Below are 288358 nucleotides of genomic sequence, written 5' to 3'. Positions count from 1 at the left end.
GTCAGTTATGCAGTGTCCTGCTGGCAGCAGGGCCTGGATGCGGATAAGGTGGCCACAGCTGTTAGCAATGAAGTTAGGTGAGGAATTTGGAGAAAACAATGGAGCAGCAGTCTGTTCATGTGCCACCTGAAGGATGTGTTCTTCATATATGTTCTTCATATGTGTTCTTTCTATGGCTGTGCCTTAGGACTAGCCATAAACTTCAACCGATACGATTGCCTATTGACTGCAGAGTGTTTTCTTCAGGAAACAACTTGCACTGTGCAGTCTCTGCTGGCTTCTGGGCGGTCAGATGGAATACGATGCATGACATCCTAAATAGGTTGATTCCTGGTTACCTGAAGGAGAGAGAGTGATACTGCTGCTTACAAGGCTGTTGGGCTAATTTTCAGTTACAAGACGGTTGTCAGGGAAGGATCTAGGACTTTTCTTTAAAATGAATTTCTGATGAAATGTGTTTCCCCCATCAGGCTGGTACAACCCTGATTTATTGCCTTTCCCTACCCTAATTTATTGCCTTTCACCACCCTAATTTATTGACTTTCTGTTCATATTTTGAGTCTATACTTGTTTTCCTGAACCCTTAAAAAAGGGGATGCCTCTATGCATGCATTTGCCCAAGTTTCCTAATGCTCTGGACAGCAGGGATTTGGACATACTGCCTTCTGTGGAAAGCTGATCTTTGTAATGTGTTCAAAAATGTATTCTGTAACTGCCTAATAGTCACCAGTATTTAATAGGAACATGCTGTTATCCACCACAAGCTATGAACTTAGAAAACTGGGAACTAAACAGAGACCAGGGACTGTCCCAACATTGACCTTCTGAATACCCATTTCTTCTTGCTTGCTGCCTCATATTCTCTCTTTTCTGTAGCAGAGCAAACATGATGGTCTTACTTGCCCTCTGCATTTTTATAAATATGAAAACTTATGAGGATATTTTTAATTAGCTGTTAATAAAACCCTCATTCTGATTTCTTGCAGGCTCCTTTGGAAAGTTAAGCCTCCCATAAAACCCTCTAGCAGTGATTTGGAAATTTAATGATGTTTTTGCTTCAGAGGTTATGAAAAAAAAATTCTTTGTGAGGGAGAGAGGAAGGGAAGAGAAGCTGAACTTTTGAAATCAGTTTCCTGCGCTGAGGAAGGCCAACTAGATCTGGGTTCATGAATAAAACTTGTTTTTAAGGAGCAAAGTTTCTAAGTAAAGGAAAAAACAACCTGTAATTGAGAGCTACCATTCAAGGAAGTTCTTGAAGCCAACGTCAGCAAAACTTCTGGTTCACTACCACAGCCCAGGCACAGTTGCACTGTTGTAAAAGAGCTGAGGCAGAAGAGCATTACCATTTGCCGCCTCTCTGAATGCCAAGGATGAACATACACAGTTGCCCATTCTGGATGACTGTGACAGTTTCTTGGGGATGGTGATTCACAAACAGGACATCACCCTCATCTTTATCCAAATCCATGGAAATCCCTCACCACAGAGTATTCACATGGAGGAGCTGCAGATACTGCTTTCAGAAGGAAGGATGAATGTTACAGCTTTGATCTGCCTGCTTTAAGACAAGATCTTTGCCCTTTTCACCCTTTCTGTGCCATTCAGTTAGTGTCTTTTAAAAGCTTTTGCTAGCCTTTCATATTTACCTACAGCCATGCATCAAAATCAATACCTTCTCTTTAAAATTCATTTGATGCATTACAGTACTGGAGAGAATTTCCAGTGGGAACACTGGGAAATTGGAGATTAGTTCACAAGTAAATATCTGAGGTCTGGTGCCAGAAGGCTATTCTAGTTTCATAAGAACAACTTCATCATTTTTGCTTTTACGTATGTCAGAATCATAACTGAATGATTCTTCCTTGTAATTATGAAGAAAACCGACTGGGATCCTTTTCTTTCTTTTAGTGGTAGCTTCTGGACTGTTAACACAGTTGGGGAAAAACCTAGTCTAATCAGGCTACACAAGACCAAATGCATCCTCCATCTCGGTCCCCTGGGTCATACAGAGCTCTTCTCTGCATTGTTCCTCCTGATGCTTAATCTAACCTGCTGTGCAAAAGAGGCTGCTCTAATTGTGTTTGCTCGCTACACAAATTTGTGTGGCAAACAAAGATTTTGCCATACTTTCCTTTGCACTAGAAATCTTAACAAAACATTTTCTCAACTAATGGCCTTTTATCCCCCAACAATTTGGGTCCAGCTGTTCATTTACCAAATAACGGTGTTGCTCTGTTCTTTTAGCACCCTCTAATAAACCAAGAGTAAATTACTGGCTGACCTACTTACTGGGATTGCTTAAATAATCCTCAATATGGCAGTGTAATTTGATGCCTTAAAATACAGGGCATACAAGTTGCAAGTTAAAAGAAGAAATATTGAATGTTAATGAAAACACAAGTGGGTAACATAATAGCCTGAGGGATATTATGTTTCATATCTAACGTTCTCCCCCCTTTTTTTTCCCCTCCTTGATCTGCATAATTTTTATCTCCCCTTTTGTAGATGAATTAATTCCTGAATCTCCGAATGAACTGGGCAAAATACTAATGATTTGGAGCTAAAATAAGAAGTTTACAAAAAAGATAGATGTTTTCTCTCACTAGGTAGTATGTTTTAAAAGGAGGGTGAAATGCATGCTTGCATTACACCATTTCTTGCATTGTGCAATCTTTGTGCATCTCTGTGCAATTCTCAGTGATGGCCCCATTTAAAGAAGAAGAAAAGTATTTCAGGAGTAGGGGAAAACAATAAGATACAAAGTTTTCTTTTTTAAAAAGCAGTGGAAATGGTTCAAAGTCAATAGTCTGGGCAATCCACATTTAGCAAAACAGTTTCGTAAATTCCACCTAATAAGCTTTTTGTGTTACAGATTCATATTAAAGCACTGAATCTAAATTTCTCTAGGTCAAGAATGACAAAAGTCTATATTCATGTTTGTCTGTTTGGGACAATTTATTTCAATATTAAGTAAGATGAGAGAGAGATGCTATCCTTTCAAAATTCTCTGCTGAGTTTTCTTTCTAGTTGCTACCTTCTTCCTGTTGAGTCCCCATATTATAAAACATTAACATGTAGTGCACACTATTGCTTACCTAAATAAGTAATTTTCAACTAACTCTGAGCTTCATATATGACAGAGTTGCAATTCAAATCCTGACAAGGATGAATCTACTTTTGGTTATTTCTGCATAGGCATGCCAAGCTCCTGGGGGTCTCTGAGAGACCTTCAAGGCAATTGTATTCTTCATGACTCACCCTATTTTATAACAGAGTTTGACCTGAGGTTTCTGAGCATGGCTGAATTTCAGAGATGCTAAATGCACTACTTGGTCATCACTTTGAATATGTTGCTTCATCACAAATCCATGAGTAACAAGATTTCTAATTTCTACTTAGTTGCTTAAACAACCCTGTTAGGATTTGGACCTTGTTGTATATGCCACTGACGACTTCCAGAGAATGTGTGGTTACTGGTAAACTAAACAGTGTTGCAACTGCAGCTCTGTGGAAGCCCTTGCTCATACCTACAGTCTTGTCTTAAACAAGCACCATTTATTCTGCAGCTAGGGATTCTCTCTACCTGGGTTTGTTGGATTTCTTATCTGACAAGAACAAGTGCCAGTCATCTTAAAAAAAATGGTCTGATTCAACACACTTTACTCTGCCAGAAGAAGGGCTCTATTAAATGTGAAAGACCTACACAGGAAACTGAGAGAAAACATGAGAGCAACTTGGAGTGGTTAGAAAAATGTCTCAAATCTGCCTTAGCAACTTTCAACAAAGAACTGAGAGCATGTGGATTAAATTGAAATGTTTAGTCACTTTGATGGCTGTGGAACAAGGCTAAAAATTACCTAGTGACAGCACTGCGAACTCTCAGCTTCTGATTCTAACCAGGAGTCAAATTGACATTCAAACAAGACAATGAGAAAAAGGACCAGATGAAGAAGAACTTGGCTATACTACAGAGAGGTTTGATAACTCTCTGGTAGCAGTTAAAATATGCAAAGATAGAAGTTGTGGAGCCAGGTTTGTTCACAGGACGTCTTTACAGGGGAATTAGCATACAGCTTCTCTTGCTTAATTTTAGGACCAATGTACTATTGTCATATTGTCTAGAAGACTGTTGAGTTATCTCACAAAGAAAGTGATTAAAGCTTTGTTATGAGCCATGTAAAACTGAACTGATAAAGCCCTAAAAAATATTACAGAAGCAATTGGGTATTGGCCCTAAATGCAGAAGGACTGAGTGGATTCAGCAATCTTTATTTCAGTAATGGAGGCTAGGAGAGAGGGGGGAAAAAGAAACAAGTAAAATGCATATGATGCCACTCAGCTGCATTTCTCCATCTGCTCAGGATCACAAGTGTTTGGTTAGCACTACTGACATAGGCTTACTGTAACACCTAGCTCCTTGTTCAGCAAGAGGCACTGGAACAGTTGTTAAATATAAGTGCCAAAACTATGCAAAAATCAGAGGGAACGTTAAAATCCAAAACTCCTTTGCCTGAACAAACACTTCTTGCCTGCTGTTTCCAATCCATTTATTCTGGAATAATGATCACAGAAAGATCTTGGTTGGATGTCCTTGTAGTAAACACTACAAGGTCTGTTAAGGTCTTTGATGTCTTCCTCTTAGTGTTTGTCTTCAGCGAAACTCCACAGATACTTGAACTAACTGCAGAGTCGGTGGTGTAAATTAGCCAGTATGAATCTTTGTTCTGCTTATGCATTATGGCTTTCAGGATCTGACCTAGCTGTTTTAAGACTCCACGCTATGATGACATTGGAAGCCCACAAGTCTCCAGTCTCCATTTTGCTCTAAGGGAGGCTTTTCCTACAGCATGGCCAGTTTGAGCTGGGTTGTTCCACAGTGAATGTGTGTTATTGGTTTTAGCACCATGAAGTTCTGGAAAGAGACAGCAGAGATCTTTCATTGCATCACACTTTCTTATGCAGCAGCGTGTCTGTAAATGTAATAGACATGCCAAATGAGAAGTGTTAGGAAGGAGGGTGGAAGGAAAAGAGGAGGAGGAAAGGATTTTCTCAAGAGTAGCAGGAACAGGGTTTCTCAAAACACTTGCATGGTCTACTGAGAGAGGTTCCTTCTTAATTTCCATGCCAGAGGTCAACAGGTGGAAGATCAGGTCTCTCAGTGGGAAAACCTGCTCTGAGACACTCCTTCCAAGTGGTTTGAAAGGGTGTGGTTGTACGAGCAAGTCTCAGCAAGTGCAAGTTGCACTTCTTTACTTGACTGGGCACCTTCTTCAAGTCTTCAGGAGTAAATCAGTGCCCTACCTGAGAGGAAGCAGGCAAAGAAGATAGTATTTAGAACTTCTTTAGGTCTGTGGACAAGATAAATTAATGCACTGGGAACCAGAGAAGGAATGCAAGGGGAAAAGAAACACAAATTAAGTAGTCAAGAGATAACGGTTACATGTTTAGGCTGGTAACTTGCTAGGATGTCCTGTGGGCTCAATATGGCTATGGACTCCAGTGGTGTTTCCCATCATACCACACTAGAGTCTATGCAAATGGATAGTGTATATAATCCCCAGGACACTTTAAGGAGCCTAAACCTGTATTTTGTCCATCTTTTATTTTTCCTTTAGAACAGCTGTGTCCTAGGCTTTGTGAATAAATTGTGAGGTGTCTCCTTCTGAGACATTTGTTTTGTACTAGCAAGAGGAGGTAGCCTCCTTTGCTACTCCACAAAGGGCTGCTCTGCAGTGAAGTGTGTGTCTTGACAAGAAATAAAACATGCTCTGGCAAGGAATTCCTCCTACGAGATGGGTGTAGTGGCCCATAAAAAATACATGTATTGTGAAGAAAATCCTGCCACCACATGGAGCTAGGGGCATGATTGCAGCTGAAGTCAATGGCTACATAAGGCAGGACATTTAAATAAGTGACAGCCCCCAGGTGAGCCTAGGAATCTGGCTCAAGAAACCTTGAGCTTTGCAATGTAGACCTCATTTTGTCTAACAGGTGAAGCCCTAAAATGTTATCGGAGCATCTGGAAAAGAATGACAGTCTCTAAAATCAGGAAAGATGAGTTTTTTTCCAAACCACACCAAAGAAAAAGTTTTTTCTGACCCACGCTTTTCTTCCTAAAGTAGCCAGTGTGAAACCTTGTGCGTATAGCTTCTAAAAGCCCTGGAAACTCAGTGTCTGCTAGTTTGAGGAGATGAAACAGCACTAATTTGGTAGCACTTAAGGGTCTGGCATGGTGTAAAAGATGATCCTCAGTGTGTTGTGAGGGAAAATTTGTATTTGCTGTGATGTAATCTCTTGTGCTCAACAGTCCAGTGATTTCATTTAACAGCTGAGAGCAAATAAAGTGTTTGGTCTTAAGATCCAAGAATATATTGACCATAAGAATTGGAAGGGCAAGGCACAGAGGCCAGAGATGTTGTGTATGGGTTTTGTCTACTCCAGTTTTCAAAACAACATAATTTTACACCTTGACAGTTTGAGATTTGTTAATCCTCCTCCAAAAATCCTTGCTACTGTATTGCATCTATTTGTAGCTTTTGAATGTTGTGATTGTTTTGAATGTACCTGTTGCCATTTCAAATGAGTAGAAAAATGGTCTGCAGAGAAAGTAGAAGCATTTGGACACAGAACACAATTAAATATAAAGTGTAGCAGTAGTTGGGCACTCTCCACTTATTTTCAGTGCTGCTGCTATTCATTTGAGGCTGTGTGTTTAGCTGAGCCTGGAAATCTGTTTGCTGTGGGCTGCACAAGCATCAGTCTCCTGTTCTGAATGGCTAGCAGTCTTTCCATCTAAACAAAAAGTTGGAGAGAACCAGGGAGTGAAGGGACTAGTTCCAGAGAGCTGCAGAGGTAGGCAAGTCTGATCCTTATTCCAGTGCTTTGCCAGCTTGGCCATGCTGCTTCCTCAAACCATCCAGGGAGTAGGGCAGTACCAGCCCCTGCCAGGGTACGATGCAGTTGCACACAGAAGTGCAACAAGTCAGACAGCAGGCAGGATGCAGTGTGAAAACAGCATTGCTTAATTTGAACTGACAGCATTTGATGCAACACATCAGAAACTGTAAGGGCCAGGAGGCATTTCTTTTTGGCTGGACTGCTGATGTCAACTTGGATGTGCTCCAGCTAGATTACAGAGGCAGGATAGAAAAGGTCTTGGATTCTCACCATATCTACTTGCTATTTTACTCTTTTCCCCTATCCTTCTCAGCTTTCTCTTATGTTACACTGCGACCTCTGTGATTTTCATATGGAAAATGGGAAAACCTGTGTAATCCTAGTTCTTCATCACTTTTCTTACAGGGAGGCAGAATTGGCAGGAAAATGGAGGTTAAATGTTTGCACTTTCTTGTTTTCCATTTATTTCAGGAATCAACTTACACCTGCACATGTTTAAGTATGTGTCCAGTGTGTGAAGCTGGATGTCCAGTACTCAAGATTCATACCATGCTTTAATTGCACCTTGTGCAATCAGATTATATTCAATGAGATGATGCATGAAATGGTAGACAGAAGCATTCTGTGGGGACTGTCACTTAGCAGTGGCAATCCTATCAAAACATTGGCAGAAGCGCATAGTTTGCAGGCCTGTGGTAAACCCTGGGTCTCACTGGAATCTAATCTAAATCTGACCTGCATGGAGCAAGGAATTGCTACACTTCAAATAAACTGAGGTAACTGGAGAAAGCTCAGGTGCTGACCTTCCTCTGTTTTGGACCCCCACTGCTGCCCCAATTCAAGGAAGCCTACTCTGAGCTTGCCAATTAATACATATTCATACTGCTTATTGAATGAGACAACAGCCTGGCTATTAAATCTACTTGCTGATGGGTTTGATGGTGTTGCTGTGGCTGTTAAGCAAAATACGTAATTGTTACTTTCATTTTACTTTTAGTCTCTTGGAAGTTGTTTCAAGCTGCTTTTGGTATCATGGCTTGGCTAATCTCTGTATGTTACTGTTATTACAGTACAGCCTGGAAAAAAACTTGGGCTTTTTTTAGGTGCCATAGTAGAAGGCGCTGTATGTACCTATTAGCTGCTTCTCTGCAGTGCTTTGTTCTTGCAAAACTGCTCTTGCAAGAGACAACACAAAGAATGACAGAAGACAGGGAGATGGAGAAGTCGCTTGTTCTAATGGCCCAGACAACTATCAGCAGAGCCAGACTCTAGCTCCTAGACCCAGACCTTAGTTCCTTGGACTGGGAGGCCACTGGATGCCAGTAAATCTCAGGTGGTCAGCCTGCAGGTGTGTCCAGGCTTGTGGATTTGAATTAGCTGCCAGTTGTGGTGTAGGAGATGGATAAAGGGAATGTTCAGTGTGATGATGTGATTCAGCAGCAGAGGGAAATTACTTGTGTCCCCTCCCAAATACCTCGGGAACTCCAACAAAGAAAGGAGATGGACTTTTTCCTTGTTCCATCCTAGCAAAAAAACCCCAAACCAACAACAAACCCTAACCATTCTGACTCACTTTCAGCCTATGGTTTGTTTGTGAATAAACAAATGGAGGTGTGGAAATTTGATACCCATCAACTGGGGTTTTGTTCCTGCTCTGGGTGTCTTGGATGGCTGTTTTTTTTTAATACGGTAAAGTTGTAGTAAACCAGTGAGAGGCAGTTCCTTTCTTTATGCACTGTTTGCATCTGTATGCGGCTATTGGTATGAAAAGCAGCCATTCCCTGAACATCCCGACTAAACAAAAACCTTTAGAGCAAAGTGCTTAGAAAGAGCAATCAAGACGTGCAGACTTGGCGGGGAGCCGGGGTGTGTGTAGGGTGAACACTGGTTTTTAATTTACACTGCTATTTCTTCGACCACCTAGGCAAGAGCTAAACGCCAGGATCTCCCCATCCTCTTTTCACCTCCCAGGGTTGTGCCTTACAATAAGAAAGGCTTTCCCGTCCTCTTTCGAAGAAAACAAGTTTAAAACCAGAGTGGCTGGGGATGGCCCCAAACCCCGTGGCTGGGGATGGCACCATGCACAGCACGGCCCGCATTCAGCAGGACCGAGATGCAGTCAGCATCTGCAAGACAAAGGCAGAGATAATGAAAACGGGAACTAACCCAAAGAAAGAAGGAAACCGAGCAGCATCTGCTGCGAGCTGCAGGGAAAAGCCGGCTGGTGTTCCTGGGCTCTGCAAGTGATGGCTCCATCTCAGGACGCCGGGAGGTGAGGACGGGACAAGCAGGTCCCATCTCAGTCACAGCATAACGTGCTCCTGGCCAGCTGCAGGAGGGGAGGCGATATTAACGGAGTTTTCTCATCCCCCTCTGGCAGGGTTCTGCGGAGACATGGGAAATGGAGGGAAGGAGTTAATCTCTGTGCAGTCAGACCGTGCCTCCTCCCCGCTATTTTCTCTCCGACTCCTATGGTGTTGCTCTGCTGTAGTGCTGGTTCTGAGCTGCCGATGGAGCAGCTCCTTCATTGCACACTGCCCTGCCGCAAACACCACCTGTGCGAAATTCAGACGATTTGCCTTTTATATATATAAAAAAAAAAAAAAAAAAATCACAAAAGGTCTTATTTAACGCATGCTCAGGAATCTGAGATAGTGCTTCTGCGAAGTGATTACAGTGCTTTTTGTTTAACCTTACTGAGAAGAGGGGACTGCAAAGCCAGCTCTTTCTGGAAACTTAATGGTCAGGGCCCTCCTTCTAGCTTTCGCCCCTTTTCTCACTGTCTATCCCCCCAGAAGTGAGAAAAGTTCTAATAGTGCTAGCTGGGGAGGCACTATGTGGGGAAGCCCAGATAAATGCCATCTTGGCCAAGGAGGAACAGTTTTGCCACAGAAATGAGGTCAAATAGATGCAGCTCCAGCGTTGCAGTGAGCCCTCTCCATGAAAATTTCAGTACAAATGATACGGAAAATTAAAGCCTTTCATATACCTGCCCCAGCATCTTTTGAAATTTAATGTTGGGCAAGAGTGGGGTCTTGATGTTATATTTGGTGCCTAACACCTTCCCAGGGCAGCCTCTTCCTTTTCAATCACAAAAGACTATTTCAAGCTTTAAACTTATGGAGATAAAGCATGCTTAGGTTCAGGCTAACTTCTTCATACACTTTCAGGGTAATTTAGAGAACTATTTTAGCTAGCAAAATGTGGGTAGTCATGCCAATATTAACATCCATTTAAAGAAAAGAGAAAGAAAAGAGAAAAAAAATTAAAAGAAAGACATATTAGTACCTTAGGGGGTTGGCACAAGACTTTGAGGTTTGGCAAGGAAATATTCCTGGCGTCAAAGAGGTGGTTTTTGCCATCCCTGCAAAAATCCTGCCCAATTTGGTTGTGTTATAAGACTGAAAGTTACTATTCCTGCATGTGCAGTAGAACTTGCTAGCAGCCCTGCTCTGCTGCTCTGTGAATATGCTGCCTTCACTGGATTATATTCGCACACCCCACTGAACATCCTTCTGCAGGCTGGAGACTGAAAAAGTGGTTATTGAGTTTTGAGCAGCACTAATTTGGTTTTGGAGCTCTGGCATAAGCGTTCCCAGAGGAGGACCAATGTTTCCTGCCTGTGCCTTGGCTAGCTCACCTTCTTTCTTCATCAGTGCAGGAGATCCCAGGCCCAGAGTTATGTGTCAGGGCGATGTGGCACATGTCACTTAATCTCATGTGCTGGGTGATGGGCAGGGCAGTGGGAGACTGTATTAGTCTGCAGGAAGATCTGGAGAGTTTCTCTGGCAGCACTCAGACTCTGTCAGAGAGTATTTCACCCCAGGGACCCCAAGTCTGTACATGCTCTTTCCCTTCCATCATTTTGCCTGCCTGTTTGTCCAGGGGAGTTTGACAGACTTCCCAGTGGAGCTGTTCTGGAGGAGCTAGAGAGGGCATAAAATTCAGGGGTCCTCAAACTACAGCCCATAGGCTAGATACGGCCCCCAGGGTCCTCAATCCAGCCCCCGGTATTTATAGAACCCCTCCGCCTCCCTCCCCCCGGGGGTTGTGGGGGGAAACCAAGCAGCCGCAGATGACTGCCTGCCACTTCATCCGCGCACCGGCCCCCTGGTTAAAAAGTTTGAGGACCCTGGCATAAATGTTTGTGGGCCGTTGCAGGTGGGAGTAGGACATAAAATTTTGTAAAACATATTGGACCTTAATGGAGATTCAGAATTTGCATCCTCTTCAGTGGGTTTCTTCCATGGAAGAAACATACTTTGACTGTTGCCATTAGCATCTGTGTGTGACTGTAGGTGTGTGATTTCTCAGCTCCTTTACCTTTATCAGGGATTATTCACAAAAGGATGGGCTCTCCCAAATTAGAGAGAGAACTGGAGCAGCCAGCATGGAGGCCAGCAAGGACCAAGCGCCATTGCAAGACTCTCCACAAAAAGCAAAGGTTGCTTCTTTACCCTGACACAAAAACCAGCACGTACAGGAAGAAAACAAAAACACTTCTTCCCTTAAAAACAAGCCATGATAGAATCCCCTACAACAGATATGAAAGCACCTGTATGATAGAAGACATTCTACTGCACATACTTCTTGAAAAAAAGATGAGGGAATATTTAGCATGTGGTGGACATTAATAATTTCATTTAATGCAGTGCTGGAGGCACTCGGATACCTAAGCAGACAAGAAAAGCTGGGAATTTAAGTAGAATTACATTACATGTAATATATAAAACATGTTATACAATTTGGCATTCAGCAAATGTTAGTAATCAGTAATCCAGCATAGATGATAAAGAACTGAAAGCTATGGCTTCTCACAGAGATGTACAGAAAACGTCAATAAATCTTGTGCTTGGCTTACACTCTGTTATCACAAGGTGTTAAAGGACACTTAGCCTAGAATTAGGAAGGAGGGGAGAGCATCTTAGACCCCACAGTCTATCCTGTAGCCAATTTCCCATTAATTTCTTTGATTTCAAATTTTATTTCCTCCTGTTGTCTTGTAGAAGGGGATACACAGGGAAGGAGGGTAGCTGGAAATAGCCACTGAGGCCGATCACAGTACCCAGAGAAACATGCTAACCAGAAGCACCCTCTGAATTTCAGTCCCCAAGCACAAACTTTTCTTATTGTTTCCTCCTTTTTCTCTGCCAGAACTTCCTCCTCTCTTTCTTTTGTGGGCCCTCCCATTTCTCTTCTTGTCCATTGAGTTTCCCTTTGGGTACCAGTGGCCTGCAGCAGGGTGGTTCTGTAATGCGTCAAAGCTTCAGGAGCTTGTACCTGACCTGTTTTTAAATTATCAGCTTGCTGAGGAGACAATCACTTCTTTGATTTCATTCATGACACTGAATTGCCTGTCCATCTTGTGACATTTGTTTACGTCAGAGTCACGTCAGAGTCCTTTAGTTCTGTAAGCTTTGCTGATAATGCAATCATCTTCTGTATTGCTAGCAGTTTGCTTTCCTCTTCCCTTGGGATTCAGCTTGAAGTCTCTGTGCCAAAACCCCAGCTATTGCTTTCTTGAAAGCACTCCCAGACACTGTGTGGTTCTGCTTCTATGTGCATTCCTAAGCAACAGCCACCACCACTGTCAGCTCTGCCATGAAGATCGTCCTGCCTTCCCACTACTTCTTTTATAAGCCCTGCTGCTTTCAGAGATCAGTGTGATTGTTCCCATGGGGCTAATGCAGAAAGGCAGAGTCACAAACTCCAATCAGAAAGGATCACAATTATCGCCTAGCTCTATCCTTGCCATCTAACAGAGGGCACAAAGCTTCTTTCTGTAAGTCCTGAATTGGGTCTTATAACTTGTGGCTGAAGTAAAGAACTGCCTAGATACCTATCTCCACCAACCAAGAAAGAACAGCAGAGCAAATTCTGATCAGATCAGCCGTTTGTTTACCCTGGAATCATATTTTCTTATGTGCTAAAATACTTAACACTTCAAAGGCAGACAAAAACTGTAAATTATGTAACTTTTTAATTGAAAAATTGTAGGTAGAATGTTGACCCTAATACTTTTGGATTCTGCCATTAGCTGTCTCCTGACAAGAAACGGGAATGGCACTGCTTAAAGTAAGATGTCAGTGTAGAAATTTGGATACTGCCTGTGTCCATCATGCCAGTGTACACATTATTATCTATCCTTACTTTGGGCAGACTCATCCACAACATCTGGCCTAAGTAGTAACCCCTCACCCTCTTGAAAGGTGCAAGTAGAATGGTTTTGTCCATTTTCACATCTAGGGTATTTTGCATCTGGAACTCCATATTTTTCAGCATAACCAAGGCAGCCTGTGCTATGCTTGTCACGTAACAAAGGCTCCTCTTCAGCACTTGGCCCTGTGTTGGTGATAAGGTCTGAGGTTTTATTTTAAGATTTGAACTGGAAAAGGATTATTCTTTCAAGAATCTCCAAGTATGCTCTGAACATCAGCAATTCTAAACTCTACTTAGGATTTCTTATGACATATAACTTGATTGCAATGTAGTCTCTTGCAGTTTAATTCAGAGGTTTGTGCAAGATCAAATTCTTCCCAAAGACAAGCATATGCAGTCTCACTTGGTGTGCGGGGTATATGCCATCCCTGCAGGGCAAATTACTGAACTGAATTTGGCCCAGAGGCATAAAATAGCCTTCTGCTTCCCATGTGTAGTATCAGAAATATAGTCAGTCACATAGCCATGTTCCTAGAAGACTCCTAGATAACACAAGCACTGCCGACAGGATCCCAGCTTTAACTGAACTATGAAGCCAAAGAGCTGTTGACTGACACAGAGAGTGGCGACAGTACTAGACCCTCCTAGAAAGCTTATTGACTCTCCTCTGCGTAATTTTATTTTCAATTACAGAACCAATCTAATCTGGAAAACCTTTCTAGGAAAGTCTCTTCATTGACAAAATCAAAGCTTTTAACAACATAATTTATTTTTTATGGCTAGCAATAAACTTCTCCACGTAACACTGGGTTTAGTTTTGCCTTCTGAAAACCAGCCATGCTGGCTTCTTGCTTTTCACAAGGAGGTCAACTCAGCATGACCCAAATCTTGAGCCTCCTTTATGGAAGAAAAAGAAAACAACTGTTTTTCTTTAAAAGGCAAAAAACCAGTATTTTGTTGTGACTACTCAAAGTCATATCATATCATCTTGCAAAGCATGATGGAAAGGGATGTGTGACTCACTCCCTTTTTTAGTGCACTCAGATGCAAAATATTCAGCTTACGTTATAATGCACTTTGCAAAGAGGTGTTCCTCATTAAGAAGTGATAATGTAAACTGCCCTTACAGGTCATGACTCATGGGAATGCTAGGCTTTGTACCAAAGCTCAGTGACTTCAGTGAGCTTTAGGTTAAGCTGGGAAATACATGCTTTCCTCAGCACTCATTGAAACACAGCCTATCCCTGTAGAGGCAAGAAGTCGCAGAGGACTGGGTAGCCCCTGAAAAGTGAGCTACCCATTGCCAGGCAGGATACACATCATAACAGATGCTTGTAATTGCCCTCGTTGATGGAGAGTGGAGAGGATCATGAACTCTCACGACTTGAATAACATCTCCTGCCAGGGCTGGAAGGGATGCTGCAAGCTGGTCTCAAGACATTCATATTGAACTATGCCAACTAGCACGATGTGACTTGGGCTTCTGCTCAGGTTCAGGGGAGATGGCATGAGCTCTCCCTCCACACAGTAGCAGTGATCCTTCCTGAGCTGACAATTTGTTGGGTTTCCATGGCAGTCAAAGGCATGCTCAGATTTCCACCGAAGCCTTAAAAACTTAGCTTTAAAAAAGTTTGAATTTGAAGCCGTGGATTGGCTCTGTCCCTTTTACATCATTAACAGAAAGAGAGATGAATCACAGACTCATTTTCCTTAACCCAAAAGACTGCCAAAAAAGGTCTCTCAGGGAGCGGGGACAACCTGAATCATAGCACTTGTTGGTCACTGTGTCTGAATTTTCAGCAAGCAAGTAGGAAGCCAAGGTGAAAAAGCAGATTGAGGTAGTTTGATCCCTTTTTGCTCTCAAGTGAGGGGACTGTACCAACAAGAGCAATTAGCATGTACTTTGGGCTCCATTTTACATCAGTGATCTCCATCAGCAGCACAAACCTTATCATTAGATATGTGTATCTTGTCACTCCTCCTCCCTGTTCTGCTGCTGCTGGTGGTGGTTAATGAAGCCTTTACATTTTTGAAATTTTGTCTCTAAGACTAAATTCTGTCCAGAAGAACTACAGCAGATTTGATTCTATGGTAGCCTCATTGCACTTTTATTTCCCCAGACAGTGGCTGGGGAAAGGAGGTAGGGGACTGAGTGATTTGCACTTGTTTCTGCAGAGCTGTTAAATTTCTTAACAACATTCTTAAACTAAGACCTAATACCGTTTGCACGTGGTTTCTAAGGGAAAGGCATTTGGGGCACTTCCAGATATTAAGACTCTAAATTTTACCACTGAGCATAACATGGAGGGAAGGGAAAGAATGAAGACAGGGTAGCTGCTCTGCTGCTTTTGTTGGTGTCTTCATTTGGACACAACCACCGCAATGTGGTTAATTTGCTTTCAGCTGTGAATGAGGAGTGGCATGTCTTTGTATGCCTGGCAGCATATGCCCATTTTAGAGGTAAGGAAACCATGGCAGAGGGTGCAGGGGAACTTGTCTTAAGCAAATACAAAAGAGCAGCTGTCTAGTTTCCCCGTGTGATGCTTTTCTGATATCAGCGACGTTAGTAATTCTGGCTGGTGGAAATGGCTCCTGCCCTGAAGGATGTCTGTTGGGGGAGCTAATGGATCACAGTATGATCTGACATTCGGAAACACCCTGCTATCAGAGTAGCTCCAGGGTTTAGTCTGGGCCCATCATGGATCTCCCACACAATGTTGTGACTCATGTTTGTCTGTGTGGGTTTCAGGTGGCACTGACTGTACCACTGCTGGATGGGACTGTCCATGGCCCCAAATGCACACAAAGGAGCATATGCCTCCTCTTCATTCACAGTCCAACATCTCAGCTTCACTTGCTAGTAAAAGGGAGCTTGAACTAAGGTATTAGTCTGTGAACTGGAACACCCAGCAACTTCTCCCTTTCTGCCAGCTGTGCTGCGAGGTGTGCTACTGCTGCAGCAGGAGTAGCAGAAACCTAAGGACAGTGGTATTTTAAGCAGCCCCAGGAAGAATTTGTGAAGTTTGCCCATCTGAGTCCATAAACTTGCCTCTATAACATTGTTAACAGTGGTTTTAATAAGTCGGTTTCAATGAATACCTGCAAATTAGGCTGGGGAGACTCATTCTTGTAGATACAGCTCTCACCTCTATGTTCTGCTGCATATTAGAAAGACAAGATGCTCCTTTATCTTATCTCAGAAGGACGTTCTTATTACTGTGAGATAGTCTGAAGATGAAAGTAGCTGCATAAATGAGAGGGTATGGACCTTTGCATTTGTATATGTGCACATACATATGTGTATGAATATATGCCAGGTTACATTATACATCTTATTTGCCACAGTCTGATCTAGAAGGTCTTTGCAAACTGGAAGCGCTCCACCCCAGCTTTCTCCTACATATTTACACATGCTTCATCACTGCCTTTCTTTGGGACCCTCAGTGTTATACATGGGTTTGTAAATAGAAAATGGAAACTGTCAGAGCAGGTGAGACAGCAGGAAGCAGAAGCCATCTTCTAGAGTGGGACCGATCACACTTCAGAGCTAACCTTCTCCACTGGGAATGGTGGCATGAGATCTCTAGTAGCCCCACATCGTCCAGCTCAGCTTGGCTAAAAGATTGCCCTCAGTATTGTTTAACTTAGTGGCATTTAGGCTGAAGCCACATCTTGGAGAGTGAAGTTCACAGGGAATGGAAACACAGGCTGAGCCCAAAATAGAACCAGTTGCCACAAAACCCCTCTGGCCCCTTAGCACTTGAGTTTCGTGTAAGCTAGCACCCCAGCTGACCCTCCTGAGGTTACAGCATGCTGTGTGATGAGATTGCAGCCAGTGGTAACATGGCTGCAGGCCAGCAACAAGGGAAGGAAGGCTAGTTCTTCAGGTCTGAGTTTTGTTGACACTGGCTTGTATTTTTCCATGATTGGTGTTTGGATGCTAATATGCTAAAGGAGAGGCAGAGCTGGTTTGACAGATCCATGCTTGTGTTACGATGAAACTCCTGGAGCAGTGAAAATTTTCAGCCATGCGGAAATCTTTTGATGTTGTAAACTGTGTTCAGGATGGCAGCAATTCTTCCTGGAGCCCTTAGCCATGAGCATATGGATATTGACTTTAAGCAGAGGGCAGGATGGCAGTGGATGAAGGTTTTGTTCACGGGATCCTCTGCCATGCATACCTATTTGATACAACAAAGGCAGAGAAAAGGCTCACAGCTGAACTCATGTTTTTCTTCTCTCCTGTCATTTAAGGGGTCCATAATCCATGAATGTGTCACTGAGTGAATGCAGATTTCTTTCAATAAGATGGACTGGCTGAGCACAATACTGGAAAGGCCAGTCCAGGTAGTTGGCCTGAAGAGGTAGGGTCGTAGTCATTTAACAGTAACAGTTTCTTGCCTTGTGAAGATGTCAGCTTAGAATGTTATCAAATACTGCTGAAAAATGTATATGGTTACATTTGGTTATACAGCAACCTGGAGCTACATGAGGAGAGCAGAATTAAAGTGGCATATACATTATGAACTTTCAAATGTTATTCCATTGCTGGAAATCCTGAATGTCACATTAATTTGGATTACTGTGCTTTAAACAATTCATTCAGGAGAGAGTAAAAAAAAAAAAAAACAACAAACAAACAACCCCAAAAAAACCCAACCAAAAACCCAACTGTCTTAAATTCTTTCAGATTCAGCTTAGAATGGAGCTTTTGTGGTGAAATTGTGGGTGAATCCAAGCAAAACTTCCAAGTTTTTCATAACTTCCACCTGAAGTCACCCCACTCTGGTCAAGCCTCCTCCAAAAGCTTCTGGAAGTGAGCAGGTTTCATATATAGTGAAGCTGCGGGTTTGCACCAAAACTTGAAACTCAGTGGGATGCACACGTTTGATAAAATGTTGCACAGAGATCCAGTTGTGGCATATGGCAGGCTTCAAGAAGTGTTCAGTGCCCTGCATCTCTCAGCACACCAGGCCGCTAAATGTAAAACAGAAGAGCACAGGGACAATATATCAATGTGTAGTGACAGCCTACATTTAGGGAAGACCAGATTTAAAAAAAAAATATCTTATTCCATGCATAGATTTCATTTGTCATGAAGGTTTTATCTTGAAACCTATCTTGCTCATGAAGAAAGCACCAGTACAGAATATGAGACCTGGAAAGAGCGGTAATATTGAAAGCTGCTGCTGAGCCTGTGCAGCCCTGAGAATCAGGGGACACACTAAAGACATCTGGAAAAGTGTCAGATGGAAATTTAAAGTTACTGGGACAATTAAACTGGAGGATAGAAACAACTGCTCAACAGTGCAGACCCAGAGTGTGAGGTAAGGCCATCACGCTGTGTGAAGGCAGCGGGGTATGGCAGGGCATTTTGTGGAGAGTCTGCAAGTGTCAGAGGATCATGTATTCTTGCAAAAAATGTTATTTACTAGGGAAGGGCTCAAGGTGACAGCATGGAATGATGGGAAAATGAGATTTGTCCAGGGCTAAGAGGTTATTTTATCAGTAAGTGACATTAAAAAGTTTACTGACCAGATGGTCACAAAGCACAGCAATAAAAAGTTCCTAAGCAGCTACTTCGGTGAGTCTGACCCTGGGACAGGCCAGTGTGAATACACCAAGTCAATGCAAATACAAGTCCAAGATAAAGATGCTGAAAAGATCACTCAGTGCACACAGCTGTGTTAGTTAGGAAAAAGTTAACAGAATGAAATTCAGTGGAAGGCAGAAAAATGGGAAGCAGAAAACAGTACCAGTGGTGTGGAAATCAGCACAAATGATGCAAGAAATATGTAGAACTTACACTAGACCCAGGCCACTGTTAAAACATTTACAAAATGCAGGAGAATGTGCATAGTGAGCGAGGAAAGGGATTCCTCATGTGATGATGAGGAGATGATTTTAGGGTTGTAACACCATGCAGCAAACTGAGAAGGATTTTCCAGTTGAGAGTCACAAACTGTCCATCACTGGCAATAGCACAGTCAGCATAAGGCACCTGTCAGAATGGAAGAGTTAAAGACGTATCTGCAAAGAACTGCTGTTTGGAAGAACAGTGCCTGAGCTGGGAGAGCACACCCTGACATTCAAATAGAAAGGGAAAATGTTAGCAGGTTAAGAAGTCATCTAGCGTGGAGTTAAATGTGTACGTCCCTCAGCCTGATCAAGAGACTACATGGCACTGTGTTTCAGGACAATCTAGAGCCACACATACGGCTGTTAAACAGACTCATGGGCGACATGGGAAGTTCCCCACAGCATCCAACAGCCGATCTAGTACTTGCAGGGCATGCTGCATGACAATTTCTGCAAGTTTTTAAAAAAGGGGCTGGAAGGCAAGTTGTGCAAGATGATGAAGAATAAAAGAACCAGTAGACTGGATTGACTCCATAGTGATCAGGGAAAAGGCACACAGAGGACTTTGTGGAAACTCAAAGGAGCTAAACAAAAACAAATGAAAGGGAATGCTTTCACTTGACCATAATAAATAAAATCCATTCTGAGATGGCATGAGCCAAATTCTTAAGTAAATTGAATGCAATGGCAGGATTTTAACAGATCTCCTTGAACACAACATGCTCCAAGAGCCACACTTTTAAGAGCAGCATTTGGCAGCTACTGCATTCTTAAATAGGTGTTTTTTTGAGTGTATTCAGCACAGTTCTTCTGGTTGCAGTATAATGGGCCCAAGCGCTATGTCTAGCAGAGAAGAAAATCTATGTTGATGGCCTAACAGACTGGGCACTAGGGACCCTTAGCTTAAGAACAGTAAAGGACAGGACTGGAAATTGTAAGAGCTTAGTAAACTTAAACAAAACAAGGCTGAATATCTATTTCAAAGCATGAACCCACTTCATTTGGAGGGTGAGACTGTTGTCAAAGGGAAATTTGGTTGAGAATGCAAAGACTCAAGCAATATTAAAGATACAATCTGAAACCCAGTCTGAAAAAAAATCTGAAACTGTTACTTATGTTCAGGTATGTCAGTGAATTCATACACTCAGTAAAATACATACGGTCAGTAAAATCATACAATACAAAGGGCTGGTTCTTCACAGTGTCACCCAATGGGTAGGCCACAATAGGAAGGAATTGAAAAAGGCCAAGGATGTTCTGACGTGAACATCACTTCTGGAATTTTTGAACCCACAGGAAGACGTAAAGCTATCTGTGGAGGCTGTTCACAGATACCATAAGGAGGACAAAGGAAAATATAGTTGCAGTGCCATGGAACAAACAGGTCGTCCGCCTTGTGTGCACAGTAGCTGTAGACAAGATACGCAAACAAATTGAAAAAGATGCAAAGTCTGGCATATGGATGTAGACGTCTTCACAACTTTTCTGTATGACCTTATTTTCAAAACAGAGATATGAAAGAGAGGGAAACAAAACAGAACAGTGGACTCCAAGGCACAAAAAAGGACTTGGAAAAGTATGGCCAAAGATATATCTGAAACAATAAATACTTTGAGATCGTGGCAATGCAATGCAGGTTCTGCTTGGTAATGATAAATATGCATGACAGTATGTGCTCCATCTGCTAATACATGGTCTGACGGTCTGGATCAGGCATTTCATACCCATGATAAGACCACTGTATCTCTGTTTCTCCAAGCATATGGGTCTGGAGTGTGAATCGGGTAGAAAAAAAGGCGGCTGCAAGCTTGCTACAGGTTAAGGAAGGAGACAAAGCTACACCACTTCATCCTCCATTTTTCTACTGTAAAAATGAGCTCTTACCAGAAGACTTTTGCCAGGTACACAAACCCTCGCTGCCAACAAGGAAGGCAAAGGGGCACTGGCCGTGCTTTCTCCATTCCTTTTAATAGCCTGTTCCTATTGTTAATTGTTGGGATAGAGCATAATACCGAACTGGCAGCCAAAATATCCTGTAACAGCCCTGATTTCTTTGATCATATGATGAGAAATTATTGGGCTGAGCAGCAAAAAAACAATTACTATATCCAGAAGGAAGAGACAGAGAAGTTGCATTTTGGACATAGATCAATGAAAGCACAACAGAAATGTAAGAAAAGCAAGCAAGCAAGCAAATACAGACCACTCCAGAACAGAGACTGTCAGGAGAAAAGACCAAAAGCGCTCTGTGAACAATTTTCAGTTTCACTGGAAAAGTTAGAATTCAAGTATTTTGTAAGGATGTGACCAACCTGTGGCTGTACTATGTGAGAGGCCATGAGACTGGACTGGGGTGGATGATGCTGAACTATCTGAATACTTGACTGATGAGGAGACAAGCCAGTAGGAGATGCTGAGACAGATATCACCAGGTCAGCCATGAGAAGGCTTGTAAGAATGCTTTCCTGAGCTATCCTGAATTGCCATATGTGACCATCCCCTCCCCATCAGTCACATTCAGTATTGAAAATTATAGATACTGTTGGCAGACTTAAAATGGTTATCAGCTGGCTGATGTGGCTCCTTGCATCTTACTCGCAATCATAGGAAAAGGTGAAAAAATGAACTCTACGCATCTGAGTGCATGTCCAGGACAAGGAAAATGAGGACAGATCCAAAAGCTGAAAATAATTCACATAATTATTTTGTTATCAGTTCTGAAGCTGAAAAATCTGTTGCTATTATGGACTTATCTTTAAAAGTTGCATAACACAGCAGATTAGTAAGATTGGCTGAAAATCCCTATGAGACCAACTGTGCCACACCATTATTTTCAAGCAACATCAAGGCTTATGGTATTTTATCTGTTATGGGTTGCTATCTTTGCAAGTTTTTAAGAAAGGAATTTTGAAATGGGTTCTAAAAAGTGGTACGGTTTGATATAGAACATCAGTTCTTAATCTGTGGTCTATGAGACATCAGGAGGTGGGCTGCAAAACATTTTCAATTTATTTTCTTTAAAACCCCCACACACATATTCCCACGCATTCAGGTTGGGAAAATTACCAAAAATTTAGTAGCATCTTACAATATATTTCGAGAGCGTGCATTTATTTCAAAAGAAAGTGCTATGCCTATAATAGCCCATTCTACTATTTTTGTAACAATTACACCCACTGTACTTAAAATTACTTTGTTTTCATTTGACCCGGCACAATGATGAAAAGCAATGACATATGAGCACAATGGCAAGTGCTTGTCCCAAGTACTTCAAGTATTGTGTTATGCACTTCAGGGGTGGGTGGGGAACCTGATTCAAGGGGGGAAGTTTTGCAGGCTGACAGGATAGTGTGGGATTTAAAATCCTGAAAACCCTGGCTGCTGGCAAGGGAAGACTGGAGAGGTACAGAACATGTTTCACATTTTAAGTACAGAATTGGTGGAAGTTTTTGTTAGTTTCTTTTGCACATAATTTCCATTTTTAAAGGTTCATCTGGAGATCAGTCTTGCCTGTCAAGCAAATACCACTTGTCACATTTCAACATTGCAATGTTGAGGTCTGTGCACTATAAAATACAGAGCTAATGGCTTAAAAAGAGCCTGGCAGGATGCATTTGGCTCTCTGTGGTGAAATTGTCTGCATTGTTTTGTGCTTTGCCCGGTAAGTTATCCCACTGAGTACTTGCATGACGTCAGGTTTCCTGTCTAGGAACTTGAATTTGTAAAGCTTTATGTCATTATGGCCATGACAGAGCTGAAGAAAAAGAATGCTTCTCATCCAAGGAGCTGAATTAAGGGTCCTCTAACTTGTGACTCTTGAGTTGCTGAATGATTTTTGGCTATATCTTGATAGCTTGCGAACAGCAGAGTAGAATAACTGCAGGATGAAGTTAACATGCTTTCCAGTTCTCAGGGGAGCTGGGGTGTGAGGCTCCCTTCACTTCTACTGGTAAAGCTTGGCGAGATTTTTGCATAAGAAGAATTGCAGAAGCAAGAGCAATGTGGCCATTATGTAAAGAACAGTACATATTTTGCATTGCTGAAGAGTTTGGAAAAAAACCAAGGGGCTTCTGTGGTAAATATGAGAACCTAATTATGATGTATCAGTAGCAAAGACTAAAAGATAAAGACCTGGTGATGTAATTGCAGGGGGTTTGCATTGCTGTGAAGATGAGATTGCTGCAGGGAACTGATTGTAGGTCCCTAAATTAGGATCCTTTAGTCCTGTCTCAGCTTGGATCAGAGTGCCATAAGCCTGCTCAACAGTGTGTCTTCCTCTGTCTGCTCTGTATATATCCCTGTATGCCTTTAAGACAAAAGGATCTGCCTCCTTTTTGGCCAAAGCTTGGAAAGTCTTTTCAATTAGCAGCTCCAGAAGTGGCTCAGTTACCTGTCTAAGGACAGGAGAAACTACAAAGAGAAGTTGAGAAGGATTTGAGGAGCAGGAATCCACAATGAACACAAGAAATGTTTTGTTTAGAGCTTTGTTACAGAATAAAACTCTGGCCTGAGAGATGCATGGGTGGAGTTGCAAGCCCTTCCTCGGCTGGAAACAGCGTCCGGTCACATCTCCAACACACCCTTCCTCCTTCCCTTGGTGCCAGGCAGCGTGGGGACACAAGGAGGCTGCCACTGGAGGAGAAAGCAGTCCTTCATAGGGAGCTGCCCACAAAAGGGGACCCCATGCTTCGCTTTGGTGGGTGTTTAGGGGCTTCTTTGTGTGGATTTAGCAAACCTGAGTATGCAGTTTGCTTCTGCCAGGACAGGTAGAGTGCTCAGTACGGTGGCAGGAAGATGACTTGTCTGCTAATGGTGGTCAGGGTTCCCTGCACTTTTCCCTGGGGCAGCCAGGCCTGGCCTTAGTGGCAAGGAGATTGAGGTCAGCCAGATCAGGGGTAGGGGAGGTGCTATGCACTTAATGCTCTTGAGTCGACAGTCCTACTGCTCCAGCTTAAATCGGCATGCTCTAGAAGTTGCTGTGCCACTATCTATCTCGTGCATCACCTAAAAGGCAAGCAGACTTGACAGCCAATGGGACCAAGCAATAAATGAACTTACACTGTGTGACTTCATAGGTCAACAGGACAGGGAGGGGAGGAAAGGAGGAGAAAGAAAACACAGCAACTTACAGCTTCATTTCAGACCCATTTGTCTCTCTGCCACAGTCAGACAGGTTTCTGCTTAAATCAGGCGACTCCATTTTTCATTCCGAATGAATCAGTGCAATTCTGAGACAGAAATAATAAAGGAACTGTGTGTCTGTCTCTGCCACCCAAATCATTATGACAGTACATCTGTGGCTAATGATTGCCAGTGGCATTTGCCTTTTGCAGGACTAGGGATAAAGAAACTGCCTCTGTAGGAAGTGGTGTGACATTTTCTTTCCAGATGGGAACATCCCAGTCCCTAGCATAAGGTGAGGAGAGGGTTTTATCATTCCTGGGCAGTTATTTCTAAGAATGCAGGAAGCAAAGCACTGTAACAGCCTTGTATTTGCCAAAACTGTGGCAGACAGTCAGCTATCATGCTGCTCTCCCAAGGCACTTGCTTCCAGGGGGAGGGAGGCATAGGACACATGTATTAAATCGTTAATAACCATTTTCAACTTCTCTTGCAAGACTGCAGGGACATCCATTTCTATCTGCAAAGTGGGTAACTGCTCAAAAGCCACAGCAAACAGCGATGATGAGCATGTGTGATTGGTTATGGTATCTGAATAGTCAAATACTGTGTTCCATTTTGGGCCCCTCACTGCAAGACAGACATTGAGGTGCTGGAGCACATCCAACGAAGAGCAATGAACCTGGTGAAGGGTCTAGAGAACAAGTATTGTGAGGAACGGCTGAGGGAGCTGGGCTTGCTTAGCCTGAAGAAAAGGTGGCTCAGGAGAGACCTTATTCTCTATATCTGCCTGAAAGGAGATTGCAGCAAGGTGGATGTGGGTCTTTTTTCCCAAAGTAACAAAGTGATAAGACAGGAGGAAATGGTCTCAAGTTGCACCAGGGGAGGTTTACATTGGATATTAGGAAAAATTTCTTCACTGAAGGGGTTATCAAGTTGGAATAGGCTGCCCAGGGAGGTGGTTGGGTCACCATCCCTGGAGGTATTTAAAAGCTGTGTAGACGTGGTGCTTAGGGATGTGGTTTAGTGGTGGACTTGTCAGTTTAACGGTTGGACTCAATGATCTTAAAGATCTTTTCCAACCTAAATGAGTCTATGATTCTATGATTCTGTGTTTACTGAGATTTAAAATTAACCAGGGGACGTATCTCACAAGGTTGTTAAAGCCTATGAGATCTTTTGGGGAACATAAAAGTTCTGTTTCTAGCATTTCCTCTTTCTAAAACTTACTTCCTTTGTGGGGAGCTTTACTGCCAGGGTGGTATCAGTTCAAGTACTCTACTTTCCCCCTACTCTCAACTATTCCCCCTGCCCCCCCAGTCCCAGCATTATGATGCTCTGTTGTATTGTGATGTCCCTTTATCCACTTTTGGTGTCACATGAATGGGCTGCTGTGCCACTGCCAAAAATAAATGCTGTGCTGGCCTTTCCCAAATGCATATGGACTCAGCTGGGTCTCCAGGACTTTTTATAGCCCTCCAGCTCAGTCCTATCTTTGGTAGCATCAGCATTTCCATAGCAACCAATTGTGATGTCAAAGCAACATGTCTTTTTGGTGAGAACAGCAGGAAGCAATGAACTCTTCATAAGCAAAGATCCAATTTTCATGCAAATGTCTGTCATAATGTCTGCCACCACCGCTGTTTATGGTTCTAATCCCAATTAGCTCACTGTTACCTTGCTGTCCCCCCATCTGTCATACCCACCTGTTGCATGATCTTTAGTTAGATAATGCAGTGCGTGCTTCCTTACAGGAATATGTATTGTTGGGGAGAAAGGTGCACTCTGTTCAAAGTAAAGGGAAGCATTAACAGGAATGGAAGAGATGAAGCAGTAACATTGAAATACAAACATTTTTATTTTTTTTCTAAACCAGAACTAGTATAATTGGTCAACACCAGCCATCTCCAACCTTTTCCAGTGGTGGATATTTTTCCAGTAGGTAGGTAGGTTGTGGTAATGTGAACTGAGCCTCCTGACAATACTTTTCAGGACCTCTTACAAGCAGGATCTGGAGCCCATAGGGGAGGAATCATGGATTCATACATTACCCTGACAGCTCATAAGGGAACAAAGCTAACAAATGAGCTTTTAAGCCACAAAGGCTGCATGCTAACTGTATCTTAAACCCTCAACACCACAGATTCTGCCTTAGCCTTGTCCACTTGCAGTGCTGCCACTGTGCATGTCCTTTAACCCAGACGACAGCAACGAGCAGTGGGGGATTTCGCTTGTAATAGGATCTGTCCATCTTTATCTGCAGTACTGTATACTCCTTGGGCCATAACACTCACATGATAGAGACTGCCTTGTGGTATTAAGGATTAAGACTGTAACTGGCAACAATTTTGATGTGTAGGACAGACTTGCCCCACTACCCAGGGTGGGAGAAACAACATTGTAACTTAATGCTGCAAAGAGTAGAATTTATATACTCAGAGCTCTCCTACATGTCATCAGTTTTGTTGGACTGATGGCGTTTTTTCACTTTAAGTGAAGGTGACTTGTCTATCCACAACAGTGAATTGGGCTTACCCAATTCTGTTTTGGATAATAAAGAGTCAACATACTCCTCCCTCCCCAACCTGAATCAACAAATAAATGAGTTTACCTCCTCTTTAATTACAGGTAAGTCACTGGCTCATTGGCAGCAGAAAATGCTCTGTGGTTTCTCCTGCTTTTAATTTTCTTGCACTATAAAATAAGTACATACATATACAACAGAGCTGAGAGGGAAATATGAACAACTTAGTCCCTGGCCCTGCAGAGAAAACAAGTTCACACAAAACCTCTGTCTGGATTTACTACATGGGAAGACATAAGTAGGACTCTTACTCATCTATAAATTGGCTTGCAGACATGCTTCTCCCACCTCTTGTAGGCACTGGCTGATGCCCTGCATCCTCTGGTGTCACACTGTGACCATGGCAGTGCTGGACTTGGGGCTCCCCTGCATAGATGGGGCACACTGCAGCCCTGTGCAGAAAAGGGGACATGTCAGGCACTCGGCGTCCCAAGGACAGAGGTGTCTCATAGTCTCTGTAGCAATCACAGGGTGACAAGAATCTGTGCAGCTCCCGTCTCATCACTGTCTGATGTGCGGTCAAGCTGTTTGCTGTGCTGAGCTGGCTGCTGGCTCAAGCAGCATGCAAGGCATCTTCTGCGCACAGCAAGGGACCCTGCACAATCTAACCTAACACCCTCAGCCTCTACTCACCTCCGTGCAGCCACTAATCCTGAAGCCTAATGATGGATGGCCACAAACCTGGCAATTAATCATTTAAAAACAAACAAATGCATTTAAACTCAGTATCACAATAGTTCCTCCCATAACATAGCCATCACTGTGTTTATGATTTGCAAAACGCTAGTGGTACAGTTGCTTATTATAGGCACACTGCAGTTTATTTCAGTATTCCCACCATTTTGCAAAAATACTTCCCATGTGTTAGAAAGTTTTTCAGCCAGTCTGACGACAATAATGATTATTTTAGGACAAATCAAGCAAGTTAAAACAACTAAGTACTAATACAATTTTTATGACAAAAAAATCCTACCAGAATATAGGTAAGATAGAATTACATAAACTTAGCCAGCTAGTTTTTAAATTTTATGGCAAATTGATGCTTATCCCAAGAAACTTTGTAAGGGTTTGAATTCCTAGCTGTGATGTGCATGTTCTTTCATTTTTATCAATGTTACTTGTTTAAATCTGTTGAAAAAACGAGTGTTTCTGTGGTCTGAGCACTCACAAATTTTTTTCATGCTTCCTCTCAGTTTTAAACAACTATATCACAGACCTGATCTAAAGAATCGATTCCAAACTGTACATAGAAGTGAGGGACATCACAGTACTAGAGCAAGACATCATTCATCATTGTAAGGGAGGCCAAAACAATGCTAGATGCTAATGAATTTGTGAGTGTTACTACACTCCTTAATTACTAATCTGGGACTGTACACCCCAAACTGATTATTTCTCCACCCAGTCTAGAGCATGTAACTCCTTGCAGCAGCAGTAGACTGCTATAAATCAGGGCCCAAGAAATCAAAGGCCCAGATGGCAGAGCTTGAAGTGAGTAAATCTGGGGGTCAGCTGAGTTCATAGTAAAAATCTATCACAACTACTAGGCCTCAAACTGCAGACCAAGAACATTATGTTATGAACATTACGAAAACATAACATTTTCTCCAGCTGAGCCTAAGTCACTTCAGGCTGTTTCACAATCACCCTGGGATGTGGTGGAAGGAGCATGCATTCGTCCTCTTCCTAGTCAGGGTAGGAGGACTACAGCCCTCTAAGACCATGGGCAGGGAAAAACATGTCCTCAAACTCCTGTCTTGTGCTTCTGGGGTACCACTGGCAGGATGCTGAAGTCAGCTGCAACAGAGCTTTTCAGCCTGTTCCCAAAGATACCCAACTGCAGGATTTCCCATTGGCAGCAACCCTCCATGGACTCCAAGGGGGGTTATTAGCCATCAGCTGGCTGGAGAGCTTTTACAGGGGCTTGTGTAAGCTCTCAGATTCAGTTCCGTGCTCTGTTATCTAATCCTTACATTTTTCTGAATTGTAAAAGTCAGTTTTTCATCATCTTTAGCTTTTCTTAACAACAAACTTAAAATATCTGTGGTTTGCTTTTTGTAAGTACTAGATCTCTGCAGTACTGTTGACCTGTGAGACTCAGAAAAGCCTGCAGCTCTAGAAACTAGTCCAAAAGGTGGCCAAAAATCAGGCTCCCAAAAACAATCACCCACTTTGCAAAGTTTGACTTTATTCTCCTTTTGGAGAAGCGAGATAATATCCATGGTATCAGGAAACACAGTAAATTGTTTTGAGATCTTTGGGTAGATGATGCTAGAACCATGAAAGCTTTCAGAGTGGAATAGGGGCTAGGACTTTATAAACACCCTTTTGCATGATGAAACCATTAAATAATTGGAACCAGCCTAGGCTGAGAACCACATCATTCCTATTAAAGCTGTGAGATTGCTCTCCTGACAGGACGCGCTGTATTAGAGCATCTCTGTTTAGAGCAGAAGAAACAGACTCAGAGCAGAGTTAGTCAATGTCTAGAAACACCCTAGAAAAGCTCTGAGGGGAGCTGGGTAGTGCACACAAAATACAGTAGCACCTGTAATGCTTCACAGAAGATAAAACACAAAGGAGATCATCTCAGATAACCACTGTCTCCTCAGGGAAGGTAGCCAGGTAGCCCCTCGAGGGATTTAGAAAAGGAAACACCTGTCAGCCTAACTAAACTAAAGCAGCCATCATCAAACTCCAATCGTCTTATCTTACCCGCTATGCAGATCTTCATGTGCAACTTTATTGAGAGGATGAGGCAAATCAGTGCCCAAGAAACCCTTGTTTCTGCCTCTCTCAAGGTTTGGCATTTCAGTGCTAGCAAGAAAGTCTTTTTCTTTCTGTCTTCGCAGTGTGATTTTATACGCTCTCGCCAGCACACTTAGGTTTATGAACTACAGGCAGAAACTGGTCTTTAGCAACCCCTCTACATTTTGCCCTTGCAGTTGAAAACTTTGAATGAAATATTGACAGTGTTTTGCATCTGTGTCCAGCTATGGGGAAAAGTAAAAAGCTATGGAAGTAATCCGGATCTATGCAAAATCACCTGCTCCTGCTTTTTGGGTTGCAGCATGATTTTTGCAACTGCTGTGCAGCATAATTTTCTGCACAGAGTTTTCTTTGGAAGAGCATTAACAATCGGCCCAGGGCTAGACATTATCTTTAGAGCATTAACTCATGTTTTGGTTTACATGCAGTGCCAGAAAGGGGAAAAAAATAATCTTCTTATTTGTAATTCTAGATAAAAAATGTTGAGATTTGAAATGGCTAAACTTCATAGCAGATCCCCTATAAGAATCAGCTGCACTTGACCAGTGCTACCTAGTGAACAACCTCCAACTGTTTGTATCATGCTATGAGGTATAATATGGGATTGTAGCATGACCTGCATCTGGCTGCTGGTGGTTTTGTGACAGTCCACAAGGAATCCTGTCCCTATATATTTGTAGAGATACTGAAATTTAATTAAATTACTCAGCAAAATTTTATTCACCTACTCAGTTAACAGAACCAATTGCAGTCATAGGATTTGTGGTTATACTAGGTAAAGGCTCAAAGCAAAGTTTCAGTCCTGAATCTTTGGAAGTCTGGAGAGAAAAAAGAGGAAAAAACAAATCTGGAAAACGATCCTACCTCTGAGACCATTTCCTACCCTATGTAAAAAGAAAAGTGGTGTTTACTGCTGCTGGTAGCAGGAAGGCAAGCTGCAAAGATAATACAGGTGAAAAAACAAAGCTGGTAGTGCCCTGGGGGCTACTAGCAAAGGAGATATCTATAGCTGCTGTACTTGTTAGGTAAAGTTGACTGGGAGGAGGTAGGGAGAACAAATGTCTCCAACATCATTTGGTGTTACTGGTATCACATCTCAACTCGTGCCTAAATGCCTGTATAATGCAGAACCCGGACACCATTTTTCTATCTTTTCCTTTGGAAATGCTCAGGACTTTGCTGACTGTTGTTCCAGAGAAGAAGTGTAACAAGCACATCTCTCCCGGTGATGTGCGGAATCAAACTACAACTCCAGGAGAGTTATAAAGCAGGTATGTTTGTTGCGGCATCGGGTGCAAGGGGGGTGCAAGGGGGTTCGCTCCTCCAAACTTGCACACCGTTCCAACAAGCAGCCCAATATTTATTATACAAAGTCATGCATATACATAAGATTTCCGAACATTCAGAGTCTCCCCCCTCTGATACTTCTTCAAGATGTATTTTTCACCTTCTTGGGCAGTTACCTGAAGTTCTTGCATGCATTAGCAGTCTTTGTTATTTAGTTTCTGTTATCTTAAAACATCTGCTGGCTAATGATTAGTCCTTATTGTCCACTCTAAACATGCCAAGCTAATACATGCCCACTGGGCTGGTTTTAATCTATACCAGCATGATCCCCGGGTGGGGGATCCACCTTCTTCAGTGGTGGATCCCCTACATTTGCATAGAAAGTGCTGATCTCCTACTACCACAGTTATTTTACCCTAGTTTGTTTTCTTTTAGCAGTTGGCGTGTCCTTGTCAGAAGGCTCCTTATTTACGTTCTTGTTGAGCTCATCTACATTCGTACTAACTGTCCCTTCTCCAAGTGGCTCCCCCCCTTCCCTCTTTCTTGGTTGTTAATGTTTCTGTTACCTATGCAGTTTCTGTCTGCAGCAGAGTTTTAGGTTTTTTCACTATATCACCTGTCTGCCTTGTGCATCAGGAGGGAAACCAAACCAAATCGGTCCGCCTGTGCAGGATGCAACCAGCTCCTGATTCCTGTGCGGTATCGATCCTGTATCCCCATTTCCTCTCTGTAAGCTCACAGCCACTAACAACCTGTCTTGGTATACAAGTGTATCAGTGCTTTTGTGTCTTGCTCAAGCTGGGGGAAACAATGGCAGCAAGTTGGCTGAGTGTTTGCTGTCCAGCTGGTTCTTCCTGAGATGGCAGGGACCTTCTCAGACCCTGCTCAGGTGATAGGCAGGGAAGAAAACAGGGCAGCTGGAGGAGCTGAGCTCCCGTGTGCAGGGTGAAGGTGGAAGATTGTGTGCCTCTCTTGTTCCTAACCCATGAGGGTCCTGTTTTGATGGTAATCCCTTTCTTGGGCAGGTGAGGCTCTTTATGAAGCCTCTTCTGAGAAATTTCTCTGGGTATACGTTAGGGGACTACTTCTGCCTTGCTGTGATGAACAAGTTGCCTCAGTCATAGAGAGGCTGATGTGTGATGCCAGACTGTTTATATGCTGCTCATGAAGCAAGGAAGGTTTAACTGCTTTTGGAGCTGCTTTGTTGTGTTTAGGTTTTTAGTTGAGTTTCCCTAGAATAAGAGATACCAGGAGAGGACATACTGTCCTCTGCCTGCAACTCATTTCCAGATGCCAGCGTGCCCCAAGAAGCTGAGACACCCAGGACAGGCACTTCCAGTGAGGTGGGAGAAAAGCATCTTTCCAGTGATCTGAATAGGGTACAGAGACTGGTCCTGGCCTTCCCACAAGATGCCTGTGTCTGTGCTGTGGGGAAGACTTTCCCTGCTCCCTTCCAGCTTTATAATCCCATGTGCCTGTTAATAAAAAGCAGAGGACAGGCAGCTGTTTGGTAAGACACTGCAAAAATCTTCCCTAAAAGACAATAATATTGTGATTAAGGAGGGGCAACATCCTTTTACAGGGACACCAGTTTTGCACCTCTCCATCCCATACTTATTTCCAGGCTGCACAAGCCAGTGTGACTTGTTTGTTTAGAGGGATCGTTTTGTTTTCCACCAGAAATACCAGATGTCACTAATTCTCTTTTACTGCTAAAGGGATGGCTCTGCCTAAGGGAAGCCTGACACCAAAGGGTGGCTCTCAGAGTCTCCCATCTCCCTGAAGAGCTTCCTCCACACACCTGTATGGACACACCATCCTCCTCCCTCCCTGGCTGCCTTCCCTCTGCACCCAGAGTCTGTTGTTATGTCCTAAAGAACAATGGGATGTTGCCCATAATGAGATAGGATGTTACCCTAAGGATGGAATGTCCTCATAAACCTGCTGCAGACCAGGCTTCACCCAGGTTGCCCTGCTAAGCTGACCTTGCCCTGGCCTCTCTGCACAAGTAGCACTAGGGTTAACAGGTTTTGGTGTGGATTTTTTTCCACCCCCCACCCCCCAAAATAATCCACTGATGATGGAGAATGGATACTGATCACACTGGGCTGGGTACAAATGCAAACTGGAAATCCAGCCAGAGGATGGAGGCAGGAAGACAGGATGGCTGCAGATTTGGAACACCTTTGGGGCATGTATATGTGTATGAAAGGTATGAAAGAAAAGTTAGGGACTACAAAGACCAGCTATAAGCTCTGAATGAGGCCTCCATCTTCCTGTCGCCCGTCTTTATTATGGTAATGCCTGCAGGATTTAAGGCTTCTGCTGGGAGTGGAGCCAAGTAAGGAGTCTCACCAGTTCCTTCTGGAATAGTTTAGAGAGAGCTCTCCTCAGCAATACGTCCTTGGCCAATGGCTACTCTATGGAAGCTGTGACAAGCCTGGCTTTCATCCCTTGCTTGTGCCAGGGCTCCCTTAGGATAAAGACAGTTGCTGCATTTTGCCCATCCCCTAAAGGCATGTCTCTGTATGGGGGAACAAGGAAGGAATCCGTCAGCCCACACCCACGTGGCTGGGCAGAGGAAGGCACGAGACCTTTTCTTGAATGGGAAGGAAAAACTCGGGAAAAATCTCTTCCGGCTGCTTCTGAGCAAGACATTTTTCTCTTTAGGGCATGAGGGAGGTTGGGCATATTCTCCTCAGAGGCCAGCCCCACGCCAAGCACAAGGAAGGTGGCTATCTCCTAACACCACCCTCCTCTTCACAGCTGAATTCAAGGGCACATCTACTGATTTACTTCAGTCACTGAGGATGCGGCAGGCTGCCGTGGAGAGCAGGCTGGCCTCCGCAGCCCCAGTAAGACACATGGCCGCAGGCTGGCTGTCCCTGCTGTCCCCGCAGAGCTGCTGACATCCTGCCTTTCAGACTTTGGACTGAGCAGCTCCAATGGGCAGATTGTGAGTGAGTCAAATGCTCTTCATCAGCAGATGTTGAATCTTCCCCTTTCACTTTCCAGGAAGGAGGAAGAGACTGATTTATTCACTTTGCTGGGGTGGCAGAGGACAGAAACAAACTAAAAACGAACAGTATATTCTCTGACATTATTCAGATCCTGAGGCTTAATGCATGCAGTCTGCCTTTTCAGGATTTCAGCCCTCTCATGAGTGATATTTTAATTTGCATCCAATTACAAATAAAGTGTGCACCATTTAACTTTCTAAGGGAACTCTGACAAGCTGACATGTGAGATGCTCCTCATAGCTTAATGATAAACTGGTTGCCGAAAGCTACTGCAACTGTGTGTGTGTGCACGTGTGATTGTGCCATTGCTTCTCAGAGAAGTTAGACTCTCATCTTTGTCATAAGTTTCATGCTGCAAACTGCTTGGGGAGACTTTGTTTTGCTGAAGCAGTGACAGAAGGGGAAAGGAGAGTGAGAATTCCATGTTTTGAAAGGAACATCATGCAAATCCTCCCCACTGTGATACTGAAGTCCTGAGTGAAGGATTAGTTTTATTACTATTATACCCTTTTATTACAATGATGATTAGAGGTTTCAACAGTTTTACCAGGCATGGTGCAAACACAATAAATTGCCTATCCCCACCCCTCAGATTACCAGTAATCTAAAAACAGTCAGATGTCAGCATATCTGAAACCCACCAAGTGGCTAGGAATTTATCACCCTAGAGAGAAAGATGCAGATCACTGATCACCTCCCCCTCACATGCTCAACAGAGCAAATGAAAGGTCTACACTGTAACCCAGGATTGTGTAGGACTTGGGACTTGGTAGAGAGCATAGCTTCATCTCTGGAAGACTTGCAGCAAATGATATCTTGCAGCCAGGCAGCCTTCATTGCTGGCTGAGTTCCTCTCCAGAGCTGTGTGTCCTGCCAGCCCAGCCTTTTTAAAGCTTTACTAAACAAATTTCAAAGGGATGCTGCCAGGACACCACATCCACCAGTGTTAGGATTTATTTTTTTTATTACTTCTATTGTTTGAAGGGTATTTTCTCTTTCTGCTATTATTGCTGAGAAGTGGTGACACCCTTGAAGGGATGCATCTGTAAACATGCATAATTCACTCCTGGCTAAGGTCAAGACAATACCCTTCCCTTATCTCAGACAGCTGTTGAATTAATGGTAATGTCAGTCTATAGACTCTTAAGTTCTTTGATTCTTCCCCAGCTCAGTCACCAGCCTACAAGGAGGACATGGGGTTCAAACTGGTCATGTGGCCAACTGCTTTTCCGGATTTTTAGTGTGTCATGCTGATATGATTCATTTGCACAAGCAGCCAGTTTCCCAGTCCTCTGATAAAAACCCCCATAAGCCTCAGTCCTTTCGCTGCCTTAGATAATCCAAATATTAGCCTCTGGGGAGGTGGTAGCCCCAAATTCTGGGGAAAATGCTAATTAAACAGCTGCACTTCAGCCACTCGGGGCTCATAACAAAAGGCAACAGCTGTGTGAGGATTTTTCCCATTTCAGTGCTGAAGTCGGTGAGCTGAGCAAAACTTAGTGCATCCCCCATTCCCTCCCCCGTGCAGGTGGCTTGCACAGTGCACAGCATCACGCAGGCCTTGGCGTTTGACCGTGCTGGAGCACAACGAGCAAGGGAGACTGAAGCTGCCTTTCTGACAAGTCAGAAAAGGTGCATCATCCTCAGATGACTCTATCCCCCTCCTCAGATCTCAGATTCCCACCAAAAAAACCCCACCCAACAACAAAAAAGCCATCTGATGGTTCAATTCCAGACTCTTATGAAGATCATTTGTTCTCCCCTTTTAATAAAGGGGTTCCTTTTGGTGATGGGGAGGGCTTTAACGAGTTGATTAAAGGTGGCCCAGAATCTCCTCTTTTTCTGAAAAGAGAAAAGAGAAAAAGAGCTTGTTTCTTTCATTATAGGTGAAGCCAAGTACCACCTGTCTTTTCCTCTGAAGTGGTACAGAAATGGGTGAGCTAATACCTTTATAACCCCACAGATGCCAAGAAAATTCATTTCAAGGGGACTGGTGAGGAAAAGAGACCCACTTAAAACCACGTTTGCTTTTAGCAACACTTAACCAATTCAGATTTTCAACGAAAAGCTGGCAGAAAAGACTCTGAAAAGAGTTCACAAGCCCTCCAGGACCACAGGGAAACAGGGAATCTCCCACCACTCTTGCCGCGCCTGCAGCTCCATGCACCTTGGTTACTTGGTCATTTTGTTTGGGTGCTGCAACTGGAGCACCCAGCCTTGCATGGGGTGACACTACAAAGCAGTGGTGGAGTGAGGACCAGAGTCTAGAACCCAGCAGCCCTGGCAAGAAGAGGCAGGGAAACTGTTTTCTCCCCTTGCTAAAGTAGTTTTCCCCCACGCATCCCATCCTCCATAGTGTCTGATCAGGGACTAAATTTCAAATCTCACAGACATTACAAATGGGGAATCATTTTCAGTGAGAGCACAAGCAACTTCACCTCTGATGAGCTGAAGTTTCCTGACCAGGCAATGCTTTGCCAAGTGATTCCCTTCCCTGAGCTCTTAGTGTGCTCCTGTTTGCTGTGCCAGCTGCTAGAAGAGATTGTGTAATGGCATCTCTTTTTGCATATTATTATTCTGTTTTAATTTAAAGCAGCAGAGAAGCTGAAGCAGATTTGGAGTCTGGAAGGGAACCACAGGGAAAAGCACCTGTTTGCTGCCACGTGAATGGTGCGACATTGATCCTGACCTGTTATGGGGCTGACACCAGAGTTGTGCAGAATGCTACCAATCACGTCTGCTGGTCTTTTGTCAACCTGTCAATATAAAAAGCAGAAAGGAAATCTCAAAAGTCCTAATTACTTTTTCCTAGGCCATAGTTTTATACACATACCTTTTCTATGACAGCAGGTAATCACTGCTTATATGGAAAGAATTAAGTGGGGCTGGCCCTTATCTCTCAACACTTTTCCCCAAGGTAGGTGCTGTGGCAGAGTAGTTGAAAGTATCAGGCAAAGCCTCCTGCAGCACTTGGCTCAGTTACATTGCTGCAGTCTTCATGTGCAGCCGACCAGAGGATCGACCAGTATGTGGCAAAGAATACGGGTCTAATTCTGCATTCCTTTATATGTTATAAACTGATGCTTTAAGCTTTGTGCAACACAAAGTCCTGCAGTTGTGGACTTAGTGGCCTTTTGCATGTAAGCAGCAGCGTGCATTGCAAAGCCACAAAGCACTGGGGCTCCCCATGGAGCCAAGGACCAGAGTTCTCCTCCCAGCCCTGGGAACATACCCCTATGTGGACCCTTTGCTTCCATCTGGAGCAGCCTGCTCCTCCCTGAAAAGCACTTGCCCACTCCATGTCAATCCATGTCCTTCTGTCTGCATGTCCCTTTCTGCTCTGATTAACCCAAGAATACCATGTGTATTCCCTGCTCAGCTTGTGGTGGCTTCTGATGATGGTCAGGTGGAAAGGTCTTGACTTTTCCAAGTGCTCCTGACTCTGTTCAGGAGGGTAAATAAAGTGTTCAGATTTCCAAAACTCTTCAGCTGAGATGTCAAAGCAGAAGACCTCCACCTACGTTGGTGGCACACCCTGGTGTAGGGTGTACCAGGGGTGGACAAGTGGGTACACAGTACCCCTCTGGAGCATGAATTTCATCAGCAGTGCAGGTAATTGGGGCAGAGCAGGTGAGGAGGAACAAGGCTAGGGACTTTCAGACCAGACCAGAATAAGAAGGGTTTAAAGCTTTTTATACTGGAAAGGTGACAGGAAGGATTAGCGGAAATCTGCCAAACTGGGACAGCCTAGTGCTTCCAATTTAAAAAGCGGCAGAAAATTTTCTCCTGTTTTCAGCATCCAGCACTGCTACCAGCTTGATGATTCCCACTCAGCCTGGCCTGTTTCACAGAGGTTGCATGACCTGGTGAGCTGAAAGGGAGCTTTACCCTGCTGAGGCAGCAGCAGCTCTGCTTTCAGCCAGGGACAAAGTATGGCCAAGGAATAGGAAGGTGTCCATGCTGCATGGGGGGCTGAACTCCTGGGCATGGAGCAGCTCTTTTTTTCGCTACCCAGGAAAACGGGACATGGAAAAGCAGAGTTCTTGCAGAGTCCTGAAACACTGATATGTTCCTGTAGTCCACAGAGGGAATAAAAGGAAACTGGGGAGAAACTGGCAGACAAAAGACAAAAAGTTACAGCAAGTCTGAAACTCCCTAAAAGTAGTAGAAGAAGCCTTAAGAAAATTCCATCACTGGTTCTCTTGCTATCTGCAAGCAACAGGAGACAGGGAAGAGGCTTCATTCCTGCAAAGAAGATCCAAGCCACTCAGTGAACCAAGAGCTTTGTGTAGCTCAGGCAGAAAAGGCAAGCCCCAGGTCTGCATTACACAACAGCAATCAGTGCTGGTGCAGCATGAAAACAAAGCAGAGTATTTCACCTGAGGGTGAGGATGTCCACCAGCTGACTGCTACCCCCAGAAACGAACTGGGAGAGCAGGAGCAGAGGCCTCAGGAGGGTATGGAAAAGAGTCACAGCATCTTATTGATTGCTCATCAAAAACATAAATCAGCTGCAACTGAAATAATGCAGCGAGGAGAGAAGTGAATGCAGCAAAGTGGACAGGTAGATAAGGGAGAGCCTGAGACCATCACCAGCTGGCTTCCCTTACAGTCTGCCAAGTCTCCTTGGAGGAGAGGATTAAATCTTGGAATTGTGGAACTGGAGATTGCTCCCAGGCAGAGAGGTCTGGGGCTGCCAGTCTCAGAGAGGCCCTGGTGAAGCTCAAGCAGTCAGCTGAACCCCCCTGCCCAGCTGGGCAGTTCCAGCAGCCCACTTGTGTGCAGTGCAGCAGGTAGTTCCAGCAAGATTAGAGGCTCTGAGGCCAGTCTAAACCACTCAGGGACCTTCTGATGACAAAACAGCATCTGTGGATGCAGCTGACACCTGAACGCAAAACAAAACGTAGTTTGCTTCTTCTGGTAAACACCATCCCCATAGGAGAAATGCAGTTTCATCCTCCTGTCTGGCTGAACGATCTAACTAAAAAATCCAGCTTTTCTGAAGTGTCCCTAATCGATACAGAGCTAGTGTGGGCTCCCAGTGCCCAGTCCTTCTCCTGTAGAGTATCTCATTTCTGACTGATGGACCAAATCTTCCTGTAGATTCAGCTTTGAGGTTCTCCTCCTCCTCAGAGGCCCTTGCCCTCATAAACCACCCTGGGTTTGCTCTTGTGTCCTGTGCTTTATGGTGCGAGTCTGACACTTGCTGGTTGCTTTACAGCCTTCTGTCCACTCCAGTAACAACCTTGCTGCAAGCCAGCAGCACGCTCCTCCAGCCAAGCTAAGAGAGGACACAGAAACTAGTCCTCTGGCATCAGCTTATAATACCCCCATCACAGCTGGTTTTAAGTCCCAAGCGTACACAGGGCTGTAGCACCCTCGCAGACAGCGCACAGTCCCACAGCATCAGAGCTGGGTAAGGGGTGCAGGGATCGTAACGGCAGTGGGTCCCATCAGTGATCTTGTGACAGTCAAGTCGAAGTAAGGATGTAAAGTCACGTTTGAGGTCAAGCCAGGAAATCCAAATACCCAGGAAGAGGTGTGAGAGCAGGTATGCCTACAACATATATCAAGCCAGGACTGAAGGGACAACGGTGAACTTCAACGGGGCTCCTGGGCCCATGAGCAGCGGTTGTGGGTCCCATGTAAGCCTGGTTGTGCTGAGGCCTATGGATGTCCCCACCTTGACACAGAGCTGCAAACGAGCAGTTGTAAAAGTTGTGAATGACTCTTGGGTACAGTGAGAGCTTCCAAGTCACCTTACTTCCTCTCCTGTGTCTGGCAGTGGGCAACTGCAGACACCCGAGCAAGAGCTGAAGAACAGAGCAAGCTCAGAGTCAAACTTCTTGAGGGTTTTCACAGCCTCCACCAACGTATGTGTGGTTTAGGCACTACCTGAGCCAAATAAGGCTTTTGTGTCCGGGTGGATTTGTCTTCCCTGAACCTGTCTGGTGTTTCCTGTCCAACATCCACCACATCCCACTGTGGGCAGTTCTTCACTGTCACTGTACATCACGTGAAAAGCCACCTCCTCCTAAACGTTCAGACCTGCCTCCTCTTGCCTTCATTTGAGACCTCTGAACTTTTCAATCATCTGAACTTTTCAATCAGAGGAGGTGGAGGTTAGTGAGCTCTGCTGACTTCTTCCCTGCCACCTGAACCCCTGATGTCATGTCAGTGGGCACAGAATGGCTGAAGGCTACAAGCTCTGTGTGCTCTAACATGCAGTGGATTGGTAACAGACTCCCTGTCCTCACTCTTCCTTTGAACGAGCTGATTTTGGTAACTTGATGGCATAGAGGGAAAGAGATGGAGGTACCCAGGCAGATGCTTCTCTCCAGTCTTGCAACTGCTAGACTTTCAGACAAAAGAAAGCTACCACTGCTACAAAACCATGGCCTCTCTTGCCTTATTCTGGGCTGGCTGGTTGCCAGGCCAGCTAGGCAGATCAAATCCCATTGCATCTCATTTGCTTGCTGTGACCTGATGCTGAAAAATGCACATTTTCTGTCTGTGTTCTTACCTGTCACCCATCTCCTGAGCCAGCCTGTGGAAATTCAGTTTGAGACAGAGAGCGACATTCAGCTGTGCTCTTCCTTCATTCATAAAGATGAGTATTTCTTTATATGTTCGCTTTTTTTTTTTCCAGTCAGGGCCGCTGGAAAACAATCTCTCCTTTCCCTAAAACACTGGGAGATGCAAACACTGAGACCTCGGCCTCTGTGTTAAATGTTGCCAGAATAAGCTGCACCTCTCTGCTGGCTCTCTCTGCTTGTTTTTTCTTGCAAATTTACCCTTCAACTGTGAATGTGTCCCTGGAAATGATTCCTTCAGACAGCTAGTCCCCAGCAGCTTAGAGGATACTACTGCCTGCACAAGAGCAGCTGGACCCCCTCTGCATGCCTGCAAGGCTAAAACCTGCTGATTATTTTTCATGGGAGAAAACGGAGGGGAGAGACCCGGACAGCCAGAGCAGAACTGGCTTAACCCCTGCACCGCTGGATGTCCTACCCCACTGTTGTGCTGGCGATCTGGCAGAGCGTGTGTACGTTGGCACATACCCAAGTGCTGCCTGGATGCTCTCACTCTTGGAAGAATGGTTGGTAGGAGGAAAGAAGCTGAGGTTGGTACCAAGCAGCCAGGAAAAAAAAAAAAGCAGCATCAAAAGGAGGCAGCACCTGCAAGTATCAAGGAGAGACAGCAGAGAGGAGCTGGGAGATGCTGGTGCATTTCTTGTTGAGGGAAAGCAATGCCAGGGCTGGGTATCCTTTCTGAAACAGCCATGTTGTTGTCACACACTTTTTTTCTCACCTGGAGTCATTCTCTGCTCTCAGAGGCAGCAATATTGTTCCTAGAGGGTCAGGCTGGTATTGAGCGCAAGCCAAAGAAGCCATCCACTGAGGATAGCCCCTGGCTGCCCTGTGGATGGTGAGCACCACCAGCAGCCTGCGGTGGCCGAGGAGAAGCGGGCAGGTGGGAGCATGGTTCCTTAAAAGAAAGCTGCTCTGTTCTCTCCCCCAAAGCTCCCCTCCAGTAGCTTGGAACTTTCAGTCATCTGAGGCCTCTGCCATGCCCTCTACCTTCCTTTAGGGAGCAGGAAAATCCCTGGGGACACAGGAGAACTTGCTCTTTTGCCATTGCGGACCTTTTCCTATTTTACTGCTCCAGCTTGGCTGTCTGCTGGGCTTTGTGCCATCCTCAGCCCCAGCTGCTAGGCACAGCTCCCTTAGACCCCATCGCTTCCTTCCCCACCCGCCCCCCCCATGCAGCACTACGCTCCAGCTGTGCATTTGCAAGAGTGTGAGTGCAGGCTCTCAAAAACGGTCCATGACGCTTTGCAAAGAGCCTCAGGGATCACTTACAGTGCCCTCCCCTTCCAGATCACTCTAGTTCTTGCTCCCAAATACCCCCATTTGCTTCTGTTCACCAATACGTGAGTGAAGCTGGTGTGTTGTGAGGTCAGTGAGCTCTTCAGTGTACACCAAGGAAGGCTAAGCAGCTGTACATCAGATTTGGAAATGAGGGCTTTCCACCCTTCTGTGCTTCTCTCCCTCCCCAGTGGCAGCCTCCACTGCCCCTCCCACGTACAGGATGAAGCCTGCTCTGCTGGGCACAGCCTTGGTCCTGCAGGACAGAAGACAAGGAGCTGCAGATAGCAGCAGCATGCCCTCCTCCTCCCCTGCCCGTAACACGTAACACTGGGGAATCGCATCAGCGTGCTGGAGCTTGGAGCCCAGCTGTCACAGAGTGCGAGGGAAGTGGCAGCACAAAGGTGCTCACAGCCTGTCTGTATCCGCCCACCATCCTGCCTCCTCGCTCCCTTCGCACCCAGGCTGTGGCTTGTCTCCTGCAGCAATTCCTTTGCTATCAGTGGCAGGAGCAAGGTGGAGAGAGAGAGGGATGCAGAGGGGACATACTGCCCCGCAGCGTGTGACCCAGCAGTGAGCAGGTGGTGACCCAGCACACCAGGAGACACACAGAACCACAGCTGCTCCATGCTGCATGGGCTCTGTGAGCATATTTTATGTGATGGTGCCGGGATGAAGCCAGCCTGGTGCTGCGGTATGTATCAGGAGAGATGCATCCTTGGAGTAACACCCCACAAGCGATGTTCCCACCCCACCTGCCTCTCCTTGCAGGGACGTTTCAGCATGTCTCGCTGAGATCTCTCTGCTGTCTACTTTCTCCGGAGTCCGCTGCACTTGGTGGGAACAGTTCAATCAGCTTTGGATTGGACCTACGTCAGCAGGGATCAGCAAAGCCTGCCAGATGCGGTGGGAGATGCCAGCAAACCAGTGGCGCCCTCTCCTGCCTTATCCTTCCTTTTTCTTTTGCAGCCAAGTCATCGCTGCCTTTACAGGATTTTGTTGGACAGAAATATCCTGTGTCTCTCTCCCACCCCAGGAAAGCAAACCAGTGCATCGTCCTGGAGACCTCTTCTCCCACAGCAGTTTGCAAACCACCACTCTTACGTAAGGCTTGGCATTCTTCCCCTTCTGCCTCTCATTTCCATCCAACAGTCTCTAAAATCTTGCAGACTCATTGATTTCCTGTCGTGCACCCCAGCAGAAATTTCCCTGCTCCTAGTTTGGCTGTGGTCTGAGCGGACCCTGTGCTCACCCACCCTGCCCCAGCACCCCTGATGGTGGCAGCTGGACTCTTTCTACCAGCAGCACACCCTAGGCTTTATTTGCAGCTGCCTGGTATGTTGAGCTGTACAAACCCACACTGGCATGCAGTGGAAGGGGGAGAGGTCCGATTCCTTCAGCTACAGGGCTTGCAATTCTACCAGTGGGGTCCCGCAGCAATGAATCAGACTGACACGGACAGACACCTGGACTGCAAATTCAAGTGTAAGAAGGGAATTTGCTAGGTAATTTTTAATCTATATGAACACCAGCTAAGTTTTTAGCTATTCTTTCCCAGCAAATGATTGCATTTAAAGGGGAAAGAAGACATTGACTGTAGTAGTTATAACAAAATGAGAATATGATGCAAGTTTGCAGGTTGAGGTTGTTTTCTAGGGGCAGGGAGCTAACTTTCCACCTATATTTCATGTGTGAATACAGAAGAGTCTGCAATGAAAAAAACCTGCACATTACTCTGCATATGATACCCCATGAGGTACCTCTCTGTTTAGGCAGAGATTTCTAGCAGTCAGTTGTCCTTCATAATAACCCAGCAGCTAACGCTGCAACCCAAGCTGTCCAGAAAGTTGTCTGTTAGTGTGGCTATTGCCATTAATGAAAACTTCCAGCTTAAGAGGGAGTGTCATTATCTGTAACGTGGTACTAAAGGCAATGGTTCCAGTAGCAAATGATGAAGCTTGAGAAAACTGCAGGCTTGAGATCATGGGAAATACAGAAATCTATGACCTTGTACAGTCTGCATATTTCTTCTGCCAGCTGATGCTGAATTTACATTAGTGAACAGCAAAGAGGGAAGAGGTTTGCTGGCAAAGGGTGAAGTCAGGATGCCCACTGATCTACCCATGCCCTTGCTCTCAAGTTTGACAGTGTTGCTGGAGCCCTTCAAGCCCTTCTGTTTTCCTCTGGCAGCCACTTCGGTCCAGCCCTGAGGGAGAGACCTTGCTAGCTGAGCTGCAATGTGGTTTTATTTCATTGATGCTGACTCAGCTGGTTTACAAGGGTGAATTCTGAACCTCATCTACCTGCTAATGTTTCCTTAGACGTCTGGGGATTCAAAGCATGGGGGCAGACCATCTGTCACCCCCAAATCAGAAGAAATACTTAAAAAGTTCACTTGGAAACAGAAATGCTCATAGGCTAGAGGTCATATCTTGGACTCTCTTACACTTGACTAACCCCATATGGATTGGCATTGGCAGGAACCAGCAACCTCTAGGGCATGCAGACATGCTGCGTTACGCATCTGAAATGCATGGCCATGCATGAAGAATGCCAGAGTCAGGAAGAAACAGCTGCAAAAAGAAGCACCAGCTTTTGACGAAATATGTACTGACTTCTGCTGGATCAGAAACAAAACCTGTGGGAAGGAGGGAGGGCTGTCCTCTCAGGTGACCTAGCTTCCTATGGTAAAAGTCACTTCTCCTGCCAGCTTTCCACAAAGGTTTAGCTCCCCTCAGCAAAGCCAGGCCACACAACCTAGACCCCAGGGGCACCTGTGGGGTGAAGCGGTCCCAGGGACCATCAGAGGCATCGGGACACAAGCTGCAAGGACAGAGTAATTCTTTCTGAGAGCACAATACAATTTGTATATTGCTGTTGGATTTGCAGCTTTTAGCCCCGCTCTGACGCGGTGAGTCCAGGAATTGCCAAGGAGTGGGGTGGATACCAATTTTTTCTCATATAGGTCTTGAATGTCCAAGCAGGGGTTAATTACAGATCAATTCACTCTGTTCTGCTCAGCCTGTGAGTTAGATGCAGAGATAGCAATAAAAGGCTTAGCTCAGCTGACACTGGATGGTGAAGAGGGACTGTGCCCTTAGGCAGTGGTGGTGGGACAACTAGGTTGGAAGGAGGTGTTCTACTAACCCGGTAAGAATCTGGCTGGAGATTCAAGAATCGACTTCAAGCTTCAGATGCCTCAAGGGGGAGCGAAGCAAGGGGCTGGAAAGAGGGATCGTAAGCATCATATGTGCTAGTTCAATATTAAGCATCCTGAAATACTATTTTTTTTCCCCCTAAAAACATGGCGCTCTGCTGGTTACTCTGCTAGGCTACAGGGTGCACTTGTTCTTAGACTTTTTTCTCTCATCCTAAGTATTATAAATCTGTATTATTGCTAGTGGGGGTGAAAGCTCAGGTATCTAAATCACTGTTAAGAAGCCAGAAACCCACAGCCCCAAAGCTGTATTGTATGACTGGAAAATAGTGAGTTGACAGTGCTGCAGATAAGTCAGGTCCAAAGCATCTGAGTTAATTCCCAAAGATTCCTCTCCTGCAGTTCCTTCTTCTAAAGGCTCCTCTGCCTGATGGCTGCTCTGATGAAGGTGATCTTGATTAATGATGCAGAGCCGTGTGAGAAGGCTAAATCAGCAGCAATCCCTAGAGACAGTTCAATAAAGCAACAAATGCTGTTTTCCCCTGAGCTTTGTATTTATCCTGGCAGTACTGTGAGGAGGCGGAAGAAAAGCTAGGTAGAAGGGCTGGTTCTGGTGACTTCTAGAGCAACAGTGTGGCTTCCCTTCTGTCTCATAATGGACATAGGCTTTGTGCCTCCTCTTCCTCAGCAGCTGTACTGCCAAAGATCCTTCCTCCTTATTGTCTCAGCTTGTAGGAACTCAGCATCAGAGAGCACAACCTTTCTGTCCAACGGGCCCCATCTGTACTGGAGGTATAAACATCACTTCATGGGGAAGCCAGAAGCCAGAGCAATAAATATGTAGTTAAGGATTCAAAAGAAGAGCTTGGAATGGGAACCTCTTCTGTGTTAGGTCTGTGGCTGCTTTACCAGGGAGGCTTAAGATGCATGGAGAGGCCTGGGATTAGCAAACGTGGTCTAAATGCTCTTGCCATGGTAATTTATCATGGCATGGTATCCTATGGGATGAAATGATGCCCTGATTAGCTCACTCCCCCATTCTCTATTCATATTGTTCTGATGTGTTTCAGTGCTGATAGAGGCAGCAGTGCAGTAACACAGGTTCTCAGTGTGGATAAAATGCCAGTGTTCCTTTCCCTTCAGATCAGCCCATCTTCTTACCCACAGATCTAGCCTAGGACTCTGCCCTTCCCTGGCGTCCTGAACAACCCCTTGGGCCACCACTCATGCATCTGTGCTCTGTCCTCCTGCATCCTGCTGGCAGGAGCTGGTCCAACCAGCCACAGCTCTGCCTAACGCCCTCTTGACATGCTTGTATGGACAGTGCTGCTGCTCCTCTCAGCTCCGCAAAACTGTGCTGGGAGCCCGTGATCCCAAGGCCTTCTTGCCTCTGGGCTCTACCACCAGCTTTAGAACTGCAGCCTACCTCCTGGGCTGGTACTAAATGGTGTGTGTATGTGAACATTCATACTGGGTACATGACCTGCAGTAATGCATGCAGGCAAAATGGAGGTATGTGAGTAGCAACGTTACCAGTATGTCCAGAGGGACACGCTCTGATGACATACATGCACCACCACATTCAGACATGTAGCCCTCGCTACCTGCAGCAACATCCAGCTTAAATGAAAGTCAACATGAACCAAAAAGAAAAAAGCAGCTCAACAATGCAACCCCTTGGCCAAATGAAACTAGTTTGAAAGCCCAGCTGCAAAAAATATGGCCAATAACAATTTTAATTCTCATGTGATGAGTAATGTCTCCTGGCATCTAGTAAGCAGTCAACATCAAGATAGCAGCAGCCTCCCGAGATGCCTAATGATAATAACTGAGCCCTCCTGGTACTCCATGGGTAGGCAACTGTGGAGCTGACCTCGACAGCTCCTGAACCGGTGTAGTGGGTACAAACCGTACCATTTCCCAGATCAGTTTTCAGCAGCTGGTTGAGCTTCTGAACTGAGATAGCCTTTGAAGCCCACCCACTGCTCCTGCAGACACCAAAGGGGAGGTACTTCACCGCACGAGAGCTGAGCAATACCTTTCCTTGTGGAAGATACCCAGCTAGCAAGTGTCTTCCCTGGCTCTTTTAGAGGCTCTAACCCTTTCAAAGGGAAGGTTACAAGCTGTGGTTGCTATCCATGAATATGATCTCTGAAATGTAGTTATTTCTTTGAAGGATGCTAGCCCTCCCTTGCAGGAGCTCCAGCTTTCACTTTCCCTTCTGCTCTCTAGACTATTAAACCAGAGATTACATGTTACTGTAGGTAAGTTAAAAGCTACTAAAAATGGTTTGTGATCTACTAAAAACCTAGGGAGTTTTATCTAGCATTTTGGGTAACTGTGTGAACTGTGTAAATTGTTGCCTAACTTGCTTGGTCTGCTGAAGGTTTGACGTGGCTTGAGCAATGTAATGAAAAACTGTTGCCACACTTAGTCATTAATGAGCGGAGGGCCGTATATCTCACTCATTCAGCTTATATGCCAGCAATGACAGAATTTTTCAGTGTGTTATGTTATTGCTCAATGTGTTGTGCAACCACTCAGGGTTTAGAAGGACTGCACCCAGTACCTTATTAATTCAAATAGCATGGTGCCAGTCTCAGATCAAGGGGAACTAGGGACCTCATGCAGTGTCAGTGGTTTGCTTGCATTGTTTTCTATGCCAACAGCTGTGAACGTTCTCTCTGGACAGGAGTGATGAAACTTGCTGTAGTTGGGTTCTTTCTGATGACCAAATGAGCAGAGAAGTGGCAAGTAGCCATATTGCTTCATACTGATAGATGAAAAAAAGTCTGCAAGTATATTTGTTTGCTTAAGGGTTTTTCATTCCTGATGTGTTTATGCATTTTTTTTCTGTGCTTTTGCAATATCAGGGATGCTGAGTCCTCTCTTATTTCTCACTGTTGATGGAATACTTGTGAAGTACCAAAGAGATGCCTAACATACAGACATAACTCATGACTCTAAATCTGATTGCCAGTTGCCAGCCCTGAATAATTCCCAGGTTCCTTTTCCTGCGCTCCCCCTACATACAGCTCTTTAGGATACATAGATCTTTGGTATCGGCTCCCTCCTCACCTGCTGCTCTTTCTCTCTTGGCATGAAACGTCTGGCTAAGGTTACTGGCTCGAAGGACCTAACAGCTGCTGAGCTGGGTTATTATCCACAAAGAAAGGAGCTAGGGAAATAGATAGACCAGTAACTTAGTTGTATTTTTCCCCCTCCAAGCGAGGAACATTCATGAGAGTGAAAGGCAAGAAAAGAAGCTTTGTTTGAATTGTCAGCTTCGAGTCCTGTCTCCTGTTGCCTCGAGAGTGATGGATCTACATGGCTTCTGCCAGCCCAAAGCTAATTCTTAGTAACCAATAAAATAGTTTGTCCTCTGTACCGACAGAGAGCTCCTCTGAAGGTGCGTTAGCTGCTTTTCCTAAGTCTTTTCCAAGGCTCCATATGTCTGTGCCCAGCTTATGTTTTATCACGTCCTTATTCAAGATGCAGCCTGTGCTTTTCTCTCTTCCATGCCGTCTCTTGTGAGCCTGGGATGCAACGTTTATTTCTTGGTGTTTGTCCTTCCACATGGTTGTATTAAAAAGTACTTTGACTGAATGGGCCCATGGCCAAGTAACCCAGCCCATGCCCTATGACTGATGGTCATAGATACTTCCCTGTAGCACGTGAGGGTTTTTGCAGGAGTTGAACCATCTGGAAGTATTGTGCTACCCTTAGGCATAGTTGTCAGACAGTACAGTGTGATTAGGATTATTATTTGCATCCTTTTCTTCCCTCTATCCTCCTCCTTCTTACAAAATAAAAACAGATTTAGTACCACAATGTACGCATGAGACCTGGTGGACTTTGGTGTAAGAATATTTCTAAAGAGACCCATTCAACAGCTCCTGCTTAAACTCTTCTTTCCACTCCCCTCCCATAATGGAATACTCTTACTTCTCCCTTCAGTGGTTTCCCTCTCTCTAGCAAATACCCTTTGCACAAGCCAGCTGGCATTTCTGAAGAGTGAGCCTGGACCAAAGGAGTTTCCACACTTCTGATTCAGGATGTAGAGATTACAGAAGGGGTCAGCCCACAGCAGCAAGCAGGAGGGTTTAGCTGGTCTGCCTGGAAGGTCTTGGCTCTACATTTTCAGTCCAAAAAGGCCACAGGACCAGCCATCACAAGTGTACTTTAAACCTGGCTATGAGCAGGAAGACCTCAGAGACAGGAGGGCCACATGAAAATGAGATGACCAGGGAGAGACCTCTGATGATCTGGTTTCTGCATATACACAAGCTAGGGGCTATTATTTGCTCCTGTGTTAGGCTGCTTCCTCAGAGAGAGGGGACCCGGTGCAGCGGTAGGAGGTGGTGGTGGTGAGTCCCCCTCCACCGCCTGTGCTCCTCATTTCTGCCTACATCCAGCACACACCTTCCCACCTGTGTGCATGTGCAGGTGTGTGTGCATGTGTTTGGGAGGCTCAGCCCCAGCCTGGAGCACATGGAGTGCTGCAGCGTTACTGCCTGGCAGTGGAGCACATTCCCCACCACCAGATGATGATGTGAAGGCAAACGCTTCTTAGCCAGCTGCTGAGTGTGCTTGTGGAGCAAGGGGTGGCATGTGCATGAATGGAACATGGTTTCTCTGCTTCTGGGATGCAATCAAGTCCAGAAGAGGAGGTCAAAGATCTGGTTGAGTGCTGGTCTTGGGGCTTTACAGGGTGACTTCAGCTCTGTTGCCAAAGTGGCACAAGACTCAGCTTATACCAAAGACATTCATTTTGGCTGACAGGATGGCAACAGATTAATCAAGTAGAAAAAGCAGTGAGGACAAGAAGCTTTAACCTTTCTCTGCTTCCTCACAGGCTCTGGAAAGGGGGAATCAGTCCCTAAGCCACCCTTGATCATACGCATGCAACCTCCTTGTCTAGCCCGCTTTCTGACTCCCCGCTGATGTTCAGGCAATCTTCTTGCACCACCCCACTTCTTTGAGGCTGTTAACAGTCCTAGGGTGTCCTGCATGGAGGCTGGGAAACCCACAGTGAACTGGACAGGCTGGAGAGGAAACTCCAGAGTTGCCCCCTGTAACTGCTGCCTCCTGCTGCACTGTCCCTTACCAGCCCTGGGGGAAGTTTCTGAATCCTTGGCTGGCATATGCCACCCGTGTGGAAGGGAAAAAACTATTATCAGCTCAGTTAATGTTAAACAGATTGTTATTTTGGAAACTAAGCATCAGAAAGTATGTTACTGATTAACTGTCCTCTCTTGCCCTGGCTGTACCTGATCTTGGAAAGAGAATGGCACCATGCACTTCTGTCCTCCAGCTTCTGTGGACATTGCATGGACCCCTGTTTAAAAAGATGTAGGTGCTCATGTGCTCGCTGTATCATTAGAGCAGCTACCCTGTTCTTCTGTCAGTGCTTCCACTGTTTAGACTGCTGTGTGATTTGTTTGGGTTGACTTTTTGATTTTAAAATATCTACAAGTACAGACTGTGATGGCTTATTAATAATGCAGTGCCTCTTTTGCCATAGGGATGCCTCAGAACTTGCCTGAATCCAGTCAAAAGGCTTTATTTTAAAATAACTAGCTTTTTTTTTGTTTGGGGTTTTTTTGGTAGCACATCTGCTCCACACTGAGTTCATTTGTGCAGGTTTCTGTTCACCTCAGTTTTTAATATCAAAGAGATAAACCCTGGAGTGGAAAGGTGGTGGACACAATGGTGTCTTGCAGAAATGCCACCAGACATGAGGCTGACAGCAACACTGCCAGGCATTGCTGTAAGGATCTTTGTTTCTTTGAGTCATGCACGCAGCTACGGCCTCTTCCTTGTGTGCCTGTCTAAGGCCAGAACTCCGATGGTTCAATGGATGCTACTGTTCAGACAGTGAGTAGAGAGAAAACAATGCAAAATTCATTAGCAAATCCATTGCTTGCACACACACAGAGGCCGGAAAAAGCAAAAATTCAACAGCAATGCTTGCAGAGCATTCAGTCAGCTCCACCTTCAGCTGCACATAATCTTCAGGTATTCCTGGAAAAGGATCAAGGTCTAGGTTTGTGGTGTAAGGAGGGAGGAGGAGGACTGCAGCAGGAAGCCCTATATTTGACTGGAGTACATAGCACTCAAAATCAGGTGTGGTGCAAAGTCTGCTGCCTATTCCATCAGGAAAGTAGCATTTGAGCTTGATTCCTTACTGTGGCTGATCTCTTCAAGAAGGACAAACCCTGCTTTCAGCATAAAGGATACAGGCTCAAGTTCCAGATTATTATTTTTAAGCACTCTTAATCCCTCCAGTTAAAAAACCTCCCGGCACAGCTCTAGGCAAAGATGGGATTTGGCGACTATACTCATCATTTTTTTTTTCTTTTCTGAATGGTAGTTCCCTGTTCTGTGCAACCCCAACTCAGCAACCTGCTTTTTCCACTGTTTGGATTCTTGCTTATGTTGCTTTTCCAGTTTTTCTTTCTGAAGGGATTGCCTCTTGTTCCCAAATACATCCTTTGCATCAGCTTGGGCAGTCCTTCAGAAAAGGAAGCAGCCAGTGCAAAGCATTCTGGCGTGAGTCAGAAATCCTTATGGAAGAGCTAAACACAGCAGAGCAGAAACCAGGTCAACGGTAGCTCTCATGAGAATTTAGCTATATCCCTGGCATGTCGCTTCTGATCTGTGTCTCCCCCAACCCTTCTACTTCCCTGTATGGTCACACCTATGCCAGAAGGAGAGGTGTGCTTAAAATCTTTGTGTGGACAAGGCAGGTTGCATTGACCAGTCAAAGCATGTTTCTGCTTTCCCTTAGGAAAATTTCATCAGTTAATGCACTAGAAACATGTCCCTTCTCTTTTGCCAACCCCATTAGTGAAGACAAAGCCTGTCTGCTCTTCTTCAGGATGGTGTTTGAGGAGTGAGGACCAGGTCTTGTTGTGTGTATCTGTACAGTACCCATCAGACACATTCCACGTCTGTTCAGCAAGAATATTACAAAACAGAAGCAGAAAACACCATATGCTCCCCCTTTGTGGTGATATTGGAGTTACTGTGTCATGAGAAATCCAAATGCTGGAACAGACAAGAAGCTTGAGTTTGGACCCTTGGGAACTGGAATGAATTTATATTCTGGTTTTATTATATATCCCTATGACATATGATGGCACCATTGCCAACCGGAGTGTATACCAGCCCCCTACAGTGGAGCGTAGCTCCCAACTGCAGCCCAGAGATGAGCTATGACAGTGCTCCCACCCAGTCTTCACGTGGCACATCTGCGACGGATGAGCCATCCGTCGGTACTCAGGTAAGAGATTTTCCAGGTTGCAGCCTGGCAGCAGGGTAATGTGGCATTGTGGTTAGAAACTTCTCAAGAGCTGCTTTCTGCCTTCTGCCATGGCACAGGGGCAATTGTAACAGTTTGCTGGCACCTCCTTTCTGCCCTACCTCTTGCACAGTCTGTAGCTCTTTAGTCCCTGGTTCCCTCCACTTCCATCCTGTACTTTCTCTTCTGCTCCATCAAGGATGACGAGCCTAGCGTGGAGCCACACCAGGAGGCACTGCTAGCCAGTAAGGAGAAAGCTAAATTACAAGCCCTTGCAACACACTGTGCCACGATGTTAGGTGCAGTATATGCCTGCTAATGTGCTGCTGGAAATATCTTTCATGCTGCTGCTTAGCTGTGGGGAGTTAATGTATGTTTAAACTTGTGCTTCAGAGATTCCCATGGCTTTGGAGAGGCAGGATGTCTGGCAGAGCATAATATCCATTTTTTCATGATGAAGTTGCAGTAACATGATGCCAGTGGGACAGCTTGAAGAGTTTGAACATAACTGGAGCATCCTGATGGGTCCTGAGTAATGTTATATCTGTGGTTGTAACGTGTAGATGCACAGAGAGGGTAATTTTAGCTGTCTGCATGTATTTAATCCTTTATAGTAATTCAAAATGCAGTCAATTTGATGGTCTGTCTCTGTGACCAGTTCTTTAATTTGGTGTACATTGCTACAATTATGATATTACATGAGAATCTTGGCTTTAAATAAGTTTATAAAGAGCATTTGGAATTTTAATGATGAAATTTTACTTTTAAGCGACTACTGTCAGTGGATGGGAACCACTGTGCTCAAATATGAGGAGTTCAGCTCACTGAAATTGAGATATGCTTATCCACATTTCTACTTTTAGGGGCACTTGTTTCACAGTTCCAGACATTTCCTCACATACACCAAAACCATTTAAAAATGGGTCAAGATTCTTATGCAGTATCTTGCTTGGGAAAACTAGAATGCTCAGAAAAGTCACAAAATTGGAAGAGTTGGCCAGACTTACAATTTGGTGGGACTGAATTCAGGGTTGGGGAAGGTGCAAGACCAGAAAGGAACTGTAGCTAAATCCCTTCAAGACTGTCATGCCAAAGCAAGCCATTGTACAGCTATAGCTGTGGGTACTAATCCTGCTGAACAAGGAGGACACTCCTTCCCCAAGTGAAATGCATGAATTTCCTAGGGTTCCTTACTAGGAAAACCTGCACCCCTGCAGTGTGTGCTGCCTCAGTTCCACAGAGTGAGAGTGCCTATTCCAGCACTGAAATTTTGGAGAGGATGTAATTCCCAAGGAATGTATTTCTTTATCACACCACTGTCCTTAAGTAAATAGCTCCAAAGAATCAGCACGGACTATTTTTTTCACAATGTGATTTTTATTAGTATTTTTTTCAGCCTAGCAGATGCCAGCATGCAAAATATGCAAAGAGCAAATCTCTTCCTCCAAGTGTAAATATTTACAGATCATATTCGATGGTATTTAGTACTCTGCAAACATATTGTCAACAGCTCTATCCAGACTCTTCCCTAATTGCAGCCTAAGAGTTGTCAAAGGCATGTCCTCTGTGAAATAATGGTTATGGAAAAAGCTGAAGAAGTTCTTGGCTTAATCAGACTGGAACTATATCAGAGGTGAATCTGGCCCACACCAAGTTAAAACGCTGTTATAGGAGCTTGTACCTACCACATGCAGACTTAGAAGGATGATGGTTCTAGGGGGACATCTCTTCCAAGCAGGCTGGGAATGTCTCCTGGCAGTGGGTGAAAAGGGCCACTGCAATGCAGGGAAGAGAGGTCCAGCCTTCCATCTATTTCAAGGAACGTAGTTCTACCTTTTCTTAGACATAATAGGAGATGTGTGATCAACTAGCTAAGTTTATTTGAATACTCCAGAAGAGCAAATATTCCCTATCCCAATCACCATCTGTTCTTAAAACAGAAATGTGTTATTTCACAAATGCAGATCTGCTAGAGACTGAGGTCTCTAGCCCTGTCAGTACAAAATCCCTGAACGGGTTAATGTCTGGGACATAGCTTGAGTATATTTGAGCCATTTCCATTTAAACTAATATCCTAAAATCCCCTTTCCTGCACCTCCAGCCCAATCCCCTTTGATAGCATTTCATTACATCCCATAATCTCTGCTCTCCTGACAATCTGGAATAAATACCAACCAAGTGAAAGCTCAACAGTGGCTTAGCCCTTATTTATATTCTGTGAAAACCTGCTATTGCAAGCATGTCTTAGCACCCCAGCTTCTCACAAGAGGGATGTAAAGTTGCAAAGATCTCTATAAACACTTCAAAATTATGTCCTCTGGGATTCTCAAAGGAAACAGCCCAACCGACTGACATTCCCCATGCATCCTAGGGAGAGGTGGGCGAGGGCACTTTCATGACATCCCATTCTCTTTGTTTGCATGATCACAGCATCACAGCTTTTTTTCAGTGCCTCTATTTTCCCACTGCACATCTGGGCTTCTCCCAGATGTGCATTTTTTTTTCTCCCAAGACTGTTTTTCCCAAGTATGTGCTTGTTCCCCACTACACCAACCCTAAGGGCCTTGTTCCCTCCTGCTTTGCTCAACAGCTTCACATTATTTCCTCCATTGTTGTGCTTGGTTCTGCCAGATAATCTGTTCTACAGCAGACAGTCCTCCTCCCCCCTTCAACTGTCTTTTCTAATTCTCTTAAACTGCAGAGCTTCCTTCTCTCTTCCTCCTTCTCTGGAAAGGAGGGGAGGGAATATTTCAGTAGATGTCAGCATCCTACATGAATGATGAAATGATATATCAATACAATATATACACAGACATGCTTTAAATTGAGTCATTAATGTGCAGTGCTAGCCAGCTCTGCATTTTGTCTACTTTTAATTAACTGATGGACCAGGGTATCAGCTCCTCCTCCTCCTTGCTCATTTTGAGAAGCCAAATTGTGTGTTCTAAAATTACATTGGGATGTGTGAATGATTTCAGCATCACTTTCATCTACAGCCAGATTAGCAGTAGCAGCTGAAATCCTTACATGATTTGAGGTAGGATGGGCTCCTTCTTCACCTGTTCGATGCCACAATCACTATGTAAAGCATCTGACAGTATGGACTGTGCCTGCGTGTGCACAGTGCTGTTTTCTGCACTTTTTTGTGATGACTCTTCTTTGGGTGATCTGGAAATACTAACCCAAAGGAGCTGAATTCAGGAGGTAGTGTGCTTGCTCTAAAATTTAAAATTTAAGCCCTTGGCTTAAAGGAAGCCCTGCACCATCTGCCATTTCACAGAGCTGGCTCCACACTTCAGGATGCGACTCGGACATATATGTCTCTGTATATACATGTACCTAACGTGGCATATAAAAGCTTCACAGCTCCACTGTTGCTAGGGCTTGCCCCAAGCAGCTGTGGGCTGCCAACGTGCAAAATTTTGGCATAGGCAGCAACACTAAAAATAGCAATCAGCAAGGCGTGGAGTTCTGCTATTCGATACATACCTAATTCAGCAGCATTCTCTACTTAAAACAGTGCTGCTGCTGCCAGTGGACCATCACGTCTAGTGAAACAGAGTCTTGCCCAGTTTAGGGACGATACGAGAAAAGTTCTATCTAGATTACGGTGGAGTATGGCTGGTGGAATAGCTGGCGGAGTACTTTTCATACTCCAGGGCAGCCAGAAGCTGGTAGCCTGCACATTTTCCTGATTTTTCCTCCTTTGTGGCGATTATGAGAGCTTGGACCCAACTTGTTAAGTCATTGTTCCTCTACTTAGGGTGAAATAAGTAAATCCTGTGGTTTGCTTGCAGAAACCACAGGCCGAACGCGCCGGCATCAAACCGAGTTTTCCCCAAGACGTTCCCACGGACGATGGGGGCGGCGGGGGTCCCCTTCTGAAAATTCGGGAGGAGAATGGCAATTCCTCCTCTGGCTGGAGCTTCGCCCCGGCGCATGGCACGGCCCCTAAGCGGCGGGCGCGGTTAGGGTGATTTATACCTAACAGCAGCACCCGGGGCTCGGTGTAACGGCAGGGAACCGACGGCGGGGCCAGCGCTGCGGCTCGCAGCCGGGCGAGGGGCCGGCGGGCCCGTGGCGAGGACGGCAAAGCCCCCCGCCGCCCCAGCGGCGGGGCCGGCCCGGCCCGGCCGAGCCGGGGCTCGGAGCCCGCCCCGCCGCCGGGGGCAGCCGGCCCGGGCCGCCACACGGTCCCAGCGCTGGGGCGGCGGCCTAGCCCGTGCCGCCCCGCCGCTGCCCCCGCGCATACGTCACTTCCGGGCAAGCTGCTCCCCCCTGGTTCCGGGGTGAACGGCGCGGCCTGCGCACGGCGCTGCTCCGCCCCCGGCGCGGGCAGAGGGGGCGTGGTGATGGGTGGAAGGGGGCACGGCCTCAGCGGGAGTGGGCGGGGCGAGGGACAGACGGGCCAATGAGGGGAGGAGGGGCGGGCGCGGGGCGGGGCGAAGCCGTGGCATGTGGCGCGGAGCGGGCGGCGGGGCTGCCTGGTTCCCCGGGGGGGCCGCGCCAGCGGGGCGGGCGGCTTGGCCGCCTCCGCCGGGGTGAGCGCCTCTTCTGCACAGCGGCCCTGCCCTCCGCCACGGCGTGAGTACGGCCGGCTCGCCCTCGGCCTGGGGGAGCGGGGGGTGCGCCGTGCCAGTCGGCAACGGGGATGGGTGGGATGTCTCCGTGGTGGGGGGCTGCCGTGGGGTGGGTGTCCATTTGCACAGCTGCGGACCGCGGGCGGGACGGGGGCCGCGGCCTGGGTGGGGAGCAGAAGCTCCGCAGCCCTTCCCGTAAACTGCCACATAAGTTGCAAATACATTCGTCGCGGGAAGTTGCGTGTAAATTTGCGAATAAATTGTATCCCCCCGCCCCCAGCAATGGTGGGAGCGATGGGTCTGCGCTCCCTGCAGTGCGATGCGTGTGTGGTCGGCGGAGGGTCTGTTCCTGGGGAGGTGGGGGCGCAGGGAGCTCGTCTCGTTGCGGGGAGGAGAGCTGATTGACTCAGCAAGTCGGTCACCGTCTGAAACGTGGCGGGTTTAGGCCCTCTGGACCACCCCAAAAAATGGGGTGTCCGTGGCAGGTCGCCCTTATGCATGGCATCACGGATATGTCAAAATATATCGTGTCTGAGTAAATAACGTCGAGTGTGTACAGCTGAGGTCGCCTTTGGAAGCGGGGCCCTGCTGCATGCGGTATGGTACCCAAGTCTCTTTCGTCGGGTTCGGTAGGTTTCATCATTCCCTGGGCCATGTTAACAAGGTGCTAGCTGGGATCCAGTACATGGTGGGCAGAATAAATAGTGTTCCTCCACCCAGCCCTTGCGTACAGCACCCTGTGGGGGGATCCTGTCACAGCGGATCTTGTTCTGGTGGATTCTGTGAATCCCTGAACTTTCTCCTCTGCAGTCTCCCAAACTTTGACTTCTAGGATTAGCAAAGAGAAATCCTGTCTCAAAATCCTGTCAAGTAAGGTGCCTGGATGTCCTACAACTGGCTGCCTGAATCCCTGCCAGGCTTGGTCACGCAACGGCGCTCCTGTTTCCTGATAAAGTGAGTTAACTGACTGCTTACTGGAGGAGCAAACCCGTAGAGACACTAATCCTCCCTGCCCTGAGCTAAGTTGTAGCCTTGCTGGGTGAGGTAAAGGTGCTATCTGATAGCGAGCACTTGGTGCCCTTTAGACCTCAGAGTGCATGGCTGATCAGTAGATTTGAAAACTCGGTTACAAGGTGCATGCTGATGTGGTGTCTCTTTCTCAAAAGTGCATGTATTACTGTATTAATCTTAATTACCTACCATAATAATCTTCTACTGTGTATGTTAATGCAGCCCATTACATGGTAGTGGATACTTTAGAGGGAATCTATCCATGTTTATTAGCTTTCATGTCTGTAGGAGACTAATGCACTTGCTGTGCATGTTTGCTGCTTGGTTCTAGTTTATATATATATAATCTATATGTATACACACACATACTGTTGTACTTTTCTGGGGGAAATTCCAGGCTATGTACCTCTTAACACGTTGGTGCAAACATCTTTATTTTTTGTTTTTATTGCAAATTCCCTGCCGGATTTATAAACCCATCTGCCAGAAAACAGACTTTGCATCTGGTTATCTGCTATTGAAATTCTAATTGGCACATCCATGCAACCTGCAGCCTCTGCCTTCTAAAGGAAGTCTCCCGGCACAGAGTTTTCAAAGGTGATGGGAGTAATTTGCAAGTGAAATTTCAAGTTTCAGTGGTGGAAAGCATCCATACTGAAGGCCTGATAATGTATTTGAAATGTCTGGCTGCATACCCTGGATTACAAGGTTAGGTAATGTAGCTACTTTTAAATGTAGTAGCTGACTCTCAGTTGTACTTGACTGAGTAAATTTTCAAGGGAAAATGTCACAGGGGCATTAAGGAATGAAGGTGTTTGTTTAAAACAGCGCGTGCTGAAAATGTCCAAAACTTTGCTTGAAGAAATCATGAAGAACTGATTTGTTTGGGTAGAGTTTCTTGCCCCCCTCTTTTTTTTTTTTCCTTTTTCAAAAAGGCATACATAAAAGCTTCATGGAAAAAAGTTTTAATATACAGTTCTGCTGGTGTCTTCTCATGCTCCGGCACATAGTGTTAACACAGCATGTGTTCTGTGTGTTGTCATCCACACTTGAACGTAGTTTTATCAACTGAAAGAACCATAAAGCAGGCCCAGCAGGAGTCTGTGCCACTGTATTTGCAGTGAAAAATTACAGGGGACTTGGATGTAGGAGAAATGAACTTGTTGCTCCTCTGTGTACCCACGAGCCAGGTACATATCACAGCGCCTGCTTCATCCTGGCTGACGTGTGTCCTGAGTGATGCTGGGCTTAGGACTCGGAGCAGTCCTGCGGATGGTTGGGTGTCATGCATATGCATTTCCTCGCAGCCCTCATCTCCATATGGTTGCCTTCTACATTGCCTGCATGCGCGTGCTCAACAGCCATGCTCAGACCCCTCTGCTCTGACCTGTCTGCGCTCTTTGCTGGGCCCCACATATATGTGTGTTCAAGCGCTGCTAATGTCTGGTTCAGATTTATTGTTGCCCTTTAATTGTTGCTTTGTGTTTGATACAAACTTCTAATAGCAAGGGCAATTACGCACTGGGGAAGTCAGAGGAAAAAGCAGTCAATTCGCTGGCACTTGCGTGTAGATCCTCAGCTGCTGTGCATTGCTTTGGCCCCCTTGCAGAGCAATGGCAATCCACACCAGCTGGCCGTTTGCCCTTTGAAGGGGTTAAACTGGGTTCAGATGCCTCTCTGAAGGGGGTGTTCATCCCTATGAACACAGAGCTGGTACAAAGTTCATTTGTGTGGTAGGTGAGATACCCATCCCACCTCCCCCCTGCCCACAGTAATTGCTGGATGAAACTCCCATGGCTTTTGCTGCACCAGGAGCCAGACTAGGTGATCTTTGTGGCTTTTTTCCCTCCTACCTGTAAAAGGACTGGGAGGGCAATATCCCTCCTGTGTGTGGCTGGATGCCATCTGACACTGTGCACTCTGGATCAGCAAGGTTGCTTCCCTTCCCAGCTTGCAGCCTGTCCTGCAGGTGTAACCCTTCGTCAGACCCCACTGTCAATGATTCCTGGCCTGTTTGGGTCTGGGAACAACTCCCAGAGGGCTGTTGACTTTGACTCGAAGCCAAGTCGTCCTGTGAAGTAAACTGTGATTGAACCCTTTCTCTCTGGATGGTAGCAAGCGCTTAACCTATTTGTTCTTCCTGTCATTTCTGCTCCTTTGGACTGAAGTTGTGGTTCCCTTTGCACAATTTTGACATGCAGGGCTCGTGGGTTGGTGGCTGGGGTGTAAGGATGCTGCTGGCGCTGCAGGGGCCGTAGTGATGTTGAAGATGAGTGCAGGCAGGACCCAGTTGTGCACTTTGGAAATGTTCGCATTCCTCCAGCTTCTGACAATCCAAGGAGATCACCGTGCAGGTAGGGTGTCCAGGGTGCCTGTGGCGCAGCAGTTAATCCAGTAGAGGACAGTTTATCACTGGTATGCTATGGGAACACCCTTCTTGGAGGAATGTCTGCATGGACATTACTGCGTGTTCCTGTGAACAACTTATGCAACAAAAGCAAGCGGCAAGGACTGCAGAAGTGGGTTTTAATACTCGGTGGAACCACACGCTTCCCTTGCTGGTGTGTAGAGCACCACTTGGCTGCTTGCTATTGTGCTGTCTGGCTTCCTCGTTGCTTTGGTTCTTCAGATGTATACATGGTTACTTTGCATTTAGCTGATGGCTCTGCTGTGCCGTTATTATGATTATCACTGAAATGAGGTCTCCTCTGGGCAATTTTGAGTATTGATCAGTGTGGGTGCCAAAACTTATGGTGGTCTTCCATTGCCTTTGCTGGCTTTGTTTTTCTTGGCCATTGTGGGCTTGGCCTCAAGGATCAGATCTTGGTTTTCAGTGCTGAGAGGTGGCAGTGCCACTGCCCTGACACAGAGTAGTTGACGCTGTGCAGTGTTATTGGGCAGGATGGGCCTGCAACATGCTCCCTGATGGCTGCATCGCTGTGGTGGCAGAGCTAGTTTTCAAATGCACTTTGCAGAACGCGAGATCTCTGGAATGAGCGTGAGCCTGGGTTTTCTGTCGCAGCCTTTCCTCCCAGTTCACGTGATAATGTGTTAACCATTTGGAAAGCACTTGGGGTGCTTGCTTGTTTGTTTTTCTTGTCGGACAATGTGGTATGAAGACAGGAATGGAGGGCAGAGCGCCAGGGATATGGGTACTTGTTTACTTGCAGCCAGCTGGACTGACTGCCCGGCCGTGCATGCGGCGGGGCCCCCAGCCCAGCTGTGCATCTTGCCCTGGCGTGAGGAGCCAGCCGGGTTCTCCGGTTGAGCAGGACGTTAGGTCTGCGCCGTCGGGGCAGGCTGCAGTTGCGTGCCTGGATTGTCCCCATTGCCACAGCTCCTGTCACTTTTGCCTGGGGAGCCCCAGTTGAGCTGTGTCCCCCAAAGGACAACTAAACTGTGCTCTGCAGACATGGCTGGGGCATGTCCAAGCCCCCGTAGCTACCTCTGTTATTCCCTAAATACACAGAGAGGGAAGGGGAGGTTATCTGTGTACAAGGGCCATTCTGGTTTTATTTATTGAGACATTCAGCAAGTCTTTTTCATGACCATCACTGCTTCTGCTAATGATGACCCTCTTGCCTCTCCATCACTGCTTCTGCTAATGATGACCCTCTTGTCTCTGACTGTCCAGCAGGGCGTTGGGATTGCCTTCCCGGAGCTCCAGCTGACCCCGTGCCAGGCCTGGAGAACTGCTTATGCAATAGTTCAGCAAAATGCTGGAGCACATACTTCAGATAGAGAAGGTGCACTGGGGTTAGAATTTTTTTTTTAAAAAAATTCAAAAAAAGGCGGGGTGGGGGGCAAGAAAAAAGTGACTTGATGAAATTTAAATTGAATTTTGTATGTATATTTGTGTTGGATTTATACTTGTTTGGCTTGGGGAGACTTTGCAGCACTTTAACTGAATCTGGGTTTAAATCCACTTAAGTTAAACTCCCAATACAACTTATGTGTGGAGGCCAGGATGAAATCTCATTAATTTTAATAGGATTAAGCATGTTCTTTTGCTGAGTCGTCTTCTCTATCTTTCTTTCTTTGGCTTCTCTGTATCAAAAAGCAGGATAAACCTTTCCACTCTGCCATGTCTTTGTGAAAATGCTTTGACAGTCTTGGAGAAGTGGCTCTTTGGTTGCATACAATAATACTTTACACATTTATTTTTTTCCTCCTATGCTTTCAGCTGTAGTCCTACTGTATCCAGGCTTTTATTGGCTTTTGGTTTCCCCTAAAGGTGCAATAATTCCTGACAGCAAGAAAACAGTTACAAGTGTTTGCCTAGCAAGTTTCTACACTCCATTTTTTTTTTTCCTTTTGCTCCCTCTGGACAAATTTGAAACTGTTGTGGAACAAGTCCACTAGTAGGGGGAAATTTTGTAGAAGTCAGCGGGAACTGAGCATGTGCAGATCACTGAAGGCAAAATTCATTCCTATTAATGAATAAATTGAAGAACAGGGAATGAAGATAGAAGTGTTGTGAATGCAGACTGGTCAAAGGGAAATATTGGGGATCCATTTAAGATCAAGCAAGCCATTAACTGGAGAGAAGACTACTTAATGCGTTTATGCTGCCTGGTCACTTCCTCATTTCTCAATGTATATCATCCCCTGAATCTTACTATTGATTAATCATTTTTGATTTGTATGTGATTTGTGTTATGGGAATGCTCCTCTTCCCCCCTTCCTCCAGAAAAGACAAACTCCACAGCAGGTATTTCTGAATGTTCTTGAGATGCTTTTAATGACACTCTTACTAAATATATGCTTTCGTAGGGAAAGTAGACTGTCTTGTAGCTCATGCACTAAGCTGGATTTCAAGAGACTCAGTTTTCACCAGTTCCTCCTACAGCTGTACACAAATGACTCGGGCTTCTCGTGCCTCTCTTTCCACCTTCTGAGATAAGGGAGGGTTGGTCTGTCTCATCTACATTCTGCTCTTTTGAACTGGGGACCTGTTGTGCTATGGGCTGACCCGTGTCACAAAGATTGTGCTGGTATATTTGTGTCAGCAAAGCTCCTTTACATCATCATCTTTTTGATGAAACTGTGTGTCATCAGTGTGTCTTTTTGCTGACAGTAGCACCTGGACTTCAGTTCCCATATCTAATTAAAAAAGGAGAGCACGGTGGAAAAGCAGCTTTCTATTTTTTTAGATTTTTTTTTTGCCATAAGATGAACAGGAGACTGGCTTATTAAGGGGGTTAAGGATGGGAGTTTCTGATGGGTGAGAAGTTCCCAGTGGTAATCTGAAATTCTCCATGTCCAAGCAAAGAGCATTTACTCCTAGATCTCTACCCGCAGTAAATGGGTGCTAATCTAATTATTACATTAATAAACAAAAGGTATTGCTATAAGCACTTCTTCTGCCTTTCTTAGCTGAGCTGATCAAGGATTTTTTTTCCCGATGAGACCAGTTTTCTTTCAAGTTATAAATTCTTACTGTCTCTAAAGCCCTTTGTATCCTGGCTGATCTGCAAAGATGATGTTGTCACTAGGATTTCATAGCAACTTCTGTGAATCTTCATGTGGGTTTCTGACACCCTTTGACCTGATGAGGCTTAAAGAAAAAGCAATGTGCTTCCCTCCTTTAAAGAAACTAGTATATACCCAGTTTTCATTTTAAAAAAAAAGATTGTTTGGAAAATATCTCATTCATGCACGTGATGGAAAGTGCTGAGACTGAGCGTGAAAACGTGAGACCAGCTTTGAAAAGAGCAAGCATGCTCCCTCCTCAAACATTTTTTTTTTGTTGTTAGTCCTTTTTGGTAATGAATCCTGATTGTGTAAAGCTTTACAAAATACACAAAACCTATTTAATCTTTCCAGTTTCTTTTTATAGTGAGGTTTTTGTGGGTTAGTCGTGGTATCTTCCCTGGTCTGCGATACAGATGATACGGTGTCTTTCACTATTTGCTTGGGCTGATGTAGAACTGCCAAGCCCAATGTATTTCAGATGCTTTCCATGCCTGGAAATGGCCTTGTTTACAAGAGCAGCATCTCCTGCGTTGTCTGAAGGTGGTACCGCTGTGCAGAGCTGCTTCAGGAATGGGAAGTGTAAGTGCTGTGGGTGAAGACCACCTCACCCCCAACAGTAAGGTGGAGCACATGCCCTTGAACGTGACTGTTCTTCCTGGCAGTGAGTTAAGCCATCTCACGTATGAACTGTCCGTACGAACTGCCCTTCGCTTCTGCATTCGTAGAGGCTTCTGTTCTTGAATTGGTGTTGTGACTCCTGTTCTGGGGAGCTCTCTTGTGAGGATGGGCTGGGAGAGCTGGGGCTGCTCAGCCTGGAGAAGAGATCCCTCTGGGGGATCTTACCAAGGTATATAAATACCTGAAGGGAGGGTGTTCTTTCAACCGTGGCGATGGGCACAAACTGAAACACAGGGTTTTCCCTCTGCACATCAGGAAATACTTTCTCACAGTGTAGGTGACTGAGCCCTAGCACTGGTTGCCCAGGGAGGCTGTGGAGTCTCCATCCTTGGGGATACTCAAAAGCCATCTGAACGTGGACCTGGGCAACTGGCCATAGGCAGCCCTGCTTGAACAGGGGAGTTTGACCAGATGATCTCAGAGGTTCCTTCCAACCTCAACCGGCCTGTGACTCTATAAAAAATGTGCAGAGAGCTTCTTTAACGTCTAACTGGAAGTCATAACTGTCCAAGCTACCTGGTACAAAATAAACTTGGTTTGCGTGGTCTGCAGGTTCACATGTCTCTGGAATTTCTTCTGGCTTTTGTCATCTGAACTGTATGTCCAGTTCTGCTGGACAAAGCTGCTTCTGGGCCTTTATTGAGAGTGGTGCAGTGGACATTTGGTCATAAGAGCTGCAGGGCTGGTTCATCAGTCAGCTTACTGCGCCAGGTTAGTGGACTGTGAGGGAGAAGCAGAGGTCTGTCTAGTACAGTATTGTCTTTGACAGTGATAAGGAGTGCTGGGTAGAGACATTGTTCCCCAGCACTTGGTATCGTGAGACCCTCTGGCAGTTCAGTTAAAAGCCAGTATCTTCCCACTGTCCTCTTTCCCTTCAAATCTTTTGTGTGCATTGAATAGCAGAGGCCCCAGCACAGGTAACTGGAACTTCACTGGTGGCTGCTTGTCCTCGTGAAAACCTATGGCTTCTTTCTGCTCTTTGTTTTCTATTCTAATCAGTTAGCAGTCCACGCTAAAGCTTTTCTTTATAGCCAACAGCATCTTAGTTTGCATTAGAACTTTGAAATGGTCCCTCACCAAAAACATTTATACAAATCCACATGTAATGAGTAGCCTCGAAGATTTTAGATATGAAGGATAATTTCCTTCTACAGAAGCTACATTGACTCTTCCATGAAGCAGGGTGATAACTGACCCAAGAACAATTACATCTTCATCTTTGATGATGATTTTTGATAGATGGCCAACAGCTTGTATTTGCTGTGTAGACAAGGCAGGATCCGCGTGTTCTGGCTACAGTGACCATCTCTGAGGTGGCAGCAGTAGGTATGTGCTGTGGCTGCAGTGCATTGCTATGTCTGAGGTATGCCTGGCTAGCGGGCACGTTTTGGGCAGTGAAGCCAGCAGGGAATACAATGTCATGAGCCTGCCAATGGTTCCCTGACTTAATTTTATGTGGGTCACAGGTTCTGCTAGTTCTGCTAGACTTACTCGCGCATATAAAGTTGAACACATGCTTTGTGTGTGTGAAGAATTGCTGCCTGAGGCAGGGACACTGATAACGTTCTTCAGGGACACTTGTTGCTTGGGCTTGAGAAGCAAGTGGCCTGGATGGAGCTGTAATGCAGATGGCTTTTGGTACCAGCTGACTTGAAAAGCAAAGGCATGAAAGTTTGTTTCATTTTCTATGTGGCAAACAGCTTTTGACTGGATATGTGTATTCATAGATTCCTGTTTGTTGCTTTTCAGTCTGTTGCAAAGGGAGCAAGGATTTCTAGGCTCTGAAAAAGCTGGTAATGTCTGGAGGCTGGATATGTGTTGATGCAATGAAATACATTCAGCAAATAAACAGCTGTAACAGAAATGGATTTCTGGTGCTGGTGATCCATCCCTGTAAGGAATATCTGAATGATATATATTAATATATAAACAGAAAATGCTGGTGAGATGTGGTTTTTTGTGGGTTTTGGTTGTGCTTTTTTCCCCCCTGCAGGTTTTGTCAATATTAGCGAGCAGTTCTTTCTGGGTGGTATGTTCTCCACTTGGTCTTTGACCCCTCTGAAAGTGAAGCCAGATGTAACGCGAACTGTGGAGTGGGCAAGCTGTCCCCTGGGGGCAGACCGAAAACTGCAAACCCTTCCGCTGAATGAGTGAGCTCTTAGGTTATTGCGTGCCTTGGGACAGATTTGTTTGCTGAACCATATTGAAATCAGTAAGATTACACCTGCAGAGGTTTCTTCTGGAGTTAAAATACACACTCCAAAATTGTGATTCATTAGGTATACCCCACAGCATGCTCAAGCGTTCACATTTACAGTTGTTTCTGAGCAAGATAGAGTGGATGGCATCCAACAAACATACAGCTATCACGCTGGATTTTGTATGGCGATTCATCTGCATAAAGGATGTCTGGATGAAGGGGAGAATTTGTAAATAAAATACGTGTGCAAATTTATTTCAGTATTTTTTTCTTGTCTCCAGGAAAGTTGTTGCTGGAGGGAAGTAAAGGAAATGTGCAGCACCTTTAAAAAGCAAAGACTGAAATGCTGGGCTTGCAGTTTGAGTGGTTAGAGATTGATGTTGTAGATGTTGGCATGTGGGAAGAGAAAATTTTCCATCTTGGCCTATCAGTGGTAAGCAAGATTTGACGTGTAATTCCTCTTCAGATGCCTGCCATAAAACAAAACAAAACCCCAAAAAAACCCAACCCCACAAAACCCCAGTCCATGCTGTGAACATCATCTAATCTTCACTGCAGGGTGCTTTTCCTGCTCTGTTATCTGCTTGGGCACATTTTCTCATGATACTGTTTCAGGCAATTGAAATGGAAGTGTCCTCCTGTAAAGTGGCTCAGATGCCCAAGAGGCTGAGACAGGAGCTGGATTTTATTGGGAAGATGGTAGAGGCAGAAGTGCTATTTTTCTAGGGCAGAGGAAGCCTGTGATTTCTTCACACTTCGAAATGAAACTCGTGAATGTTCTTCCACCGAATGCGAAAAGTACTTGACTGTTCAGTTACAGCTAGGCTGTCTGGAAAATGAGTGAGTTTGAAGTGCGAGTTGTTATTATAGCTTTGTTAGAACCTGCTGTGGGTGCTTGCATTGCTTGAGATGCAGCTGGTAGGGGAGATGGTGTCTCTGTGCCTTGCTCTCATGCTCCCTGTGTGCCTCTGGTATCATCGCTCTGAACTGGGACCATGGACCAGCAGCAGAGCATCTTCTGACGGAGAACCCTTCTGTTTCATGGTGGTTCACTTGAATATGATCTCCACTCTGCCTTCTGAAGTCCTCAGGATTACTGACGTTAGGGTAATAATTTGCTGACGGAAAGGTCTCTGATACAATGTCAACCTGAAAACACAGCTCTAGGCCGATGTCATGCTTTCACTAAATACATAAACGTTCTATAGGCAAGAAGAGGTGGTGCAAATGTTTCATTGATGGTGGCTAGAGCCTGTTGCTGGCTTTAGGTGCAGGCTAACCATGCTAGCTAACGGACACGCAACTCAGTCACAGCTTCTGGCCTTGGAGAGGTACTGTCACAGGGTCCCACTTGGAGCTCATTCTTCCTGAAGTGGAGCATGCTAAGGCTTTTCTCCATTAAAAGCAAACACACTTTTTTTTTTTTTAGCACTGTGACGGGTTTTCTAGGACTTAATCCTTGCTAGATTGAGAGTTGCCCTGTTGCCTCTTGCTTTATAAGCCTAAAGACTGATTTCTGTGTGAAAGGCCATGGTACCCCCTTTAAGGAGGTGCTTCGGGGTCTGCAGAAGTAAACTTTGGAATCGCAGAGGAGAGCTGAGGGTTGTCGCCCAACTTTCAGTGGAAATGTTCTTTCTTTCTCTTGTCTTTGAAAGTCAGCAGCTTCATACTGCGGGAGCCTGATGCCCACCGGTTGTTAATGAAGAAAGTGAAAACCTGGCATCAGTCGCAGTCTTCCTTCATATTCCTTTCCCAGGTCACCTTGTGCCCAACCGTGCTTTAAGGCTAGGGGAGCTAACTTTCTCTGCTTCTTTAATTTTTGGCCTTTTGGAAGGGAGCATTGGCATTAGATTGACCAGAAACAGCTTGGGAAGCTGCTTTCCAGCTTCTTACTGAGATGACCACAGCCTTCCACAAAGAACCCTTCACCAAGTCCTTAGAAGACACCGGTTCTCCACTAAACTTCAAAATAGAGAGGGAACCTGAGGAGGAGAGGCGACTGCTGCTCCTCTGACCCATGCAGTCACTTAAAAGATAGCTGTAGAATTCTCTCTGAGTGTGTTGTGTATGCTGAGCTCATCTTTGGACCAGAATGGGCTGATCTTGTTGGTATTTTGGCTTTCCTAGTTAACTGTTCCTCCTCATTACAGGATCAGAGCATATTTGGCATAAAGTCAGTAGCTAGAACTTTCTAATGGGTTCAGGCTGTGCTGCTGCTTTTAGGTCACAACGTCTAGAAGAGCAAGAATAACCTCTTTGCTTTTGTTTCAAGTTCAGGTGTTAGGAGTTGAGAGAGAGGCTTCAACTTTGTTTTTCCCATATTATGTTGCTGTACTGCTGAGCAAAAATTGAGATAAGCACTGAGGCATCCAAGAATGCTTCAGAAAATGTCTGTATTTGGACCCCATCTAGCCACTGAAATATAGAACACAAGGGACATTATGGGAAAACATGCAGTTTTTCACTTCCATGGCTTTGGTATAAATTAAACTGATGTTTGTGGTAATCTGTCTTGGTGAGCTGTGCTGCTGACTGGCTGTAGATGCCCATGGTATTCAGGTAACCCTGTGGAATGGTTTTGGAGTCCTCATTAGCAGCATCAGAGGCAGATGGATAGACAGATACACCTTCCGTACTGAGCTCAGAAAAGTTCAGAAGAACCTGCTACTGCTTGTGCAGTCTCTCTTCCGTGAATAAGGGGCTTTTTGGACTGGAAGAGCTTGGAGCTCAAACCAAGCTTGTTTTACTTTGACTTATTAATCAGCATCAGGGCTCAAGTAAGTTCCTCTGAAACTGGAAAGAGGAAACCTAGAACGAGGCAGGAAAGCACGGCTGCTGCCCTGTTGCTGTGTGGGAGATGAGACCCAAGAGCTGGGCTGAAGCACTTCTACAGATGCTGCCTTGGCAGCCACAGACACCCCTGAGAGCAAGGAGAGGGAAGGGAGTTTTCCCTCTAGGTTCTGATGACCCATAATTTTAAATTCAGGATGGCGCATGACTTGGAGACCTACTGGTTATGAGGAACCTAGAGGAGAGCTGCTACTGTGTTTGATTATCTCTTTGTTTGGAAAAAAATAGACTTGGCTAAGCTTCCCCACCCACCCTGCCCTGTGATTTCCACATCTCTCAAGCTGTCAAAATCACAAAGCGGGGAGGCATGTGCCAGCAACCTTCATTCGATACTGCTATAAATGGCTTCCTGGCTTGGAGAGTTTGGGAAGAATCTTTTGCTTTGTGCTAACGTATATATGGGGAAAAGCTCCTTGGTATCATACAGCATTGTGATAAGCTGGAATGTCTTTTTGCTGCATCTCACCTGGCAGACTTTCCATAAAGCTACCTTTGCTCTTTAACGGGAGTTCTTAGCTTAGAAAGAAGAAACCTCCTATAATGTGGGAGCCTTCAAGTTGTTTTGCTCGTAAGGCTAACCAGAGGTGGAGGCATGTATCTTTTTAAATATATACAATTTTTTAAAAAATCTTCATATTTCAGGATATGCACAAAGATCCTGTAGCCAAAATGCTTTCCTTTCTTGCAGTTCTTTTAGTGCTGAGCAGAAGTTCCCCTTCAGCCGTTGCACTGGCACCATGTTTTGGCTGTGTCCAGGCTGTCTGAACTTTCTTCTCCATTTCTGAGCTCTTCACAGTATTGCCCGATGCTTTTGTGACATAGGGTCTCATCACTGCTCTGTGTAAGCCTACTGAAAACCATGCACAGGCTTCAATTCCTGAGCAAACTTGCGCAACCTTGTGTTTTACATGGAGAAATGTCCTCTCTTTTGACACACCTAAAATTAGCATTATGGCTACGTGAACCTATAGAGGGGCATAATGTTTTATTAAAAAATATCTGGAGTGAAAAATAGTGTTGGAACTAACAACTTCAGTGAAATTTAACTTGACCTGTATTACCAAGAAATTGCTGACTGGGGTAAAATTCTGCAGGGCAGGTGGTGGGTGGGTGACCAGACTTTAACGCAACGGCAGTTCTATTTGCTCCAAAAGTAACACTTGGTTAATTGTACCTTCATGCTGAAGTCGCTGGGTTTTTTTAAGTCTCTGTTAGCTCCGAACGTGGCAGTTTTGTATTGAATAGCACCTGGGACATGGTTTATTCCTGTGCACGTACACTGTGCTGGTTCCAGCTTCTAATGCCATCTCTGAGCAAGCATGAAGCACCCACGCTTCTGCAGGCACTTAGAGAAACCACAATCCTGACCTTGCCTTCTACCCTTCTTGATTTCCTTTGCTCTATATTAGCTCAATGGCTGCAGAGTTCATGTGGGAGCCCACTGGGATGGTTCCTTTGAGAGCCTTGTTGAAAGCTGTTTAATTTGAAGCACGTGGTGTGAAATGCCCTGCATGTGATGTCCCATTTCCATGAGACAGCAGCATGTCTGAAAATTTGCTAGCCGCTTTGGGTGTGGACCAGACCAGGGAAGGTTGAGCCATAGCACACATTTTTATAGCTTGGAGGTATTTTTGTCGACAGATTTATTGTCCAGTCACATCTTTATGCAGTTAGCCTTTGGCAGTTCATTTTTCTTTATATTAAAACTGGATTGTTTCAGATATTCCGAAACAAGCCACATTTTCATAAGTGAAATGGCTGCTGGGTCATTTTTCCCAGGAAAAGCCTCCTGCTGAGGAGCTCTTCTCACCATCTGAACTGCAGAACGCGGCGCTAATATGGGTGAGAAAGGATGATGGATGGGTGATGCTGGTTTTGGGGTTTTAGGCTTGAACATTTGTTTGCTCAGGCGAAGTGTGATGGCAGTGAAGCTTCAATGGTGCCAGCGTGGGCTGTCCTCGTTAGTGGGATAACAAATGCATAAGCTGTACCTTGTGTCCTGAGACAGGAATAGGGTGGGGGGGACCAAGGCACAGAAAGATGGAGATGGGTAAAGCTGGTAAAATAAAATAAAATAAAAAAAAACAACCCAAAAAACCAAACCCACAAAAACCAGTGCAGCTATCAATGTGCCCCAGATTTTGAATCTGTAACCCTGCATCACTTCCACGGGAAGATGGAAGTGGGGAAGGAGCCTGAGCTTGAGTTGTGTCACTGTCAGGCATGGGTTCTCACCACCAAAACCTCCATCCTCCCTGGGTTCCCCATAGGGAAAGGAAGATTGAGCAAGCTGCTGAAAATCTTGAACCTGAAGGATATTGCACTTGAGTATCTGCACTAATGAGGTCTGCTGTTTGGAGCCTGCAATTAATCCACGTCTTGCGTGGAATGGCTTTCCGTTCCATTTGTGGGAGTGTGGTGGCTGCTCCTTGTGAGCCTTGCTCAGCGTTGGCCCTGCAGAGCGTAACGTGCCTTGGTCAGCACGGAGCCTCAAGTGCTCTATACTTAAAGTTTCATGTGTCGTCAAGGTGCGATTGCAGTTTCTCAGCAAAACTTGGGATTCTGCCTCTTTGAAAGAGACTTTAAGGTGTTTGTTCTATTCACGCAGAACATCTTAAAGGTCCTGATCTATTATGTTTGGCTGCTTACGAACAGAAGAATCTATTTTCTTGCAGAGGTTAATATGTGGCAGCTGGAGAAATACTTTAGCAGCTACAAACTTCTTTTAAAAAGCACCATTTCCACACCAAATCTTCCCGAGGATGCAGCAGCCTTCTCAGAGGCTGTCTGCTCAGTGACACTGGATTATTCCTTGCTCTCTGGTTTAATAACTCCCATCTAAGTTAGTCAGATGTGAATCTAGAGGGTGTGTTGGGTGCGCTGAGCAAGGATGCTGTCTCTGTTCTCTTGATTTCATCATTTGCAGCTGTTGGCATCTTTTGGCTCATTCCCTGAAGCCTGTAGGTGTTGCTGTAGGCATTGCAGTCACTCTGTGGCGTGTGTGTCGTGCAGGTTGGTGGAAGACTCAGTCATACATGGGGACTACGCTACAAACTGAAGAAGGTGGTTCATATTTAGGGGAGGAGAAGATGTATAACTTTATGGCTGCCTGATTAAAATGCTTTTGCTTATTGGGCTGTTGCTCTTAAGAGAGTCCAACGTGCTGCAGTCTGAGTGGACTTTTTGGCTTTGTAGTATTTTATCAAATATTTTTTGTGTGTGTGTGGACGTGTATCAGGAGAAATGTCAGAAAAGGCAGCAACAGACCAAACCGCTGCCCATCCAATACCCCTGTTGTGCTTGCTGCAGCAAGCAGTGTGCCTGCGAACGTGGAGGGATGTGACAACTCTTCTTCAAGTGGCCAACTGCAGAAGTTGTGTGGTAGGAGAAGGAATGTAGGTGATATTGCCAGCTCAGGTCCAGAAGAATGTTTCTTCTCCAAATGGTGTTTCAGAACATGTTCAGAACATCCTGTCACTGGAGCTGAGCAACCTGGAATGCTCTGCTGGACTCATGTCAGCCCCAGGTGTTTATCAGATCCAGCTTGCTGGTCACCATCTTAGCCTGGCTGATGTCTGTGAGGTAACTTTCTTTCAAAACTCCCTCTGAAAGTACAGAACTGTGCATGTCCCATCTCGGTCGTCCTCCCAGAGGAACATTTTGTTAATACCGGAGATGGTGGGGACATGGAGAGCCTGTATTGGGGCAGCAAATGGACCTTTGACCATTGTATTCTGGGTTTTCTAAGGAAGTGGGAACACTTCATGCTATGTTTGTGTGCTGAAGTCAAAGGAACTTGTCCAGACCAAGGACCTAGTAACATGTTTCCTCCCCTGTCATATCTAACATGTCCCTGCTTCACAGTCTCTGTTCAGTTCATCCTTCATTGTTGATAGCACGTGACAATTTGTGGAAACAGCTTTGTAACTTGTCATTAATTTTCCTTGGGAGCCAAAGGAACTTTAATGGCTGTGAAGCTGCTGTTTGGAGAATAATACAACTTCACTTGGTTGTGCTCAGCTGACAGTGGGTCAGCCTCAGGTGCCTTGGTGCTGCCCCTTCCATCTCCAGACCTATCCACATGTGCAGCTTCAGCCTTGGAGATAAGTCTGCGAAGCCAAACACTTCTCAAGACTGCAGCACAGATTCCCTGCCTCCTGCATTCGAGCCTCGATTCGCAAAATGAGATGTACTTGTCTTCCCTTAGCAAAATCTGATTTAATTCTATTTTTCTAGAGTGAAATATAGCGCTTGTTTTGAGAGCTGACAACAAATGAAGTGTTTAGCAGCAACTGCAAGTTGAAAACAGGCCTTATGCCTTCTCATTTTGATGGGAGAGAAGCATCGTTGTCTGCGAAAGGTATCCCACCCTTGTTTTTCCTGCTTTGTTGTTACACTGAGGATAGAATATTTCTTTGTAGCTCTTCGACCTATTCTACACATGCTTGTAAGTATGAATTTTGGGGCAGTGCATGCTGGTTCTTTGACAGCTCAAAGGAGCATGTGTTGCCCTATATGATTTGCTTTGCTCACTTTGTACGTGTGATCTCTAACACACACACTCCCTCTTTCATGGTTTTTTGGTGGGTTTTTTTTTTGTCTGTCCTTTTGCCCTGGTGCAATCACTGCATGCACTTTGCAGCTGCTTAACCAGGAGCAGCTCAGGCTGCCTGGGAGAGCATGGAAGCAAGCGGTTTATATTCCAAAGGCTTCACTTGCCACATCACCCCAATCGATATTGTTTGAAATAATGCTTTGGATTTTTTTTGTCCTCACAAATTTATTGGCTCGAGCACAGGGAGATCAGCAAGAAGGGAGGGAGGCTTCTGAAACCCAGCAGGCAATGCCCTCTGGATGTGTGTGTACATTGCAAAGTCATCACTCATTCAGTTGTTGACTCAAAGTTACTCTGGTTTTCCAGCGTGCTTGTTCCCTGCTGAGTTATAGCCACAGACGGTAAAGTAAACCTTGCACTTTTCAGAGTGTAATCCTTTCTCAGATTTTATTTGTTGCTATCTTTTGTGGTTTGGTTGGACTTTTAATTTCTTTGGGGATATCTACAGATGGAGAAGGTAGTGCTCAAAGAGTGAATTTTGCCCTGATTTCTCAAAATTAATTCTGATGGGAACAGTAGTGTTCATCTCTTCCTTTGTGTTGTCTCCAACAGCCAGAGGATGGTTCCTTCTGGGGAGCAACACGATCTGGAGAAGCAGCTTTAGCTGGTGCTTTTCTGGGATGTAGGCGTGTGGGGTGGGGGCTCAGTGGGGTCTCTGAGTACAAATGGAGCCGTATGGGACTGGCTGGAAGTGTGATAGGAAGGCAGAAATAAAGCTTATAGCTTGTAATTATGGAAGGCAGTTGTTAAGTAGGGAAAAGTGACCCGCAAGTAATTGCAACTCTTGTTCTGGATGTATGGAATAGTGCTAAGGTGGAAGAGGCAGAACACCCCCAACCACTTGGCTGGAGCTTCTAATATTTAATACATCATCTCGGGCATCATCTGGACTGCATTAAGGCACAACTGCATCTGGTTATCACCTCACTGGACGTGGAAATGAGCTGTTTGCTTGTCTGCTGCACTGACAGCCTGTGTATCGCATCTGTCTGCTTCGTGGTCTCGCTCAATTTGTAAAAGGATTTTTATAATTGGCTAAAGAACACTTAAATGTATTTTAACCTTGTAAGTTTGTATTGAGCGCCTTGGGGGAAGGATTATCGGTTGGCCCCTGAGGAGACCGTGTTTAGTGAGAGGGAAAGGAGACAGACCTCTCGCGTCTGAGCTCGGCATGTCCACCTTAACTGGTGCTGGCCTGATCCAGAAAGGCTGCTCAGTGCTTTGGAAGAGGTGAGGGACATTTACTGGGCTTTTATTTTCCTCTGTGGCAGTCAAGTAGGACCAAATTCAGCTGTGATGGGAAGGACTTCTGGTGGGTTAATGTGGCTGGGGATACAAATGCATAGGGGACAGATGGCTATGCTAGTGCAGCACCTTCTAGGCACAGAGCGTGATCAACACCTGACCTGACAAGTGTATGCAGTTCTTGGGTCAGCTGAGATTAATTAAGATTATTTTGTTTGTCCTAAAAGACTGAGATTTTAACTATAATAATGGTATTTATTCACAGATATAACGCTGCTATATCTGCATTTCCAAAACGCGGTGGAAGGTGTTTATTCTTTGAGGGTTGGTTAGTATAACTAGGAAGGTAGGATGTGTACCTTTACCTGTGTGTAAAGGTAGGAAGACCCCACCCCTATAATAAGTGTGCTCTGCATTTGTACTTGGTGCTGTTCTTTTTCACCATTTCCTTTAAAACAGTAAATGCATACATTATTGCACAGCCAATTTATTCTCAGGGTCGCTTCTTGAGCTATAAAATATCGCTTCTTGTAAGCCTTTTACCTTGAAAAGGGACAGCAAACATAAGCAGCCAGACTCTCTTTAAAATAGAAAATCTACCCTTCATGATGTTTTTTTTTTTTTCTTTTCTGTGGGTTAGATACCACTTACTGAATCTCTGCCTGTGAATTTTACAAAAGTGCCCTTATTTCTGCATATCGTGGTGGGAATGCAGTTTGACAAAGGGTGTTCTGAGTGTCTTGGTGAGGTACCTGTAGTGTCTGCGAGGGAACACAAATCACTTGCTTGAAGTTGAAGGTTTGGAGTTTAAAGCAAACTCTTGCTGTCTGTGAGCAAAGGTGATCTGTCCGCTCTAGGAAAATCTAGTGTGGACAGAGTATTTCACATCTTCGCTTGCTTTCCCCCTTGCTTGCCGTCTTGTCAACTGGAGTTTTCAATAATTAGATTACAACATATGCGAAGAGTGACAGTAGAAGCATGCTAAAGGCTGAGGCACACTTGTGGAAGCGCCTTGCAATTCAGAACAGAGGGAAAAGTGTTGAAGTTCTGGGCTGAATAACACAAATCCCTGCCGAAAACATGGGGCTGCTTTCCTAAGCATCTAATGCTTGTGTACCGCATGGCGGGGGCTGTGGTTGTGCGTCGCCCTCCTCTCCTGCACTGGTTCTTTCAGCTCGCTCTGAGGTGGGCTGGGGAGGGCAGGTGGTGGGAAAGAACCAGCAAAGTCGGTCTGCGCTGTGCCTGTGCCCTGAGAAATGGGAGAGAGACCCCGAAATGAGAGAGAGACCCCAGGACGCTGGCGCAGTCTCTGGTACACAGGACTAGATGGGGCTGGTGAGCTGCCTTTCCCCACCAAGACTTCTGCTGTCAGGTCAGATGTAGAAATATATCCAGCTGCCAGGTGGGATGAGCCAGGCATGAAGTTTTGGCTGCAGTGAGAAACCTACTTGCACAGAATTAGTGTGATGCCGTGCACGCTTACTCCAGGGAGAAGGCTGCAGAGGGATGCATGAGCTAAGGTTAGTGGGGAAGGTACGGTCTGGTCCTTTTGGGCTCCCTGGCTCTCTGGGAAAGCAGATGATGTATAAATGCTCCATCTGTTTTCAACAGGCAAACCAACTCTTTTTACTAGAATAAATAAAAGAGCAGGAAGGAGGCTTTGAGTTCCTTAGGCAACTTGCAGGGTGACAAGGGATGCTGAATTTGGGGCACTGCCTTTTAGTATCAGGCTTTGTCCCCATCTTTGACTCTTCGGTATTCCGATGTGGACCTGTGTGTTGTGTGCCCTCTCCAAAGCTTTGGGTAGCTGTTTATATTTCACCCTTTTCCAGGTAGGGTGGTTTTGAGGCTAAAAATCTATTACATAGTTTGGGGCTTTAGGACATAGAACAAGAAGAAAAAGTTGGAAACAGAAAGTATGAAGCATCAAAATGTTGCAGTCTGGGAGTCAAAACTAATAAACATTATCTTGGGCTTTCCTGGAGGTGGAGGGAAAGGCTTTTTCTTAGATTCTTAAATTCACAAGCATGATTGGGGCTGGAGTTGAGAGCCCAGGGCAAAACTTCTTGCGTGGGTGGCTAAATTGCAGTCTTAAGTGTGTCACTGATGGCTGTGGATGTTTTTCACTATGCTATTTATACCACTTACACATGCTGCTCATGCTGTGTTGTGAACTCCTTTGCATCTTCAACTGCAGTCATCGTGTACACCTCTGAGAGATCATGTGAAGCTGAATCTCAACGCTCTTTGAAGGCCATGACATTTCTGTTCGTAACTGCAGGTTGAGGACTAAAGCTTGCTTCGGTGGTGAGGAAGAGGGTTGCCCTTGAAAACTACTTAGGGAAGACTTAAAATTGGTCTGGTCTGGGCTGAGCTGTTTGGAAGCTGATACAAAGCTTTAGAAAGTCTTGGAAACAAGGGTAAATCCAGATCACCAGAGCTGGTGACCTGCTCTGAAGTCAATAGAAGCTGCTCCAGTGACTTAAAGCATGAGAGGCCATCCACTGGGACAGTGTTAGTGTGCATTGGTAATGAAGAAAGACATTGCCTGTTTATTGTTTTGTGGGGGGCAATCAGGGCTTTAAAATAAGTAAACTAAAATGAAGTCGCGTCTGTGGTGCTGTACACCTGTGGGCTTTGAGTCTGGTGTTGTACATGGTGCTTTTGACTTGAGCTGTTCTCCACTGGGACCTAAGGGAAGAAGAGCAAAGTACGCTTTCCAAGGAAAGAGCCTCTCCATGAATTTGGGAATGGTCTTCTCTCTTCCTGCCTTTACGTCATTGCCTGTATGATGTGTGTAGTGATACTGGCCTGCCTTTTGTACTTTTTTTTTTTTTATTTCTGCTGATGGGAGTGTGTTTAGTAGAACATTCTCTAGATATAAATTGATTTTTTTTTAATAGGTATATTGCAGTGGATCTGGAAGTGATATAAGAAAGAATTGCTCCTGGGAAGAGAAGCCTCCCTGCAAGACCAACCCTGAAGATGTGGACTGCTCTTGTATTCTTCCTGTTGATTTCCTTCTGTATATGTGAACAGAGGCTTTCTGTCCTGAAAGGGAGAAAAGTCCACGTAGTGCGAATAAGCAGGCTTACAACGGAGAAGCAGTGCAGGCAGGCTTGTCAAAGCCCAGGTGCTTCAGGTGAGATTCTTGTCCCTTGGCTGGAATTACAGCTGGATTTTCTGTTCCTTAAAGGTCTCCTCTGCTCCCCTGACAACTATCTTTCTTAACTCCAATTCTTTACAGACAATTACAGTTATGGCTTCTCTGCAGTCCTGTGGTGCTAAATAACTTCTGGCAGCTTTTATTGGTTAAATTGAATCCAGAATCACTGTTTCCCAGGGGCCTTCTAGCTTCTGTAAGGAACAGCGTGCCTGTGCACTTGGTGTGCACTGGTAGTGTGCAACCGGTGTTAGGGCCCTTGACTTGAAGAATGATTATTCCATGCTGCCAGATGTTTGCAAGTGAATAGTGCTGTTGTAGACAGCTGTACTGGAATGAGTAGTCTTTGCTCACTGGTATTTGTGTAGGTTTTTTCTGCCTTAGAAGAAACCAGTTGTGTCCTACAAATAAGCACAGGGTTTAACAAGTCTGGGGAGATGGAAGGCTTTTGCTGTCTACCTCTGAGATGTCTTTAAAAACCATTAAACTTCTAAATGAGTCTTTCACAGTTGTCCTTATGAAAGAACCTATCTTATCTAGCCACATGTGAAAGCTTGTAGCACCTACAAACAACTGGTGATGCCGTGGTGGTGATGAGACCTTGGCTCAGGTGGATGAATGTCTGACAGTCAGATTGATAGGAACATCATAAAGATGCCTTTTTTTTAATGCCCAGTCATTTCAAACCTTTTATTTTAAACATGAGACATCCCTTCATAGTGGGGAAAAAAAGCACCTTTCTAAACTCAGCATTTTATTTAGGAGGTAAAATATGAGTGGGTTTGTTTCCCAGGCACCAGAGCTGTGAAAACTTCAGCTTCTGCTTTTTAAGGTGGCAAATCCTAAAGAGATGGCACATTCACACTGACTACGCTGACGCTAAGGGTCTGTAGCGTTGCGTGTTTATTCCACCTGAAAATCTCTAAGCACTGTGCACGTCATCTTAACCTCCCGGTATCTTGTTAGGGTAGAAAAGGTGCTGTCAGCTGTCACTTCCAGAGGTTTCCTTTCAAAATGCCTCTGAAGAGCTTTTGTTGTCCTCCTGCTTTCTATTTTTTTGTCCTTTTTTCTTTTCTTTTTTTTTTTTTCTGTCTCCTAATTGGAAGTGAGCACAAAGGGACCACTGGTTGCATGAATCTTGCATTGGACGCATCAGCTGGAGCCTTAATCTGGAGTTGCATCAAGGGGCATCCTCACCAGCTCAGCTCAACAGAGGTTATCTGGTTGTCCTGGGGAGCAACAGGGAAGTCATGAGCCGCTGGATGCCATCCTGATGGCAGCAGAAACCAGGGTGCTTTACCCATGCTGACCCCAGTTTTTTAGTCTCTTGACCTTTCTGAACTGGCTAACTTAGGCATGTAGCCAGTGCAAGAGATGCGGCTGGTTTTTTGTTTTCCCCTTCTCAAGAAGTGATAAATAGCACAATTTACAGTAGTAGATGGTCTGTGTTTTTCTAATAGCGTGGCTTACCCAGTGAGGGATGCGGGGTGAGGTTGGGAATTGGGACACATCCAAACACGTTTTCATTTCTGAGGAGTGGATTTTAATTTCTTGAAGGGCTGCTGCTGTAATTCCAGCGCTCTGTGAGAGCTGAAGCTTTTAATTTTATTGCTTTTTAATGACCTTTTTTTTTTTTTAAAGTCTTTGAATGGTTTCAGTCGCTTTCCTAACATTTTATCGAAGTCAGAAAAAGTCCACCTTTGCTAGTTTCCTTAGGGCTGTCAAAGCAGACTGCAGTTGTTGGTACAGCGATTTCTCCAAGTTCTTAAATTTTCCACAAGCCCTTTTAATAACTCTGGTAATGCAAATGTTTTTTTAATGAAAAGTTCAAGCTTCCCATAGCCTTAATCCTCAGTCAGGGTAACTCTCTTTGTAGTTAAGAGCTTTAAATATACCCATATGTACCACATTGGCATGTTCTTTGCCCTTTCTCACACTTCTGACGAAACACAGAAATTAATTTCTCCTACCATACACTTGAGTTCCCTTTAATCCACTGATAGGTGGTCAGTTGGGCACATATCTGCTTCACCCCAGGCTGAGCACTGTGTTATCATCTGTGGTTTTTGTCAACAGCACGTGCCCCAGAAATCAATTGCGTGCTACTGTGATACGACATAAAATCATAGCATAATTTGGGCAGGATCTCTGCCCCAAACCTGACTTAGATCTTGGCTGTTCAAGATCTGATGGAGATTGTACCACCTCTGTGGTCCCCAGCCCAGTGTCTGAGTGCCCTTGTGGTGGGAACTATTTTTTTTCCCCTTGTTGTTGAGTTGGGCTTTACTGTAAATCATGTGTTTCAGCCCCTCAGAATTCTAGTAGCATCTTGAAATGTGCTCCAGTATGTCAGTACTGCCCTTGTGTGCTGGGGAGCCCAAAACTGGACGCAGTGATTGAGGTGTCTCCTCAGAACTGGTTAGAGGAGGTTCATTCCTTCCCTCAGAGCTTGGCTTTGTGTCTGTAGCATGCCCAGAAAAAAAGTTAGTGAGCTTGAAGGGCTGCCGGGAGAGAGAGTTCCCTGCTGTGATGAATTCATTTACTTACATTGGGATTTGACTTACTAAAAGACAGTTTCTGTGATGGCTCCTGTGGCTAATGGTGTCGTTGTTCAGCAAATGAATAAATTTCTATGTAACTCCAAGCACTGAGGTGAGAGCTGTCTCCCGTCGGGGATGAGATGGGTGTCTTCTCAGTTTCAGCTTACCTGTTTGGGTTTTTTCCCCCCTCGTTAAGACATCTAGACAAATGCTAGCATTTTGATGGGTCCAAACTGTAGTATGCTCTCTTTGTCCCTGTCTGGGTGAGTGAATCCCTGTTGTTAGATGTTGGTACTGGAAGACAAGCAGGTAGGTGGGCTGCAGCTGCTACATTTGATTTCAGTGGCTTCCCAGTTATTTTCACTAAGGCTGAGTCAGGATCTGTTAAGGCTAGACCTTCCAGCTGTCGCTTTTTCAAAAAATTCTTTAATTGCAGCCATGAAGCAGTGTTTGGTATCCTGTGTGCAACAACCTGTTTTTTCTGCTGTTTTCAGGTGACCACCAGTGTAACTGGTCTGTGCTCTACCAGAATCACTGCATCCTCCTGCAGTGTCACCAGCTGAGCGTGTGCCAGGATGCTGGAGAACAAGGCATCAAAGATCTGCTTGGAGGTAATGCTGTGCTTCGGGCTCCTGTTAAATCCAGGATCCTGGTCCCTTTGCTTTAAATGCCTACCCTTAGACCTTGACTGGCTTTCAGCTGAGGGAGATGGCTTGTGAAATGCCTGCAGGATGGTTCTGTAGGTGAAGTCAGTTCACTGGAAAATACTCTTTCCCTAGCCTCCTAAGGGCTCTGGCACTTACATGTGCGTGATTTGTCTTTGAGTAACTTCTCCAGCTTTTACTAACGGTTTGTCTCCATGCTGGAGACATCATTCATTCAAGCCATTTTCACTCCACACGCTGTCCTTTGGAAAATAAAGGCGTAACAGATGTATTTATGTTTTTTAAGAGAAAGGAAAATGTCTTGGCATTGGGTTTTTTTGAGATTGCCAGGATTTTGTGCCAGAGGCAGCCGGCTGCTTCTATAATCCGAGCAGCCATAGCAGCAATTGCTCATGGTGACTTTCTAGTGCCAGGGTCTTCAATCTTAATTAAGTGACACGATAACAAAACAGAGCTTGCTAGTAATTTGGGAATCAATCTTCTAAAGCATGTTTCAAGAGTTTGTTGTACCCAAGTTAAAAAAAAAAGTTTGTTCATGGTTCTTTTGGTTTGGCAAAGGTTTCTCTGCAACGTAGCAACCAGGCCTTTGACAAGCAGGTGGGATTTATATCACTATAAATGTAGATCACTAGTGGTGAAGGAGAGTCTCCCAAAGTATGAAGGTGTAAGTGGAAATATCCACTCAGTTTTGAGAAGTGAAAATATTGAATGTGAGCACAAGGGCTTTGTCAATGCTATGTGACTTTGAAAGCATGAGCCTTCTCAGGAGCTGGCATTCATAACGCTGTTTCTGTTGATGATGTGCTTCTGGGTTGTAGATCTATACTTCATTGTCCACCCCCACCCCCACTTTCTGGAATTAATTCCCTGGTTGGGCAAATGCCAGAGGTCTGTAGCAAAAAAACCCAAAAAAAACCCAAACAAAAAAACCCCAAACCTACCAAAAAACCCCCACAACCCCCCCCAAAACTCACACAAAAAAACCCTAGAAGGATTATGTGTAATAAAAGCAGAGGCCTGAGTTTTCATGTTCTTGCTGATTTCAGGACTGATTTATTCCAGTTGTTCTGCACATACTGCAGAATACATGTTCTGGTTTGCTTGTTGGGGGTATAAGGTCAGATTTGAGCTTGAGAGTTTTATTCCTATGAAACTCATTGGTTTTGTCTTTTTGAAGAAATGGTTGATGGGAAAAGGGAAACAGTCCTGTACCACCACCAAAACTCTCCACTGGAAAAGGAGAGGACGGTGAATGCACGAGTTGACCAACACAACGTGGAAAATGCGTTTTCCTCAACTGCTTGGACTCCCAAGGTTCACTTGAGGCATTTGCTTGGGATTGAGGGTGAAGCTGCAGGAACGAATACAAGAAAACCAACAACAAGCAACGCTGTCACCACCACAGTGACCTCCACCACCACCACAGCTGTAACAACAAACGTTACAAATGCATCTGTCCTCACTACAGCTTATGAAACAACTGCCAAAGCCTCCGATGGCCCTGGAGGTTCTGGTCTCCTTGCTGAAGCTGTGTCATCTACTGCCTCTTCTCCCACTTCTGGTAACATCCCTGCTTCCACTTCCAGCCCTGTCACCAAGCTTATGACCACCACTGAAAAATCAGGAAATAGTAACTCTGTCTCAGTATTGTCCCCCACTTCTTCTGCTCCCCTCGGTGCCATTCCTGAAGCAGGTACTCAGACACCTCAAAGCACGCAGGTTAACCCAGCCACCACCAGCACTCTCCGCTCTAGTAGCCCCACCACTACTGGAGCTGGCCTGAAGACACCAAGCACGCTGACCACCCTCATCCTGCAGGATGCAGGAACGTCTTCCACTGCTTCCACACGTGCCACTGCTTCCACACGTGCCACTGCTTCCACACGTGCCACTGCTTCCACACGTGCCACTGCTTCCACACGTGCCACTGCTTCCACACGTGCCACGACACTCACCCCCTCAGAGAGTTCTCACTCTGTGAATTCACTGCCAGCCGTTACGTTGCCCCATCCAGAGCCAGAAGCAAGTACATCCTTAAGTAAACCAACTTCTCTTCTGGGCTCTACAGGAGGTACCACAGTTATAACTACTGCCACTACAGCAGGAACTACGACTGGACATGAGATAAAGACAGCATCTCACGTTTTTTCAACAACCATAGCTCCAGCACATACACCCAAAACAACAGCTTCGAGCCTTGTGGAAACTGAGGACACAGACAATGAGTATCTTCTCATTGCTGCTGAGCCGCTGACTCAGTACTTAGTGGATAAAAGTTCGCTTCTTGCAGTGCTTTTAGTTGGTACGTGTTTTTTCATAACTGTTATAGTTCTTTTCCTTATGCAGGCCTATGAGAGCTACAAGAAGAAGGATTACACACAAGTGGATTACCTGATCAATGGAATGTATGTGGACTCGGAGATGTGAAAGGGTGGGGATGAAACAGTGGGCAGAGAGATGGAAAGGAGATGGAAAGCCTGCCTGACTTGTTTTTCTTTCCTGTTTGCCTATAACACAAATTGAAAGTGCTTCCAAATTAGCTTCTAGTGCAATTGAGGAGAAATGCCATGTACTGTATTAAGAAACAAAAAAGAGTAATTTTTATTCAACCATACAACAGGTTGCTGTAAAAAAAAAAAAGTCATTTTTAAAAACTTCCATAATGCACTATAGCTTTGGCCATTATTTTTCATTGCAAAACAAACCTAACAAGGGGTAAGCCATCATCCTCAGAAAATGCTGTGGCGCTTTCAACAGTTTACAGTGCAAATTCCACGTGTCTCATTCGTTTCACGTGTGCTCCTCTGAAAACAGAATGAAGGATGCTCTTACCTTTTGCGAAGTGCTCTGAAATCACCAGATGAGAAGTGTGGAGTAGTGGTGCAACGGGGAACTTTTAATCCAACATGTGTCATGTTTCAGTATGCTTCTTGCTTGTAAAGAGGTCTGTTTACAAGGCATTGTAAACTCTGTTTACTGCTAACCCAAGATATCTTTTCACCATGGAGCGGATTACTGTGCCTCTGCACTGAAATGATCTTATTTTTGTATTCACTTAATAAATGGGGCCCTGGAAGGGCATATCTTGTTGCATTTCTGTTTTCATTCCTGTCCCTGCCAGTTCAGAAGTGGAAAAGTGGGCTTTTGGGTCTTAAGCAAATTAGCTGTACTTTGGGATTCCAAGTATGCGGGCTTTGAAGACCTCAGTGGAAGGATGGACGTATCACAGAAGATGCTGATCATCTTCCAGGGTGCTGCTTCTGTAATTGCAGAGCAGCATGCTGCCAGCCTCCCAGGTATGCAAACCCATCCGCTGCTTAGTGAGCTTGAGGGACTGAATTGTACTGTATTTTAAGGTTATTTTTAATTTGTTTCTCGTCAGCAGAAGGGAACTGAACCTTGATTTCTGCCATCTTCCAGCAGCTGCCCGCATGCAGTATCTGTGCAGCAAGGTGCTGGGAACATCCCCGTAGCTGGGCAGTGGCAGCCCATCGAGATGCTCGGGACTGTTCTGAGCCAGTGTCGGGCTGGTGCTGCTGTACAACCACAAAGTCCAGAGACTTATCTTTCCGTAGGGATCTCGGGTTTCACCCTAATTGCAGGGGAGTCACTAACCACAGCCCTACCCATGTGGTCTCCGAGCCCTAGTCCAGATACTGAGATAAGGGCCATCTCCTCCACTCCCTGCTGTCTCCCAGGTAAGGAGGTGGGTGTTGCCTCGGGTTCAGTTCACTACTTTTTCTCCTCGTTTAGGCATCTTGAATAAATGCTTGCATTTTGATAGGGTGAATCAAGACAATAGTGCTCGCTCTTGTCATTTATCCCTCCTGTCTGTAGGAAGTGCCTTCCTGCAAAAGGGCTGGTGTTGCAGCTGTTCTGCTAGTGCTCTGCAGTGTGTATATGTATATATATATTTAAGTTCTCTGAGCCATTTCTGCGAAGGCAAACTATGATCCTCAGACTTGTAATTGCTTATCCTGGAAATAGGGAATTTTTTGGATGAGCTTTGCACTAACTGTGGCCTTGTTTCTTTTGGTCTCTGTGGATCTCTTCATAGACCAAAGCTGGACACCAGATTCCATGGAGTGGAATGGAAGCTTGTGAAGTTGCATTGGGTTTTAGTCTCGTATTTGAAGAGACATTAGATTCCTGTACTGATTTCTTGGAGGGAGTAGGAAGGGAAGGGAGGAGAAGGAGGCATTACTTAAACAAAACTCTGAAAGAGTTTTCTAAAACCAGATACTTTCTAAGATTGATTTATTAAAAACAAAATTCTTGGGGGATAATTTAAGAGAGTATGATATAATTACAAGAGTGGAATTGGGTTACAACTCTACAAGAGTCTTAGGGAGTTTCTCACGGACGAGTGAGAATATTACAACTACATCATGGCTAAGAGAAACCACCACCATAAAAATCTTTGTGGCTGCTTGACAGGTTCTTACAGGATGGTGAGTACTCCTCAGAAGCTCATTGCAGTTCCCACAGCCTTGGTATGTTTTCATCCAGGTCTCCTCTTCAGATACTGGCACAGCCTGTCTTTTTTGTTCTTATTTGAGTTACTGTACTTCCAGCTGTGAATTACTTTCTCAGCATAAACTGAGCTTTTCAGTGTAAGGCTGAGCACCAGCGCGAGTCTTGCCTCTGCATTTTTGCACACAAGGTAGAGATCTTAATGCTTACTATAGAATGGGTTGGGTTGGAGGGGACATTTCAAGGTCATCTAGTCCATCTGCACTGCATTAAGCAGGGACGTCTTCAACCACATCAGGTTGCTCAGAGCCCCATCCAACCTGGTCTCAAATGTTTCCAGGGGCAGGGCATCTGCCATCCCTCTGGGCAACCTGTGCCGGTGTTTCACCACCCTCATAAGAAATTTCTTCCCTGTATCTAGTTTGGATCCTACCCTCTTTCAGATTAAAACCATTGCCCCTTGTTCTGTTGCAATGGTGCTCAAAGTGCAGTGCCAGCGGGAGAAATGTCAAGTAGGTTTTTATTTGCATCCCCAACGGTTTTTGCCTTGTACATTAAAAAATTAAAAATACTGGGCTGGGGCCTGGCCTCTGAAAGTCAAGGTGTGTTTTCTGGCTTGAGTTTTGAAACCCAGTTGTAAAGATTTGGCAGCTTTGCTGGTTCCATTTTGCATCTAGCTACTTGTGAACATTGAAGAGGGGGTGCAGTGGGACTGTGGAAAGTAGGTTGCCATGCAGTCTGCTAAAGGGCTCTTCTGTAGCGGTGGCTTGATGTGCAAGTCCGAAGCACTTAGGATTTCTTCCCTTCTGGCTCTTGTGTTGGAGGTGACCAGCAGCAAACATTCACTTGGTTGTTTCTACCTCCAACCCATTGGTTCTCTTTGGGCTAAACCCAGCCTCCTAGAAGTGGCCTCACTTGTTTTGCTTTTGAGGCTGCAAATGGTGGCAAATCTATTGCATTTCATGGTATAGTGTTGCAATAGCTAGCAGCGAGTACGTTAGATGAGGAAATGCAACGCCTTTGAAAGTTTGCCTGCAGAATTCACAATATAACAATAGACAGGGTCCTACCAAGTTACCTAGAAGACATCTGCCAGGGACTGCCAAAACCAACATTCTGCTGCTGTGAAGCATAGCATATCTGACACACATTGCATTTCAACCTGTTGTATGGCCTCTTTCTCAATAAAACAGAGGAACACGCTGGAATTAAATGTAGATTAGATTAACTCTAAATGCCACCTCCCTCTTATTTAATTGCCTGTATTTAGAAGTCTGTTGTTCTAGACAGCGGAGAAGAAAGGAAATAATGGAATATTAAAACACTTAAAGGGATAATAGGAATGAAGAATTTTTTTGACTGCAAACTTGAATTTGCAATATGCCAGATGGTGTCCAGAGAATCGGGGAGCGTATACAGAAATCTTAAGTGTGACCTTTAAAACAGCTAATGCATGTAGTTGGAAAACACCCAGGGAGCTCTGGAAACAGACCTATCATCAAGGTGGTTTATCTGCATTTGTCTGGTGGCTGCTTGTTTCTGGCATCAGAAGAGGAAAGCTGAGTGCAGCTGCCCTGCTGAAGCATTTCTAAAGGCTGTCTCCAGCGCGGGTTCTCTGGGACGCGGTGGGGGCGAGTTGGTATTGCAGCATCTGCCCTGACCAGGGCACTTCTAGTTGTCTCCTTTCCACGGCCTCAGAGTCTCACAAAACGTAATTACCTTTGTTGCACTTGCTGAAGTTGGCCTATGCGTTCAAAAGCAATGCTTTCACCTTGCACCAAGTACGGGCTCCTGAGTTTGGGCTTTTTTGGAAGAAACCAGGCGAAATGAGCAAAGCCTAGAGGTGTAGCAATGCCTCTCTGCCAGGAGGCATAAGGAGTTCAGGGTCAGGACTCTGCCTGGACTTTCTGGCCCTGCTGGATAGCTAGTTATTGTGGGCAAAGCTGGTCTTTGCTCTACAGCATTCTGGGTCGACCGCCTCGTAGTTTTATGTCCTTGGACCTTGTGGTGCTGCTGCTGGGCCGGCTGTGCGGAGCAGCCCTGCCTTGGCTGAGAGATGCCAGCAGGTTGTGCTGCGGGGCAGCTCTTCTGGAGCTCGCCTGTTCAGCTTCCCTCTGGCAGGGAAACCCCAAAAGCTCTGGGGAAAAAAAAAATAAATAAAAATAATCAAGTCTCCGCCTGATCTGGGGCTTCCTGGTTAGCCTTGGGTGATGTTCAGTTTGTGCCTTGGCTGCAGTTCTGTTCGAATTACGAAGTACGTTTAAAGGAGAGTTCCTTTGCTAGCATGCAGTACTTGCCCAACATCCTGCTGGTCCCAATTAAAAAGACTAAAGCTGTTTCGCTGGTGATTGTACAATCTGTTTGAAAAACCAAACAAATAACATGTCTTCATGAAAAGTGGCTCAATATTTTAACCCATTCAAGCTGGGGCAGGTGAAACCAATTACACTGGTTTGAGGGTCATGGACTTCTGCAAGTGGTTCCTGTTCTTTACTGCGTGCACGTGAAATTGTAGAGCCCGAGCTTGTGAGTGTACACACTGTTAAATCTTCCTGCATAACTCTTACAGTGCTAAGGAATGGAGAAGAAAGGAGGAGGGATTTATTCTGCTTGAAAATGCTCACATTTAGAAGTGACTTTTCATGGCTAATGTAAAAAAAAAAGTCAAGATTTAACCAAATTCTAGAATTAGGTTAATCATAAACTGTGCTCTGAGGTCTTGAGGTTTTAGGCACTGCTGCAGATTAGAAGGTGAGAATTTTCAAAATTATTTAAACAGGATCATAAAATCCAAAATTTTATGTTGTGATTTCTGTCATCCCCCCCACCCCCCACCCCTGCCCCGGCATGTTTCTGAGCAGGTTTGCTCATCCTTGGTCAATGCAGCTAAGCTGAAATCGGCAGCTCAATGACGATCAAGGTAAGCCGTACCAGGGGGCAGAAGGTTCCCCTGCTCTTGGGAAACTGAGACACCCCTTCCCACAGCAGGGGTGTGGGGGTGTGCAGCGGCTGCCAGCTGGTCCTGCACCCTGGTGGTATCGGACAGTAACAAGAGCATCCTTGGTATGGTGTGGTACCTTGGGTGATCCGGGTGGTGCCAGCAAGCAGATGAGCCTGGAAAGTGCCAGAAAAGACTTTGCTTAAGGAGGAGGCTTTGCTAGTATCAGCGCGCAGGGCAGCACTGCTGGGGAGCAGCTGAAGTCCTTACTGATGGCTTTAATCAACTGGGCAAAGCCTGTTGTGTAGGTTGTGCTAATACAGCTCCTCAGGGTGCGCAGGGCAAATGGAAGAGACGTGCTCTGGATGAATGTGCTCTGTATGTCTGACCAGCTCTTTACGGGGACCTGTTGCTGGTAGAAGATCGCTCTGAACTGCTTCCTCCTGCGTGCATCCTGGTGAATATGCCCAACAGCGAGAGATCAGCAGCGGCGCTGTGTGCTGCAAGCTGACGGCTACAGGTTCCAGGCAGAAAGCGTCTGATCTATGGGATAAAAGCCAGCTCTTCTATCTCATTCTCCTGTTTGCTGGTCAAAGTGTATTATTGCAAGGATGTTGTAAGAGCTGAAGGCAGATTTCCCCTCCCCCTGCCCCGATTTATTGATTTTTACATATTCCTATGTGTCTTCAGTATTTAGACTGTGCTTAGTAGCAGGTTAAAGATCTTCAGATGAAATGAGCTGCCCTGGAAGTGGCACCCTGGCGTGGGTCAGTTTTCACTGGAGCTTTCCCCAGCGCCCGGCCCCCAGCTGGCATTGAAGTCCTGAGCATCTCACAGAGGGTCAGGCAGGTTCCTGTGGTCCAGAATTGCCTCGGGAATGTCTGTGGAAAGTTTTACACTTTCTACTTTGGTCTGCAAAGAGAAGTAGAAATACTCTTCTGCAGGAGAGAGCAATCTCATCCCCCAGCAGTTTGTGACATGCAGTGAGCATCCCATTTGGAAGGAAATGGTAAGCCTCATTAACATGGTCTCCGTGCCTCTCCTGGATCACACGCAGCCCTGGGGTCTGTTTGTAGCCAAACATAAAGCTTTTTCAAAAGATGATCTCACCAGTTGAAAACCACATGCATGTGAACCAAAGCAGGAAGGAGAGCAGTGGCTGAAAGGGGTGGAGGGCTCCACATGGGCAGCAGATGCACATGGCTTGCGCTGGGACAACCCGTGTGGTTTTTTCCAGCTGTGAACCTTGGTTCTTCCATCAGCGTGTGCAGGGCTTGGTGGAGTGTCCTTTTCTTGGAATGTCTGCAGTTCCGTTAGCCGATGGGGAATTCTGGAAAATGTTAGTATGAGCTGTCAGACTGTGTAATGATCTCCCAAGGGAAGGAGCAGCAGCCTTACAGGAATTTCAAACCTTGCAGGTTAACGCAGCACAGGAAAAATTCTGGGGATGAATGGGATGACCTGAGAACTCTTCTGTGAAGAGGTAACGAATGATGGAAGAAATCGAGAGGTAATGAATGATGGAAGAAATCAGATGAGGTGAAGAGAACTGTGTGCATGCTAAAGAAAAAAAAAACCCAGGCATTCCCATGGAGAATAGTCCGTCCTTGACTGGTCTGTTAGTCTTTATGCTTCTGGGTGTACATGATCTCTGGCCAGATGAAAGTGAAATACTCCTCTGCATGCATTTGTACAGAACCGTCTGCAGAGGGAATTAAAAGCCAGGACAGAAGCGTTCTTTGAGGTACCTGGTGTTAGTGCTGACGAGATGTTGTTACCTCTTTGACTTGCATTGCTAGCTGAAAATACTGGGCTTTGCTGATCCGCACAGCAGGGTCGTGGAGCCAGTTTCTGGCCACAGGACTGCGTAAAAGTTCGCTGTGTTACCTTGTCCTTTTCCTAGTGCAACTTCCGATTGCCTCGACGTGCTGCAGTGGCAAGGTGAGACTGCCTCGTCCCCTAGCAGGGTGCGTGGGTACCCACTGAGGCTGCTCCTTCCCACCCCACATGTGTGCGGCCGTATGTGCATGTGTCGGTCTAGGAACTGTCGTCCCACAGCAGCTTTGAAGTGTATGTACTTCACCCACTGCCAGCACAGATGTCACTGCTCTTTTCAAAGGAAAGCGCAAGACCTCTCCTGTAAAATCAGGCATGTGTGAGATGTCTCTTCCACATTTCTGAATCTGCTTGGCTCCAGCCCTGAAGCGCAAGGTTTAATATTCCTTCATGTCTTGCCATTTCCTGCCAAAAATGACCAGCAAGGTGCCACAGGGAGGCTAATCCTTATTCTGAGATTTATTATGCCACAAACTCCCCTTTACCACCACTAATTAAAACTAAACTTCACTCACCAAATGACCAACGTACCTTTTGCAAGACTGCCACGTGCTATCTGTTTGTTCTCTCTCCGTGGGTTTTCTGGTCATTCAAGCGAGCTGAGGAGGTCGTAATGTAGATGAGACTAATAATCAACCTGCACTAAAAGCAGCTGCATTGGAGGAATTTTAAACCCAAAAGAAAAGCAGGCAGGGACAGTTTTCACCGCAACGTGCTCTTTAATTGAAACGTGGGCTGGAGCTGACCTGCCTGCCTTGCGATACCGTGTGGGTTGGGTGGGGATGCAGTCTGCATTAACTTACTGCTACAATATTTATACAGATGATTTTAGCCTCTGACAAGGGGAAAATTATTTTCTGTGCAACCTTTTGCCTTGGGCCACCCACATGCCATGGGAGAGAGGAGGTCACAGCAGCGCTGGCATCAGTCCCTCCGCAAGGTTCTCACACTCCTGGCAGGTAGTCACTGGGCAGGAGATGGGAGTACTTCTGTGGAAGGTGGATTTTAAATCACTTCACCTGGTCTTTTGTTCATCCCCTAGCTAGAGCAGCCTTGCTGAGGGTTTTTCTGGTGCAGATCCCTCTCGGTGTGTGCTTATGTAGGCTTCGCAAGAGACACTTGCCTTAAAGACCTCATAGCTGGCTTGGAATTGCACTGGTGAAGCTGGGAAAGGATGTGGGACAGATGATGGAGCAACTTGTGCTGCAAGTTGAAGTGGGGCTGAGGTGCCAAGGCAGGTCACTGGAAGGCTGAGATTGTCTTTTTCTGTATTTTTTCTTTTTTTTTTTTTTTTCTCCAAGATTTCCAAAATGCCTGGCCAGTACGTTTTAGCTACAACTGCCACGTGTTGGGGACGTGCTGCAGCATTGCCTATTTGAACCAGCAGAACCCAGAGGAAAAAAAAGGGCATCTTAAGAGAGAAGCCACACTAGTGAGGTCCCTGGGCTGAGATGCTGAAGCAGCTTGGGCAAACGAAGACTTCGGGTGCTGATTTCATTGGGACCTCCTGGGGTGCCTCCTTATTCACTGGGAATGTGGACCACAAGCTAAAGCAGCAGGTTTCCTGAGCACAGCTGCTTTGCAGCCCCGAAGAGGGGTGAGCTGTGGCTGCCCTAGCCGAGCAGTAGCTGGTTTGTGTTACTGGGACCCAGTAACAACTTCCTCTCCCATGTATGTGTGCTGGTGGCTCGGCTTGTGGGGCTGCAGCTTCTGCCTGCCCTCGGTGCTGCTCTCTGGCTGATCCGTGCGTGCGGGCAGCAGAAGGGAGAGCAAAAAGCTGCTTTTCTAGCTCTGGTGTCAGGGCAGGGTTTCTGCTGTTGGCTCAGAAGGGAAGGGGCCAGGAGGATGGCAAACGAGCTGTGGGGGCTGCTGCTGCTTGCTTTTGGGCCAGCTGTTCCTGCTGTGTGGCTCTCACAGCTGCATTCACCAGGGACAGGGAAGGGCAGAAAATGGGAGTGTTCAGCAAGCTTCAGTAGAAGTAGAGAGGAAGAGGAGACAGGTCCTTGAAGTTTGCTACCAAGCACCCTGTCTGGGGAACTTTGGCTACCTGCTCAGGAAGAGCGGTCCTTACATGGACAGGCTGATGGAGAGCACCAGGCTCTTCTCTTGCTTCTGAGCCAGGACTGCTGGCAGAGTGGTGGCCGTGGGATGGGTGAGAGCACGGAGAGGAGAGTGGTTGTGCCTTGTTCATCCCAGATGCTGTGCAGTGTGATCAAACGCAGTGGTGCTTGATGTTGTCACCAGCCTAGGAGATTCAGGTGTGCCTGGAAATGTCACTAGCGAGCTGTGCCATGTGTCATGATACAGGTTCTGTAGAGAATGCAGGCCACTCGAAGGCAGGGGAGACGACTGTGTTGGCCTGGGGGGGTTGGAGCTGGAGGGTCACTTAGGCTCTGTAGTCTTCTAACATCTTTTACTAGTGGTACTGATAGTTCCCTGTAGTGCAGGTGCCTGGAAATGGGTGACGAGTAAATTCAAGTGACCAGAGCCAGCTTTGCTGCTCATGGTCTTTAACATCTTACTGGTGGGGTCCATTCTCCATCCTTCCATGGCTGTCACCCAAAGGCCAGAGGTACTTCTAGATCTTGGGACAGAAGAGCAAGAGGTGCTTCCTTCACGTGGTACTCGCCAGAAGAGCTGACAGAGGAACGTCTACAAAGCATTTAGCCTCCAAGTGCATGAAAAGAGGAGAAGCTGGCCAGTCCCTCCTACACCACATGACTTCTATTAGTTGATATTTAATTATTTAAAATATTTTAGTCATGGTCCCCATTGCATTAGGCTGGTAGCATACATACATTGGGACGCTGCCGGTGGAGCTTGTGACCTGTACAGTCTAGACATCTTTGGGGTAGAAAAGAGTGAATGCAGAGAAGTGGCAGCTAACTTAGGGAGGTAGAGGAGTGGTGAAGTCAAGAGAAGGTCCTGGGGCTCTGGTTTCCAGTTTACTGCTTCCCACCCCATCCCTGACAATGCAGGTACCACTGGTTTTGTACAAGATGAAGGATCTGTGGTGAAGGGGGAGGGAAACAAGCTGTCCTGCTCTAGAGGTAGTGTTAGCTCCTCTCCGAAACCTTCCACAAGGCATCGGCTCACCGTCAGAGACGTCAGCTCCAAATAAAACTGTTCCAGGACATTTCCTCAGCGTGCTGCGCCGCGGCAGGCTGCATTCGCTGGCTGTAACGCTGAGCAGACGGCTCAGGGCGGTTTGGAAGAGCAACAAACCGCCTGCCAGGAAACACGCCTTCGTCTTGTGGCAGGCCAGGAGAAAATGCGAACGGGGCTGCAGTTGTTTTGCATGTAAGAAATGCTGGGTATTTCAGATCACAGGAGAGGGAGCATGGTACCAAGGCTCAGCATGCCTTGAAAGGACCAGAGATGGTCTGCTGAGATGTGGATTTTCATAAAAATTTTTTTCTAGACTTGTCTAGGATGTGGGTAGCCATGGGAAAAAAAAAAAGCGCGGGGGGGGGGGAGACCTTTTTGTTGTCTAATAAGCACTCTTCTGCTCTCATCCAGCTAGTTTTGTGTTGAACCTGTGGCTTCATGCTGTTCTGTATGATATAGACCCCGTCTGAGGTGTTAGGCATTTGCTCCACAGGGGCTGCTGCATCTCCTGTGGCACTGATCAGCTGGTCCTGCTGCTCACTCGGTGCTGCTTTAACAGCATGGCTTCTTGGGGGTGGGAGAGTGCTGCTTGCTTTTTTACTTTTTCAACAACAAAAATATCAGGAACAGGCTGTTCTCTGGCACCATCTTCTTCTCTTCGGATGTTGGATGTAACCATCCCTTTAAAGCACCTTCCTCTGACCTGAAGGACAGGGTCTGACCAGAGTGTTTTCTAGCATTCGGGGGCCATGACCTCTATCACCGTTGCTGCTCGAGTGGGTATTGCTGAAGAGACTCGTCTCTGGATTTGTTCCTGGATTTTAAGCAGCGGATTCTGGGTAGGTTAGCTCAGTAGGCATTGATCTGATTCAGCTAATTTGAGATGTGTTTTCACTGGAAAACTAACAAGTGCATGTCTGAGCCAACTTTATAAGTTTTCTTTTCTTGGTGAAGTGCGGGATTGCTCAAGACAAGGTGATAGAATATTTATTTTAACTTTCAAATCATGGCAACGGTTGTATTTTTCCTGCCTACTCACTGCCTTAAAACTAAAAAACAGCTGAACCAAACTTTCCAAAAATATTAGGCAGAAACCAGAAGGGCAAAATTCCACCTGAAAGTAAGTTTAATGAAGTTGCTTACAACTGAAAAAAGCCATTTGAGAATAGAAATGAGAACTGTCCATACGTGCTTCTCTTCTGATATTAATAGTAATAAGAGTGCTAGGTGGCCAAGGAGCATTTTATAGGTACTTCAGGTACTTAAGAAGATGCCAAAAGTCTGTCGTTTCAACAGGTCTTAACAGTATATGGCAGCATTGCACAACGGCTCTTCAGAAGCGGAGAAAACTGGTTCCTGGTGAAAACTGAGTTAAGTGAAGGGAACTATAATTACACCAGCTGGAGTGCGGGCTGGCCGGTAAGACTTCTGAAACTTTGCCTGCTGTGAGCTGTGTCAGAAGTGGTCAGTTCTTCACTCTGCATCTCATGCAGAAAAGGGACCTCTGAGCACAAAGATTAGCTGGTGCGGAGGTTTGGAGCTCAGCCTGGGGAAGGAATCATCTGGTAAAATCCGAATGCCACTTCTGGCAGCACATGGTATTTTATTGGCAGCTGTTTATTCAAGTGTTGACTCAGCCTAGCTTTTGAGATTTGACAAGATCGAGAGCCCTAAAGGGCTATGGCCATGGGCATTAATAAAGCAATCTCGTTAGGAGATAATTAAGTCACATTAATTAAATTCCTAATTAAGCAGCCAACTGTAAGTTTGTTAGGTAAGGAATGCTCAGTTGGGTTTATTCACTTTCCACACCCTAGCAAAAGGTTAAAACAGGGGGGGAACCCAAAAATTCCCCCACTTTCTGGAAAATAATTTATACTTTAGGTGTGGTGCCTGTGGAGGAAGAGCATTTCCAGAAAGTTAGTGTGCTTCTCCTGGGAGCGATCGCACTGGGAATGGATGGGCCACAGCAGGAGCGCTGCATAGGTGCTGTTCCTTGGGAACAAGAGAAATGCAAAGCTGAACGTGGGAAGGGACCTCTGTTTGCCTCCCTTGGTGTCTTGCACAGCTTGGGTTAAACTCAGCTCTACTCTGAACCCATGGCCTCAAGTCTTAATTAAGACCACAAGCAGAGCTGAGCTGCAGGCTATGCTATCTGGCCAGGCAAAAGGGACGGGGAGCAATGGGAGATTTTGCTGCCCCTGTTTAACAGATGTGGGAAAATACAACTGACCTAAGAGGAACTGATGACATACCTAAGATGACTGAGGGAGACTGTAACTGAAAACTCAACTGAAGGCTTCTGAGCAACCTCCCTTAAACGGCATCTCCTCCCTCTGCACTGTGAAGGATGGCTCGTCCCCTGTATGGAATGCTTTGGGCTCCTGAAAACAGTTTTCTGCTCTTACTTTCCATAAGCTTCAGCTCTTCTTCGCACAATCCCAAATGGGTTGTTTTTTCTCTGCTTAAAGTGAGCAACAACCAAGAAACAAAACCACTAGCTGAATTGATGTTTACTGGCTTGGGAACCCGGGAATCCAGAAGCGAAATGTGCCAGTATTATCTTGGGATTTTTTTGTTTGACGATGCAGAGGGGAGGAGGATGGGAGAGGGCTGCACCAGTGCCCGTGAACCTTGCACAGAGCTGGCGATGCCGGCTTTGGCCGCACCTAGGGGAGGGGATGCAGGCAGCAGCGTTTGGCCTGGGGCTCTGGGGCAGACTTCTAGGTGGAGCCTAATAACCTCCCGATCCTGCTCCTGCTCCTCCTCACTGCCCACAGCAGGCCTGGGAGCTGGGCTGGGTGGCTCATTTGCCTCCCAAACTGCGTGCCTTCCCTGAAAACTCTTTTGGAGCCTATCTCTACGATAAATGTCTTGCCACAGGGTTTACCTTCCCTCTCTCCTACATACTGGAAGGGGTGGGCTCACCCACTGTAGACAGCTCGTGTATTTGGACTGATCATAGGCATCCCTGACATTTAGTTTCTATTGTTTATCTGTCTGGTTCAAGCTCCTCTGTTTTCCAGGAGATGACAAAAATGCCGATGGAATTGGAACGGTTCGTGGTCTGGGGTGCTGGCTGATGGCCAGGTTTAGCAACTGCTGAGCTGTGGCTCAGGGCAGTGACTTCCAGTCCAAGCTATTTAAACACCTGGCCTGGCCGGGAGGAGTTGTTTCTTCCAGCAATCCCAGAGCAGCAGTCGGAGTCAGGAATATGAGATTTCCAGATCAAATGAGGATTATTTTCCTTTTGCACACACGCTGTGGCTGGAGATCCCATCCAGGGCTAGCATGGGTCAAGATGGTGACAGAGGGATGAAAGTGGTAGGCACGTATGTACACAATGATAAGCAGTTCAGGAATAGTTTGCACTCCTGTTTTGTCCCTTCAGCCTTTCCTGGTGCCCCTGACTTTGTCTCCCACTCTGCTATGTGTTCCTCAGTCCATAGCAGGACCTGTAGCATTAATGACATTTTCAGCCAGAGCTGAGTCTGCTTCTTGCTGTCCTGAGTCCAATAAACCACCGTCCTCAAGTTTCAGGCTTTCTTTGGCTTGCATAATTTTGAGAGGCCCCTTGCTTCTCACAGGCTGGGCTTTAAGGATGGCAGTAAGCTTGAGGTGCTCCAAGGCTCTTAAACTTTTAACGCAGCTCACAAAAGAGAGCTCGTGGTGCAGATGGGCTTGTATAAAGCAGGCTGAAGCTCAGAAATGCAGGGCTTTAGGCCAAATTTCCAGCTAGTTTTATCATTTTCAGTATCTTTTACCCTTTGCCATTGCAGAGCATGCAGGTCAAAGGAGGCTGGTCACGCTGCCTTGTTTCACCTTGCCTGGCTCAGGCAGTCTCCGCAAAGATCTAGGTTACAAGGTGAGTTGTGAAGGTTAAATCCTGATGACGGAGCAGAGGCGCTGTGGTGTGGAGCAGTTTATGCTGCTCCATCACTTGCATCGAGTCCAGCTCTGGATTCAGCTTCTGCTTTCCTTAGAGAATGTCTGGTCTTGCCAGATGAGCTGGATGAGGGACGGGACCTGGAGTTCGAGGATGAGACTATGCACAGGAGTTTCGGAAAGGCTTTTTTTGGGGGTGGCCACAGCTGGAGCCGTGTGGTGCCGGGTGTCACCCAGTTAGGGTGCCAGAGCTTGCATGTAACACACAGAGCCGGACTGTCCTTAAAGCCAATCACTTCAGGTGTCAGCGTCATTACAAGGTGGATGAATGTAGACGAGGAGGATGTTTCCTTTTGACTTCTCCCTTTTCCCCGTTCAAGTAGCAGGACCATCATCACTCAGAGCAGTATTTTCTTGGGTGTACTGTACCTGGGTCGTATTAGTACCCCCAGTACCTACTTTCCTTTCAGCCAGGCAGGAAAGCAGTTAATGCAGAGGTGAGATCTCAGGTAGGATCAGCCCCTTGTCTGACAGCTGTTCCGAGTCAGAAATCGGTATGAGGATATAAAGTGCCTGCGAAATGCTCTGTCGGTCTTGTCCCGTGTTGGTCTAGGTCCGTGGTTTGGTGGGAAGGGATGGCACTGGGCAGCTGGCAGGGACACTCCCAGGGACTTTGGCACACCAGGGACACTAGCCAAAGCTGAAGCGTCCCTTCAAATGGACTTGAATTTGCTGATCTGAATTTGCGCTGGCAGAAGCTGAGGGATGCTTGTCGCTTCTGTTTATTTATATTAGCAAACACACATTCACTTCTACATACTCACAGTACTTTTTTCCCCCTTTTCTTTCTGTTAGGTTTGCTTTCTCCATGTCAATTCTGATTTACAGTGATGCTCTTTCTGATGGTTAACACTCCTTTTCTCTACACCCTTCCTCTTGCCTCTTTCATAGCCTAAGCCAAAAATATTTGTCTACCACAAGCGATCAATGCCAGATTTGTTGTGTGGGCAGGACTAACAGTGAGTAAGGGATAACAAAACAGAGAAAATTGATGCTTTACTAAAAATAGACCTGCTACAGAAGGTAGAAACTGGTTCCTCATGTTGAAGCTAAAGGCTAATTAATTGAGCAATTGGGATGGATTTGGAAAATGATTCTTGGTGAACCACATCCTTCCCGCGCTCAGCGAGGAGGCAGAGGATGATACAGATTTGCAGCTAGCACAGCGGTGGTGAGAGGGGCTGTGTTTGCAGCTGTCGGTGACTGAAGCTGCCTATCGTTCCGCTTTGTTGTGAGAGGTTAGTGTATTGCCCGGGGAGCGTGCTGGCAGTTCTTGAGATCTCCCTTTCTGAATGAGTAGGAATCCATGGGGAGCTCAGTCTCAAGCAGAGCAGGCAAATTTTGCAGAGGGAGGGGGTGCAACAAGGTTTCTTTCTTGCTGACTTGTCTGTTTTCCCCCCGCACTTCGCTTGTCATCCCCGCGGTTTTGGGGGACTGTCACTTACCATGGCCTCAGGTAGTGCCGAACGCTGGTTTCAGTGAGGGCATCCAGTCCTTAAGACAGCAGATGCTACTGGTCCGGTCAAGCGCTGCCAAAGGTAATTTAGGCTTAATTCAACATTTTGCACTTTGGATCAAGCCGTGAAGCTTAACCCAGTATGGTTTAAGTGGTTAACTTAACCCAGTACGGTTAACAGTATGCAATATGTTATTGCACCTACTGCAGATCAGTCCATAATTTGATACGTTGTCCTGTAACCCATGGTCTCGGTACCATCTGACTCAAATGACGTTTTCATTATTTTACTGTAACGGATTATAGCAGCTGATTCCCAAGGCAGCACTCACTGTTTAATTACAGCGAATAGATCATTAGTTACAAGCACAGTGGTTGCCAATGTGGGAAAGAAACCTGTGCCAGAAAGAAGCCGTTCCTGATGCTGGAGAACTGGGGGCTGCTGGAAGACCGGGAGAATGCCCAGCTGAGCCTGGTGCACTCTTCTCTGACGGCGATTTGCAGCGAGAGCAAGGGGAGAAATGACACAAAATGTCCTGGGATAGGGTTGCAAATGTGTCCGCTGCTAGCCAGGACTTCAGTATGTGACCACTTGAGCTTATTTTATCTTTGCTAGTGGTGATGGAAGCCCATCTATTTTGAAATATAGGTGCATCCAAACTCTTGTCAAATCATCCCTTAATCTTCCATTCAGGAGGGTAGAGGAAAGATGTGTCCCACTGAAACCGGGAGGTGAGCTAGTCACTACTTGAATCGTTTATTTCTTCTGCCGACTCCTGTGATGCCTACAATGTCCGCTGATCGCAAATTAGGCAGAGGGCTTAGCATCACCGCAGTAAAGTGCCTGTAAATCCACTGAAGCTCCTGGGTAGACAGAAGAGAGGAGCACAGGTTGGTGCCCAAGCTGGGGAAGAGGCCAGAACTCAGCTGTGACCCTGTCCCAGGATCTGTTCCACCAAAGCAGCGTGACGCGGGCTGGCCAGCCAGTACATGTGCTAGGCAGCTGGGCAGCCTACGCAGAGCTCTCGACAAGCAGCAAAGCGTTATTTTTTGCCTGGTGGGCATGAAACAAGGGAGCTGCTGGGTTTTTAGCTGTGGAGATCTCACAGTGGACACGGGATGGATGTGGCTGGAAGAGTTGTACTGATTCTGCTTCTCCCAGAGCAACGTATTATCATCAAACGCAGCCTTCCCTCTCTTCCTGCTGCGTCTTTCTATAGTGGGCTGGAGCAATGGTTTTGAGTGTTCTCACAAGGCTTTAGAAGTATCAGCTTTGTCAAATGTATCATTTTCTAGGGATGACTCTGACTCCCCTTGTGTGCTGCACTTTGTATTCTTTAGTCTCCACTGATTTTGTTCTTGGCATCTTGAGTGCAAGGGAGTCCGAGACATGCAGGCGAGAAGAGACTGGATAAAATCATGCAGTTATTCCTATGGACAGAGGAACATCAAGCATACCTAGACCGTACCTAGACACCTTGACAATGATTTGCCTATACCTGTTCCTGATGCTCCTACATGAAGAGGATTCTGCAATTTCAGTTGTCTACTATAATGCTTCACCAACTTCATAATTATGAAGTTTTATTGCAATGATTAACCGAAATCTCACTTATTGTACATTTAGCCTTTTATATTCTCTTCCAGGTGGAAAACAATTTGAACAATGTTCTTTAGCTTAAAAAGTGCTTTTTTTTGTTGTTTGAAAAGGTATTTAAGGTGTTTTGCCATATAGTCCTCTTTTTTTTTTTTTTTTTTTTTTTTTCCCTGGGAGGCAAAACGACTGTGTTCTTTCTAACTTTCTTCTTGATTGTAATTCCTAAACTCTCAATATTCTTCATTTTCTCTTAACTAGATCACAATTTGGGTAAGCGAGAATTGGAAGAAGTTAAACTCTGCCAAAGTAAAGAACTGTAATTGTAGAAAAACACTTTAATACCAACTCAAACAAAGTTCAGCCTGAGTCAGGTGTCTCGTGTGGCCAGTAACGAGTAGGGAAAACACGGCAGTCGGGGTATGCTTACCCCATAAGGCGCTCTCAGCTTTCAGCAATCAGTGGTTTAAAAACTTCCTGAGCTGGAGGTTGCATCTACATCAGCACATTTAATAGACCCTGATGGGCTAATTCAATTGACTGAAAAAGAGGTTAGACAAATTTTATGGTTAATCTTCAAAGCATCTGGTGACAGAGAGTTCCTCCATTTACGTGCTATCCACACTAAAAACCAGATTTCCCACAGCTTGTCTCAGATGTGTTTTCCTGGCAATTTAACTGCTGCTCCCACCCCCCGTACCCCCCGTTAGCTCTTGCGCTGTGCGGAGCAGCAAGTGTTCTCCATATCATCCGTGTTTGCATAGACCAGGGGCAGCACGTTTGGATTTTTTTCTGGTACCGAATGTACATCACTCCTGAAGTCCTACAATAAAATTGACCTTCTCTAGAAAAATTATGGCTCTGGGTTCGTTTGTGGTTTAGTCCAAGTCCTGACCCTTCTCTTCAGCGTCTTGCCTAGTCAGTTGCTCCCCTTTTTGAGTAGGTGAGTTTGGTTTATTATTTTCCCCTCTCCCTCTTCAGGGAAGGCACTTTTCTTCACCAGATTTTGTTTTTCAGGACACAGACATTTGTCCTGCAGGTGGAGACCACTGGAAGCGATGCCTCACGTCTACACCGAGGGCAGAGCCCTGTGCCCCAGCACCAACACTCGGCGGTTCTTGAGATACGTGTAACCACCAGTTTGCTTTGGATTTGTCTACATCTAAAGCAGCTTTGTTTGCAGGAACAGAAGCCTGTCTTCATGAAGAATCTAGACTGAATTGTTTTGTCTGTGCCAGGGAACAAGAGGATGCTTATGGCCGGTTACTGCGTGTTAGGTGTCATGTGAGCCATGAACTTTGAGAATTCAGGATTATTTGCTCTTCTAGACTAGACCAAGAAGCCACCTTGGTTGCTGGTTCTGCAACAGAAAGTAAATATTAAATGCTGGGCCCTGGCCAAATCAGTCTGCCAATTCTTGCGTCGTATGTGGTATTTCACCTTAACAGTTCCATCCAGCTAAACAACTAAGATATCGCTCAAGGATCAAACTTAATCTGAAAGTTTAAGGATGAGTAGATGTCCTTGGAAATGTCACCCCTAATGTGATATTTTTAATTATCTAATTTTTTAAATTAAATTTGATGGAAATTGATGATTTCTTGAAAGCTTAGGGAGGTAATGCAGAAATTTGAGTAAATTGGACATAAATAGCTTAAATTCTTGTTTTCAAGAACTTGCTACCAGGAGCCAGCGCCTGCCACCTCAGCACGTGAGCTGTTGGGTTCCAGCTTATAGTGATCTCTTGCCTCTCTTCCAAATGGGACCTGATTTAATGCGTTGGTTGTGACCGAATCACCTCTAGCACTTTGCAGAAGGGAGTTCTTGCAGCTGAACAAAGCAGCTTTAGCAGTCATTCAGAGAAATGTAACGGCTTCTTCTGTTTCCCTTTCCTTCCTTGAAATAGTGGGTCTTTCCGGTTCCTTCTGTGTGTTTTAGCATTCACCCTTACTTGCGTGTATTTAATATATATATTTTTCAAAACCGGCAGAACTGCAGGCTCTGGCCTGAATGCTCTGCAGGGTTGCAGCTGGGCTGCAGCAGCCTGCAGGTTTGACGCTGCTCCGGAGGGCTGAGGTGCTAGCGTTCTGTGCCAGGACAAGCCCTGCTTCATAGGCTGTTGTTGGAAGAACAGGATAAATATGGTTTATGGGATTTTATGAGGTTTTAGGAATGAGGTTGCACATTGGTTGCTTTATGAGGGTGATAAAAGATCAAGAATCCTACTGCGATTACAGTTTGAAGTCACCAAACTTTGCCATTTATCTTTTTGTCTTGCCTATTCCTTGACTCCTTCTAAAACTTCTTTTCTGAAGTGTCCTGCATGCTTTCCTTCCAAAACAGAGCAGCAGCCACTCCTGCCTTTCTGCAACGCCACAAATCTCCCGCTGAAGTAGGAGGTGAGATGCAGCAGTTTCCTGCACAAATTAATCACAGACATTTCGGCTGCTGAAGGAACTGCCTGTGGGAAGGGACAGCGTGTAATCTGGGAAAGGATTTTCCCTCCCCTGCTGTGTCTGGTAGAAACCTGCTTGGCACATATGCCCGGTGCTCCGGAGGGCTGGGGAGTGTGGCTGCACCTGCACTCCGTAACCTCCCCGTGTCCCTGTCACCCTTGGACTGGCCTGCTCGCTCATCACTTCTGTCACCTCCATTACGTTACTGAGGATGCTGCTGCGCTAACCCTTTATACCGAGCTGTTTGTAGCCCCTGATCATTCCGTTTTGGTAACTTTACGGGTCTGGTTCAGTAAAAAAGAATTACTGTACAGATGTCTCTATAAATATCATTAAAAGGGTTTTCTCCTCTTCCACTTACCGCTTATTCTACGTACCTGACCTCTGGAAAGTTAGCAGGAATCTTCCAGAGAGCACAGCTGGGGGCTGGAGGTGATACCTGCAGGGAGATGTAAAGACCAGACAGTGCCCCTGCCTCTATATTAAAGAAATACAGTTGTGTGTAATGTAGGAAATCATAGTCCACATATCAACCACCACGTCCTATGTAGGTTTTGCTGAGATTGGCTTTGCTGGCCAGCTGGTGGCCGGAAACTCTCTTTGACTCAGTCATTCCCTCAAGGCCACGTGCCCGGTGGCTCAGAGGCAGGGGGTAGGCAGATGGCTTGTGGTCGCAGCAGTGCTGTAGCCAGAGGGCAAGTGAGCATCTTCTGTGACACAGCATGGACTGTCCTGAACCCATCTTAGTGGGAGATTCTATGAGGTAGGACGTTAGGTAAGCTCCATGTGCTGTGGTACTAAAATACCATACTTGTACACCCTCTTCTATTGGAAGAGTGTAAGTATCAGAATTTGACAGCAGTTTGTGAAAATCTGCTGGGGTGGTGACTAGGAGGAAGTATTTCCAAACTGGGGACTTCTGCTAACAGACTCTCAGCTCGCTGAGCACCCTGGTGGGAGGGGAGCTTTGGGGTGCTTGTGGAGGGGGCTGGGGCTGCCCGACTTCAGAAGAACATAGCTGCAGGTACAGGCTCTGGCAAGTCCCGTGACGGCTGCTGTTTGCTACTTATGGCCTCTAGGTACTCTGGTGAGACCGACCTTCCTGGGATCTCCGCGTGATTTGCTGATCATCTGGAGTAAGGAGGATGTGGCAGGGGAACGATTGCTCCACCATGCATGACCTAGCATGCTGCCTACGTAGCAAAGCTGCTGGGCTGAGAAGGAGAACCGGGTAGGAGTTAAAAGGCAGGGATGCTTGTTCTTTGGCTGTCAGGCCGACAGAAGACTTGCCTTTCTAAGCTTCAAGAATTCCAGTGTTATGGAAACTAGTGCCTGAAGATAGCTTGCAGGAGAGCAAGCGTGAGGTAGTCTTAATAAATACATCCTAGCAAATCAAGAAGTAATGTCCTCAATAAAGGTCTTCTGGGAGGAGAGGCTGCTTCCCCCGCCTTTGCTCGGCTTCGCTTTCAGACTCTCCCTCGCTCATTTGTGTAATGTTGGAACAAATTTTGGTAACTTAAATTGCTGTTCTGGAGCTCAGACTCCAGAAAAAGTGGTCAGGAAAGAAAATACCATGCTACTGCTTTCCCCTGGCTGGTGACCCCTCCTCCTCCCCATCTCTGGGGCTGTCGGTAGCTCACGTTGCCCTTGTTCTTCTAAAACCGATTGCTGGGTAGGAGGAGAATCGGGCAGCAAAAAGGCAGACAAGACCTGAGCTTTGCAGGAGCGTGTTGTAAACCTCGGTGTTGACCAAAGGGTGAGCACAGCCTCGTAGGAAACCTCTGCAAAAAGCTGCACAAATCTTGCTAAACAAGCAGCGCTGTGCTCTCCTCGCCGTTTCCAGACTGCAGTTTGTGGCTGGTGGAGTTGGACCCTGCTCATGGGAGGCTTCTGCTGAGCTCCATCACCTACCTTGGCAGTGACTGGTGCTGGTGCGGCTTGCTGGGGGTGAGGAAGAGGAGCAGCATGGTAGTGGTGGGTGCCCGTTAGCAGCTGTGAGAAGAGAAGGGGGTGCAAAGCACCCTGTTGGCTACTCTAAAACCTACCTGAAACCCCTGTATGGCAGCTGGGGGGCTGTGTGGGACTCAAGCTTGTTCATTCAGAGGTCACTCTGGTACTTGAGTCATGGCATTACAACAGGATTATGACGGGATACACTGAGGTGTGCTGCTGGTGCTCAAACTCATCTTGTATGTCTTGGCTATGTCAGTGGCTTGCATGTGGTTGTTTTTTCCTCTTGTGAGTAGCAAAAATTACAGGTGATAACTCACTGGGGTTCGTGGAGTGGTTCGGATCAATGCAGGTTTCTCAGAGTACAATCTACAAAAATCAACATAATTGCTCTTGTGCCAGCACAAACCCAGTTCGAGACTTGGCTTTCAGAGCCAGACTGGAGGGGTAAAATGCTCATGGGTCTTCTGTTCACAGCGGGCACCTATCACTTTGTACCGAAACCTAAACTGGATCACCCAGACTTCTTCGGTTTGCAGAACCGGACCTGAAATATCTGAAGCCCAGGCTTTCCCTTTGAATTTCACCGTAGCAGTTTCTGGGCAAACCTGCCAGAAAATAGGATGCGAAGTAAAACCCAAGTGAGAGAGGAGAGGTGTTCACCACCTGCCTGGTTTTAGACAGGGGTCCACCTGGTGAGAAGGTCTAGCATGGTTCAGATGGATTCTTGTGCCACAGTGATTTTCCTATCTCTACTTCAAACCACCCTCTGCGGTCTGTTTTCAGAGAGGGAAGAATGTGCTCCTCTGCTCCACAGGAGCTACTTATAGCAGTGCTGGTGGTGCTGGAGGGCTGTCAGCTTTGCTAAGTGGTGGGGCAGGGGGGAAGCAGGGACTTGAGATAAGAATAGTACGTGAAATCTTAAATTTGATGGGCCTGTCAGGGAGGAAATTACAGCTTGGAGGAGGAAAAGTGGTTGTGTTTTGAATTTTCTGTAGTAAATATAAAGTCTGGGGGTTTTGGCGGTGAAGAGGCAGTTCCACCAGGAATGCGTAAGGCTTTGTTTGGGACATGCCTGCCACAGCTGTTTTTCATTTGAAAGGCAAGAGGAGGACTTGGTGACAAGGAACCCTTGTATACCACGGTAGAGCTGGTGTAAAAGATGCAGGAAGGCAGGCAGGGATGAGCGTGGAGGGAGGGGGGATAGAGCCTGGAGGACACGGGAAATCACTTTCACAGCCCAGCCCTGAATGAATTTGGCAAAAGGGTTGCCCTTTCCTCCCCACCTCCGCTGAAATAACAAATTGCTGACCTCACCTGGCAGTGACCGCAGCGCAGTTCCCAGCTGTGCCAGGGGCCAGGCGCTTGGCTCTCTATGGGCTGTGTTTACGAATGCGTTGCTTGCTTTTTAAATCATATTTTGAATTCTGTTCTCAGGCCAGCTTGAACTTGTACTGTGGAAGAACTGTTAGTATTTACGGCTGCTCTGCTGAGTTTCTGCAAAGATTCCTGCCGGAGGGAGCGGAGGGCCGAAGGGGAGGTGAGGGATGTGCAGAAGAGCTCTGCGGGTCCAATCCAGAAACGTGCTGGCACGCGGGCACGCGCCATTGCTGCTGTTCACAGGAGGCAGAAAGGTGAAAACCTGTGTCCAGGGCCACGCAGCAGGCTCAGAGCACAGGCGGTGCAGCCACGTCTCAGCCCTTCCTCTTGGACTCTGTGCTAGCCATCCCCTGGTCCTCCGTGTGGATCACCAACTGCTTCTTCTGCTGGATGTGGCCACGTAAACTGAGTGCAATTTGGAACAAACAGAAAAGAGATACGCTTCATCCTTTTCTTCCCAGCCTGGCTACTGGGAGGGTTTGGTGCTGTACCGGTAATGCCACCAGGGATGTGTTTGGTGAAGGACCTGGGTACCAGAAGTGGCAGGGCTGCAGGCCAAGGGTGTCCTGGTCTCGTATCTTCAAGGTAAACTGTTAGTGCATCGTCCTAGTGTTGGAACAAAGCTGGCCAGCAGGGCTGGCACAGGCACCCCGTGACAGCGTGCTGTGCTGTACAGCGTCCCCCAGATGGGACCCTTGGTGGCAGGGTGTTTCACTGGAGTTCAGCCTGTGACCTGTCTGTGAGCCATCCTCAGCAGGCTTGGGCTGGCCTAGGCTGGTGGGAGGACCTTCCCAAGGGAAAAGGGGACATTTCCAGATAATGCACGTGTTGGCGGAGTGGGGCCAGCTATGCTAATGCTATGAATACCCAGCAGCTGGGCTTGTGTTTCTCAAGCGTGACCCCCCAGGACCAATCTGTCCGGACTTAGCACACTGAGGTGTGTAAGAAATCCAGCCCTTTATTTCAACGCTTATCTGACTGCCAGTCTAATTGAAATACCCAGTCTCCAGAAGTGAATGCTGAAGCACTTCTGAATGTTGCTCTTTCAACCAGTCCCTCTTGTATGACTGTTTTAGCCTGGCTGTCAGACTGGTTTATAAGAGATCTAGCTCGTAGTTGCCCGGGCAGAGGTGAGAACGAAGCAGTTCTCCTGCGGATCTGTCTTTTACAAGTGGGATCTTCAGTGCCTAATAAGAGAGCGGCTCTGTTCTGAAAAATTACCTAGACATGGGACCCCCAGAATGGGTCTTGTCCCATACAGATTCTCGTGTGTCTGAGTTCAGGTCCTGCCTTACCCTTCCTTTTTATGGGAATACTAGTAAGGTTTCTCTCCTCAGCTAGCCATCAATTTCTGTGAAACTTGTGCAAATTTGGTATCTTTGAATCCTCTTTTCTTCCGTCAAGACTGACAAACGGGTTTAAAAAGTTTAAGGAAGAAGAAGAAAATAACGACTGGCAGGCAGGCACAGGTAGAGAGCATCGTCACATAAACTGAAAATACGGTTGTTTCTGACCACCTATTCCCATTTAAGAGGGCCATGATGCTCCTTGGAATGTGTGTATAAGGTATCAGGATGTTTCACTTTACTCTTCCTAATTTTCCTCCTGTATTAAGGGAGAGGGTGAGCGATTTTTGCTTCTTCTGTAAGACTCTTGGCTGGCACTGGTAATATCCCACCATACAGGAACACCAGGTTGCTGGTGAGCTTGGTCTTGGACTGCAAAGCTGTTCCCATCTCTTCCAGCATGGATTGTACCCACTACTTGTAAACTCCTTCAAAGTCCTTTTGGATACTTTGCTACAGAGCTACAGAGTGTATAAAGGAGATTTCCTAGTGCAGACAGCTGGGAAATACAAAGATTAGAGCCAAGCTGGCCTGCTCCCTCCGGACACGTTGGTGTGATAATGGGGAGCAGGGCAGCGGATGACTAACCCAGCGCAGTGCCAGAAAGCCAGCCTGACGGCCACTGCTCCTACCAGGGGTCTGGTGCTGGCGTCTCATGGTGACATCATGGCGCCAAGAGCCTGGGCCAGGGGCACTCCCGGAGCCAAAGTCAATATTTAAGCAAAGGCTGATGAGCACAGACTGCCTTTCTAACATCACGGGTTTCTCGGAGGTCTGAGTGCTAAGAACTTGAGCCTTTTTCATTTCTACCGTAACAACAAAGTGAACTGCTCAGATGACCTCCTTCTTCCCTCCCTCTTTTCCCCCATCCCTCCTCTTCCAACTTTTTTTCCCCTCTAGGTCCCAAATCGCCACAATTAATCACTTATAAGGGCTAAAAATAAAGGGGAGAGATGGGAACAAGTATTCTGCTGCTCACATCCAGATGGTCTGGGCTGGAGCACCAGGTAAGCTGTGGGCTTTGTGTCCTGGGTCCTGGCAAAGACAGTGCAGAGAGGATGTGCCAGTCACGTTGCCAGAGGAGAGGGCGGTGGTAAGGTGTCGCTGGATTTCAGGACAGCTCGAGAGCCTGGCTGCTCTTTCCCCAGGTCTCTCTTCCTTTGGCTCCCCAAACAGGTTGCGATACTTGAGAACACGAGCAGGTCTGGCTTCTGCTTCTCAGTCAGCTGAAACGCCACGGGATGTGGCTTCTCTGTTTTTCCTCCCTAGTCCTCCAGGGACAAGACCTTCGTATCCCAAATACAGCCGCTTCGGAGAGGAGCACGGGCAAACTTCCCCACAGCCGCCAACCCGGGCTGGGCGACCTGCGTGTCTCCCTGTGGCCAAGCAGCAGCACACCACGTCCTTGCCACGGCTTCTCGCTGAAGTGAACTGCCATGGATTTACCTATTGCCTGCTGCCTTTTAATTTCACATTACTCACGGACTGACGTACCTTTTAGTTCAAAAGCGAGGAGTCCTGATATTTTATACGAGGTAGACTCACGGTCAGCCTGCAGTTCTTAGAGGCTTGGAAATAAACCCTTGGTTTTTCTCAGAGCCAAGCTGCTTAATAACCTGTTACAGCCTACGCCTGCTAATGCTGTCAGACACAGAGCTATTGCCCCTGTATAGATGATTTATTTTCCCCTGGCTTGCCTTCTTGAGGTTGATTTTTTTTTTTTTTTTTTTTTTCAGTCTTGGCAGATAAAGTGCCAGCTCTTTGTTTGCAAGTAGCCACTTTAAACTTTCCACTTTGGCTTGTTATTGCCCAATTGCGAAGAATCCTTTGTTCCTGTTATGTTTTCCCTTTATTTTCCATTTGGTTTTGGGTAGTTCCTGAGTTAGGGTGTCTTTTCACAATAATAACAGATGTCAGCACAGCTTCTCTCATGCTATGGACTGTATAGAGCAGACCAGTGTTGCCCACTGTGCCCATTCACACGAGCTGGCAGCGCATCCTAAAAGTCCTTTAGTGCATAAAAGAAGATATAGACAGCGATTTTAACGTGAAGAAGCGTCTGCCTGCCTTGCTGATGGACTGACAGAACTAGCATGTAGCCTGGTGGACTTGAAAGCATTTCAGAAGAAAGCAAAATTAATTCCCACCCTTTTATAGGTGGGAAAACCAAAGCACATGAAAAAGTTATTCAGCAGATCAGCTGCTGAACTGAGAACAGAACCAGAATACAGGTCTCCAGCCTCTTGGACTACATCATTGGGTGATGCTGCCTCTGTTTTTATTCCCTGCCTACCCAAAGCTGCCTGCTGGTGTCCGCTGTCCCGTTACACAGATGCTCTGTGGGCTAGTGGGACCTCCCTGGCGTTCCCCAGAAGAGCCCTCCGGCAAGGCGCACCGGGAGGTCTCACTGGTTTAGGTGTTGGTCCAAACTGGCCTCCTGGCCAAGTTGGGTACAAATCCCCAATGAGACGTGCGTGTGGTTCTGGAGACTGCCCTGCTGAGGCTGTGCTGGCTGCAGGGGTCTGAGGGCAGCTGCAGAGCAAGGGGAGACCTCGCCGACAGCCAGGGAGCAGCTCTGTAGGTCCCGATGGGAAGCCCAAAATCAGCGGGGAAGAGTGTCTGCTGTGCCTGGGTGGCCATCCTCTCATCTCATGGACACACAGAGGGACAGCAGCCCTTGGGAACATGACAGAGCCCTGCCTAACCCTGTGGCTTCTCCATCCACTCTGTGGAGAGGGTTTATGCACAAGGGTGATTAAAAATGCCAAAAAGCTTTGCCTTGTCTAGGTTATTGTCTTCATGGCAGCCAATGTTGACATCTGGTTTTTTTCTAGCAAATGGAGAGGAAAATCCCAAACTGTAGAAAAGATTGGAATGCGTGTGCAAGGTTATAGTAGTGACAGTGGGTCAGGGCAACATGGTCATGTAAGTGGAAATCTTTCTGAAGGGCACAGGCGGCGTAGGAACTGCTCAGATGGGAGAGCATGCCGAATCGTTCAAGAGGTTGCGTGAAAAGGCATGGGGCTACTTGCAGGGGTAGGAGATCCATCACAGAAAAAGAAGAAACGCTGGGGAGATGCGGGGTGTGGGGAATCCTAGGTCAGGCGGTGCAGGTCTTGCTCTCTCAGAGTCCTGGGCCCATCAGGTGAGAGGAGTCTCGGAAGCTGGAGGGGGGAAAAGCAGCACCAGGACACTTCTGGCAAGTCCCAAGTCACTTGGGAGATGAGAAGGGAGGAGCTCTGCTCCTGGGTACCAGTGCGTGGCCACTCAGGGGTGCTTACAAGAAAGAAAGATGTGTTGGTCTTCCAGATCATTCACAGAGATGGAGGAAAGAAATTATGGGACGGGAAGGTTGGGGAGCCTTGGTTTTTCTCACCACTCTTCCCCTTGAATCTGCACTAAATGAAAGAGAGAGTTTCTGAAATGACAGAAAACTACTCTTTTCCTTACAGGACTTTTTAAGTGACTGTATTAGTTGTTGCTCTTGCCCTCTTTAAAAATATTTGGTTTGGTTTTTTTAAGTGATGTCTGATATTACAAAAGTGAGGTGGTTTGACAGCGTTATCTTCTACCTTTTTTTTTTTTTTTAACTTGGTAAATATTTGAATATTTTCAACTTGGGCAACTGAGATAAACTGGTCAGTTTGTACTTCTGTTCATTGGCACTGGTTTACCTCTCTGTACTGCTGGACATCCTAGTAAACTAAGGTAATACTTCTGTAAAAAAGTGTTAAGGTAAACAAGGGAGAAAAGGGACCTCAAGGGGTCAGCTGCCCCCCGCCCCAGCCTCAGCACTGAACTGACTGTGCACAATAAATCTGAGAGGTGTTTGTCTGATCTGACCTCCTGAAACCTCTGGCAGGGCTGATTCCTCCATCTCCTCTATCCATTCCAGCGATCCGTAGCATCGTCATGTTTTTCCTCGTGTGTAGCCTGGACCCCCGTCTTCTGTGAGTTGCTCCCCGTACTCCTTGTGCTGTTCGCCACGGGCGTGGAAGGTAGGTTATCCCTTTTCTCTTTGCAGAAGCTAATGCTGTTCTCACGTCTCCTCTCAGTCCTCCTTCCTTTAGACTGCCAATCCGGAGGAATATTGCAGCTACTGATGCAGCTTTATGATTAATATCACAGTTATTCTGTAATATTTTTCACCCAGACCATATTTTCCCTAGTTTGTTTTTGCCAAGGTCACATGAAACAGTGTTAAAGCCCTCGGCAGAGTCAGCCTATGTGGTTCCTTGTGCTTGCCTTGTCTTTCTACAAGGTCTTTGTCATAAAAAGAAATTTAAAAGTGCTTCATTGGATCTGTTTGTGACAGACGTGGGTTGGATGTTACCTACCTCCTGATTAGCTGGTAGGTGCTTCCATATGGTTTGTTACTTCTGATTTTTCTTGGAATTGAAGTTAAATGAAGCAAGTCGTAATTCCGACTTCTCCTTTTCCCCTTTTCAAAGGTAGACGCTGTCCTTACAGCTCTTCTGGAAACACACTAGTCCTGCACAAGCTGTCAGGTACCGCTACTGGTGGCCCTGAGTGTTCTTCTAAATTTCCCTGGATTCATTTCATCCAACTAAAACCTATCTAGATTATCTATTCTTTTCTTTATGAATCCTAGCCTGAGGTTATCCCTGATACTGCTGGTGTTAATTCTGATGACTGCCTGATCCACAGTGATTTTTTAATAGACGCTGAAGCAAAAAATTCATTAAACGCCGCCTGCTTGCTGATGTCTAATGCCTTCACTGCCTCTTAATAGATCTGTTCCTCACTTGTTTTCCTTTTAGTAATATTGTACCAACACAAGCTTTGTCATCTTTTTTTCTCTGTGCTAGTTGTATTTTACTTTTTGCATTGGCCTCTCTTGTACTTGTACTATCATTGCTTGTAATTTTTATCTCTTTTCCTGCACCCTCAATGCCTCTTCTCCATGGGGGAGGTTGCTGAAGAACCTCATGGCTTAGTGTCTCTCTGCCACTTCTGCACTAGCACAGTCTGTGTCTTAGGTATGCTTTGTTTAGAGACTGGAGGCTTCTTCTACAATTGTCTTTCCCGTAGCATCTGAATTCTGTTCATTTAATGCCATGTTCTTTACAACAGCTTCTTTTGCTGTTCTCACTTTTTCCTTTCCTGAGACTCTGAGACTTTATCGTTTGCTCTTTCTCAACCAGCTTCCTTCCCTGCTTTGCTGTTTCCCTGCATTTCGATGCTGTCAGCATCAAATAGGGACGACTTCGCTCCCCTATGTGTTTTCTCAGAATTTTGCATCTGCAGCATTTCTCCTTGCACATGGGTGAGCAACTTGTGCTTGTGGCATTCCTGTCCCTGTGGCCCCTTACTTGCCCTGGCAATTACAGGTGACCGTTGTTGTGTTTCAGTCTGGCTAAAGATTTGTAATTTGGTCTCTAAACTGTTTGCTTATGGTTTGAATTTACCTCAGCCATCTCTGCACTCTCTGTCAGATCTTATTCCAACTTACCCACCACGCTGAGGAGTTTAAATGCTCATTTTACAAAATCCCTCAGGAAAGAGAGCAGCAAGGAAAACTGAGAAATGCCAGCGGTGTGTGTCGCACAGGGCTGTGGCAGTCGGTGTACCAAAGCTACCTTCAAGGCTGGCCCGTTTCAGAAGTGAAGGCAGTCAGCTGAAGGTAGAGCTGATAGAAGTTTCTTGTGAAGATCCCATTTTCCTCTGGAGTGAAGAGGACCAAGACCTTAACTTGGACACGTCCTCCTCTTTGGAGAGCACTCTGAAGCAATGGCTGAAAGAATTGCTCTGATCTCACGGAAGTCGAAGAAGCAATGAAACCTTAACCCTTCTGTTTCCTAAGCAGGACATCATGTGTTCTCTATTTTAATTGGATTGATGCCATGCTGGTACTTCATCAGTACAGCTATGAGCCTTACACCAATTCTTGTGCATAAGTTCTCAGTGGCTCTTCAGCATCACGTTCCTGTGCCTGTGTGTCTGCTGTATCATTCTGTCAAAATTCATGTCTATTATGTATTTGTTGTGCAAATATTGTATGTTTGATGCATACGCTTAGTATCGGAGAAAGATGGGTGAAGGGAAGGTGTAGAGTCCAGAATATGCCAAGTGTCTGATCACAGAATCACGCGTCTGTGTGGTCTGTATTGTGTCGTACTGAGGTGTGGGAGGAGAGGCTGCCAGCCAAGACTAAGGCAGAAAAGTTGTTGAGTACTTCAGCCCTCTCCTCGTCCCTTCTTACCAGTTGCCAGTCGTGTTCATCAGCATGGGGGGGGGGGGGTGTACTTTTTTTTTTTTTTTTACCTTCCTTTTCTGGCTGACATACCTATAGAAGCCCTTCTTATTATTCTTTGCACCCTTTGCCAAGTTCAGCTCCAGCTGCGCCTTCCTGACCCCATCCCTCCACAGCCAAGCGACTTCCCTGTACTCTTTCCAGGATACCTGTCCCTGCTTCCCCTGCCTGTTGCTTTTCCTCCTTGCCCTTTAGTTTAACCAGCAGGTCTTGACTCATCCATGCTGGTCTCTTGCTGTCTTCTCCTGATTCGTTACATGTGGGACTGAGAGCTCTTGTGCTCTATTGAAAGCATCCTTCAAGATCTGCCAGCTCTGCTCTGCTCCCTGGCCCTGAGGGCAGGTTCCCAGGGGGTCCTATTGACCAACTCCTTGAACAGCTGGAAGTTTGCTTTCCTAAAATACGGACTCCTGACTTGACTCTTCACCTGATCCATGTCCCTCAGGACTGCGAGCTCCACCAGTGCATGACCACTGCAACCCAGGCTGCCTCCAGTCTTGCCGTCACCGGTTAGCTCGCTTGTGTTGGCGAGGAACAGGTCCATCTCCTGCTAGGGCTGGCAGGTTTAAGAAGTTTAAGTTATCCTCAATGCACTCCAGGAGTCTGCTGGATTGCCTGGAGCTCACCGTGCTACTTTTCCAGTGGGTTTCAGGTTAGTTGAACTCTCCAGCAGGATGAGAGCCCTGATCAAGACTTTCAGCTTCTCTTCTGGACACTAGAGGCTTGTAAGGTGCAAACGGTGGGAAGAACCGAACAGATGCTACGAGTGGAAAACCCAGCCCAAAAACCAGTTTGTGGGAACTAATGGTTAGAGGGCAGAGAAGCTCACAGAAGTGGTGGTGGTGTGTTTGCTGAGCAGTGTGGATACGGTCCAACCTGATCAGTTCCCCCATGCTGTTTGCAGCACAAATTCAACAACCATTGCTGGCACACGGGAGTTTGAAACTCAAATTGACTCGAAAGTGAGAACAGGTTTTGTACTTCTGTATGACCAAAAGTTTGTTTGTTTTATAATTAATCTGGGACTCCCTGCAAGAGCAAATTTACGCTTTTTAAATAGCGTTGACAGACCAACAGGATGCCAGGCTTTGCCTTCACTAGACTTCTAACTTACTGTGAATTACAGCTCTGCCAGGAATAGCTGTGGTCCTTATTACAGCCAGCTAGGGCCCGTGGCAGCACGTCCCTTAGCGCTGACTGAAACATTTCTGATTTTGATCAGGGAGCTATTGCTGCCGGGCCAATGTGCTTTTTCCAACAGGGATGAGGAAGAAAACACAAATTATTTAAAAAGCTGAAATGGTGAAAAGTAAATGAATGGTGAAAAGAACCACCCCGTTTTCCACAGTGAAAGGTGTTAAAAAACTTGCTATAAAATCAGAGGTGTTGGCCGGGCGCATGAGGCGGGGGTTTCAGGAGCGGTGCTCACCAATGCTGCCATCTACGGGTTGTTAGTCCCAGTTCTGGACCTTCTGGCACACGTTGCACCGCCACAGGAATAACTTCGCGTTTCCTACAGGCAGAATTTCAGTGACCTGACTCGCCACACAGCAGACTCAGCGTGGGCTTAGTGATGGGCTCTTATATATTCCAAAGTGCCAACCCGACACTGCTGGAGAGGACGTTAAGTGTGATGAATCTGTGTGTGTAGTGATGTCTAGTAATGTGTAAATGCGGAGGAAACTTTATCAGAAGGTTTTTCCCCCCTCAGTTACGCTTGGCTGTGACTTTCCCTCCCTTCCTCTTTTTCCTCCCACAACTTCCTTCTACTTTCCTCGGTGGCCCAGAGGAGCACGCGCTGCAGTCCTGGCAAGAACCACCCCTGGTGCCATCAGCAGGCAGATGGCAGGTAGAGTTTGTGTAACGGATTGCGTTCAGGATCCGTTTCGACAGCCACCAGTTTAATATCTAAGCAGTCGTGGCGCTGAGCGTATCACGGGGCACTTCCCGCTGCGCACAGGAGAGATGCCCACCTGGCCCTGACAGAGCAGGTCTTGCCAGGCATTCGAACCACCCACACAACTTAGGTGGCAACTAGCTGTGCATGTCTTCATGCCTGCCTACGACGTTCTTTACCTTGAGCAGCTTTCAAAGGTGGACTAAGCTGCTTTTTTAATGCTGGAAATGAAGACAGTAGCTTGGTCACCTTGCCTGTGACCCAGCGAAGGGAGCGCCTCACCACCCAGTTGGTCTGGTACCAGTTCTGCGCCTGCCAGTCCTACAGGGCTTGGCCTGGTGATGCGTTTAATGGTGGAAGTGAGCTTTGAATGTGACAGACATGTACCGGTGGTAACAGATCACAGTGTTTCGCAACATTTCCTCCACAAACCCAAGTGCTGACCGAAAGGGTGATCCCCCCACGAAGGCTGCACATCGTGGCCTGCCAGCTGCATCGGAACAGCTTACTGGTGTTTTACATGTGTGTAGCAACCGCGGCTGGCTGGGGTGTAAAGTGAGGCAGGATTTGGCTGTTACACGAACAAACACTGTGTTTATTCTTCCTTCAAAAGTACCTTTTCTTGCTCTAATCAGTACCCAGACACCTGCGCAGTGCCGAGATGTTTGGAGCAGCGCAGGGGCATGTGAAGATGCTACCCTAAAGCACATCACTTCTCCACGAGCCATCCAGCATCCATCCTTGCATCCTCACTGTCTCAAGGGCAGATCTGTCTGATTAATACTGCACTTGGAGAAGACTTCTCCTCCTTACCCTTGTTTCTATCTCATTTAGGTCCCTGCAAACTATGGAGGAAGGGGAGTGCCTTGCTTTACAAACAGGCCTGCTTTGTTGGTTATGCAGATGTAATTTAGGCTACACGACAGTCTGCGGAAAGGAGAAGGAGGGGACAGAATATATTTTCTGGAGTTCAACTTTTTATTTGGATTTATCTATAAGAAAATTATTTCACAACTTCCTTCTGTCTAAATTGGAGAGATATGGATTTGATGGGTGGACTGTTTGGTGGGTAAGGAATTGGCTGGATGGTTGTATCTAGAGGGAAGTGGTCAACAGCTCAAAATCCAGATGGAGATCAGTGACCAGTGGTGTCCCTCAGGGGTCCATACTGGGACCAGTACTGTTAGATATCTTCACCAGTGACACGGACAGTGGGACCGAGCGCGCCCCCAGCAAGTCTGCAGGTGACACCAAGCTGAGTGGCGCAGTGACGACCCTGAGGGAAGGGATGCCGTTCAGAGGGACCTGGACAAGCCCCAGCAGTGGGCCCACCTGCACCTCCTGAGGCTCAGCCAGGCCAAGTGCCTGGTCCTGCACCGGGGTCGGGGCAGCCCCCAGTATGGATACTGGGTGAAGGATGGAGAGCAGCCCTGCGGAGAGGGACTTGGGGGTGCTGGTGGGTGGAAACTGGGCGTGAGCCAGCAACGTGCGCTCGCAGCCCAGAAAGCCACCCGCGCCCTGGGCTGCGTCACCAGCAGCGTGGGCAGCAGGGCGAGGGGGGGATGCTGCCCCTCCTCTCCGCTCTGGTGAGACCCCCCTGCAGCGCTGCGTCCAGCTCTGGGGTCCTCAGCACAGGAGAGACATGGGCCTGTTGGAGCGGGGCCAGAGGGGCCGCAGAGATGGGCAGAGGCTGGAGCCCCGCTCGGTGAGGGCAGCTGGGAGAGCTGGGGCTGCTCAGCCTGGAGCAGAGAAGGCTCCGGGGAGACCTGACAGCCGCCTTCCATACTAAATGGGGGCTGGTAAGAGAGATGGGGACACACTTTTTAGTAGGGCATGCAGTGATAGCACAAGGCGTAATGGCTTTAAACTAAAAGGGGGCAGGTTCACACTAGATAGAAGGATGAAATCTTTTACAGTGAGGGTGGTGAAACACTGGCACAGGCTGCCCAGAGGGATGGTAGATGTCCCATCCCTGGAAACGTTTGAGGCCAGGCTTGATGGGGCTCAGCAACCTGATGTGGTTGAAGATGTCCCTGCTCAATGCAGGGGGGTTGGACTACATGACCTTTAAAGGTCCCTCCCAACCCATTCTATGTTTCTGTGATTCAGTTAGGGTTTTTTTAGTGTTGCTTCAGTGCTTATCTCTGTTCTGAGTTCTTTAATTTTTGCTAATGCTTTAGACTGCCACAGGAATACTGGTGTTGCTTGTAATAAAATATGGTCCTTCCCCAGGAACACAGGGCAAAGTAGCTCTGAGGAGAGGGCTCGTGCATTGAGACCCGGGTGATGGTGATCTCCTTCCTCCTCTGCCACTGAATTTACATGCCCCTTCAGGATATTTCCTCTCTTTGATACAGAACTTTAGTGGCATCAGGTGTGGCTCCAGTGCCAGGAATAGTTAATTTTACAAGCAGCTGTGCCAAGGTGGCTGTCGTTGGAGGTTTTAGAGACAAAGTCTCGCTTGTACAGTGCGGCAAAATGCGATGACTGCTGTTCTGGTAGCTGTGGCAGGGACTGTAGTTGTAACCAGAAAAGCATTCGGTGTCCAAGAATCACCACCAAAAACCCCCACTGTACTATTTTTATGTTTTCAGAACTTTTTATGGTGACATGTTTCTCAAGCAGTGTCAGCCCCTCCGTTCCTGGGGTTGCTAGCCAGCAGGAGGCTTTGGGAACGGACTTTTTTACCCTTGCTGTCCCACTAACACAGAAAACCCCTAACAGCCGTGGTATATTTTTCATAGTTTTTAAAATATTAGTTTTCCTCTTGCAAACCTATGTCTGCCAAGAAGTCCCTGTTCTGTAGCACTCAGATCCCTTGGCTTGCAATGTCTCCGCACTTCCCTGCATCTGAGTTACTGATGTGTGTCCTGTTTGTCCGCAGAAGCTCTCGGCAGATGGGCCCTGGATACTGTGGCAAATCTCAAGCACCGGCAAATGCTCAAAGCTTGCCATTCTCGGTCTTTTCCTTCTGTAGTCCAACCTAGATTATTTGCAGCACTTCCATCCCTTAAAATATACCATAACTATTTGACAAAATGGGTTTTTGCGAGCTCCCAGTCCGGTCTGTGACTGCCATAACCAGCCTCACTGGGGTTGGGACACTGGAAACAGCTGCACTGGAAATGCTGGTGTTGCAATTCCAGGTGTGGCACCGGAGCCCTGTCTATGCAGGAAAGTTCTCCAGCTTATATATAATATAATATAGAATCATAGAATTGGTTAGGTTGGAAAAGACCTTTAAGATCATGGAGTCCAACCAGTAACCCAGCACTGCCAAGCCCACCACTAAACCACATCCCTCAGCACCACATCTACATGTTTTTTGAACACCCCCTGGGATGGTGACTCCACCACCTCCCCGGGCAGCCTGTGCCAGGGCTTGACCGCCCTTTCAGTGAAGAAATTTCTCCCAATATCCAACCTAAACCTGCCCTGGTGTAACTGGAGGCCATTTCCTCTTGTCCTGTCACTTGTTACCTGGGGGGAGAGACCGACCCCAACCCTGCTACAACCTCCTGTCAGGCAGCTGTAGAGAGCAGTAAGGTCCCCCTGAGCCTCCTTTACTCCAGGCTAAACCCACCCCAGTTCCCTCAGCCACTCCTCATCCAATTTGTTCTCTATATAATGATATGGATAGTGTTCTTTAGTTACACCTGCAATTACCTGTGCTCTTTCTCCTGGCTGCCCAGGCTCTGGAAGAGTGGCTTGCTTTGATACCGACCCTTGACCATTCCCTGAGCATCCCAAGCCTTTCTACCTTTTTCAGCTCTTAAAGCTTTCATAATAAGCACAGAGAGTCCTGTATAGAAAATTTCAATGGACCGATGTTTGGCTTGCTTTTCACTGTTACTTTTAGGAGTGTCTTACAAGTAGCACAGAAACCACAGGCTGAAAGATCACTGGTTTTAATCTAAACTGAAAAAGTCGCTCCTTTTTGTGTCTGCAATGGCTGATTGCGCTGGTTTAATTGTTGAGGTCATGTTAGAGTTTATCTGGGGAAGGGGGAGAAAGATGAGGAAGAAAACTGCCGTGTAGACTTGGGGTATACAACTGAGATATTTGGTTGAACAAGATCTGCCATTATCCTTGTGTAATGCCAGGAAAACTGCATGATATAAAGAAAGGCATTATTTGTCTTACTGTCACCTTCCCTATGGATAAAGAGGTGGTGATGGTAACACCTTCCCATCATTTCAGGCAGCTTAATGAGTTGCAGTGCAGTGATTTAGTTTTAAACATTAAGTATTATTTAGCACTGAAGAAGCCGCCTTTTTCAAAGCAGTACCTGAACGCCCCGCGCAGCTGCAGCGGCTGTTGGGCTGGCTTGTGCTGAGAAGGGTGTTCTGAAGGGCAAGCAAGTAAAGAAGGAGTGAAAATCCCACCTAAGTGGGACAAGTACGAGCACCTGATGCTGGAGGAGAAAGCGAGTGGTGTCTGTCGAGTCTGTGACAGAGGGACCTGGAGACTAAACCCAGCTTTTCTGAAGCTTGTCCTGGTAAGTCCTTGACCAAACCCATCGCTTGCTAAGGTTACTTCAGTTCTTCTCAGGAGGTGTAATCTTAACTATGGCTGTTGTATGTATATGTTTTCCTTAGTACATGTATTTTTTGGAGGAAATGAGAGAACCTGTGTCCAGATGATGCTTTCTTCTATAATTTCTGACTCGTTCTACATTACCTGTAAACATTCTCTCTTGTGATACAGGCGGAGAAAGAATAGGGATCCCTACATATATTTAGTTTGAGAATGCTTCTTAGCCTGAAAGCTGAGAGAAGAAATGTGAAGAAGTCTATTTGAGACACAGGGAAAGGAAAATTATTTTGTCCTATGGCCTTAGAAGTAGAGAAGGAAAATGTTTTGATGCTGTCTTTGTTTCTCCCTGTTCATTTTACCTTCCCTTTGCAAAACACCAAAGAATATCCCCACTCAGCCTATCCAGATCTAGTAACTTCATCTTGACTATAACAGTGCTGCCCCAGAAAAATAAAGATGCGTGTCTTGGTACTGATATTCATCATATAATAAACCTGGGTGTCATTTATAAGGCAGTAAATTCACTTTAGGGGCTTCTTCAGTTGTCAGTAAACGTTAGCTCTGAAGGAGCTCAGACAGCTCTGGCAGCTGGGAGAGAAGGATGCTGTAAACTGGTGTAGGGGGGAGAAATCCAGGAGCAGTAAACATGCAGAAAACATTTGGAGTATTTTCATAGATCATAGAATGGTTTAGGCTGGAAGGGACCTTAAAGATAATCTAGTTCCAACTCCCCTGCAATGAGCAGGGACATCTTCAGCTACATCAGGTTGCTCAGAGCCCGTCCAGCCTGGCCTTGAACGTTTCCAGGGATGGGACATCCACAGCTGCTCTGGGCAGCCTGTGCCTGTGTCTCACCACCCTCACAGGGAAGAATTTCTTCCTAATACCTGATGTAAATCCGCCCTCTTGCAGTTTAAAGCCATCCCCCTTGTCCCGTCGCTACCTGCCCTTGTAAAAAGCCCCTCTCCAGCTTTCCTGTCGGCCCCTTTAGGTGCTGGAAGGCGGCTGTCAGGTCTCCCCGGAGCCTTCTCTGCTCCAGGCTGAACAGCCCCAGCTCTCCCAGCTGCCCTCACCGAGCGGGGCTCCAGCCTCTGCCCATCTCTGTGGCCCCTCTGGCCCCGCTCCAACAGGCCCATGTCTCGCCTGTGCTGAGGACCCCAGAGCTGGACGCAGCGCTGCAGGGGGGTCTCACCAGAGCGGAGAGGAGGGGCAGCATCCCCCCCTCGCCCTGCTGCCCACGCTGCTGGTGACACAGCCCAGGACACGGGTGGCTTTCTGGGCTGCGAGCGCACATTGCTGAGCCCTGTCGAGCTTTTTTATCCACTAGCACCCCCAAGTCAAGGCAAGTTTGCCAGCTGTGGTGGGATGGCCAGGTTATCCTGGAGGACATCTCTAGATGGTCAGATACAGCTGGGCTCTTTGTTTTCCCTCCTGTGTCTCTGCGTGTCCCTCCTTTCTCCGTCAGTGATGGCAATGGCAGAATGCAAGACCTGGCCTGTGTACAGCCTGCCATGGGGGTGCTGGGCTCCCAGTCTGGATTTCTCCCTTTCCTGCTTCCTACAGTGAGGCCCAAAACTTGCTGCTGCTTCCCTCACACTATACGCAGAAAGGATGGAAAATTATTCCCCCTGCTCCTTTTATTGTAGGGGAAACTGAAGAAATGCTAGGCTGCGACTTGCCCAGGATTATACGAGAAATCTTAGGTGAAATGCGGTATTGGTTCTGTTTTTGCAGTCCTACTTGGGCACTGTGAGCATACAACAGGATAGAAAGCATCCCTCTTTTTTCCATGAGGAGGAAGGATAGGACCATGCTTTTGCTATCCTGATAGGTTTTTGGGGGTTTGGTTTGGTTTTTAAAACTGTTTTTTACTTTCTTACAGAAATGTGTATATCAGACATTTCAGGAATGTCACAGCTTTGTGTCCCCTGATTTTGCTGGAGGAATTCTTGCAGGGCTGGAAGACAGGTGGAAGGCAACTTTGTCAGCATGTAGATGAGACTTCTTTTCAGAGTTGCCCAAATTTACTTTTCTCCAAATTCCCCTGCAATGTATTAACTGAGTTTAAGATGGCATCATCTAGGTCGGAGGAATACTGCGTTCCTGGCTGCTACTAGATTTGTCATCACTTTAGATTACGATTAATGTCTTTTTAGCAGAGGTGTTACGGTCAAAGCCCCAAAGATGCATCCTGGCAAGACTCTTCCCTAGCTGCCTGCCTCCATGGCCCGGCCTCTCTCCTCATTTTGTTTTAGCCTGGAGTCTATCACCCAACCTGCTAATTGCAGTAGAGCTAGTCAGGAAGGAAAGGGGGTACCAGGCAAGAATACTCCACTCTGAACATGAACTTTTACACCAGATCTGTGCTAGGGCGAAGAACACACTTCCATGTGGTGTGAAACTCCACAGTTTATGCCTGTGAATAGTCATCCGTGGCAGCAAGGTTGGCTCTGATCGGTCAGCGGTGGATCGACTTGGTCTCAGTATCTCTCGTTATGGTGGGTACATTCCTTTGAAAAATGTTCTGTTTTGAAATCTCTCAGTCCAGATCCCTTTGTCAGTCAGTGCCGTCTTCATCTCTTTTACCCTCTTGTATAAAATACCGCCTCTTTCTCCAGTGTGGCTGCTTGCATGCTGCTATTTCTCCCCGTTGGTACAAAACGCTGCCAATCCTAAATTGCCCGTGCAGCTTGGCAGGGTCAGATAGGGAGATAAACAAGCAGTGCTTGGATGGAGCAGGGCTAGCAGCAGCCATATGACATCCTAGTATGGGACCTTGGGTCCCAGGATACCAGGAGAGGTTGCTGCTCCCCTCCAGCACCCTTACAGGCAGGCTCGTGGCTTGATGCCACCTTTGGTGCTATGGGTAAGTCACCTCAGCAGCTGGTCCCCGATCCTGTCCGGGTGAGGGGGAGGACAGGGCAGGGAAGCTGCTGCGGGCATTTCGGGCGAGCGGGAGTCAGATTCAAATACTCACAGAGTTCAAGATCTGATCCGTTTATTGTACAAACCAGGTAGACTTTTATAAGGCATTCTATAAGCGTGCAATAATGTGGTTGGCTATTTTACAAGCGTATAATAATATGATTGGTTAACAATTGTTTACTGGGAAGATTTCTGTTTCTGCTTTCTCTGGCACGTAGGCTCCTTTCTGCGGTTTCCCAGCTCCTCTTATCACGTCCCGTTGGCCTTGCTTTTGAGCAAACATCTGCAATTTTCTCCTTTTTCTTCATCCCACTGTTCTGGCCGTAACCTCGTCTTATTTCTTCAGTATTTTTCCACTTGCTTCAGAGTTCAGTATAATCATTCAATACAGCAAGAGCCCCAACACCTCCCCCTTTCTTTTTAAATACAGCATTAATACTGCGTTCCACACAGCTCTGAAAACATTGTAAAAGGCAAGGCACTAAAAGTAACAAAAGAATAACAAACAACAATATAGACAGACCTTGTTTCAATAAATCCCTCAACCACCCTCAATTCTTGTTGAGGTAAATAAATTGATACATTTAAACGGTAAATCAACTGTACATATTTTTAACAAGTGTAGTATTCCACCAGGTACAGTTATCACTAAAGCCAAAATTCGTGTCATTATACTTCTTATCTAACCAACCCCAATATGATTGATTTATAGCCGTATAGTTTACTCCCAAAGGCTCAAAAGCTAGTTCAAAGCAGAAACGCATTTCTTGTAGGTGACATCTGAAGCACTTTTTTTCCTTTTTTTTTTTCTTTTTTTTTTTCTTTTTTTTTTCTTTTTTTTTTCCTTTTTTTTTCTTTTTTTTTTTCTTTTTTCTTTCTTTTTTTTTTCTTTTTTCTTTCTCTTTTTTTTTCTTTTTTCTTTCTTTTTTTTCTCTTTTTTTTTTCTTTCTTTTTTTTTTCTTTTTTCTTTTTTTTTTTCTTTTTTTTTTTTTTCCTTTCTTTTTTTTTTTTTTTTTTTTTTTTGGGGGGGGGGGAGGGGTTTGTAATCAAGTCCGTATTTTTCCTTGAGAAGCTTAAGCTGTTCCTCTTGTTTCAGGAGAGTTTCCAACTCTGATTTGTCGAATAGGTCCGTATTTCCCAAATAAATCATACGTTTCCTCCGCTGTGATTTTATACGGCAGGTTCCGAATATAAAGGATCCGATTGACCTCTGGGGGCAGCCAGATGTTAGCTCGCTTGGCCGCTTGCATTGCCATGGCGCCAATCGGAGGGGGGGGGGGGGGGTGGAGGGGGGGTGCCGCCTTGGAGAGAAACCGCGGCCGGGACGGGGCCTGCCGGGCCGCACGCCGCCGCTCGCCGCTTGTTCCTTTTCAGGACACCAGGGTGGTAATTGCGCGACCATACCCCGTACAGCTCGATACGTGCGAGCCAAAGTCTTTACCCCCTTAGTCCCAACTTGCACAGATTCCCATAAGTCCTCTCCTACTTTCTTCCATGTTTCATTATTATATACATCTTGCGTAGAAGCAAGGTAACCACGGCGGCAACTCCAACATAGCAGATCAACTACTGCCTGCCGTGAGACTGGCGTTTCAGTTTTTTCTGCCAGTTTCATCAAACTGTCTACAGTTGCTTTTTCCACCACTGATGCAGTGATTCCCATCCTGCTTAAATTTCCTGACTCACCGGTCAGCCGTGCACGTTCCGCCTTTCTTCGGGCGCCCAGCTCTCTCTCCGCTGGCAGCAGGATCCTCGCCGGCTCCGCAGCTTGTAACACGATCCTTAATGAATCTTCCTGACTTTTAACCGATCCTGTCGACCCTCATCGGATCACGTCGGGGGTCACCAGATGCTGCGGGCATTTCGGGCGAGCGGGAGTCAGATTCAAATACTCACAGAGTTCAAGATCTGATCCGTTTATTGTACAAACCAGGTAGACTTTTATAAGGCATTCTATAAGCGTGCAATAATGTGGTTGGCTATTTTACAAGCGTATAATAATATGATTGGTTAACAATTGTTTACTGGGAAGATTTCTGTTTCTGCTTTCTCTGGCACGTAGGCTCCTTTCTGCGGTTTCCCAGCTCCTCTTATCACGTCCCGTTGGCCTTGCTTTTGAGCAAACATCTGCAATTTTCTCCTTTTTCTTCATCCCACTGTTCTGGCCGTAACCTCGTCTTATTTCTTCAGTATTTTTCCACTTGCTTCAGAGTTCAGTATAATCATTCAATACAGCAAGAGCCCCAACAGGAAGCCAACGGCCCTGGTGGCAACAGGGGCTGTGGTGGTGCCGACGATGCCGTCACAGGGCAGCATGGCCCTCTGTGGAGGCACACAAACCAGTTTTCACATACGGGTGCTGCTCTTCTGACAGGCCTTGGGATACCGGGCTCCACGCACTGCCTTTCCCCACCGCCCGCCGCAAGTGCGACGTTTCACATGCCCTTTCCTCTGCCTCTGCCTTTAATTACCCCAGTTACTGGGATTCCAGGACTACTGGGTGATTTCCACAATGCAGGAGGTCGGACCCTTCAAAAGTAAAGCCCAATCGCTGTCTTCAACAAAGAAATCTTTCTTCCAGTTATTTGTCTGGTGTCAGGCAGGGGTTTTTTAAGCAGATCCAAAACAAAACTCTTATTCAGTTGGTGTTCACAGAAAGTCGTGCTGTTAATGGTGTACAGCAGCCCAGATCTGGGCTCCAGTTTGTTGCCGGCCTTCTGTCAGGAAGGACCAACTTCTGGCTTTCCTGTCTTCCAGAGCGTGGGGATTTTTCTGGGTTTTAAATGCCACCTAAAATTAATCCTCTTTAAAACACACGTGCTTTATACATTAAAGGAGCAGCAAGACAGAGAAGGAAACTGTATTTTCCTTTGCAGGTGAGCTGTAAGGTCAGCACTATAAGCCTTTTGTAACTCCTTGAAATTTTAAACTGCTTTCTTAGCTAAGTTGAATACCGCTGGTTTTAAAAACCAAACAAAAAACCCACCTTTTCCTCTTCTGAGGAAAGGAAGTCTGGAGGGAAGTCTGCAATGGAGTGACCAACGGGACATGGAACAATTCCTGAATATCTGATCCTGGTATTTGAGATGGACAGGGATCCAGGGGACACTGAGGAGAAGCCGCAGGTGAACTGGTACACGGTGACTGGGAAAACTGGAACTCGCTCATCGCTGAAATGAAAATATTAACATCCATTTGTGAAAGCGCTTGCTGGTGATTTACAGCTCCTGCTCTGAGACCTGCGACGGTGGCCTGGGGGTGCCGGGCAGCCCCTTGCTGTCCCCATCTCTGTACAAGCTCACTCAGCAACTTGTGTTCCATGTCACCACCTCCCCGCTGCGGAGCTGGTGTCAGCACCAGGAAAATGGAGGCACAGATGGAAGTGCCGGGCTGGGGCTGCTGGTTTTTATTCCGGCTGGGTGCGGTGGGCGCGGGGTGCGGGATGCTGCTGCCTGCCCCCAGCACGGCGGAGGCCCCGTGTCACCGGGGGCTCCTGCCCCTCCGCGGGGGCGGTGACCCTGGGCCAGCAGCAGGTGGCACCTTTAACGGGGCGGGGGGGACACGGGACGGAAAAGGTTGTGGGATGCGCCTCGCCTTCAACAGTAACGTCGTGCAGGAGAGCGGCTTTATGGGGGGAGGGGGAAGGCAAAGGCGAGCTTCCAGCCGCGGGGCAAGCCAGCACCCCTTTTCCTGGGGACGGGGGGGTTGGGGCTGCCAAACCCCCGCCAAAGGTCGCCTTCCCAAGGCGCGGCGAGCCGCCTCCTCCCGGCTCCCCGCCCGCTGCCGAGTAACCGCTGCAGGAGGAACGGGAGCCACCGGGTAACGAGACCGCCCGCCCCGGGCTGCCCACGCGTGGGGCAGGGGCGGCCGCGGCCCCGCCCCCTCCTGGCGGCGGCGCGCGGGGGAGGCGGGGCTGCCGCGGCCCCCGCCCCCCGCCCCGCCTCCCGCCTCGCCGAGCGCAGCGCCCCGAGCATGGAGCCCGCCTGAGCCGCGCCGAGGGCTCCGGCAGCTGCTGCGGCGGCACAACATGGAGGCGGCCGCCCCGCCGCTCCCGCTGCTGCTGCTGCTGCGGCTCCTGGCCGCCTCGGTGCTGCGGTGCGAGCCGGGCTCGGCCGGCGGTAAGCGAGCGGCGGCGGCGGCGCGGGGCCCGGGGCGGCGGGGGAGGCGAGCGCCCGGCGCCCTTTTGTTGTGGGACTTGGGCAAACTTTCCCCCGCGCTCCGCCGGGAGGGCTGCGGGGGGGCCGGGGGGCGCGCACATGGACGGGCCGGGGCGAGAGGCTGGCCGCGCCGGCTGCCTGCCCCCGCCGCCCCCCGCCCCCGCGGCGAGTCCTCCTCGCCCGGTTCTGCTGGCGGGGGGCGCGGGAGGAGGCGGCCCGCCGCGGGGCTGGGGCGCGCTCCCCCGGGCGGCTCAGGTAAACGCGCACGGCCGCGCCGAGGGAGACAAAAGTCGCCCCCCCGCCCCGTCCCCGCTCCCGCTCCCGTTCCCGTCCTTCCGCGGTCCCGGGCAGGGACTTCTCGGGGAGGCGGGTGTCGGGTGTCGCTCATCGAACTCTTGCCAGGGCTGGGGAGGGGGTGGGGTGGGGGTGGGGGGCAGGGTGTCCCCCCCGCCTCGGCTCCTCTTGAAGGCTGTAGGCGGCCCGTGGGTGCGGGGGTGGCGGCGCTGCGGCGGGAGGAACCGGCCCGGCCCGGGTGAGGGGTGCGGGGCCCGCTTGGGGCCCGGCGCGGCTGAGGGGCCCGGTTGCGTTCTTGCCCGGGGGAGGGGTGCGGGGGTCGAGTTGCGGGGCCCGGCCCGGGTGAGGGGTGCAGGCCTGGGGTGCGGACCCCGCTAACCCGCGCTCGGTCGGGGCACGGAGCCCGCCCTTTGCAACACCGTTTTGAAGTGAACGCGTTAATTCTTTAAAAGCACAAACGGCCCGTGGTGCGGCCCCAGCCCCGCCGCCCCCCCCCCCCCCCCCCCCGCGCCTGTGTGGGACCGGGTGCTCGGGGAGCACCGGCCCGGCGCTGCGGCCGCTGGAGCTGCTGTGATGTTTGCGGCAGTTTGGCAGACTGGGCGGTGTGGCCAAGGCTGTCAGAACATCACCTCGGGGCCTCTTTTATTAGGCCACCCACCTTTTCAAACCGTTTGCAATTCTTAGGACTGTCATTTAGAGCAAGAGAACTGACTGTTTTCTGCTGGCATCGTCGTGCTGTAGGTTTAGTTGGCGCCCTGTGAAAGTGTGTATTATGTATTGCTTATTCTGTCAGGATTCTGTGAGAAAGATGCCCTTTGCGTCTCAGGAGGCACCTTCTCCGTGCGCATTGCCTCAGCCTTTTCAAAATGTTTCAGAAATCCTGAAGTGCATCTTGTTCCTTTCTGAACATTGACGTTTGTGTAAAGATGTTTGTGTTCCTACTTGACTGAAAGAAACTATATGTAACTTGGGGGGGGGGGAGGATATCAACTTATAGGAGTCTTAAATGAGGAGAGAACAGCTGGTAGTGTTCCTTGAGGGTTTCCTTACATTTACTTAACAGCCTCCAACAGAAAGGAATAATTTTAAAAAGACATAACTTTGCATTTGCAACTCTTAGGAAGATAAGAGTTCACAATGAAACTGAGGAATAAGTCATAACTTGGAGTTTTGGTTTTTCTTCACCTAACTTTAGAGACGGTGATTCTTTTAATATAGTGTATGTTCTGTATTGCTTTCCTTAACATGCATGGAAAAACTCTTCTACAAATGTGCCGGTTTCTAGCAATTAGCTAAAGAGTCTTGGTTATAAATCTTAATGACATTGCTTTTGTTCTGCCTACTTAGTAGGAAGGTATGTGATTCTTTTGTTAGGTTGGTCTGGATGGCACTTTCAAGGACAGCTCAACTGTCCCTTTAGAAGGAGCATGGGTGTACTACTATGAGAGGCTCTCCATGGGTTTAGTTCCATTCCTGAGAACCCCCACTCTGTAAGCAGATGCCTGACTTTAAGGGACTTTTACCTCTTAAAAGTATTTTGATGTGCTTATCTTACAAATATATAAATAAATCTCTGCAAGATTGGGGATGTGCTGGAACTGGAACTTCTGTGGTGTTAAAGCTTCTGCAAAGTTTGGCATGTTGTAATAGATCCTGAATACTTTGGCTGTGAACTGATTGTGCTGTGGAGCCAAGTCCTTGCTCTCTGTGTGGCGGTGTCAGGACCGGTTTTATTTATGTGGCTTGAAATAATGATAAACGTGTTTCAGATATGGAAGGACAGTCAAGTACAACCCATGGGGGCAAGACAAAATGATAGTTGCATTTGGTGCTTCCTTGAAGCAAGGAATCTCTTGCCTGTGCAAAGTATTCAGGAACAAGATGGTTATGATGACAGCATGTTTTTCTTTGAAAATATCATACGTTCTGAATGTTTAATACGGCACAGCAGGTTTTTTATGTGTGGCTCTTGAAACCTGGAAGTAGTTGAGATCATTCTTATTTAAGTTCATGTTTAAGAATAGTCTCAAGCAGGAGTTACTTTTAGTTAAACTCACAAAAGCTTGGTTAGCTGTACCTTGTCGTGTACAAGAATGTTTCCCAAAATTGTGAGACTGTGTCTTAGATTTTTTAAATGGAATGACTATTTGCCTCATGTTAAGAAACACAAGATAAAGAAAGGTGAATAGAGGAGTGTGGCAGGATGGTTACAAAAGTTTGAAGCTGGGGGTGCAGCATGAAATAAAAAATACATTTGAGCACAACCCTAAAATGACTTTTAATTCCTGCTGTTTTGCCTGAGATAACCTAAAGCTAATGAAACTTATCGCTGTTTAAATGTAGAATGTAGCAGGAAAGAACACTTGTTAATTTTATGACGGGGGAAATGTGCTATGTAGGAGTCCTCAACTGCATTTCAGTGCCATTTCGGTCAGTCCGTCATTGATTTAGGGGGCTATTTTCCTAGTAACTACTACTAGCATGATGTGAGGGTCTGTCACAAAGTATGGTCATAAATCCTCTTGAAATAGTGAGGAAATACTGAAACTCCAAACTGAAGTTTAAATCGATACTTTCAAAGCACAGAACCTTCTCTTCCCAGGAAAAGGACCACGGCTTTAACTGTCTTTTAGGTATGGTATGTGAATTCGTTTGTTAGTATTTAATTTTAAATCAGTTAGTTTCATTTTAAATTAGTTTTAAAGCACACAGAGATGCTTTAAAATTACCCCTAGAGTAGATATGTCTGTAAGACATAAATCAGCATAACACAGAAAGTCAGTACTTTGGAAGAGTGTGAATGTATTTAATCAATAGCCTGATGTAAATTCCACCATTGCCTCATGCTGTTTCTGAACCTTTTTTTTTTTTATCTTGGCTGCTTTAACTTTTATCTTAAGGGTTGGTTTTTTTTTTTTTACTTGTTTATAAGGTAGTAGTTAATAAAATAGACCGTGGTTTTTGTTCCAGCTGTAAATTTTCTCGGTGCTGCATGTTTCTTGAATAACACAAGCCAAGGTAACTTTTTAGGAAACACAAGGATTGTTTCTGGGAGCAGTGCTCTGGGATAACAATCCTGTTACCCTTTATTGTTATGGTAAGGTCTGGCAGCATAACAGCAAATAAAGGTTACAAAACCTCTCCTGGAATATAGATGCATGTGACTTAATAAAGAAGGTCTAACGTAGGTTTGCTCCTATTTAAAATTTAGTCAGTGACGTAGTTAAAAGTAGTTTTCTCTGTTTTTGTCAAAGCAGAAAGAAATGTCACTATTTGTGGTGCTCAAAAATAGCTTTAATGACCAGGTTTAGTTTCATGTTAGATCAGTATTTTTTGTGAACATACTGTATTGTATGAAAAGAACCTGCCATCTTGAGGTTGAGAACAATAAGTAAGTTTAAGTTCCTTGTTAGAAAGAAGCTATTGTAGGTAACTCTATTTCTCTTCATTCTAAGGAATCCTTTCAAGTTTTCCTTACATCTTTAACCCAAGAGCTATTAAAGATGCAAAATGTTTGCCTTTTGTAAGTTCAGTATTTCTTGTGGGGGTTGATATGGCTGAAAAAACATCACCACTAAGGAACACTTGATGGAAATAGTTGTTATATTCTGCTCCAGGCCTTTGTGAAGAACTCAGATATTGACCTGAGCCTTGAGAGAAGAACACAGTAGAATAAGTACACATACACCCCCCCACCCCCACCCCCCAGTTTATGGCACAGGCCAGCAACGATGCAATTTGACTGTGCACAAAGGAGTCGACATTTTGTTTAGCGATTTGGAGGCTTGTGAATTATTCTCCTTTTTCACTGTGTTGCTTTCAACAGGACATGTCCAAGAACACTGCAAGTTCACTGAGGGCAGGAGCAAATCATTAGGGTATTGGCTGCGGACGCTGGCTGGCCAAAGCCACGTGCTGTTTTGGATTCTTGGGACTTCCTTGAAGAAGTCAAAGATGTGCCATCTCCTGACAGCCCACAGCTGGAACTTCTGAGCTGGATAAAATACTTCTGGATAGTCCTACCCCCGTTAAGTTAGCCCATGGAAGATCTCATGATAACGCCAAAGGATATTTTGAGCAGTTCTTGAGATTTTGGGTGATTAAACAGTTGTGGTGAGAGGAGGAGAGAAATTGGGAAATATGTCCCACAAAGTATTGTTCAGTACAGGTTTTTGTTAGGAGTCTGTGGGCCAACAATTCTTTTGGTTCCCTCTCCCTTTCAGAAAAATCAGAATGTGAAGCTCACCAGTGTTTCATCTTTGTGGTTTCTGTTTACTAAAAATTGAAAATGCCTCTTAAGCCACAACATTCTACTGAGAAGCTCCGAAGAGTGTGAAGAATGCACGGTGATGGGTTGGTAAGGGGGTTGAGGGTCCATGTAATAAAGAGGATTTTTAATTTAGCTGTTGTTTCCTTGACTCTTGCTTGACTCGCGCTTTGCCTGCCAGCATAGGCAGATGTGAGGGGTCATTCTGTATTGAATGTTAAATCCATGGGCGACTTTTGCAAGGATGCCAGTAAATTGGCACACGCTTGATTTAAATTGCTTCGTTTGCTGGATGGTAAAAAGGGTTAAAGCAACCAAACCCAATAAATACTTTATAGGAGTGTGTTGTGTTGATTAGCTTAATAGGGACAGTCTGCTGGGAGAAGGAATGTCTTGATTGTGAATCAGCTGCAGAATTGTCTTCATTTCACAGTACGAAGGTTTATTGCTCTTGCAATAAACAGCACTGACAGCAGATGCAGTACTAAGTTCCTGGTGTGATTGTCAATGGTCCGAGAACCTCCCTGCTTAATGTCCCTGCTTAATAACATAATAGCTGTTGAATACTCTTTGGCACTTTGGCTTTCTGAAGTGTGGTATGTGTGTTAGCTTATTCTGAATATTCTGCTAACATAGCATCTATGATTTATCTTTTATACTTAAGGACGTTGAACTTGCCCAGTGTAAGTTGACTTCCTTTAAGCAGTACTAGCAGTCTTTGTGGCAGGCAGAATCAAGGGTTTTGGCCTCTGGTTGGTTGGTCGATGAAACTATGAAGCGTGCTGTTCCTGAGCTAGGGTGAAAAATGATGCAATTGGAGAAACGAAGTTGCAAGTGTGTTTGGTTATAACTCTCCCCTCTGCTATGAAAAGCGGAATTTCTGTCTTCTGTGTGGTTCCACAAAGGGCTTGGTTTTCAGTTTTTTCTCATGGGTTCTTATTAAAAGGGCACGTGGTGCCCTGTGAAAGTGCAGTGCTCTGAATTTGGTGGTTGCGTCCTTCTTACGGGATCCCTGTTGGCCTGAGTTTTGTCTGCGAGGAGAGGAATGCCCAAGTTCCTTACCTTGACATCTCTTTGCCTTGGGATTTGACAACATGTTGTGATTCCCGAGGTTCTCTGTTGTCCTTCCTTCAGGTTGCGTTGAGCGTATATTGACTTTAACTTCAGTGTGTTGTTGCATTAAACGTGATTCATTAAACATTTATTAATAATTCTTTCTGGAAGTGGCTCGTTACATGTAGTAGTCAAGTTGATAAATTGGCCCTGTGGGACTCTTGATGCTCAGCCTGCAAGAATTAGATCGGAGGTAGGAGGTGGCAGTAAGCGACGACAGGAGTTTGACCTCTTCTTTCTGCGGTGTTTAAGAGTCCAAACAAGAACCAGAGTGTGAGCAAGTGTTGTCTGCTTTGTGTTTCTAAACGTCTTGGTGGATGAGGAGGAGTTGTGGATTGAGTGGACCTGCTTAGTGAATTTCTTGGTTTTGGGGTTTGGGGATCAAATAGTATTACTGTAATGTGATTTTGTAGATGCTCTTTTTCTTTTCTGCTATTCAGTGCTGGGTTTAACTGAATCCAAAAGGAAAAGGAGTGGAGCATCTGAGAAAATGTGATGAAAATGTACAGTGCTGCTATAATCTATGGGTTATGGATATGTCATTTGAGAAGTTTTATTGAATACCGTATGTACTTACGGCTTAAGCCATATACTTCGGGTTTTGAATTAGGCACAGATTATGCTGAATGGCAGTAATGCACTTAAATCCTTGTCAATAATTTCAGCATATCTTCTGTGGAAATTCCAGTTTTACTTGGATTCTGGATTCATGGATGCGTTGTCCAGTCCTTGTATTTTTTTTTCATTCATTTTGCATGAACGCATTCTTTTCTGTTTTTCCAAATTAAAACTATTCTAGCTGGACTTCAGAAGGGAAAAAAAAAAAGTTTAGAAGAGCAGATTTTTTTTTTTTTTTTAATGCAAAACTTCAGTATGGCTGTCAAGAAGGTGGGAGTGTTTCCTTTTACATCTTTATAAATTGAGAGGGAGACATACCCCTAAGCCTGCCGTGTGTACATATCTTTATGTGAATTAAATAGCCAACAGCACAAGTGACAGTGTTTCTTGTGGATCAACCAAAACAAAATGCTTTTGTGAGAGTTGTCCTGACCTACAGCTGCACACCGTTATGCCACACTTATGCCATTCTTTTTTCTCTAGATAAGTCTTAAATAAAGATTTGCATGTGGCCTTGCTGTAAGAGTTGATATGCTTTTTCAGTGGACTCACTGTGACAGTGGCAGTCAGAAGTACCCTGTTTCTGTTTTGTATGTGCTCCTGAAGTAAAGATCTGGGTTGTGCATGGTGTAGGTAAGTGTTCTGCAGGTTTCCCACTGTGATGCATCTCTGGGAGCTTTCTGGAGTAGTTGGCTTGTGCCACCTGAAGCTTTATATCTGTGAGGGGATTTTTTTTGTTTGTTTGGGTTTTTTTCTTGTTTCTCAGACTTCCTAAATAACGTATTCTTTACGTCTGGTTCTTCAGGTAAGACTGAAGGGTATGTTTTGTGACACTAAGTGGTCTGCCATCTACTTTCTTGTTAGGAGGTTTTGCTCTTTCTTGCACCCTGTGGGATGCCTGGGCACTTTGTCAGGTCCTTTCCATCAGCCCATCATTTCTAGGGTGCTATGTAAGCCATAGCATATTCCTGCGTAACCAGATTTTGTCTGACGAGGCTGTTGAGGGTCACATTTTAGAAAAACTTCTAACCTGGCTTCTCTAGCTTTAGTTTTAAAAGTGGTACATACCTGATATGAGGCAATGTGAAAGGCCTTCTGTCTTTATTATTATTATTGTTCAAGGATTATGTCCAAATAACTGGTAAGGAACGGTTTTGACAAGGTCTTGAGCAGATAGAAAAATAAGTTTTCTGGGGCAAAGGATGGTTGCTTTGAAAGAACAATCACAAACAAAGCCATGGCATTTGCAGTAACCTAGGAAGTCTTGCTGCTGTGTATCCATCTTCAAATACCGTTTTTAGTTCAATCACTTAGACCGGTGTATTGGTGACGCCATGAAAATATATACTGAAATAGAAGTATATGTGTATCTGGTTTACACTTCGTTATGGAGGAAGAGGAAAAAGCAAGAGTTTGGCTCTTGGAGAACAAGCTGTCCTGGCTGATGACAGTGAATAATTCAAGGAGGAGAAGGAATGAAATGTTATCAGATTTATTCTTTGACGTATCACTATAGGGGATGTCAATACATCGTACTTAAGGTTCTTTCTTAGCACTTCTACCTTAATACAAAAGCAAGAATACTGTTTCTTGAACTCGTCAAAGCAGCAGAATTTAAAAACCAAAATCTTACTCTTTGTTTTATAGAAAGTGTCACCTTTGACCACTGAATCATAAATTACCCAGTGTTAGGTCTATATTGATCACTACTTATATCGTGCATATAGTTTAAAGGAGCTTTGGAGGCTTTAATTTACATAACTAGTTATTTAAAATGAAGTGTGGCTGACTTACGAATTCTGTCCCATTTAAGGAAGGTCATTCATGGCCACCAAGTTCCCTGTTTTCTCTGTCACACTTTGTTTTCATTTCAGTCATTGAAAAATTTCTGGTTCTAGAACAATTGAGAAGCTCAGAATAGATTGCCTGCCTTATAGGAATGAATTTTGACATAAAATATGATATAAATAGTCTTTCTCTTTGGATATTTCTCTGATTGCTTCCCCTGCTTGAGAGTTGGCAGCTTGAAAGTATAATGCGTTTAACTTTTTTTTTTTATTATTTTTTTTTATTTCTAGGGGCAAAAGTTTTTAGCCTCAGAAATCTGTACTGGTGACTTACCTGGATATGTCTTTTGCAAAAGATATGAAAGCAAATTAAACTGATGCGTTAGTATTCATGTTCTCAGGTCAGAGCCAGGAGGATGAAAGTGCACATGGGTAGCATTTTCCACTTAGAAGGTCTGCCCTGCTGTGGGCGATTAAAATTAAAAAAAACCCAACTATACGTTAGCTGCATCTTCAAAAGCTGAGTAAAAGAACTCTGTAGTTACAGAGAATTTTTGTCTGTCTGGGGTTTAATAGCGTATTTTTTACTGTCTGGATGAAGTTGACTATTACTTACCCACGTTCTAAAATTCAAGTTTGCAGGTGTTCAGGTGCTGGGAAGGGTATACCCAGAGTTACACATCTGGACTGACTTAGGCAAGCTGCATAGTGAGAGTTAGGTAGGGTGTGGCTAATGCAGGCAAAACTATAGTGAAGCCTCAAGAAATTGGACTTTAATCATTGGCCCCAAAAACCTGTATGAACCTGGATTTTCATCTCGTCTAATATTTCTTCAACACCCACCCCACCCTTGAGCCACAAAACCCTACTACGCTCTGTGTCAGCTGTGACTTTGGAATCTGTGCACAGGAGGAGGTGGTTTTCTGTGATGCCATTTAAAAAGGTGTATTTTTTGATTGCGTAAGTCAGGTATGGTGACTACCAGAAGGAACCACGCATCCTGTAAAGAGTGGGGGAATATTCCCTGAGGCTTCTTTTGAACAGAGTAAATGAACTCTTAAGGGAGCTCAAAACTTAAGTTTCTGTGAACATCGTAGCTAATGGTAAAATTGGGAGAAATGCTGATGTGTGCGCAAAAATTTAAGCGCGTGTTGGATGATATTTGCAGTAAATAAACCATTATCTGCAGGTGTTCTGTAAGAGTTGCAGACAGATAACTGAGGTGAGCTCGGTAGCTTGTGTGCAGAACTAATCCATACCATTCAAACTTTGAATGGTGTGCTTGACACTTAGTAAGTGTATTAACAGGCTGCTGCTAGATCTTATTTGCCTAATAAACTTTGACAAACAGGTTCTACGGATGGTTAATGTTCGGAGGAATTGCTTTCTGTTCACAGCCAGTTTCTGGCCAAAAATGTGATCTGGGTTCTGATTGATTTTCTAAAATGTTTTTATGGCTGTGGTCATTCTGCTTGTTATGATCACATCTGGTTGCAGCTGAAAAATGAAATGCTCAGCTATGAAGATTATTAGTTTAAATTTAAAGAGAAGAGAGTTGGCCATGGAGTTATCCTGGCTACTCTTGAACTCCATTCCTCTGTCAAAGCAACAGAAAACAATGTGTTTGTCAGGATTTGGGGGGGGTGGTAATCCTACTACTTGAAAGAACCCTGGATGGTTGTGACAAAATCCCTGTGTTAAATGCCTGTTAATGCCAAGGTCATTCTGCTGTTTGCAAATTTTAGTGTTTTTTTAAAGAGTCTTCAAGACATTAGTGAAAAGTGAAGCCAGGTTGCATGAGCCAGAGAACTGGAAAATGCCTGGATTTTACTTAGTGACTGGTAGTTCCTTACTGATTAAATATGCTACTAGGCCATTCACTTTACTGGATCAAAGACAGATTTGCTCGTAGATCATGGAGTGCTGACCTAGGCAGAAGTAATCCAGAAGTAACCTCTTACTAGCTAGGTTATGCTGAAGTATGTACATGTGGAAGGGTGCGAGAGATGGTTTTTTTTTTTTTGGGGGGGGGGGGGGGGGGGGAGGGCAGTATTCCATATAGATATGTGCGTGTGTATATAATACGTATGAATGTTCTTATGTGCTTAAACACTTGGTTAACCAGTTTCTCCTGCTCTTCCCCCCCCTTTTCATTCTAATGATTGTGTTATTCAATAATCTTCCGTCTCTGAAAAAAAACCCTGCTTTTTATGTAAACACCTGATGTTAGATCTCAATACATAATTTTAAGGAGGAAAGTTTCACAGTTGCTAGGTATGGGACTTGGATTTGGTTTTGGTGGTGTTACTGAAGCATGCCCTTACATCTGTGAACTCTGTTTTTCATCTGAGAAAAGGTGACAGGGAACCTGTTTGATTCTATTGCGTTACTCTCGCAATGACTGGTGTTTCGTTAGAAAGGAAGCTGCAAGCTAACAGAATGATAGGTACAAGCTAATAGAATGATAGGTAAAGTATCCCTGAAAAGGTAGGGTGATGTGTATTTTATTAATCAAAATTGTATGCCTGATCAATTTTGTGCACCTAATTGAATAACCGCTTTCCCATACCATTTGCAGGCTTTATTTTACAATTTCTGCATGTTGTGGCCTTCTCCTGTGTTGGTAGTATGTCTTCTCATCTTGAAAGCTCTTCTTTTGTTTTTACCTGCTTGCTTTGTGTTGTGTTTCCCCCCTCCACGTCTGAAGAACCAAGATTGTTAAAGGCTGGAATGTCTGTAGGTGGGTAATTAAAAACAGTGGTCAAGAGAGCTGTTGGAAACTTGTTGGGTTACTTCTCTAAGTAGGATGATGAGGCAGCATCATTGAATGGAAGGGGGAAAAAAACCCAACAAAAACAACCCAGACAACAACAAAAAAAACCCAATCCCAAAACCACCCTCCTATTTCTGGCAGTTTGAGGAGGCTGTCTGCTATCCCCTTAGTGTGTGGCTCCACGAACACTGTCTGCCCATGCCAGAATTGGTAAAACTGGAGAAGCTGCGACTCGGGCTGTGTTTGAGGTTTGCTGCTTGGCATTCAGCCTAGTGCACAATGGAGAGAAGATGAGCAGGTAGAAGTACTTTCCGCTTGTGACCTCTGTTCCATATCATCCCTCAACTTGCACGGTGCAAATTAAGGTCTGCATTGTTATCTGCAAAAGACTTAAGTGAGCTGGGATTCATTTACCTTGGGGATTACCACCTTGACACATCTAGCCATTCTCCATCCTGCTACAGTAATTACAGCTTATGGAAAATAACTCTGGTTGCTGATCCCCAGGGTGTGGATCTCCTGGCATCTGGAGATAGAACACATCTGGTGCTGGTCCTCAGAGGCAGAATTCAGCCAGCCCAAAGCTTATTGCATGTGGGGAATGATGCAAGTGACTTGTTTTCTCTGAACAATGGCTATGGGATCTTTGTGAGCATTGGCCTCTCGCCTGGTTATTCTGAGTTGGTTTTTTTTTTTTGGTCGTTCCCCCCGCCTCCCCCCTTCCAAGGAAGTCTGTGTGCAGGGAGGGAGGATGTGGAGCACTGGAAGTTCTCGATACAGCTGACTCAGTCCTCCAGGCTGTACTTGCTCCTTGAGACTCGTGCTCTTGCGTGTACAGAATGCATGTGTAAAAGCTGCTGTGCCCATCCAGGAGGCACTTGGTAGATCAGGTAAAGATTCTGGCTGGCTTTTTTGTGCTTTTCCTCGGGTTCTGTGGAGTCAGTGTTGCAGGGACATGGAAGAAACTTTTTTCCAAAAGGAGATGTACTGCAGTGCCCAACTCTGAGGAATGTTCTTGGGACTTGTTCATATCACCTTCCTCGTACAGATTATAAGGCTCTTGTAGGGTAAAAAAACTTGAGGGTTTTTTTGAGATTTTAAAACCTACCAGCTATTCTACAATTGGTTCCCCAAGGGTGCTTGTATTTTGGAATGGTTTCCCCAAGAAGATCTGTTGTGGAATACTTTGTTACAGTCCTTTCTCAGTCTCGTCCATGGAGCTCATTTCCTCCTGGATGGATTTGGGACTGTGTAACAGGCTCATGTTACTGACTCTGAGCATCTGCTCGTCACGTCTTGATATAAACTGATTCATTATCATGGTGGTTTATAACATGACACCTGTCCATATGCTTGTTGACAGCTTGTTAGGACCTTCTTGTCCACTAATGCTAGTTTCTGAGGGAGAATGCCTTCTTTTAGGTATTCCTGCTCTTAACATGTTGCCAAGAGCCTACGAGAACATTTCGAGTCTTGTGGCAAGCCTGTCTTCCAGATGTGTTCTTGGCCCTTGATTGGCAATGAGCCGCAGGTAGGTCGGAGGACCTCTTGGAATGGACGACAAGAAAAGTAACGATCTGCTTGGGAGCCTGCAATGCAGGACAGGTACCCTCAAACCGGTGTACTGCTATGGGGTAGGAATTTGTTCTTTTACTTGCAAATTCTGCTGTACTTTTTTAATTGCTGGTAAATTCTCCAACTGTTTAGTTCCCTGGCCATTAATTGGGAGGAAACTGCTTTACACATTCTTTCCTATGCTCATTTTGAGACTCGAGAAGCAGTTCTTTTTATATATATATATATATATTTATTTTTTTTTTAATAAAGAAAATCTTGGTCTGTGTTGGAAACTAAAATGACTTCAGGTCTGTCTTCCCTGCTGTGTGACTGTCACTGCTGTCGCAAACCACTGTGTTGACAGGAACTCATCACTGGCTCAGTAAAGCTTCATAGCAATCAAGAGACTATGTACCAGTGCTAATGAAAAGCCTGTGCGTGGTTTCTGGAGGCTTGGGCATCAACAGGCACGTGGAGGGGTTGCAGGGATAAAAATATAACTTGTCAGCTGCTGTGCTCTGAATTACAGCTGCATGCAATGCTTTTTCTTGTATAACTTAACTGCCACTTTATTGTGAGGCAGAAGGAATATACTAAATTCTACAAAACCCTCCTGTTTTTCTGCAGGAACTAGAATTTTGATAACTTTTTTCTTTTAAACTGAAACGTTTGTATGCAAGAATAGAGCTGTCAAGCACAGTGGGAGATGGGTAAGCATTATGTGCACACACTGATGAGTGCAAAAAGAAACTTTAGCACCAGTTTGTTATTATAAAGTCTGAACTAATGTTGGCTGTTTATAAAAAGGAATGGACTTTGCAGGGTTATTTTCCTATTTAAATGTCAGGACGCTGGGAACAAATTACTGTGAGTGTTTGAGTAAGTTGTGTTTACTTAGTGTGCTTGGCAACGTTTCTTTCAATGAAAGTTTTAATTTTTAAGCCATTCAAGTTCAATTTCAAAAAAGTGGCCTTCATCAGCAAGGTAAGATGGCTGGAAAAAAAAAATCAGTGGGTTTTTTTTTTGCAGTTAGTGTTGTGTACGTTGGCAGTTGTCAGATCACTGTTGTGTATGTGGCCAGAAGTTAGTGTGTTTTATTATATTTATTTAGAAAGACTTGGAAGCATGAAACGGTAATTTATTCAAAGTCCTGTCATAAGTATTGCTTATTCCTAAGAGGATCATTTTTGCTGGAAAACATTAACAAATAGATCAGTCTACAGCTGATAGCGTTTTGTGCCTTTCTCCCACGTTTGGCTGAGCAGGTGCCAAATGTACCATCGGACTCTTCTGCTGGATACTGCAGATCTTCCAGCTTCAACTCCACCTGTTGCACTGGCTTCAGCAGTGCAGCGGCAAACCAGTGATGATTTCAGAATTCTGCCCGCTGTCTGAAATGGCATGGAACTTCCTGGTTCTGAGAGCTGTAAATTCATGTTAAAAAACAAGAATCCCTAAAACTTGTCTATTAGCAGCCTCAAAGCATGTCTTTCCGTACAGTTGTAAAATTGGCACATTTGAATAGTATGCAAAAGTTTACATGCAAACCCCCAATAGCCCCAATTTTGGTTTATCTGCAGCTTACTGTTTAGATTATAACTACTCCCCCCCCCCCCCCCCCCCCCCCCCCCCCCCCCTCCCCCGAGGCTGATTTGTTACTTAAATTGAACTCAGGAGAAGTTGGTTTTGGGTTGACTGGTTGTTCCCCCCCCCCCCTTTTTTAGTAGTTTTAGTTTTTCTTTGTAAACAATATTTAGGCACAGGACTGCAAATGAAGTTGCAACTGTGTTATGCCCTTTCAGTGGATTTATTAATTTTAAGCGTTCTAGAGTTTGCTGGCAACCTTTTCGTAACTAATGGTATCGCTTTAAGCCTGAACAAAAAGGAATTTGTTTGCAAACACCTGCTGTAGATTAGGAAGAGACTGTGTTTCAAAGAGAGTGTTTTGGCCAGTGTTTTTAGTTGAAGCAGCAGTCACCTTCCATACCATGCCACAGCCAGGGACAGCACAAAAATGCGTGGCCAAGTAGTAAACTATGTTAGAGGACTGGGCTGAAAGTAACCTCCTCAGTTACCTTTTGTTTTGTAGGAACTCTTTTTCCTTGCTCAATTATTTATTATTTCATTTTTTTCTCTCCTCTCCCCTCCCTCATCAAATGTGTTATTACTAAATACCTGCATCAGTGAGGAGAAAGAGAGAGTCTGCTATATGATATAGGGTAAAATACGATTTTAAATCAGTTTTTCTCTAGTCTAATAAAACTGTTGATACTGCAAGATCAGGGATTTGATGGGTCTAACATATTCAGCTTTGAAAGAAGGATGCCACATGTTTCTGTGCAATTCAGATGTTATGCAGCCTATGATGGTGTGTTCTCTGTATTATTTTTTTTTTTTTAATAAATAAAATCTAAACTCCAGTGTGTTACTTTTGCAAGTCTTTAATTGTGCTGCACCTCATTAGTGACAAAAATAGCATCTTGGAGAATCTTCTGAGCAGCAGAGCATGTGTTCGTATTTATAATGTGATGTGATGGAGGGTTAATTGTATGGATTAAGTGTTCTGTAGGAGTAGATAGATGTTTTCTCCTTTGATGTGCTGTTTTGCGGTGTCCTTGGACATTATTGCAAGAGATGAAATTTTCAGGTGGAAAGCTTCCACTTCAGAAGTGTTTGGTGTCACTTCATGTCAATTCTTGTTATCTTACTAAGTGTGTGTATATATGTGTATATATAAAGATACCCTGCATTCTAGGGTTTTATAAAAGAAACAACATAATGCTGTAATCAGTGGAGTACATTCTTGAGAGGTTTTGGAATGCCCTAGTGTTCTGCAAGTTGAGTTGATGATTTTCACATGTTGATAACATAGAGGAAATAAAGCCCACCTTCTCGCTTCAGAGCCTCCTGGTGCAATTACTGAGAAGTAGTAGCGGATGGATGATAATGACTTCTAGTTACCGGCTCCTCAGTGACTTTTCTAAAATGAGTTGGGTTTGAATCTCATTTGTGCTGAGATGATAATGTGTATCGCACAGTGCTGCTCTACATTGCAAGTATTAGGCACAGCAGAGGGGACAGAACCCCTGAATTGTCCCTCAAAAGTGAATTACTTTGTCACCCAGGTGAGGTCTGTTGATGGCAAGGTTGACCCATGTTGCACGTGGCAATTGATAGAAGACTGACATGAACAGGGGGTTCCAGATTTCAGGTCCCTTTTTAAAGGAGAAAGAAGTCTTTGTTTTTATTTGTGTCTTCTGTAGTTAATTTCTGCACTAGATGAGCTTGATAAAGGAGTTACCTGTTTCCATTTTGTACTACTTTTATTGTAATGTTATAATGCCTTCTGTAAGTAGAAAGTAAAGGTTGCCTTAAGTCTGAGTAAGTATTTAGTTACAAAATAAGGTGCCCAAGTTTGGTATAGAAGTGAAAGGCTTCTGTCAGCTATGCTTCAAGTTAGTGCTGCTTTGGTGTGGGTTTGGGGTTTTTGTTGGTTGGCTTTTTTGGTTGTTTTGGAGGAGAGAGCTTTTCGTAAGAAGCAAGTGCTTTTGTGGTCTAGTTTACATCTAGTTTTTAGAAAAGGTAGGTTTTTCTTCTAGTTTAACAATACTCTGGTTGTTCAGCCCTTCTCTTTCAGTCAGTGCTTCAAAGGCTAGGTGGATGTGGGCACTGTGTTCAATTTTCTTGCAATTCACTAATGAAATTTAAGATTCCTTCTGTTTGTTTCTTAAACTGTTCACATAAGACTTGGAGCATAATATATATATGTATGTTAAAGGAAGACTTCCATCTTTAGTATGTAGGAAAAACAGCCTTTGCGTGTAAATGTGGATTAAATTGGGTTCGTAAACCCCTGTGATACAGAAGCAGGCACCTACCCTCTTAAAGTATTAGTCATTATTGTTCATACCTGGAAGAAGTCACTTAAATGCACATGTTCATATCTTGCATGTATTTCATGTAACAGTTTGCTGCAGGGTCTTCACAAAAAGTTAAAATGCCATTTCTAGTTGCTGTTGGAGTGCTAGTGTCTGGCATGTTGAATGTGCCACATTTGTCATGTTTCTGGATTGGAAATGTGGTTTTAGGCTGTGTGTCGTAGCTTTTCATATTAACATTTGTATTTTGCAGTGTTTTTAATAAGTAGAAAAAATGCGTATGTATAATAGGGAGGGCAGAGTCCAGGACACGCAAACTCCAAAACAGTCTGCAAGAAGTGGAAACAGAAAAGGTGTAAACATTGGTTGTAATAAGCTTACTGTGCTTAGAAGGCGTTCTCCAGAGAGGGCACACATGGCACTAATACTCAGTCCAGCTATGAATGTGTTAAATGCTGGGCAGTGCGTTGCAGTAGTGAATGCATTTTGCCTTGGTCAGGCTCCCAGTCTGGCTCCTGAAGGACGGCAATATTTATTTCTTTTTCTCAACTCTATCATAGGATTGGGATAGTTGTTTGGAGTATCATTACATCTGAAATGCCCTGGATGTTTTCCAGACTCAAAGGGGAGAAGGCTTCCTGCTCTAGAAGGTCTGGGTTGTGTCTTCATTGCTGAAACAGGTGTAATTACTGTACTGATCTTGCCATCTTGACGTAAAAATCCAGATAGAGTCAGTGCAGCTCCCTGCAGCTGATGAAATCTCAGGTGAGAAGTGAAATGATGACTGACATTCTCCTTGATGTAAAAGTTTCCTTTTCTGTGCTGGCATTTCTACATTGAAATGGCTATCTCAATGTAATAATTACACCTTTCTCTTTAGCAGTGAGGACACAGCCAAATGAAGGGCGGAGGAAGGATAATCGGATCAGTGATGTCCACACATAGCTTGAGTTAGTTTTGTTTTAGTATAAACAAATGCACTTCGTTCTACCCTCCATGATGCTGCTTCCTTCTGTAACGCTAATAGGCTTGTACCCTTCCTTCTGCAGAAATAAGGGGTAGGTTTTGGACAAAATTATATAAATTAAAACCCCCATGAATATATTGTCACTGGTGTTCTATAAGCAATTTTAGAATTTCTATGGTTTTGATTTATATGTGGGGAAAAATGTGTGCATTCCTGCTTTACTGTCTACCCTTCCGGCAGTGTGCTGCTTATACTTGTGGCCCTCTGATTTTGGAGATGAGCTATGTGTCTTTTGACTCATAGAAATGGCAGCTAGGATTTCCTTTGAACTGGCACTGTGGTGTTTGTGTCTTTTTTTAATTTTTCTTCTTTTTTTCCTCTTCCCCCCCCCCCCCCCCCCTTTTTTTTTTCTTCTGTATTTGAACCATTTGCACTGTAGCGTAGCCCTGGAATTACTTCTTTTGGCACTTAAATTTGCTGAATGGAGAAGATGGAAAAAACATTTAGTCACACTTCTCAAGATGTGTTGTATATCAAGAGTCTAGTGGGCTGCCAAAGGGATGGGAGAGTTGGGGTGGCTGAGATAGTTTCTGAACTGTTTGCCATAGTAAGATGTATGCCTTTTTTTTTAACTCCTAAAATTTCTAAGGTAGCTTGACAGTATAAAAAGATTCTAAGTTACTCTCTCTGGGAAGAAGCACTGGTTATGGTTCCACTTAGCATGCTGGGTTTGCTCCTTGACTCTGCCATGGACATGCTGGATGTGTTGGGCACGGGCGAGACCCTTAAGTCTGTGGGCTTCTTTTCATTCTTTGCCTTGTGTATTTAGCAGCAAATTCTTCAGGTGTGACAGTCCTTCACAGTGGGTCTTTCAGGTGCAGATCTCAATTCTGGCTTCTGTGTGTTACTGTAATGTGAATGATGACAGTTCGTGTTGTGTAAAGCTTGCAGCCCCTCCCCCCCCATTTAATTTGTAGGGAACAGATTGGCTTCCTTCTGATTTTGGACCCCTTTTTATGAGGAACTGAAAGCTTTTTAGACATTTCCTTTTTTGTTTGGGAAAGGCAGATATGTGTTGGGTTAAAACAATGATTAGGTGTGGCTGTTTGTACAGGCAGGGAAACCATGGGTAGTAGAAAACTGAAGAATTTAAGTCTTAAGAGTGAACTGAGAAGAAACGAATAATAGGGTTTGTTTTGTTTTGCTTTGACCTGCTGCTGAAGTTGAGGTGCACCATAATTTTCTAGTACTTCTACTTTGTGTTTCTCCAATATGAGAGTTTTTGACAACGTTGTGGCAGCTTCTCTTGCATATGCGTTGCAGTTAATTTCTTATGCCAGTGGGATGTTACTGAGACTCAAACGAAAATTTCAAGAGGTTAGTAAGCCTAACTCAAAGATGACTGATAATTTGTTGTAGCTCTGCATGAAAATATTTTGAAATCTTAAATTTGTGGGTGGCTAGGTCTACGCTGAAAGCATATGAGTAAAGCAAATATATACATGCCACTGTATTATATCTTTAAACACAAAACCAGCTTTAAAGTTTTCCTTCCCCTGGGCATCATGTGTGCAAGATCCAGCAGCACAGAGACAGTGCTCTGCAAGTCCCCAGCCAGACAGTACGCTGGCTGCAGCTGAGCTGGGCAAAGAAGTTGCCTTAGCATTTTTTTTTATTTTTTTTTTAATCTGTTTGCCTTTTTAAAGTGAGATCCTTTTGACGGGATCGGCTCAGGGAAAGCAGCATGTGTGCAGTCATGCTGGCAGATCTCAGGGCACTAACGAGGCTCAGCTTCAGGCAGAACAAAACACACCTGAGCCAGCCCAATACAAAGGGCATATTTACATCAGGATCCCTCCTAACACAGTGTAGCTGGTGCTTGATTTGCACGGTGTATGGTTTGGCCTGGAACACTGCGTTTGTTGGGGGGAAGGTACTGCACCCTCTGCTGCTCCAGGAGTTTGGGGGCACCTCCAGCTGCTCTGCCTTTGGCAGTCCTACACCCTTCCCTCAGTGCAGAGCATCACTACTTCTTTAACGTTGTTTTTAGTCTCCTTTATTGGGATCTTTATCCTTGATTACGTATCACGCTATCACATATGTACATATCATGCAATACTGCAAACACCAGAATTCCATCAGGCACCAAGGAGAGTGACCCAGTTAATAACCTGAGCAGTACCTGGTCAGCTGCAAAACCAATAGAACCAAAAATGTTAAACAGCTGCTATGTAACTCACCTTTTAAGGCCCCAAATTTCCATTCTCTCCCAGATTTTCTTCAGTTTAAAATAATTATCTAGACTCAAAACCTTTTCCAAGAAAGCAAATGAGGCATTCTGGGGCTGAATTCCAAACCCCATTTCCCTTCTTGCATACACAAGCTACCAGCCTATAAAAATAGGTACACGGAGTCTGATACAGCCTGCTTTCTTTTCAGTATTACCAACCCAGGTCCAAATGTGGAGAGCCTCTTTTGTTCTGGAACTTTGGTAGTGACAACTGTTTTTTTTCTGGAAGTGTCCTTAAATTTCACATTGTGGAGGGATGAATAGCGTGGATGATTATTTTATGTTTCTTCAGCTAGGCTGGCATGTGTACTTTATTGTGCTCTGTTAGGGACCCTTAGCACACTTTGATAAATGAAAGAACAATTTTTGCCAGTTTATGGTCTTCACTAATTTGAGATACAGCAGAATTATGAACAAGCCACATGCACTTCCAATTTAAAGGGGAAATAATTTTATGGCGAAAACGTCATTCAAGCTCTTTTCCATCAGTCACATACTGCCAAATCTTACTGTGGTACTAAGGGTCCTTGGGACCTAGTAAATACAGTCACCAGTAGACAACCTTACCAGAAAGTTTTTGGACCCAGGGATAAAAATGTATTGCAGTTGCAGGTGATGGCTGTCAGGTGAATGATAATAGAATGTGGTCTGCCCTCTAAAGCAAGAATATCATCAGTTGATGAGCAATATTCACTTAGCTGCTGTACTTGGACAGATCAATTCGAGCTAACGATGTGCTTTGCAGGTATGTGAACTGCAATGCCATTAAAGATAATGCTGGCATTGATTTGTATTCACAGCAGAGTGCAGGCATGCCCCAAAGAGTGTAGGATCCTATTCCATTATGTCCATAACAATCATACACTGATCACCAAAGACACATGAAATCAATTTATCAAAACAGCTGCATCTAGTGGTGTCATGAAACCTCTTTAGTTAACACTTCAGACCTTGGACGAGTTGAATCTTTGACTCAATTTGCAATGTACTGTGATCATTTTAACCCAAAAATAAAGCAAGTCAGATTTATTTTCTTTTTCCTGACCCTTGGCTGACTTCTGACAAAAAAATGGACAAAAAGTTAGTGAAATCCTGAACATGCTCTCTCTTCCAGCAAATCCACTGTTTTTGAACAGATGTTTGAGAAAAAGCTGAATTATCAGAAGTGCCATGTCTTTGCCTCCACAATACTGAAAAACAGATTTTCTGCTCTCTTGTTTATTCTTCTTCTATAAATCTTCCTTCCTGAATTTCCGGCAGGACAAACACTCCAGATAACTTGCAGGACAATTGCTGACCTTAGAGAGACAAAAGTAGCCATAAGGAATGAATTTAGATTAATCAATGTTCTTGGCTAAGGCAGAGCCATCTCCAGCAAGGAGTGATTTGCAGAGGTTGGAGCAGAGTACTGTATGTATGTGCTACACTGGAGGAGGCAAATTAAGTATTATCAGCTATATAAATACAGGCACAATATTATAGGTTCAGTTATCTTAAATAATCCTTTTCACCTCATCATCTTTTTTGCTATCCTTCCTAACAAGCTGTCACAAACCCAAAAGTTTGAATATTTGGAAGACAGTCATGGGACTTGCATAAAAGTCAGAAGTCCTGTTCACAACCTGGAACTAAAAACTTCTCTCAGCTTTACGCCTTCTAAAGCCCAGTATCATGTGGCAGGTTCCCTGCAACAAGATGGTTTTATTTGGGAAGATTTTTAGCTGTTAGAAGAAAACCATGTCAGATTGTGGCACCTATGTTTGAGCCTTCCACATCTGACTTGACTGCACTTCTGTTCCAGTGAACAATGTCTGCCAGCAGCTGAATCTAGTACATGCTATTTCTGAGTAGTTTTCTGTATTTTAGAAATACATTACATTTTCAAGGGTACATATCGTACGTTTGGAGATAGAAGTGAAATGTCTTTTTCCAGCTTTCCCAAGATTTGTGTGTTTTGGAGTTAACGTAACATCTGGAAATGGAACCAGAAATTGGAAACAATTCAGATCAGAAACAAGCATACCTTTGTCAAGCCTATATTTGTTCAAGTCCTGGAGAAAATTTGCAAGCCAAATTTTCCAGATTATGTAGCGCCACTGTTTTATTTGTTAAAAGTTTGGAACCATCATCGCTGCATGATCTACTATTATTGGCCAGACAGCTGTCTGCCAAACCAAGGAGGAGTAAAATAAACTGAAAAAAAAACCCCAACAAAACCAAACCCAGAAAAGAACCTTGCTCCCATTGGCATCCAAAATCTAAAAAGGGGACACTGCAGGGTTTTTTTTTTTTTCCATTCATGGATTGACCTGAACTGTTAATCACAAAAGCCACGTTTAGATGTTCAGGGAAGTCACCATTTTGTCTGCATTCTTCTAAACCAGTTTATGCAGAAGTAGGACAAATCTTCAGTTTCCTTTGCAGTTTCAAAACTCCACTGAGCAGAGCAAAGAGGTGGGGGGAAAATCCATGCCTACTTCATCTAAAATAACAGCAGTAAAATTATTGCCATGTACTCTGCATCACAGAATGTGAAACATCCAAGTATGTGTTTTTCCTGCCACATCCCCCATCCCTATTTTTAAGCACTGCCTTTGCCCTTACCCATTTTGGCAAAGCCCAACGGCAATACCATGTAAGAGATCACTTCAATGCCACTTCTGCTTATTCTAAAAGCAGAAAATACCAGAAATCTCAATGGACAGGCTGTTTCCAATTTTTGTGGGTACAAGTGGAGTGCCATGTTAATTCTCACAAAGAAAACCATCACAAGTCAGCTGACAGATAGCTCCAGTGTGGTTTGAATACGGTAAATGCTGTGACAGAATTGCAACTAGTATTAGACAAAGCAAAAGTTTGTACTTTAAAGAATCTTTAATCAAAATAGAAACCTTCTCACTGACAAGACAATGAAAATGTTTGGGATTACTGAATCAGTGCAAAGAGGAGTGATGTTTGAACAGGGTGGTTTGGTAGAATGGAAATCAAATCCTCGTTCTGCCAAGCTCCTTCCTGGTACTGCCACCCCACAAACATCCATTTCTAACTCTGCTGTCTGGGTCCAACGTAGGTACACAGTCTGGTAAGGAATTCATGCATAATCCACCTCCTTGCAAAGAGAGGGTGACGGGGTGGATGTTGCTGGCACGGTGCGCACGGACGCCACTACTCGCATCGAGTTGAAGCCATTCATTCATCCACCTCGGAGTAGGTCAATGCAAACATGCTGTCTGAGCAGGCAATAAACACATTTGTGTTTCAGTTAACCAGCCAAGATGTGCAACAGGCTGAGGAGAGAAGTAAAGTATTTTTGTGTAGTATCTGAACAGCTATGGGTAACACAAGTCGGAGTATTTATTTAGCAGACGCTGTGAGTAGTGCTGCAGTGGTGATGCCAGTGCATTCTCAGAAAAGGGCCGTGGACGGAGCTGCCTTTGACCTTAATGTGCCTGCCATAAGCAGCTGTATTTGTATGATGTCTTTGTGGTGACTTGCCTCAGGATGTGGTCCTCAGAGACTTCTGAACTGAGGTGGGGTTGCTGCCGGCTTTTTCGTGAGAGAGACTATAAAACAATACTCCTTTTCCCCTAGCGCAAGTAATTTGTCATTAAAGATTGCCTGTCCAATTAGTTTTTTGGATACAGGGTTGCAAATTGTTAAGTGCTTACAACATCTTTCAGTCTTACGGACAGCAGGGTGAGGACCATAGCTTTGTATAGCTGGGGAGGGTGGTCTGTGATGGATCTGGAAGAGTTTGCACATTGCATGAGGCTTGTGACAGCTTTCTTTGTGTCACACCGTTCTTAATTTAACGTAGATGAGATCTGAAGGCTGGCTGTGGTGCTGGTTGGTGGGTCACCCACTGCTGTCCAGTTCCTCCTATTGCTCTGCCCAGTTGTTCTTAAAGAGTAGGAAGGTTTTCACCTGCCTTGTGGGGTTACTGTCTAGACTTGGACTGGGATTTTCAGTGGACCTTGGGGGCTTTGGCTATCATCACTGAAGTCTGATGGAAGCTCAGTGCAGGTTCTGATCTCCACCTGGCACCGAACTCAGAAGTCAATTTAAGACTGGAGGATGCGCAGCTCAACAGCAGTTTTCAAAGTGCTCCTTTTCAAAGCTTGTTGTTGGTGTCTCTCTGGAGCCAAAATGCCCTAATCCCCAACGGACGGTAGACTTGTGTTTAAGCTGTCGTGTGCGTTGTGGTTCTTGAGTAGCAAATTGCAGCAGAATCCTCAGAAGAATAAGCAAAGCGTTGTGAACTGTATACTCCTGCTTTGGGGAAAATCCCGTGTATATTTTAACCTCTGTAAAATGCTGGGGTGGGAACTCGAGGTCAGGAAGAGGTGGGGGTTCAGACTGCAGAGATACTATCTGTTTAGCATCAGCGAGTCAGGATCGCATGAGGCTGCAGTCCTCACAACTGTTTGGCTGAGCACCAGTTGCGCATTGCACAGGGAGGGATTGCCAAGAGCTAGTTTTGCAATAATGTTTAGAAATTTCCTCTAACAAAACAGACCAGATGAAAATTACTTTATGCTCTAGTGAATCTGTGTTCTCTTCTAAATAAAATGGTTAAAGTGCTTGCAAATCTTATCTAATGAGTATCTCAGCAACTTTAAGTACGTGTCCCCAAATCATGGCTAATATTCTGGGTTTTGTTTAGTTTTTCAGCGGCTCTCTAAATACGTTCTGTGTGCTGCTTGGTGGTCCGTGTAGTGTTGGCTGCTTGCATGGACTTGGCTGTCCTCCTTTCCAGCTGCTAAACTGTGTTAAAAGAAGATGAAATATGCTGTTCCATGGAACCAATTCCAGTATTTGCTACAGGGGTATTAAGGACAGTCTGAGAGAGCCGTAGCCTGGTGCACCAGGAGGGGAGTTCATGTGGTGTGCTTAATGGGTGGTCTGTGGGAAAAGACAGAAAAGTTTGACGAACCCTCCTTTAAAATAATGTGTCCGTAGAAAAGGGATCTTGAACACACGTAGCTTGCTTCCAGCTTCTGCAGAGATGGAGGTACACTAAATTATGCACACTGAGTCCATTAACTTGGCTTTTCTGGTATGTGAAGATTTTTGCTTGAAGTAGGTAATGTAGCTAGAAGCAGGACAAAACAATAATGAGTGAGTTCACAGTGGGCTGTTGGAGAGTTTTAAGAGGTTTTATTGCTATCCCAGACAATCTGAACAAATCCTAAATGTCATAATTTGCATAAAGCACCTTTGCTGGACTTCTTCAGAGCATGCTCTTTAAAGAGACGCTTTGGCATCTCATGACCAAGGGAAATGAACAAATGCAGTCCAATGAAGATGAAATGGTATATAATCAGTGCTATATTTTGTTGTTACTGCTAACATTACGATTTAAAAACCGTAGGCTGCCAAACAAAACCAACAGTCTGAAGTAAATCTCCTGTCTTCCTGAAACCCTGTCATTATTGGAGGGGAGCCCTACACAATCTAGAAAATATCACAAGATCCTCAAAAAGCTTACTGCTTGTTTATTTAAAAAAATAAAAGGTAGCTAGAAGTTTATCTAGCAATATTTTAATGTTAGTATTTGATAAAGCTACTAAATTCATCTGCTTCAGGAGGGCAACAGAAACAGTGATGTATTGTGTTACTGGCAGTGTTTGTAAAACTGTTTTGTGTAAAACCAAACATAAACACAAGCAACCCCACACCCTTGTAATCAAGATTTTCAGTGAAACGGTATGGGAGGAGTTCAGGCCACTGAGCTGTTTGGGTTTTTTTGTCTTCGATTTCAAGACATGCAGGTGAAACTCTTGCCGAGGCAGGAGCTAATTGTACAAAAGCCATACTTGGGGAATAGCTATCCAGCTGCTATTAAAAATCACCTGTTACAAGCAATTCTGCAGCTTCCGTAGCGTGCTCCACTACCTTCAGAGCACATTTCTCTCTGCATCATCTCTGTATTCTCTTCTGTATCGAGGAAACCACAAAGCCTGACCTGATCTAATTTCTGGCTGGGAATCTATGGTCTTCAGCCTCTCTTAACAGCGTTTACAGGTTGGACTGTTGTTTTACTCTTCTGTATCTCACTGCCTTCCCAGCTCCTCTCCTAGATATTTTCTAAGCCCATTTAAGATTTTTTTTTAATATACTTTTCTATGGAGCCTTTCCAGCTTGCCGCTGGTAAACCAGATGTCATTTAAACTTATATCATGTATTTACATTAACCCCACTCCCTACCCCCAGTATTTGTGGTTAAAGCCATGTCAGTTCTTGTAGGTACATTGATGGGTAAACAGCCTTCCTTTCACTGTAGCCTGATGGCAAATAAATCACTGAGATCCTGGCCGTCTTCTGTTATTCAGCTGTGATGCTCAAGATAATACTTAGCTCATATAAAGAAAACTGGCACCAAATATATTTCATAATATTGGATGCTAGTGTGGATTGCATTGCTTTGCACTGGTTTATGCCTGGTGTGACTGTGTAAGCAATTTAATATATAGTCTGGTAAGGAGTAAAATTTACAAAAATTGACTGACATCTGTTGCACACAATGTGTATAAATGTGGGATATTCTTAGCGGTGTAAAATAACATTTCTGTCTTCTGTTGAATTTCAGACCTTGATTCTACCTAAAATATGAGAAAATTGGTATGATATGATGTGATAAAATGGATTTGATAAAATGGAAATGAATCCTCCTCGCTTGGTAACCAGAATGCTTTCTTTCATGGTTTGGAGAGGGAAGTTACTGTCTAGCTGGAAGGTTAGAGGAATGGGATGGAATTTGGGGAAGCAGTATATTTTCCTTTTAAGGTAGCAGAATAAACCAACCATCCCTGAGTAGCCGTTCCTTCACAGCTCACTGACCCACGCTCACTCCCAGATTCACAGAGAGAAGCCTTAGCTGTGTCAGGAAAAGTTGAGTGCATCGTGGAGCCTTCTGCTGAAAGATCTTCAAGTGCCTTGCTCAAGCATGACTAGGCTTCACGGCAGCCCTTTGAGATAATTAACAGCAGAAGGAAAGGTATGTTTGTAGTGAGTGGAATGATTTTTACAAATCATTGGGCTGAAGCACCTGCTCAAGGTCACTAAGGGGCTATATGTGGGAGTGAAACCAAGGAGCCTGATTTTTTCAGTCCTGTGCTCTACAAACTGCTACCACCTACCTCTGTGTTGCAGCAGGAATATTCTACAATTCAGTAATTAACACTGGGAATTCACCTTATCTACAAGAACATGTTTTCAGGATGAAAGCAATAGCACTCTATTCTTTGGAGGACTGTACCTGGCAAGTTTAAACTCGGGTTGAGTATGTGCAGTTAGTACAGGAAGATCAACATTTATCTGTCTTTGAAGTTGGTGATTTCAGATTCTCTGCAGCAGCAGCTGCCAGTAAAAAGGACCAGAGTCCAGAATGCCAAGCTTAGAGTATTTAAGAAAGAAGCATTTTTTTTCCCTGCTAAATATGTAACAGTTGCATTGACAGAGTAAAATAAACTTAAGTGTCTGTGGGATTTGTACATGCTACATTCCCTTCTTGCCTAGCAAGGTGTCAGGCTGTTTTTTTCTTTTTTTTCAGTTGTGCTTGACTTTAGGAGATAGGTTTGGCTAAACTCTTGATTACCTTCCTTTCTCGTCCGTGCCTGAATCTCTCTCCTTTTTACCTTCTTTCTTGTGTTTTTATGGCTCCGGTAGTGCCTGTGTGTTCTGGCACGTGAGCTCCCTGCTGCCACCAGCTGCTGTCTCCCTCCCCTTGAGCTAAGCCATGAAAAATGGGGATGACGCCCAAAGGGTGACAGCATGTGGAATAACTGCCTTCCCTAAATGTTTGGAAGGAGCCTTATGCTACACATCAAAGGTCTAAGTCGTCTTATGCTCCAAAAGGGTTAGAGCTGGATGAGAGGGATCACGTTGTGCTGTAGAACGGGCTTCTCTGGTGAATTTATGGCTGCTAGGACCCTACCTAGATGGTCTTGTTTCTGCATAGCAGCTAATTGAAGTGTGGGAGGCTGGTGCTTACTCCCTGTCCTGTCTTAGAGTTTCCGTAAGACTGTACATCTTTGGGTGCAGAAGTTTTGACATGTTTGTTTTTTACCATCTTGTGCGCCTGCAGCAGGGACTGGGGGAGTTGTTTTTGTTCCTTGGTAATGAATGTTTTTGCGGTTTGGGACATTGACTGCAGCAAGAATTATATGCTGTTCTCTCAGTCCAGCAGTACAGATGGCCTAACCACAGAAGTCCCCAATGCATTTGTCCTGTTAAGGATTGAAATAATATTTAAAATGTAAGTTGTTGCACATACTGTAATTTTGGATGGCTATTTTAGCTTGTATGCTTATTAAAATGAGATCTTCATTTTATATGGCGTACTAGGCTCCCAAAATCCTTGGTCGCTTTTCTTAAAAGCACAGTTAAACCTTTCCATGACCTTTAGCCTAGTTAACTGGTTTAAGAATTGTTCAGTAAGGCTTTTCTCCTGTGCTATACATAGGATTTGTGTGTGTTCTGCACTTCTGGTGCTTCCAAGAGAAGGAATCATGCACGTGCCCCAGTATTCTTGTGTCTTTTTATTTCGGCCTTAAGGGGAAGGATACAAAATGCAGGCATGTCAACAAGTATGAAGCAGTAGTATAAATATAACTTTTTAAAACCCACTTGCTCAGCTTGTCTTAGAACTGTTGCAGCTTTGCAGCTAACCAGCAACTGATGACAAATGCTCCGTTGACTATATTTCACGATCATCTTAGTCTTAATATCTAAATGAATTGAGCCTTGTCAAAGTGGTTTTCAGAACCGTTACTGAAACTAATAACAAAGATCGTATAGTGCAATTTTTAGTTGTTTGTCCCATGTCACTTTGCTGGGGCTAATGGGTGTCCATGAAACACTTCATAAAATTGAAGTGCTGTAGATGGGATTGGTACAATTAAAACAAGAAATGGAAGTTAATGGCTGGATTCAGAAGCAACACACTGGCCTGTTCTGTTGGAAGGTGATTACGGCTGGGCAGATGGCAGTAGATGTGCCACACTTTATAGAGCTCATGTTTTCAACAGAGGTGGATGGAAGGCAGAGGAAAAGAAGGATTATTACTGCCTTTTTATGTGTGGTGAAGTGCAGAGGAACCTAAGCTTCAGTGCATTTAAAAAAAAATGCTTTTTTGTATAGCTTATGAATGTGACAGAGATGGTGGTAAGGGAACTGGTAGATGTGCTAAAACTGATCCTGTTTATCATTCATTTAGCTGATGACTATATATAAAGTGTACAAATCCTCCAGCACAAGACAGCTTTCCTGATGTAAGTATAGCAATGAAAATTCAGTAATTAAATGCAGACAAGGAAGAGAAGATTTGCCCAAGAGCCTTCAGGAGATCAAGAGCAAAGCTGGAAGCTGAGCCCATGCTTGATTCCTAACCAGCTTGATCAGGAGTGTTTGCTTTTCTCCAGTTCATACGCTGATGAGAAGTTCTGTTCACACACTGTTGTGCAATAAGCCTCCTGTAGGTAGTGTGTTTTCCAGTTAGCAAAAAGCCACTGGAAAACTGGTGGATTTTTCAACAGAAATAATACATCTTTCTAGAATGAAGTATTGTTGGTCAAGTACTGCATGATCCAAATGAGATCGTAGACTTCTTGCAGCAATTCTGTAACTCTCTACAGTTCAGGCTGTTACCTGTTTAGAGTTCATTTGATAATTTGTGAGATTTCAGGTTCTTTTTTTGCTTTGTCAGAGAACTGTGAACTCCAGCTATGTACAGAGGTTTTAAATATTGCCTATTATGGAAAAATATGAACTGTTCTAATTTTACTGAAGAAGAATATGGCGCTTTTTTTTTTTTTTTTTTTTTTTTTTTGTAACTACGTTGAAATGTCGTCCTTTCAATTGGGTGGTAATAGACTGGATATAAACAGTTTGTCCTCCACATTCATCCTGTTGCTGTTTATTCTTTTCTCTTTTAAAAATAGAAGCTGGTGTTTCCCTTTTCAAGCAATTCACAGTTGTCCGGGGCATTGCTGATCGAAACAGAGCATAATGCTAAGTGTTCCTTTTGAGAGTCTCCTTACTTTCTAACCATGGAATAACTTCTCAAGCAAGGGATATTGCCTCTTGTGGTGTAACAGATAAGCTCATTTGAAAGTCAACGGTAATCAAAGTTGTCACTAGTTTTTTCGGGTCTCCCCCCAGCCCTCTCCTCAGAAACCGCTGGTCACTGGCCTCCCAGTTTGCCTTGTCAGGCGCTGTGCAGCAAAGAATTAAATGCACTAAGGATAAGAATGTTCTCTGGACCTTCAAGCCCAGTTCAGGACTGAGAAGACGGCATGATTGGAAAGGAGATTAGTCTGCATGTTCTTGGAAATGAACCCTTGATTCTACATACACGTGGGAGTCAAAATAAATCAACTTGCACTGTGCATCAGTGGGATGATCTTGAATCTCTAGGATGGTTTGTTGCTGGCACAGCAAATCAGGTTTTGATCAGTGCCATTTGTTTTGTTGCTTTTTGAGCTTTCTTTGTTTCTCGTTCTAACAGCTTTAAAAACCCCTTGGTTATAATCACAGAGCGTGACTGTGTCTTTTGAATGGCTAAACTGTTGAGTTTAGTAATTCTGTGAAACTACATGCCATGCGTCTGTCCTTCTGGAAAGACATCTGCTTTCTTGGTTGCTGCTTACTAACTGGGAAAGTGGGAAATTTGAAAAGTTCTGTGACCTTTTCTTGGGACATCTTGGAGGTTGTGTTTAGTCAAAGCTGCAGTGATACCAGAGCTAGCTTTGCCTGCTGGAGAGCCATCACATTCTGATCCGATGTGATAAATGCAAGGCCATGGAAACAAAGCATTTAGCTGCACTTCTGACTTTTGAGTTAAGTGTGTTTCTTCAGCAGCATTCCAGTCAAGAATCAGTGTTGAGAACCAGTTACTTGTTTTGATCACTGGGGTTTTTTTGTTGGGTTTTTGTTTCTCATACCAGTAATGCTCTAAAAGGGCTGTGCAACCATTTTTTATAAAATTTGGACTGAATGAAATAGGCTGGTGTGGAGGAGCAGAGAAGTGAATGTGGTTTTCAGAGTCAGAGTTCTGCCTTACCTCTTTATTTTATCCAAAGAAAATGGAATACTCGTTTGTTCTCAAGAGGGATAAACTCTGGCCATTTTCAGTAATCAATCAGTTTACATCAGTGTATAAACGCAGTATCATTTTAACATAATTGCAAGTAGGGCAGTGTGATTTCCCCGCTGGGTGTTCGTAGCCAACACAATGCGGCTGCACTTCAATCAGGACAACTCTGAAGCACAGAAGTGACAGAGAACAGAGTGGTTAATGTGTTATCTGTATGCTGTTGCCCTACTGTGTGCATCAGTGGGGAAGAAATCTCTTGAAAGGGATGGGGAGCTGGGATAATATTGATACTGATTGGATTAGACATTGTTCATGTCTGATCTTTAGTTAAGAAGCTGTTGAGCCACTCTGCTGTTGATCGGACTTGATATTTCAGGTTCCTTTTTTCTTTGTAGTAGTATTAATAAAGGCCTTAGCATGGAAATGTCTAGATGAAAATCCATCTATTCATATCGCTCAAAACACATTTTTGGGACAATATTTTTTTAAAAATTTGTAAGTCGACATTTTAGAGCTTTGATCTTTGCCTGGACCTGGGGCTGGTTTTGTGAGGCAGTGTGTCTAACTTGAGCAGCTCTCTGCCCCAATGAACTTGTGACTTAATCAGAGCCCGCTAACATCAAACTTTCCAAGTGCTCAGATGGTTTGGTACAGTGCCACTTAAAATAGACATGGTTATGGGGAACCAATGAGTTGCAGAGAAGAAAACAAGCACTTTGCATTCTAGACATTTTTTCTTCTGTTTTCAATAACTAACCTGTCAGGCTTTTGTGATTCCATTTCAAGTGTTTTTAAAGATGACAGAGAGGAGGACTTGGCAAGTTAGGAAATGAGATAGGAGTGATACTGAGACATCATTTATTAATAAATAATTCTCTTCAAGCTGTATAAACTTCCTTGAATTAAATATTGCAGAAAACAAAGATACTACATTTTCAGTGAAACATTCATGATAACAATTGTCTGTGCCTTTGCTGTCTGAGATCCACCAGCTGATTTAAATTGTCTTTATTACTTTCATCAGCGTAGACTTCCTCCAAAAAGAAAAATCAAGCCATCTCTTTCCTGACTTGGGGCGGGCGGGCTATGCAGAATAATGATAAAAACACTGAGTTTGTATGTGTGTTTTTAAGCTCAGCTGAAGCAGAGTTGTAGATTGTAGCTGAGGTCCTTACAACACGTAAGCCGTTGCCAGAGGAGTGCTTCGCTTTGTCCCGTGCAGTGGCACACACTGCAGCGAGCGTGTAGCTGGAGCCAGAGTTCGTGAACAAGACACCAGCGTGTGGCAGGGCTGCAACTTGGACCTTGTGTCAACTGTTGTCTTTTAAAAGTGCGGGAGGAATTGAGTTGGAAAGACACTATCGAGAGCTAGCTCTCATATTTTGTATACAGTAAGATGAATTCAGAACTGAAGGTGTATATATCACCGGCTTGAGGCAATAGAAGATGAAGTAACATGCTGCTCTGTTCTGTGTGTTGTTCTTTGAGTTGAGTGGCAAGTGTTTAGACCTCTGCTGAGCGTGCATTGGAAGCAGCAGCAGCAAGAGGAGAGACTGTGTATGAAGCTAGGTGTCGGTCATAAGGTTGGGGTAGAACTCTGGCAGCTGCCGCTGGAGTTAGAGCTGGGGGGAGGAGTGGTGGGGATGCAGGGGCTCGAGGTGACAGACAGTAGGGGCAAATGGTAATAGCTGTTCGTTTGATAACACAAGATCTCTACCAGACTTTGGCAATCAGGGGAAAAGCTGAGGGACCTCCATCACTTCCAGCATCTAGTGGCTTTTCCTGAAATACTGGCATTCTCCTTAGCTGCCAGTGACGTTCACAGCTGTGGACAGTATGGTGGCATCATTGTACTTGGCCGCTGCCTTCCCAGCCATCTCTGCCGATAACTGTTTTTCTTGCTTACCGCTGGATGAAGAAGCAAGCCTGCAATTTCAGAAGAGAAATGAAGTGGTTAATTTGGCCATCAGGCTGGCTGGTATGGTTGGGAAGGAAGGTTCTGCACTATGTCTACTTAATATTCTTTTCTGGAAGAAGCAGTTGGGTCGAATCATGGCTTTGTCTCTGACCAGATCATGCCTCCTCCCGCCATGGTGGGTCCTTCGGAGGATTTTTACAATCTCCCGCTGCTAGGGTTTTGTAATATTTTGTGTGGGGAGCTGAAGGACGAGTTGTAGGGCTCAGACCTTCACACCTTTCTCTCCCTCTCAGAGCGTGGAGAGACAGTCTCAATTGCAAGCACAGATTTATCTCTCTGAGTATAATGGCAGGTGAGATGTGGTGTGACAGAAAAGTCATCTTGTCCTTGCTAAGATCTCTGCCGGTGTTACTGCTGTTTCTGTATGTCTTACTGTCAGATCCAACTCAACGAGGTTAATTTCCTTGCCTTCTGTGAGTCTGTCTCCCATCTCCTTTCTGTCTGAATGCCAGCACCATCCACCAAGGTCATGTCATTGTCCAACTGAACCTTGCACACAAGAGCTCGAGAACTCGTGCAGGCACTGCTGGGCTATCTCTACGGCCGTCGTTTTGACTTGTCTTTAGAGCTTTCCATCCCTTTTGCATCAATCATAAGTTAGCTCCCCTTTGGAAGCCTATTCCCAGTCATTCAGCACTAGGACACCAGCTTCCACCACCCCCTTAGAGCTTCAAACAGCAAGAACCTTTCTGCTTTTGCTCTGGCTGCCTGTTCCAGCTAATGGTAGTCCCCACAAACTTCCACGACACACATCATCATCCCCCTTCAAGCTCTTTCTTGAGTTTCTCTCTCGTGGTGGTGGTGCAGGGGAGAAGACAGTAGTTCAGAACCTCTGTCATGGTTTTTGCTATCTGGGAGGGCTCTGGGTAGGAGCATTTCAGGGTGTTGTCTCTAGCACTGTTAGCTTCCAGCCCGCTACTAAAAAGCGTCAGCACTTGCTGTCTGTGTGTTGTTACTACTTCAGCTGGTGAGCCAAGGTTTTAAGCCATGAAGGTGTAATTTGTTCTAAACCCAGATTGACAGAAGGTACTGTTGAAGGAAGGGCCTCAGTTTGGACTCTTTAACTGTTGAAGATGCTATCCATATGCCATAGATACAGAATTGAGCCTGCTCTTCCCTCTGGCTTTTACTCCTTCATCTGACATGTGGAAGGAAGAGGGTTTTGGGTAGTGTGCGTTTTTCTCTCGTGTGAAACTTCTACGTTCCTTCTGCTGTGCTGCCTGCCCTGCTGATGTGGGTAAAGAGATCCTCCTCTGCTATGTTCATGTGCAGCGCTTTTACATCTGTAGATGCCAATAATACTAACATGTTTTCATTTTTTCCTTCTGTAGCATCTCCCTTTCTGCTTTTTGCCAACCGGCGGGATGTTCGACTGGTGGATGCTGGAGGCACGAAGCTGGAGTCCACTGTGGTGGTCAGTGGTTTAGAGGATGCTGCTGCGGTTGACTTCCAGTATTCGCAAGGCATCGTTTTCTGGACAGATGTGAGTGAAGAAGCCATCAAGCAAACTTACATTAACCAAACTGGGAATGTGGTGCAGAATGTCATCATTTCTGGTCTGGTTTCCCCGGATGGCCTGGCATGTGATTGGATTGGGAAAAAACTTTACTGGACGGATTCAGAAACCAATAGGATAGAAGTAGCTAATCTCAATGGAACATCTAGAAAAGTCCTCTTCTGGCAAGACCTTGATCAGCCCAGGGCAATAGCTTTGGATCCTGCTCATGGGTAAATATTAATTTGACTTAAATGCTTAAATGGATACAGTGGTGATTTATGTTGAGGTTTTAGTTCTGAAAAAGAAACATAGCCTTTTGTTTCGGTTTACATTTTCCCAAGGTATTTTTCTCGAGATCCGTAGCTGAACATATGTTTGAGCTTAAATATTTCGTGGCAAGAAATGACAGCCCAGACTTAGAGCCAAAAAGAAAAATACAGCTGTTCTTAGGTGCCAAGCCAAATATTCAACCCGTATGATTGCTTAACTTATTCCATTGCACTTCTGAAAAGTAATTAATTTTCCAAGCCTTTTATATTGTTGTTCTCTCAGTTATCTTGTCTGGTAAGTTAATTTTCATTTGATATGTGATGTCTATTTAATGTATCTAGACAGCAAGGTGTGTAAATCTGCATGAGTCAAAACAGGAATTCCCACTTGCTATGCTGTGGTAAACAAAATCGGGGTATTTTTAAAGTGGTGATGTTGAATAATCATGTCTGTGCCAGCAAGCAAAAGAATCCAGGTGAAACCGGGGCTCTGAATGCTGTAAGGTGGCCAGGTTAGGAAGTAGTAGGGGAACAGGCTGGATGTGTCACTTCTAGTGCTCTTGAAAGCTGCTGTTTTCACAATGCTTTCGCAGGGATCACTTTATCTTCCTCTTCTGTACAGGATGTGCATGTAGGTTTCTTATCAATAAGAAAAATCTGTCATCAGCTCACATTTTCACTGAGTCCAGCCTCTTTTGCAAATGGTTGCTGAGTTAATGCAAGGGCTTAGGATAAATCGCAAATATAAAGTAGTTTGCGGTTTAACCTGCACCGGGAGATGGACAGTCTCTTGAGAAACCACCTTCTTCAGGTGTGTGAGAAGTGAAAATTGAAACCAAGCAACAGAGAGCAACTTCAGATTGCCATGTCAGCAACTGCCATGCTACAGACTGGAGCTTCGTTGGGTTGTTTTTGCAGTGGTTCCTGCGTAAGGCTTCCCAGATGAATGCGAAGAATGATGGGTACATTTACGGTTAATACATAAAGGAGTGTCCTGGCTTCAGCTGGGATAGAGTTAATTTTTTTTCCTAGTAGCTGGTACAGCGCTGTGTTTTGGATTTAGTACGAGAATAATGTTGCGAACACACTGATGTTTTAGTTGTTGCTAAGTCGTGCTTACCCTGAGTCAAGGACTTTTCAGTTTCTCACGCTCTGCCAGTGAGGAGGCGCACAAGGAGCGGGCAGGGGACACAGCCAGGACTCCTAGCTGACTCGAACTAGCCAAAGGGATATTCCGTACCGTAGAACATCATGCTCCATAGATAAAGTTGGGGGGGGGGAGATTGGCCAGGGCTGGCCGATCGCTGCTTGGGAACTGGCTGGGCATCGGTCCGTGGGTAATGAGCAGTTGTATTGTGCGTCACTTGTCTGTCTTGGGTTTTGTTGTCTCCCTTTTCATTACAGTTATTCTTACTGTGAAAATGTGTGTACCCAAAGAAACGAAATCCTTAGGTTTTCTGACATGTCAAATGCTGGAGCTGCCTGTATCCACCACTAACTGGTGGAAAGGTATAGTTGTCTTCAGTAAAAGGGAAAGTGGAGTGACTTTTTGGACCAGAGGACTTTTCCAGAGGGGACGGTGTCCATTTAATCCTGACTTCACTACAGATGCCTTTAGGTGAAAGGCGTTCTTCGCATAGCAAATTGCTGTTTGGAATGATTTTAAATAAATTAGCAGGAATCCTGTGTGTATCCTGACAGCAAGTAATCTATGCAGAATTCATCAATGCGGAAGATTAACTGTAGATCTAGAGTTCATTAGTATAATTTAGAGAGGGAATATGATGTTTAATTGAGTATTTTATAATGTGGTAGATCGGAGTGTGGAATGGCACTTTCCATGGAATATCAGGCGGGCCAAGCTGGTATCTCGAAGTGGATGCAGTTCCTTGCCTTTAGACTGGTTTCTTTATGGTAGCTTAAATATTGGTTGTGGCGATACATTTCATGCCGTATTATGTGTGTGCTTTTTGACTCTCCTGTTCTGCAAAACTAAAGGGGTTAACTGGGGATTTCTGGTAGTGTATCGCTTCTGCACTACAGGAATTGTGAAATTATTATTTTTAATGAAAATAATTAGTTGATTAGAACAACTGGGTGAGAAATTATTGTTGGTACGGGTCAAAAGGAGAGCTTTTTCAAAATCATCAGTGGTGATGGTGAAGTTGTGTTTCTGCAGACCTAATCCTTGTTTGTGTTTGGAAGGAGATGGGATGCAGGAATCGTTTATTTTGCTTGACTGTGAGAGGCAGTTCTTTGCAGCAGTGCTCTGTGCAGAACAGATGTGTACCATTTCTTAAATATACACAAAATCCAGTAAGCATAACAACAGAAGGCACCCTTCTGGTGTATGCTGGGTATCCTCCCTTGGGTTTGCCTTTCTGTACGTCTGTGGTAGCCTATTCTTTCTTTCTTGGAGGACTTCTCTGCTTATAAATATCTTGCATTTAGTCCTCCAGGGGAAGTGTGCGAGTAGGAACAGTTACTGGGGAACGGGCAAATACAAGGAACAAGATGTATTTGCCAAAAATGTAGGTGTCTGCGTGTGAGCTGGTCACCTTGAGACTTTCTGGTATTGATCAACACAATTGCTTGAGAGGAGGAGAGAATGACAGTTGTTCTGACTTTTGCTCAGATCAGTTCCTTGGGTTGCCAGTGCTGCTGTCCTGAACATCAGTTCAGGCTACAGTTGAGTTTGCTTCCAGTGGGAGCAGCAGCTTTATGTGAAACACTGCAATCGGTTTTAACTTGTGGCAGACATTTCTAATGCTTAGCCTGTTTGATTTGTGTATTAATCCAATGCAACAAAGCAACAGAAATAAATGGTCTGTGAAAGTGCATTATGAAGATAACACGTGTCCTTTATAATTAACCAATTCATTCCCACTATGGCATATTAAAATCAGCCTCCACAGAGCTGGTCTTCTGCGTAAAAGTGACAAAGTCCAGTATTGCAGAAGGGTCCTATTGAATTAAAGGCAGGTTTGCCCAAATAACTGGCTAATGTAGTAAACTTAATAAACCAGAAAATCATACATTATGTATATTTGTGGGATAAAACATTCAAAATCAATTTTTGCCTTTACAACCACTTCATTTCATGTGGTAGTTCTGCAATGTTTCGTGGGTGCATCTATGAAGTAGTGATCATGATACTTGCTTTAGGCACAGCAGGCTCTGGGTTTGAGCACCCCTAGAATCTGTCGTTCCTTGTTTACTGGTGTTTTCTGGGGAAGGAAGGTGGATGACGGGGGGGGGAAAAGGAACTTTCTAGTACCTTTTCATTTGTCTTTTTTGTTAATAAGTTTTTGTGAGCTGTTGGCTAATGCAGTTGCTACAACTGACAGTGAGAATTTGTGCTAAAAATCAGGTTAATTAGAGTACTTGAGTAAGTTTGTGGGGGGGTTTTTTTTATGGATCATGAAATGTGATTAAATTTAGACTAGGGTTCTTAGAACTGGTCGATGCAGTCTTTTAAGTTACTAGACATTTGCTTTCAGTCAGAAGTCACGTTCCATAGATGTGACTTTGCCCTTTCAGCAGTTTCTTCTAGAGAAGTGGGGAGAAGCTTAGAAAATAAGGCAGAAAACTTCATTAGGTATAGGCCAGTCAACTTCAGTCTCCAGAAGAAAAATGGGACAACTAAACAGTTTGTAAATGCCTATCTAATACTAGTAGTACTCAAACGTGGGTTTGTCAGGAATGCTCTATGTCAAACAAGTCCCAGTTTCCTTCTGTTGACAAAATAACGTGTCCTTGTGCAGATTTGTGACGCTTTCTCTTGGCTTTAGTAAGGCTGTTCTGCAGAGATGGATGGAGGATTCCATGTTGCGGTGTTCACAGTGCGATGTTATGCCCAGTCTGTCGTTTTATTCCATTTTGAATGTGATTCTTCAAGGCATAGACTAGTTGAAGATAATAGAGGAGGACATATTGAATCTACAGCGATCATCTCTCAGGAACGTCACAGGCGTTATGACCAAGCCTTAGGGTGCGGGAGATGGGCTAGTTGACTTCTAGAGAATCCTTTCGAAGCCCGTTTTTCTGTGATTTCCAGCTGACATTCAAAAGTATGAGGGTTTTTTTTGGGGGGACACGTTTTGGCGAGCGTGCAGAATAGTAAACGGGATGTTTTTGTCATAATGGCATTTTTAGAGAACTTCATCATTTCCACACTCAACCTACCTTCTTTAAAGGCAATGCTTATCTGAAGGTTATAACTTGAAAGAGAGATGCCCTTGTCATCTCCCCAACATTTGTTCAGAGCATTTCTAAAATTTCTTTCTTTTAAGGCAAGATGTGAGAGACTGTTGGAGATCATCTGTGGGTCTCTACTCTTCCCAGGGCTAGTGAAAGTCATTAATTGCACAGATTTTCTGATGCTCTAAGGCAGCATCATAATTAACAGGCAGCTGCTTAATATGTACCATGGCATTCTTTCCCATATACCTTAAAGCTTTCTTGCTGGATCCGCTATATATTATAGGCAACAAAGGAAGCAGATTAAGTGGTAAACCAACTATTCTGCTTCCCTGAAATTGCAGATAAACTAAGCAGACAGAGGAGAGTACAAAACATTTTTCAGCAATTTCACTGTCATTTTGCTTCAAACATCCGGATCCCAGACCTGGTGTAGGTTATGTGAAGCTGAGTTTATTTCATGAAAGACATTAGACTGAAATTCTTGGCACTGTTTTGGAGAACATTAGCATTTGTGCATGTTCTTGCTAGGTGGACCGCTGATGCGAGATTCAGTAGTGTTGGTGTTTTAGTGAGCCTGAGTTTGCAGCTTTTGCGTAAGTGTTTCTGTATTTTCAGGACAGCAGCTTCTAACAAAACTTAAGTTAGCGTATGAAAGATTTTACTCATGCCCAACTAAAGGCATAGTTTAAATTCTGTGCTATGCACTGAAAAGAACCTAAATATCATGAACATTGTGTGAAGAAGCAGGAATGCATTTCAGAAACGAGTCCTTATCATTTGTTGAGGCAAGCAAACTGCAGTTTCCTGAAAATAAATTTTCAAAAGAATGTGTGAGTGCATAGCCAAAACAAATGAATAAATTCTCAGTCCTGTAGGCAGGGTTTTAGATCTGAACAGCCTAGAATGTGTGTTGGCAAGGGTCATTAAATCTAGGCTCTCTTAGTTCTCAAGGCTTGCTACCTTCCAACTTGTAACACAGTGCTCCGCTTCTGAGAAGCTGTAGCATATCCATAATCCTTATATCTGATTTTCAGCACTAAGTGCTTAATGAAGTTCACATTCTTAAAGCCTACATTGTATTAGAAACATCTACTGCGGTTAATATAAATCTTGAATTTGTTCCTAGTTGTGTGATAGCTGCTGTGATATCTTCTGGAGCAAGGTTACTGTTCCAGTCTGTGCTGTGTGTTCTGCACCTTGGCTTATTCAGCAGACAGTACCGCTTGAGAAGTTTCTGCCCACCCTGTTTGCTGAAGCATGAAGAGCTGCATCAGACATCTGTGAAACGGTTATTTTAAAGGAAAATAAAATATTGCCTCCAAGAAAACCATGGTGTCTTGTGAGGTGTTTTGTATGTATATAGCAGCAGTCTTCACTTGGTGTAGTCACTGGGGTGGTTGAACTGGCCACACCTGAGCTGGCGTGCTGACTCAGGTGGGATCTGGAGGAAGGATGTTCATGGAGGAGAAAAGTGAAGACCTTTGGATGGGTTTGACTGGCTGAAGGGAAGCTGCAAACCTCTTTCTGCATTTCTTCCCTCATTTTAGTTCTTAAAATGTCTTTTGTGAGGTGGTGTGTGTCTGTTGGGCAGTGGCAGTGCCAGAAGACTTAGTGCAGGACCTGACTTTTGTGGAGCAGTCTTCCCCTTTTGGAACAGCGGGGCTTTGGGGGAAGGATATAAGATGCAAATTGGAAAACATCAATTAAAAAAATTAAGTACAAAGGGTAAAGCTATTAATCAGCAGTTTTAGCATTCTGCAGAATGGCCTTTAGAGGTTAAAACAAATCTAACTGGGTTCTGCAGAAAATGCGTGCCATAGCCCTGCCTAACTGTCGCTTCTGGTTGCTTATGGCAAGTTAGCCAAAATCTGCAAGCAAAGACTGTCATTGACCTAAGGTGTATTTGGCACTGAAGGAAGGAAAAGATGGGATGACTAAATGTGGCAAGTGAGATATTAAAAAATGCATTTAGAAGGGACAGCTATCAAGACTAGAAAGCTCTCAGTTCAGAGTCTAACATTCAAAGCTTCAGACGTGCCTAGTTGTTAATCCAGTGCGTCCTCAGTGTCACAGCAAACCCCTGAACCAGACCTATAGCATCTCACAGCTGTGTTTATAGCAGCACTTAAATAAGGCTGCTGTCGTGTTCACTGCCGATTCACCAGGACCTCGGTCCCACCCAACAGCATGTTGTGTACATAAGGTTACTGAATGTGTAACATTAAGGTTAAGCGCGTTGGCTTTCCGTGTGGAGATCACGGGGACTGTATGCTGCAGCCTGGTCGGTATGCACTGCAGTAGAGTGAGGCTTTAAATAGTCTGATATAAAGGACTATGAATGGTGAAATGTTTTTAAGAGTGTATCATCTGATCTTATCTCCTCTGGAATAGTTGAGAGGAAGGGGAATATTAAATAAAAACTTAACTGTTGCAAATACCAGAGAAGAAAAACACCACACACAGTATGGGTAAAGATTATGCTTTTTAGCAACTCTTAGTCACTCATGGCTACTTAGTTAAAATGCAGAAGATGCCCTGGTTCTGTGTGAAACATGATTATTGCTGCCTTGAAAGGTAACAATTACTTTATATCCTCTGTGTCTCTATTTAGTAATTAATTTCAAGTCTATAATTATTTTGAAGCTTTTGGTTAATTGTTTGAAACACTGGAATGAGAATGAATATACGAGTAGCACAGTTCTTTTCTTAGAATGTAAGAAAAGTACTCAAACATAAAAATGTCTTGTAAGTCATATCCAGTATCTTGGTATGGCTGTGGTTTCTGGGAGCTGGAAAGCTGTTGATATCTGGCCAAATAGCTGCAAATAGTCTCATGCATGAGAAACTTGAAGTTCTTGTGGGCAGCATTACTTACTTTAGTTTTGAGATGGGTGCCCTTGATGGTGACAGCCTTTCCGTAAATGTTTCATTGGTCTCTTTTGCTTGTTTCTCCCTTTTCCAGCTCATAGACATGACCACAGGGCACAAATTATTTAAAGACCGTTTGCTTCGTTTGAGTGCAGAGCTGCCTGTTCAGAGATGGCAGAAAAAAGTGATTTACTCCCTCCCAGCTGAAATCACATGGGGAAGAGGTGGAAATGTGTAGACTTCCTTAATAACCCAGTTGAACCCACTGCCCTGTTAGCTCTTTTTGTGTTGCAAGTTCTGTGATTCCTCATACCCTGAGTCCCAGAGACAGGCTTTTTTGCCCTCTACACGTTTAGTCCTCCAAAGTAGTTTGGGAATCATGGTAATTCTTATGTTTTTAATTTCTGCACCGTGTCTTAAGGGAACAGCAGGATGGCTTTGGCTGTCTCAGTGCCAGCGTGGGTTGCATTTGTTTCTCAGGTGAAGCCAGGAATGTGGCTTTGGTCTTGTAGCTTTGGCTCGGCCAAACTGGTGGTGGAAGTTGAGATTCTCTTTCATTAGAGCACTTGATGGGTGCAGTTTACCGCTGCACAGAGGCAGTGTGGATATCATGGCATATGCGGCGTGTTGGTCTGGTTGGACTGGCACCAGTCTGTTTGTCATGAATGGGTGACTTTGGTTTAACTCAAAACACATTTCTAATTTTTTCATAAAAACCCAAAGTGAACTGTACATAACTATAAGCTGAAGTCAGGATTTTTCACACATAGCCTGTGGAATGTGTGCTTGAAAGGATTTGTTTGTTAAATTGTGTTTAAGGTGATAAGCGAGAAAATGAAACGCTGAGATTGCATGCCTTGACAAAGCAGTGGCTGGCGTTTGAGTGTACTGTTTTCTCAAACTGCATCGGCACGCTGAAATAGAGAAAAAGACCTCATGAGGTACTTTCCCTACCTCATTTTCTGCGACTTCCCTGACCACCCTAGAGAGGTGGTATATCATCCTGAGTTGCTTGTGGGGGGCTTTCAACACAAAATAATTTCTTGATATATATAGTATTTCTTCATCTCTTCTCAGAAGTGTCTGAGAAGAAAAAGTTAATGTTGTGTTGTCTTTTGTACCTTATCTAGTTACCATGAGGAGCAGTTGCGAGGGCTCATTTTGTCGTCTTATGGTTGTTTCTGTAGAGATTTTGCGTACAAATATGCTGGAAATTCTTTTAGAGGGAAAGAGCATGTGCAACTCTTCCTCCCGCCCCATCCTACCAGCGCAGTTTCTTTTTCTCAACAGATCGGAGGTATTTGCGGTAATATTGCATTCCAAGTTGAAAATTCTCTTCCTAACCCCTTGAGTAGTGTTGCGGGTATCTCCTTACTGCTGTCCTCCTTCTGTAACTTCGTGTGTTTGGATATCTTCTTGAATCCCTCTCTCGGAGGATTCTTCAGCTTCACGGTATCACGTAACCTGGCTTTACCACAGGCTAGTGAAGCTGCATTGAATGTCTGCTTGTTTACCTTGGAGAAATCACTCGGTTGTCTTCTTCCCGTATGGGTGAGCAAGGTGCTCTGTCGTTGCAACCATTTCACTGCAATAATATTTGAGCATCCATCAGTTGACAGGCAGTTACGTTTTTCCTCTTTGCTTTCAGTTCCTAATTGGTATACCAGACCTATATGTAATGTATACAGTTTAAAACAATAAACCTGTCAGAATAAAAGATATTGTAGGAAAACGGTAGTGGAGAAGGGTAGTTCTGGGTGGTTTTGTTGGCTTTGCTTTAAATACATGTCTTTGAACTAGGTGTGATTAGTTGTGATGGTTACCTGCTGTGGCATATCTTTGGGTTTGATGTAAAGTTTTTTGTCAAGAACATCCAGGTCTTGTGGTTTCAGTGCTTGAAAAATTAACAAAAGAGGTAATTTGAGTAGGTAATTTGCAGCTTAATGATATGCAAGATAGCCGTTCTTTTCCCTTCTGTAAACAATTGGTGCTATTTAATTTTGCAGTTGTGTTTTTGTAACTTTAGAGGTGGGATGGGGGAAATAAGTCTTAAATGTGCAGGAATCTAAACTTCATAGCAATTTCCTGTAAACTCCTGTTTTGTGCCCTGGGCTTGTAAAAGTTCAAGAACATTGTTGAAATTGGAGAAGCTTGTGCTGATTTACATCATCTGTACAACTGGCCCCTTTTGTGTAAGCACGTTATGTAAGGGTTGGCAACCGTACCGCATTTTGGGAGGTGGAAAAAGCATTTGGGCAGTGTTGTCCACATTTTATTCCGTCCGTGATACCTTCCAGCTCAGATGGCTGAGCGGCTGCTCTTTGAGGGCACGGACGTGATTTCTAATCTTTGCAAAAATGATGACAAGAGAGATGAAGCGCCAGGAAATAAGAAATGACCTGCGGCTTTAAAACTGAGGGGAAATATGGCCTTCATCCTGTTTTTGCTCCTGCACCTGGAATTTTAAAATGAGTTAAGCAAGGGGTGGGAGAAAAGAAGAGAAAAAAAAAAAAAGACTGTTGTGGTGCAGTTTACCAACTTGAAAATGTGTTTATTTTTGCAAGGTGGCTTTCAGTCTCGTTCTTCTGATAATGCTGAAGCATCATTTTTAAGGCCTGATTCAATGTGGTAATTAAGTACATGCGATAAGCACAGTGAGTTTCTGACTGCAGTTGAAGTGCGTTTGTTTAATTGCCTCCTGGCTGGAAAGCTTGGTAGCGAAGCCAGCAGCTGCTGTGCTTACTAACAGTAGTAAATGAATTTCACAAACTGTTGAGCTCGGTACTTCTAGCTACTGGATGATGGACTGTGTGGACTGTTAGTGGTTGTGTGTTGACAAAGTAGTATACGTTTGCATCTTCTCCCTGATGAAGCTTTGGCTTTTGCTGTGCTTTTTTCCTGCTGGTTTCTTTGGTGTAGTAAAGTGCAATTCAGTTTAGGGACAGAATTAGTGCAATTGTTGCAAAATTATTATTAGATGTTAATCACTTCTCTCCCTTGCTCCCCCTTCTTTTTTGCTTTGAAAGTCTGGAGTTAAAGGTTAAAACCCAGTAAGAAAGAAGATGCTTAAGCATCTCTGAAGAACTGAATAAAGTAACCCAAGAGTTTTTCCCAGGGCTGCTTTTTGTTCAGTTCTTCTCTAGTGCTGCTTGATTAGGTTTTTGAAGAGTATCGATTTGTGGTAGTTGCTTGGCAGGGATTTTTTTTGTTGTTGCTTGTTTTGTTTATTAGCTCATTAGGAATTGACGTTTTCATTTTCATTTATAGCTTTAGTAGTTTTACACTTTTATTGACCTGTTGCAACACAGGTGGGATACAAAATTCCTGGCATGCCAAATCTCGGTCCTAAATATGTGATCAATCTAATGTGTACCAAGATACCAGATACTTGTTTTGATATTTTTAGCTCCTTACGGTTGTTACTGTATGCCCTGGCTCAGGGCTATTTAAAACCATTACAGTTAAAAACACCACCCCCCGCAAAATCAACCGAACAAGAAACTACCTAAATAGGTGCATTAGGATCTTCATTAGTGTTCGCTGTGTATCTTTTCAACAGGCTTCCAAAAGAGCACAGGTGTAATAGCACAGGCAGTACTGGATTGAGATTCTTTGCATAGTCTACTGAATTTTCCCTGAAACATTATCTGGGCTAAACAGCCACATTTTTAATTAGCCACATTTTTAATAGTGACATGAAAATGATAGGGGTTGCTAATGTACTGAACGCCAGCAAAAAAGATTCTATTTGAAAAACAAGCAAAAAAAAAAAAAAAAAAAATCAATCCCGAACTGTCAGCTGTCCCAGAAACATTGGTGATGCCTAGACTGTTTGCCAGCGCTTGGTTTTTGTTGAGGTCAGTAAGAAATGTGGACTACTGAGCATGTGTGGTTTTGTTTTTATTTTAAAAAAAGGCCCCTTTTTTTTTCCTCTTTTTTTTTTTATTCAGAAATAATGTGTCAGTTACCACTCCACATTCTTGAACTAGGTAATCTTGACAGGTTTAAAGTCTATTAATTAAAGTGAATTTAAATCAGGTTGATTTAAATAACTTCCTGACATATAAACTGTTAAGGTGTGAAGACTGTTTTTTTTCTCTAAGAAACTACTTTGAGCTTTTTGCCATTTTCTCCCCCTGCCCAAAAAGCCCCAGCCAAAAATATCTGCTGTTTGTGTAAGAACTGACCCTGTGTCCTGAGGGCATTTGGAAAATATGTGAAGTGTAAGACATAATGGCTACTACTGGACATAACTGAAATACTTAATTTCTCCGCTGCTTTTCCTGTGTGGCGCTTTCTCTTATGAACCTGGCTAATGCAAGCAGCTTGCTGTAGTTCTTACAGAAGGCATTTTTGTAAACATTATTTCAAGGGTAGGTATGAAGTCTTTGCCTTTCTCTTGATGACTAATCACATCAAGGAAGCTGCTTCCCCTGAAAGGTTTCTCTTGTGGTGTTACTGTGCCAGTTCGGTTTGCAGTGCTGCTTTAGCTAAGCTTGTGTCACTCCATAATAATTGTGCATTTTTATTATTTTTTTCCTCTAGGATTTATAACTCGGCCAAAAAAATCCTGGTTTCAGCTGAATCTCAGTGTAGGTGTCTCAGCCAGGACGCTGTTTGTATTTAATTTGGGTTGTACTAGCTTTGTCACTCAAAATAAAATAAATAAATAAATAAAATAAAAAAGTTAAAAAAAGGAAAGTTGTGCGTTCTTGAAAATCCCAGACCGGCTTGCATTTAAACGATGGCATTTTGTGGCCTGTTAGAGTCTGATGGCCAATGCTGTGTTGTGCCTCGTGTCGAACGAAAAATACATCAAACCAGCCTAGATGTTAACAGTTGGAGAAAGAGGGATGAGGAGAAGTGTCCTAGCTAATTGTAGAGTCCAAGGCCCTAATTTCTAAGTGACTTCATGTAGGGGGCAGTTGGAGAGCAATGCCATTTTCTCGGGGGAAGTTTCCTAGGTGACTTCAGCTGTGTGGCTGCTGCCTTTATTGTCCCTTCTGCTGAAGCACCACTGCTATGGGACCATTGGTCAGACTGGTCATTTGCTAAGATAACTGAAAGTTTTGGTTGGTTTGTTGGTGGTTTTTTTGGGGCTTTTTGTTTGTTTGGTTTTATTTTGTGTTTTTTTTTACTTGTAGGGTGCTCTATCAGCAGCAGGAGTAGGGGCAGAACTGCTCCATTTGGCAGCAGCATGTTTTTTAAATAGGCTCACCTAGACCAGAGGCTCCCTGTTCTGCTGCAGAAACAGCTGATCTCCTACAGTGATATCCAAACTCCCGGCCTCTTGATGTGTTAAGAGATCCCCAAACCAGAGCAGATTTTGTGTAATTCATGGCAATTCAGCACCTGCTGCCTGCCAAAAGGGTAGAAACCTGTTGGAAAAGGGGAGGAGGTTAAATGGAGACAGAATTGCTTTTGCCTTTCTGTTGCCTGGCATGCTTTCCTGTGATGGACCATGGGGGTGCTTTGTGGCACATGGAGGGAACGAAACCATTATTTCAGTAGGTGCTTGATTACTGCAGAGTTGTGATATATTCTGAAAAGTTCACCAGGAAGATCAGCTTTATGATACGGCATTGCAGAGATGCCTACAATCAGGGTGAGGTGGTGACAGGGTAATAATAGTCTTTTATATGTTGCATTTAAAAGTCCAGCTGGGAGAGAAGTGCTTTGAAAGAGCTCTGTCTGCGTTCAGATCATTCTACATGTTGTCTAAATGCACCTTCATCCTGCTAGCCTTCCTTTGCGGTACAGTTACGTTGCTAATACTGTGTAGCCTTAGACCTTTGAATGATACAGGCATTGATGGGGACTGAGGTTGGTACCTGTTAAAGAGTGAAAATGTCAGGATATCATTTTCCTGTGGCAAATTAATGTGTGTAGTTGAAAGTACTCCTTTTGTTCAGCAGTCTCTGTGTGGCCAAGGAGAAACACACATCACGGATGAAATTAGGCAACAGGTTTTTTTTGAGGGGAGAGGCTCTTGAGCTGAAGCTCCTTTAACAGCATAGAAAAGCCGTGAGGGCCCCTTGGCTTACAGACTTCTCTCCCCCCCCCTTTTCTTCATCTGAATGCTTTGAGCTTCAGGGCAGGCTGCAATTTTAATGGGAGGCTTGAGGAGAGGAATTTTGCTCAAGGGTAATTTTGGGGATATTTTTTCATCCTTTTCATGTTAACCTGCTTTTAAGGTTTAATTGGTTGTAGTTAGTTTTGTCTCCTTTGTTTTTGCTTTTGAATAACTGTTGTGGGATTTCAGATTTTGGTCTAAGCTCATTTTTAACCTGTATTTATATAGCTCAGTGTGTGTATGTATATATATATATATATATGATTAAGTGTGGGACTGTCAGCCATATATATATATATATATATATATATATATAAAAATATATATATATGTATTCAGCCCAAAGTCACCTTTAATGGCCAGGTTTTTAGGTTTTTCTTAATTCAACAGTCCATCCTTTGTCCATCTTCATTGCTGTAGAGGTGGCTCAAGGCATCGTTTGAATGCTTCAGGTTAGTGCAGGTAAGCCGGATCAGAAAACGTGATTTGACCTGACCAAAACTGAGTATTTGACCTGATCAGTTTCACAGTCTGATCCACCAGCTGGTTGTGTAGACAGTTTCTTTTATGTCTGATTTTCTCTGGCTTCCGTTGTTTGTCAATAGCTGCTTCCCCACACAGTTTGAGCTGCCACAAATTACAGCCTGACTTGTTAAGGAAAACCAAAATTAGCAGCAATTTACATTCATAGGTTGTCCTGTGAACTGGGGCAGCTCAGCTACTGCTGCTGCTTATTCAGGAGCAGTCAGTCTGTCCTGGCTGCTGGAGCTGAGACCTTTTGGGGAAGGCATCTGGAGACATGAGTCTGCTGCAGCCTCTCTGAGGTTGAGCTGTCTCGGGAGCCTGAGGACTCATCTGCATGGAATCTTTACCATTTCAACTAGAAAACTCCTTGCTTTACCCTCCTGCACTGAAGTGTATGTGTATTGTGATAAAAGTGATTCATTTCCATCTGTCTATTTGTCTATATTGATAGACACACATATATATGTATCAGTGGGATATGAACAGTGTGATCAGAATGGTCCAAATAGATGCTGTGACTGCACTGGAACTGGAGGTGCGGCTGAATCAGGTGCGGTATGCACATGGAGGTCAGAGCATTTTCAGCCTAAGTGAGTTGCGATGGACGTGCTGGCAGTAACCGTACGGGAGCATCTTCTGTGGCAGAGGGGAGAACATCCTGCTTAGGAACATGATGGCAATTACAAATGTAGTCCCTGCTTTGTTCCTAAAGTAGACAGCATTCTCCTTCGTAAAATAAACTGTTAAGCTTTTTCCCTCCGTGCGTGTTCACGGTGCACGTTTACTTCCTTTGTGGTTCCTGGCGTGGTTGCACAGCCAGTGCTGTCGTGTTCAGGGGACCTGAGGGTCTGAGATCATCCAGGTTATGAAGAGTCTGGCTAAGCAAGGGCTCTGCAAGACTGAATAGATGCCTCTTTACCATGCTTTGCTGGAGCTCCAGTGGTAGCAGGACTTAAGTTAGGGGTAGCTCAGCATTTACTCAGCTGGTGCCCATCCAGCACTGCTGTTGATCTAATATAGCATGATGAACCTGGAGCGGTGAGTGTCCAGTGCACAGACACCTCGTTTTGTTTGGAGGGCTCACTCAGGTCAAAGGCTTCCTGACACTGCCCATGCCAGGAATGGCTGTATTGGCCTTGGGAAGGCAACATCGTTTCTCTGACTGGCCTGAGGTAGCTGTGCAAGGGGCGTTTGCACCCCTGGCATGCCAAATTTGCAACCTGGATGTATTACGCTGGGTAGCATTTACCAGCTGGGAACTGACTGGCCTCTTCTGATCAGACAATTTCTCTCCTGACTGTACAGTCTCAGTTTTTTATGCAGATGTTGTGCGATTTGACACGTTTTGATCTGGTCCTTTCCAACTGGTAAGTGCTGTTAATGTGTCTGTTCAGGCTGTTTAAGTTGCCCATAGGTGGAGGGACCAGGAAACCGGGACATGGATGGGAGGGGGGGAAAAGCATCCAAATATTTAATCCGATGTCACTCTAGGTCTGCACTGACTCATGCTTGCTTTATTGAAGAAACAAACTTCAGGGCACTTGATTTATTCTTTTCTGTTTACAGACTGCAAGAGGAAGGTCTGCTTGGGTAGGTCATGAGTTGCTTCAGAATGTGATTTAGGATATTAACTTGAAATAACTGTTCACACGAGGGTGATGCTCAGTTGTAAATGCATATGGCAATCAGGTGCTGCCCGGTGGTGAAAGAGAATGGTGATACATTATACAGAGGCGGTGCTTGTGGGAGGTGCTCTCATGCAGGACTTGTTTTGCACCCTTTGGAACTGTGGTTTGATTTATGCTAATAAGTATGTTGATCAGTATGGTAAAGTTTTGGGAATATACATTTGTGCGTATACACCACTCTATGTATATACATTTATGGGCTTTGCGAATTGCTGCTGTCCCTTCTGTTCCTAAAGCTAACCAGCATGTATTGTCATTTAATTTGTGTGCATCTCTGCTTCCTTTTTCAGCTACATGTATTGGACTGACTGGGGTGAAACTCCCAGAATAGAACGGGCAGGAATGGACAGCAGCACGCGAAAAATAATTGTCGATTCAGATATTTATTGGCCCAATGGACTCACGATAGATCTGGATGAGCAGAAACTTTACTGGGCTGATGCAAAACTGAGTTTCATTCATAGGGCAAATCTGGATGGTTCCTTCAGGTAAGTTTCCTTTAGTCAGTGATATGGTGTGTGTTATTTCTTGCCTCCTGCACTCATTTTGAATTGAGGCATTTTTTCTCAGTAACCTAGAATAATGCCAAAACTTACTGTTCTTTTTTAAATGCAATTGTTAATAGCCTTGCAAAAAGTAAAATAGTCTCAGATCCTATAAAACTGGTTTTAAAAGTAAGACTATTTATATCGGTATTTTACTATGGACTGTTAAGATTCTGTGTTCTGGTCTGGTGTTGGTTTTCAGATAGTTGAAAATGACATTTTCATTTCCATTATTGCATAACATTTTGAAAGTCTTGTGTTATGAAATCATTTTGCTTTGGTAAGAAGTTGGAGTTGAGTTTTACGCTTATCTGTGGAATAGAGTAACATGCGCGCACATACACATACCCTCCCCCAAAACCACTGCATTTTCCATGGTGTTTTTCAATTTTTTTCAATATATATTTTTTTTTTTTACCAAGGCGCATTCTGTGCCTAATTTTCACACTCATAAAAGAGGAATAACAATATTGACATCCTTTAGAAAACACTCTTAAGTTCCTTTGAGAGCACTATACAAGAGCTAGATAATGGTGGCATTGTAGTAAGTGACAAGTGCTGACTGGCAGTCAGAAGTACAGACAAGGGAAAAGGCCGTTACGGAAGGGAGTGGTAGCTCAAAGGCTGGGTGCAGGTTTGTAGACAGAAAGAAAGTGCTCTCTCAAAATTCAGAGTCTAAGAGAGATTTTCATACAATAAGACATGAATATATTTCTCCGCTTTAGGGGCAAGCGGCAGAGGGTAAGGTTTGCAGGCTGATTCTGCAGTTACGCACATACAAATTTATAAACTTTACACGCATGTCTGTGTAAAAACTTAAAGCTGTAATTGGTAAGTAAAATTTATTTTGCTCTTTTTAAGGCAGAGGAATGCCACTTGAAAGGGAGCAAGCCTTTGAATACGCTAATTCCAGCAATCTGTCCAAATTACTTTGTGATAATTAATGCGTGTCCACAACCTCCCAAGCAGTTTTCTCTTGAACCATAAATGAAACAGTATTTTAGGAAAAAAATAGTTTTGCATTAAAAAAAAAAAAAAAAAAAAAGGCAGCTCACTGGTGTACACTTCTTACATATTTTACTCAAGGTGTAAATGGGACACTCGAGGTCAGGATACTCCAATGCAGGGTGCAGTCTGGAAGTTCCTTGTGTCAAACAGCACATGGACTTTTAGGCTTCGTCCGGTATAATAGCTCGATGTCAATTAGCTGTGTATAATTTATATTGTTACCGTATGATAAAGCTTCCTTCTTAAAATGTTAGACATATTAATAAAACACCATGAATATTGATCTTAATTTAAACTCCATTAAAATGAAATTTTTATTCTTTTTTTCCCCTTCCACTGATCAATGTTGAAGCAGAGATCTGTGAAGCCAGGACTCTTAGGTGCTGGTGTCAAGGTAGACTTCAATAATGGTTCAAACTAGATAATAACTTTGGGGGTTCCTTAAAGGTAGAGCAAAGTGAGTTTCACTCAGACTTGTCAGTAAAGAAATCTTAAGGTGTTTCAAATGTTTCTACCCCTCCCATCCCGGAATTACTTCAAAATTTAAAAAAAAAAAAAAAAAAAAAAAAAGGAAATGTGCATTCTGCATGGTGGATTAATGTTACTGGAGCAATCTGCCTGTTGGATCTTAGTGGGAAACAGCTGCTACAATACGAGGATACAGCCAGTGCTTTACTACTAAAGAAGCAACAGAAAAAGTAAGAGTGGAAAGAGAAGTGAAATCAGTATTTCTGTTTATCGTGTTTTGTGGTGAGAGAAGTAGTGATAATTTGAAGGTCAGAAATTTTAGAGCAGATTCAGTTTTACCTCTAGAACAGAAAGAATAATAACTTTGTTTTCTTTTCCCCACGTGACCTGCTTTGTACATGTATATGCAAGTACTTGTTTGCATGTGTCAGTCTGTTTTAAACTTGTCCGTGTTTGAATACATATAAAGAATTTTGGGGGTGCTTTTTATATTCCCCCAACCCTGGAAAATGCAAATGCTACCTATGCTGCTCAAAATGAAATAGAATCCTTCCCCTGCCAAGTGTTAGCTGTTGTTGTTGGTTTTTTTCTTTAATCTCTTCAGTGGAAACAATTGAACTGCAGATCTGAATATAGGTATAACAAAAATGTATCCCTCACTTTCCTTCAGGATGATGCTGAGCCTTCAGCTTTCTTAAAGTTGTACGGTGAAAAATTTTGAATACTGGTTTGCTGTGTCAGGACAATGGTCTGGAAGGTGTGTGTAAGCTTTTGTGTTTGTGCATACACAAAATGCATGAATTTTGTGAAAACTGTGTTCATATTGTTTTGACTGAGGAACTGTCAAGTAAGTTTTGACTGACTTAGTGTGTGTCTGCAAACTACTGAATCTAAATTATACAAATTTATTGCAATATGTATACATTGAGGATCATACGAGTTTAGAAAATGTGTTGGATATGTCATGTGTTTTGTGACTTTGAGTTCAGCTAGTAACCTATATGGAAATGTATGCATCCCCAGAAGAGGTGTGGCTGAATGAGGTCAATAGTAAACATCTGAAATGTTTCTGATTTTTATTAATTATAAGTATTCAGTCTTAGAAAAAATATAACTGACTCTTGCTCTGCATTTAAAAAGGTAATCTGAAAAATATTTGTTTCTGCTGGTAAGTTAAGAGGGGTGATTTAAAGAGACACTCAGGTTGTTTCTTTTTTTTTTTTTTTACTGCTACAAGAAAGGACTGAGTGCAGCTGAAGTCCTGGGCAAAGATGACATATACTGCATAGGGGGATAAAACCAGTAAGGTTTTTATTGGAGGAGCACTCTTCAGACCTGTATTTCCTCCAAAAGGGAGTTGAGTTTTGGGTATTTGCACAGACCTGTTAAGGAACTTTGGTGTGGCCTTTCAGAAATCAGCGTGCAGCTAAATTGGATACTGTGTCGCTATAAACCCCAGAAAATTTGTCTCCTTATTGCTGTGAACGGGCAAAGTCTTGTTGTACATTTTTCAGTCTGTCACTTTTATCACCAGGTGAATCTCTTGCTCCAGTGAATTGGTTAAAAGACGACGATTCCTTATATGAGTTTCTACAACGGCAGGTTTTGCTCTGTGTGCTAACAAGTGGAAGCAATGCAGTTTTAATCCTTGCTCTCCCTCTTTCGTTTAGGCAAAAAGTTGTTGAAGGTAGCCTTACCCATCCCTTTGCACTGACGTTGTCCGGGGACACTTTGTATTGGACAGACTGGCAAACGCGCTCCATTCATGCCTGTAACAAAAGGACAGGAGAGAAAAGGAGAGAAATACTGTCTGCCCTATATTCACCGATGGACATCCAGGTCTTAAGTCCAGACCGGCAGCCATACTGTATGTTTTACTTTTCCCTGAAACTTTTTTGTGTGACTGTTACTTATCAGGAAAAATGTTAAATCATAAAAATGGTTAGTGTGAAGTCGTAAAGGTCTTAAACACTTGTCAGGGGATGGGTTGCTGAGGGTCTGAGTACCCAAATCCTGTTGTAACTGTCTTTGAAAATTGGTATGAGCTCACTCATCATCCCAGTTGGTAACAAAATCCAAAATCCAGGGCAGTACTTCACTGACATCTTTTGATTTGGAATATCTAACTGAGAATGATAAAGACTCACCTGGCATCTTCTTAACACGATTATTTTAAAGACAATTGAAAAAAATGCCTATCATTAGGGTTTGGGTTTTTTTAATAAGTAGAATTACCACAAAATATGTTGTACCTAGAAGTGTGATTTTTGCAGTCCAGACTTGGATCATGTTTATCCCCAATATGTAACAAATAGTTTATGAATGTTTCAGTGTGGAAAGGATTTAGTTCTGAGCTTTTATATGAATCATATACATGCCTCTTTTTTTAAGTATGATGCTGCTTCAAAGGAAGGCTGGCGTAGAGAACTGAGAATTGAATGAGGCTGTATATATTTTGTATATGCTTGTGACTCCTTGTGACAGTTGGTCTAGGGGTTTTTTTAGGATTGTGAGAATAGGACTTAAAAGCAATGGTGTGGAAATGTATGTAATTGAGCAGCTATGGGAAGAATCATCTCTGGCCTAGCAGAGAGACTCATGCCATTTGGATCGGCTTCTTTATTTATGCCAACTGTAAAGTCTGATTCCCTAAAGGTAATGTTTGTTAAACAAATTCCAGTAAAGCTTATAGGATGTCAGTGAACACGCTTGAAAGCAAAAGGAGTTCGGAGATCATCTTGATGATGAAACCTGGGCAAGTTTTTTTTCATTGAGGTTGTTGGGTATGCACAGCACCCTGGTTTATCTCACAGCTCCAGAGAAGAGTTTGTCTGTGCTGAATTCTTGTCGTTGCTTTTAGCTCAGGGAATGTCCCAGCCTTGGGTCATAGTATTTCTGGGTCAGTCTCAAAGAAAATACGGCACATAGGGAAATAGCATGTGCTTAAAATAGCTCAGATGCTGTTGACTTCATTAAGATCAGGCTTGTATTCCTTCCTCTCCCTTTTTTTCCTCTTTGTGACCATCAGTGTAAGTAAAACAAGCCAAATTAGCGGGAAATTTTGTGGTTTTGTATTAAAGCAGTTTAGATGCTTATTCAAACTGTGACGGATTTCAGAGAGATCTTGCAGAACTTGCAATATTTTTAAATCTTTCCTAACAGCTGGCAATATTCCCCATAATTATTTATGGTTAGAGTTTCATCTCCTGCTGCCACTTTTTCCCCCATGTAAATGAGATAGGTGCATTCAGTTGTTGTGTGTCTGTCCCTGTTCTGTGCCGTGTGTCCCATCCCCCCATTTTTTTTTGTTTATTTTCTGATTTTCAAAATCACTGACTTTACATGTTGCTCCTCTGGATTTCCTGATGCTTCAGGGATATGTCTTGCTGTGAAAGCTTTGCAGTAGAAAAAATAATTTCCAACATGTGACACTAATGTAGGAACTGTACAAATTGTTAGGTTTTCCTTTATTTCATAGAACTGGTCCCCCCAACCCCCACCATCATCCCAGCCCTGTTTTTTCATGATGCTCAGCAGACCCGGCATCCACAAAGTAACTGATGTCCAAAGCTCTTAGCTGTGTTCAGCTTTAGAAACATTGAAAGAACTGTACAGTGAGAATGTGCTGAGCTGTCATCTCTTTCAAAATCAGCTTTTGCATGCATCTCAGATCAGGTGCCCCTAGAAGGAAGACGCCGGGGAGGGGGAAATCAAATACTTTGTACTGCGGTTCCTCTGTCTTATAGCATGAAAGCTTGTGCCAGTCAGTTGGGATCTAGAACTTCTTCCTCATGGCTTTAGGGGTTCTAGAAAAATGAAAATAAATCTGTTTGGTTTCTTGAAGTTCACACTCCATGTGAAGAAAACAACGGTGGTTGCTCCCATCTGTGTCTGCTGTCTCCAAGAGACCCCTTCTACAGCTGTGCCTGTCCCACTGGTGTGCAGCTAGAAGACGATGGCAGGACATGCAAATCAGGTAGGAGCTTGGCTTTTCTACAGTCACAGTGTTGAGTTGGTTTGGGTTTGCTGCTTAGAAGTTGAACCTTGAAGAAGTGAGTTGAGAGGAACTACCTGATACGCTGAAATCTCACTCTTGTCCTGATGAAGATGGCAGAAATTGTGCACCCAAATCTTCTGCCCAGCTACCAGAGGTGGTGATTTTTATGAACTAAAGTAATCCCTTGCATCAGAAATCAGACAATTTTGACTGCATTTTGTGTTTTTGACTGTATTTTGTGTTGCCAGTTCTCTGTAGGAATGAAGTAGTATGTGAAGCCCATTGCAGAAGAATTTTATTAGAAGTAGGCTGTTGTAGGACGTCTTTCGATTTGGACAGTGGACCATGGACAGGCGTCTCCTCCCTCTCATTCATAACCCAGTAGTGGTCAATGATGCAGTAGTGGTGGCTGAGCTGTTGCCTTTCAGTTGCATCTCAAAATTAGCAATATGCTCGAGACACGTTCTGTATACAGATATGCCAAGAATTTGTTCAAGGCCATGTCCACGTGCCCATGCACTATTTTAGAGATAACCTAGTGACTTGCCCCTGCTTTGATTAGTTTTATAATAATCTGTACAGAAAAATTCAAAGTAAAGATTTAAACTAAAAATACTGTTTCTCTGGCTCTGAAGATTAATTATCCCTTTGTGTCCCTTTGGGCTGCTCTGTCGGAAGGATTTATGAGAAAATTGCACCAGGAATATTTCTTCCTGGGTCTAGTTTGTGGTTTTTGGACATTAATTTTAAAAAGTGAGGCAAAGCTTTGTGTGAAAAGGTTTATAAAGTTTGCTGCTTGAGATAATTGAGCTAGAGAAAAAAAATGTTCTGGGTGGTTTTTCCATGTCACTGAGAAGTAGGAGGAGAGGCTTGTGTATTACCAGTAGAAGCTGTTTAGAGAACAGCTAGACTGTATGCTTTAGTTGAAAAGTATAACTAGATGTGTAGTTTGTGTCTGTAAGCTGAGTGACTCCAGTGGCGTACTTTGAAAGCTTGGTTTTATCATTGATCAGGAAGCCTCTTTTAAAAATGCATCTTACCAAAGCAGGTAGTTAACACTGATACGGCAGTAGGACACTTGGAGGTGAGGTTCTGGAGAATGTTCTGCTGACGGACTGAAAGACACTCTACTGCCTGTCTCCGATGCGTTTTCAACAAGTCTAGTCAAAGAGTATAGTTATTTTCTGATGTGGCTTGATTCCTCCGAGTCCTAAAGCAAGCATAATAGGTTCTTTTCATTTGTGAACTTGAAGCAGAATTTGAACACTGAACCTCCAGGGTTTAAGGGCCAGCTTTATTAGCTCATCCTGCTGCAATTGAAAGGCTTATAAGGTAGTTCTTGCAGCTGCTGAAAGACCTTTCTCTTTCCTCCTTCCAGCTTTGGAAAGTTTCCCTTTCACAGCTTTTAAAAAAACATTGCTGAATGCCCAGGACAACCTTTTTAGACGTTCATATTGACCTCATGTTTTTGGCAGTGGGAATGAAGGTCAGCCTGCTTTTGGCGTTTTGGCAGATAGCGCAAGCAGGAGTGACTGCTTATACTGTGCTTTCACCTTTCCATTGTCAGGCCAGACAATCTGTCAAGGGTGTTCTGTCAAAGGAGGGCAAAAAAGTGGGATGGGAACAGGAAATCTTGCTTTGCATAAGAATGTGGCCTTTTGGTTCACTTTTATGGATTATTTCTTTCCCAAGCTCCACATCTTTTGTTGTCCTGTCTGCCTTATGCCAACATCCATGTCCTTCTTTTTCCCCTCTTATTAATTAACTCCTTGGTTGCAAGGAACTGACTTTTTGTTCTCGGCAAAAGTCCTTTGTAGTAGAGTTGTATCAGGAACTACGGATACAACAGTGTTGACCACCTCTCCATTTTGTTCCCTGTTGGCTTGGGCAGAAGTGCAGAAGTACAAAGTCACTTGGGCACATCGGCTTCTTTGACATTCGGCTTTTAAGGGAATTACACAGATGCTGCTGGGGATTTGTCTGCAAGACCAAAAAGCATTCTGTTCTCAAAAACCTGTGTCCACTTGAGGAGTTTACTGGTGCAGATGTAACTATGTCATGTTACTGTGTATCTCTGTCAGAAAGTATTCCCGTGCAGAAAAGCCCTGAGGCTCTTAGACTATTTCGGCTCTCTTGGATATTGAAGAATACATATTTTGGTAACGTACAGGTATGAGAGCTCTTTACAAAGAGTGTTGGATAGCAGTGAGCCTAGGAAATTAAGAAAACATGAATTCAAGGATAGGCTGTGCCACTGTTTGCTTTGCTGTAGGTTATGTCTGTATGCATTGAAACTCTGAAACTGGATGTTTACACTTCTTCTAAACATGTAACTGTCAATATGCTGAAGCTGTAAGTATTGTGTTTATGTTCAAAGGATTGTTCATTATTCTGTAGTTTTGGCTTTTAGTGTTGATTCATTCTTGCTTTCTCTCTGGTTCTAAGCAGTTGCTCTGAATAAATTAAAAAAAATGAGCTCTACAGTAGATATTCATCACTAATAATGGATATTAAATATATGGATAGGTTGCAGCTGGCGTCAAAGGTAAGTTCCTTGCTGGGAAAGTGTACTTGTTTTGTGCAGGTAGATGTTTTGTGTTGCTTTCCTCCAGGTGCGTGATATTAAGTCTTTTTTCCTCTGTTGGCTGTGAAAATGCTCTGGACTTGCTTGAAGTTCCCATATAAACAAGCAAGAGGGGTCATAAGTTTGGAAAGTAAATCAGCTGCAGCTGCCCGTGTACTCTTAGCAAAGTGTACATTCAAGCTATGGTCTTCGGAATTCCTTAAGAAGTTGTGTTGGACCACTACTGTCTTGGTGGATGTGTCCAAATCCACAGTTTTAGATGGGTATCCGAACCCAGCCTTGCCTGTGTAGAAGATAATGAAGTCACAGATTGTAGTGCCCATCAGAGCCCGATGGCTCAGGCCTGCAGGGCTTTGTGGAGGGTGGCCTGGTCAGTAGTCATTCTTGGTACCTTGTAACTTCCAGGAATGACTAACCTCTGAAATTTCATGTTTCAAAGCAGAGCTTCCTTTCTTAGACCAGGTGGCTTGCTTTATTTGTGGTTTTATTGTGGGGTTTTTTTGTTGTTTTGGTTTGGAGGTTTTTTGTTTGGGATGGTGGTTTTTTTGAAAGTGGTTGTGGTTTTTTTTTTTTTTTGCTTGTTTGTTTGTTTGAAAGTCTTCTCTAAGCCTACTTGAGCAGTGGCATGAATGTTTGAGAAAGGAACGAAGGTTTGGTTGCAGTCGTTTAAAAGGGATATGTAATTCTACTAATTAGCCCTTTATTCATGCAGTCATAAAATTGTAAGGCTGCTTTAGTTAATCTTCAGTTTCATGCTTTAGATGCTTTCTGATGCAAATAATCAAAGTCTTTAAGACCGCAGTGAAAATTGTGTTCCATGCGTATTTTCAGGGAAGATTGGACCGATCAGCAATGGACAAACAAATAGGTTGGTTTAGAAAGCAGAGCAAAAGTGTGGCAATTCTAAAAGCTTGGGGACCTCCTTTCAGTCATTTTGCTGGCTTAGGGCTGTCCTGAGGTTGGTGTTTCTCTCTTTGTTTAAGGATCACGTTAATGTTCTTGATGGACAGAATTATTTTGATTCATGAGTCTTTTGTTTGTCTGTGAGGGCTCCTTTCAGGAAGCTGTTCCTTCGCCTTCGGTCCTGAGGTTCCTTTCCTAGCACTTAGGGAGTTCTGTTGTTGGGCTAGTAGTAGTTTGAAGCGTTGTGAGAAAGATAAATGAGTTAATAGCTAGTGTCACATCTCCGACAGCAAACCATTTGAACCTTTCTTACCTAGCAAGGCAGTCTTCGGGTGACAGCTGCATTTCATCTTCTTCGAGCAGCTTCTCCTTCCTCGTGCTTCTCATTCTTGCTTTCCTTGGTGCACAGTGAGTAACAGGAATTTATCTGTTTCTGTCTACAGCTCTGGTGCACTTTCGGTATAGTTTGCAAGACTTAATGTATTTCCACAAGGGCAAATTGGAGCCAGGATCTTCCCATCCTCTTGTGCTTTCATGGAGCAGGCTTTGCTCTGCTGGTGAAGGTGCAGTCTTGAAATGTGGGATGATTCCCCCTGCTTTTTCCTTACCTCTTTGCCTTGACCATGTGGTTCGGTTTAATCACATTCAAGCAAATCTAGAGGTTTGTTGTACATCTCATCAGCTAATTGTGAGTAACCCCTGATCCCAGCCTCTCGTACAACAGCCGTCTGTATGCAGCCTTCTAAGATTGAGCCGGTTTCTGTGAACAGCATTCAGCAGCCTGTTTCTCTTATGTTTCTGGAAAATATATAATTTTTTTCTGCTCTATTCACTGTTGCTGGCATACAGCTATTGCTGCAGGCCATCCTAAAGAATGTCAAAAGCCTCATCTTTCTTCTTAGAAGTGGATGTATTTCGCTGTAAGTGGTCACTCCGATTTCTGAAGTTCCCTCTCCTGTTAGTGTTTCGTTCCCAAAGGATCTTACTTTCATAGCACATCATTTTCCGATATCATGGTAACAAGTAAGACAATTAGATATGAAGAAAGAATTTTAAAACTTATCATCCATGGCTAATACCACAAAATATTTTGAGTGAAAGCTCAAATACTCTCCACCTCGCCCTCCCAAGTTTTTACTAGCTTGGCTCTGTAGCTATGGAGCTGTAATAAGTAGGATAAACTAGGACTTCCATGAATGTTCTTTTTTATTTTATATTTTTTAACTTCAGCAAGGGCACTCAGAGCTATGCAATGTCAGAAATAGTCCAGATCCATGCAGGTTCTGGAAGCTGCATACCCTAAGGTTTAAAAAACTATTTTCCAGTTTTGTTTCTCATTAAATGTAATGCTTTGCTGCAGTATATGGATAAAATATTTCAGTAAAAGCTACAGAATTTTACTCTGCTCATTACAAAGCTTCACTGCAGCACTTTCACTTGGCCTTGGCAAGTGATCCATTTTTTTTGATCCATTTTGATCCATTTTACTAAAATCACTGTACTGGTTTGGACTGGGATGGAGTTAATTTTCTTCATAGCAGCTGGTAAGGTGCTATGTATTGGATTTGTGACCAAAACAGTGTCGATGCCACAGGGATTTTTTAGTGAGTGCTGAACAGTGCTTGCAGTGTCCGGGCTTTGTTCCTTACCCAGCGCGGCCAGCGAGCAGGCTGGGGGGCATAGGGAGTCGGGAGGGGACACGGCCAGGACAGCTGACCCCAGCTGCCCAAGGGATATTCCAGACCATACAGCATCATGCCCAGCACATAAAGCTGAGGTAAAGAAGGGGGAAGGGAGGGCAATTTACATTACAGCATTTGACTTCCCAAATTTTGACTTCCCAATTGGAGCCCTGCTTCTCTGGCATGGCCAAACACCTGCCTGCCCATGGGAGGTGCTGAATGAATTCCTTGTTTTGCTTTGCTTGCTCGTACAGCTTTTGCTTTACCTGTTAAGCTGTCTTTCAACCCATGAGTTTTCTCCCTTTTACCCTTCCCGTCCTCCCCCATCCTGCTGTGGGGAGCAAGTGGGTGGCTGCATGGGGCTGGGCTGCCCACCAGGGTTAAACCATGACCATTGTGCAAACAGTAGCTCTGTTTTCTTGATCTTCTCTGGAGTTTAGAGGGGAAGCTATTAATTTCTGTAAAGTCTTCCTTTTAATTTTGCATTCTGTGTTTTGCTCTCTAATATAAGGGAAATTCCCCGATGATATTTTATCTGTTCATTGTGTGCTGGGTGATTTCTCTGTTTCCTCTGTAAACTGTGGCAGATGTGCTTTGAATAAATCAGACATTCCTGAGCGTTACACGCATTTATTATATTTAAATTCCTCTCCAGTGAAATTTAAGTCTCCATTAAGAGGAGTCCTTTTGTGCTTGCTTCCCCAGAGAAACCTCAAATTTCCCCTGTGCGTTTCTGTAGGCATTGTCTACACTGAAATCTCTTGGAGACTTAATTTTACGCTGATTTATTTTCTTTCCATTTGTTGGGAAAGATGATGAGTCTGTTCCTGTTCCTGTACTTCAAGATGAGAGACCTCTTGGTAGGAAGGCACGTGGGTGGTTGAGATATAGGTGTATTTGCATGCCATGCAAACCATAGGTGACAAATGTGACATCAAGTGCAACTTAAGCAAGTATTTGGCAGGGGGAAGCATTTAGTGGCAAACTGCATCAGCAGTCTTCCGTCATAGCTAGACTACTCCTATTTTCTAGTACTAAATCCAGGCTCTGATCGTGAACACCAGCAAGGGCTTGATGTCCATCTATACGAGACGTCCCTACTCTGCCCACGACCTCCAAGTCTGCCATACTGGGGAAAATGCTCTTGGTATTTTGACACTTGCACAAAGGAGCAATACCTGGAACCAAGGGCAGTGCCAGCTAAAGTGCATTCTTTAATGTGCTGAGCATTGCTCAGTATAGATTTAAGTCAAGGAGCACCTGGATGATGCTCTTACTCCTATGGTTTACTTTTAGGTAGTCCTGCAAGGAATAAGGAGTTGGTCTTGATGATCCTTACAGGTCCCTTCCAACTTGAGATATTCTCTGTGTTTAAGTAGACTGAGCACGCCATCTGCAGCAAGGGCTATAAAAAAGTTAAATGATTTTCTGCAATAACTAAGACAAGGAATTTGGCTGAAAAAGCAACGATATAGTAACAGTACCTTAGCTTCTGCTTACCTTGGTATTACTGCTGAACTAGGAAAATGTAAATGCCCATATCCTGCAGGCAGCTTTGTGAGCTTGGTGCCATATTTGCAATGCTCAGTAACAGATTACTTCTATCAGGAGTCTCCCTAAAGGCTGTGTAAAAAGATTCAGCTGGTTAATATGCTAAGGATAACTGTCCGAGATAACATTTAGTCCTACTAGTGACTTGCTTTAAGATTTGACAGAGGGGAAAGTTTAAAGCAGAAATGAAGGAGGTTTGGTTATTTGCATTCCTCTAAAGAGCAGTACCTGTTAGGTACTGCGGCTGAATACAGATAGAGAAAGTCCTCTGATACGATGGCAAGTGCCTGCTTGGTCCCCTACACAGATAAATGACACTACTTTGGTTGTTAACACATCTTTTTTCTTCTGTGACTTCTTGTTCTTTCTGGTTTCCTCTTCTCAGGTGCTTTTAGATGTATTCATACATAAATGTGAGATTTTAAAAAGGCTTTCAAGTTTAAATTTGTCATTCTTAAGCTGGAGATAATCTCAGGGTGAGTTGATAAATCTGAAACGTGATTTGTCCGTTTCATGATGGCAGTTAAACCTGGCCCTACCCAGATCCCAGGAAGGCTCCTGTAGGTTTCCCTGGGACCAGGGTTTGCATCTGAGATCATCTCTAGGTATTGCTTGATGCCCTTTAACAACCCTGAAGTGTTTGTCATCGTTATTTTATATTTTAAATTCCTTACATCATCTGGAACGAAGAGGGATCAGCCATATTGTCTTGGAATAAATCGGCTTACAAGTTAGGGTATGAATGTTTGTTAATTGTTTGGTTGTTTTTTTTAAATGTATACACTTAGTGGGTGCTGTAAACGCTCAAGTGCAGGAACTTGTAGCGTTTGTATGTCACAGGTTACCTGTGAATGGCCTGCTGTAGTTGGCAGGTTTGACGTTGAAACAGGTTCCTGAATTCTCAGTTACATCAGTGGCTTCTTTACCCCAGCAAATCTGCCCTTACAGAAGAGAGGGTTTATCCTACTTGAGATGTGGAAATTAAACTTACTGTACATCAGTGTGAGCATCTCTTAAAGCCAGCATAAGAGCACTGCCACCTCTTTAAATGTAGTATGAGTCAAACTAAAAAAGTTAACTCATTTTCAGAACCTTCTTTTAGTTAAGCAGTAGCAGAGCGTTGGTTGTTTTAAAGCACTAACAAGGAGGATTTCTTCCCTCTTCTGCTTCTCCTGCCTCCCCCAAATGGGTGATGGGTAGGTACTTTCTAGAAATCTGCTTCCTTTAAGATATCTCAGTCTAGGTGTTTAACTAGCCAGTTGGTTCTGCAGTAATCTTGTCCCTGATGTGTCAGAATGTAAGTGGTCATTTGAGATATGGCATGTTGACCTCAACTCGCCAGAGGTGCGTTTCTCCAGTTGGTGACTTTTTTACCTGAAAGTGGGGGAACTTTGGCCGTTGAGTCAATCTGACATGGTGGTAGGAGCTGTAGGGTTTCTGCTGGGAAGTTATGACAGCTACAGTTTCACAAATGAACTAGGAAATTCTGTTTTCTCAAATGAAAACCAGAATTTTATAAATTTTTTTTGTTATAATTGGAAAAGGTGGCACTAGCTTCAGGCATTTGAAGAGTCAGCTTCCTTTATTTATCCTTGCTCATGTTGTTGAAGCAGTTAATCAGGGTTGGGTAATATTCCCAGTGTCTCGTTTCTCCTTGCCATTCTTCACAATGCAAAGCAGAAAACAATGTTTTTGGAACCTGCTGGCTAATGCCACAGGGCTCTTATTGTTTTGTATGCAGGAGATAGAAGAGTACTGAAGGAAGAAGTGTTAAAGCCCTTCTTTCTCCTCTCTCGTGTGTTTCTTTATGCACATGGTGTGTTTTGAAAGTTTTGTGTCTGCAGTTCCTTGGCTCAGTAATCATCAACTTACTTGAGCAACTAAGCCTCCAAGCAAGACAAGCAGGCAGATGAATACCTCCATTGCAAAGTATTTCTTCTCATGCAATTTCACCACCAGAGAAGAAGGTCCCTTTGCTAACACATCTTTCTGATTAATAAAGAGAAACTGTATGGACTAATCCAGAATTTCTGATTAAGTAGATCAACTGCTAATTAGAGATGAACAGCCTCTTTGCAAAAGGGAAGGGTTAGGGAGACATTTGTTGTTTGGGATAATTGCTGTTAATCAGCTCTTTCAAGTACCTGTGAAAGCTTCAGCTGGCATTCTGTGAATAACCTAAAATAACTTTCAGACAGAGTCTTCTAGCACCTGAAAGATGCTGGGAGAGAAATCTTGTATATCAGTAGATAATCTGACGATGATCTAGCATTGATTTGGGGCTGTATTGGGAAGGAGCACTCAAGTCCCAGTTTGTCACGAGGGAAAAAAAACAAAAGGAAAATTCTATTTTACCTTATTTCCTAGAGCCTTGACAGCTGCCTGCATGCCTGGCTGTGCCCCTTGCCCACTCTGTGATTGAAATGCAACTGCGGAAAACAACAATCTTTTGGTTGCAAGATGCTTTTGACTTCATAGATGTCCTGTGCCTGATGTCTGACTACCATAGGCAGATGTTATCCAGAAATTCTGGAGGACTTTTTCCTCATTCCCCCCTCCCTCCTATACTCCCAAAGGTATATCACGCTTCCTTTGCTTATCAAGGAATTGATGTCATGTTTTTCTTTGTTAGGCTGAGTTGGGGCTTCTTAAAGATTAATGTGATCCTTCTCTCAAGGGGGAATTTGTGTAATTGGCATCTTCCTCAATGCCTGCAACCACGTTAGTTCCTTAATCATAGTGATGTCTTCCCTCCAGCCAGCAGATGATCTGCTGGAAGGATCTGGGGGTGTTTTGCAGTAGGTGAGAGGGGAAGTTTGGATAACAGATCAAATGTACAAGTAGTCTACAGTGGTTCCTGCAAGGTGAGGAATTATCCAGATTCCAGACTATGAAAGTGAGCTGCCGTGGGCTGAAGGAGGAAATAGCATTTCACTCTGCGTTGGGACCCAGGTTATACACTTACCCCAAACACGTTCTCTTGATTCTTTAGCACTAAAGCAATGGGCTAGGGTGTTATTTGCTCAGTAGCAGATACTATTAGGGAAACTATATTTCACTGAGATACCTTTGCGATACACCGGGCAGGGCTGTGAAAACTGTTCAGGAATGGATACTTGACAATCTAGGAAATCTAGAGGCTACTGTTTCTATTTCTACTCTATTTTATAAAAATTTCATGAGTGATTTTTTTCTTTCATTCATGTGTAGATCTTGTTTGTTCTGAGTCTCGCTTTTGTTAGCGTTATGTTTATGATTTTATTTGATCTGTATGAAAAGATTACAGTACTTTCTATTCACAGCAACTTTTATCCTCCTAAATGGGGAGCACTTTGTGTAGCAACGAAATGAAATGGCCTTGTTTATAATTTCATTGGATGAAAGCCATTAGAAACATGCTGTAAGGAAGAAACCTTGAAGGGAGCGAGGAGCGGTCTGGAAGATCTGCCATACCGTCTTCTAGCTCTGTTGTCAGTGGTTTTGCTGGGATAGTGAATGAAACTTTCTTTTTGGGCTTTGGTGCATGTTTCAGATTGATGACTACTTTCCAGGACTCTGAAACACTGTCTAGTTAGAGATGGTAACTAGCTCATTTCGTGTGTGGTTAGGAGGTTTGGGGTTTGTGTGTGTGCGTATATGAAGGAAAAAGCGACGCTCTCCCTTTCCAGCCCTGTTGAGTCTCTGGATTGATTCTGGTTTTAAGCTGCAGGAGAACCACACCCTGGGTCTGCGCTGGAAAGGTTCGTGTGTAAACTTCGTTATCTTGTGTTCACCATGGGCTAGGTACACGCATGGAGCTACCAAGACCCAGGGATGACTCGTTAAGCTGTGTAGTTTGACCGCCTCTTCAAACGTTGGGTGGCTGAGCTCTATTTTACTGCATTGGTACAGCAACAAGAAGGTTGAAGGCGTTCCCTAGATTTGCAAACCCTAATTTACAGTTGTTAATAACTTTTTTTTTCCATGATGTTTACCCTTTGGCAGATGATTGTGTTAGCTCAGAATTGGATTTTCTGTGGCTCCATCATACTTGGAGCACAATAAATAACGGTTAAACTTCAAAGCTTTATACAGCTATCAGCCTCAGAGGGGGCCTGTGGGATGTAAAGTATTTATTTCTCTTTGTGTAAAGGAGTGCAGCAGTGCAGGGAAACTAGTATGGTCAGGGTCTCATGGTGGGTAGGAAATGTCTGCAATTAGAAATCAACAGAAGTGGGATTGTAGAAAGACTATGGTAAGTGTATTTCTTATTATATATGTTAAGTATATTTCTGTTCAGTATTTTTTTTTTTTTAAATATTGTGTATCTTGTTGGGTTGTAGTGAATTTTTGGTGATTGTCCGTGTAATTGAAGGTGTCACCGCCAAAACTCTGTTTAAAAGAAACTAGGTGGAAAAATGGCTGTCACATCTAAAGTCAGGGATGTCTTACTCTGAGCCACTGGGGTTGTGTGTCTCCAACAGAGAATAGGTGCATTTAAACTCAAAACCCACGCTTTGCAAGGAAATACCAGAATCGAAAGACACTACCCTTTTTCTAGCGGTGGAGATTTCTGACAGACTTTTTCTTGGCCCATCCTTTTTCCTATGGCTTGCAATGAACTGTTAGTAAGAATTCTGTGCAAAGGAATGTTTGGGGCTTGCTTTTTTTTTTGGTGGGTTTGTTTTTTTTTTGTTAATAAAAAGTAGAAGCTGAGACTATGATATCTGTAAGCTAACATTCAGATTTACTGTTTCCAACTTTCTCTTTCTTTAAGGCCCAGACAGTACAGACAGACCTCAGAGGGGCAAGGGGTAAGAGTTAGTTGTTCAGGTGCTGTGGGTGAAACCTGTGTGTAAGGGCAGGTTCTTTGCTGGGTACAGTGACAGCCAGACAGTTGTGCTGCTCCGATTCTGGTTACTACCAATGCAGTTACAACTGTTATTTTATACTAATGCCGTTTTGAGTAAGTCTTCGTAAGAGTTATCTAGTCCTCTGTCAGTAGTAACTTTACAAAGCTTTGTGCTCACCACCGTAGTACTGGTTATGTACAAACTTAAGGTGGCTCACAGAAACTCAGTCCTAAATCAGAGCAGGGTAACGATGACCTCTGTGTTGCTGGACTTTCTCTGGAAGAAACATGACTTTTGTCTTAGGCAGCTGTTTTGCTGATGATCTTATCGGCTGTGGCTGTATGAGTGTGTCAAAACTGAATTGTAGGGGTTTTTTTTTCCTGGTTCAGGCAAAGTAACTGTTAAAAGTCTGCTACTGAGATAATGGAAGAAACAGTAGACAATAGCTTTTCGCTGCAACGCACAGACAGATATGATGTAATTTATGAGTTACGTGAGTGCCCTGGTATTTCCTTTCTTTGTCACAAGTGTTAGTATTCCCTATGCCTGCTTACCTTTCAATTAAATCAAGTCCTGCCTGAATGTGGGCACTCAAAACGTTCTTTCAAAGAAACCTTTCCTGTTTCTATCGTGCTGGTTGGGTACTCCTGTGCAACTCTTGGTATTAAATTGGTAAACCTGGTGTGTGTTGCGTGCTCTCCCCAGTCGGCAGCGTCAAGTACATCGCCAGCTTTCCCCAGCCCACCGCCATCACACAGTACCAAGCGGTGCGCTCTCCCTCTCAGACTGGAAGATAAATAAAGACCTGAACTGAGACACATAGTGCGTGTTGCAGCTGGCTCTGTGAAGGTACCCAAGGAAAATATATAAAAAGAATTTCCATTTATTTCTAGGTATGACAAAAATTTGATTCAACTCCTTAAAGATTTTTATTTTCTATGGATGTTGAATAGCCGGAATGTGGTTTTACCGAGTGTTGTTGATTTAAACCTTCCATAGTGAGTTTCATTACATCATTTTTCCTGTGGGGTGAAGAGCAGCTAATGCTAAACCCTTGTGCAAGATACTGTAATTGTCAAGAATATTGGCAAGCTTATTAAACAGCATGGCCACATTGCCTGTTTTCATACACTCCATACAGAATAATGAAGTCGTCCCTGTGTCTTGTTCCCCCCCTTTTTGCCATACACTGAAACTTTGCCAGGTGATTCGCTATTACAGCAACTAGCAAAATCCCTTGCTTTTCTGATAAATCTTTTTCGTTTATCAAGAGTGCTGAGATAGCTGTACTCAAACAGCTTGTAAGAGAGTTGCCTGCAGTCAAAGTACTTCTAACGCACTCTTTTCAAAAAATGCTTACTGTTTTGTTCTTCGGAGAAGAGCTAAACGCTTTCCCATTTTTTTTTTCCAGTTTATCTGATTTTTTCACCACAAATATAGAGATTTCCAAAGTTGCCTGTAAATAGACTGGAGTCTATACATGCAGATGCATGCACATGCACATACATAAAACTGGGGGAAGAGTCCCACAATGGAGCATTGTTCTAACCTAATTAGCAGACAGACAAATGGGAAAGGAATAGCGTGGTGTTTTCTGGCATAGATTAGCAGAGGCAGCCACTGCAGTCTACATTTGTTTAGGTTGGGTGAATAAATTGGAGCATTTGTTACTGTATTATAGATGTCTTGTCACTTGTCAAATGTGAAGTGGGCCAAGGGAAGAATAAAAAAGGCTCTTGTCAAGCTGGTGAGATGGCCTGCTTCACTGCTGTCAGCTCTGATTGCGGTTAATTTTTCAAATAGAATACAGTTGCCATTTCCAGCACTGAAGCATGAATTTTTAATAACGAGAGCACAAACCAACCAAATCACAGCAAACACTATACCTAGCGTGGATATTAAAAATAATTGATTACTGGGTATGGGAGGAAAGCGTCACATGCGGGAGCAGGAAAAAAAAAAGTCTCTTAACCTGTTTCTATAGGATTTCTTGATTACAAAGGGAGTGAGAATAACTGTGTTGAATGGTATTATTGTTTTCTGTTCTGTTTGTTTTTTAAATTCAGATATTGTTCTGCATGTTAACCAGAACAGTTCATCGGCTTTTATGGATATTAGACCTACTGAAAAGTTCTGTGGAAAGTCTGCAGAAAGCTTCTGCTGAATAAAAAAAAAAAAGACTAGAGAAAAATAAACAGTTCAAAGTTTAAACCAGTTGGAAAAATAAAACGATGATTTGAACTTGGGTCTTAAAATGCTTTCTAAATGGTAACCTTAGAGGGACCTAATTCCTTCTGTTTTTCTGATCTATGGTTTGTATAGAGGACTTTACATAAACTTCTGCAGAAGTGTTTGGTGGCTGCAGTTGTGATGTTGGAATAGCTTGCATTCCCCGCTCCCCCCCCAAAAAGGCTTTTGTTCATTGTATGGTGTTATATGTGACCATGTTATAACAGTTAGCAATTCTGCTGGGAATCTCTTTATCATGTGATTACAAAAATGACTGCGGCGAGAGAGGTTTTTTGAAGACGAATTTAATTAAATAAATGCCACAGCACTTTAGCACTAGGGAAATAGCTGGCTGTAACGTATTAGGTTCTAGGGTATCTCGGATAGCACTAGGCAAGTCACAGCATAACACTCCTGTAGCCTTGAAAACATTCCTAGCAACATTAATAATCAAAATACCTTCGTGATACAGATAAAAATAATGAGCCAGACAAGCGTGTTTGTCCAGGTTTTTAGAGAGAACCAATGTCAAGTTCTCATGTCTCAGCGGTGTGTTCAGAGCCTGCTGCCAGCTCTTTTTTCCCCTAATAGAAATTTGTTAATATGAGTCAAATACAGTTATAACCAACACTGATTTTAAGTTATGTGTTAATAAAAGCCAGGATTTTTGAACTTATCGAAACCTACCCGTGATAATGATCTTTTACCAACGTTCAAGCGGGGGGCAGAGTGTGGTGAAATGTACTGTGAGAACATTTCCTCTGTTCGCATGTTTTTTTTAATGTCTAAAGATGTAGATGCATGTCTGTCAAGAGTCTCATTGTGTGATCATTTGACTTAGTTTTAAGCATCTCTACAGCAGAAATCGCCGAGCAGCCAGAACTTGGCTACAGACCAAGTAGCTCATTGCCCTTATTTCTTTTTCCCATAAGTCTCAGTTAGAAGTATGTTAGAAATTAGAAGAATTTCTCAGGAAACATCTAGTTCAACTACCAGCAAACTGTCCCTGTTGTCAGCTGACGTGCAGATTTTTACTTTTTTCTGGTCTGCTAGGTCATCTTCTCCCTGTTTGTTTTTAGCCATGTATGTCCGTGGGACAGAACTAAGGTTGGGAATATTTCTGCAGTAGCGTTTGCCTGCAGAATAAGCCAGAGCAGCTGAATATGTCAGAAACAGGATTATTTTCTTCCCCTTGCAAGAAGGTCGTATTCCTGTAATTGCTGGTTCAGGGGGTCCTGGCTGTCCTGTTCCTGCTCAAAATACTCTTTTGTATGCAAGTGAATGTGTGCTAATACACACGGGCAAACGCGTGGCAGAGCTGGGTGAGATAAAATCGAGTGCGATCCTTGCTGCTGTGAGGAACTGCAGACTGGTTTGGTATTGCTGTATTACTTGTGGCTTTTAGGGGAGTATTGAGCGTCTTTCAGCCTGTTGCCTAGCCAGCATCTCTAGGTATAATTTAGGGCTTAGGCTGCTGGTTCCTTCCTCTGGTACTTTCAACTCTGACCTTGTTCACAGTGAACCAAGGTGAAGCTGCAATCAGTTGTGTGAAGAGGGAAAATGTATGCATCTGATTCTTATCTGTCTGTTCCCATGCAATGATGATTGTAATGTTGGTTGCCTGAGAAATACATGTAATATTGGTAATTGCTCTGTTATCACTTGCTAGGCATTTATTTGATGCTCCTCTACTTCACGCTACTCCCACTTTAATATTAAGATTATGATTTCAGACACATTAATATAGTAGAAATCCAGAAGTTAAGATGGATATGAAAGAGTGCTGTGGGTGGCTGAGCAGCTGCTGTGCTGCTCACTTTTTGAGACAGTTGAGCTAAAATAATTTAAAATTAATTTATGATTTTAAACTTTTCTGTGTCTGTAGAGCACTTGGATGACCAGATGCATCCTGCTTTCTGTGTTGAGTTTCGAGGCCTGAATTTTTACTTAACTTGCACTAAACAAGGTTTTATTTTGACTCCAAGTGGAATATTTCAGAAACACAGAAGCAAGACATAAAACTTTGTTGTTTTTGCAATAAACAATTTTTGCAATAAAACAGTTGTAGATCGGTGTCCTGGTGTGCAGGTGCTCTCTGTAACAGTGATTCCCCCCCTTTGGCTTTTAAGGTGAGATTTTAATTTGCATTAGAATATCAAACGTTTTCTGTGTGTTTGAATGTATTAAGAAATAGGAAATTTTGGAAATTTTTCCTGTAAGGAGGCTCTGTGGTGGTGGACAATCTGTGTTGTTGGAGGTAATATGGAGGTAACATTAATCCATATATAACGTTACCTGGGTTCCTTCTCATTTCTGCTGCTGTCAAGCTAACTGGACAAACCAGTGTCTGTCTGGTGACACTGTAAGTTCTTCGGAGATGGTAAAGTTGGAAAAAACCAAGTATGTGTAATACTTAGCACCATGGGACTTAGTACCTGTTAAGTTCTTCCAGCAAAATGTCAACACGATTAAGTTAACGAAACAGAAGTGATCTAAAAGCCTTCCTATTTGAACAGGCTCCATAAAAATGCCATTTTTAGCACTGCACAGTTTTGAATGCAACCCTTTTGCTGTTTTGAAGATCCTCCCTTCCTGCTTGAAGTGGATTCTCTGCATATTGTCTTGGTTTTGACCTGTTTCCTAAGCAAGAGGTGTCAGTGTAGCCCCAAGGCTGCTGTTCCTGGGGTAATCCGTGATGCAGAGAGCAAGAACAGAGTCACAGGCGACGGGCTGCTTCTGTTCCCAGAGAGCTCTTTAAAATAGCTGCCTGGGCACATCCCGCATGCGATGTACTCTTGAGTGGTTACAGTGGAGGGGTTGACAGTGTCACCTTTCGTTCATGCTGTTTGCCGTTAGATGTAGTTAATATTTCAAGGATGTTTTTTTCAGAATATACATCTAGCAAAGAAGCATGGTAGAAGAGGAGGTATAAGCTGTGTATTGGCCTTCTGTCCACCGTGGTCTTTTTTTAAGAAAGCAGTCGATTGATTGATTTTTCACTGCTTAGGAAGTAAACCCACACTTTTAACCTCAATGATTCTGTGATTCTGTTGCCTTAAAATTAGTTTTGCGTCAGCTTTGGCCAGATGAGAAATACTTGCAGTAGTTGCAGTTTGCTTTCTTGTTGGGCTGTCTGGAGCAAATCATTAATGTAATTTGTTTACAAAAATTCTCAAGTCTTCTGTTTGCCCTTGTCATTTATTAAGTAGGGCTTTTGCGTGAAAACCGCACCTAATGCACTGATACAGCTAGTGGGAAACTGGGCTGAGCTGGGGGATTCTATATACCGTGATGAAATATTTGGGCCTACCCCCACCAAATTGTTGAATTTAATTTTTTTTTAGGTTCTAGATCGAGATTGCTATGTTCCATATTAGCTTAGGAGGCTGGGAGAAGGATGTTGTCATTGTGAAATAAGAGTGCCAGCACAAGTAGCTAGTTGAGAAGAACTGATGAGGAATAAGTCCCTGCTCACAGAAGTCTGTATTTCAGTGAAAGCTTGATGGCGTTTTCTTAAGGAAATCTCTTCTTGTGACAGTGGCAGCTCACAGCCTGCTGGGCTGTATTGAAGTGTTTGCATCCATAGCAAAGGAAATGATACACCGTGAATGGTTTTCTCCCCAGGTGCTGAAGAAGTCTTGCTGCTCGCCAGAAGGACTGACTTGAGGAGGATTTCCCTGGACATGCCGGATTTCACTGACATTATTCTGCAGATAGACAATATCAGACATGCAATTGCCATAGACTACGATCCTGTGGAAGGCTACATCTACTGGACTGACGATGATGTCCGGGCAATTCGTCGGGCGTACCTTGATGGCTCTGGAGCACAGACTTTGGTAACCACAGAAATCAACCATCCAGATGGTATTGCTGTGGATTGGGTGGCAAGGAACCTGTACTGGACTGATACTGGAACAGACCGCATTGAAGTGACACGGTTGAATGGGACCTCGAGAAAGATTCTTATCTCAGAAAACCTAGACGAACCTCGAGCAATAGTGCTCAATCCTGTAATGGGGTAAGTTTTGTGTTTATTGGCAGTCCTGTGATAGGTCTTTGGATCCAGGTTATGGTCTCCTGAAACTGAAAATCTGCGGATTGTGAGACAATGTGTGTATTATTTGTCAAATGTTCTGGAAATAACTGGCTTTTCCTTGCTTCATCCCTTTAATGCTGTGCATGTAAAAAGTAATTTCTAAATACAGTGTTCTCCAGTGAACCTATACATAGTGTGTGTGGTTGAATTTTCTTTTTTCTGCTTCTTCAGTGTTATCATAACTATGAAAGAACTGGGCCACTGCACATTTCTAATAGTTTAGTTTATTTAATGCTTAAACTTTGTATTGTCATCACTGATTACAGTTTGAGTTGACTTGTTCGCTGCGGTTGAGGAAGCAGAAAGTTAGGAAGTTCTTTCAGAAGAAGAACAGATCTTGGCACTATTTTGTCTTGCATGTCTTGCATTGACTGTTTCTCCTCTTTGTTTTTTACAGCTATATGTATTGGACAGACTGGGGGGAAAGTCCAAAGATAGAATGTGCTTATTTGGACGGCTCAGAAAGACGAGTTCTGGTGAATACGTCCCTAGGTTGGCCTAATGGCTTGGCACTGGATCTTGAGAAAGACAAGCTTTACTGGGGAGATGCAAAAACAGATAAAATTGAGGTGAGTAGTAGAGCCATACTTGGGTGCATTCTTAGAAAACGAGTGAGTGCTGTTCTCAGGTGCTGCTTTGTGTCTTGGATACATTTACCCATTTTTTGAGGAGTCAGTTGTTTCATTAATACTAACATGATGTTTAGCGTAACAAGACATACTTGAGTAGAAAGGAAATATATTCATGTGGTTCAGAAAACTTTTGCAAGAAGTGTTATGTTTGTTATGTCTCCGTTGCTACAAGTGTAATTTAATTGCTTGAAATCTCAAGTTTTACCTGAGGCTTTTGCAACAAATTGGGACACTCAGGTGCAACCTCTTGAAAAGATGTTTTGACTTGTCTGTGGTGCTTGGAACTAGTATCTTAGGATTGCTGCGTGCAAAAGACTTGATGCAAGGTTCGTGTACAGAAGGTGGATGTGGGGCTCTAGAGAGCTGTGTTTCAGGACCTTAATCTTTATGTGGTGTCCAGATGCATGGGCAAGAAGTAATTTTTAATGTACCACCTAGACATCTCAAAATTTCAGAAAAATCCTCTTCACAATGTTGTATTAAACATTTATGAAAATGTTTCATATTCTTAGTTGTTGAAAGAATGCCTGATAGAACATGGTGTGATTCTCCTATGCCCCGTTTCTTTGGGGAAGAATTTTCTTAAACATGTGAAGGATTCATCCTGTGTACCTATTGCTCAAACAGTAGACGAAGTTGGACAAACTTTCTGCTCATTTATTATGATGTGCTCCCGGGAGTAAGGTAGTGAAGTGTCTCTGGAGATTCCCTGCTTTACATTTTACATATGGCCAAAGCAGACAGCTGTACTGGTCTAGTCATAGACATTGACAATTGTACTGGGGAGGCCCGAGACGTTTCGAGAGACATTCATCTGAAGGAGATGCCTTCCCCCCCCCATTGTTTTTGCATTAGTATCCCGTGATTAAATCTTAATCTAAAAGAATAATTGTACTGCCACAGAAGTGAAACAAGTCTTAGCAGAGAACTTGAGTCGCAAAGTAGTTTCACTCCGAGCAGAAAGTGGTAAATAACTGAAAGAGAGTGGAGGTTTGGGGCAAGGTTTTTTTGGGCTTCTGAGCATGCCTTCATGAGATTCTGAGGCTTCAGTGAATTATTAACAACAGTATTCAACTGAGAGGAAATTCAACAAATTGATAGAGCTTGAAAATGGGATGTAGAAGGGCAGATGAGTTTTGTGTAATCTTAAGAATATGGAACAGTCATTTTATACGTATGTTGTGGATGTGTCCGTGGGGTTGCTGAAGGCCTGTATATAGTAGTGGGCTTGCTTGCATGAGTGTGTCCGTTTAATTTGAGACAGCTGAGGATATGGATAGAGAATATGGATACAGCCAGATGTGGTGAGGAAGTCTCAGTTGCTTAAGATCCTGTTGTGTTCCCCTCCACCCTCAATGCTTAGTTTTTAAATGAAATAGTTAAGTAGTGCATCTGGTTACTGGCCAGTTGTGTTCGTATTTCTATGAAGGAAAGACTGGGTTTTGAACCTCAGTCTAAAGTTGTTATAGAAGGTTATGATTAACCCCAGGGTTTGGATGAAAACATGAGACGTGACCTGAGATCATGCAAATTCAAAAGTTCCTACTCTGTTATCTTTAGACCATTACATTTCTCAGCCAGACAAATGCTCTTTTTAAATATCTTGAGCTCCAGGTGACTGGTGACCATAGGTCCCTTGATCTGGTTGTGGTACGTTCTTAGTGTGAAGTAGTTGTTTATCTTCCACAAAGATGTTGGTAGAACAGTTGAAGAATTAAAGGTGCTAAATAATTAGTTCTGAGTATTTTAATTTGAAGAGAATTCTCCAAGGAATTTGAATGAGCTTCAAAGTAAGATGAGGGGAATAGCTAGCTAATTGAAATCTATTCATAAAACCAATTATCAAACCAGAATGTGATGTGAGACTAAAACACTCCAAAAAAGGTTTTTTCTCTTTAAAACAATAATTAAAAATTTTCTTCCTACGTGTAAGATAGTTTGCTGAAGTCATGTTTTGACTATACTGTTACAACCGTCTATTTCTGTACTAATACCGAAGAAAAGCAATATGGAAACTTTTCACTTGGTGATGGCCTGTGAAGCTGACTGAGTTTTCACGTCGTTTGGGGGAGTAGCAGATGAAGTATTTTTAATTAAATCGATTTTGAGGAACGGCTGTGCTCTCTAGAGGTTTTGCCCTCAGGAAGAGGGGAAGCAAGAATGTCTGCTAGCTCCAGAAATGTAACTTCAGTGTTTGGCAGTAGCTGAGTACTGGGCTTAATGACTGTTGGAGAGATCCTGTCCCCCCTTACCTTGCAGCCTGCAGGACATGGAAAATTCCAGATGCCACCTTTTATAGCTGGGACCATAGCTGTGCAATGTGTTTCACGGGTTTAAGCAGTCCATTCGGTCTGTCTCACTTCATTGTAAGGCAGTGAAGCCAGTGATGCTGTTTAGTTTGGCATTAAAGTTTAGGAAAATCAGGGAAGCCAAAGTAAGGGCTTTTTATTCCCTCAGTTTTTCTTTTGCTTATTGTACTTACCTCTTTTGGTTCTGCACTGTTTGCAAAAGTAGAGAGAAGAGGGTGGTTCACTTGGTCCTGCACACAGATGATGTTCTTTATGTGAAGTGCATTGTGGCATCTGTAGATATGTTGATTCCTATATATTGTGCAACCCTGTTTTCATTGTTAGCACAAAGAATGAAATCTCCATGCTCCTAGCAATGAATTCTGTATTTTCTTAGATTAAAACAAGTGTAAATATTCTCATTTTAAGTTGTCCACACACCCTTCCCCCCCCCCCCTTTTTTTTCTCTTTTTAGCACTTTTTCTCTTTATGCTTGGAGTTTACTTTTCTTATCTCACAGACAGACTCCTTCTGAGGCTGTATTTACAAATATCTGAATAGGCCCATTTAAGATATGGGGGGGGGGGGGGGGGGGGCGGGAAATCATGTGTGTTTCCCACAGTTCTGAATCATGCTGTGAAGGAGTCTGTCATGGTCTGTTTTGGACTAGCATGAGTTAAAACAGCACTGGCACGTTATCAGTAGAAAAGGCTCTTAGTCATCTATTGCAGAACTTTCATTAGAAAACGATCTCCAATTTCCAGTTTGGAAGATGTGCTGGACACGTTTGTATATTCTGCTCACTTGGGAAAGAGCTGTGTGACTTAACCAGCCACTGGCACGGCTCAGATACTGGCCAGTTTGAGATCGGGCTGTAATAGAGCTTCTTTTCATTAATACTCCTCTACAAGATGAAAAAAGTGTGCTAAGAAAATATTTTAGAATGGAAGCAAATTGATCCGATGGATTGTATTTCATGTTTGCTGCTCATCTTGCTGTATCTGTAACCTAACAGTCCTTTCTGCAAGTTTTCACCGTTGGAGAGGTTCTGTTGATACCCTAGGTTGTCCCAGTAAGCCATGGTTTGTGCTGCTCTGCTGGCCCGAGCACGTGTGAAACCTCGCTGTACAGTGTATGAGGCAGGGCATTTCCACTCCTGCTTGCTGTTGGAGTTACTCAGCGTGAACTCATTCTCTCATGCGTGTTCCGTTGCCAAGAGCATGCCATTTCAGTGCCTTGCCAATGCAGCTGGTGTCCCGTTGATTTGTTCGGTATGTGTGTGTATGTCTGTTGCATCCACAGCTTGTCAGGAGCAAAAACCAGCTGACTGCAAGTTGAAGACACCCGGTTGTATTTTATGTTATATTTGACCTAGCTGAGCATTAGGATTTTTCTCTTTCCCAGTAGGCACCTGAAACTACCTTTAAACATGTTACTGGATAAATGTGGTTTGTTAACACCAAGAACCGGCATAGGTGGGATAGTAGATAGTAAGCTGTAGCTCTGATTTGTAACTCAATAGATGGGGGGGGTGGGGGGGAAAGGCCGATGAAGTTTTGGGTGGTTTACTCTGTTGCTGCACTGCCAGGAGATTCATCTCAATGCTTCGTCTGAAAGGACATTCATGCGTATGACTGCATCAAGGACATTCAGGGTTGTGTTGAGCACTCTTGGAGGAGGAAGACTTCAGCCAACTGGAGGGCCCCTACGTGGTCCAGAAAGTGGCGCTCTGCTGCAGAAGGCAAAGGTGGCACGTGGGTGGCTGCGTGCTGCCTTGTACGTGCTGAAGGTGCGAGGCCAAAGAGCTGTTAGATGATACTGGAGCAGGGCAGTGGCTGGGCCAATATATTGCTCTGCACTGGGGAGTTGCATCCTCTACTCCCATCAGTGTCATTTTAGGGCAATTAGTTTCTCTTGGGCTTTTGCGCTGTTGTCACTTGGCAGTTTTCTCATCTGAAAACTGCAGTCCCAGACTTCCTGAAGCAGCTAGAAATTTTCCAGATGCCAGAGATCTGCAGAAGGCATAAGGTAAAGGAGAAATTCCCATCTCCACTCTTTTCCTCTATCCATCTACTTTCACGGGCCTCAGAATGTCCCGGCTCACCGTGTAGAAACTGCAAAGTAGAATAAACCGCAACCATTATCTCTCATACTGAGCAGAGCATGGTTGGACTTAAAGCTTGTTGAGAAGGAAGTATTAAGGCTGATGCCCAGCCATGTAAAAAGTGCTGTGTGGGCTCCTCTGTAGCTTTCTACAAACTGCTTGTAGACGAGAATTGCTTTCACTGCAGAGCGTGCCTTCAGCTGCTTTCCATGTAGGAAAAAAAAAAACCCAAGAGTGAATATAGCTTGTGCATATTTGTGCGTATCTCTGCTTGGTATTCTGCTCTGGTTTCTGGTATTTTACATCTGCAGGGAGTCATCTTACTCTCTCTGGGACGGCCTGTTCATAAACGAAGTTCTTAAACAGTGCCTGAACTTTGTACAGCTTGGAAATTTGATAAGCTGAAGACATCTGTCCTGGTTTTGCTGGGCCTGGGGTTTGAAACGTCCTGTAAATGTCTCTAGTATGGTTTGTTTGTTTGTTTGGGAGTGCGGGGTGGCTTTGTTTGGTTTTGGTAACACATTTTGACATTACTTTTGGGGTGCGCTCTTCCGCAACGAGAAAAGAAATGCTGCAGAGGTGTCGAGGGGACTGAGCAGCGTCCTATACCAGGAGGGTGCCTTCTTATTTATGCGTGTAAAACTTCACGGGGTGAGAACAGCAGTTACCCTTTCCTGGCCAAACCCCTTCCCTAACCTTCCCATCTGCAGCGCTCAGCTGCGACACAAAGGGCTCAGTCACTTCACAAGCCGTTTGCATCCTGTAGAAACCATTTGGCAAGGCTCGTCAAAATTTTGCGTGACAGGAGCCTATGGGGCTTTCACTGCAAATTTGGCACCCTGTGGCAACATTGTTCCCAGCTTTTTTATTTTATTTTATTTTATTTTATTTTTTTAATTGGTTTGGCAAAGTATACAGCAAGGAAAAATATGTAGCACATTTTGAGTCGTGTCTGTCGAAATCGTGTGTTTGTCCGCAGGGCTTCAGCTATGAGTAAGGGGCATGGATTAATCCAACTGAACGGTGGATTTTACTGACAGAGAAAAGGTACTTTCCAGGAACGAACAGCAGATTAATAAGGATTACAGGGTTCCAGCAGAGAGAGAAGCAAAGACCCAATGGCATCCACGTGTAGAGTTTCCTAATTCTCCTTAAAAACAATTTTGTGGTTAGCCAGGTTTTCCCATGTATTATTTCTTCAGCATTTGCTTAAAGTGCCTAAGGTATAATTGCATAATGAGCAATTACTGAATTCTCAGGTGCCTGTTATTATGTATGCGTTCTACTTAAGTTTGTGCAATATTCTTGGAATAAATGTTACGTAGACTATCCCTTCTGGCAGCTTCCCCGCACCCCCCACCCCCACCCCTCCCCTCCCCTTTATTGACAAATGTCCTTCATTTGTCTTTGCAGAAGACATAATTATGTACAGTAATTCTTTGCAAGTTCGTAGGGTGTTTAAGTTTAAAGTGTAAGTCAGCACCAGGTGACGACCCTCAAAAAATTTTCCAGGATGCAGTTATGTGGCTGTCCTTGAAATTTAAGGAAACAACCTTTATAATTAGTTTGTTGTTGATTACGTTCTGCATAAATAGTGTAAAAGGACATTTGGAACAATTTGCAGCTGAAGTGGGAGTAGGCTTTGCAGAAGTCACTTGTACTGGGGAGAAAAACTAACACCTAAACTAATTTAAGGCTGCTTTTTTCTGAACAAGTCCCAAGTATATTTCACATATTACACTTTGCTTTCCAGTTGTTTGACCTAAAAAATGCAATATTTAATTTATACATGAGACATTTTCTCGTAACCGATAATTTCTCTGTGTGTTTCTTCGCATTGGCATTTTTTCACTGAAGGATTAGCAAGATTATGTAGTGTAATAAACTACTTGGGAGATATTCTGGACTGATTTATGGAAACAGGCAAATCTCACAGAGAGAACAACTAATTTAAACTTATTGCCACATGCTAATTAGATATTAAATAAACAAAGCATAATTTTTCTATAAATGTATTTCAGAAGACCCGTTTTATATTAATGTAAATAATCCTTACACTGCATATTTGTATTAACGCGTGAGAACAGAAAAGCAAAATGGATATAGAAATAAGAAATATGGATCTTCTTGATCTAAAGAATAGATACCAATCTAGGTAGACAGCTGCAGTAATAAACCGCTTAAATCAATAGTAGTGAGGGAGACTTAATTTCAGTGACTTTTTTTTTTTGGAAACTTCTCAGTTTGATTTGATTTAGAACTGTGGCAGAGAAATGTCAGCTAATGTGATTGTTTGGAAAGTTATTAATTGCAGCTTATACTATGGTCCCTAGATAAGGCACATATACGCTATATCCTATGCTTTTTGCTCCTGATGCATTTGTAAATTATATCCTTTCTAGATGCAAGTGCTGCATACCTAGAGTGATACATATCATGTTATGTTGACATATAATATGTTAATATTGAATAGCACATGTCAGAATTGGGCTGGCAAACTATGCATACATCCCTGCCGTTCCTATAGCTCTTTTCAGCGTATTCCTGCGACCCGGGCTGCTCCTTTGAATGCTGCCATTTGTGCCACTTCCAGTTTTTTCTTTTTGCGACGTACCACTCTCCTGCTTAGGATTAAGCTGAGTTGTTGGGGGAGTGACACATGTACATGTTTGTGGCCGTTGGGTATGTTTTTTGTTGGAGGTTGTGTATGTGGTTTGTGAGCATTCCATACCACTGTGCTTTTATTCTAAATAGCCTCTGTGTTGCTGTGTGTTCTGCTTGAAGAACCAGCAAGCGTGAATGCTGGTGTAGGTGGCTGGGTGGGTTTATTTAACTGACAGGAGCTGCTCAGCAAATACTGTTGGGTGAGAGCTGTATTTGTAGCAGTGTCCAAAGACCGGGCATGTAACTATCTTCTAAGGTTTTGAAGGGGAATAATCTCTAGCAGTGAGCTTGGGACCAGATTTTTACTGAAAGCCGGATAATTGTTGTAGAATGGATAGGAGGAGTCATTTGGAGGAAGAAGTGTATTAAAATGTTGTCACAGAGTTCTGGCAGTTCTTGGACTTTGTTAAGATCGGTGACAAATTAGTTATGATGGCTTTTCCCAGAGGGGACACTGCTGGGATGGAGCACGGGCTTTCTTGAGGGGGAAGAGAGCTGTGTCTGACTTCAGTGCTTTAACGATGACAATTATAAATATCTGTGGAGGGCTGCATGGAGAATAAACCAGGTCCTCAGTAATTCTACAAAATTATATAAAGCCTGGCACGGTCCTTCAGTGAGAAGGGGGTGTGCACCTTCAGGAGGAGGAAGGAGACTTGTCAGCTGGGGAAGAGGGTCCTTTATTCTCTCCTCTTCAGGAATGTCCACTCACATCTGCCTGTTGGCTGCGTTGTGCTTGCGCCATCAGACTCATCACCAGGTGTGGAGCCAAGAATAAGCACCCCAGTTCAGAGTTAGTGGCGTCTCAACCGCCTTATGTCTAAACTCAAGCAAAGCAGCATATTAAAATAGTAGGTGGAAATATAGCACTCCGCAGTAAAAAAAAACAAAAGGGAGTGATTATGAGCAGGAACCTTGGCTCTGTTGACTTTTTTTTAAAATAAAACAGAAAACGGCATCATGTTTTCTGTTTTGGCTGAAAGAATCTAGAATTTTCTGCTCAGGCATATTTAAAATGATCTTTCTTTCTTCAATTAGTTTGCTACCATAGAAATGATGTTGCAGTCGGTCCAGCCTTGTACATGCCAGCCTGCAGCGGGGAGCGGAGACCGCTGACACGACATAGGAACATCTGTAATGTTCAACAGACTGCTGAGTGATTTCAGATCCTAATGGTTTCTTATGAATTTAAATTCTTCTGGCTGTGTTACGTTTCTAAACCCTCAACTCCGGTTCAGGATTTCCTGGTGTGAGACCACCTCTTTCTGGAGCGCAGAAATACAGCCAGCCTCTACCGGCTAGTACACAATGTCCATCGCCTGTTCAGGAGCAGAGAGCCTTCTAGCTCCACTCTTGTAATTACAAGATCAGGTTGTCTATATTTTGCTTACTGCTTAATTAGGCATTTCGGTACGTTATTTTATGCCTTGCACCCCATGGGTTTTGTTTGCTTTTAAGAGGGCTGTTAGCAAGTGTGGGAGCTGCTGAGGAAAGTCAGACTCAGGTTCACAAAATGAGATGCTTTGGCTGATCAGAACGTAAGTGTTGCACCTCTCTGCTCTGAGCTATGCAGTAAGGAGGTACTCACAGAGCAGGAGACTCGTTGGCCGAAGGGTAGAAGATAAACTTACCTAGGTGAATTCCCTGCTGTCCCTTTGTGTCCTTTACAGCATTCTGAGTTCGCTGCCAGGTGAACTTGCATCTGAGCCCTGAGCAAGAGGAAGGTTTGACAATGTTGAAGAGGAAAGTGTTTGGTGTAAGGGACACATCTGAAACTCAGCCAGTTCCATCCTGTGTTCAGCAGTGCTCTTGGAGATACATATAATTTTCCAGTCTTCAGCAGTCTTGAGTAAAACTTTTTCTGCCATTCTGGATGGGTTGGGATGGGGGGTGCCTCTGCAGGTGGGTGATGACCCAGCCTCAATTAGTCTTGTCTTTATCACCTTTCGGCTGAAATGCAGCAGCCCGGTAGGCAGGGGTATGGAGGCTTCAGTCCTCAAGGCAAACATTATGGACCAAAGCTATTGTACCGTGTCTCCTCAGCAGCACATGATGCCGTGAGCACATTCTTAGTTCTTTTAAGCTGAGATTTCCCCGATAACCTCAAATCAAATTCAAAACTCCAGTTCTCTTCTTCACAGTCTAGGCCATGCATATGGAAAAGATAGCTACATGTCTGAAGCGAAGACTGCTGTCTGGGGTACTTGGGCAGAAATGGATTTTCCACAATAAAGGCAAATCTTTTCTGTAGTAAAGAGAATTTTTTCGTAAGGGTTGTGCTGAGGTACTGGATTAACCTCTCCTCCTCCTCCCTTTTCCCAATTTCCAGGAACTAAAAAACATTGAAAAGTTCAGTGCTCTCTGTTCCAAGATCATAGTAGTTGACCTTGCCTTTAGCGTCATAAATTACCAGAGATGTTTGTAAAGAAGCAGAGCCAAACCAGCCTTGCAGCAAACCCCCATTGTGTGGAAGCAGTCGCAGCGTGGGCTTCTTGTCCCAAGTAGAGGATACAGGAGATGGTGCAGCCCGTGTTAGCCATGCCGCTTCATGCACTAGGAGAAAACCCTCAAATAATGATTTGATTGAATGACCCTCCCTTGGAATGCTCTTGATCAGGGATTCTCCTAAACTTTTATACGCCCAACTTGATACTGCATCCATTAGCTTCAGAGTGAAAAAATCTGCAAATACTGGCAGCTGACAGTTTAGATATTCCTTTGAGTCTTTACACAGCGGAATTTGTAGCAGTATGAGCTTATTTTCATCTACAACCATTCATGATTTATTAGGGTTGCTGTATAGTCATAAAGACCTCTAAAACTTGTTGATTTTCAAGGGACTAAATTGTTTTGTACTACTTTTTAAAAGGGGTGACTTAAAAAGCGAGCAGCTGACAGACAGCTTCTAAATTTGGTCTTTGTGAAGTGCTCAGGAATTACTTCTGTATGTGCAGCTTTTGCTATATTTATCAAGAGGAAATCCTGAGGATGTATTAAACTACAAAGCTGAAGAATTATTTGAGTTTTACATGCTTGAGGCTCTCCTTTCTCCCTGAAGAATTGTTTTAGGCTATGTGATATCAAATCACCCTTTTCCGCTTGCTAGGGAGAGAATTCTGCTTTACTTCCCTTGCTGGGATCAGCTTCCTGTATTTAAAAGAGGGATTTTGTATTTAGCGGTCCGAAGGCTTCTGTGCCTATGAAGTGTGGAAATGGGCCCCCCTTTATGAGAACCTGATGTCTTTTCTGGCGCAAATAAGTATTTCTTTTTCCAGTTCCTGAGAAAAAGGTGGCTTCTGTGGAAGCTGGAGTCACGTGGAGCTCTTTGTCAGACTGGCAGGTAGGATAGCTAAGAGAGTTTTTAACTCGGTAACCTTCTCAAAGTTACTTGCCAGTAGAATTTTCCTTCAACGCTATTCCCCTTTTTGCTTTTGTTTTCCTACTTTCTCCTGTTCTCTCCCAAGCCTAACACTGAGCTTTGACATACAGCTTACCTCTGACCTAGAGGGAATGTGGTTTGTGCTGCCCAGGAGATGCGATCCCGTTAATATTGTCCTACGGCGCTGTCGAAAGAGCCTTGTTTCCCCGATGCTTGGGGGACAGTTGTGTCAGTGGGCACAGCGTACCCTGTCAGGCACATTGGTTTGTCACCGTAAGCTGAGAACTCTCTTTTCACTGGGAAGAAGTCCTTCCCCAGCTCTTTCTTATTTTCCTATGGCTGTTTGGAAGGGAAGTATTGGAGATACTTGACCTTTCGGTGTCTGGAACTCTCCTTCCCGTATGTGATCCTTTAAACACACTGGGGAGGATGCTGCACCCTTCTTGGTGTTTAGTGACCTTAGGTGCGAGCTTTTTAAGTCATCTCTTTTAAAAAGCCAAAACACCACAGAAGAATTAGAAAATGAAGAAACAAACCACCAACACAAATTCTATCCACCTTTTATTTCAGCTCTGTTAGGTTTTTTCAGGGTTCTGCGTTGGGATTTCACAGCACCACAGAAGACAATTTTGGAACGCGTGAGCTGGATTGTTGTGGGCGATGCTGGCAGGGCAGGTGGTGGTACCAAGTGTGCCGGTGTGAACCGGGATGCTGTCAGAAAACAGGCGACCTGACATGGTGGGCTGACCTGGTGGGGTTCCTCTGTTTCTGAAGAACTCACGCTAAAAATAGAGGTGTAGAACTTGGTTTTCACGCCATCTTATTAGTGAAATTTTGCAAGCTGGCCATACCGTTTTTAGACTGGTATCATCTGGCCCTAACAAGAAAGAAACCTAACAGACATACATGACAGCCACCACCAGCCTACCCTAGCTGTCCCAAGACTGTCTGCAACGGTGGGAATTTTTTCTGAGAAATGTCGGTAGCGTAGATGAGACAGACCAAAGGTTTTTGTGTCTATTTAGCCTTTCTAAAAATTCTTCAGTGCGCTGACGGGATAGCAGTCACTCAAAGGAAGACTTCCTTTGCTTGGCTTGATTGACCAGAGTCATTCTGTGGGAAAGGATGCTAACTTATTCTAAACTGAAGGTGACCCTTGCCTTTTTGTGAGCAATAAAGACATAATAGAGGCCCAGTTAGGGTTCAGCAGAACCCCCACAGCCATCTGCACACTTCATTGGCAGAAGTGGCTTTCACTTGAACTTGCATTTGACAAGTGTTTTCTGTCTCTTTCTCATTCAGAAGGGTCCTTCAAAGCCAAGTAATTGAAATGCTTTCACCCCTCGCTCCTTTTCCTCCTTCCCCCAGACTCGCTGAAATTGCAGGGCAACTGGTATTCAGTGTTAATGAGTAAAAATGCATGCACTTCCAAAGCTCACACTTTTTTTCCTTCCCATAAGGAAGCTTCTAAAAAACCCCCCTCTTTTCCACACTGTCCAGCACCAGCTTTATGAAGGAGAAGTTGGGGGGAAAAAAAAGTTTCTGTTGGCATTGCTGTTTCTCTCACTCCCTCCTCCCCCCTCCCCCCCCCTTTTTTTTTTTTTTTTTTTTTTTTTTAAATCGGGCTGGACTTTTTGAAATGAAACACAAATCAGGTCTCTGGAATAAAAGGTGGCGAGTATGCCTTGTGGCATTTGGAATGAGACTATTCACTGCCTGAATGACTATAAATAGAAAGCAAGGAGCTGCGTATTTCTCACTTCAGACTCCCTGCAAAGAAGCGCCCTTCCCAGTTAAAGGGTGACTTTTTGAAAGAAACCTTGTTCCCTGTGCTGAATTGAACTGCTCCAGGAATTCTTCTCCTTGCAGCTTGCATAAAAAGGCATTAATCTCTAATTTATTTCTCCTTTTAAAAGGTAGTGTCTTCCATCATAAATGTATATTCGTAGCCATGTCACCAAAGATGCCCATCTTGTCTGCACAGAGTTGCATGTAAAAAAAAATAAATTTCTGAGTGCAGAGCAAACATTGTTCTCAGCAATTTTTGTGCCTGAAAGCTTTCTTTTTGGCTCTGGGCCAGCTGTCGGCTCCCTTTTTATCTGGTATTCATTCTTCAGTGAGAAGGCTAAATTAGCAGCACTCGGGGTTTTGGGGGTTTCTTTTTTTTTTTATTTTATTTTTTTTTTTATAGGGACTAAGGAACAGAATGGGAATTGTGATTGATTTTTTTATAATAAAAGATTTGATTCTTCCAACACACTTGTGATGTTGCCGACGGTAAGAACCCCAATAGCTTACTGTTGCAGTTCTGCAGACAATTTGTTTGGCTGATTTGGCTGTTAAAAAATGCTCATAAATCTCCCGTGTTGTGCAGTTATGCAAATGTAGTGCAATCATTTTTCTTTCACCTCCCCTTTTCAGAAGGGCTGTAGCATAGTAGATGGGAGGAAAGTGTTTGAGGGGTTTGTGGGTTGGCAATGTTAAAGATCCTAGCAGTCAAAGTGTTGGATTGGGGGTTTTTTCTCTTTTTTTTTTTTTCCCCTTTTTTCCTTTTATTCACCCGCTCCCTTCTCCCTCCCCTTCCCCTTTTTGCCTCCCCTTCCCCTTTTCCCCTCCTAACACAGTGGTGTTTTGTGTGGTGTTATTTTGAAAGCTGCTTCTAATTTTCTCCTCAGACCTTTTGTTTCACATTTTTTTTTCTGCCTTCAAAAAGCTAGCAAGGGCAGCCTTCTTCACAGAATCTTATTTTCACTGTTCATAGTTTCTAAATAATGTAAAGTCTATAGATTCCTTGCGTTGCTCTTTCCATAACTGTTGGATTCCTAGTTGTGTGGGTTGTGGGTTTTTTGTTTGTTTGTTTGACAGAGGAATGAAAAGGTTGACAAATGCCCACTGTGATTTTTTTAAGCTTAGCCAGTGCGGGGTTTGCAGTGTTTTTTGCATTAGTGCTAATGTAAAAACGAGAGCAACAGCGAACGGACAGGAAATAAAGGGAGTAATATAAGGTTGCTGTTCGTATTTCTAATAAAAGGGGGGGAAAGCAGGAAAAGTTATGTGCTCTTCAGCAAGCCCAGGAAAGCAGGTTTTAAGAGGTTGCCAAGCAGGCTAAGGAGAGAAGAGATTTTATGATGGTCGGTGTCACTCTTAATAGGATTTTTCATAGCTGGAAACTTAGTAGAAAAATGTATTTGAGTCGGTCGTTTCCTTCTCTTGATCCTGACTATTGGAACATCTTGATTATCCTTGTCATTTTCCATTTTGTCCGTGTGCTAGTTTCTGTCTGGGGCGCCACATGTTTCCCTTGTCACCTTTGTGTGATGACTTCACCTTCGACGGGCCCCTGCTGCCCGTTGCCATTTGCAGCTAGCGTAGGTATTCCTGTCCTTTGCCCGTTCCCTCGGGAGCCTCATGTGAGCCATTGTACGAGCACGTGGGGCTCTTTTTCATCTTGCCTGGTCTCCAGTGACTTTTGTCCACATTTAAAGCCACTTTGTAGATGTCATCTACCATCCACTCACAGCTGTAAAATTCGCCTGCTGCTATTTCCATCTTAGCTCATATTTTTACAGTAATTTTTTTTTTCCTGGCTCTTAATTTATAGTGAATTTGCTTCATGGGATGTTTTACCTTTATAAATCTCCTTGAGCAGAGCTCTTAGTTTAGACAGACAAGTAATTGCTCTGATTATATATTGCCAGTCATTAATCTAAGTTGCTTTTGAGTTCTTCACTTGACTTAAATTTTCTTTCTAGCTTAAAAAAAACCCGACACATGCATTTTTTCTTAAATATTGCATTGGCTTATTTTTAATTATTTTGCCCACTAGTTCATGATTATATGAAATTTGGGGTTCATGTGCTTTTTAAAGTTATCAGTAAGATCTTTTTGTATATAGTTTTTATATAATATATATCAAAATATTAAACATACATATCCTGTTGAAGAGTAAAATGTTACAATTTGTAAAATGGGTGGCAAGCACAAAGTGCACCTTTCTTCTAGCTAAGGGTCTGGTTTTACTCCCTGTTAAAATATCAAACATTTTTGGCTAATTTAAGGCAAGATGAAATTTTCCAGGAAGGACATCATTAGAACCTGGTTAGTTGCTTCTGACACAAAACTCTCCTCCTTTTTGAATTATTCTATGTATTATTAACATTTTAGTCCATTGTGGTGTAACCCCAGCCAGCGGCTCAGCCCCACGCAGCTGCTGGCTCCCTTGCCCGTGGTGGACGGGGGAGAATCGGAAAGGTAAAAGTGAGAAGACTCATGGGTGGAGAGGAGGACAGTTCAACAGGTACAGCAGAAGCTGTACGCGCGAGCAAAGCAAAACAAGGAGTTCAGTCCCCGCTGCCCACGGGCAGGCACGTGTTCAGCCATCTCCAGGGGAGCCGGGCTCCACCACACCTAACGGTGACTTGGGAAGATGAATGCCATAACGGCAGGTGTCCCCCTTCTTCTCCCAGCTGGTGTTGGTGAGCATGACATCATCTGATATGCAATATCCCCTGGGTCAGCTGGGGCCAGCTGTGTCCCCTCCTGACTCCTTGTGCCCCCCAGCCTGCTTGCTGGTGGGGAGCAGAAAAGGACTTGACCCTTGTAAGTGCTGCCCAGCAGCAATGAAGACATCCCTGCGTTATCAACGCTGTTTTCAGCACAAATCCAAACCCCCATACTAGCAACTGAGAAGAAAGGTAACTCTATCCCAGCCAAAACCAGCACAGTCTTACTCTCGGTGCCTGACAACCCCGTTGCTCTTGCCCAGCAGGTGAAGCCCAGGAGAGCCCCTCTGCTTTAGAAACCACTAGTCCTGAGAGCTGTGTACTGGGAGAGCCGGCAGGTGAGATGGACCTCTAGGAGAGCACAGCTGGTTGTTGCTTCCCTCCCCTGGGGTTTCTCCTTATCAAGCTGGTTAAAGCAGCATGGCTGTAGAGCCAGCTGCTCTGTCGTCATCTTCCGTTCCTATCGCAAGTCCTGGTTTAGCCCCAAGCAGTTAGATAGAGGTACATGAGGAACGTCCCACTCAAACCTCTTGTTTCTTGAAAACATCTCAGAATGGATCTTCAGTGTATCAGGTAGTTACGAAGAGTTAACAAACTCAATGCATTAATTTCACCAGTGTTTGTGGTGAAAGATTTGCTTTGGTTTGTGGCCTCCCTCCCCTTACGTAGCAATAAGGAAAGTTTTACAGGTTGTGCTCAAAGAGTGTGGGTAGTCAATCTTCTGGTTTACCTTCTCGGCTTCATAGAATCACAGAGTCATTTAGGTTGGAAAAGACCATTAAGATCATCAAGTCCAACCGATAACCCAGGGCTGCCAAGTCCGTCCCTAAACCATGTCCCTCAGCACCGCATCTACATGTTTTTTGAACACTTCCAGGGATGGTGATTCCACCACCTCCCCGGGCAGCCTGTTCCAGGGCTTGACCGCCCTTTCAGTGAAGAAATTTTTCCTAATATCCAACCTAAACCTGCCCTGGTGCCACTTGAGACTGTTTCCTTTTGTCCTGTCGCTTGTTACTTGGGAGAAAAGACCGACCCCCACCTGCCTGCAGCCCTTGTCAGGCAGCTGTAGGGAGCGATAAGGTATTCCCCACCCCCACCCTCCCCCCAAGTCTTCTCCAGACTCAACACCCCCAGTTCCCTCAGCTGCTCCTCACAAGACCTGCCCTCCAGACCCCTCACCAGCTCCGTTGCCCGTCTCTGGACGCGCTCCAGCACCTCAGTGTCTGTCTTGCAGTGAGAGGCCCAAAACTGAACCCAGGATTCGAGGTGCGGCCTCACCAGTGCTGAGCACAGGGGCACGGTCGCTGCCCTGGTCCTGCTGGCCACGCTGTTACTGTTACAAGCCAGGATACTGTTGGCCACCATGGCCACCTGGGCACACTGCTGGCTCATGCTCAGCTGGCTGTTCACCAGCACCCCCAGGTCCTTTCCCACCAGGCAGCTTCCCAGCCACTCTGCCCCAAGCCTGTAGCGCTGTGTGGGGTTGTTGTGACCCAAGAGCAGGACCCGGCACTTCTCCTGGTTGAACCCCATACTATTGGCCTTGGCCCATCGGCCCAGCCTGCCCAGAACCCCCCTGCAGAGCCTGCCTGCCTCCAGCAAGTGTCATCTGCAAAGGTACCGAGGGAGCACTCGATCCCCTCGCCCAGATCATCGATAAAGGCATTAAGCAGGACCGGCCCCAGCACCGAGCCCTGGGGACGCCGCTTGTGCCTGGTGCCAGCGGGGTGTAACTCCATTCCCCGCCGCGCTCTGGGCTCGGTGTCCAGCCAGCTTCCAGCCCAGCGCAGAGCACACCCCTCCCAGCCATTCCTCTCTGCTCTTGTCGTAGAAGTTTTTCCTAACCCAGAAGCAATGGATGTTTGTCTCATCCAAATTCGGTGCTATGTGCGAACAATAATACCTATGTAAGTGCTTTTTCCAGTGATGTGAGAAATAGCTTTTACTTTGATACTGCTTTTACTGGACTCTTCTGTATGTTCCTTTTGTTTTTTCTTCGCTTATATCAGTCTAACCTCACGACGTGGCATTATTGTGAACTCTCATGGCTCCGGACTCCAGGCGCATGCCTGTAGGGGTCAGATTTCTGTATAACTGAGAAGACCTATTCACCTTGGCCACATCTGGAGGCGTGACACTGAATCAGTGGTCTGAGGTGGTGCAGGAGATCCTTTCTTAAGAGGTACTTGGTGTGCCTAGTGTATATGTGCAGAGTCGTAAGGATCTGGGGTTAGGAAGTATTCTCTAGAACTTGCTGTCCAGCCTGATAAATGATGCTCTTACTCTTACTGCTGTCTAGAAGTGGGTGCCATGTGTCTTTGTGGCTGCATTGGTGTCGTCTACTTCTCATGTGGCGTGCTGATTAGTCATCTTCAGCGCAGCTAGAGGGAGCTCAGTATGGAGACGTGTATGAATTTAAGTAGACCCTCTTTTCTTAAAGAGGTTTGAGATTGAATTCTACGAACCATTTAATGAGTTGGTGATTTTAGGGGGTGTGTGGTGTGGTGTTTTTTCTTTGGAAGGCAAAGCAGTTACGTTTCTTTTTGGCAAAAGTAGTTCTCAACTTTCCACTGATAATTGGTGTCATCATATAGCAGCACAGGATAATCTACATATTCTCTGTTCTCATTGTATAACAGTCTCGGAACCCTGGATTTGCTGGTGCAGATTCATACTTGCTGGAAATAATACAACTGCCCAAGTCTGTTGTCAGAACGGAATATTACTGGGTGGCATATTATTAAATTAATAAAAATGCTTAAAAGAGAAGCTGCAACCAGCAGCTGAATGTAGAGCCGGTACTACCTGCGTGTAGCAACATGAAGCGGGACCTGGACTGAAAGCAGAGAATGTACGTCTTTGTTAAAGTGTAACTGAAATATTTGTCATGAGCATTAAAATGAGAATCGCTTGGGTTTGTTTACACAGTTCTCACAAAAATAATGTCAGCTTAAGCAAATTTTCGACACCCAACTTGTTTGTACCTGTGACAGCTTGTGTAGAAATCACTGCAGCTGGGAAATCTCATGCCTGTGATTTTATGCTTAAATTGGAAGTTACTCCTGGAGACGGTGCCGTGCTTCAGAGGTACTGTTCTCGCCAGTGCCAAGTGGTACAAGACATACTTTGCCCTGCTCAACTCCTGCTCTGAAATGGCAAGGGCCAGCCTAAGGTATTATCTTAGTGATTCAGAAATGTTGGGCACAAGATGAGTGAGCAATTAATGCCAGGTTCCATGGGGAATCTGGGAGGTGACAGAGGTCAGAACCAGGACATTCTGAGGATTCTTCCGGAGTAGTAATTACAAAACTCCTGGGTTTGGTTTTGGGTTTTGGTTTGGTGGTTTTTTTGTTTTGTTGTTTGTTGGTTTTTTTTTTTTAAAGGCTGCTTGCGTTCTGATGGCCCAGCAGAGGTTTGGTAAGGCCCAGCCTGGGGCTTGCTCCCCGAGGGACTAACTGTATTTTGCAGCAGCTTTCCAAGAGCATCCAGTGCGGCGGTGGAACATAAGTACTTTTCTTTTAGAGAAGGATTAAACTCCATGCCACCCACTTCTAGAAAGTTGAAGATCTCTTGTAGGTAGGGGAGCATCATTACCCTTCACGTTACAGGTGATGAAATTGAGACACGTTTCAGTGAAGTGAACTGCCTAGAGGCGGTTGGATTTGGGACTCGGGCCAGGTCTAAGAGTTGGGAGGGTGAGGAGTGTGGAAGGAGTCATGCCCCTCAGCCTTTGCTACAGCTGGGAAGGTCATTTGCTCAGAGTGCTTATGTCACCCAGAGAACGCCAGCACTCTCTCCTTCAGTGTAAGTTCCTCTGCTAGTGGGCGTTTCTGGCAGAGTTTTACTGGGGAAATCTTCCAGAATAAAGTAGATCCCCAGGGGACAGAAGGAGGTGGTACTCGTACTGACTTGCTGCAAGACCTTGGGTTGGGTGTTTCAGTGTCATGTGCCCCTGCAATGGAGGTAGGTTAGTGTTTTCCAGCTTGTTGAAGCATTACTAATTTAAGGTTTGTAAAATGCTACATAAATGCAAACTTACTGATGCCAGGAAATGGGGAAATTCAAGGCATCTTTGCGGAGTGCCGCTGCCTCTCCTTTGGCCTCTGCTCTTTCCTCCCTATGGTTTGTCTTATGGTTTTAATGTTCTGTTCTCGTGAATCCGCCTTTGAGGATTCAGTGGCAGACCAAATGTCAAAATTCTTGGTACAAGCATTTGCCTTTCGGCTTGTTTTATCAACAGGCTTCTGGCATGGCCATACAGGCAGCAAAAGGAACATCTCCTCCTTGTCTTTTGACACTTTGCATCCGTACTGTTATGGAGTGGGGGTCTGGACACTGCGTATGGTGCTTATGCATTAACAGGATCTCCTTTTAGAGTGAGCTTAATGCCCTCACAACAGTTGTACCTTGTCTGTCACCTGGTTGTGCCTGGACGGTTCACAGAGAGGAAGAATCCCATTTGTTCCAGAGAACCAGTGCACTTGATGCCACCCTTGTGCAGTCAAGAGCTTCTCAACCATGTTTCTTGTTGTCTTCTATATCTGAGACGGGAAGGAGCTACAAGATAACTGGCCTTTTTTACCTTCCTTTTCATGGTTACCAATAACTAAGTATGGAAATCGATGCTGGCTGTTACCATTTTTAAGAACAAAGTAAAGGTTGCATCAGTTTGTGCCTTCATCATCTGTCCTCTGGCTTTTGCGAGTTTGAACTTGTGATTGTAATAGGGCACCCGGTAACACAGGGCAGCTTTGTCAACGCAAAGTTAAAGTTGATTTTGTTGGTGAATGTCCCGGCTTGCTTAAATCTTGTGAAAGAAGTTGAAAACGCATAGCAAATGTTTTTCAAAAGAGAAAAGATTTGCCAGTGAGGTTTGGGAGGCGAAAGATGGGGTGAGATCAAAAGATAATTTGCTGCTACAGACTGATAATAAAACACAAATCATTTGGTTTTGGAGCAACAGACTAAGTTTTTAAACATGTCAGCTCAATTGAATCTCCAAAGTGGAGTGGGATGTCTTATGCTATGAATGAATGAATGCTGGAACAGCTGAGGTAATTTATTTTTCTCTGAATTAAACTTGGTACAAATGTGCTTTGTTTTTCGGTGCTGAAGCAAGCATTTCAGGAGAGGCATAGACAGAGTGAAGACGTCCGATGTATCTATATACTGACATTTGACAAGTTTATGTCGGCAGATGAGGCTCAGACAGTTTATTCTGGTAACGTCCAGGTCTTTGCCCTTGAGTTCCTGAGCAACTAATCCATTGGTAAATCAACTTGAGAACCGCTGTCTTCTTCAGCCTTGGTGCTTTAACGTAAGTGGACTCGAGTTTCTCCGTTAGAGACCCCAGCAAAGAGTGAAATGAAATTCATTTCAATATGTTGTCAGATTTCTTCTGCTTTGAAGGGGTGAGTACTAGACAAGCCAAAGGCATGTTGCTTGTCAGCTTCTCACCCTGGTATCTTTCCAAATAAGTTGGTGAAAGTTTTCACCCTAGCTTTTTGCAAGGTTTTTTTTTTCTCCATGTTGGACTGGTTTGGACAGTGTCCTTAGGGAACCAACAGAGTAGGCAGTGCTAGCTGTTCACGGTCAAGGGGCAGGTAAAGGTCTCTTGTGTTGAATATACACTTGGAACTCACACATGGGCATTAAGATACAGGCAGTGGAAGGTCATGGGAAGTCTCCCAGTTCTGATCAAACCAGCTCCAGCTTCCTTTTTGAGAGGAAATTCCTCTGAGTATCTAATAGTTTACTATAGAACAGCTGCATAGTCCAGGCAGTTCCAAAATTTGAAGTCTTTTTTGTATGGAAATGACCAATTCTTTTAAAAAAAGACTTGGGATTGGCTGTACTGAACAAATTCACCACAGGCAGTGTTTGGGTGAATTAGTTGATTTTTTTAACTCACAATTGGCATAAAATTGACAAATATTAACGCTGTGATCCCAGTCAGGAAACTGCCTTATCCCTAATACAAACAAACCAACCAACCTTCCCTCTATACAGAGAAACCTCTCAGACGATAAGCCATCAAGTCTAAATATGGTCCCAAATTTAAACAGGAAACTGATATTTTTGTAGTCACAGTGGCTGCCTCCTCCCATGTCCTCAGGCTCAAAAAAAGCATGTTTCCAGTAGACATACGGAACAGTTGTTAGAAATGCTGTTCTTTTATGTCAGCCCAGTAACTCAGAGTAGAAAATTAATTATTTTGTTCTGGTTTGGATTGCTGTCTCTGGCTTTCAGCCTTGTTTAATAAAGTCAGGGGGAGAGGTCCTCCGTGACCCTGTACCTCTGGTGATGCACAGGGTTCTCTGCAGCATCCGTGTGACCTGGCCTCAGACCATTCTCTGTAACAGGTGAGACCCTGTGTGCTCAGCTGGGGTTATGGCAGTGCCAGGCATGCCCCAGGCTGGGTGTGTGTCCACCTGCCCTTACCCTCTGCTCCAGGGAGGTGCAGCGCCACCTCATCTTGGTCAGTTGGGTCATAGGAGAATGATAGCTTAGTCCTGTCCAGCAGCAGTGCTGGGAGATTTTATGCAGATGGAGTTTGCATTCTTCAAATAAATGAGCGATTGCAGCAGCTTTCTTAGCATCTGAAGAGTGCTTAGAATATGTGCCACTCTGGGTCAGAGAAAAGCTCCAGTTTTCTCCCACACCGGTGAGTGCAAAGTAGTTCTGGTGGCCCGGAGCATCCAGGTTCTCTGTGTATGAACTATGAGCCCTCTTCCTTCTGTAGTTCTGCAGTGAATCTGCAGTGAAAAGTCTGTAAAAAGTGCCTTTTCTACCAGATCTGGAGTGTCGTAACGCTGTCATTATCCTTCCCTTCCACTTTCACCCTCATAATTTGTTCCGCTAGAACATTACAATAATCATAAGCAATTAAATCAGTCAAAACAAAACACTGAATAAATATGTTGAGACAAAGATATACCCCAAACAGAAGTTTCATTCTGAAAAGGAAGCTCCAGAGAGTCCACAAAGTACTCGGGAAAGTTCTTGCATTCCAAGTGGTCAGATACTGTAATTTTAAAAGATCCTCATCTTAAAATTAAGTGTTTAAATGAGGCTAAGAGGAATTGTTGAAACTGAAATGATAAAAGCCCCTGGAGCACTCTCAAAATGGCAACTGGGAGGCAAAACTCACTTTGGCAAGAGAGATTTATTTTCCAGGCTTTCTTGCAGTAAAAGTTGGTACTCAGGTTTTAATTTACAGCGAAGTGAGCTGTGCCAGAAACTTCGTTTAACGATGGGTTTTTTTAGTTTGTTTTTTTTTTCCCCCCAGAACAGTCATCTCCGTCTTGGGTACTAAGTACTTGACCTTGGACATCAGCAATGAGATACCATTTTTCTGCATTGTAGAGGTGCAGTTTCATTCTTGCCTCTGGCTTAAATACCTAATTTCAGGAGTCTGTAATAATTTGTACGTGGACGTCGAGCTTCTGAAGGGACAGAACTGTAGTGCTGTAGTTTGTGGTCTCAGCATTTGGAAGTAGGAGGAGTAACGGGAGCCATACGTATTCCCCTGGTTATTTGTATTCCCTTTCAAAATGTCTGCAGCCAAACCTTCCACTCAACTTCAGTCGTTCTGCCGCCTTATCCACTGCCTGTCAGGGGTGTGAAAATGACGGATCCTTATTTCTGGTAGTTCCTGTGTGTTTTTTCAAATTGTGTGGGTGGCAGCGTCAGTCTGGAGGCAGCAGTGGGTCCTGTGACTCTACTAATGCTGCGTTAACCATCCGTGTGGCCTACAGCAGTGCGTGGCAGTGGCCTCACTCAGTTTCCTTGCGTGCGAGGTGGGGAGGACTGATAGCATTCTCTACAAAGCATCTGAATCCGTGGATGGAAAGAGCTGAAAGAGCCTAAGCACTGTAGTTTGCGAGTGGAAAATTGACCTCTAGTTAGCCTCCCCCTTCTTCTAAGTATACACTGTGTGTGTTTGATAGTGGAAATCTAATCCTTTGGGAAGCCCAGATTCCTTTTAACAGCTCTGATATGTATAAATAAAAACATATTCCTCATTACAAACAACATCAAAGCAATCGCAATATGGATTAAAATACACCCCCCTCTCCATACTAATATGCAGCAACGCAGAGTTCAAATGAAGCCATTAGCAGTATCTGCAAGTATTTGGCAAAAGCAACCACACTTGTGTAGCTACAGGCAATGAAAGTCCCTACTACGAAAAGGGAGGGACAGGGGGAGTAGCCTGCATTGATCTAATTAGTCAATGAGGCACAAAGTATGTAAAATCTCATTATATATCTCCAGGACAATTTGGCTGCAGAAGTGAAGAATATGTAACTGATTTGTCCATGGGTGGATTATTCACGTCTTTGAATCTTCCAACAGGAAACAGGATTTCTGAAAACATATTAGAAACACACACACAGGCACTTCCACGCACACACACAAATATATATGTGTGTATATCTGTCCGTGTTTGTACATATGCACACGCATACATGTAGCCAGACCCTGAAACTCTTTCTCGGCCCTTACTCAAGGTGTGCTTTCATGAGAAAGTTCCTGACGGGGACAAAGTGAAGATTATTTTTTTGATTCCCGATGAAGACTGTGAATCTTGCTAATGCCAGTCACAGCCTGAAAACAGCGTGTGGCTGTTCCAGTATTACTAAACCCAGACTATGGGTTTGTCCCATTGCCCCAGGCACTGCAGCTCATGCGTGAAACAGCTCTTCTCCCTAAAGAAGATCTGCTTAAAAGTGGGGACTCTAAAATGACTCTTTATAACTTGCCTTTTGCCCTTTTCTTTTAAGCCTGTCAGGGTTTTATGTTACATTTTAAAATTTTCTCTGAAACCCAGAACATGAAACGTTCATATTAGAATTTAAGCCAAGACTCCCGCCCAGTCAGTGTCTCTCAAGAGCTGAAGATTTAAGTAAAATGCCAAATATAAGTTACAACACACACCCCCTAAAAAAACCCCAACAAAACAACAACCCAACAACCAAAACCACAACACCCAAGGAGCCACCCACCAAGCCCCAAAGCCAAATAGACAAAGCAAAAGGGGAGAGGGAGAGACAGAAGCACTGAAATGAAGAGACTAGTTCAGTCTTGCAGGTGGCCAGTAGCAGGGGGAAAAAAAAAAAAAAAGGAAGAAGGCTTCCCACTCTAGCATCCCATTTCTTCCACACGTGGAGTAAAACAGAACGTTTGTGAGCCTCCAGAGGTTGATAGAATCAGGAGGGATGGGATTTGGAGCAAGCGGTGAGTGTTATCACTGCAGGTGCAATTAGCGATTTAGCTCTTGTTTGCAGGTTTCTTTAATAAATATTTAATGTTGGCTGTGTTCCAACCACATTCTGTTCTGCCCTTTCCTCCACTTTTCCATGCTGACAGGATCATTTCTTTAATCCCCTTCTTGAAGAAGTTGTTCTCATTCTTTAATTTAGATGTTAAAACCTGTGTTGTCCTAGTCAGGTTCTTCTTTATCAGAACAAAGCAGGGGTCATTCTTCTTCCTTGCTTGCTTTCTCAGCTTTCCAGTGCGTCTCTTAAATATGGGGAATTTGGATGTATCTGACATGCTTCCCCTTTTGTCCTTGATTTCTACCTACCCTGCTTCAATAAACAAACATTCTGCAAGTGACATAGCAGCGCCCTGGGAAATTGGGGGGTTTTGTTCCCTTTTTGATAAGTGAAGACCAAGGGCAGAAACTTCCCCCAGTCCCCAGCTCACAGGTAGGTCGGGCGCTGATGATTTCAGTTCGGTGCTGCAGGATCGGGGGACACGTTAGTGGTCTCGGCAGCGGTGTGTGCAGGCATCCTGGGAAGCAGAAGAGGGAATTATGCATGTTTAAAGTGCGTTTCATCACAATTTATGAAAGAACTCTCAGAAAAATTACGAACACTGTCATTTCCTTGCTCCAGCTACACGAAGCTTGCCTCCCCAGCTGCTCTGGGTGCCTGTCCTCTGAGCAGACGGGGACCTTCCAGCTTAGAGAGTACATACAGCCTCTGTGTTACTGATCCTCGTCCTTGTCGGTTAAAGATGGCCTTACCTTTCCCACCAGGTCGGTAAACTATTTTCAGAGAAGCAGACCCTTTTTGTCCTGTTACACAGCCCATTCTTCAGGAGATGGCATCTTCTGAAAGGCAGCTCCAGTAGGTGTACTGGTCCCCAAACTAGGCAGAACTGGAGCTGCCTAGCATATGGCAGTCTGCCTTCTCTGCCCCAGCCAGACTGGTGCGCTCATTTTTGTTGGCTGCCATCGCATCTGTCGCTCTGGTTCTGCTTTGCTTCCCTACATTGAGCTCTGCTAGGACACAAGTTCTCCACCCAACAACTTATTTAACTCTAGTTGAGGAGGTAATGTCGATCCTGGTCACATCAGAAGCGACTTGATGAAGAGGAGAAATATCTTGTAGCTCTCAGAAATTGAGGTGAGCACAGTCAGATCCCACAGTTCTGACTGGGTGTTTCTTGCAGTAAACTGGCAAAAAAACCCTCTTTACTCCCCAAAAGAAGCAGCACCTATCTGCTGGTCCCTCTAAGAGACTACAAACTAACCAGGTCCCATCTTGAGCTTTTCCTGAGCCATGATGGCAGCTTGCCATGTTAGAAGCTAGAAGAGAAGGGAACTGTGTTGCTCGGGTTTAAATTTGAGCCTGGATCTGCAGAAAGAAAAAAGAATTAAGTATCTGTGCCACTGACAACAGCACCAAACTACCCAGGGGTTGGTTATTGATGCTTTGCAGCTGTGGTGGGGATTTTCTGCTCTATGGGGAAGGACACACCAGGACACAGAGGAACTGCAGTGCAAGATATTTCCTGTTTTCTGGGACTAAATCCCTGGTTGGCAGTTGCCATGTCACCTGTGCCTACCTGCAGGTTGTTCCCATGTGACGTGGGACAGCCATGTTTCAAATGCATTTACTAGCAGAAAGCATCTTAAGTGTCTGCTCCCACACACGTGTGGCTCTAATTGTTCGTTCCTTCTGAACATAAAGGTCAGCTTCCTCTTTCCAAAATTCAGATTGAAGTTAAGTATCACGGTGGAAATGACTTACGCTGGCTTTTTTCCGTCTGTGTCAGAGTAGAAATCTGTCAGGTGCTCTCTGGCTTGCAGCTCCCCATTGTCATTGTTCTATCAGTGATGGTGAAGACTTCAGCGGTGGAAAATACTGCTTCAGGTAAAGGTAATTGCTGGAAGCCTACATGATAGGGTGACTCCTTTTTTAAGAAGGAATTCTGATGTTGATGTGTATCACTGTTGAAGCTTACATCACAGATTAATTACTGATAACTTGTTTTCTCTCTGTAAGTGGTGCTAAGCAGAACTATACCAAGATGCAGCTGACTGTAGGTTTTTTTACTTCCCATAGGGTATTGGAGGCTTTAGAAACTGGATTTTATCCTTAGCTATTTAGAGAAGGTTGCTTTTTTTTTTTTTTTCTCTTCCTTCTCCCCAGAGAGCCTTCTGAATGGTTTGTCTGATTAGAGAATGCCTTCATGGCCACTTTATTGCACTTTAGAGTGTGTGGGTTTTGGGTTTGCAGCTATTTGGTTTTGTAGCTCTTTCAGAGTGTTTTGCAATGGAGTGGTAAGCCACTACTGGCAAAATGGTGTACAGAAATTAATCCCTTTTAGCTAATTATAAATAAATAATAATAAATAAATAACCCCACGAAAAACAGATGTGCGGGTGGACATCCAAGGACTTAGCTTTTTGATGAGCCTCGTCTCATCCCTGAAACTCTCGCATATTTCATCCTGTGCATTCCACTGAACGGTACAGCAACCTTAAAGCCAGAAGCACTGTGCAAGGTATGAGATCAAAAGGACAGCTGGAGCTAAAGCAGGAATGCTGACCCCTTTTTGGAACAGGGTAGAATCCTTCACAAGTGTTGGAGCCCTGCGCTTTGAGCCAAACTTGACATCTAACTTTAGAAAAGAGGTTGAATATTTGTGTCCATCGAAGCTGAACCCAGGTCTTTTTGCAGGCCTGCAGACTCGGTGCAGATTGTCATGAAAACAAAAATGCACGGGCAGTTCCTGAGGTTGCTAAACGAGTGGTTACTGCCATGTGGGGTTGGCAGAGATCTCTGGTAAAGGGAAGAGGGGGTGGCTCCACAGCCTGGTAATGTATTTCAGCTGGTACTGGGAGCCTTATACCTCGAGCGCCGCAGGTGGCATGTTTCCTGAGCGGTGGACCTTGGCCAGCATTCTCTGGAGCTGGACTTGACCCTTGCGTGAGAGGCTGGAGGGGATGATTTATGTGCATGAAGTAAGAATGCGGCACGGCGTCTCGTTCTGAGTAGCTGATGTGCTTTTGCAGCAGACTCCTTAAATGAAAAGGCAGAAGGTAGCTGAAACAGACTGTCTAGCCTTTTTATGAGCTGCTTTGTTTTAGAGTTGGCTGAAGCAACGAGTGGAATATTAGCTGTGGTATGTTGAGGAAGGCTGTATCTTAGCTAAACCGAAAAAAGGAGCTGGGATAATCACTCAGTACAGTTTACAAAGCGAACATGGCAAGCGCAACGCCAAAATCAGATGTTACACTGGTGGGTTTTTTTAGTATGTTTGTTCCCTTGTAAAAAACAGACCTCTTCTTAGAGGAGAAACACTTCTGCGTTGTACACAAGTGCATGCATAAAGTGAGCCTGCAGAGACTGGGGAAAAGAAGTTCTGTCTTGCAGAGAACAGGGCACTGGGAGCCGCTGAAACCATGGTCTTGTGTTAGCCAGCATCCTCCAGCATCAGCCGGGTGCTTGTTCTATCATCCGGATCACAGGGCATCTCAGTCACGTGCTTCCATTAACCACAAGCTCTAAGAAGGGCAAACTTACAGTATGCAAGTGCTTTCCTGAAATTAATAAATGCTAAGAGGGGGGGCAGTGATATATCTGAGAAATTTTGTTTAGTTAATAGCCTGTTCTCTGAGCTGCCAAAAGCTGGGTCTGATACCCATGTCTCTAACAAAGATCAAGTCTCCTGAGCCCACGCGGTGCTAAGAGGAGCATGTTTGGGTTTCTCTTTGGTACCAATCTGTTGTTTCAAGAGGTTTTTCATTACAATGGCAAAATGACTTTTAGATCCAGGGCATCATTGGTATGAGATACCCTGCTAGTCTGACACATGGCACACAGGTCTGCCCAGCTACATCAGTAAATCCTGACATTTTCCCAATGTGATAAAGGCGAGTTTTTTAATTTAATGGGACATAAATCTGACAAGAAGGAAGTCTTGATTAAATACTGCAGAGGTTCTGCCTCTTCTACTACTAATTGGCTCATCGAGTGTATGAAAAGGTCAGGCACCGTGAAGGGAAAAAAGATTTCACAAGTGGGTGTGTCATCTATTATGGGATTATTACTTCAAAATACACGTACAAACACGATCTAGAAAGGTGCAGCTTCTGGCTACGTATGAGGGACTTTACACCTATGGGATGGTAATAACCTATCGATAGCAAAACCAAACAGATGTAGTACATTGTTAACAATACATATGTTTTAAACAATGTCCAGAAATGTATCTGAAATCTAATTTTACCTTATAAAACTAGGGTTTAGAAGATTTTTTTAATCTATAAGAAAAAATTAACTTAACTTACCAAGGTGCAGCTTCTTTTTTTTTTTTAATTGTTATTAAGCTAATAAATCAATGTTAAGAAAAAGAAAATGCAGAGAAATTTGCTGTTGTTGTCGTTATGGTTATGTTTGAGGCTTATTAACATAATCGCACCAAAACTGGGATTGAAGTTTCTTGTTTTATGGCAGCCTTGCGGTTCTCAGTTGCCACCACAGCTGGTTGCCTGTTCACAATGCATTCCATATGAGCTGGAGACCACAACGTGGAGGGCTTTAAAGGGTGCAGGCTGGAGTACAAATAATGGAGGTGGGAAGCACTCCTCTCTGCTTGTTTTTTAGAATAAAGAGGCTTCAAAAGAGAGCCGTCACACAGAATCACAGAATGGTTGAGCTGGGAAGGGACCTCTGGAGGTCGTCGTGTCCAGCCCCTATGCTCAAGTAGGGCCACCTGGAGCTGGTTTCCCAGGACAGTGACTTTTTGGTTGCACAGGACTAGATGACTTCTGAATACCTCCAAGGATGGAGACTCCACAGCCACTCTCTGGGCAGCCTGTGCTTGTATACCCTCGCAGTGAAAAAGTATTTCCTGATGTTCAAAGGGAACCTTCTGTGTTTCCATTTGTGCCCACTGCCTCTGGTCCTGTCACGGGGTACCACTGAAAAGAGCCTGGCTCCATCTTTTTTACAGCCTTCCTGCGCATACATTCACGATGTTTCCCCCTGAGCCTTCTCTTGCCCAGGCTGAACAGGCCCAGCTCTCTCAGCCTGTCCTCCTAAGAGAGATGCTCCAGTCCCTTCATCACCTTTGTAGTCCGTTGTGGACTCACAGGGACATACCCACATCTCTCTGGTGCTGAGGAGCCAGGAACTGGACGCAGCGCTCCAGGTGCAGCCTCACCAGTGCTGAGCAGAGGAGAAGGATCACCTTCTTCCACCTGCTGGCCACACACCTCCTAGGGCAGCCCAGAATACCTTCTTTGCAGCGAGGTCACGTTGCTGGCTCACGTGTCCGGCAGGTCCCCGAGGTCCTTTTTGACCAAGCTGGGTGGCCCCCAGCATGTGTAGGTGCTGTGATGGTCCTTTCCAGGTGCGGGACTTCGCAGTTCTCCCTTTTGAGCTTTGTGCGGTTCCTCTTTGTGCGGAGCCTCTTTCTGCAGCCATCACGTACAACCTTGGAATGAACATCCAAACACAATTTAGTTTCAGCAAAGGGATCACAGGATTGGCAGAAGGTGTTGAAGAAACTGTAGGTGATACGTTGGTATGTGCGATGGAGAATTGTGTTTAAGGTAACACGGGGGTCACCATGTCATTGCGTTACTGCAGAAAAGGCTAAATAGAAGAGTAGTATTATGTGTGCTTCAGGTTCTGTATGACTGTTTTGTCCAAGAAAAGAAAGAAAAATATATTTATATGATGTAGAGTGCATTACACCCCCAAAAATAAACTAGTGGTCAATATAGATGTAGTTCTTTCCTGTATTTCTAGCAATTTAAGCAGTTCACAGCACCCGTTTTTTTTGACAGGCTGAAGCTGGAACGCAGGAGCTGAGTGTGCCATTCACGTGTCTCAGAGTGGTTCACTCTTAGGTTTCCTTGCTACCTGCAGCTTTAAGGTGTTTCTTCAGCTGGACATTAATCCCACAGGTCACCCGGCACATACCTCCTGGGGCAGGCAGGAGTGCCCTGCTCCGCACGCATCGCCCAGAGCACGCAGCGCTGGTGTCAATTCCTTCCTCCGGCAGCGGTGGGAAGGCAGCACGTGGTGTGGTATAAAACTCCCTGATCCGAACCTAGCTCTTCAGTGCGTTCTGGCTAAAATTGGTGGGGAAAAAACTGGCTTTGCTTCAGGTGGCCATAGCAGTTGTGATTTGGAGATGAAAGTCTTCAGATTTACGCTGAAGCGTTGAGATTGGTTTGAGTCAGCACGATAGCTGAGAGGAGAGGAAAAGAAGTTGGTTTTACCCTGGATCAAATCCTTGGTCTGGCTGAACGTACCGGCACAGAAATGCATCTGCTGGTGTAGAAGCAAATGAAAATGAGCTGCAAAGGCTCATGTAGGAGAGGTTCTGGGACCATCTCTTCCAGAGCCTTAAAATGGTCATGGAGTTGCAGGGCTGTTGTGTAACAAAATTGCAGTTCAGAGAGGTAAATGAGCATCTTAAACCTTTACCTCTGGCTTCCGTTTTCTGTTACGTGAGACAAGCATTCACCTGAGGGAGAAAAGAGCTAACCCTTCTCATGGGATCCCCATCAAACGGCACTCGCTTTTGTAGCTCTTGGTGCAAAGCAAGAGGAGAATCGGATTGAAGAACTTCTTCCTAGGAAGCACGTCAAATAGTTTTGTGCTGGTAGCATGAGACCAGGAGAACCAGCGTTCTGCCTTCACGTACCTCTGAAAGAAGTAAGCAAAGGGAACTGGAGATCTTAATACACGTTTCTAGGGGTACTAACTTGAGAAGAAACAATACCATTTGAATTACCATACGTCAGTTTTTCTCGCCTGGAAAATGGTAAGGTTTTTATTTTTATATAAAAATATTTTCAGAAAACATTGTTGAGTTATGTGGCTGCTTTCACAGAAGCAGCTTTTAGATTCATTTCCCAGTAGAACATGATTTCTTTTCTAAGATTAGCTACCTGCTTCCTAAATGGACTTCCACGAATACCCCTGCAACGTATTTCAGTTGTGCCACTGACCTTGTCTGAGCTGAGAATGGGCTTCTCTCTAATTCCTTGTTGCAAAAATGAAAAAAAAGTTCGTATTGCCTTCCTTCGCTGCACTGAGATGAGCTGCTGCTTTCTTTTTGAAGCCTTAGCGGAGGCAAGGCTGACGTCGGTTGGGACCGAGCCCGGGAGAGGTGAACACTTCTGTGTTAATCAACCATGATCAGGAGTGATCCAGCCCTCCCCACAGAACGACTTATTATAATGTCCATCCCTCCAGACCAGATCAACGTTTTAGAGCTTGAGGAACCAGCCTGGCAGTTAAATTAGCTGGGGATTTCTATGAAATGTTAGTAAAGGCTGTCATTTCCCAATTAAAGCTAAATCCCTGATCTCATTCAGGTTAATGGACAAGACCGGCAAAATAGCCTGAGTTTAAAACAGCCTCACGCTTTTTTGACTTGCTATAGTTCATGATTTTGAGTACGTGAAATTTGACTATTTTAACAAGGTTAAAATTGTTATCTGTAATGTACATTGAATAAATTGCCTTTAGGATTAAATCGAATTAGCATGGTTTTTTTGCAAACCTTTGTGGCTTGAATCCTTGTTCAGAAATAGCCTTTTTTTGGTGATTGTTCACTATTTTTGTTTCAAAATAAGTGTTTATTTCAGGAATTTCATGCAGAATTTTAGATTTTTTGTGTGTTTTCATAGGCAGCTTACCAATGATTCCTTTAAACTGTTTTTATTGTTGTCAGAAATTCCAGCAGGTTTAAATAAAGCTTAGGCATGTGTTTCTGGTTAATTTGTAAGCTTTCTTTAGGAATATTGGAAAGTAGACCGATAATATGGCTGCAAATATTTTTGTTTCATTTAGAATACATGCTTTTATGCTGCTTAAAAAACCAAAAAAGCAAGCAGTGTAGTGGCATATATACCTAAAGATACTCACACAAACAAGGGCTGTAGTAGGGCTATGCCTTTATGTTACGGTAACAGATAAAATTTGCATCGAAGTCGAATGCTGTTGTGCTCGCTGCTGTACGTGCGTATCATATTTAGCAGAGTGCGTCCAAAGCCTTTGATATTGTACAGGATTTGCATTTGTCTCCGGTTCTCCCTTCCTTTCCACCTCTTTTTTTCTGTGTTTATTTGAAAGGATTATGAACCAGAAATGTCACGTCCAGTCTGGATGCAAACTCTGCCTGCTACTGAGAGACGCATCTTTGGGTTTGCATTTATCAGTCCCAGCTACCGATCTCTTTTCTTGTACTTGAGAGTTGCATTGTTTGAAGAGGCATTAATAAAATCTTAGCCAGGAGAAGTGTGTGCAGCTGGTTATCTTGTGTGAGCCCTCTCTTTTATTTGAGAGCGTGAGCACTGCTGAAATCATACTTGAGCTCAGGGCAGAGAGGATTCTGCTTTGGAGATTCTTCCCTTCCTAATCAGGATCACTTTGCTCAGATGATAATTTCTAGTCTTTCGAAGTCAACTTTTACTTCTTGTCCCTTCCTATTACATTATTGAGTTAGAATTTATAAAAGGGCATCTGGGGTCAGGCCAAAGTCCGCATATCCCTGTGTCTGACGCCAGCGGCGAGCCAAAGCAGCTATCTGCAGGACAGGGAAAGCTGGGTGCGCAGACACTCTTCACCTGAACTACTCTCTCATCTTTCAAATATTTTGAAGCTCCAGGGTTTTCCCATGACATGGCAGGGCAACGTTTGATCCATATAGTTTTGGGTGCCTGGGAGCTAAGAGTTCAGTGACCAGCATTTCGGTGTTTGCCCGTTAGCTACGTTAAAATGGCCTGTTGGAGGGCGGTATTCGTGGCTCTCGTTAAACGCTTAATTTTTTGATCTACTACTCCATCACTGTTCTAGCCTGTTGGGCTGCCAGTTGCTTGGGTTGCAGTTGCTTGTATGCTACAGAAACAACTATTTTAGAAATAACCATACTTCTGAAAACAAGCCCTCCAATCCAAAACCATAAAAATGCAGTTACTGCTGTGTCATCGTCCTTTTCTTGTAAGCCCAGTCTCCTGTAACATCAGGTTCCAGTTGTGCTGGCCTTCAGAGAGGGAAATGCTGTCATTAATGATTATTTTTTTTATTTATAATTCAAATTCATATAGATCTCCCTCTCCACCCCTTTAAAATCGAATCCTGTTTTTCTGCTGAACCTTTCTAGGCTTACAAGCACCCCTTGCAATCTCTGTTTGGAAAGATGAGGTTTTGCCCCAGTCCGATGTTTACAAGGTCAAGGGAATACAGGGCAGAAGGAGAAATCTTGGCGTGCAAGCAGGTGGAACCCTTGCCTCCCCTGCAAGTTTAGGCTGAAAAAACTGTGCTCTTTTCCCCTGTCATCAGGCTCCTCACGTTTCACAGATAATTTGAAAGTGAGCCTGGAGTTTTGGATTTCAGTTGTGGTGGGAGAGAGTCATTAGTGGGCAAATTACAGGTGAGAGGTGGTGGTGGGTCAGTTGTTATTACTTGGCGCTGCAGACATGTCCTGCGGGTGACTCGGTCGCCTGTGCAGATTGTGTTTGGCCCCTTGGACCTGGGATCAAGTGTCTTCAAATAGTGCTGGTTTCACATTAAATATGAGCTTTTGGGGCATTAGCATAGGAATAAGAGAGCACAAGCTTTATTATTTGTTTCTAATTAACTGTCAGCCCTCCAAGGTAAAATTACCAACTATATAACATACCAGTCTTCAATTATTTAATGTATGTATTATTTTAGGATATGTCCTCCAATTAATTTTAAGTATCAAGTCGCTCCTGTTTCAGAAGGAAATAACTTCTTTTGTTACCCAGTGAGGCACATTAGAAAGACATACTTTCCCCGTGGGTCTACTACCTCGCTGAAGATGGTGTTACACCAGTTCTTTGCACCAGTGCCTGCAGGCGGTCCCTGCCCTCCCTCTCTCATAGCATCCCCCTGCTCTGTTCTGGCTGGCACCACAGTCTGCAGCCACGTGGAAAACCAGAGCAGGGAGCAGATCCAGCTGAAAAATAACCAGCCAAAAAGGTTTAGATTTTTCAGTCTGATACGTTTTCTACCACACAAGTAGTTGTGCTGACATGGCAAGAAGGTGTCAGTGTGAATAGGGGAATGGGGTGCCAGAGGCTCTGCTCGAACTGGCCTGAGCAGCACTGCCTGCCAAATTTTAAGCTGCGCTCTGAAAGATGTATCAGCTTGGCTCCACTTTTTGGTATTGAGAAGCAGTTTGAGCAGACAAGGCAGGGTTCAGAAAGAGGAAGGCTTTTTATCCATGTTATGCACGTGGAGAAATAATGTTTGGAGAGATTTGGTGACCTGCTTGAGGTTACACGCTGGGATCCGTATTTGCCTGATGTCTGAGCTGTAAAACCAAACCATCCCCCCAATACCCATGTTAACTGCTCAGCCTTCAGTAGAAGGGGCTCTCTGGTACTTTTGGAGTTCTTAATTATGATCTTAGACCAGCCTGGTAAAGGCAGAGAAGAAGCTTGCAAGCTGCAGTTGACTGTAGCTGACTTCCTGAAGACGTGGTGTATGTCTGCTCTCCTAAATACACCTCTTTTTTTTTTTTTCCTTATACCGGGGTACAGGGAATCATACCCTAAAGTATCTGTCTTGTAGGTCAAAAGGACATCCTAAATTTCAGCTAAACTCTTGTCTCCACTATTTCATATTGGTTTGATGTAGAAAGCTCTTGATGAACGACCTTACTTAGATCTACTCTCAGGAGCCTTCTATACATTTCTGAGCTTCCGAACATCCTCTGAGGGTCTGTCTGTCCTGCCAGGCTTGGGCCTGAGAAGGAAAGGTAGCTTTATTTGAAAACTGATCAGGATTGTGCTTTGTTTTGCCTTTTTAACCATTTGCAGGGACTGGAGACCACCTGGTGACTACATTTTGTTGGTAAACTGAACGTTCCGTGCGTAACTTACCAATACTAATAGCGTCTCAAATAAGTATAATTGATAGTATTGCTTACCCCAAGTAATAGTGGAGTGTGAGCATCTTACCAAGGCAGGAGGAGTCTTGCCGTGCTCTGCTCCTTCAGCAGATACATCTCAGCTGCGAGAGGGCTTGCAGGTGTCAGAGCTTGCTGTGCCGAGGTACCTGGCTTAATGCTGCAGGAGCTGGTGATATAGTTGTGTTCGCACCGTTTCTTAGCCAGGGCTCCGTCCAGCTGTTGATGCTCCAGCTGGCTGTGGACAGCCTAGGTTAGGTTTCTGGGCATGGCTTTTACTTGTGCCTTGTTGGCGTACACCCTACACAGTGGTGGGTAAGACTGGATTGATTGGATTAGTCTAATGCAGCGTTTCTAGAAATGGTACCAAATAGAAGGGAATTGTGATCAGAATCTGCTGTTTGCTTGGCCCAGGAGCCTTCGTGAGATCAGGAACTGAATGAGTATTTGTATATGCTTACGGGAGTCCTTAGACTTTCATTGCCTCCCTCTAAGGAGGATTGTATGCCCACTGCCTTTGGTTGCATTTGTATTGGATTCGTTTTTCATCTGTCTCCCTCTGATAGCAATAATTGTTTAATGAGAGAACTTTGATTCAATTTCTGACTAAGGGAAGTACATGAGACTTGGCTAATCCATTATTAAGTGAGGATAAAGCATCCATTCTAGTGCTGTGGAATAGATGGACGTTTCAACTTGATCTAGAGTCTATTCTTTCAACCTTCGACTTCAGTGGAATTTCCGTATGTGACACTTTTGGTGACTTGGAGCGTAAGGGTTTCGTTGTCTGGCTCTCTGAAGCGTTGTACTTGCTTGTCACAGGATGAGGAGGATGTGAAGGGCTACAAGTGGCTTCTGTTAATTGCACTGTGGTGAGGTTAAAAAAATGAAAATGTTATGATTCCCCAAGGCAAGACTAAGAAGGCTGAGTTCTGAGCAAGAGGTCCCACTGTGCTGGACAAAACACTTCTACCTTAGTCTTAGTTTACTGTGGACAGAGGTTGACGGCATGAGACCCGGCACTGGGTGTAAAATGCTAGAAAGACCCCAAGAGGGGGTCATGGCTAGGCTGGTGTTTCTCAATCACTTGTTCTTGGACCTCTCATTGTATGTAAAATAAAAGATGATTTAAAAAAAAAAAAAAAGGCCACGTATATTTGGGTAAACAAACAAAAAGGAGAAAAATAGGAGTAGTAAACACTACATCTAACTTAATTTTTACTTCATTGCAAGTCTGTGTGAGCATGATAACATTGGACAGGAGGCAAGTCTTTCCTTGGGAAACGTTGACCAGCAGTGGTGCCGTTTCCTACTGCAAGTAGCTGCTATTCTTGACATCCTTTTGACTTTTTAAGGAATTGTAGTTGGCCACTGAAATTGCTGCTTCATTTTTTGGACTCAAAAGTTTACCACGATTTTTTTTCTCCTATCAATCTCATTATTTTTTTGTCTTTCCTTCATGTTGTACGTATAGTTTATAAACGTGCTTGCAGTACCGGCTTCATCAGCAGGAGGATAACACAGTAAATATTTGTATGATGTGCTATTTCCACAGATGTTTAGCAGTCTTTAGAGTTGGGAATATGTTTGGATCTGGAAAGGAGAAGGTAAAGATCTTACAAGATTATTGATATCCCTTTGAAGAAAAGGGAAATCAGGAGAGAAGTGAGAAAATGAAGATGTGTGCATTGTAAAAATATTATTATATAAGAAATTTAGATTCTTCTTCACCTGTCCCAGACTAGTTAACTAGAAGTTGAAAAGGTGTATTGTTTTCATAATGGAGGTTAGCTAAAATTCAGAGGTGTCGCATGCCCCTTTGAACTTAACTCATGGTGGTCAGCACCACAGAATGAAAAAAGCATTTACAGAAGGTAAAATTCCCCTGAAGTGTATCAAATAAGCAACTTCTACCTAAAAATAAAACTGAAGTATTAATTCAGTAGATCCTCTATGCTTTAGGATCTAGCCAACAGTTGCCATGAATTATTTTGAGAATGTTTGTGTTTAATTTTTTCCCCTTTTAAGGAGTTTCGAAGCATGCCGTCATGTCCCTGCTTATGAGAGATAAGTTGCAGAATTGACCAGCTGCACCCTTAATCCTTTGATATCCTGTAAGCAGAACAAAGTTCTGGAAATGTCAGGCTGATGTAACTCATCTGGAGAACATTAACTGCTCCTAGATGAGGTTTATAAATAAGCGGGTTCAAAATCACAATCATGTTAACACAACCTTTCCAACAAGAAGAAATTCATCCATCGATCTGTGTCTGTTAGAGCTTATTACATGTGTTCGTGTTTTGAAAAGTCTGTCTGAAAGTGCAACACTGTCTCTGGAACTAATAAGATTTTGTGAAGTCCTAGGAGAGAATCAGGGGTGGTGGTGATTTGATCTGGAAAAATATGAACAGATCAACACTGCAAATAAATAACCACTTCACATGGTGATAATATGAGCAGAAGGATAAGAACGTATTTTGTTTATATTAATCCCAGAGAAAGTGGGAGATCGCTATAAACTCCTGCTTTTCATAATGTAAATTTATACTCTGTTGCATTTGGCATCTCTGTAGATGGCTGGTTCAGGGTTTTTTTAACAAGTCACTACTTAACCGTCTTACGTTAATTTGTAAGCGTAGATTTTTATTTGTGTGAAACAGAACAAATTGATAAAGAAAACATGCTAGAGTCGTTGCATCTGGAACAAACAGCTTTGGAGCATCCCGCCAGGAAGCCGACATTGCGAGGTTGTTGAGAATTGTGTGTGTGGGGGGGAGACTATCAGGAAAAGTTTGAGCGTGGGCTCTTTTACCAGGCTCTTAGAGAAAGGAAAAGAACATGTAAGAAAAGGGGGGTGGTGTGTCACCGTGTATTTGCAAACAGCAAACCGTTACCCACAGTTCAGAAATTTGTTTAATTCATGATACTGTAGAAATTCATTCTCCGTGCTCTCGTGGTTCGTGGCTTATTCTAAATGTAGGTGGGTGCTTATAGTTTGCAGTTGGCCCTGAACACTAACGCCTAAGCAATGTGAGAGTTCAGAAAACAATAACAAAAATGTACATCAACATCAAAACCTACCTGAAATGAGGATGATCTGAAAGAAGAGCTACAATAGTACATGTAGGATTAATCCATGAAATGTAATGACAGTAGAAACCTCATGAGTTTTGTTTATGAAGCAGCTTTTACCAGGTAGCCTAGATATTGCCAAGGTGGATAGAAATTACTGACAACACCGAGGAACTGCTTTCGAAATTCTCGAGTGTTATTCAACTGTTTGAGGCAACAGATTGTTGAGAGACCCAAGCAGTATTTTTCTTTTTATTTTGTGGAAATTGGCCAGATATGTCTGTTGTCCATCCATCCCCACCCTTTTTTGATATGTGGGTTCTGGTACTGTTTGTCTTAATGTTATTCTCCTTTCTGCTTACCAGTGTCTGCCAATACATGCCTGGCATTAAGCCCCTTCAGACCAGGGAAAAAAAAAAAAAAAAAGTTTGCTTTTATCCCAAAGCATTGATGAAAGGTGGTTGTGTTTCAGCTGTTGGAAATGTTAATGAACAGCTTATACTCAGCTGAATATAGGCTGTGGTACAGACTGCTCACAGCTGCTTCGCTCTTCTGGGGCAGGCTTCTTTACTCTCCAGAATTTTCCACTTCTCTTTTCTTTGTCTCTTTCTTTCCCTGTTGACGGCCACTCATGTCCTTTGTCTCACAAGTTCTTTCTCCAGCCGAAGACGACTGGGCATTGTTCACTCAAGATGCCTTTTCAGAGTCTTCTGGTGAGAACCGATAAAAGCCATTCACAGAGTCACAGGCTGGTTGAGGTTGGAAGGAACCTCTGGAGATCATCTGGTCCAACCCTCCTGCTCAAGCTGGGCCACCTATGGCCAGTTGCCCAGGCTTTTGAGTATCCCCAAGGATGGAGACTCCACAGCTTCCCTGGGTAACCTGTCCCGGTGCTTGGTCACCCTCACAGCAAAAGACTCTCCTCTCCAGCAGGGGAAGAGGAGTAGATCCACAGGAGAAGAGTCATAGACCCACAGGCCTACCACTCTCCCAGTAATGGAGAGTCTCCCAATAATACAGCAGTCCTGTTGTTTTACCATTGCCAGCCTGCCATGTCTCCTTCCTGCTCATGCAGTGATTTAGCTCAGCCCCCCAGGAATGATTTTCCATTTGACTTCGCCACTGACGACATCCATTTGTGTGTAGCAACTGAACAAATTCTGTTTTATCTTAATGAATTAAATATAGGAGCAAGGCATCTTGAGTTCTCTTTGTTGTTCTGTCAAAAGACATCCTATATATATGCTGAATAGTTGTTTTTTTCACAGATGCACCTGAAATATAACTTGACTACATGAATCACACTGATGTGTAGAATTTAATTGCATTGTTTTACTTTAATCTTCTTCAAAGAGCTGAGAGCTTTTGAGTGTTATATTTGGAAATATTTATTAAATCATTTTGCATACACTGCAGCAGCATCTAAAAAAAAAAAATAATCACACCTTATCACCTTATTGTGTTTTTTGTGTAGTTCAGTTCATTAAGGCGTTTGATGTTGATTCCATTTTGTCCACAACAGATTTTAGCCGAGCTTGGCGATGCCTCATTAGGAGATTTGTCATTGAAGTCTTAAGACTAATCAGGGGCTTTTAGTGTGTGCCTCTGTTCAAGGGGGGCTTCAGTGTTTTGTGTGGAAGGCATGGCAGATTTAGTGTTGCATTTGTCCTTCGACCCAAGTCGAGATCCATTTACCAGTTGCAGAAAGAGAACGAAAACCCTGAGTAGAAAAAAGCCTGTTCTGGTCTCTGTGCTAAATGCTAAGGAATGCACCGTAACGGCTTCCCTTCGGCTGCAGTCAACAGGCGACGCACCGTTTCAGATGTGGAATGATGGGTTAATACGGTATTTAATTAGCTGAGCCATTTTAATGAAAGGAGTTGTGCTTTTGGCCAGATTGTGAGGCCTGTTTGTAGATGTTTATTTTGCATCTTCATGGTTTCAGTTAATACGCTAGAGTAGAGGTGGGTCCCCGGGAGGATGGATGGCAGCAAAATTTGAGGTGGAGTTTGGTACGTGCCTGTTGAACCGCATGTGACGGCGGGTGGCGCAGGCTTTGCCCCGGCTGCCACTAGAAGGTGGCGTCACACGTAATTAGTGTGTCCTGCCTGCTGCCACCAATTAGCTACTGCTGAGGGGGCTTGATAATAGCCCACGGCACGGGAGGATCCTCCAAGTCAGAGCTGTCCTCCTGCATCCCAGGGAAGCCTGCTTGGATTCATAGGAGTTCTGCCCACAGGACCAGGGGGAGGGATGGTTGGGAGAGGGCAAGCAAACGCTTACTCCATCACCTTCTTAGCCAAAATATAAGCCATTAAGCGTTTTATTGCTGTCTGATCCCAGCATTTTGGATCTCCGTCCCCACTGTGCTTGAACAGTCGTATAATGTAGGAAGGCGGCTGTCAGGTCTCCCCGGAGCCTTCTCTGCTCCAGGCTGAACAGCCCCAGCTCTCCCAGCTGCCCTCACCGAGCGGGGCTCCAGCCTCTGCCCATCTCTGTGGCCCCTCTGGCCCCGCTCCAACAGGCCCATGTCTCGCCTGTGCTGAGGACCCCAGAGCTGGACGCAGCGCTGCAGGGGGGTCTCACCAGAGCGGAGAGGAGGGGCAGCATCCCCCCCTCGCCCTGCTGCCCACGCTGCTGGTGACGCAGCCCAGGACGCGGGTGGCTTTCTGGGCTGCGAGCGCACGTTGCTGGCTCACGCCCAGTTTCCACCCACCAGCACCCCCAAGTCCCTCTCCGCAGGGCTGCTCTCCATCCTTCACCCCGTATCCATACTGGGGGCTGCCCCGACCCCGGTGCAGGGCCTGGCACTTGGCTTTGCTGAACTTCATGAGGTTCATAAAGTTCAATGGCTTGGAGTCATCTGCAACGATCCACAGAGGCACATGGAATTGAAATAATGGGTGTTCCTGCATCCTTGGATCCAGCCTTCATCTGGTGTGACTTAGTCAGCACCTCTTGTGTTTGGACCATTCCACTGCTCGTCTGCAACAGTAGTTGGAAACGTGGCTGCTCGATGCCCACCCTGCTCGCCCTGTTGTGAAGGAAATGGCATCTTGGTGACTTGGTGTGGCACCACTGTGGTCGTCCAAAACCTAAGTATGCATCGTGAACTTTTGAACCTGTAGTATCGCCTGTGGGATTGATGCTGTTTTAAATTAGCGAGCATTTGGGGGTTGCCTGGACATGATGTAATGAGATAATTGCAGAACCATTTGGCTTTTAGCTGCAAACATAGCCTTTTTTTTTTTTTTCTTTTGATGTACTCTGTTTAGCTTAACAAAATAAAAAGACATTAATTTTCAGTGTCTGCTACTTCATCAAGTAGTAGAAGAACCATAGGTTGATGGGCTGAGGCAAAACGTAGTTTTCAGGAATTCTGGTGGTGGTTTTGACTGTGTCCAGCAGGAGGCTTTTTGTGGCAGGAATCCAGAGGTTTACATTGTAGCATGAGTTCAAATCCACCGGAGGTGCTCGGTGGTCTTAAAGTTCTGGTGAAGTTGTTCTCCTCCGCTGCTGAAGACTTCCACGCTGCAGCGTGCCAGGACGGACCATGTTGCAGTGGTGGTTCCTGTGTGCGGCACAGGTGGGTACGGAGGCACCGCTCGCCCCCGCGGTTTGGCTGGTGATGGCTGGGAGGTCTAGCGTGTGTCCCATGCTGTGGTGGGCTGACCATGGCTGGGTGCTGGGTGCCCACCCAGCCGCTCTGTCACTGCCCTCGGCTGGGCAGGGCAGGGGAAATACAGTGGGTGACGAGAAGGGGAGATCGCTGAGCAACTACCGTCACGGGCAAAACGGAGTCTGCTCAGAGAAATTAATTTATTGCCAATCAATTCAGAGTAGGGTAATGAGGAACCTAAATGTTAAAACACCTTCCCCCCACCCCTCCCTTCGTCCCAGGCTCAGCTCCACTCCTGATTTCTCCCCCTCCTCCCGCAGCAACGCAGGGGAACAGGGAAGGGGGGTCGTGGTCGGCTCATCACACGTGCCTTTGCCGCTCATTCCTCCTCTCTCTGCCCCTGCTCCAGCGGGGGGCCCTCCCCTGGGAGACAGTTCTCCACGAATTTCTCCAGCCTGGCTCCTTCCCACGGGCTGAGGTTCCGCACAAACTGCTTGTGACCCACAGGGTCCCCACGTGTCCCCACCCCGGGCTCCTCTCCCCGTGGGGCCACAGGTCCTGCCTGTGCCATGGAAGAAATGCACGTTCTTTTCACAAATTTGTAAAGTTTGATAAGATTTCAAAGCGGAGATTTCATTTTTTAATTTATTTGGGTAGCTACCGTGGATGTGCATGAACATGCTGAAATTCACATGTTAATTTAGTCAGAGGTAGCAATTGTTGTTGGTCACGTTACAAAAAGACATTATAGGTGCTTTGCTGCTTACCACGTATGGATGGAGCCGTACAACGTACGGTTTTATAATATCTGCATTAAAAAGTGGTAAAACTGATGGTTCATTTTGACAGCCCACAATATTGTTAGTCATTAAATGGTTTAATATTACGTTGCGTTTTAAGTTATAGACTTTTAAAATAAGAAATAAATATTGCTTAAATACTTAAGAGTTTAAGTGCCAGGGGAACGCAGTGCTGAAATGACCAGAGCTGTCTTTAAATCACAAGAAAACAGAAGCATTGCATGGTGAAGGCAACGTAATCATCTACAAGGTACAGGCGAAGTATTTTGAGTCTGGAAAAACAAATATTTTCTAAATAATAATAGAGATGAGACTTCTTAAAAACTCACAAGCCGTGGGAGCCTAAATTAAAGCACAGCAGTTGTCCACTGGTGAAGCATTTCTAGCAACAAGTGGAGATTTGCTTGAATCACAGTGGAAAATAAATTGTCTTAAGTTGTGGTATTTTGTTTTGGTTTTACTATGATACTGAACTTGATGCTGCTCACCGCATGAATTTTCATGTAACACCTTAAAAATATTGTGGTTATATTGCAGCTACCAGTTGCAAGAAGGAGGATGGGGAGGAATCTGGGGATTTGTCAGATAAATATTTTGCCTGAGTCCTATAAATGTACGCCCTTTGCCATGGGTAAGGGGTGTCTGGATGATTGAAAGGCTGATGGCAGTTCGTGTAGTAGGTGGAGGTGACTTTAGGCACGTGGCGTGGGGAATTGTATGTGGACGTCTTGATTCCCTGTCTTGCCCAACGATCAGGGTCAGACTATATGACAAAGCAGTATATGACAAAGCAGGGTAGCACGAGATCATTGCAGTAATTGGTTATGAAATAATTAACCAATAGCACACACACACACACATATTATATATATGTATGTATGTATGTATCTGTGGGGCTTATCCCATCTCCAGTGTTCTCCAATATTATTTTGCTTTCTCTGCAGTTTTAGGAATACAAGTTAATATGTCGATAAGTCAGTATTTATTCCACATCTTAAAGACCTTGTGAGAAAAACTTACCTCTTTCATGGTAAAAAAACCCCAAAATTTCAGGACGTGCAGATTCTACATGACCTTGTTACGGCCTGAAGGAGTTCTGATGGCCTCTCTTCCCTGCGATTGAACGCCAAAGGTCACTCCAAAGTGTCACCCCCTTGTTTCTGGGGAGAGAGTTCAGTAGTGAGACCAAGACATGAATGGAAATTAAAAATCTCCTGAAGCTCACTCTCACCCCCAAAACCACTCCTGTTGTGGTGGTCTTTGCAGATTTGAACTGATGCAAGTTAAATTCATGCTGCTTAGGATTTTCAGTGGAGAAGGGGTGAGAGAATCCGCTTTCAGTCTTGTCATTCCAATATATTTCTCTTTCAACAATCCTAGAGGTACGTTTTTCTGAAGAAGCATGCTGTGGATTTCAGGAGGTTCTTGCATAAAAATAGAGAAGTTTTCAAAATATGCTTGATGCTGCCATTTTACTTGTACCTGCATTAGAAAAGATTATTTTTTTCCTTTTTTTTTTTTTTTTTTTCCCCTCTCATGCTTCCCACAGGTCATCAATGTTGATGGAACAATGAGGAAAACCCTTCTAGAAGATAAGCTTCCACATATATTCGGGTTCACGCTGCTGGGAGATTACATCTACTGGACCGACTGGCAGCGGCGAAGTATTGAAAGAGTTCACAAGATAAAGGCTAGCAGAGACATCATTATCGATCAGCTGCCAGATTTAATGGGCCTTAAAGCAACAAGTGTTACCAAAGTGTTTGGTAAGCATGAGGAGTCACAGGATGGACTTGCAGTAGTTTCTAGATGAGCTTGCTTTCATTAAGCAACTCTTGATTGCTTGTAATGAGAATAACTATGGTCTCCTGTGTTTGCATCATTTTAAAGGGAAACTGCACTTAATATAGAGTTGGGAAAATACTGTGCTGCAAAAGAAATAATGGGCTTCCGGTTTTTAGTGGCATTTGGCATGTCTTCCACAGCTTCCACTACACTCTTTAAATTTTTGCGAGGAGAGTTTTATTCCTGCCCCCAATCTATAGGAGTCCTTACTTCTGGTGCTTACAGAACTGCTCAATTTTCTGCTGCTCTTTTCTTCCAGAACAAAGTCCCAGTGATGTTCAGTTACCAAAATGCTCTTTGCTATGTCGGGTGGTATAGGCAGAGTTAGTGGCTATTACGACATTGCCTCTGAGAACGTGACACTTGAATATTCAACTTTTAACACCTAAATTGTGCTTAAATCTAACAGTTGAAGTGTGCCCCTTAGCATGGGATCAGCAGGTGGAGCTCGGGGTTCTTCCACCGCGTCCGCTGGAAGGTGCAGGCAGTGTTTAGGCCCTGCCGGCGTTCTGCAGCGGCGTACGTCGCAGGACCTCCTGGCTTCAGCAGTAACTCGTGAGAGGCACGTGTTCACCACGTGTCTGTCTGCTGCCTGCAACACTGGAGCCTGGGCACAGCAGTGAACAGATTCGTTGGTCAACTATTAAAATTACTGAGAGTAGGTGCAACAGAATCACGTGAAGTAGGTTGACACGTTACCCCCTGCCAATACACAGATCTCCAGCCTTTCAGGAAGCTTTACTTGAAGGATAATCAAGTCCTCAAGCTGCAAGTTACAGCAGCAGTCTGAACTAAGCATGCCCTAAAAAAGGGAAAATGAAAAGAAACCTGGTTGAGACTGATCTTGGAGATTTTTTTGTGTGGCAACAGTCTAAAAATACCTAAATCTTTGGTTCCAGCAAATGGAGGGAGGCACTCATTTATCTTCTGGTCCTTACTTTCCCCTGCAGATTCCCTCCCCATCTGGTCATGGTTGTTCGCATGGAAAAATAAGTGTGGGATTGTGGTGGTCTTGTCGAAGCTGCTTCTGCTAAGGAACCTTCTCAGCTTTAAACTAAACAGCTGGGAAAGAACTGCAGTTGTCCAGCTCTTTTCTCACCATTTTGTATCATTGAATATTCGTAAAACTGGTCATTTCAAAGAGATACAATGATGGGGTATTTGGCCAAAAATAACCAGACTGAACATGTGTGTATTTATGTGCCTTCAGTGAAGGAATTTAATCTTTGGGGAAACTGGGAGGATATGTTTGTAGCTGTTATTTGTACTACAGGAGGGATAGGGCCAGCTTCCTAATCCGTTGGTAGCGGGAAAGAAACAGTTTTGAATGTTTGGGGTTTTTCAGAATTCTCTGCTGAGAACATAGTGTTAACTTATTTTGAAAAAATTATAATTACACTGTTTCCACCTAGCCTCTCCCCCCTCCCCTTTCCCCCCTACCTCCACAGTGCACCAATATCTGTTGTGTTTTGGGTTTTTTTTAAGGAACTAATTCATGTGCAGAGAACAACGGAGGCTGCAGCCATCTGTGTTTCTTTACACCCCAGGAGGCCAGGTGTGCCTGTCCCATTGGCCTTGAGCTGCTGAGTGACATGAAGACTTGCATCATTCCTGAAGCCTTCTTAGTTTTCACAAGCAGAGCAGCAATTCATAGGATTTCCCTTGAAACCAACAATAACGATGTTGCTATTCCTCTGACTGGAGTCAAAGAAGCATCTGCCCTGGATTTTGATGTCTCTGATAACCGAATCTATTGGACTGATGTTAGTTTGAAGGTATTACTGATGTGTGAATTCCCTGAATATAAAGCCACAGAGCAGTTGCTTTGATCTAACAAAGGTCTCTGTTACACGATCTGTCCTGCAGTTGCTAATGTTGTTATTGAATTGCGTCCAAGGAGACTCTTGGAGATGGAGACAGTTGCATTGTTGAATGCACAGTTGGGTGACAGGCATCTTCCCGCTTCAAATAAAAATCCAAAGCGGTGTCTGCTCATACCGAATGCCTAAGTCTTGGATGCTGCATGTGTTGCATCCATATATGTATCCGTTGTAGAAAAGCTGTTTGCATGTCACGTGGCAGAGTAAACGTCGAGCTTGGCAACCCACTGAGCTCTCTAGTCTCTTCCAGTTTTGACTTGGAAGGCAATTTTACTCAATAGCAACATTTGGCAAGTGAACTTCAGATTGGTTGTCGTTGGTCTGTGGCTCCAGCTTGGCAGAGGAAAGGCCAGGGAACTTGTCCAGTCCCCTCCACGCTGTGAGAAGCCCCCACCTGCCCCCAGTTCTGTCTCAGTGTTCCCCGGAGTTTGACATTTCCCGTGACGTGCTTGGTTCCCATCCAGGTGCATGCTAAAGCACGTTCAGTGTTCATCAGCGTCACTTTGCTTTTTCAAGTGAATTAAGTAATGGTAGAAAATGACACATTTCACTTCTGGAGCTGAATTCCTCTGTTTAGCATCTTAATAGGTTTTCCAAGAGCAATCAAAGTTTCCTTGCCAGTGTGCCTGAGCCATAATAGGGAAAAGCTCGCCCCTGGTGCCTGCAGGGCACGTGCACTTTCCGTAGCCTCTCTGCGAAGGCTAATGAGCGTCGTGCTTCAGCATTACCAGTGCTGCTGGCACTGGGGATACCTTGCCTTCAGGAACAGTGCCAGTGCAATAAATTAGCGTACTGCAGACACAGTTGCTAAATAAATCTCACGCAAGAACGTGGAGAGCTGGAGCTGTGGTCGTCTTAACCATTTGTAGTGGGGAATGTGTTATGTCACTGGCAGCAGTGTGTAGATCTCTGGGCAGAACTGGAGAACATTTTACTTGCTTGTGACCTCCTGAATTATCCACGGTCTGTATTTTCACATATGTCTCAGTGTATGTTTCGGCACGTCTGGGTTTTCATTTCCCCCTGCCCCCCCACCTCCCGCAGCAGGTAGGGTACCTTCCGAGCCCATGGGCATCTCCCTTTCCTTCGGTGACCACCACTGCCCTCACCTCTTTGTGCCTCTGGTTATACGAGGACTTGTTTTCCAAAAGGGATTATACTTCTGAGGTGTGGGTTATACCTGTGAAAATATACTACATGATTTCTGGTTTTGACGTTGTCCTGTAAAAATAGAAAATCTCACATCTAAATTAAATAATAAATAAAATATGTACATATGTAAAATATATTTCTAAAGAAATACAAATTATAAAATATATATTTTTATATATGTAAAATATATTTCTAAAGAAATACAAATCATAAAATATATATTTATATATATGTAAAATATATTTCTAAAGAAATACAAATTATAAAATATATATTTCTATATAAGTAAAATAATAAGATCGTTTATCAAATTATTAAGAAATTAATAGCTGGAATATTAGCAGGCACGTGGAGTGGTCGCTTAGTGTTGGTAGCAAGGGTGGGTAATTGTTCGTTGGTCCTGGACGTTACCGGTGGTTTATCAGGGGTTGTTTCAGTGCTCCTTTTTAGGGGTGGCTTCCTTATGTACAGAATATCTACACAGTCCTTGTATGTGTTTTCTTCCCAACACGCTTGCTGAGCGCGCGTAACTCAAATGTAGGTGGGATCAGCAAACTTGCTCCAGGTGACTGATCATGAGAAACAATTTCATTCAGATTTCTCTGAATCGAGATGTGTTTCTGAGACTTAAAACATTACAACAAATAAAGAAATTTTTAAAAAGCAAGCTTTTTTGTGTGCAAATAGAGGAGAGGGAGAAAGGGCAAGGAAGAATCTGCAGATACATAGTGCTTTCTGAAAATCGTACTCTTTTAAGATGTCTTGGACTGGTCATCAGAAACTGCTACCTTTCTGAAAATTCAGGTCTTTTTATCCGGTGGATTGCTATATCTTTTTTTTTGACAACAGAAATATATTTTAAAAACGTAATGCTAGCTGATTTTTTTCTTACTCATTTCTGTTTGCACACTAAACTTCATAATGATTATTCCTTTTATTTCAGTGGGTTGTCCGTAAACGCTCTAATATTTTCACACACTTGTTTTCCAGACCATAAGCCGAGCTTTCATGAATGGGAGCTCTGTTGAACATGTGATTGAGTTTGGGCTGGATTATCCTGAGGGAATGGCTGTAGACTGGATGGGAAAGAACCTCTACTGGGCAGATACTGGAACGAATCGCATTGAAGTGGCCCGTCTGGATGGGCAGTACAGGCAGGTCCTGGTGTGGAAGGACTTGGACAACCCAAGGTCTCTGGCTCTTGATCCTACCAAAGGGTAAGGGACAGTGGCGTTCGTCCGAGCTTTGTGTGCGTGTTCTTGTACGTGACAAGCCAATGGGCAGTTTGTATAGCCCCATTTCTCCAGCGTCTTCCCAAAGATAAGTGCTCCACAACCCTGTGGTTACAATGAAAAATTAAGAATTGCCAATCATATTTTTCTGCCTTTGTCTAAAAAAGGAGTACTGTGATACTGCACATAACCACATGCGTTATCCCTATTTTTTCCTTTTAAAGAACTGAAAATAAATTTAGAAAAATTAAGGCGTGCAGCTGAACACAGTCTTGCCTACTGATGTACTCTTTTTGTTCTTCTCGTGGCAGATACATGTACTGGACTGAGTGGGGAGGCAAACCGAGGATTGTGCGAGCCTACATGGACGGAACAAACAGCATCACTTTGGTGGACAAAGTGGGTCGTGCCAATGACCTCACTATTGATTATGCGGACCAAAGGCTATATTGGACTGACTTAGACACAAGCATGATTGAGTCATCAAATATGCTAGGTAATCTAGTGTTAATTACGCCAGCCAGTACAGAAATAGGCATTGGCCGTAGTAAAACGATTGAATAATATGAAATTGGAATAATATAATCGATATTAAATCCGTATTTTTTAATGAGAATAAATTGAGAATTAAATGTTTAGGGAGATTAAAATAAACTTCCTAAATTAATAACCATATGATGATTTATGAAGATGGTGAGAAATGTTCTAATTCCTCTGTATTGATATGAAACAGGCCATGTTTTACCAAAGCAGAGGTGACCGCTGAGTTTCTCAAGGTGGGGACAACTTAGAGGTCCGCTGTAAAGCACCCCTGACTTTTCAGTCTAGACATTAATTTTCTCCTGAAGTATTATCTCTGTCTCCAGCTTCAGGAAAGTTGTATTAGTTCAAAACCAAAACACTGCTTGTGTTTCCTGCACTCTGAAAGGCAGTGCAGCTACTTCTGCAGCGTATCCTAACGTGTTTTGGGCACAACTCCACACGTTTTCATATCTTCCATTGGCATTTTTTTATATGTACAAGGGGTGTGCTAGGATTCACTAACATTCACGGTGGTATTGACATGGTAAGTAACTGGGCAAAAGAAGGGAGTTGTGTTTACTGCAGATGACGTAGAGCTTTTGTGTCATCCAGATGTTTTGCAAATGTTAAATGGTCTTAAAGGTTTTAGTTGGCGCAGATAGGAATTCCTTCTTGAGAAAGCAGGGTTTGCGTGAGTTTCCAAATGCCACGCAGTGAATCGATGATAGGATCAGAAATGGAATCCAGAAGTTCCTGACCTGACATCCTATCCCTGTTCCATTTCCAAGGAGAGACCTCTGTGAGATGGGAATTAATGCCTCTGGAATTCCAGTGTAAAAATCAAAGTTTATATGGCAGAACATATGGTATATAAGCAAACTCTTACAGGATTGTTACAGCAATGCTCTGATTGATGATATGTGCCATTTCCCTGCAAGTTTTTTGGGGTTTGGTTTGGTTTGGTTTTTTTAATCTGTGAAAGCTACCATTAGGGTGAGAAAAATTTTTTTACGGTGTTACTGTCTGTCCGTATCTTCAGAATATAGAGAACCTACTAAGCTCAGGAAAACAGGAAGTGTGATACAGTTTTGGATTCTGAGGCTATCACTGATTTTTCATTTCTCGTATTTGTTGCTTTGGGATGACAACCAGTGAATGAATGGTTAGAAATTGCAGTAAGATTGTTTCTGTGTCTAGAGCTGGGATTTTTCCCTCCAAAGTGCCTGGTCTATCAAAGCTCTCGCTAAGCTGCTGCATTATGCTTAGGAGAAACCAAATAGCCAGAGGCGAGCTTGAACTAGAAACTGATTGTGGCATTGAGAAGAAATGCAATATTTAAATCATCTGTGGTAAATCAAACTGGTTCTAAAGCTGAACCTACTGTTAAGATGTATTTGTGGTGCGGAAGCAGAAGGACGAGTGCTGAAGACAGTGTTGTATGCTGTCTTTTTAGTTGGCAGATTTTTACGAAGACTCAGGCAGACTCCAAGCAGGTGGGCTTGTTGGGAAAGGAGATGCTGCTGGGCTTGGCCTGCATTGGGCAGTTGCCAGGAGAGGTCTGAATGTGCATGGCTGATCGAAGCGTCTGCCCCACCAGCAAGGAACAGAACACTCGAAGTGGATGAATGAATGCTGTCCCAGCTTAATCTTGGGCGTTATAAATGTTACCTGGCAGGAAAAAAATCACTCTATAGGGAGATTTTCCTGCATCTGCCAACTGTCAGAATTCAATTAGACAGCTTATCTGCTTTCTTCGAAAGAACCTATACCCTGAATTCATCACTGTGGACCAGAATTGCTCTAAGAAGTACCTGAGAGTGTGCAGGATATCTGTGCCCCTAACCTGGACACTTTAGGTGCCTAAAAGTAGTTGGGAAGGTTGCCTCTATCCAGATTTCGTTCTGGTGGTTTATAGGGAAATGACTTCATGTTCTAGTTTTTGGGGTTTTCATTCCCTCTGCAGTAGTCTTGGCTAAATGGGACAGGGCACGATGGAAAGTAGAGCAGGGGAATCTGAATGAGGCGTTCTGTAGAATCTAGCGTTGGACATTTGTTTGAGGCAGAAGGGGATGATGCTGATGAAGGCTACATCTTCATTTCATGTAAAGTGGCAGAGATTCGTAGTTTTGTACTTGAAAACATTTAGGAAGGTGATTTACAATAAGACTTTATCTACTTTAGTGTATTGCATCTCTGGCGCAGGCCATCTAACGTTCTAGAAGGTGTTAAATCTGCTATGAATGTTGCTAACTGAGCCACCGAACGTGGGAGTATTAGGACTGCTGCCAGACAAATGGTTTCCTAATCTCTTGGGGGAGCTGACTGTTGAATTGCACTGCAAAACGTTTGTGTTTCTTGAGTGAAACACCCTAATTTCTCATAGCTGTGTCACTGTGAATCTCAAGTTTGCTGTATGTTGTTGCTTTCGTGTATATTAATTGGGTTTTTTACTGGCCTAAGTGATTCCTGGAGCTGATGGTATTCCTGAATATGTTTTCCGATATCTATTTGGGCTGATAAGCATGAGACATACAGAGTATTTATTATTTAAACGACGATACACTGGCACAGTTTCAAATTGCTTAATAGGCAAGAGGGTATCAGGGTGAGTTTTTTGAATGCATCTGTTTAGATTACCTCGTGAGCATAATGAATTAATAATGAATTCCATGGTGCTGACTTGAGAAATGAGGTTTTATTTTAAAAAGAGAAGAAACTTTTTCTTGGTGCCAGTCACACTCTTCATTTCATGACTTGGGAATTGTCCTTTAGTTGATAACCCTTATTTTTGCAGGACAAGAACGCGAAATCATAGCAGATGATCTACCTCATCCATTCGGATTAACCCAATACAGCGATTACATCTACTGGACAGACTGGAATCTTCACAGTATAGAAAGAGCAGACAAGACCAGTGGGAAGAACAGGACACTTATCCAGGGCCATCTGGATTTTGTGATGGATATACTGGTCTTCCATTCTTCACGTCAGGACGGCTTGAATGATTGTGTGCAGAACAATGGCCATTGCGGTCACTTGTGCCTTGCCATACCGAATGGGTTTAGGTGTGGCTGTGCTGCTCATTATACCTTGGATCCCAACAGCCGGAACTGTAGTTGTAAGCCTCTTGGTTTGCTATTCTATTCTTCAGCGCTTGTGGCTCCCGGGTGCTTGTGATCCCTTTCAGAACAAAGAGGGAAGGGGTATCACAAGTCCATTTCAATGGTTCTGGCTTTAAAGGTGACCTTTAAATTTGAGGACGGAGGATGGAGTTTTACACCCGTTTTTGTGACATGCATTAGGGCTGACGATTTGTATTTCAAATCTTAGAAATAACAGCGCTGTCAAGTCTAGTCTTTTTTGGTTTACTGGGCTTTCTAGGTGATCCAACTGATTGAAACTTTCCCAATCCTTACCTAAGTGTGTAGGTGGGTGGAAGAGAAATTCTAAACAAAAAATATCTTTTTCTCTGAAGTGTTTAATGAAGTCAGCATCCCAAATAGTGCAGTGGCACTTGCAATTCCTGCGTTTTTCCCCTGCCTGTGATGATACAGGCCTGCCGGGTCACTCGTCCGTTAAGAATTTAAGTTTCTAGTAAAAACAGCAGATGAATGGAAAATGGACTGTTGACTTGAAAAAATAAACCAACAAAGCTTCAGGTATCCTGGCACAGTAGCATATAAGGAAATTTTAACTGGATGAAAGGATGGGCTTAGGAAAGGCAGGTCCTGCTTGACTGACCTGATCTCCTTCTGTGACAAGATGACCCGCTTAGTGGACGAGGGAAAGGCTGTGGATGTTGCCTGTCTGGACCTTAGTAAAGCCTTCGGCACCGTCTCCCACAGCATCTCCTGGAGAAAGCGGCTGCTCATGGCTTGGGCAGGTGTACTCTACACTGGGTGAAAAACTGAACGCAGTTACACCCCGCTGGCACCGGGCACAAGCGGTGTCCCCAGGGCTCGGTGCTGGGGCCGGTCCTGCTTAATGCCTTTATCGATGATCTGGGCGAGGGGATCGAGTGCACCCTCAGTAGGTTTGCAGATGACACCGAGCTGGGGGGTTGTTGATCCGCTGGAGGCAGGCAGGCTCTGCGGAGGGATGTGGTTTAGTGGTGAAATTGGCAGTGCTGGGTTAATGGTTGGACTCCATGATCATAAAAGTCTTTTCCAACCTAAATGGTTCTGTGATAATACAGGAAAACCTGTGACTGTGTATTGCCACTGTCACTGATGTTACTTAAATTCCACATGAGGAACATAGTTATTTTATAACATGAAAAAGGAATACTTCCTGGGTGGGAGTGTGCCCGCTTACCCTCCAGAAGTACACCAAGACACATTTTCAACGTAAAAGCAAAAATCTCCGGTTATGAATGACTTTATTTTTCATTGTGACTATAATTGTCCCTCTGGGATTTTGCCCTACATATTGTCTTCTGTGTGAATGTATTTTTGACCGTGTGAGTTGCATTTTCTTACGCATTCCGTTTCGGCTTGTTTCAGCACCTGCCAGCTTCCTGTTGTTTAGCCAAAAATCTGCAATCAGCCGGATGATCCCAGATGATCAACAAAGCCCAGACATCATCCTGCCCATGCACGGTCTGAGGAATGTCAAAGCTATTGATTATGATCCCTTAGATAAATTGATCTACTGGGTGGATGGACGTCAGAATATTATAAAAAGAGCCAAAGACGATGGCACACAGGCAAGTTTATACGGTGCATATGGTTTTGTATCTGTCTTGTAGTGTGCTTTGTACTTTACGCTTGACTTTCCTCTTCTGCCCCCTGTACCAAGGAATCATCGGTTTAAACTTTACTCTTGCCAGTACTTCTTCATGTATATTCTATTTATACGTGAAAATTACTGAAGGCTTTTAGGGTAGTGGTTTTAATTTATACACAAAGAAATATCATAGAATGTAGCACCTCATATGTATCTGAAACTGCAAGCCTTGAATTGCAGTCTTAGGAATGGGCACTGAAGTGAGGCAGACTCACTGTTCATACTCAGGAGAGATAAATTGTATTCTAAAATCAATATTGTGCATGCCAGTCGTGTGGTGATATTGTCATCATTGTAAAGCGCTCTCAAAATGAAAACTCTCAGCTGTCCAAGCTGTAGTTAAGCCCTGAGTGAATGTAGAGTTGATTGCTTTACCAGATAGGGATGGGCTCATCCACATGCTTAATTGTTTTACAGGGTTGGGGACGTTATTCTTTTATGCTAGTTATTCACACAACAGTGGAAAGAAGTGTACTGTTCTTCCCGGCAGTGCTATGTGTTAACATAGCTGAACTCCCAGGTCAAGATAACAGACTCTTTAAGAACTGTGGTTTGAATAAGAATATAAAATGAAATGGAGAATGGCCAAGGTGTATTTTCCTAGAGCTGGGGCAGTCCTATCTAAATGATACGACGTGGTATCAGTGGAAATGGACAGGTCTGTTCATGCATCAAGGCACTCAGATTTTATTGTTTCCTTTAAAGGAAGAGATGACGATTTTATTTTTTTGCCATTTCTTTTAAGATTGGGAGGAGGCATGTTGGGATGAGCAGCTAGCTGGGTTGTGGATGAATTTTGAAGAAGTTTTGCTCTTGCTCTTTGGGATTATGCTAGGTGCTAATTGTTGTAATCTAGCTTCTCTTTGGTACTTGCTAGGTGCAAATTGCTCTGTGTTTTTCTCTACCTTGGTCACACAGCTTTGAAGATGCAGATCCCCTACAAATTTTGACTTCCCAATTTTCACTAACTGTATTTACTTACTTTTGCTAAATTGTGCTGTTTGCAAATGATGCATATGAATTTCGTACCTGGGTAATGTTACCTTTGATTTCAGGAGAAGAATTATTTCTTTTTATTTCTAGGCATGCTGTCAAGACAAAATAGGGATAAAAGCTTGTATATCACTATGCAGAACTTGGATGCTTTAAACCAAATTGTGGAAATACAACTTTCACAAGGAATGCTCTGTTGGGTAATTAATTTGACTTAAGCTGAGCATGGAACGGTGTCTTGAGCTTTCTTGACCTGTGGGAACTTTTTCTGGTGCTGTTTTTGTGTTTGGATGGGGAGCACTGCATTAGGACACTTAAAGAAGCCACCGCTTTCCCCTCACTGTTATCATGTCACCAGAAGAGTCACCTCTGAGGGCTGCTTTGATGCTGGAAGTCCTGCCAGCAGTATTGTATTCCTGCCCCAATGGCACTGGTATTGGCTGTATGCTAGTGGAGCCTGTGTCATGTGAAACAAACAGAAATAGTATTTTACTTCAGAGGTTTTTTCGTATGCTCTAGTGCTCTTCACAGAAGTACCGAAGTCTATGTTAGTATTCAACATAGAGTTAAAAAGTGTAGTAAATAGCGTGTTAGTTAGATTGGATGGGGTTGAGGGTGATGATTCTGTGAAGTTGGCCATAGTGTCAGGGTTCGTAAGGGCCATCATACAGACAGGAGGGTGACAGCAAGGGAACGTTGTTCTTATGGGTACGAGGCAGAGCTATAGCCGTCTGACATGCAGGCAAACAGAACCTAGTTTCATTAAAATATTTTAGTTTTTAAGAGAAGCCAGGACTTAAAGAAAATCAGTACCTACTACACTACAAATAATAAAGCAGGGAGACTTCGGCCAGAGGCAGAGATTTGTTCAGCTGCCTGTGTAACAGTGCAGGGCTGGCCCCAAGGCTGCCTTCTGTCTTGCATTGTTTCATTCAAGATGGTTCCATGCATAAACATTCGCTATTGTTTTCTTCCATCTCCTGCTAATGAATTCTACTTACAGGAGGTGCCACAACTGCTTTCTGGGGAGTTTTGCATAATCTTAACAAATTTTGTCCAGATGTTTTTCCTCTGATTCACAGTTCGAATCAAATCTTTTTTTTATTGAGCTTTATCGTATTTCTTGTATCGGTTGTTTCCTTGTGGGGAGGTTTAGGTGTTTCTGGACCGTCAGGTAAACCATGCTTTCAGTGTTCTTCAGTCCGTAAGCAGAATAATGACTGGAAATGGTTTCCTATATGTTGCCTTGCAGCCCTTCACGGTCATGAGTACTCCAAACCAAAGCCAGAACCCAGAGAAGCAGCCACATGATCTCAGCATCGATATATACAGCCATACCTTGTACTGGACCTGTGAGGCCACAAATTCAGTCAACGTCCACAGGCTGAACGGCGAGTCAATCGGGATGGTGCTGCGAGGGGATCACGACAAGCCCAGAGCCATTGTAGTGAACGCAGAGCGAGGGTGAGGTTCCTTCCTGTACCTTGTACAGAGTGCTCTTGCAATGTATGTCAGCTATGCGTGTGAATCAAATTTTTGCAGATTTGATTGTTCAGGATGTAGGTGACTGCTTGTCCGATTCTGGCTTTTAAAGGTATCCAGCTTTCTCTTGCTGTTCTCTCCTTTGCTGCCTCCTCTGGTGTGCCGATGAGGTGTTCCCACAGCCATGTGGTTGGTTGTCGTGAAGATCTAACCCAGGCAGTGAATGCAAAGCAAAACCAACTTGTCCTGTGTGCTGTTTGAGTACACAGCCCCGCCAGCTAAGAGGAAAACCAAGAGAGTTTGCACTGTGCTTATATCAGCTGGGGATCTGGCTCATAAATGTTTGGACATCATAAAATAAATGTTTCCAGGATAAAAAAAAAGGAATCTCTCATATGACACAACTATTCCTGATGATGTAATAGTATAAAGTTAAAAAAATAAAAACAAACCCCTTATGTCCTATACATTTTTAAGTTAGTTCTGCCTTGAGTATCTCAAAAACGTCTGAAATGAATTAAAACAGATAGGATGTACTAGAGTGATTTCCCACAGGAAGAAAACATGTTGTTTTGCTGCAAAGCAGTTTTTGGTTAGATTCAGCAGACCCCATCTCCACTTGAGGTGGTTAGTAGCTTCATTCTTAGAGGTCAAAGATGGTCCTTTACTGTTCTCTTTAATAAGTTAGATGCTTAAATCCCAATTTACTACTAAGTGGCTTACCATGTGCTTGACAGATGTCAAATTACAGTATTTCGTAACTGTGTGGATACAGTAGTACCCAGAGACTCTTATCTGGAGCATGTATTGGATTGGTATTTTATACAACACTCAGTGTACTTTGCACAGTACAAAAGCTGCTGTGGGGAGAGGAGGATTAGAGGAAAGATTCTAATCTCATTGGGACTAAGTCACTTGGACATAGTTTGTATTTATAAAAGCTTATCTGCTTTCTCCATTAAAATAGGAGTTTGGGTTTGTTGATCTCTAAAACTCTCAACTTCTCTAGTCAGGTTTTCAAATGATTGCAAGATAAATCTGTTTTTAAATTAAAGGAGAAAAAGATGGGGGAGAGACCGTGCCTGAACACTGTGACTACCTGGGAGAGCTGTATGAGTGATCCGTGTACTGAGCTTCTGCCTTAGTTCCAGAAGTTCTCCCTCCCACCTCTCCCTTCTGCCTTTCCTTGTTGCACCGCTGTGAAAGGCTGTGAGCAGCGTAGCCCCCTGCATTTCGGGAGTTTGCCCGTGTTACCCTCCAGTGACAAAACAGTGCCCTTTTCCCTGAGGGAGCTCTCAGTTCATCAGCTGGGTGCACAAGCCCCTGTTTTCTCTGTGCAGAGGGAGGGCAGAGGCTGAGACAGCAGGGTACGTGCCATCCTCGGTGGTTCTTCCTTCTCTGATCTTTGCTCCTCTCAGGTTTCATAGGCCCTCCCGGGTTCTGTAGGACCTTCTGCTTGCTGAGAAAGAAGTTAACCCGGAAGGAGAGGAGGTGACGGTTAGTGCTGCTCGTCAGAAAGAGCCGCTGGGCTTTGATTCACAGGTGGGGCCAGGGATAGCTGCAGGACGGCTGTGCTGGGCTCTTACAGCCGCCCCCTCCGCCGCAGGACCGGTGCTGAGGTCTGAGGTGTTCCATGGCCCGGTGTGTGAAGGACAAATGCCGTTAATGCCAGGCTATCTCAATATGCCAGTTAGCAAATGTCTGGGGCTCTGCAGCTGACCGATCTGGATCTTTGCAGCTGGGAGCAGCAGCCAGCGCGGTCATCCCTGTGTAAGCCATTCCCAGTGCCCACGCAGAACGTGCGTGCCTCCCTTCCGAAGCTCTCCGTTAAGCAGCTGGTATCTTTGTTCTCAGGTACATGTACTTCACCAACATGCAGGAGCGAGCTCCCAAGATTGAGCGTGCGGCCCTGGATGGCACAGAGAGAGAAGTGCTTTTTACAACTGGCTTGATCCGACCAGTAGCACTGGTGATTGACAACAAACTTGGAAAGCTTTTCTGGGTGGATGCAGATCTGAAGCGCATCGAAAGCTGTGACTTGTCAGGTATGTGGTATGCACGTATTAAACGTCTGGAGCGCAGTATGTGTATGTATAGGACCTCATTCCCTCTTTGATGCTGACCCCAGTAACTTCCATCTCCACTGCTGCCAGTTCTGTGTAGGCAGTCACAGATAACAATTGCTGGTGGGCTTCCATCTTTGATGTGATCGGAATAAACGTGTCTGTAATGATTGGCACCTTCCAAGAGAGCCATTTGACTTCTGCTATGTTCTGAAAGCAGCTCTTGAAAGAGCACATATAAGTAGGTGTTGCCAGTCATGGAACCCTTAAACCACCTCCCCCCTGCCCTTTTTTTTCCCTTATGGTTTGAAAAGTTTGCCCAGCTCATCAATTTTTCTTTCTCTAGAGTTTACAGCTTAGTAAATCAAGGTAGCTTGAAAAACAAACAGAAGGAGGGGGAAGGAGGAGAAGAAGGAAGAAGGCGGAGAAGGGCAAAACAGTGGACAGAGGTCAATTCAGTGCAGTTTTTCTGTATGAGTAAAATAAAGCGTTACTCCATGGCCATAGCAATAGCATCAGCATCACGTGGATCTTGGAGCACGCTGTTCATCACTGACGTTTAAAAGCACTTGGTGCTAAAGAAGTGCAGAAATGGGCTCGCTTATCTGGTGAGCGGTGTGGCATAGAGGATCCGGTGGCCCTACTTTCTGACTCATGACTCATTCTCTCATTGTCATCATCTGTGTATCAAGAAATGAAACTCCTAAAGGAAGGGCAGAGAGAAGCAGCCTAGCATGAGGGGGTGGAAGCTGGGCTGTTCGAGTGATTGGCATCTGCCGTAAAAGGTTTTTGGTGGCTCCTTTCTTCAGGCCATCTAGTCACATCCTTCCCCTGTGTTGTAGCGAGGCAATGAACTAAAATGGGAGAAAACTGTTCACTTTTTTACGAGGACGGTTTGGTTTTGAGCACCTAAAACTGACTCAAGGTCAGACTCGGGTCTCTTCTGCCAGAGAGGGGATAAAAACATGAAGCTGAGGCTGGGACGGCAAAGCAGCCAGTGTCTTTCATCCGTTTCCAAACTGGATAGGGGAGTATTGTCAAACTGCCTGTCTAGCCACAAAATGTCCCATCCAGGACAGGTGTCAGAGGACTTACAAGAATTTGTAGGAGAAAAGAAGATAGGAGGGAGACAAGATTTGACCTATGAAACAACCCATGTTTGAGAAGAGAAGACTGACATAGTAGGACACATAACAGAAAACGCATCAGAGATACTGAGGTGTTGTCTAGTGATGAAAGGAGAAGTGCTGTAGGAGCAAATGCAAAAGTAAAATGACAGGACCAAAAAGGTTCATGTCACGCAGATGTTGTGGCTGAAGTGGTATCCACAAACGCAAGAGAGAGGAGAGGCACTAAACACAATTATGTGGAAATCATATGGTTTGGGAGAGGGGGGTGTACCAGGGACGAGTTAAATGAATTGATCCCTCTCTCCCTTCTCAATAACTAGTGCTGCTACTGATAAAAGGGTGGCCCCCGCGTAATAGGAAGCCGCATTACTTAACGAAGCTGTAGCATACCGTGGCCCTGGCTATGCCTGGGTCTTCTACTTTGTATGTACATCATCATCCTTTTAGATTTAGCACACGTGCCAGGCTGTGACTCAGCAGATGGGCACGGGCAGGGGCCGGGTGCTTCTCGCTTTCATGGTACAGGTCGGAAAATGGACGGTGTTCTCCCACAGTACAAAATGCAGAGGAGTCTGTTTATTACTGCTTTAGAGCTAAGTCCCGAATGACTAAGACCTGACAGTAGGACTTAGGTAAACATATATGAGTAAATCAGCAGCTAGGCCATCACGTGGTGGTAGCTGTGTCCTGTGATTGCATCTTCCTTTGCATTCTTCCTTTCTGTGACAGTAAAACTCCACGTAAGCATGTGTTTGCATACTGGATATTTATTTTAATCCGATTCTTTGGATCTTTTTACAGGGGAAACTCAACTTTTTGTGTTTAAAATTGAACCAAAGCTTTTAGTGTGTGTTTGATGGGGTCACAGCTAAAGATTCAGACCCTATGGGTAAGATGGATGCAGGGGGAAGCTACAGGATTAGCAGAAAACAATGTTTATTAGCTAGCAGACATGTATCCTGTAGCCAGAAAACTGTGGTTGGATTTGATCCAGCTGAGCTGTAATTTGATTCACAGAGCTGTTGATTTTTTAAATGAGTTAACAGCATTTTTTTTAAAAAAAAATATTTTACAGTCTTGCATCACAACTTCAGAAGAAATTTGGCAGCCAAACTTATGTTGGGTTTAATTAGTTCCTCTAAAAAGTATTTTTCCGAGCAAAACACTTTAAAATGGGCATATATTAGCAAAAGGATTTTAGCATAAGCTGAGGCTGCTGCATAAAATGGCCCAAAATTGTGTCTAGCATCCTTCATGCCAGTTAGACTGGTCTAGACAACCTTATTCCCCCGTAGAACTGGGGACGTGACGTGGTCATGGAGGTTTCTGAAGCTTGCGCTACACCCTGATTAACAGCATCCTGCTAAATCATGGAATAAACTGGGATGTCCAATGCCTAACTTTCAGAGGGGGATGAAAACTATAAACCAGACTGATGGTTTTCTTTATGAGGTTCTTGAATTTTTCTGTTGGAGTTGTTGATGCTTTTTAGACGTTCATAAACCATTTGCAAATAGCTTGTCTGCCACCCCAGTCAATTAAAAAGTAGTGGTTTATATTATTGTTGGAGTGACTGGAAAAAGCATAAAATTGCTGTGGTGAAAACATGCTTTGTTTTCAATTAGACTTTAAATAGAGGAATTGTGTGTCCTTCCAGCTTAATGTTCTTCACATTTAACTATTGATTTCCCTCTTGAAAAGACTATACATCTGTTTCATTCTGGGTATCAGAGTATTTAATTACTATGGGAATTCAACACTTCTCCACTTGTAACATGTTTTCTTTTTTTCTTACCATATCTGTTGAAAATAGTTTATTTATTCAGATGGAATTTTTCATTTTGATCATTCTTCTGAACAGCAATTTAATGGTGTCATCCAGTGCTGTGTGCCCTTTGCCTCTCCTTTTAAAATTATTCATTTAGGACTGTTACTTAGTCGAGATCAAATCCAATGTACTTATAGTAGAGATTAATCACCTTATCCAGTGCTGCCTCCAGCAGCTTCCCGAATCACCAATGTTCAGCTTTTTGCAGATGAAGGGGGGGGAGGAAAGATGATGCTTGATGTACACCCCCAGCACCCATTACCTGGAGCCTGGTTTAGGCCTGGATTTGGGAGGCTGCTCAAACAGGCTAGGATTCTAGCAGGACTGCTCACTTGTGAGTGTCCCCCGACACTTCAGGTATTCCCGATTTCAGAATGCCTTCAGGATATCCTTCAGGAAACCAGTTTACCTTTTATTTCTAAATGGATGAGCAACGTAGCACTTAAAAAGCATAATGAAAGCAGAAGGAGCTTTCTTGATACCGAGTTGAAATGAGGCTTTCGTATTCTTGTGGTATCTTGAATGCAGCTGAAAACTGTGCTTTTGGGTCAAAATGTGAGGCTTAGTCTGGCAAAAGAACAGTCGTCTTTGAAAATGCGATGACACTGAAGTTATTAAGAGCTCAAGGTTCTCAGCAGGTTGCCGGGCAAATGACCAAAGCGCCCTGTGCTTTGTTCACCGAGAACCTTATGTCAAAATGTTTCCTGGTGTTTCGAAATGTTAAGACCTGTTTAGGAGAAGACAGAGAGCATCTCAGGAACTGCGCTGCTGGAGTAGTACTGAGGGCCAGGTTTAGTGCCCACGTAGTGAAATCCGTGTAGGAGCCTCTATTCTGTTCTGTTGCTCTTCGCAAGAGTAAAATCCAGCGGTACCTTGGAAGCGTGTCCAATAATAGACACATCAGATTACAGCCAGGACTGTACTGTCACATACAGTTCATGCGTGTTTCTTCCGAAAATGGAATGAAACAAAGACGTCTTCCTCATTGGTTTGGAAACAAAAAGAAACTCAGGGCTAAAGAACTAAAACCCAATTGTAAGTCCAAGAATTTCGGATCTCTCTACAACTCAATTTGATTTGAATGCATGCTGGTTGTCATAACAGTCAAGCAAGAGTCGTTGCAGGTGGTGATCTTATGTGCAAAACTAATAGAATCTGTTATTGAAATAAATGTTACATTCTTATGCTTGGCTGAGCTCTACATAATTTATGCGGCAAATTAGTTGAATCCAGTGCTCATAGCATTTTTATAAGGTACTCAGATTCTATAATTAATTTTGTGTAGATAGTCAAAACTTAAGTTTTTTAAATGCAAGCAGACATAAGGTCTTTATTCCAAAATGACATAAGAGAGCAGAAGCACCAAGTTATGAATTTAGTTTGATCTCTCGTTCTTAAAATCAAATATATCCAGTATACATAGGCATACACAGGCTCAAAATGGTTTCTTAATAGAATAATTTGAATCTCTTGTACACCGTAGACAGGCATAACAAGCAACAATTAAATGCCACTAAGTGTACGGTAGTGCACAGTAGAAGACTGCAAGTGATTAAAGTTAAAAGCAGTCATAAATGCAATTTTTCTTAACCTGATTTTTACACGTTGGCTGAGAGCAGATTTGTACACATTTATGTAGAGCAGGAAACCTGACCGTTGGGTAGTGTTTCTGTTTAAGAGCGTACTGATTTGCTTGGAGTTTGGGTTTTCTGGTTGGTTACTGAAGAAAAAAGAGAAGGTGAAGAAAATGTGAAGCTGTTAAAATACGAGCTTTTGTTTTGTGATCATGTCTCGGTGGTTGTGCTGTAGCATATGAAAGGGTTTGTGTACTTGCCTCTTGCTTTGCATGTTGAATGTTTTATTTGAGTAATGACAGTGGAGCTAATTGGTTGTATTTCACTCTAGCTTGTAGATTCCAACAAAATGTACTGCTCGGTGTATGAATGTGTTGTAAAAAATCTGGCGCAAAGAGCTGAGTCTCTGTGGGTGACACGGGTTTTTTGGGACTGGACGCAGTTACACGTAACAGCGGGTGTCAGCTCGAGGCTGATCACGGCTGGCTGGCTGGCCAGTGTGTGTGTGTGGGGGGGGGGGGGTTGGGCTGTGTGCCATACTGTGTTTGCTTGCCTTTGTGACATGGCAGCTGGCTGCATTTACCTGAGATGAGGCTGAACCAGCAGAGCCTTGGTCTGCATCGACAAATAAAGCCAGTGACCTTACAGCTAACTATGTTCAGGGTTGGGTTTGGTTTGGGTTTGGTTGGGTTTCTTTTTTTAAGAAATGAGTTAAAAGTCGACCGACGTGAAACTGTTCTGGTTTTTTTTGATCTCAGGTGCTAACCGTGTGACCCTGGAGGACTCCAACATCCTTCAGCCGATGGGACTCACTGTGCTGGGGAATCACTTGTACTGGATTGATCGTCAGCAGCAGATGATTGAGAGAGTGGAGAAAATGAACGGGTACAAAAGGACTAGAATTCAAGGCCGCATTGCTCACCTGACAGGCATTCATGCTGTGGAAGAGCTTGATATGGAGGAATTCTGTGAGTTTCTTTGGATAATGTGATGTCTCTCGATTTTGGCCACTGTCTCTCAAAGTCCTCAACCAGCTAAATAGTGTAATAACATTGCCTAGTGGGCTTCAAGTAAGCCATGGAGTACTTCCAGCTTGGCCAGCCGGGATACTAGAAGAGGAGGAGAAACAAGTTCCTTGTTCTTGTCGAGGAGTATTTCTGCAGAGCTAGAACATGTGATTTTGTGGCACTTAGTTACCTGCTTTGTTCAAGCTCACATGATATTGAATTTGCTGTAAAAGCTACTTATTATTATGGTGGTTAATTTTTAAGTACAGCCCAGTAATAAGACTCGGAAAAACCTTTAAAAAGAATGAAAAGGATTGTACTTACCTCTTCTCCAGGTCTGAAACCCCAGTGTGAAGCATGACTGGTTTGCCTCAGCACAGTCAATGATGTAAAAGTCTCCAGGGAGAATGGGCAGGAAGCTCCTACAGTGAATTATTGTGGATGTGGAATTTCTCTCCCATCAGAGGTGGACCCATTTTAGGTGCTGCCTTCTGAAAGGGGTCATGCATACAGGACCTGTTTTTTCTGAATTGGTGGCCCAAGTGTAGTCTGAGGGAGAGTGCAAAAAACTCTTAAAAGTAGTCACTCCTCAAAGTGACAACACTACAGCTCCTCCTGCTCAACAAGAATATAAAAGAACGTAAAAGCACAAAGAAGAGGTGGGAAACAGAGGGCTGATGACAGTGGCCTCTCTAAACTTTGTTGCCTGTGATGAGTTGTCTTCTATAGGGAGGGTACATTTGTGTAAAATGCTTTCATTTTCACAAAAAAATACTCCACTTCACAACCCTCTGTGCCCTGTACATTAGTTTCTGTGATAGTGGAGAGTATTTTCAAACTTGCATATGTGGGCAAGCTGTTTAAAATAAGGTAGCAGAAGTATTTAAACTGTAGTAGATTCTATGTGCTGATCCTCATCCAGATGTTCTTTTTTCTTTCACAATACCCAGTTTTTCTTCTTCTCTGCCATTTCTTGTATTTTTAGTGTGTTTCAAAGGTAATACTGAACAATGCAAAAATAATTTTGTCTTTAATTCTTAGCACTGTTAAAAAAAGAGATTATATCTCATCTGTGCTTTAAAATTATTTTTTTTTTTATGGCAAGAGTACTGTTTCTTTTAAGTCATGCTGAAAGGAACCACCTTTTGCAGCTGAAAACTGTCCTACATAGGTGACTTCTGTTACAACGGGGGAGTAAAAATACATATGTACATCTGTGCATGCCCGCACAAGTATACATGCATGCACTTTTTCTGCTAGCAACCCACGCCTCAAACAGTAGCGTGTCCAACACTGTATTAAGTTAATGAATTTGTTAAAGGTGGAAGCAGGTTGCTGAGAAGCCTGGTCAGATCGAGAACAACTTTGGCACAGAAACTATGACATCCATACCGTTTCTTTCCTGATGACATTCTTGGTCTTTACCAGTAGTAAAGAATTGTTCAGCAGCATCACAAATATCACGGGCTATAGCCCCACAGAACGCTCCAGCAAGTGCTCAGCTGTCAGCTTGAACGAGCAGGCAGGAGACTGGGTCTGTTCTGACTCTGGGCTGGGGTCCTCACAGTGACCTCACTTCTCTGCACCTGTTTCTTACCCACCTAACGTGCATTTAGAGTGATTCTATTAGGAGCTCTCAGGTATTCAGTGCTTCTGGGTAACTAATTTGGGAACACATCAATGTAGCTTCCTATCTTAAAAAAAATAAGTAAATCAATTGTGTGTGCTTATATATCATATATTATGATATAATATTATATATTCTTGTGAGAACAGTGAAGTGGAGGGACTAGATATTACAAGCTCTTTAAGGTTGAAGGAGAATTCCTGAGGGTTTGGGGGGCTGGCATTCTGCAGTGACGTGTTAATTCTTCATGCCTGGCTACCCTAGAAATGTAGTTGAGATGTCTAGGTACCGCTGTACATGCAACCTTCTCCAATCTGTCTTCTCATCCCTCCTCACCTGAGGTCTCAAATTCTTTTTAGAACTCCTTTAAAGGTCTCCATACCACTGTGACTGGGAGAAATATATTCCTCATGAAATAGTGAATCAGCTTTTGAGCACTGAACTGAAAGATCCTACATTTATCTTCCAGTTAGTTCGTAGCGAAATCCTGGTTACTCGAACAGAAATGGTTTGTGAGTGTGGTTTTGTGAGTTTGCCTTAGCTAGGGGTAGTTATGATTTCTTTTATGCTGTTGAATATTCTTTCTCCTGTGTTTCTCCAGCTGTGCATCCGTGCTCCCGTGACAATGGTGGGTGTTCACATATCTGCATTGCCAAAGGGGATGGGACTCCAAGGTGTTCATGCCCCGAGCACCTTGTGCTTCTACAGAACCTCTTAACATGCGGAGGTGAGTTCTGTTTAACAGTACTGCTCGGCAGGTTACATCAAAAAAGATGGGGGTCGAGGTTGCATTCCAAGGCAAAATGTGGATTTACACAGTGTTTTCCTACACATGGTGTGTTGCATCATGTGTTAAATTGACCTTTGATTCTTCTACCAGCTGTTTTCTGCTTCAGTTTCTGGACATATGTGACCTTTCATTGCAAGCCAAATATTTTTGTTTGACCTTAAAATACTTGCATCTTCTACTGAGATTTTTGTAATTGTATGATGTGACAGCTTTAAACAAATGCTTGTAAGATGATGGTGAATCAACCCGTGATGACCTAGCAGCAGAAATTGTGCGTATGATTTCCACAGTGTGATACTCCAGTCTTTCAGATGAATTTGGCCTCATAATGTGAAACACTGGACTGCCTGGGTAGGGAATGTAGGCCAAAAGCTCCATTGCAATCATTTTTAATTGAGGTAGCTCTCCTTTTTCCACATGGTAGACTTTTCCTTTAGACTTCCCTTTTACAATCCTACGATTTTTGAAAATTGTTACATTACACTTGCAGAGGAGGTTACAAACAAAACAAAACCCCATTGTTTCTTTTTGGAAGGCATCGTATCTTAAATCATTTGGCTCTGTTGGTCCTCTTGACTTCCTTTTATGTATTCATTTTGCTGTGGGTTTCATTTTCTGGCTGAACTTTGACCTCCCATGGGACAGTCATTGCCATTATAAACTGTTTTCTTTCCCATGACCACAACACGCTATGTGGTTTTAAAGTAGTGGTGGTTACATCTGCGGGGGGGGGGAAATGAATCTACTTATATTTCTTGCTGCACTGTTGTTGCACAACGTGGCCAACAAGAGATTCTTATGTCTCACTCCTTTGTTATCTTTAGCTATAAATCTAAAAATTAAGGGGCCTCCATTTCAGTGTCTGGGGTTTTTTTTATTCTAATCCTTCACTAAGCTTGCAACAACTTTTTAACCTATTTTGTCTGCCATAGTAGCTGCCAATAGCCTGCTTCAAAATAGATTAATAGCTGTTTTGGCTGGAGAACATTTGTCTGTGTACCCTTATGAATGCTCTTGACAAGTTTTAAAATGCAAACTTCTGCCTGCCAAGTGCAACCATAATGCAAGATTAAATGAGGTTCTAAATGCAGTAGTAGTATTCTGTCTGTTGAATTATCTCAACAGCACACTTATATCAAAATTTAATTCAAAAATTGTCTTAGTATGTGTATCTAGCGTCCTTATCTTAACCTACAGCTGTCAGGTCACTGGCTACGTTTGTAATTCTTATATTGCTACACCAAATAATCATAAATCAGAAAGTTAAAAATTGTTAAGTTTTAAAAAATCAAATGCATTTAGATTTTTATTTGCATTTTGTTTGTCAAGCTCTTGATTATATTTGAGTCACATTCTTGAACACTTCTCCTTAAGGAAGGAAGGACAGCAGTACTTAAAAATGGTTTGCATGTATTTGCATAGCTCTAGGATCTGTAACACCACCTTCAGGAGAAGAATACTCGCACAAAAGTTGTGTCATTCATTACAACTGAGCAGTTTTCCTTATGCTGGGTTGTGAAGTCCACTCCTGAGCCTGAACATTAATAAAAGCTCACTGGATTTCCAGAGGAGTGTTACTACCCAGAGCACACCTCCAGCTTGCTCAATATTGTGCTCGTAGACAGGGTGCTGCGGTCATACACACGTGGTACTCTGTTAATCCAGGTGGTAAAGCATCTACTTAGGGCATTAGCTGGCAACAGCAGCTGTGGGGACTCATGTCTGCTTCTGTAAACCGATAGAATTACCTTACAGGGATTTGACCCATCAACTTTCGAAATCAGTGGAAATGTATCCGTTTGCTGCAGCGGTGTTTTGGGATGGCCCCCTCATTTCAAACATAACTGCTACTGATAGCAACTGAAGGGACTTAGATGTTGACTCTTTCTTTGATACTAATGGTGAAAAACTGTGCGCTAATCTGCTATGTGTAAGAATTAAACGCATTTTTTTTAATAGATTCTTGATCTGGATTGTCTTTGTCTTTTGACATTCTGAAGAAAGCAGCTATGGATGGCTTACCATTTTTACCATAGCGTAATTGTTGCATCTCCACTTGAGGTTGTAGCTGCTTAACGCTATCAGTGTGTAACTGCAATTTGCGCCACAGTATGGATGTGGGATGGATTGATGCCAGGATCTTGGGGTCCACAAAAAGTCAAATTTGAAGGAAGTCCCAGCTTTCTTAGGTAGAACAAACACAGAAACGCACAAGGTGCAGTGTTCCGTCTCTGCCCACAGTGACAGTGTCAGCTCAGGGCAGGCCGGCAGTGCTCCTCAGACTGCTCCGAACCGCCGCTGACCTGCAGCCCGGAGACTTCCCAGCAGGAGGGCTTAGCTTAATGTTTAACAGGCCTTTAGAGATATTTCTTCTCTATTCATATTTTTCAATTCATATCTGACTTGGAAATTCCTTTGTGGAGAAACCACTGGAAAAACAGAAAATCAGATATCATAGAAGCAGATGCTGTATGTTTTAGGTGTATTCATTGCCAATTAAAATGTACCAGGTTATTTTAGGAAGTATTGTTCCAGGCTAATGTGACTGCAGGGATTAGAATTGTGAAGAATGTGGTTTGCAATCAGAAATTGAGTATGCATTTTAATTTATGTGTATGACAGTGTCTTCCAAAAGGTGGATGTTAGAGCCGAAGTATTTGTAGTTCCTGGCCTTAGTTCAGTGCTCTCCTGCTGGAGCAAGCTTCTTCAGTCAGCATGCATCCAGGTTTTGTTATGAAGTTGGCAAAATCCCATTCCCTGTGCAAAATCATGTTTTCCTCTTTGCTAGAATCTTAAGTCACAGAAGAACTTTAGTCCAGACATAAATGTGTTTTTCTTGAAAAAGTCGGTCACATTTTTACTCTGTTGTAAGAGCTAAAATTGAATATACGGATCTGATTTGTTTTCTCTTTCTCCAGAACCTCCAACTTGTTCCCCAGACCAGTTTACTTGTGCAACTGGAGAGATTGACTGTATCCCAATGGCATGGCGATGTGACGGATTTCCAGAGTGTGATGACCAGAGTGATGAAGATAGTTGCCCCATATGCTCTGCATCCCAGTTCCAGTGTGAGAAAGGGCAGTGTATCGATGCACACTTGCGATGTAATGGAGAAATTGACTGCCAAGATAAATCAGATGAAGCAGATTGTGATAGTAAGATTAATTTTCCTGAACTCCTGGTTCTAACATAAGCATCCATTTGGGATTCTAACTGTTCTTGAGATAACTGTAGATATAGATATATGATTTTTAGTTCCAAATGGGGAAGAACAGCCTTAACCATAAGCCTAACTAAGCTGAGTAGGATGTATAACAACAAGAAGGAAGAATCAGAGGAACGCAGGCTTGCGCTTTACCCACAGCAGCCAAGCAGGTGTTCTGGTGCCTATCTAGTCATAATATAAAATGCACTGTGGCTTCATCTCTCACTTCTTTTGGTTTTCTTAAGATGCTCGAATGCTCCCACGCAAGCAGTACTCAATCTTTTCTTTCTTTCTGTGCAGCAATTTGTCTGCCCAATCAATTCCGATGTGCAAGCGGCCAGTGCATCCTCCTGAAGCAACAGTGTGACTCCTTTCCGGATTGCATTGACGGTTCCGATGAGCTTATGTGTGGTGAGATGCCTTTCCTTGAGATGCAAGTGCTGTGCTCAGGCGTAATGTCCCGTGTCCCTCTGCGGAGCCCCAGTCTTTGCATAGTAATACTCTTTCAGGGAAGCCCAGTGAATCTCTCGCAGGTGTATTTGGCTGCTAGATGCAGTCATGCTCTTCCATTGGTGTGTGCAGCAAAAGAGCACGAGCTTGCAGCATGGTGTAGCAAATCTGCAGCGCTGCCATTGCAGGTACTGCAGGAGCAGCAGTGGTGAAGATGAGCTGAATTCCCAGTGTTACTTCAAGCTAGTTCTAAAATGCTGTGTGGGATACAAGACTGCCTTGTTTAGGTGGGCTCCAGATCTGTATGCCCAGGGGGACCCAATTCTGCTATGCTCAGTACCTTGGAACTTGCAGAGCTGCTGCTAAGCTTGGGGTGGCTTTTAAAAATGCACGGCCCTATCCACTGCAATTAGAGGATCAAGCTGGAGGGTAATTATGTGGAGGAACTAGCATGCAATGAGCAAGTGTCCACAAGAGACCACAAGCTGGTCTCCTAAAGTGCAGTTACGAAAGGAATATAAGGAAAGACCTTGATTTTTCTGGGCAAAATGTTACTTTGAATTCTCACGGCAGGAGGTATATGCGGATTACAGGCATGCTGGTGGCAGTTGCTCTGTTGGTCCTTAGTGGGGTCTGTCGTTTTGCAGTCCAAAGGGGACAATAAAATTCACTCACTCGTGCTCTGCTTGCAATTTCCCTCTTTTTGCACCATCAGGATGACTAGTACATGAAGTTTTCAGGCAACGGGGTAGATAAAGGGAGCATTTAGTAACTCACAAGTGGTTTAGCAAAATAATTGGAAAACAGCATTTTAGAACAAAAGCAATGAGATGTGCTGATCTGTTGGTAATTCATTGGGAAAAAATACCTTGTGTTGGGTTGGTGTAGAGAAATGCTGCACTTTGCTTAATAACGTTGCCTACAGGATCTTGGCTAATTGTGCGGGGTTTAATATCTTACAAGTCTTGTCAGGTTTTGAAGCACCAGTTGTCAGAAGCTGTGCCATTGCTGGAGTGAGAGACGGGGGCACAAGGTCTGGTCAGGTTAACCTTGTTTCTTCCTTCCGTCCTCATGGGGGTACAGCAAGGAAAAGTGTATTTCGTGAGTAAGAGTGGTGAGAGGAGCCCAAGTGGTGAATGGAAGAAAAGGCTAAAAGAATGGCAACAAAGACTGTTAGCAATCCTGTTGTAGGTTTCAGACTGAATGTGCTTCTCATGGTTCTCCCGCATCTTCCGTTTATCTCTCAGCTCTCACCCAGTTCCTCCAATTCCCTGGATAATGCAGAGCCACTTCTTCCATTTTCCTATTTTATTTTCTTTGTGCATTTGGCAAATTTTGGTGCTGCCAAGTTAATGCAGCTGTTTTCTGTTTGCACTTTGGGTCCAGTCCTGCAATTAGGTCTTAACTGATTTAAATGTGTCTTTATGTAGACATAAGACTGTCTCCTCTGGAGTCTCTTTGTGGAGCAGAGATTTCTGTGGTTTCTTGCTTGACTGAGGGAAAGAACTCAAGTAGGGAATAAAAATGATTGCTACCTTCTAGATAAGGATCTTGCATTCAAAAGAAGCTAGGTTTAACCAAAATGAGAATTGTGTGTTTAAAATTACCTAATTTGGAAACGTTTTAACTTGGGCTTTGCTTTTTTCCAGTATCGTATCAGAACTAATCTGACTGTTTGAAAGTTAGGGCCTTAGCTGACATAAAAGCTGTCATGCACTAATAAGTGTGAAAATCAGATAAAAACTAAAGATGATAAAAAATTCGATAAAGACAAAAATGGATTCTTGATGCTGAACTGTTAAGAGTTTATTGGTAGATCTTTGTATTTCCTTTATCTTCTCAAATTTCAGTTGTTTTTCATTCCCTTCCACTGAAGGGAATGAAATCAGAACCACTGGAGAAAAATTCTATGAAGTGAAGGCTTGAATCTTACATGAACCATTTCACTTCCTACAACTTCATTAAGGGGGGAAGAGGTCTGACTGTGTAAAATTGGCTTTGGCCAAGTTTACTTTTTTTTTTTTTTCGCTTTATGAACACATATGTTTGTGTATGTAAAAAAGTAAAATTATAAATGTTGTGTGAATCACATGGAAAAAATCAGTCATTTTCACTGAGGAATGTCACATAGGCAAAAGCCATAGAGGTGTTGGGTTTATTTGGCAAGAATTTTGAATGTGTTACCCATAATCAGGGGGAGGTACGATACGTAGCTTGTCTCAAATACTGCAGCACCTGTTATTATTTAACATTGGGCTATATAGGAGGAAAATAAATAAGAAATAAAGTATTTGATATATTCTGGATTGTCTTCCTTTCAATTTGTAAGGATTTATTTTTAGAAAGCAGCTCATATTTTAGGAAGGAGAAGTGTTCTATTTTAAGGCCTATATTAGCTGGGAAGACATCCACTGTTTAATACGATCTTAGTAAAATCTTCCAATTTCTTGATGTTATTGCTAGCCCAAATGGCTTGTGAGAGAGCAGATTCCTCTCTGATTAAGGACTTTGTGTTTATAAGTGTCCTATATACTTAACCCGTAGACTTTGGGAGGGAAGAAAAGTAAAACTTTCTAGACCGTTGTTACATAAAGATGATCAGTAATCCTGTTACAAGATGAATTGCTAGACAGACAGATTCTTGGTAATGCTGCTTGATGGGGGAAAGAGGAGGTATGAAGTTTTGTGCATAGAATCAGACTATATGGAGTTATAGATGCCTGAGTTTGATGCAGATACTTTCAAAACTGTGGATGATGATGAGCTGACTGTCCCGCTGCATGAGCTCTAGCACAGCAACATACATACTGCCCCATATTTAATGATGTCCTTTATTTTTTCTCCTCTCTTTCCAGAAAAAACAAAGCCAGCCTCAGATGAGTCACAGCCACACAGTAGTGCCATCGGTCCTGTCATTGGTATAATACTGTCCCTTTTTGTCATGGGAGGAATGTACTTTGTTTGCCAGCGAGTGGTGTGCCAGCGCTATGCCGGGCCCAATAGTCCTTTTCCACATGAGTATGTCAGTGGCACCCCTCATGTCCCTCTTAATTTTATTGCTCCGGGAAGTTCTCAACACGGCACTTTTACTGGTAAGGACGATAAGGACCTTGCGTCTAATCGGTACCGTTACATTGCCTGGATTTGGAGTTTTACAGGTTATTAAGAGTGCTGGATGCGGAGTTTTCAAAGAGCAGAAATTAGATGGTGTTGATCTGCTCAGTGGTTTTGGTATAAATCTGTCATTTTGGATCAAATATGCAAAAACTATTAGCTACATTCCATTAGGCATCCTGCCAGATTTTCAAAAGTGGTTTTTGTGCTAGGCTGCATCTGCATAGATATCTATCTTTCTGATAGAAAATCTACAGTATTTTGCCAGTGAAAGCACGGTCTTTAAATAGGTTACTTCTGGTGTATGTAATAAAGCCTGGGTTTTGAACAGTACTTCTTACCTAAGGCCTGCAAAATACTATGAACAGTAGTGAACCACGTGCAGTATTGGAAACTCAGAAAGCATGTGCCACTCAGCATTCTAGTGAGAGCTCTGCTGAGCTGCTCTGTGTCTTGTACTCAGGTGTCCTTGTGTCTGTCCTATCCATCAAAGGTCTTTAGACAGTTTTCTCCTGTCCGCTCAGGACAGGTTTTTCCACAGTGGAAAGAAGCAGAAGTGAAGCAGCTTAGTTTACTATGATACAGAAAAGCAGGAGATAAACCTCCCTCACCAAAGTTAGAACAGCAAATGGGGAAGAACACAAGCAGTCTGGCTTTGGTTTTGTAGTCGCTGCTCATTGCCTGAAGCGTAATGAAAACATCCCCTTTGGTTTAGCCCATCTCTGAGAGAGCTTTCCTGTTTGCTTTTGGACACAGTATTCTCTCTGTGTCTCAGTCCTTCATCTGTAAAACAGCAAACTTCTCTACCTCACAAAGGGCTCAAAGCATCCATCCGGAGAAGTGCACGCAGCTCCAACGCTAAGATTGAAGGAGGACTTGAAGTACACATAAAAGCATAAAAGGATATTCAGCTAATACATAAGAACCCAGAAACCTGATACAGACATCAAAGTAAACACTTAAATGATGTACCTCAAATTATTTTACAAATGTAAAATACACTTTTCATAGAAGAAATAGCAAATTCTTGACTACAAAGCCCTGAGAAGAAAGAATATCTCTTCGTATTGTTTAGGAAGCTGGAAAGTAAATGTTTGCCTGTAAACCTGCTGGACAGGGTCAGAATACAAGAAATTCATACTTTGGAGTGATAGGAGTCTGCTTTTCATGTCAGCTGAAAATAAGACAGATGATAACTTAAAGACAAATGAAAAGATGTGGCACTTCTTCATATTAAACACATTTTTAAGATGTGCTCATTGTTGTTTTCTTCTAGCCATGACTTTGAAGATAGCCGGATACAACTTAGATTTAGCCTTTCTTGCACTTTAATGACTTTGGTCAGCTGTTCCTGATTAAATTATGTTTTCATGGTTATCAAGAGGTTTTTGTGGTAGGAAATAAAATTTGAGGATGAAATCATTGCAGGTAAAACCTTTGAAGTGGTGTTTTAAATTGGACTTCACACTAAAGCTTTTGTAATTAAAGCAAGTATCGGTAGGTTTCATCTGTACCTCTGTAGGTGTTAAACTAAGCTGTCATTCTGATTCTCATTCGTATTTGTTTGGTTTTTCAAATCCAGAGTGCTGTGACAGGTTACAACAGCTGAAAATACTACCATTGATGTTAATTCTAAAGAAAAGACACAGGTTCCTAATACCGTGGCATTTCCAAAAAAGATAAATAGTTGTGAATGATGATTACAAATAAAGTCACTCTGCTTGTATTGAATGTTTCCTGCATCTGAAAAATTTCTGAAACCTTCCCAAACTAAACTTTTCCATTAGCACTGAATAGTCTGACAGGAAGAAGCTGAAAATGTATTGTCTGATTTAAGTGTATATTGGAGTAAAACAGATGGAGGAATGTTGTCTTCCCTTTTCCTGTCACCTAGGTTTCTTTCCCTTTGTCTCTGCTGATTTTCAGTTTAAGCAGTGATTTTTTTTTTTCATTAAAACTGAATATTTTTTTTTGCTGCTGTTTGTGTACTTGCAATTGAATTTCTTTGGATGGAAATGAAATTTTTTGAGGTCTCTAGCTTGTTTGTCTTGGGCAGTATATAACATTCGTTTTGCAAATGTCTGAGTTTGTTTAATTGGAAAATTTCTTAATTAACAGTTTGAGTGAAAAGTTTGTTTCAGCTGTTCTGGAGATTCCTTTCTCAGCAGACTGTGAGAGCAGGTTGCGAGTTCAGTGCTGCAGTGAGACAATAGGTGGTCTGGGGGTGAGAAGATAAGTTTACAAAATGTGTTGCTCCTTGTAATCCAGAAGTTTTTACATAAAACACTGTTCCCAAAGTGACAAGCAGTAGCATTGCACGGGTTTGCCAAGCTGTGGATTTGTTTTCTGTTTTGCATTGGTAGATAAAATTGTGGTTTACGTAACTTTGTTTTCCTCTCTGTCTCACTGCAGGCATCTCTTGTGGAAAGTCCATGATTAGCTCCATGAGTCTCATGGGAGGAAGCAGTGGTGCCCCCTTATATGACAGAAACCATGTTACTGGAGCCTCTTCAAGTAGTTCATCCAGCACTAAAGCCACTTTCTACCCACAGGTAATGTCTTGAAAATACACCTCTCTGTTAAGTATCTCCCAGTTCTGAAGGAAAGAAAGATGAAAATGTATGTTACTGAATAGAGTGTTAATAACGGTTGGTCTTGGGTGTTAATAGTTTATGATATACAGGCCAAGTTGGACACATCACAAAATCACTTTGTTGTAGTCCATCAAGATTACACAATGCTTTATGATGTCTAAAATGTTTTGTTATTAGAGTGATACTCAGCTGGGTTGTTCCTGGGTACTTCTGTTCTTCTGTCTTGACTCCCTTGGAGATGCCACCTCCTTTGTTCTTTGTAAACTCTGATGTCAGTGGCCCAGTGATATTTTGCACTGCATAATGCTGCAGGCACACATGGAATAAAAAGACAAACAAGATGTGACAGGACTGGAATGCAGACGCCTAAGAAATAAGCTCAGCTTGCTGTTTAGATGAAGTGTCAATTGTTATTTCAGAAAACCAAGTGCGTGCACTGGGAGAAAACATTGGTACCGGCAATGGTTGCTCTGCTTGGGTTTTTTCAGCTGTAATTTAGCTTCGTTTCTGGCTTTAATTGTTGGAAGTGACAGAATTTTAGTCCCCTTATCAAGAGCTTCATGAATTCAAAGATGTATACTAAAAATGGCCATGATTCTCTAAGAATATGTAGGAGAGACTGTTTGCCAGCATTTTGTCATATGAGTTTTCTCCCATAGTGTTTCTGAGCAATACATACGTTCATTCTTCTGTTCACACAAGCTTGCAGAGTCAATCTGCTGGCTAGTGAGGCAATTCTTCTGTAGTATTTAATCAGGAGACCACATACTGTGTGGGTATATATGCATTTGTGTTAACATATAAACCGTTATGCTACGTATGGGCATTTTGATTTGTGTTTGACCAGTGACAAATGTGCCCTCTCTCCCCTTGAGGAGGACAAAGATGAAAAAGAGAGGCTTGTGGGCTTATCTATTGGTAAGGTAAAATCGGTTACCTGTTCCTCGCATTACTTTCTCAATGAAGCCATCAGGAAGCTAGTCACAGCTAGCAGATGTTTGGAACTCAGCAGCCCTCCTAATTTAGCTTGTCCCGTGCTTCACCGGTGTCTCTGTAACACGCTGAACAATGTCATGCTGGTACCTGATTGATGGGTCAGTGCCACACTAAAATGGATGAACAGAAAAAACTTAGCTGAATTTATATAAAAAACCCTTACTTAAATAAGTCTTGAAAGAGGCCCAAGAGCTGATCTGCCTGTGCCATTCTGTATCTGTGTCAGCCAAAAGATCAACTCTTCTGCTGGACTTCTGGCATAAGCTAATCTGGGAATTCTTCATCCACACTTCCCATTCCAGGCTATGTCAGTCAGAACCTGCAGGGGTGATGCCAGCCTTTCCTTCCCGAAGGACGTGCTGGATTCTTAGAAGAAAGCTGTTGCAAGGGCTTAGTAACGTGACAGTTACTGCTTAATCCAAATATTTGGGTCAGTTCTACCTGGTAGCTCATTATGCAGCTTTAGGTTAATAATAAAAAGGAGAGATCTGAGCATGGAGTTGTGTTGCCTTTTTTGTTTTGTTTTGCTTAACGTAGTTGTACTGAGAGATGGTCCAGTGAATAGAGGCTAGGAAGGAATTGGTATCGGTGGAGTTAGGCCGGTTATACCTGAGAGTCTGGCCACGGGCATCCTGGCTGACACTGGTATTTTAATCTGAACGTTAAGTGGTGTTGATGCAGTTCAGGGTGCTAGTAGAAGAGAATCCAGAAGCAGCATGCGGTGCTCCTCCAAGGAAGAGGATTTCTGGAAGATACTCTTAGGGCAATTACTTACCGTTCCCCACAGCTAGCAATGAGTGATATTCAAGCTTGTCTCACCTCACATGAATCTGGCTGCAGGGCTTGTTAGTGTTTGTACTAATGAGCTCAACTCAGTGGCCGAGGATCATTTTGCTAGGCGCTGCGCAGTGAAGTTCAAACCAATGATCTCCACTGCCGTGATTTTACAGTAGTATTATGAGGGAAGAGCGGGGGCAGAGGAAGGATACTATCATGGTCGCTGTGGCAGGCCATGGCTTGGCAGAATGCCCAGGACAGGCTGTGTACAAGATGCTGACATCAGTAGCAAGGCCCTACCATCAAGGGCAATGCTGTAATTTTCCACGCTGGAAGGGATGAAGTGCTCTTCTTGTTTTTAGGCCGATATCCTGCCGGCCATGTCAGGGGTTCTGCTTCCTGCTAGGGGAAGAATCCTAAAGGATTCTGAAGCACAATAAACTGTTTTCCTAGCACGAGGGTTACCAGCCACCGTGTATATGCACACACAGGCTAGGGCAGGCTATAACAATTTTGTAGCTCTTAGGCTCTTTGCATTGTGAACTGTGCCAAAGTGACATGTTTACAGAACAGCAGTAAAAAGGTAGTATTCAGGGAAGCATGGAGTTGTATTAGTTACAGTAAAGGAACTTTGGCCTCCTGACCCTACTGTTGACTGGGAGTATGTTTAGGGGCTGGAACAGACAGTTTCCCATTAGCATCTGCTGAGGCTGATCTTGGTCGTTATGTCCAAGGAAGTGCACTGAGATTCAGCAAAACTGGCTCTAATTTCCAGCTTTACCCCAACCTTCCAGCGTGATAACAGATGCAGCAAGGAAGAAAATTCCCTGTACTGTGAGAGCTTTGAAGGCCTGCAGTGTAAGTAAGCCCAGTGTAAAGTCTCATAATAAACTTCTGTGATCTTTGAAAATATATTAACCCACCCAAGTGGCAAGGAGAGGAAACTAAAATAAGGATGAGTGACAAGCTGAAGGTGTAAATATTTTCAAAATAATTAGAGTTGTATTATTAACCCAGACTTTTGCACTGCTTTTTACTTTTCTTCCTAGATTTTGAACCCACCTCCTTCCCCAGCTACCGATCGCTCCCTGTATAATGCGGAGATGTTTTATTCCTCAAACATTCCTTCAACCACGAGATCTTACAGGTACAGCTCAGATAAGAAGGTTTGACAAATCTTCTATTGATTTGGCCTTTCGTTTTGGATCTTAAGCAAAATGTTCTTGTTCCACTTTACCTTGTTTAAAAAAACTCTTTCCCTCTCTTAATAAATGACCATGCAAATGGGGGTTATGCCAGGTTTGATGTTAAGCATTGACTTTTTGTTCTTACTTTTGTACAACAGGGTTTAGCACCTTTCAATACAGTGTTGCTGTGTAACAATGCAATATATATAGGTTATATTACTATGTAACAGTCACTTAGCATCCTCTATAGAGAAGGTTCCTGTTTTCTCTTCAGTTCCTCAAGCTTATCATAAAACCCTTTGATGAGTCAACCTATCTGTTAGTGACGAGGCTAAATGGTCATGGTGGTCTCCTCTGGCTGGTCAGGGGCTGGAAGAAAGCACGGCCAGCTGAGGGTAGTTGTGCCGTTCAGATTTAACACAGTTCAGGTACTTTTTTGTTGGGTTCCTATGAAAACCTGAATTAAGGCTCATATAGTATTAATGAGCAGGCATCTTGACCAAGGACACAGAGCTGTTCATTTTCATATCACTCTCTTTGTCTTTCTTTTTCCCCCCAATTAATGCATGTGCTTTTTGTTTTGGTTTGGTTTTTTTGCAGGCCATACCTTATACGAGGGATAGCTCCACCCACAACCCCATGCAGCACAGATGTTTGTGACAGTGACTATACTACTAGTCGATGGAAGGCCAACAAATACTATATAGATTTAAATTCAGACTCAGACCCTTATCCCCCTCCACCCACGCCTCGCAGTCAGTACATGTCGGCAGAAGAAAGTTGCCCTCCGTCTCCTGCCACGGAACGAAGCTATTTTCACCTCTATCCCCCTCCACCCTCTCCTTGTACAGATTCCTCGTGACCTCAACAGAAGGAACTTTTCCTGTAAATATTTTAAAATATGAACAGATTTAAAATATATATTTTATGATTTAAAAATAAATCGGGGTGGGAATTCAAAAAAGAAATGTGAATAAAAATGGGTGGGAGGGACGGGGCTGTGAAAAATTGTACAGAGGAAGAATATTTATAAAATTGATTTTTTTAACTTAATTTCCATTCTTTTGTGCCATATTTGCCTTTTTGAAGTCATGAAAATGACTCGGTCTCCAAAGGATTTGGGGAGGGAATGTTGAGCCTTTTTGCATTTTTAAGTCACCTTTTTACATGCAAAGTGTATGTAATTCTTTCTGTTAATGTGAGACGAGAAAGCGAAGTGGCTTGTGGGAGAAGTCTAAAGAAAGATGTAAGTTTATTTGCAGACAAGAAAAGCGTGTTTAAATACCACTGTCAGTATCTCATCCCTTCACCACCACTGGGAGAAAATGTGCAAAGATCGCAACCCGTAGATGTTCCTGTTGGCACGTAAGCTGAATGCTTCCCGGCAGAACTTGTGTGCTGAGACCTGGATTTCAAACCTCCCTCTCCATTTGCTTAGCGTTGAACTGGAACAACACTTCTTTTGGCCAAATCTTCCAGCTTAGCTAGGCCCACAGGCACCATGCTCCGCTTCATGTCAGTGCCGCTCTGCCCATGGCCAGTTCTGGAACCGATTCAAGAAATAACCAGCCCTGAAGAACTTGGTTTAGCTCCAGTCAGTTCCCCACTTGACTGGGTGAATGGTAGCAGAAGCAGTTGTATTGACCTGTGGTCAGACTCACCATTTTAATTGCGATGAAACCAAGCTTCTTCGTCCTTCCTTGTGAGGCTTTGATGACTGGGAAGATGCTGTCAGCTCCTTCTCAAAATGCAGCGCTAGTTCTCTTTTCCCCAAGTCCAGTAATTCACTGTGCCAGGTCTCTGAGGTCTTCACCTGTGTTGATTTGGTCAGAGAATTGCTTCATCTCTAATGTTTGTTTTCCAAAGTGGAATGATATTGGAATCACTTGTATACCTTTAAATGAGGAAAGTTCTTTGGTTTTTAATCAGTGTTTGTAGAAAATGGTGTCTGCATAGCTCAAAACAAAAACATCTGCCATTCAAACAGTTTAGTCATATCTCATAAAAATTCAAACAAAATTAGTTCAGGTTTAGAAATAGACAGAAAATCACGGGGGAGGAAGGAAAGGAGACAAATACTTCTTTCTAATTGTGTTGCAATGAAAAAGATAAACTCTCATGCAAACTGCTGTAACCTAGGGACATCATGATCAGCAAAGTATTTATGTTCCAACGCCTACCCAAAAAAACGCTTTGGGGTGGGGGGCTAGGATCAGTCCCTTTCAAAATACAGAAGGTAAATTTGTGCTTTGATGGCTCTCTTGCTGTAACAAAAGGGATTGTGTATTGTATGGCACTTTATAAATTCAGCTCTGGTGATGATGATGTGAGTGCCTGCTTGGGACATCTGAGGGAGGTTCTGCATATGCAGAGTGACTCACACCTGTTTTCTGTATTCCGCAGCTGCTGAATAATAGATGTGCTGAGCCTTTGATAGCCTTAATATTGGTGGTAACAATGAAAACTTTTTTCTTGTTTGAACTTAAATTGTACTTGGTTTGGGGTCTTTTTAACAAGTTCTTTGAGAGCACATCAGAGGAACCCTACAACTCTGGGTTAGAGGTTTTTGTTGTGGTGGTGGAGGGGTTGGGACCACAGTGTTCTGATCCAGTTTGTGTTTTCAGATTTATTAGTCCAGATCTGTTCTTTCTATCTATATTGGTCAAGGATAGGATTTGTGTTGTCGCAGGTGTGTTACTAAAACTCTTAAAGTAGCTTTTACTACTGTCATGTCTAAATTTTCACTTGACAGATTGAGCACAAAGAAGATGCCCACTGGTTTTCTTGGAGAAAGATTATAGAATTGGAGAGTACAGCACTGGAGTTTAAGAGTAGGTTCTTTCCCAATGCCCTATCAACATTAGTAGTTCTGTAGTATGCTAAGAGGGACAAGGTCATATTTACTCTTAGAGTGTCTTGGCAGATCTCTGAACAAGTGTTAATGGTTTGGTGAAACAAAGCAATTGTCATGTGATCATGTTTCAGTGAACTAAATCAGGAATATAGATCCACAGGATATTTTATGTACCACGTCAATCATATAAAGGAGTACTTGTTCTGCATTACAGCAGTTGGTAGTCCAGTTTCATATCATATGTCATTTTGTGCCTGATAACTATTCACCATTTATAATGAATTCATTAGTTTAGTTGTTTCATGTTACAGTTCTAGCTTAGAGACATACTACATTAATTTTCCTGTATAACTGTAATGCAAAATTACATTGATTATTTTTTTTCCCATTAAACCACTGTTCTTTTTTAAGAGCCACAACTATAACAATCCTAACCACTTCATCTGAAAACTTGTATCCTATTACAAAGTTTGGGGTTGAGTCCAAGAAAATTAGCATTCTTGCTGAGAGCTAAACTGTCTTAAGAGTCAAATTCTTTTGGAGCTTAGGTATTCAGAAGGAAGGAACCACTTGCTGAATGGGGTGGATTAAACAGAGCCTCATACTGCAGATGTTTGGTGAGAAATTGCCTCTTCTGAGGCACTTAAAGTTTGGTGGTCAGAATCTAAGCCCCACATTGCTCCACAATACCGACTTTAAAAGCCTTTTCTAAAAAGAATTTCTATACAAATTTAGCATCTTAAGATTTAAATACTAAATATCATTTTTGTTTGCTGTAGACTATATACTTTAAAGCATTACTGCACTCCTGGTGCTAGAGAAGACCAGAAAGAAAATTTGACTGACAGGAGCTACTTGTCTCCAGAAATATCCTCAGTGTGCTCTTAGTGGTTTCCATCCTGTAAACTTTCAGGCTAAAACATAAAAAACAGTTGCTATTTTTGTCTAGATCAGGATGGGAGAAAGAGTTGCAGGGGTTTAGTGAATGCATATGACAAGTTGTGGCAGTTTGGGGCTGAATGGAAAATAAGTGGAGGTTTTGGTGAGGTTTAGGCATAGTTTCAATAGTGCAGAAGTTTTCTATGAGAAAGCTGACTGAAATATTAGAAGAGTTCTCCCCTGAGAAGCTGCAGGGGGATGCATGTGATTGGACTACCTGTGTGAGCTTGTGAGTACTTGAATCGGTGTTTTCAATCATGTTTTCCAAGCCCATTATGACTGCATATTAGCACTTGAAAGAGCTCAGGGTGTAATATAGAACTGTGTCTGAAGAGCAGCTAGTAATAGGCAAATGATATGGTTGATTTTGTGTTACATTTAAAGGACAGATGTCCTAGCAGAGAGCAGCTTACCTGCTTCCAGCACAGTCATGAAAGCAGCTACTCGGGTCATCTTCTCATCTGTAGAATTTGTCCTCTCTGCAGGACAGATGTAGCAGCGGTGTGAAGCTGTAAGGTAAATGGACAAGTTGTGATCTTTGACAGCAGTATTCTTTAATTTCAAGTAAATGTTTTGTGTAAATTATAGCTTGACTTTACTTCAGCTAGACTGGTCAACAGCCAGTGCACCCTGAAATTTGCAATGGAAGTAGTTAATTTGTTTGATGTTGCTGGATGATTTTGAGGAAACTTTGTTAGCACTATCCCAACGGTCTTACTGGTTCCGTTTTCTTCTGTCTGGGCAGATCACTAAAGAGCACTTGGGCTACAATTAAGCTAAATCTGTATGTATGACAAAAAATGTTTCCTTTAGGATAGCGTCATAGTACAAAATGCCTCATGTCTAAAAATGAGACTGTGCCATTATTGGCGTGTTCTAAAGAGAAAGGTAGAAATGAGAGGAAACAAGTTTCTATTGGAATGATGGGTTTGATTTTCTGTAATAAACCTTCATCTCTCTAGTTTGAAAAGGGCGCAAGCACTTCCCTAAAAGTTCTGATTCTTTTCAAAGTAACAACAAAACAGTTTCTTCCCTCAACACCTGTTCTGCACACCTAGAATGGGCCTTCTGGAAATCTCCGGGCCTATTTATCCTAGATCTATTTTCCATCTGATATCTAGAAGATAAGATGCTAGATGTAGGACTCGTCACGTTCTCCCTATTTTTATGCCAACTGGTGCCTCTTGGATTCTGGGGCTTTTGAAATTTTGAAGCTCTGTGCACAGCAGTGAAAAAGGATTTGGAAGCAGGAGCATTCAGTAAGGGCTGGTCACACCAGGCTGATGTGCCAGCAGCAAGGACGTTCCTCCATTGCCTGCAGGGTCAGATCCCTTTGCTAGGAAGAGCTCCTCTGCTACCCTTCATCAGAGCCTCTGGAGCATGTTGTACTACTTTATGAGTATGGTCAGTCACACTTCACAGAAGTTGTGTGTCCTTGTTTGCTTCGTTTTCGGAAGCAGATCTTTTCTGATGTCAGACATTTTGTTGGGGTAATACGTTGAGCTGGTCCAAATGAGTAGCTGTGCCTATAATTGTACTACAAGTGATAGCCATTAATGTCAGGAAATGAAAACAGAAGGCAAGCATGTTCCCAGTAATTAATAACACACGAGAGTGCCTGGCATGGAGCCCTGAATTAGAAGTAACACTTTTGCTGTTACGGTGCTGAAGGACATTTTATAAATGTCCATGTTTGGACAGAGCCTTAGACAAGCCACAGTCAAAGATGACAGTTGTTTACAGATCAGTTATTCAGTTGTTTCTATGTTTTTATTATGCCTTCATTATGAATTATGAGTCCAGTCCTCACGATAAATTGGGTTGTCTCTAGAAGATTCAGGGAAGGCCAAATCCTAAGTTCTGAGAGGTATCCTGGTTTTGCTGCTGTTCCCTTAGGTATTGCAGCACTTTATGTTCATCATTAAATGTAGAAAAACCCCTTTCTACAGCTATTGTAAGTTTAGCTAAACAGCATAAGGTATTTACCACACGTTAAAAGAAATATTAATATACATAGATAATTTCAATCCTGTCAAGTCTTCTAGCTCTCTTTCCTGAGAACACTTACTCTAGTTTTTGTAAAGGGTATTTTTCTTTAATTTGCTTGAGGTTGCCAACTACACTGTGGGCCTTTCCACATAAGATTGTACTCCCTGGAGGGATAAAAGGAAAAATTGGTTTTAGATCAGTGTTAAGCACGCTGATAGGAATGATGGAAACCAGTCTGATACAAATGGCTTCTGCATTCCACAACAAAATACTTCAAAGTGCCATGTCCTGACATACTGACAGTGCTCCCGGCCTCCCATGACAGCAAGCTGCCACGTCCCGGCTGTTCCCAGCGTGAACCACGGCCCTTGTCGCAGCCCACCTCTGGAGTCAGGGGCTGGGTTCTCTCCACCCAACACAGAACCCTGGTGGATGGAAGACCACAATGGCAATTCCTAAATGAGTCATTTTATATTGATAAAATACGTGCATACAGTGTGCTTAGAAGGACTTTTCAGAGGGGAAAAGCAAGTTTGGCAGCTACAGTAAGTGACAGACGAATTCACTGGCGTTCACATTTTGAAAAGCAAGTACTCCTGTTGATGCACCTTTCTCTAAATACGAATGTCGCTATTCCTGTGGCAGCATTCCCAGGGTCGCTCTTTTTGACAGAGGGAGCAATATTCCAGTTTGATTTGTACAGAGATCCTGCACTAAGTAAGTACAGAAGTATTTTGGTTGCAACTACAAATACAATATTTGTAAATGGAATTCATCAGCCTGTGGAGATAAAACAAAAGCTGCTGAAAATGGGAGGACTGCTTTGCTGTTTTATGCGAAATTCGGAGGGCGTCACACACAAAACCCTTAACCCAGACTGCTTTCTTACTTACCTAATTGTATCGCAATTGCTGCTATTGTAAATGTACGTGAGTATACAAAGAGTACCAAGAATTTTTATGATAAAACCCCCACACAATCTTTTTTATATTAAAATGTGTATTCTGCAAACAGCCTAATAATTACAGCTTTATATTTTGTATCATTTTGTAGCATTTATTACTACAAAAGACAACCAAACCCAATACTTCAGTGCCTTGTGTATTTTAAACACTTCGGCATATTAACTGGGGAAAAAGAAAAGCCTTAATTCACAAGTGCCCTCAAGAATCATATGTAGGTTTTACTCCACTGGTTTTAACAAAGCTTTGTATCATTTTTAGGGTTCTCTTCAGTTAAAATACATCATCCACAAGTTTTGGAACTAACTGAAGGCAGACAACTTCTGAATTTTTTTAAAGCATGCATCTCTTGAATTCATAATATATTGCAATTTCTCTCAAATGCATTATTTCAAGTGAAGTTTGATTTATATATTCTTACCTATTTCAACAGAAACCTGTCAAAAATACGTAATATTAGAAAAAAAATAATGCCAGTAACCAATGCTTATGTATTTGGGGATTAAATTGATGCTATTATCAGATTGTCACTACAGTACTTCTCATTAAAGCCATTAAATCTTTCTTGTGTTACAGAAAGTCTTTACCAATTATTTTTCCAAGCATGGCCTTCTAGCATACAAACAAACTTGGTAATACTGACCTAAGAAAAACTTCTTTGAGGCTTTCATCACTTCAGGCCTTTATATGTTAACAGTTTTCTGGACATGAAACTGCAATGTTTCTTTATGTTAACAAAACCAAAGTCTTGTTTGAAGTAACTGGTATTTTGTATAAATATCTGTACAGATAACAGACTCTGCATTGGTACTATAGATTATGTGGATTTTGTTTTATAATAAATACTTTTAAAAGATTTGATTAGCAGCCCTTTTTATGAGCGAAGCTGTTTCATCATGTACAGTAGAGACAACCAGCCAGTATCACAATTGTTTTAGATACTATTTAAGATAAGGGTAGTGTTGCTGTCTCCTTGTTTTTAATGTTAAGATATTCGACAGCAAGAGCAATGAGGTGAACAGGTTGATTGGAAAATGGATCGCCTTTAAAATTGCAATTGTTAGCTAGCTATAGAACTTACCACAAGTTTGTCAGCATTATGAATTTATCAAAAATATTACACTGCATAAGAATAATCTCTGTGTTTTGACTAGACTAGATCAGAT

At 44.0% G+C, this 288358-nt stretch overlaps 2 protein-coding genes across 5 annotated transcripts; both read left to right on the top strand.

Moving 5' to 3' along the window:
• The first annotated feature begins 56474 nt into the window (after window positions 1-56474).
• On the top strand, window positions 56475-84139 carry C10H11orf24 (chromosome 10 C11orf24 homolog). Of its 4 annotated transcripts, none has more exons than XM_056354792.1 (5): window positions 56475-56608; window positions 61250-61361; window positions 77582-77820; window positions 80876-80992; window positions 82224-84139. In XM_056354792.1, exons 3-5 carry the CDS (start codon window positions 77664-77666, stop codon window positions 83471-83473), a joined length of 1524 nt encoding a protein of 507 aa, XP_056210767.1. In that variant the 5' UTR covers window positions 56475-56608; window positions 61250-61361; window positions 77582-77663; the 3' UTR covers window positions 83474-84139. The 4 variants fall into 4 exon arrangements, with proteins under 4 accessions (XP_056210767.1, XP_056210768.1, XP_056210766.1 ...); XM_056354793.1 differs by having other exon boundaries at window positions 61250-61371; XM_056354791.1 differs by lacking the exon at window positions 61250-61361.
• Window positions 84140-127091: 42952 nt separating this feature from the next.
• On the top strand, window positions 127092-288050 carry LRP5 (LDL receptor related protein 5). The gene is made up of 23 exons (XM_056354787.1): window positions 127092-127278; window positions 161266-161662; window positions 177349-177546; window positions 180750-180946; window positions 182924-183055; window positions 200482-200878; window positions 201354-201525; window positions 245765-245981; window positions 247546-247835; window positions 250083-250309; window positions 250636-250820; window positions 253641-253964; window positions 255349-255551; window positions 257877-258088; window positions 259961-260151; window positions 265460-265669; window positions 267937-268062; window positions 271044-271280; window positions 271631-271741; window positions 274636-274872; window positions 277307-277446; window positions 280311-280408; window positions 281049-288050. Exons 1-23 carry the CDS (start codon window positions 127188-127190, stop codon window positions 281308-281310), a joined length of 4854 nt encoding a protein of 1617 aa, XP_056210762.1. The 5' UTR covers window positions 127092-127187; the 3' UTR covers window positions 281311-288050.
• The last annotated feature ends 308 nt before the right edge of the window (window positions 288051-288358 follow it).

The sequence above is a fragment of the Falco biarmicus genome, chromosome 10, assembly GCF_023638135.1.
Source record: "Falco biarmicus isolate bFalBia1 chromosome 10, bFalBia1.pri, whole genome shotgun sequence".
Taxonomy (NCBI): domain Eukaryota; kingdom Metazoa; phylum Chordata; class Aves; order Falconiformes; family Falconidae; genus Falco; species Falco biarmicus.
The sequence above is the reverse complement of the archived record's forward strand: the minus strand, read 5'-3'. Positions and strand labels throughout refer to the sequence as shown.

What these genes read in the sequence shown, in the direction of transcription:
- C10H11orf24 (XM_056354791.1), top strand. Translation starts at nt 77,664, where the DNA reads ATGTGGACTGCTCTTGTATTCTTCCTGTTGATTTCCTTCTGTATATGT. An exon ending in TCAAAGCCCAGGTGCTTCAG is followed by an intron (nt 77,821 to 80,875) that starts GTGAGATTCTTG and finishes TGCTGTTTTCAG; the next exon opens with GTGACCACCAGTGTAACTGG. An exon ending in CATCAAAGATCTGCTTGGAG is followed by an intron (nt 80,993 to 82,223) that starts GTAATGCTGTGC and finishes GTCTTTTTGAAG; the next exon opens with AAATGGTTGATGGGAAAAGG.
- LRP5 (XM_056354787.1), top strand. Translation starts at nt 127,188, where the DNA reads ATGGAGGCGGCCGCCCCGCCGCTCCCGCTGCTGCTGCTGCTGCGGCTC. An exon ending in GCTCTTGATCCTACCAAAGG is followed by an intron (nt 250,310 to 250,635) that starts GTAAGGGACAGT and finishes TTCTCGTGGCAG; the next exon opens with ATACATGTACTGGACTGAGT. An exon ending in GAACCTCTTAACATGCGGAG is followed by an intron (nt 268,063 to 271,043) that starts GTGAGTTCTGTT and finishes CTCTTTCTCCAG; the next exon opens with AACCTCCAACTTGTTCCCCA.